Source organism: Sminthopsis crassicaudata, chromosome 3 (assembly GCF_048593235.1).
Source record: "Sminthopsis crassicaudata isolate SCR6 chromosome 3, ASM4859323v1, whole genome shotgun sequence".
Classification (NCBI taxonomy): Eukaryota; Metazoa; Chordata; class Mammalia; order Dasyuromorphia; family Dasyuridae; genus Sminthopsis; species Sminthopsis crassicaudata.
Genome location: NC_133619.1, coordinates 308,084,407 through 308,372,764, shown reverse-complemented (window position 1 = coordinate 308,372,764; position 288,358 = coordinate 308,084,407).

Below are 288,358 nucleotides of genomic sequence, written 5' to 3'. Positions count from 1 at the left end.
ATTCGTTAATCTTCTCTTTCTCTATTTTCTTCAAATAAGCCTCTAAAGATATAAAATTTCCCCTTATTACTGCTTTAGCTGCATCCCAAAGATTTTAATATGATGTCTCATCATTGTCATTATCTTGGGTGAAATTGTTAATTGTTTCTATAATTTGCTCTTTCACCCAGTCATTCTTTAAGATGAGATTATTCGGTTTCCAATTACTTTTTGGTCTATTTGCCCCTAACTTTTTACTGAATGTAGCTTTTATTGCATTGTGATCTGAGAAGAAGGCATTTATTATTTCTGCCTTCCTACATTTAATTTTGAGATCTTTATGTCCTAATATATGGTCTATTTTTGTATAGGATCCATGAATTGCTGAGAAGAAAGTATATTCCTTTCTATTGCCATTCAGTTTTCTCCAAAGGTCTATCATACCTAGTTTTTCTAATGTTCTATTTACTTTTTTAATTTCTTTCTTGTTTGTTTTGTGGTTTGATTTGTCTAAATCTGAGAGTGCAAGGTTGAGAGCTCCCACTATTATAGTTTTACTGTCTATTTCTTCTTGCAATTCTCTTAACTTTTCCTTTAGAAAGTTAGGTGCTATACCACTTGGTGCATATATGTTTAGTATCGATATGGCTTCATTATTTATGCTACCTTTCAGCAGGATATAGTTTCTTTCCTTATCTCTTTTAACTAGATCAACTTCTGCTTTTGCTTGATCTGAGATAAGGATAGCTACCCCTGCTTTTTTGGCATTACCTGAAACATAATAGATTCTGCTCCAACCTTTTACCTTTACTCTTTATGTATCTCCCTGCTTTAAGTGTGTTTCCTGTAAACAACATATTGTAGGGTTCTGATTTTGTATCCAGTCTGCTATCTGTCTCATTTTGATGGGAGCTTTCATCCCATTCACATTTACAGTTAAAATTACTAATTCTGTATTTCCTGCCATCACATTATCCCCAGATTATGCTTTTTCCCTTGACCCCCCTGAACCCCTTCCCCAATATTTAATTTATAGACTCCCCTTGTGACGCGCAGCCCTCCCTTTTTTTAGTGTCCCTCCCCCTCCCTTCACGTCCCTTCCCTTATTCTCCTTTTCCTTTTCCCTTTTCCTCTCCCCCCTTTTAATGAGGTGATAGAGAATTCTGTGAAAAACAAATATGTCAATTATTTACTCTTTGAGCCTCTTCTGATGAGAGTAAGATTTACACAATGTTTCTCCCCCTCTCTAAATTCCCTCAGATATGGTGTATTTTCTATGCCTCTTCCTGGGATGTAGTTTCCCTCTTTTTATCACTCCTCCTTTTTTGATACTACCCCCTTCCCTTTACTACACCCCCCTTTTTTCTTTTATATCAGTAAAATCAAATTATCCATGCATACTTTCTTTATACCCACAACAGAGATACAGTTCTCAAGGGTTCTGTGTAACTTTTTCTGTTTCTCTTCAGTCTTGTGGATGTAGATCAAATTTTTTGTTTAAGTTTGATTTTTTTCTTAGAAACATATAGAATTCCTCTATTTCATTGAATGACCATCTTCTTCCATGGAAAAACATGCTAAACTTAGCTGGGTAGTTTATTCTTATTATTGCGATCCTTGATCTTTTGCCTTTTGGAATATCAGGTTCCAGGCCCTTCTATCTTTTAATGTGCAGGCAGCCAGATCTTGTGTGACCCTTATTGTGGCACCTTGGTATTTAAACTGTTTTTTTCTAGCTGCTTGCAGGATTTTCTCTTTTGTGTGGTAATTCTACAGCTTAGCCACAATGTTCCGTGGTGTTCTTTTTTTTAGGGTCTATTTCAGAAGGAGTTTGATGAATTCTTTCGACATCTACTTTCCCTTCTGTTTCTATTATCTCTGGACAGTTCTCTTTGATAATTTCCTGTAAAATAGAATCTAGGCTCTTTTTTTGGTCATAGTTTTTGGGAAGTCCAATGATCTGCAGATTATCTCTTCCAGATCTATTTTCCAGGTCTATAGATTTTCCCAGTAAGTATTTGACGTTATTCTCCAACTTTTAATTTTTTTTTTTTTTGTTTGACTGATTCTTGGGTTCTCAATGAATCATTCATTTCTATTTGTTCCATCCTGAATTTTAAGGAGTTATTTCCTTTATTCACAGTTTTTAGTTCTTTTTGTAAATGCCCAATTTCGTTTTTATATGAATTATTTTGCTCTATTGAATTTTTTTCCATTTCCCTAATTTTTTTTGGAAATTATTTTCTTTTTCCAATTCAGAAATCCTATTTTCTTGAGACTTTTTTTATCTTCTCCAATTCAGAAATCCTACTTTCCTGTGATTTTTTTACTTTTTCTAATTCACAAATTTTGTTTCCCTGCATCTCCTGTGAATTCTTCATTTTTTCCAACTCCAATTTCAAAATGTTGTTATTCTCTATCATAGCTTCTCTTTCCTTTCCCCATTTTTCTTCAAACTCTCTTAACTTTTTAATAGTCTCTTCTAGGAGAGAGTTATGTGATAGGGGGCAGGAATCATTCCCCATTGGGTTGTTATCTGCTGACTCTCTGCTGTTAACTTCCTCGGGGTTGGATAACCGCTCTTTCTCTGTGCAGAATGAGTCAACGGTTCTTTTTTGCTTTTTACTCATACTTAAAAAATCTTTTGGGGTCTGTCCCTGGAGTAGGAAATTATTTATTTATTTCTTTACCAGCTTCCTCCCAGACTGGATGGATGCAGCTGCTCCTGTGCCTGAGCTAAGAGAGAGCTCTGGGAGAGAGTTCCCCACCCCCTTCCTGGAAGTGCCTCACAGGTGATTAGCAGGATTGTGCTGTGAGGGCGCTATGTCCTAGTGACTTCCCTGAGGTCTAAGGCCGAACAGTAAAGGCAACACAAAGCCCAGCCTATGCGTCCCGGTGGGGCGTGGATGTCAGCAGCAGGTGATGTGAAAAGCCCCTGCACTCAAACTTGAAGTGTCTGCTAGAAACCGTGGTCCCTTGTTTAAATGTTCCACTTCTCTGGGAATTCCCGGAGCTGAGTTCCACAGCCTCCAGCTGAGCAAGGCACTATGAGTTACCTTGGGCCGTGTCCGCCTGCTTTTCAATCTCTTAACTACTCCCAGGTGAAAGCCTGGACAGCCTAAGTCAGCCACACCCACAGTGCAGAGATCTGCTGAGTCACCCTCAGGATAGAGAAAGGTCCAGTCTCTGGCTTTAAATTTTTAAAGTGGCTTGATTTCTCTTCTGAACTGCTGTTTTATAAGCAGAGAAGAGCTAACAGCCTGTGCCAGATTCCTCTATCTCAGTGGTTTCTCTGATCCCAGAGCCCTCCCCAGTGCGATCGGCGCAGTGTGCCAGCACCCAACCTTCTGCACTGGCCTCTCTTCTTCCTTCCCTGGGAACTGACCTTTCCTGTTGAAACTCCAGATTCTCTTCAGCTGGTAAGATCATTATATACTTCCACAATGATACTGTATGAGGATGTATTTTGATGGAAGTGGATATCTTCAACATAGGCAAGAGCTAATCCAATTCCATTGATCAATGTTGGATAGACAGAATCAGCTACATCCAAAAAAGGAACACTGGGAAATGAGTGTAAACTGTGAGCATTATTATTATTTTTTTTTGTTTTTGTTTTTCTTCCCAGATTATTTTTATATTCTGAATACAATTCTTCCTTTGCAACAATAACAACAACAAAATTCGGTTCTGCACATATATATTGTACCTAGTATATACTATAAGATATTTAATATGTATGGGAATGCCTGCCATCTAGGGGAGGGGGTGGAGGGAAGGAGGGGAAAAATTCGGAATAGAAGGGAGTACAAGGGATAATGTTGTAAAAAAAAAAAAGCCTATGCATATGTACTGTCAAAAACATTGTTATAATTATAAAAAATAATAAAAAAATCTTTTTATAAACCAATGTTATGTTTTCTTCACAGAAACTGTTATAAATCTATCTTAGAATCTCTCTTCTATTCCTGGTTCTTTAATTTCCTATGATAATCCTAGATAACTTTAAATCTTATACATTTAGTTTTAAATGATTATTTTAATTTAAAAACCAATTCAATTCCCTGATATCTTTAATATTTAGTACTTCTAAATATTTCTTGGATTTTATGTTCATCTATGAATCACAAAAGGGTATGACTTTGTATCACTTAAAGTGTGGGATTTATCCACATCAAAGTAAGCAAAACTGTTTCCTTTAGGCTGAAATCAATAAAATCCTCTTAGTTATCAGAAAGATTCTTCCTGCATATTCTTTATCAGGCATCATAATATTCTCTTTCAAGACATATTAATTGATTATCTAAGAAGGTATATTTGTTATAACCCAAATATTATGATTTTCAATGAATGATAACAAAGAACTGTATTGTTTTTGTTTGTTGCTTGGTTTTTATTCCAATTTTATAAATCTGTCTTTATAGCTTTTAATGTTGCAACTTAACAATTAGTGGAATTAAGGAGATGATAATTATTTTTCAATGACATAGTGTGAGATCTGCTCACATTTTTCTTCTAGAAGATTTATAGGCATGGTTCTATTTATAGTTTATATTTGCTTTCCAGAACTGACTAAATATGATGCAATTTACCACCAGTAGGTTTGCTACTTGGTGATAGATTTTCTGTTTATGATGTTACTTGAATGGATTAATACTTGCATGGTTGGAGAGAATATCCTTAAAAAGGTATCATAGATACATTGAAGTATTACAATATCCATTCTATGATAGCAAAACAGGAGAAATAATACAAAAAATGAGATGTTATTTGAAGAATTATTTGTCCTTTTTGACAGCTGGAATAAAGGAGGAAAAGATTACTATATTAGCAGAAAATATTATATTAATGCCTTACATAAAGTAATAAAACCTAGATTAGTATTACCAGTGAATTATTAAAAATAAAACTCATATGACCTTAGATCTAGCTTTCTGTCATCTACCTAAGTGTGCCATCTTAATCCTTGATCCAACTTCATATAGATATAAATATAGATATACTATTATAATTAAATTTATAAAACATGTAATGTATGTCAGGCACATAGCTCTGAGAAGTAAATAGTATTGTTATCTGCATTTTACAATTGAGAACACTGAAATTAATTACTTGACCAGGGTAACATAGCTAGTGAATATCTGTAGCTAAATTTGAAGTTAGGTCTTCCTGATTATCAGATCAGATTTCTATCTACTTTACCACTTATAGCCCTATATTTTTGAGTGTATGAGTGATTAATTACATTTATACGGTATTCATTTATATTAGAAACTTGACAGAAGATTTTCAGTATTGGCCTTAGAATAAAGAATAAAAATTTGAAACTTGCAATTCAAGTTCCCCTTCTCAATATTCCCTTCTCAAGTACATTCAATCAGATGAGAAAAGGGCAATCTGGCAGTTTGAAAAGTAGGAACTATTCTTTCTCCTAATCTCTGGTCATGTAATAAAAAATATCTTAAATTATTAAATCAATATTCTGTTAAAGTATAGTCATTGAATCATGATCAAAGATTCAAAAGGGAACTTAGAATCAATCAACAAGAAAGTAGATAACAGGAGTATTAAAGAGCAAAAATTCTCAGTCACTGGGAATACTATTTAACCTATAAAATAAGTTCACTTCCCTTCAGTGAAGCTCTCTTATATTTGAGAAACACATATATGGTAAAGTTGATGACAATAGCTGCTGCCCTACCCTTTATGAACTGCCAGTAAACATGCCTTAGTCTCCTAGGCTGTCAGTTGAGTTATTTCACAGACACTAAATTCTCTGAAAATTAAGCACACATGAGGAGAGTCATTTTCACAATTATAGAAAATTTAACACAGTTAATGGTTGCAATATGGGAATTAATAGATTAAATAAGTTCATCACACTGAAATTCCTTAATTTTTCTGCTGTTTAGCATTGCAAAGTAGCAAGATTTTTTTTTTGCATACAACATGGTAGATTTTCTGTTTAAATTTATTGATATGTCCATCCATTTTCTTTTTTTAAATGATAAACTGTTTATGTGACTGTCTGCTTGGCAAGTCTGGGCTGACCTCTGTGCCAGCCAACTGCTGCAATTAGTTGATGGATAATTCAGCATATTTTTAATACCTGTCAAGCCAGCTTTATACCAACATCTGCCTTGACAATTCAGAGAAAGAGATCAGTGTGTGCTTACTTCAGTTCATGTGAAAATGGAAAATTAAAGCAGTGTAGGTTAATTGTCCAACTTAACGGCCAGGTGTAGCAGGCTACATTGTTCTGATATCACCTGCCAATTTCTCCAGCCAGGGGTTGTTTTCAGTCTGTTTTTTGTTGTTCTGTCTATTGAATGGAAGCTTCATCAGAATTGCAGAAACTAAATTATCTAAAACTGGCAAATGAGGATACAAAATAATAATAGACAAAATGATTGAAGTAGATTGATCTCAATTTATAATGTATTTTATGAACTGTGTTTATTAGAGGTCTTTCTTATAATGATTTCTTTTTAAATCTCATCCCACCTAATTCTACCCCCCAAAAGAAAAGAATAACACTTTCAGAAGAAACCCCCAGCCAAAATATTTCACTACATTCAGATGTTGAATTCTAATATTTTTCATAATTTTAGAATCTTTCCTTTGATGCCTAGTGACATTTTGACATTATTTGTTACGTTTACCATTTTAAGAAGGTTTAGATGGAATATGTGGTGATAAACCTTGGTACTAGTAGTGAAAATATGTATGTAGTAAGATTTTAAGAAAATAAAGACTGACTTCCCCAAAATACTGTGCTTGAAAAGAAATTGCCATCATGAATAGGAGGAATATTACATTAAATAACTGCTAAGTTATTTCCTTAAGAGATTGTGTTTATATAATGATTCATTCATGTTTTTATAAATTTAAACATCTTTTCCAAAAATCCAAAATCATTGTCAGAAATAAAGTATTAAGCAATCAGCAAAATATTTCAAAACTAGTTGTATGTATAGGACGTTATATTTTTCAAAAAATAATTACCATAAGGTTTCATATGCTGTTGGTCACTAATGGCCATTAATTTCCACATTTCCCACCTCTCTGCATTCATTTGGACTTATCCATCATACCTGCAGGAGCCTCATCATCTTGAAAGATTATACCATTCTTGATAGTGACTTCACATCATAAGGGAAAGTGTTCTCTGCCACTGGGAATCCTCTGGTTGGAGAGCAAAACAAAGAGGTTCTCCAAATCCTCCATTCAGTGAGGGCACTCAGACAAGGCCTCTTTACTTTGCACCTGGATATAATCCTTTGGATTTTCCCATAATATCCTTGTAGTAAAAATATTCTCTTTTGTCTTCCTTCCCCAAACTTTAATGATTAAGGCAATGGAATTGGAGTAAAAAAGAATTGGAATTTAATTATAGTCCAGGTACTTATTCTATGATCCTTAGCAAATCATTTAATCTCTCTGTACATCGATTTCCTCATCTGTAACTTGGGTCAAAAACTTCTCATGTTCTTCATAGCTCTCACCTATGATTCTACACCTACATAAAAAGTTATTCTTTTAAAGCTCACCAACAGCTTCAAAATATTCATTTTCTGCCTTTGCAATCATATTCTCTTTTACAGATGCAAGTACCGACTCTAAAATATTTGTGTCATTCAATGTAACGATCCTTAATTCAGCAAGAGGTTATTAACTCCAGAGTACTATGTTAGGTGATGTTGGAGAGGTAGAGTCCATAGAGGTTGATGAGAGCAATGCATCAATTTCTAGTTGCAATTTACAAATTATATGAACCTGACATTGCATCAGTTGTTGAAGTATATAATGATCTCCTGGTTCTGCTCATTTCACTTAGCATCAGTTCATGTAAGTATCTCCAAGCCTCTCTGTATTCATACTGCTGATCATTTCTTATAGAATAATAATATTCCATAACGGTTCATATACCACAATTTGCCCAACCATTCTCCAATTGATGGGCATTGATTCATTTTCCAGTTTCTAGCCACTCACTACAAAAAGGGCTGCCACAAATATTTTAGCACACACAGGTATCTTTCCCTTCTTTAGTATTTTTTTGGGATATAAGCCCAGTAGTAGCACTGCTGGATAAAAGGGTAGGTGCAGTTTGATAACTTTTTGGGCATAATTCCAGATTGCTCTCCAGAATTGTTGGATTCATTCACAACTCCACCAACAATGCATCAATGTCCCAGTTTTACCAGATGCCCTCCAACATGCATCATTATTTTTTCCTGTCATCTTAACCATTCTGACATGTGTGTAGTGGTATCTCAGAGTTGTCTTAATTTGCATTTCTCTGATGAGTAGTGATTTGGAATGAGGAGTGATTTTCGTATGAGTAGAAATAATTTTAATTTCATCATCTGAAAATTGTCTGTTCATATCCTTTGACCAGTTATAAATTGGAGAATGGCTTGATTTCTTATAAATTAGAGTTAATTATCTATATATTTTGGAAATGAGGCCTTTATCAGAACCTTTAACTGTAAAGATGGTTTCTCAGTTTGTTGCTTCTCTTCTAATTTTGTTTGCATTAGTTTTGTTTGTACAAAGGCTTTTTAATTTGATATAATCAAAATTTTTCATTTTGTGATCAATAATGATCTCTAGTTCTTCTTTGGTCCCAAATTCCTTCCTCCTCCACAAGTCTGAGAAATAATGAGTCCTAAATCATGGATCCATTCTGATCTTATCTTGGTATATGGTGTTAAGTGTGGGTCCATGCCTAGTTTCTGCCATACTAATTTCCAGTTTTCCCAGCAGTTTTTGTCAAATACTGAGTTATTATTCCAAAAGTTGGGATCTTTGGCTTTGTCAAACACTTGATTGCTATAGTTATTGACAATTTTGTCTTGTGAATCTAATCTATTTCACTGATGAACTAGTCTATTTCTTAGCCAGTATTAAATTATTTTGGTTACTGCTGCTTTATCATATAGTTTAGATCAGGTACAGCTAGGCCACCTTCATTTGATTTTATTTTTTATTAATTCCCTTGAAATTCTTGATCTTTTGTTCTTCCATATGAATTTTGTTGTTATTTTTTTCTAGGTCATTAAAATAGTTTCTTGGGAGCCTGATTGGTATGGCACTAAATAAATAGATTAGTTTAGGGAGTATTATCATCTTTATTATATTCACTCAGCCTATCCAAGAGCACTTAATATTTTTCCAATTATTTAAATCTGACTTTATTTATGTGGAAAGTTTTTTGTAATTTTGCTCATATAATTCCTGAATTAGACAGTCAAATTTTAAATTTTGATTGATGAAGATGGAAAGAATGACAATATGACAGCCATGTAGTTTTGATGTTCCTTGTTTGAGGTCCATACAAACACCTCTTAAATGCAACTTAAAACATCAATGTTTTTGTGTGTGTGTGTGTTTGTTTTTGTATTGTTTGTGTGCAAGAGATAGAGACAGAGAAAGAGAGACAGAGAAAGAGAGATACAGAGAAATTTGAGAAGTCATAAATATAGAGATTCCAGATAAAATTTATTATGAAAAATATAGAAAAAAGGTAAAAAAGAGGCTTTTAAGAAATTCCACATCATGGATTCACATAAAGATTTGAGAATTCAGACAAAGAAAGAGAAAATAAGTGGTTGGAAGAGAAGTAGGAAAGAATGAGATCATGATCATGAACAAGGAGAGAGACTGATCTTGGCCAGCAGAAAGATTAAGAAAGTTAGTGCTGTTGGGGCAGAGCCAAGATAGCCAAGTGTAGAAAAGACTTTGCCTGAGCTTTTCCTGGATTCCTTCAGAATCAATAATAGATTAAGCAACTGGATTTTGGTGTAACAAAACCCACCAATATTTGGAGAGTAACAAATTTCCAGCAGAATATATCTTGGAAAAACTTCAGGAAAGGTCTGTCTTCATTGATGGGGGGGAATGTAGCCCACCACATACGTGCTGCAGAGAGAACCAGGATAAATTTGCCCCATGTGGAGAATATAATGAAAAACTCTTCTACACAATGTAGCAGTGCTGGTTATTCTGTTCTGGTTGAGAATGTCACTGGATCAGCAGATTAGCTGTAAGACCTGTGATGCAATTACAGAAGGCAAATATGAGATTTGAACCCCAACTATATAGGTGATACTCATCCAGACCCAACCAACTCAGTGTGGAAGCTTGGAAAACTGTCCCAAACCCAAAGTGAAGGTGCTATTGTTGTTGCCCTGTAGGGGAAGTTCATGACAGTCTACTCTGTGTCCTAGGAGTTGATCTCAACTTTTAAAAGTTGAGCAAAAATAAATGAGTTCTGACAATGGATTGCTCTTGTGGAGACAGGGAATAGCAATTCAAATCTGATGATACTAAAGCCAAATGTCTCCAGATGAACTTTCTTTCTTTTTTTTTTTTAACTGAAGTTAAAGCAACATATTTTATTTAGCATGCTGGTCTAAGCAAAGAGGAAAAAGTGTACAAAGAACTCCAAATAATCACATAGCCAGCTTCATATGGAGGCTAATTGAAAAGTATTAATGACTTGTGGAAATGAGGTGGTACAGGGGATGGAGTTTAGGCCTAGACCTAGAAAAACTCATCTTTCTGAGTTCAAATCTGGTCTCAGATATGTCTAGCTATATTATAGAAGTAGTAGAGATGTCTCTTAACTCTGTTTGCCTCAGTTTTCTTTTTTTCTTTTATATTTGAATTTTTTTATTATAGCTTTTTATTTACAAATATATGCATGGCTAATTTTACAGCACTGACAATTGCCAAACCTTTTGTTCCAATTTTTCCCTTCTTCCCTCCTACAACTTCCCCCAGATGGCAGGTTGACCAATACATGTTACATAGGTTAAAGTATAAATTAAATACAATATACATGTCCAAACAGTTATTTTGCTGTACAAAAAGAATTGGACTTTGAAATAGTGTACAATGAGCCTGTGGAGGAAATAAAAAATGCGGGCAGACAAAAATAGGGGTATGGGGAATGGTTCATAGTCATTTCCAAGAGTTCTTTTGCTGGGCTTAACTGGTTCAGTTCATTACTGCTCTATTGGAACTGATTTGGTTCATCTCATTGTTGAAGATGGCCACATCCATCAGAATTGATCATCATATAGCATTGTTGTTGAAACATATAATGATCTTGTAGTCCTGCTCATTCCACTCAGCATCAGTTCATGTAAGTCTCTCCAGGCCTTTCTGAAATCATCCTGTTGGTCATTTCTTACAAAACAAGAATATTCCATAATATTCTTATACTACAATTTATTCAGCCATTTTCCAATTGACAGGCATGCACTCAGTTTCCAGGTTCTGGCCACTACAAACAGGGCTGAAACAAAAAATCTTGCACATACAGGTCCCTTTCCCTTCTTTAAGATCTCTTTAGGATATAAGCCCAGTAGTAACACTGCTGGATCAAAGGGTATGTGCAGTTTGATAACTTTTTGGGCATATTTCCAAATCATTCTCCAGAATGGCTGGATGTATTCACAATCCCACCAACAATGTATCAGTGTCCCTGTTTTCCCATTTCTCCTCCAACATTCTGCATTATCTTTCCCTGTCATTCTAGCTAATCTGACAGGTATGTAGTGGTATCTCAGAATTGTCTTAATTTGCATTTCTCTGATTAATAATGACTTGGAGCATCTTTCATATATCTAGAAATAGCTTCAATTTCTTCATATGAGAATTGTCTGTTCATATCATTTGACCATGTATCAATTGGAGAATGGCTTGATTTCTTATAAATTTGAGTCAGTTATCTATATTTTTTAAAAATGAGGGCTTTATCAGAGCTTTTGACTGTAAAAAATGTTTTCCCAGTTTATTACTTCCATTCTAATTTTATCTGCATTTAGTTTTGTTTGTACAAAAACTTTTCAATTTGATATAATCAAAATTTTCTATTTTGTGATCAATAATGATCTCTAGTTCTACTTTGGTCATAAATGCCTACCTCTTCCACACGTCTGAGAGGTAAATTATCCTATATTCCTCTAATTTATTTATAATCTCATTCTTTATGTCTCGATCATGAACCCATTTTGACCTTATCTTGGTATATGGTGTTAAGTGTGGGTCAAAGATTAGTTTGTGCCATATTAACTTCCAATTTTCCCAACAGCTTTTGTCCAACAGTGAGTTTTTATCCCAAAAGCTGGGTCTTTGGGTTTGTCAAACACTAGATTATTAAAGTTATTGTCTGTTTTGTCCTTTGAACCTAACCTATTTCACTGATCAACTAGTCTATTTCTTAGCCAGTAACAAATGGTTCTGGTAACTGCTGCTTTATAATATAATTTTAGATCTGGTACAGCTAGTCTACCTTCATTTGATTTTTTTTTCATTAATTCCCTTGTTTTTCCATATGAACTTTTTTGTTATTTTTTCTAGGTCATTAAAATAGTTTTTTGGAAGTCTGATTGGTGTAGCGCTAAATCAATAGAAAAGTTTAGGTAGAATTTCCTTTTTATTATATTTGCTCGCCCTATCCAAGAGCAATTAATATTTTTTCCAATTGGTTAGATCAGACTTAATTTGTGTGGAAAGGGTTTAATGGTTTTAGTAGTTTTGCTCATACAGCTTCTGATTTTCACTTGATAATAGATTCCAAAATATTTTATATTATCAGTAGTTACTTTGAATTGAATTTCTCTTTGTAACTCTAACTGTTGGATTTTGTTGGGGACGTATAAGAATGCTGATGACTTATGTGGGTTTATTTTGTATCCTGCAACTTTGCTAAAGGTGTGAATTATTTCTAATAGCTTTTTAGTAGAATCTCTGGGGTTCTCTTAATATACCATCATATCATCAGCAAAGAATGATAATTTGGTTTCTTCATTGCTTACTGTAATTCCTTTAATCTCTTTCTCAACTCTTATTGCAAAAATAATACAATATTGAATAGTAATGGTGATAGTGGGCAACCTTGTTTTACTCCTGATTTTATTGGGAATGGCTGCAGTTTATCCCCATTACATGTGATGCTTACTGATAGTTTTAAATAGATGCTACTGATTATTTTAAGGAAAAGTCCATTCATTCCTACACTCTTAAGTGTTTTAATAGGAATGGATGATGGATTTTATCAAATGCTTTTTCTGCATTTATTGAGATGATCATATGGTTTTTGTTAATTTGGTTATTAATATGGCCAATTACACTGATAGTTTTCCAAATAATGAACCAGCCCTGCATTCTTGGTATAAATCCTACTTGATCATGGTGTATTATCCTGGGGATGATTTTTTGTAGTCTTTTGGCTAATATCTTATTTAAGATTTTAGTATTAATATTCATTAGGGAGATTGGTCTATGATTTTCTTTCTCTTTTTTCACCTACTGAAAGGGCACCTAAAATCAAAATGCCAAGAAATATAGTGGCCAAGTTCAAGAACCATTAGACAAAGGAAAAAATACTGGAAGCTGCTAGAAAAAAGCAATTCAGATATGGAGGAGCCACAATAATGATAACCCAGGATCTGGCAGCATCCACATTAAAAGAACGAAGGGCTTGGAACATGATATTCCGAAAGGCTAAGGAACTTGTATGCAGCCAAGAATAACTTACCCAGCAAAAAGGAGCATTGTTTTCCAGGGAAGAAGATGGACATGTAGTGAATTAAATGAATTCCATCTATTCTTGATGAAAAAACCAGACCTACACAAAATGTTTGATCTTGCAATACAGAACTCAAGAGATTTCTAAAAAGGTAAAAAGAAATCTTGAGAACTATATTTCTGCCATAAATATATGTAAAGAACACATGTATAATTTGTCCTAGAAACTAGAGGAGGAAAGGAAATTATATCATAATAAAGGGTAAAGTGGTGGTACTACATCTCATGAAGAGGCAAAGGTAACCTATTATATCTGAGAGAAAGGAAGGAGGGAGATGACCATAGAGTGTATCAATAGACATATTTGATTTATGGTGAAACTTCTTCCACTTCATTGAAAAGTGAGAGGGAAGGAGTAAGCTAAGGGGAAGGGAATACAGAAATTGTTAGGAAAAGGGGTAAAATAAGGGGAGGAACATTAAGGTGGGGGAGGCATACTTAAAAGGCAGGGCTGTGAAAAGCAAGTGGTGTTCAGAAGTTTAATACCACAATGAAATTAAAATTACATTTAATAAAAATCCAGGGAAAAATAGACCAAAAAAAAAATTGGAAACTAAATAATCTTATACTAAATAATGATTGGGTAAAACAGCAAATCATAGACATAATTAATAACTTCACCCAAGAAAATTATAATAATGAGACATAATACCAAAATTCCTTATTTTAAGGAATAGTCCATTTATTCCTATACTCTCAAATATTTTTAGTAGGAATGGATGTTTGATTTTATCAAATGCTTTTTCTGCATCTATTGAGATGATCATATGGTTTTTATTAATTTGATTATTAATATGGTCAATTATACTAATAGTTTTCCTAATATTAAACCAGCCCTGCATTCCTGGTATAAATCCTACTTGATCCTAGAAATGATTTTCTGAAGTCTTTTTGCTAATATCTTATTTAAGATTTTAACATCAATATTCATTAAGGAGATTGGTCTATAGTTTTCTTTCTCACTTTTCAATCTACCTGGTTTAGGTATCAGTACCATATCTGTGACATAAAAGGAATTTGGTAAAACTCTTTCAATCCCTATTTTTTCAAATAGTTTATATAGCATTGGAGTTAGTTGTTCTTTAAATGTTTGGTAGACTTCACATCTAAATCCATCTGGTCCTGGGGATTTTTTCTTAGGGATTTGGTTAATAGCTTGTTCTGTTTCTTTTTCTGAAATGGGACTATTTAAACTACTTACTTCTTCCTCTGTTAATCTGGGCATGCTACATTTTTGAAAGTATTCTTCCATTTCATTTACATTATCAAATTTATTGGCATCAAGATGAGCAAAGTAGCTCCTAACTATTGTTCTAATAACCTCTTCATTAGCGGTGAGTTTTCCCTTTTCATTTTCAAGACTAACAATTTGCTTTTTCTCTTTCCTTTTTTTAATCAACTTTACTAAGGGTTTGTCTATTTTGCTGGTTTTTTTCATAGAACCAACTCTTAATTTTATTAATTAATAAAATATTTTTTTTACTTTCAATTTTATTAATCTCACCTTTTATTTTTAGAATTTCAAGTTTCTTATTTGTCTGGGGGCTTTTAATTTGTTCCTTTTCTCGCAATTTTAGTTGTAAGCCCAATTCGTTGATCCTCTCTTTCTCTATTTTATGCAAGTAGGCCTCTAGAGATATAAAACTTCCCCTTATTACTGCTTTGGCTGTATCCCACACATTTTAGTATGATGTCTCATTATTGTCATTTTCTTGGGTGAAGTTATTAATTATGTCTATGATTTGCTGTTTTACCCAATCATTCTTTAGTATAAGATTATTTAGTTTCCAATTATTTTTTGGTCTATTTTCCCCTGGCTTTTTATTAAATGTAATTTTGATTGCATTGTGGTCTGAAAAGGATGCATTTACTATTTCTGCCTTACTGCATTTGATTTTGAGGTTTTTATGCCCTAGCATGTGATCAATTTTTGTATAGGTTCCATGAACTGATGAGAAGAAAGTATACTCCTTTCTGCCTCCATTTAGCTTTTGCCAAAGATCTACCATATCAAAATTTTCTAGTGACTTTTAGTGATTTTCTTTGACTTCTTTCTTATTTATTCTGTGGTTTGCTTTATCTAATTCTGAAAGTGCAAGGTTGAGATCTCCCACTTTTATAGTTTTGCTATATATTTGTTTCCTCAGCTCTCTTAATTTCTCTTTTAAGAATTTAGATGCTGCACCCCTTGGTGCGTATATGTTTAATATTGATACTGCTTCATTATTGATGCTATCCTTTAGCAGGATATAATGCCTTTCCCTATCTCTTTTAATTAGATCAATTTTTGTTTTTGCTTGATCTGAGATGAGGATGGCTACCCCTGCTTTTCTGGCTTTACCTGAAGCATAGTAGGTTCTGCGCTGCCCTTTTACTTTTAGTTTGAATGTATCACCCTGTTTCAGGTGTGTTTCCTGTAAATAACATATAATAGGATTCTGACTTTTAATCCAGTCTGCTAACTGCTTCCTCTTTATGAGGGAGTTTACCGCATTCCCATTTATGGTTAGAATGAATAATTCTATATTGCTTGCCATCCTGTTAACCCCTGATTATGCTTTTCTCCTTTCCTTCCCTCTTACCCCCCTACCCAGTATTAAACTTCTGAACACCACTTGCTTTTCACAGCCCTGCCTTTTAAGTATGCCTCCCCCACCTTAATGTTCCTCCCCTTATTTTACCCCTTTTCCTAACAATTTCTGTATTCCCTTCCCCTAGCTTACTCCTTCCCTCTCTCTTTTCAATGAAGTGGAAGAAGTTTCACCATAAATTGAATATGTCTATTGATACACACTATGCTCATCTCCCTCCTTCCTTTCTCTCAGATATAATAGGTTACCTTTGCCTCTTCATGAGATGTAGTACCACCACTTTACCCTTTTTATGATATAATTTCCTTTCCATCTCTAGTTTCTAGGACAAATTATACATGTGTTCTTTACATATCTTTATGGCAGAAATATAGTTCTCAAGATTTCTTTTTACCTTTTTAGAAATCTCTTGAGTTCTGTATTTGAAGATCAAACATTTTGTGTAGGTCTGGGTTTTTTCATCAAGAATAGATGTAATTCATTTATTTCGCTAAATGTCCATCTTCTTCCCTGAAAAACGATGTTCCTTTTTGCTGGGTAAGTCATTCTTGGCTGCATACCAAGTTCCTTTGCTTTTAAGAATATCATGTTCTAGGCACTTTGTTTTTTTAATGTGGATGCTGCCAGATCCTGGGTTATCCTTATTGTGGCTCCTCCATATCTGAATTGCTTTTTTCTAGCAGCTTCCAGTATTTTTTCCTTCATCTTATGTTTCTTGAACTTGACCACTATATTTCTAATCAGATTTACCAGATGTTTATCTATTTTATTGTTTTTTTCCCACAAAACCAACTCTTAGTTTTATTTATTAATTCAATAGATTTTTTTTACTTTCAATATTATTAATTTCTCTTTTAATTTTAGAATTCAAAGTTTAGTATTTGATTGGGGGTTATCACCAATGAAAAAGAAATTAAAACAACATTTATGAGCTATTTTGTCCAACTGTATGACAGCAAATCTGACAAAATAACTGAAATGGATGAATATTTACAAAAATGCATATTGCCAAGTGTAGAGGGCCAGTATTGAATAAGTCCCATGTACAGGAAGAATCCCATTCTCTTTAAGGGTGAACAATTCAAAGTATTATCTCACCACCTTCCTTAAAAATGAGTGAAAGAGACACTCTAGATAAATTTAGGATAACCTTGATGGAGAATGTGTGTGACAGGAACAAGGCCTTACTACAATGCTATTTACAACTCTGATTTGACAAATACCTTGTTATTAATAGGTACTGTTATTTAAGATTCTTTTAAAAGATATATCCTATTATTGCTAGTTAAGGTGGAACTGAAATGTCAAAGTATGGGGTATACATTAACACTGGAATGTACACAGTGTCACCTGTATACCTGGTGTTAATGAAACTCCAGCTTGAAGAGTATATAAACTCTGGCTTTCAAAACAATAAATTAAAAATTATAAAGCAAATCTTCTACCTAGTCTTAGATATTCAATTCAGATTTATACTCTCAGTATTTACTGGTATAATATCCAGACTAGCTCCCTGGAGGACCTCAGGATCGGCCAGAGTCAGGAAAAAATCAAAGCCCTGCATCTTTAGGGGGAGAAATGAAGGAGGCATGCCTGCCACTTGGCTTGCCAAAGATGTATTCTGGGTTCTGGAGTCTGAAGTCTCCAGGCTCTCTCATCCACATCCTGAAGCCAAGTGCCCTCACTTCTCTCCTTCTGCCCTTCAATCCTTGCCTACAATTATCTTACTACCAAAAATTCAGCAAGAATCAATAGTGAGGAGACCTATCATCCAAATACATGCTAATAGAGCCATTGTCTCACATTGTATCGGTAGCCTTAAGTGCTCTCTTGTCTGATTCAGAGTTTCAGCCCTCTACAACTGGAGCTGAACATCAATAGTCAAGGTTAACAGAAGAGGAAATAAGATACTTAAATAATCCCATTTTGAGCAGAACCAGAAGATCATTATACACTTCAACAACAATACTGTATTAAGATGTATTCTGATGGAAGTGGATATCTTCAACATAAAGAAGATCCAACTCACTTCCAACTGATCAATGATGGACAGAAACAACTACACCCAGAGAAGGAACACTGGGAATTGAATGTAAAATATTAGCACTACTGTCTATCTACCCAGGTTACTTATACCTTCAGAATCCAATACTTAATGTGCAACAAGAAAGTTGGATTTACACACATATATTATATCTAGGTTATACTGTAACACATGTAAAATGTATGGAATTGCCTGTCATCTAGGGGAGCGAGTAGAGGGAGGGAGGGGAAAATCTGGAAAAAATGAATACAAGGGATAATGTTATAAAAATTACTCATGCATATATAATGTCAAAAATTTATAATTATTAAATTAATAATAAATAAATAATTAAACAAATAAATAAATAAATAAATAAATGATCCCATTTTAGAAAAGGAATTGAACAATTCATTAATGAACTTCCTATCATAACATCTCCAGGACCAGATGGATTCACAAGCAAATTCCTTCAAATATTTAAAGAAAAATTAATTCCAATATTATGTAAACTATTTGGAAAATTAGGCAAAAAAGAAATCCTGACAAATTCTTCTATGATACAAATATGGCACTAATACCTAAACCAGGAAGAGCCTAAACAGAAAAAGAAAACTACATACCAATCTCTGTAATGAATACTGATGCAAATTTTTTAAATAAAATATTAGCAAAGATATTATAGCAACTTTTCAGTAGAATAATACAATATGACCAAGTGAAATTTATACCAGGAATGCAGGACTTTCTCATTATCAAGAAAACTATTACCATAATCAACCATATCAATAACAAAAGCAACAAAAATTATATAATTAATATCAATATATGCAGAAAAAGGTTTTGACAAAAGACAATACCTATTCACATTAAAAACATTAGAAACCAAGGGATAAAGGGAGTTTTCCTCAAAATAATATGAAGTATCTCTCTAAAACCTATAGCAAGCTTTATTTATAATGGAAACAAGCTGGACTCATTCGCAATAAAATCAAGGATAAAACAAGGATGCCCATTATCACCATTATTATTCAACATTGTACTAGAAATATTGGCTTTATCAATAGGAAAAGAAAATAAATTGAAGAAATTAGAATAGGCAATGAGGAAATAAAATTATTACTCTTTGCAGATGATATGATGATATATTTAGAGAATCCTAGAAAATCATCCAAAAACCTACTGGAAACAATTCACAGATTTAGCAGAGTTTCAGAATATAAAATAAACCCATACAAATCTTCAATATTTCATTCACATATTACTAACATAGACCATCAGCAAGAGATAGAAACAGAAATACCATTTAAAATTAATGTAGACAAATTAAAATTCTAGGGGGTCTACCAACCAAGACAAATCCAAGAACTATATGAACACAATTAAAAAACACTACTCACATAAATAAAATCACATATAAACAATTGGAAAAATATAAATTGTTCATGGCTACACTGAACTAACATAATAAAAATGATAATTCTGTTGAAATTGATCTTGGTGTATACCTGCATCTCACAACTCATACCAAAATAAAATCAAAATGAGTACTTAATTTGAGCATAAAGAATGGTACCGTAAAATAAGGGAAAAGAGGATAATTTACCTCTCAGATCTTTGAAATTAAATGCCCTAGTCAGCACTCTTAATATGTCAAGTGAATGTGTGAAACTGCCCTGGTAGAACTTTCAGCCCCTTCCTAGAAGCTCCCCACAATAATACTCACAAATCCAGTCTTTATGCTCTAAATCACTATTGATCAAAGGAATGCAAATTAAGAGAACTCTGAGGTACCACCATAGCTGTCAAATTGGCTAAGATGACAGGAAAAAAAATAATAATGAATGTTGGAGGGGATTGGGAAAACTGGGACACTAAGGTATTGTTGGTTGAGTTGTAAAATGTTGTCTCCAGAAGCTGCCAATGGCTCTCTGGGAGGAGATCTGCTGTGTCAACTCAAATCTCTCCAACAGATTCTTCTTCCTGTAGAGAATCGTTGTCTCCAGACAGTTGCCATTAACTGTCGCCCAGAGAAGTGACTTCCCTTCCTGCAGAGAGCCGCATCAAGCCTCGTCTAAAGTAGAGACTCTCTATCTCTGGAGTGCTGCCCTCTTTATCCTCCCAGAGAATGGGTGTGGGATAATGCAAGGGCTTCTAGGAAGAAGTACTTCAACCAATGAGCTTGCTCCTCCTAAGCATGCAAGCTCTTCCCCAGGAAAGGCCAGAATTAGAGAATTGTCAAGTACCGACTTAGCACTTAGTAAGAACCTAATATCTCATTATCTCATTAGCACTTAGTAAGAACCAAACAGAGAGGAATCTGAAACTATGACCAAATGGGTAGAAAATTGTGCTTAGCCTTTGATCCAGCAGTTCCATTACTTGTTTTGTATCTCAAGGAAATCATAAAGGAGGGAAAAGGATGCACATGTACAAAAATGTTTTTAGCAGTATTTTTTTGTGATAGCAAAAGAAGTGATGCCCATAAATTGGGGAATGGCTGAACAAGTTGTGTACAAGTGTGATTGTACATTTTCATATGAATAGAAATGATTTTAATTTTTTCATCTGAAAATTGCCTTGTTCATATCCTTGGCTTGAATTCTTATAAATTTGAGTCAATTCTCTATGTATTTTAGCAATGAAACCTTTATCAGAACCATTGAATATAAATTTCCCCAATTTATTTCTTCCCCTTTTAATTGTGTCTGCATTAGTTTTGTTTGTACAAAAATGTTTTAACTTAATATAATCAAAATTATGTGTTTTGTGTTTAATAATGAACTCCAAGTCTTCTTTGGCCACAAATTCCTTCCTTTTCCACATATCTGACAGGAAAAGTATCCTTTGTTCTTCTAATTTGCTTATAATATTACTCTTCATATCTAAATCATGAACCCATTACAACCTTATATTGTTATTCAGTATTAGATCAATGCCTAGTTTCTGCCATACTAGTTTCCAACTGTCCAGCAGTTTTTGTCAAATGGGGTCTTTGAGTTTGTCAAACACTAAATTACTATAGTCATTGACTATTTTGACCTGGGAACCTAACTATTTGGTCATAAAGGTAAACAATGCTGAGCTATTGAAGTATTCTGAACAGTGATATGATAAGAATAAGAAAGATATGTCTGGAAGAATTATGATATAATCTGGGAGGTTAAATGGGGAAAAGGACAATGCAGGAAAGTTTTGAGAGTTAATGTAATAGATCAGAAATTTTGATAGATATGTGTTAGAAAACCATTGAGTTGTTTATTCTAAAAATGCATATATTTAACATATATTTTAAAAGACAGCTAAAAATGAGAGTGGAAGATATTGGTACAATAAAAATAGTTGAACCAGGCTAAGAGCAATAGTCAGAAGTTCTTGTGGAATATTACTGTGTATAATGTATCCCTGCTTCTGCTTGTTTTGCTCAGCATCAGTTTAGTTGGAACCCTAGGTCCTTTGCCTTCCAGAATATGATTTTCTAGGCTCTCTCATCTTTTGTTGAAGAAGTTGCTAGATCCTGAATCATCCTGACTGTTGCTCCTTGATATTTGAATTGTTTTTGTTTAGTAGCTTGCAGTTTTTTTCCTTGAAGTTGAAGTTCTGGAGTTTTGCAACTCCTTATGGGATTTTTTCCTTGTGGAATGTTTTTTCTGGACATGATCACTGGTTTCTTTCAATGACTATTTCCCACTCTGTTTCTAGAATTTCAGGGAAGGCTTTTTATTTTAGTCATGGCTTTCAGGTAGGCCAATAATTTTTAAATTGTCCTTTCTAGATCTATTTTTCAGGTTGGCTATTTTTCCAATAAAGTATTTTACATTTGCTTCCATTTTTTCTTTCTTTTTAGTTTGACTGATTCTTGCTGTCTCAGTCATTATCGTCAATTTGCAACATACTAGTTTTTAATGTGTGAGATTTTCTTTAGTTAATTTTTTTATCATTTTCCATTTGATTTATTCTACTTTTGAAGTGTTGTTTTCTTCAGTTTTTTTTTGTTGTTTTTGCATTTGACCAAGAGTATTTTTAAGTTCTTTTCTTAACTTTTTTGCCATTTTTCCCCCAAGCTGTTAACTCTCTCTTGTATACTTCTAATTTATTTTCTCATTTTTGTTATAACTCTTTTATTTGCCTTTTAGAGTCTTTTATGAGCACTTCCAACAAGCCTCTTTGGGCTTAAGACCAATTCATATCACTCTTTGAGATTTCCTTTGTGGACATTTTGTCCTCATTTGAGTTGGTGTTTTGTTCTTCCCTGTCACCATAGTATCATTCTGTGGTCAATGTTCTGTTCTGCTTCTTGCTCATTTTCTTTCCTTTTCTTTTGGTATTTCTTCTTTTTATTTTTGTGGTTGAACTCTACTCCTGGGGTAAAACTGCCTGTGCAGCTCAGAACCTTGGCTTTGGGAACAGGGACCCCTTGTTTTTTTAGAGGGGTGCTTTGACTGCTCTTTTCAGGAAACAGCTGCTTTCCAAAAGTTTGCCATCTGATCTGGGCCTGGAGGCTTCCCCACTGCTCTGCTCCTCTACTGAGGCAGGATTGAGTGTCTCATTTGCTGATTTGCTGTGATTAAGACTCTCTCATTGGCTTTCTCAGAGTCTATCTCAGCTGGGTTGGGAACCCTTTTTACCCCAATAAGACTAACTTTTCTTGAAGTTTTTCCAATCTATCTTGAGCTGAAGAATGGTTTCATTCTATCACACTCTGTTCAAAGGCTTGATATCATGTGGTTTTTGAGGGGAAACTGGGAGAGCACAAACATCTTCCTGGCTTTGCTCTACCATCTTGGCTCTACTTCTGGAAGTCCATCCTTTATTTTTGAAGAAGAATAATGACACTAGAAGTGTGATATCTTGATTTGTGTTAACTGGATTTAAATGAAGCAAATTTGCATTTTCTCTTCTAGAGTCAATGAAGACCAGTGGACTACTGCTGGCCTGGGTTTCAGTGAACAATCTTCGTGCCTTCAATGTCTTACCAAGCTAGAATCATTCTACTGCTTACTTCAGCCATCTTTGTGGCTGTTGGAATAAATTGTTTTCATCTATCTATTCAGGTAAAATCTTCACAAGCTTGGAATAGATATCCCCCTAATTTGCCAATAGAATTGAGGCTTGTCAGTTACATATGACTGGGTTTATCCCATCTGTATAGATGATTTTATCAGAATATGAGTACTGCTCACACTCTAGCTTTGTGGAGCCACTAGTGAGAGTTTATTGACAGATAGACACCAAAGTTGGATGAGTAGCCCTGAAAAAAAAAAAAAGCTCTACAAGCTTTCACAGCAGAAATATTAATCTTCCCTGAACATCCCATAACCTCCAAACCTATTGAAGTTTATTGAGTAGGAGAGTTACATGATCCAATCTACAATTTAGGAGAATCACACTTTCCTAAATGATAGTTGAATGAGGATAATTTGGAATATAGAGAAACTTAAGGGAGACAAGCTTACAAATATGCTAGTAGTTTATGCATACATGATGGAGGTTTGTACCAGAGTAGTAACAGTTTTAGAGGAGAAAAGCAACTGTATTTCATAATTGTTACAAAGGTGAATAAATAGACCATAGCAGTAGATTGAATATGGTATTGGAAACTTGAGGAAGGAGGGGGATGGTTTTTTCCCTTAATAGTAAGAACAGAGCTTTGGGGGGAAAGATAATGAGTTATGATTCATGTTGAGTTTATGATGCTTACTGGGCATCTAATTTGAGATGTCTGAAAAATAGTTAGAGATGTAAAATTGAAGGTTAACAGAGGATATTGGATAGGATAGAGAAATTAGAAAAGATCTGGTAATTAAAGTGATAGGAGTTGATGAGATAAACTATTGAAGTATCATAAGAGAATGACACCTGTAGTTAGAGGATGTGAACTGGTTGGTAATTCAGCACAGAAAACTGAGAAGTAAAGATCTGATGCTTAGAAGGAGACCTGAGGGAAAATGGTGCCCTAAAAATCTAGAGATAAGAGAAGATAAAGGAGTAGAGATTCATCAACAAAGTCAAAGAACAATATAGCCATAGAGATTGAGAATTGAGAAAATGTCATTGGAATTGGTGACAAAGAGATCATTGGTAATTTTGGACAAAGCAGCCTCAATAGAATTTTTTCAGGTCATAAACTAGATTGGGAATGGATTAATAATAAAATGAGAGGAGAGAGAGAAGGCATTTGTTATAAATAGTACTTTCTTTTTTTCCATTTTTAATCTATTTTTTGTCTCTTTAGTTTATTTTTATTAAAATTTTGTATTTACAAAACATATGCATAGGTAATTTTTCAACATTGAACATTGCAAAACTTTGTGTTCCAAAATTTCCCTTCTTTCCCTCCATCCCCTCCTCTAGCTTGCAGGTAATGTAATACATGTTAAATATGATAAAATATTTGTTAAATATAATACATGTATAGATATTTATACACATATTGTTGCACAAAAAAATAAGATTGAGACGGAACGAAAAATAACTGAGAAAGAACAAAATGTAAGCAAATAAAAACAGAGATTAAGAATGTTATATTGTGTCCACACTCTATTCCCATAGTCCTCTGAGTGCAGATTACTTTCTTCATCACGGAACAAGTGGCACTGGTTTGAAACATCTCATTCTTTGGAGGAGCCATTATGGAGACTGAGATAGTGAGTTTATAAGACAAGTGTAGAATGATTGCTTAGGAGAAGTGAGAGCTCAGTTGAGGTAGTGTAACAAATCTACAGAAATGAATAACTTAAACTACAAAAGAGGAGATGTTACTGAATCATGGAAGAATGAACTTGGAACAAGGACTATTCCAATTTCCTCACTTTGGCAAATGAGCTAAAGAGAATGAGTGAAGGTAGAGCCAAGTACTAGAAATAGAGTGTGTCATCAGGAAGAATCACAATTCAATAAAATTCGTTGGATACAGTGTGAGATGAAACTTTTTTTTCATTGAAGGGAAATTTGTTGCCTATAGAACAGGAATTCCAGAGGGCATAGTAGAAGAGATGAGTGTTTTTTGGTTACAACTTTGGAATGTTAGATTTCAGAAGTATGAGAATAAGGAATTAGATTTTGAAGATAGAGAATGGGGTTTGGGTGTTTACTTACAGGAGTTCAGAATCATTGGGTGTGACTGGTTATGAGATTTCATGATGAAGCAGAAGGTGTCACTTCTTCCTAAAGGAATAAGAATAGTACAGTGTGAGACACGGGTTATATATGGCCATATGGGTATATTGCTTCCCTCTTTCCTAATCTCAAAAGATTAGGCAAAAACAAAAAACAAAACAAACAAACAAAAAAACCCCACAGAAATGGAAAGACTGTTTTCCATTAACTTTCTTCTTTATTTTTCCTTAAGAGACAGACAGTAAAAAGGAAATGGAAGACCTGAGGAAGTTCCCAAAACTTTCAAAAAGAAGATGCTCCTCTTTGAACTTCAAGTTCTCCACATTTTGGAAAATAGTTACTTTGAGGTAAATGGAAGATGCCCAGTCCAGTACTTTGTCATCTTCTTTCAGGAAACAAACTTCTCAGCAGTAGATGGAAGGCCAGAGATCCATAGTCAAAGACAGGTTTGGCTCCTTTTCGCAATTAAATTAAATCTACATAACCTTGTTCTCATTAGTTTTTGACAGATAAGCAATAAAAGCACTTTTGCTAACTTCTCATTTCCTCTCTAAGGGGAGCCTCTTGATGGCTCTTCAATTTTCATGTATTTGATTTTCATTTACTAGTATCATTTGATATTATTAATATGATAATAATATGATGTAAAATTTTCCACACTATTAATTATACAATTATAAGACTTGGTTGGGACAAAAAGGAAGAAGAAGTTTCTTACATCTATGATTTCACTGTCATATAAAATTCCCTGTGAGGTAATTCCCTCTCCCAATACAGAGTAGAATCTGATTTGCAATTTATAGCAAATTTATAGTGGTTTTCTGTGGTATGGAGATGTTAAATGTCTTGACTGGGGACATTTAGCCAGTATGAGTCAGAGGAAAGAATTGAAGTTCAGAAGAAATCTGCTTTCTCTTCACCTTACCATAGAATATATCAGTATTTTATTGTCATTATTATTCAAGTGAAGTGGAGGACTCTAGAAGACAGACTTGATTTATTTCATAGATTTACCTTCAACTAACTGAGGACATATACTACATAAAAACATCATACAATTCCATTTATATCCACATGAAAATTTGACTGTTTTGAAACAAAACAAAGGGATCCTTTTAATCATAAATAAATTATACAAATCTTGGTCTTACTTCAAGTAAAAATTCAATAAAAACACAATTTATTTTAGATACAAAGATGAGCTGGATATAGCATATTGTTTTCTAAATGAAGTGTTATTTTCTTAGTTCTGAATAAATCATTGGTTTATCCCTGAGTGACCAATGCATGGAATATGTTGCTTGTGATTCTAAGGAACTCTGAAAGTTATTTTGGAAATTAGCTAATAAATTAAATAACATTAGGCAAAATAAGTTACAAATGTAATTGTTATTTCAAGTGCAAGAATTAGGAACTATATAATTTGTACTGATAGTATAATTATGTTTATCATTATATTGTATACTTTATAATGTATAATACATATTCAATATATAGTTATTAATATTAATCATAATTTATACTATCAATAAAATTATAATTTATAATCAAGTATTTAATCATGAAGTAAGATTGATCTTGATTTCTCAAAGACTATTGCATAAGCTCTCCATGTGTGTGTGTGTGGGTGTGGGTGTATGTGTGTCTGTATGTATGAGTGTGTGTGTATAAAGTACATTGTAAACTTTGGCATTTTATATAAATGGTAGCTACTGTTATTTTGAATATTAATACATATGTATATACACAAGTATATATACATATACATTTAAGCCTATATACATATACCTATGTGAGCAAATATATATGCGTGTATATTTTTCATTCATATTGCACATATATTATGTGTGCATATATATGAATAAAATATAAAATAGAGTCTAATGACATGAAATTATAACTACTAGCATTATATGAACAATATATTTCAATACAATGTGAAACAATGTAATATGATCTATCAAAATTTAATTCAATAGTATGATACAGCATAATATATACTGTGATTTGATGTGATATACAGTATTATGTTTCACTATATATTAGTTATACAGAGATCCAATTTTTATTTTTGTGTATGTATACATATGTAGATATCTCTCCTTCTATATATGTGTATGTATACACATATATTTATGTAAAGAAAAAGGTAAAATACTGTTAAAGGAAATTATATTCCACATATGTCCCCCAACATAGACATTTATAAATAATACATGCACGCAAAAAATATATTGTATATATTCACAATATAGGTGTATAAATATATATATATATATATACATATATATATATATACACTTTTGTGTTTATGTGAATGCTTTGTGCATTATTGTATGTAAGTATGTATGCATTTTTATGTGTAGGGGCATTGTGGAATGTGTATATATGTTCTAATGATACAACATTTTCTTATAATACTATAAATAATAATTGTTAGTATAATATAATATTAAAATATTACATAATACAAATGAGATGTTTTATAATATTAATGTTTTATTATATAATACATATTATATATAATATATATTTTATATACATATATATTACATTTCTCCCTCATTAGAATATAATCTCTTTTAGGACAACAAATATTTCATCTTTTTCTTGTAGTTGACTTTAGCAAAGTACCTCGCACATAATACACTCTCTTGATCTTTTCAGAATGTCCAAATAACAAAGATAATTTATGTATCAATGATGCAGTATGGGAGGACCTAAAGCATTTATATATTTTTCCTTTGAATAAATGATATTAAAAAATGACAATCAAATACACAAAAATTGAAGGACCATCAAGAGGTTCTTGGAGAGAAAATAAGTTAGCAGAAGTGTTTTTATTCACATATGTCAAAAGCCAATGAAAAATTTAATCATATGGGTAGCAGGGTTATCTCAATTTCACCAAATATTTTTGAAGGTTCTACTCTGTATCAAGCTCTATAAGAAGCAATTAAATTAAAATTTTTAAAATGTAACAATCCTTGCTCCTCAGTGACATAAACTAAGAACTTGATACATCCCATTCAGGGACAAAGACAGAACTGATTTTGTTGTGATCCTTGGTTCCAGAATTGGAGGGGGCAGAGAAAGAGATAGAGAAAATGAAATTTTGAAAATTGTAGTTTGATAAAAGTAATTATCAATAAGGGGAGAGAAAATACAAAGCATTTATTGTCTGAAGTGAGTTGTCAGAAATATGGTAAGAAGGCTATGGAGAGGAAGCACAAGTAGAGAGAATAAATTTCAGCATGACTCAAATTTCCAAAAATCCTATTCCATTAATTAGATTTCTGTTATAGTTGTGGTTGTAGACTATTTGGCCAGAAAGGGTAGAAAAAAAGGAATTTAAAAATAATATTGAATTTTAGGGTTATTGTTTAGTTGTTATAGTTGTGTCTAAGTCTCTGTGACCCCATTTGGGCTTTTTTTTGGCAAAGATAGTGGAGAGGCTTGCCATTTCCTTATTCAGCTTATTTCTCATAGAGGAAACTGAGCTTAACAGCTTTATGTGACTTGCCCAGGCTCACCCAAGTAGGATGTGCCTGAGGCCAATTTGAACTCCGGAATTTGTGTCTTCTTGATTCTAAGTCTGGCACTCCCAGTCCATTGGAAATAGTATTCCAAACATAAGAAGATGGATTGCTATAGGGGCATGAAATGTCATATGTATATGAAGCATAAACTTTTCATTCTGGCTAGATCAAAACATATACAAAAAGGAGCAACTTGAGATAAAGCCATATATCTCATTTTGGTGATGTTATAGAGTAGACTCTCACCTAGCATCACCTTTTCAAGTATCATTTAAAGAGATTATTTCACTAATGTATAAATAATGTTTCTGTCAGGAATACTCAATGTGAATCTCTAAACAACAATAACGAAAACAAAATGAAAAAAAAAAAAAAAAAGAGGAAGACTGACTTTACTGTTATCCTTTCAAAATTCTCCTAAATGTTATCTTTTTCTATTTTTAAAATACCCTATTACATATTTTTTCTTTTATTCACTGAAGAGAAAGGACAAATGACTGATTTTTATCCCGTACTTGATTTAATTGGATATGTAAGGATAATCTTTTAATCCCATATACTTCTTCATCTTAAAGGAAACCATATTCTTATAGGTCTTGATTCAATATACACACATATATGTATATAAGTATGTGTATAGATAGATAGATAGTTAGATAGATAGATAGATAGATAGATCCATGCCTGAATGCTCTTTATTCTCACCTTTATTTCTTGGTACTCTTTGATCCCTTCAAGGCTCAATTCATATACCTCTTCCTATGATTTTTTTTCATGATTTCTCCCCTCTCATTTTAATGCTTTCTTCACCCCAAATTCTTTTATTTTATTTCTAAATATTTTATGTTAAATAACATATATGTACATGCAACCTATAAGCATATGGTAATTCATGATTTTCCCAAGTATAATGTTAGCTACATAAAGGCAGGTTCTGGTTTATTTCTAACTTTTTATTTTTATCATATAAAACCTTATGTTGTATATAGTAGGCATTTAAATTCTTATTAAATAAATTTTTTTTTGAAAAAATAAACTAACATCAGACTATACAGGTATGCTTTGTGGGAACAGTTTAAACAGAGCTTAAAATTGTGATTTGTGACCTCATATTGGCTTACAAAACTGAATGGGGAGTTATGAAATTATGATTTATTATCAATAAGTATTTATGTGTATACCTAGTTTAAACACCTATATACCCAGTCATGTGAAAATTTGTGTGGTGAAAATAAGTTGCAAGTGTAAAAAAAGTTTAAGAAGTCCTGGGTTATTTAAAAGACTATATGCACCTGCCTGGAAAATTATCTTCTATTTGGTCGCCAATAAATATTTGTGTTGACATTGCAGAAGTAATAGTGAAATTTAAACTACAATGACTCAAAGACAAATGCCAAGACAAGCACAAGTGCCATAATTATATGTCCACTGAATAAGTTATGAACCCAACTTCTGCACATTAATTCCAGTGCATTAGGTGTTGTCTTGATCACAGTCAGCTATTTCTGGATTCTTAAAGTTCTTAGAAGTGTTTCTCCATCTCTAGTTCTTTTCTGCCTTATCCCAAAGTAAGCCATAACCCACTGTTGGATTGAAGGAGACATTTATATATTTGAGGTTATGCCCAATTGAAAAACAAAAAGAAATTGGCAGTCAATAAACATTTAAACACCTATTAGGAATCAAGAAATGTAATAGGTATAGAATATATACATACAAAAAATATAGAATAATCATACCATCAGGAGAAGTACCAAGTATAGCAGAAGTTCATATAGAACAAATGTAAAGAGAATAAATACAAAGCAGTCAAAATCTATGTTGTTAAGTAAAGAGGTGTAGGAATCATTGAGGAGATGGCATTATCAGAGATTATATCAGATATAACTAAATCAAAGGAGATTAGAAGGCTAAAGCTTTCTAGATCCAGGAAGCTTGTTAAAGCTGTTAAAGTTGATAATTAGAGAGGAATTAAAATATCTCCAGACATTCAAGCAATTGAGTCAACAAAAAACTATTCATTACACTGGAAGGAAGACAGCAACACTGAGAACAAGGTGTATTTCAGAAAAAGTCCTTCAAACACTATTTGTGTTGCAACAAGATTATTTCCAAGGGTGGCTTAGAATAAATGTACACTAGGTACAGCTGTACATACAATGGCTTTGGAATTAGGACACCAGGATTTTGATTGATCTTGATGTCTGAAGTCATGATGACTTCAAAATTTCTATACAACTTGGTCTATGATCTAAAGTTGACATGCAATTTAATGATGAGTTGCTTGCTCTGTAGTAAACCACAATATATGTTAGCACCATTCGTCTTGAATTCCTAAATTGTATTACTGGCCAAATTGTGATTTATGTAATATAAGCACTTTGCATACCTTAAAGTGTGACTGTAAGAAATGTGAGATAATGTAATTATTTTACAATATAAGTATTAAATACTGCCATAAAATATTAGGATAGCCAAAAGAGCCTATTGACTTATCATATTTAATGAATGCTTAAAATTTATATTAACATACTTTGCCTACATTTTTGCATTTGCAAAATATAGAAACCAGTCTGTCATTATCTATTTAACCTTCCTCTTTGTACTTCATCCCCTTAGTAATTCGAGTTTTAATTTTACATTGAATTTTACCATAGAACTTTACTGCACCATTAATCCAAAACTTATTGGTTGTAAAGATAAACTCAGAGACAGCATGGTGAGATAAAAATCCCCACCATACTTGGAGAAAATAGGGCTACATTCTCAACCTGAGTTTGCCAGTAATTTTCTGTGTGACTTTGACTAATTTATTTCTCAAATGAATGGTTGACTTGAATAACTTTTAAGAGCCCCTTCAGCTCTAAATGTAATGATCCTACTTATTTCTTAGACTACTGTTCTTCAGACCATATCTGAGAACCTAAAGCCAAGGGACTAGTTTAGAAGCTATTTCAGAGGAACTCAGTTCAATTCAGTTATTTTTCATGTCCAACTCTTGGTGATCCCACTTGAGCTTTTGTTGGCACAAATGCTGCTGCAGCATTTCATTCTCCAGCTCACTTTACATATGATGAAACTGAGGAAAACAAGTCCAAGTAACTTGCCCAGGATCATACAGCTATTAAGTGTCGGAGGCCAAATTTGAAGTTGAGTCATTTAACTTCAGGTGTGAAACTCTGTCCACTTATTCACCTAACTGCTTTCAGTGGAGCTAAGTTCACAGTTTCAGCATGAAATGCAGGTTTCTATCCATCTTATTGTTCTAACCAGTTAGTTTGAAAATAAGCTTTGAAAGGGCAGGGTCATACTCTGTCATGCTTAAGCAGGAAATTTAAGGATGGTGCATTTTTTATAAATGTTTTTATTATTTTCAAAATATATCCATAGATGCCATATTCACCCTTGAAAATTTTATTTTCTAAATGTTTTTCTCCCTCACTTCCCCTCATCCCTCCCCTAAATGGCAAGTAATCCAATATATGTTGAATATATGCAACTCTTCTATACATATTTCCACAATTATCATGCTGCACATAAAAAATCAGATCAAAAAGGGAAAAAATGTGAAAGAAAAAAAAATATAAGCAAACAACAACAACAACAAAAGACTAAATATAATATGTTGTGATCCACACTCAGTTTCCACAGTCCTCTCTCTGGGTGCAGATGGCTCTGTTCATCATAAGACCATTGGAACTGGCCTAAATCATTTCACTATGGAAAAATAAAAAACATGTGCATTAGAATTGATCATTGTATAATGTTGTTGTTGCTGTGCACAATGATCTCTTGGTTCTATTCACTTTACTTAGCATCATCAGTTCAAATAAGTCTCTCCAGGCCTTTCTGGAATCACCCTGCTGATTATTTCTTATAGAACAATAATATTCCATAAAATTCTTATACCATAACTTATTTAATTAACTATTTTCCAAATGAGTGGCCATCCACTCATTTTCCAGTTTCTTGCCACTGCAAAAAGGGCTGCCACAAACATTTTTGTACATGTGGGACCTTTTCCCTTTTTATGATCTCTTTGGAATACAGGCTCAGTACAGACACTGTTGGATCAAAGGGCATGCACAGTAGATAGCCCTTTGGGCATAGCTCCATATAGGATTTTGTATTTTTAAACAGCATCTATTTTTCTCTTTTCCCCATTCTCACCCTACCCATTCCATTAGCATGTCCTAAATACAAAATGCAGTAGACATAAGCAAAATGAGCAAAGAAAGAAAGCAAAAATTTAATCATATGACAAATGAAAGCAAAACAGAGGAATTAGTTTTCTTTGAACATTAATTTTAAATTAAGCAGATTCAATGCTCTTCAAATTCTGTGGAATTTTCAGTTCTGTGATTCTGTAGAAGTCACTGTATTTCTCAGTTGGAGATTGGTTAAAGGGCAAATCTTAAGTGATCTTGTAGACCTTGAAAGAGGTGTATTCTATTTGGATGAAAAGGATAATCTTTTTTTTTTTTTTTTTAAGATATAGAGTTGCCGGGTAGCTAGGTGGCACAGTAGATAGAGCACCAGCCCTGAATTCAGGAGGAACGGAGTTCAAATATGATCTCAGACACTTAACATCCTAGCTGTGTGACCCTGGGCAAGTCACTTAACCCCAGCTTCAAAAGAAAAAAATAAAGAAAGAAAGAAATAGAGTTGCATGTATTGGTCAACCTGCCATTTGAGGGAGGGGGTAGGGGGAAGGAGGGGAAAAATTGGAACAAAAGGTTTGCCAATTGTCAATGCTGTAAAATTACCCATGCATATATCTGGTAAATTAAAAAAAAAACATAAAAAAAGAGAGTTGCTCTCTTTAGAAATGAATATTTAAAGTACAATGCTGAAAGCAATAGTCAGTATTACTGAACTGAAGTACTTTTTCTCTATTCCAATGATATCCATCTTGACAGCAACCACTCTCTATCCATACAGTGATCTATGCTTAAGTAAGCTATATGTAACCTTTCAGTGTTTCAGATAACAGCAGAAACTAGGAAAAAGGGAAAAAAAGTATAGATAATCACTGAGGGAGGGCAATAACATTAAGAATTATTAGGAAACATCTTATAGAGGGTAAGATTTTAACTGAGAATTGAAAGAAGCCACTGAAGCTTCAAGGTAGAAAGGAAAAGGAGTATATTGAAAACACGGGAGAACAATAAGCAAAAATAAACAGTCAAGAGATGGAGTATCTTCTTTGAGGATTAGAAAGGAGATGAATAAAAGAGGATCTTAGTACACATTAAGGGTAATGATATATAAGAAGACCACAAAGGTAGGAAGGGACTAAGTCATGAAGAGCTTTAAAAGCCAAAGAAATAATTTTATATTTGATTCAAGGTCATAGCAAGCTGTTGAATTTAATTGAATAGTGTGGGTTTTTTGGGAGGGGGATAGAGGGTAGATCTTCACTTTAAGAAGATCAGTGTAATAACTTAGTAGAGAATGGACTCCTTTAGAGACATAAAAGGCAGAGATAAAAAAGCAGTTTAATGCATTTGTCCAAGATGAGATAACAGGGGCTTACACCAAAAGGAAAGGAGAGAAGTAAACATATATGAATGATGAAATGAAAGGAAAGATCTACTAAACTTGTCAATAGATTAGATATATGGGATGATTGAAAGTTAGGAATTGAGGATCACATGTAAATTGATAGCCTAGGTTATACTGGAAGAATAGGAGTCCCTTGTAGTAACAGGGAATTAAGAAAGAAAGGAGTTTTTATTGTTATTTGTTTGTTTGTTTGTTTTTGGGGTGGGGACTGGGAAGGAAGATGGATAAAAACTAATCCAATCTATGGCATAAATATTATTCTTGTAGCAAATACACTTTTTTTTTTTTTTTTTTTTTTTTGCTGAGGCAATTGGAGTTATGTGACTTGCTTAAGATCACACAGGAAGTGTTAAATGTCTGAAATCAGATTTGAACTCAGGCCTTCTTGACTTCAGATGCCCCTTTATTTTCATTTTTAAAAGATTTAAATGGAGTCTAAAAACTATAGGCTTTCGAATTTGACTTTTGAATAAGTAAACTGATGATTATGAATCTCTTAGAAAAAGCAATTGTCAATGAACAGGGCCAGCGCGACTTCATCAAAAACAATTCATGGCATAATAGTGTAATTTCCTTTAAAAAATAGGAATTTAAGACTAATACATCACAAGAATTTAGAGAGTCTATCTAAATTTTTGGAAAAAATTGTGACAAAGTTTCTTTTTGTCATTATTGTGGAATAGATGGAGAGATATGGGTTGGATATGTAGAGAAAAAAAAAATGATTGAATTACTGGGCCCAAAAGTAATAAACTAATGACTCAATGTCACAAGGCACTGTTTCTATAGGACTATGCTTGTTTAACCCCTTTTTATTCCAGAGATTTGGGTAAAGGCAGAGATCACAGTTTTGCATATGACACAGCAAGAGTTTCTGATAAAGGTCTCATTTCTTAACTATGTAGAAAACCAAGATAAACTTATAAAAGTACAAGTCATTTCCCAATTTCTAAATGGTCAAAGGATATGAAGAGGCAGTTCTTAGAAGAAATCAAAGCTATCTATAGACATATTACAAATGCTCTAAATCATTATTAATTAGAGAATTATTTCTATACCTATTTTTCTATATTTCTATATCTACATATCTATGTATTTTTCACTATTATATTTATGCATATATAAGTCAAAGCATGCTGTTTTTAATCTTTCCAATTCTCTTTCATAAAATGACTAATATGGAAATATGTTTTACATTATTGCACAAATATAATGTATATCAGATTGCTTACTATCTTATTGCAGGTGGACAGGTAGGAGAGGGGAGAGGTATAATTGCAAACTCAAAATTTGAGAAAAGGAAATTCTACTATCTCTTTGTTATCTCAATTCTCTCCTTATTCCAATTCATCCTCCATTGAGTTGCCAAAGTAATCTTTGAAAAACACAGTTCTGAAATTGTTCAACCCCCATAGTTGGTAACCTCTAGTGGTTCTCTAAATCTCCCAGAATCACATATTAAATCCTCTATTTGGTTTTAAAAGTCTTTTATGACTTGCCCCTCCCAACTTTCTAGACATGTGAAAAAAATCTAGACATGTGAAGGTAGAGCATGACAGTATAAGCTCTTGTTCTTACAATCTTTGTGAACTGGCAAAATTTCACAACATTGGACTCACACACTCACCATCTACTTGAAAAGGGGAAAGCCATGTCCTTTAAGGCAATACCTATATTTGGAAGGAGGTGAGGTGGGTGGAAGGGAGAAGCAGTGGAGAAATATATCAGACTTTTCTCATATTTTTTATGCTAAGAGAGGCCACATCAGCCATAAGTATTTTAGCTATAACATAGTTGATAAAAAATAATCAATAAAAACTAAAAGTTAACAGATAATCCCTCTAGGGCTAAATTCTGCCACTCCTAATCCAATAAGTGGCCTCCAATCTGTCTCTGTCTATACTTGAAGTGATGGCCTGCTGTCTGAAACTTTTTTTCCCTTGATGGTAACATTCATGCTTCTTGTTCTATATTTAAAACTTCTATTAATGGCCTCAGGTGTACTCATATCACTTTCTTCTCAGGGATTTTGTGAGGATTAAATAATATATGTAAAAATGCATAAAGCACTATATAAATATAAGTCATTAATATCTCTCTTATAGCTCTAGGTATGACATGGTATATTGAATAAAATAGGCAAATGTATCTTTATTTTTTAAAGAGATAAATTATGATTAAAAAGACAGTGTGAATAAAACCAGATTTCTAAACCCATGTGTATATGTGTATGTATATATATATATATATATATATATATATATATATATATATATTTGAAATAACTATTACCTTTACTTATCCTCCCCATTTTCAGTTTTCAGAGATTATTTGATTGATTGAAATTTAGCAGCAGAATTCCAAATATGTCTTAGGATAAACACATGATAGGAATATTTTCTCTACTATAATTTATCAAACTAATAAAATCCTATTATATCTCTTGGGATTTACCCTTTAGTTTTAAACTCCTGCTACAAAATTAAAAAAAAATCCCTTTTGGCCAAAATAATTATTAATGCACAGAGAGTTATTTAGAGTCTGTCAGGCAAAATAGATAAGATTTGAAATGTGATGTTTCCGCTTACCAACTTAAAACTTGACTTCATTTAATTCTAATGTGTTCTAAATCACTAACTACAGTACAATTTAAAGAATTTTAAGAGTATCTGTGATTAAGATCACTGAATTTTAAACTGGAAGGGCCTTTTGAAATATAAGCCAATTATGGGAATATGTTAAGGTTTGTCAGAGTTAAAAGGATGACCATTGTTTGTTCCTTAATAACTCACAAATAACCTTTCTAAAATTCACGTATTCTGTTTGAAGAAAGGGAAGGCTCTTGCCCAAACTTTACCCCATTAGAATGATCTCATTTTTTCAATACATTTATGAAATGTGGTAGGTTATTATTATCTTCACATTACAAAGAAATTGAGGCACATGAGTTTAGTAATCTGCCAAAGGTCACATAGCTAGTAAAAGTCTGATTGAATTTTAATTTTGGTCTTTCTCTCTCCAGGCCCTTCAATTTCAGATCCCTAAGTAGAGCAAAGAATAAGGCTAAGCTATTCCTATTGATTTTTCCTATCCAGTTGAAATGTTTGAGTGTGTAAGAGTAGTAATTAGATTGGAGATCTACCAGGTAAGGCTTCAGAATCTATCAATAGGTTGATAGACTTAGATGATTTAATGATTAAGCAAACCATAAAACTATAGATTGGTAAAAGAATTCATGGATTCAAGTACTTTGAGCTTTAAATTTTTTCTAAGAACTAGTTCATTTGTTTTTTAGAGTGGTCCCCCTAAAGTAGTAAACAAGTATTTATAATCCCATTTGATATGGGGAAACAAAGAACCTGAAAGCCTGACTTCAAGTCACATAACTAGGAAAAGTCAGAGCTGAGTTTCAAATTGATCCTGCATCTCCTGACTTTTGAGTCATATGCTTTTTCCCCTCTACCATACTATTTGATAGGATGTGTTTCACTGAGAGATTTATAGCCATTCCACTGACAACACAGTGATGAAAATATCTTTACAATGATTAAAATAAAACTTACTTTGTGTGTTGACTACTTTACTAGTTTTGAAACATTATACAGAACTATTAAGTAATGATGATGCAGACAAAAAAGGAAGCTAATGAACCCCACAATGTAGTAAAAAAAAAAAAAATAAATAAATAAAAGAATGCTACACAGAGTGAGAAGAAAAAAAAAAGAGAACTGAGTTAAAAAATCTAAAATTTATTAACAGTGCAACCATTAGCAAGTCAAATTTGACTATTACAACTTTCAATTTTCTCATTATAAAAGCCTTTTTTAAAAATAGTTTTTATTTACCAGATACATGCATAGATAATTTTACAGCATTGACAATTGCCAAACCTTTTGTTCTAATTTTTCCCCTCCTACCCTCCCCAGATGGCAGATTGACCAATACATGTCAAATATGTTAAAGTATAAATTAAATACAATATATGTATACATGTCCAAACAGTTGTTTTGCTGTACAAAAAGGATTGGACTTTGAAATAGCATACAATTAACCTATGAAGGAAATAAAAAATGCAGGCAGACAAAAATAGAGGGATTGGGAATTCTATGTAGTGCTTCATAATCATCTCCCAGAGTTCTTTCGCTGGGTATAGCTGATTTAGTTCATTTCTGCTCTATTGGAACTGATTTGGTTCATCTCATTGTTGAAGATGGCCACATCCATCAGAATTGACCATCATATAGTATTGTTGTTGAAGTATATAATGATCTCCTGGTCCTGAAATAGCCTTTTTTAACCATTTACCTTATAGTACTGAAGAAAAAATCTTGAAATATTGTTGTTACCATTGTTAATAATTCTCATAATTATTATTCTTAATTTTTATTCTTTTATTGTTGTAGATCATAAAATATTTTAGCAGTATCTCTTCACAAAACTGTGAGAAATAATGTAGAAAAATAATGAGCTGTAGAGTGCTTTATGTTAGTGTCAGCTAAACCATGTCATCCTCAGGACACTTAAAGATGTACCTGGAAAGGTGACGATGAATAAATAAAAAGCTGAATATATTTCCTAACTTTCTGATAGTGATCAATTCTCATAAAATGGAAGTGAAAGTAATGCCTAGCTCCTATACCGTACTTAATGTTCTGTATGAGAAACTAAAAATGACACATAAAAAGATGAAATCAATAATAGCATCTATTTTAGACTAAGCAAACAGGGGTGGGAAAGGGTGATGATGGAAGGGGAAATCTGTGCACTACAGGCAACACAACTTGGAAGGCATTGACAGATTTTCAAGATATCTGAGTAGTACCAAAATGATAGGAAAAATCACAGATGGTATTACTATCAAAAAAAGCCAAATGAAAGGATATCAGCAGCTACCAACCCATATGCCTATTTTTTCATCTTTATAAAAATTTTATAGGAGCAATATTCACATATGTGAATGATATCTGATGAAAATATAAAATATAAATGATAGAATTACATAAAATTTTTACATGAGATTACATCTTCACACTCATGATCAATAGGTATAAAGCAAACAAAAACAGTCTGTGTGGCATATATTAAATAAAAAAATATTTGACTTAGCAGCAAAACATTTTCTGACAGTTGGTCTCTTGTATATGTTAAAGACATGTAAGTTTCTTTGTCAGATAAAACCACAGAGATGTCTGTTCAATAATTTTCCAATTATCAATGTCATTTGAAGTTTAAAATATGAAAAGAAATGCTAACAATTATTGCCACTATGGTTATATAGACAATTACATACACAGAGTTCAAGAGGCAAAATACTTCCACATGATCGTCCCAGTTTTAGTGTATTGTCTCCTCCTCAAGATTCCTTATATTTATTTTAAAGTGTTTTTGCATATGGCCTCTTCCCCTGCTTAAGGATAGGGAGAATTTTATTTATGTATTTATGTCCATAGTACCTTGCACAGTCCATTACACATAGTAGATTTTAATAAAAGCATACTGTTTGATTGATGATTATAATGATTGCATCTAGCTAAAAAATAGTAAAGAGCCACCTCAGGGAGATCCAATATTATTCAGAAAATGATCTGATCCATAAAGGAAAAAGGAAGTCTATAAATAATGTCCATTGGCAGGATGAATACATATATCTGGATTGGTACCATAGTCACTTGAATAATAAGGTAAGCCTCAAATTCAGGAGGACAAAAAAAACTACACTGGACACATTGGAAAGGATCTATACTACTTTTATAAATGCAAAGTTACTCCCTATCCTAAAACTCTTCTCTTTCATACTAATGTTTCTTGTTAATTCTATTAAACTTGTACCAAAAAGTACCACAGTTTAAATTTGAAGAATCAAACCAAATTAAATCAAACCAAAACTCAATGGCATGGTAGATAGGAGGATGAAATTCAATTCTTTCAGCTGATTTAAGAAGAGATCCCTTCTCTACTTAACTTATTATGCTTCTATTTGAATTTCTCCAGAAGGACTTTAAAAATAGAACTTATGCACTCATTTTCAGATTTTTTCCAAATGTGATGAACAGGTTACCTTTCTAGAAAGATATTCAGCATTCAATAGAGTTATCAGGCATTAGTCAACTTGTATTTCATCCACCACAAACTTTTTTCCCCTTCCTTCTTCACCGCCCATAAAGTAAATAGCATTTGGAAATTATCAAACAAAAGTTTTCCATTTATCTTGGGCTTGCAGTGTCCAAGCGAACCTCAGAAATATTATGAGTGGGGGATTGCCACTAGGTTATAGATCTGCTGGCCAATAATAATATGTTCTTAATTCTTCAGAGGTAGGACCATCATATGTTTGTCCACCATTTTCTTCCAAAAAGAATACCATTGAGAAATCTCCCTTTGAGAAGGTAGTTACGATAATAACTGACATGAACTTGGGAGTGCTGAACTATAGATTACTTAGGTCATAATCCCTCTTGTTCTAGGCTGAAAACAGTAGCTCTATGGATTGTTATTCTGCACATGAGTGCAGAAAGGAAACATGCAGAAAGAAGATACACAAACATCATATTGCTTGAACTTCTCTATCTGACAAAGGTAGGGAGGCAAATCACAATTTTCTTCTGGGAAATAGGTATATAAAATTTTTATTTATCTCTTCCATCTCCCTTGTATACACTGCCTTCAATCTAGAAATCCAAGGGAAAGAAAACATTTGGAAAGTATATAGTAAAAATGATATTTATTGCAACTTTCTATTTGTAGACTGTATATGGAAAAACAAATAAACAAGAACAAAAACAAAACAAACAAAAAACCCCCTCTCCAATCAATGTTATTTCTATCTGAATTATCTTAGAAACAAACTCTGTTACCAGGCAATAAACATAGGAGTTCCCCATTTCCACTTAGGAAGAACTGGGGTACATGGAAGGTATAGTTTCCAAAAAATATCCAAATCTATAATTTCATTAAGTTGATTGGGGGTAATCATGAAATGGAACTAAGATTCCCTGAATCATACCTCATTATAAACACAAGTACAAATTACTTATAAAATGTTATTGAATCTCCTTACACAACTATGAGTGCTTTATAATTCTAGATAGAAATAATATTGACAATGCTCATCAGTGGTACATTTTAATCAGGTGATAACACAATTGACATATATTTTAACATAATAATGTTTTAACAAATACTTAAACTCTGGATTTGTTGCAAGATTTAAAACAATATATTTGTTTAGCATGGTTTGGAGAATGATTGTTATCAAGTATGTTATTTTTCAATTGATAATATAATCAATATATGAAAGGGAGATATTAAATGATTCTTGTATAAGATCATGTGGTTTCATTTTTCATTTTAAGAAAGCAATGACACAGGAAGATGTATATTTTTCTTTTATCATTGACTTTTTTGTATTCAAACTCTTATTGCTAGATTAAAAAAAATGGATGACTATAGCAGATAAATTTATATTCTGTGATTGTTTAGTTTCAGACAATCAAAATCCTGAGAGGAGGGGGGAGAATCTGGAAAGAGACTTTGTTTTTACCTGCCAGATTGTAGGTTCTGTATTTGTTTTTTACCTTGGAGGAATGGCAGTGTAAATTAAAGTGAAAGCCATGATGAAGAGGTGAGGGTAGGATGAGGTCAAAGCTGAAAATTGATGGGTTGCCAAAAGACTATTCTTAGGTTAAAGTTAGCTGAATTTAATGACATTCCTCCTCCAAAACACAGGAATCTCTTTTGCTTATCATATTTTTTTGGTGCCTCTCATACTTTAAACACATTTGTGTGTTTAGAAAATTCTACAGTTTTGGTGTTTTTCATAATATATTTTTGTAATTAGGAGAAGGATCAAGAAGGAGGTGGGAGCAAAGGGAAGAGAAGGAGGAGAGGAAGAAGAAGAATGGTAGGAAGAAGAATGGGAGGAAAAAAGACAATTTTCAAGTCCATGAAGTTTGACTATGATTCCTGGGCAAATTCTAGAACAAAATGATTTAAAAAGATGGTCAGTGTATATCTAGAAAAGGAAGCAATGATTGCACAGAAGCATTGTGGATCTAGTCATAATTGATAAACCTTATTTCCTTTTTGGAACATGATAACTAGGCTAAAAATGAGGGAATAGAATGAAAATAGTTTACCTAGACATCAGTAAAACTTTTAAAACTATACTTATAGAGACAAAGAGATATAGATTAGATAATCATATATAATTAGATTATTCCAAAACCATTTGGGTTGCTAGGTGGCACAGTTGATAAGAGTACCTGCCCTGGAGTCAGGGAAACCTAAGTTGAAACCAGTTTCAGACATTTATTAGCTGTGTAATTTTGAGCTAGTCACCTGACCGTATTCTTTTTACTTTGCTATCTGTAAAATTTGTTGGAGAAGAAAAAAAAGAAGAAAATCGCTTGAGTTATCCTTTGTTAAGAAAGCCTCAAGGAGAGTCACACATTAATGAAATCAACTCAACAACAACAAAAATCAGATGGCCAAAATCTAAGAGCCCAGGACATTTTCTTAATGGTTATATTTCTAAATAATTTGGTGTCTTTAGCAGAGTGCCACACACACACACACACACACACACACACACACACACACACACACATATATATGCAATTTTGTATTTTTTTATATTTTATAAATAATTAAATATAATGGGCAAATGCAAATGATAATGAAGCAAGAAGGATGGCTAATATTTCAGATGTCAAAGTCAAGACCCGAGGAATTTTAACAGGTTTAGAATTCTGAACTGGATCCACTAAGATGAAATCAAATTGGGATAAATGTAAAGCTTTCCACTTTGATATAACAGATCAAATATAAGATGAAGGTGCATGAATAGATAGCAAATTTGAAAATGCTCTGTGGGTTTTAGTAATACTTCATGGTCAATATGAGTCACTCGTGTTATATAGAAGTCAATAATGGCTCTTGTAAATATGAAATATTGCACATGTATAGCATTTTATTATAGAAAATTACTGCAAAGAATTCTATCACTCCCAACCCCCTAGTGACTTCTCTCATTTTATTTGCTTTGCTTTAATTTGTGGAAAAAAATAACAAAGATAATGCAAAAAAACTTTTTTTTTTTTAAAGTAATCAAAAATGTCCATTTTATCTTCTATGAATCTCCTGATTTCTTGTTTGTTCATGAATTCTTCACCCATCCATTGTTCTGAAAGCTTTCTTACTTGGTGCTCAAGTTTAGTTTATAATGAGGCCTTTTTACATCTAAATCATATATCCATTTGGAGTTAGACTGTACATAACTGTTGTGCTTACCTCATTTTGTATATTTGTGAAACCTGGACAGTATAACAGCATCATGCCATGAAATTGAATCACTTTCAATTAGATTCTGAAGATTACCTGGCAGTATAAGATACCAAACACTGAGGTCTTTTCTCAAACTAAATTGCCAAGCATCCCAACCATATTGCAGAGCACAACTCTGTTGGCTGTCCACATTGTTCGAATGTCAAACATGATGCTTGTCAAAAATAATATTTTATGGGCAATTTACACAAAGTAGGCACTCAAAAGGTGATCAGAAAAAGTGATACATTCTCAAGATCTTTCAAGAACTTTAGAATTGATTGTGTGACTGTCATAGGAACACCCAGCATGGCGTACTTTCATTGTATGATGTGTTGTTGGAAACTTAATTTCCTACAGATTGTTTTCCAATTTTCCCATAAACTATTGCCAAACAGTGACACCTTACCATAATATCCAAAGTCTTAGAGTTTGTCAAAATTATTCTGTGGTGTTAATTTGCTTTAGCTGTTGCATACATAATTTGCTTCAGTGATTGACATGTCTATGTTTTAACTAGTATAGTTTAAAAGATACCCCTGCAAGCACTCCTTCTCACATTTTATTTTAGTTTTTCTCAAGATTATTGATTTTTTCTGTACATATGAATTGTGCTATTATTTTCTCTATCTTTATAAAGTAATTCTTTGGTAGTTTCATTGGCATGGTATGGCATAAAATTGTGGTGATCCTCGCATAGTCTTGGAATGAAGAAGTTTATAATTGTTTCTCTTTTCCATTATTCCTTCTGGTTTGCCTAACTATGATAGCACTGTGGTGGAGTTTATTGTTGTTATTTGTTTGTTTGTTGTGGTTGGGAGAAAGAGAGGCAGACAATCCATATTTTTTTGAGATATAACATATTTGACCATCCTCTCACAATTCCTACTATCAGGTTTTTGATCTTAGTTTACTAAGTACACATTTGGGTATATGTTTTTATGTGTGTGTTCCCATAGTTATTGAAGTTTACATAATAGTTCCCTGGCATAACACTTAGAGAGTATAATAGTTAAAAAATGAAAACCCCACATTCAAGTACCAGCCTCCCTACCCAGCAAGCACATCTGTGACTTGAGCAATTAACACCATTCCTCCAAACCTCAGTTTCCTGATCTATAGAATGAGAACATTGATATTTACACTATTTAAATAGGTCATTGATTTGTTATGAATATTAAAATTATAATTATAATAAATTGCTTTGAAAACAATAGAATGACAATTTTATTGAAAGTTTAATGCTCATTTCAATCCATCTTTTGTATTCAGCATACTTATTCTCTAAATATTGAATACATAAATTAATATAAAATTTATCATCCTTCTATATTACTTATTGAAAAATAATAGAATACTTCAGTTTCAAAATGAATTTTATTTTCAAATTTTGTTATTTTCTTCTAACTAAATTACAATTTTTTTAGAGAAAGGGTTGCTGATTTATGATTTTTATTTCATTTTATCCCCCAATATTACTTGGCAAAAATGTACCATAAATAAAGTAGGTTTTAAATAAATTTGATGGAAGAAAGAAGACAAGAAAGGAAGGACAAAAGGGAAAGGAAGTAGGAAGGACAGAAGAGAGTCAAGAAAAAAAGAGAAAAGGGGAAAGCAAGAAGGGAGGGAAATAGAAGGGAAAGAAGGAAGGAAAGAAGGGATGAAAGAAGGCAGGGCAGCAGAGAGAGAAGAAAGAGATAAACAGAGGAAATGAGGGAAGGAGAAAAGAAGTCAAGAAGATCATAATCAAAAGAAAGAAGAGAGGATAGGAGAAAAAGAAGGAATAGAGGAAGAGAGGGAAGGAAAAAGAAAGGAAGAAGGGAAGAAAAGATATAAGGAAAAGAAAGAAGAAAAAAGGAAAGGATGGAATAACAAGGGAAAAAAGGAAGAAAAGGAAAAAAATGAAGAAAGGATTGATGAATAGCGAATAGAAGAAAAATCAGAGAAGTTAGGGAATGAAAGAATTTTTAATTGAATAAAAATAATTTTCTTAAACATATGGAAAAAATTACAGAATTCAAAAGCATCTTAGAAAATTTAAGCTTTATAACATAATATATATATATATATGTGTGTGTGTGTGTGTGTGTGTGTGTGTTTGTGTGTGTGTATGTGTGTGTGTGTTAATATATCAAAGTCTTGTGATTTTATCATCTTGAAGAATTCCCAACTGAAATAGGTCATAAACCATCTGTTATTTCATACAATATTTTAGATAACTCCCTAAGGCTCTGGGGATTAACTGCTTGCCCAAATTGGAATTTATTAGAGTCAAAGGTGGAATTTGAAACCAGATCTTCCTGACCCAGAGTTGAACATTCTATCCAGCATACCACATTGCTCAATACATGTTTTGGCAATTTAGTGATTTCAAATATGTTCCATGACTTAGAAGATTTTTTTGCTACCTGCTGATAATTACAAATATCTCTACATTGTGTTTACCTATATGTTGAAAGCCTGAAGCTTTCGAAGTAGACTTATTGAGATGTGAGATTAATAATATATAAACTAAACATAATTTTTTTATGTTTTATGATGCTGTTTTCTCACTGGCACTTTTATAAGTTACAGATAAAACCTACGCATTATAGGTGAAACATGTTTTCTAAAAGACCACTCAACTAACCTTCTATTTAAAATCTATATTTACAAGACAACATTTCTGTCTATCCCTGATGCCTGACTCCTGTCATATAAAGGCAGCCTGTAGAAATTTATGGATGGGGGGATTGTGCTGAGGTTTATTAAGCTCACTTTCAAAGGGCTTCTATCTGGCTCTAAGTTGAAGTAAAGAGCTATAATTAGAGATTAAATAGAACTCTTCATGACTGTAGAACACTGCTATATTGATCTCGTAAGCCATTAAATATGGAAGTTCATACCCATGTGCAAAGATAATACATTAAAATCTTGATAATTTAGAAGGATTATGAAATCAAGCATGAAAGATATAAGGAAAGAGGACATTGACATTTTAAAGGCTTTCCTAAGAAGGAAGGTACAAAATAGTTAATATACTTGATAGTGTAGACTTCGATCTTCATATCTTGGGAGAAATGGCACAAAGAGGCACAAGCATTCTACTTTTATGATTATCTTGCTTCCTTTCTTCTTCTCTCCCTCTTTTCCTCCCTTGCTTCCTCAAATCTTTATCTTTAAATATGAATATAGAATCTTAAAAGAAAATAATTTCATTTATATAATTATAATCAAAATCATATTATATAATTGGGGGGGCGGAGCCTGACACTTCATCTAATTGGATAAAACCCAAGATAATAATTAGTGTAACTGGAACTTTGTCCTGGAGTGCAAAAACATATTCAATGATAGAATCATTCTTTTTTAAATTACATAAAATAATTGAGTTTAGCACAGATTGTTCAAATTAAAGGTACAAATTTCTCTGTTCCCTTCTTAATCATTAGGTCTATAATTAATGCGCTCTTCCCTAGCTTTGTTCCATTTTTGGGTATCACATTGTTTTATTTTTGTTTTTGTTTTTGTTTTTTCCCCTCTGTTTTTTCTCCCTGGCAACTAAAGCAAAAGTGAATTATGGTACTAGTACAAAGTGAGAAAATTATTTGTTCTAGTTCTTGTCAAGATGTTGGGAATGGAAGAGAAATTACATACAAATATCATGAAAATTGATCATCAATGCTGGATGTCAGTGGAGTGCAAGGGGGTTAGTTCTAAGGCAAAACTCAGTGAGGTAAATGACCATCTTCTATATCCTGAAGAATTTCCTCTTTATGCTTCTATCCTCTTCCACATAACAATCTACTCTTACTGAAGAATTTGTTGAATTCAATGCAGAGCTTACTATTGTAAGAATAGTTGCCAAACTCTAAGGTAGAGGAGAGAGATAGAGAATTTAAATGAAACCTTCATGGAGTTTATAGTTTCCTTATACAATTTTAAATATATAGTATTTCTTAAGTCTCTTGGCTTAGGTGATACAAAGTTATATAAAACATTATCTATGAATTAAAGGATCTCACACTTCAGTAGCAGAGATTTTATATATATATATATATATATATATATATATATATATATATATATATATATATACATACACATATAAATCTTATACCACAGCATTCCATGATTGCATAGGAGAATTACAAAATCCTATGAGAGATTGGGGAGAATGATATCTTTTCTAGACAGGAGTAACAAAGCATCATAGAAGAGGTACCATGGAAACTTAAATGATTATTAAGATTAAATTTGTTGTCATCTCTGGGAGTAATTTGCATTTTAATAGCAGACATGGAATAATGAAGCTCTAATTGTAGAAATTCAGACAGAAGTGAGTTGAGAGGTAATTTTTTTTTTTTTTTTTTTGGTCAGACTAAGGAGTCTTTTAATATTATTCCAATACACCATAGATGTGACATAAAATTAGTTTCCTACTCTACTTACTAATAAAATTGGCCCTAGGGTGCAAGAAAATGAGAAATGTATATAGATTTGTAGTTTCTGCCAATATTATTGCTTTCTCACACTTATCCCATTTATGATAACCCTAAAGTTAGAAAAGGTTTCAAAAGTGATTTATTTCAACTTCCACACCTCAAAATAAAGCATGAAACCTTGATATAGCATCATATAACTGGGTGTCCAGTATTTGCACAAACACTCAACCATAACTTTTAGGAAGTAGTTGTTTATGCTGTGATGAAATCTGCCTTCCCTTAATCTATTACATAGTCTCCTGCTCTGGAAATATGTAAAAAATTAAATCTAATTCATTTTTTTTAATGACAATTTAAAAAAAAAATTCCTTCCTGATTAACTAGCTGTAGTGGCTGAAGGAATCTTCATGTGGAATGGATTATATTAATACACACACACACACACACACACACACACACACACACACACATATATACACACACACACATATATATATATATATATATTCTATATGTAATGGAAAGAATAATGAAAACTAATAAAATCAAATGTGAAAATGTAATGACGAAACATGACCATAAAAAAACATATGAAAATCATTCCTTTCCTTTTGTTTTTCCTGATTTTTATTTGTTTGGGTTTTGTTTGTTTGTTTGGTAGATGAAGGAGGTATGTGTGAAGAACTGTGGAACATTGCATATTTTGTCAAATTGTTTTAATGTGATGGTTAGTTAGTCTTAATGAATTTTTCTTCTTTTCTTTCTTTTTCTTTCATTTTTAAATGAGATCTTCCCTAGCTTTGTTCCCTTTTGGGAAAATGTCTGTCTGGAAGACAAAATAGGAAATAGTTTATTAGAAAACAATTGTGAAGTGGAAAAAATATCAATACTTATTTATCAGGACAATGGTATAAAATATTGTGATACACATTGAATGCCCCGATTATGATGTGGCCAAAGCTGTGATTAGATTGGGGTGACTAGTTTTTTTTTTTTTTTTCCACAAAGCCACAACATTTAGAGAGCTTATAAAAGAAATTTAGTACTTATGCTTCTTCAACTATTAGAAACTAAACAAACTTAATTTGCCCAGATCATTAGTTAAAATAGGAAGATATTAGTTGATCAACTTAGCACTTTCATTGGTTATACTTCAACAAAATGTCTTCATGTTTGTTCCCTATTTTAGTTAGTCAAAGTGAAAGAGCAATAGGTTCCAAGGTTACTATTTATAGGGCCTCCTAGATTCCTCTTTAGTCTGCCTTCACTCAATTTAAATATTAAAATTTAAATTAAAAAAATTGACTTAAGGGCATGCATTATGCTCTTTTAACTTGAGTGCCAATGTTTCCAATTACAGCCCAGTGAACAGTTTGATTTCCAACATAGATTTAGAACTATATATGGGTATGTTTTGGAGAACATATCTTCTATGTATAAATATAATAGATATTTTCATATATATATATATATATATATATGTGTGTGTGTGTGTGTGTGTGTGTGTGTACATGTGCACAATTTCTATCACCTATTTTTTTTATCTTTTAGCTTTTCATTACCTACATTTCTCATATATGCTATATAGCAGAATCTTACATATATAAAACTATTTTCCAGTCTCATACTTCTTTTTGTTTAATAATCAACTTAATTTTGTTTATCATTTTTTTTCAATGTATTTTAATACAAATTATCAATTTTACCTTTTGTGAACTTCCTAGATCCCGTATTTATTTTGAAATTTACTTCTTATTCTTAACTGTGAAAGCTATCTGACCTAGTTCTCTTTCAGTAATTTTATGATACAATTCTAAATATTAAAATCATACCTCCATTTTGAGTTTATTGTAACATATGGTATGTTAACGGTATAAAAATAATTTCTGCTAGCCTCTTGTCTATTTTCCCTCTACAATTCTTGCCAAATTGAGATTGTTTTTTTCTTTGTAATTGTGAGTGTGTGTGTGTGTGTGTGTGTGTGTGTGTGTGTGTGTGTAGTTTTGTTAAGGATTGGTCTATTAGATTGGTTTATTTCTTATTATTTTTGTAATTTGTCTATATTTTTTAAGTAAGTACAGTGGTTATTCTAAACATAACATAAGGCTACATATATTGGAATAATTTTATTCTCTCATTGTTGTTTTTCAGGTGATAACTTTTTCTATGATCTTGTTTCCTTAACAGACATCTTAAAAGAGACACTCTATTCTGGACAAAATAAACTATATTCTACTACTCTTATAATTCATGAGAAAGTGTTTTGAGCATTGAAACACCCCCCAAATTATGTAGCTTATCCCAATTTTAGTCTCATTTCTTATTACAAACCCCAAATGCTAAAATAAAACCACAATTCAATAATAAAAAAACACAATGGAAACATTGTCAGCTACTTTTCTGAACCAATTCCAATCATTGCTATATCTTATTTGGTGATATCTGTGGCAATGACAAATATTAAAATAATCGTAGTACTGTTTTATTATTGTTTTCTGTCTATATGTCATATATACTGAACACAGAAAATAAAGATTAGTACCCTTTATATTGTCAAATGAGGACTATTTTCATTTCCCACTTATTTCCTTAATTTTATTAAAGAAAAAAAAAATAATGTGCAGGTGAACTTAGATACTTGAAATTTAAATGAGGTTTTCATTCATCCAGAGGATTCCAGTAGAAAATGAATTTCCAACTAAAATGAAACAATTTTAGTTTCCGTTTTAAAAAATCATTTGACTTTGATCCCCCTTGCATACTTTGGCAGTCACAAGGACTCCTCTGAAATACTGACTCAAAAGACAAATAGTTGTTATTATCTTATTATCTTATAAGAAGAGGCAGTCAATTCAAGTGTTATTATGCTTATTATTAAGCTATGACTTGGAGAACTTAAACACTAGTGGAATGATGCTTACCAAAAGCTTATCATCTAATGTTAAAATATCTTTCCTTTATTAAAACAATCTCCACATCAATCTTCATTTTAAGAATTTACACAACAGTTCTTATCAATTATCCCCTAACAATTTTTACTTAATTGTCAAATTAGCAGTGGAAAATGAGTTCCCCACCCAATCAGTTTCATAGATAGGCAATTAGTGTACAGAGAAGTTAATTGATTTGCCCAAGGTCACTCAGCAATTGAGGGTCAAAGGAGGAATAGATTTTTCTGGTATTTGAATTTCACAAAGTTTCAAAGTTGTCAATGGTCTTAGATGCCATTTAGTTCAATCAGAATTCCAAAACAACTCCATCTGCAATATTCTCCAAAAGTGGTCAGTGAGAATTTGCTTGATGGAATTCCAAATGTTTTCACTGGCTGTCTCCCATGCCTGAAAATTACTCACTCCTAATCTCCACTTCCTGGCTTTCCTATCTTGGGTAAAGTACTACCTTCTATAAAACTACCTCATTCCTCCTTAATCTAGACCCTTTCCTTTGATATTTTCTGCAATTTACGATTATTTTTATGTAGTTGTTTACATATTGTTTGCCCAATTAAGCTACTCCTTGAGAACAGAAACAGGGTTCTTTCTACCCCCTGTGCTCTTTCTTGGTACATTGTAGGTGTTTAATAAATGCTTAGTTCCTTTGACTTTAGTGAGGGATGCCCCAACTACTTGCTGAGTCAATAATTCTATTTTTTTGAACTTTTTGCTATAAGGATTTCCTCATATTAAATCTAAATCTGGTTCAATGTATATTATTTGATGTGTAATTACTGCTCCAGTTCTGTAATCTTGTGCCAAGCAGAGAACCTAACAATCCTTTAAAGACTTGAAGAGAGTGACTATGGCTCCATTAAGCTCTTCTGCAAGGAAAAAGGTTCCTTCTCCTTTTAATCTATTATCTCATATACTTTTGAGTCTTTTCATACTCATGGTATTCTGAATTCTTTCTAACTTGTTTATGTCCTCACAAAATTTTGGTTTATAGAATAGAATTATTAGTTGACTTTTCTTTCCTGAAGCCAAGATTAAGAAATAATTGCCTAATGCACTGACAATGTTTACTACCTCTAGAACAGATCCAACCTATGAGTTTAACTCCCAGAGCTCCTTTCTAATTCCTCCTAATGCTTACTGGGAAAGATTATTCCAAGGAGTAATGGGTATTAATGAACTTGATTGTTATTTGTTTTGGTTTACAATTGGATTTTTAACAAAATAAATATGAGGTAAATTTATATTTTTATTTTCCTAATATCACCCCTTCTGACATATCTTGGCTGCATGATCATGAGCCCAGTTAAATAACCTCATAAAAAAATTTTAATCAATTAATAAATAAAAATTCATTAAGCATATAATAAAGGCTGCAGAAAATTACCAAATTGAAATAAGAGAATGAGTTTCCTCACTTGAGAACTCTCTATACCAACAAAATCACATGCCCAGTCTTTATTCCTGTCCCTAATTTTCTCTTCCTCCTATTCCTTTCCCTCTCCCTACAATTATTTATATCTAGCTCTATTATCTCTTCCAAGATTTCAGGTCCACAATAGAGTTAGTTAACTGAGTAAAAGTTTGACAAAGTTAATTAATCTGGCTAATATGAAAATACAAACTAGTGTCATTGGCCTTACTGAGTGTTTACTTTTGCCTTAGACCTCTCTGTCAAAGAGAAATCCTTGAGGATTACCAGGTGAGAACTCAGGTCGTCTTAACAGTGACAAGGTGAGAACTCAGGTTGTCTGGACAATTACAAGTGGAGAACTCAGGTTGACTTGACAGTTCTCTGGCTCAGACCTTTGGTTCGGGCCTTTAAAGGGAGTTTACACCTTAGGAATTCTAAGAGGAGCAAGTTCATTGGTGGAAGTATTTCCCCACACCCCACTGAGTTCTCAGCTGCCTATTCTCTGGGAGGATAAAAGAAGGGCAGCATTGGGTCTGAGAGAATCGACTCTGGGATAGAGTTTTGCCACCAGGCAAGCTGAAAGGAGACCAGTCTGATTTGAGAAAGGACAAGAGCTGGAGGAGATACAGAGCTCCCAAGAAACCTGCGCACAGAAGAAAAGATTTTACAGATCTCCTCCCAGAGAAGGATTATAACTGAGCAGACGACCAGACCCTCACAATTCAGTAGAATATACTGAACTTTCTATTTCTGAAAAGGAATACTTTCTTAAACATACAACTTAGGAGAGAATATTCATAAACTTGTGAAGCAAAGAAAAAATCTGGAACTGTGCCCAAAAAACTAGATATAAATGAAGTCCTGCAAAGATATAAATGTAAGTAGTTTTGAAGCAATCAGGCATTCTATAACAAAGCTCAACTATTGCTCTAAAATACAAGGCTATTTTCTACTTCCAGTCCAAATCTGAGGCCTTAGTGATAGACAAGGCCAGATTTAGGAAGACCCTAAAGAAATTTTAATGATAAGCCAGAGCTATCTTTGGAGAAGAGAAGGTCTATTTAGTATATATGGGAGCCTCATATCTACTCTAAAATACAAGTGTAAGTATACTACATGACTATTCTGTATTGGCATAGAGTTGATTAAAATACTATTTCTTAACATTTTGAAAGTATATTATGATTTAACAAAATGATTAATGCTATCGAAGGTCATTTGAAAATTATATTAGATATTTTCACAAAAGATGCTATATTATTTTGTTTTGGCATACTTTGGTCTATATTCAATCGATATTGCGTTCTTTCTCTGGAGGCTGATAGTATACTTTAGAATTAGTCTGTGGGGTTATTGTGTTGCTAAAAATAACTAAATGATCCACAGTTCTACATCAAACATTACTGCCATCTGAGTAAAAAATTCTTCCGTTCTGTTCACTTCAGTATGAATCTGTTCACAAAAGTCTTTCCATATTTTTTGCTATCATTTTGCAAGTCAAAATTGTGTTATTTATAGCATAATAATATTCCATCACAATTATACACCAAGCTTATTTAGTCATTTCTTAATTGATAGGCATATATTTAATTTCCACCTCTTTGCCATCATAAAAATAGCTGCCATAGATAATTTTGGTACAAATAAGTCCTTTTTTTTTTTTCTTTTGGATACCTTTGAGATACAGACCTAGCAGTAGTATTGATGGACCAAAGGGTATGCACAGAACCCTTTGGGCATAATTCTAAGTTGCTCTCCAGAACTCTTGGATCAGTTCACAATTCCACCAACAGTCTATTAGTGTCTAAGTTTTCCCACATCCCTAAGAACATCCAACATTTTTCTTTTTTGTCATATTAATCCTGTTGATTAATGGATACCTAATATGTGTTTTAATTTGTATTTTTCTGGTCATTTCAGAACATTTTTTCACATAACCATAGATATCTTTGATTTCTTTGACCGAAAACTGCCTCTTCATATCTTTTGACCATTTATCACTGCAAAATTATTTTATAATAATAATATATATATAAATAAATAAGAACAATAATAAAGTAAAATAATACAATTTAAACTTTGATTCAGTTTTATATCTATAGCTATAGATATTTCAAAAATGAAATATTTATCATAGACACTGATTCCAAAATTTTCCCTCCCCCCATTTTTTGCTTTCCTCATAGTTTTGATTGCATTAGTTTTGTTTGTGAAAAAAATGCTTTAGTTCTTTATAATCAAAATTATCTATTTTACATTTTGTAATGCTCTCTCTGTCTTCTTTTTTGCTAAATTCTTCCCTTATCCATAAGTCTGACAGAAAAATTATTCCTTGCTCTCTAAATTTGTTTATAGTGTTGCCCTTTATGTGTAAATCATGTATCTATTTTGAATTTATTTTAATATACAGTGTGAGATATTGTCTATACCTAAATTCTGCCACACTGTTTTCCATTTTTTACATTAGATTTTGTTAAATAATGAGATATTCTTTCACAAGCTTGAATCTTTAGGTTTGTCATGTACTAAATTTGTATGATTATTTCTTATAATGTAATTTATAAATATTCTCTTCTACTGATAGATTATCCTGTTTCTTAGTACCAGACAGTTTTATAATTACATATCAGCTATAGTTAAGCCATGTTCTTTTGCACTACTTTCATTAATTCCCTTAATATCCTTGAGATTTTGTTCTTGCAGATGAATTTTTTGTCTTTATTTTTCTATCTACAGCTAGTAATTTTTAATAATAATGTTGACAGTTTAATTGGCATGGCATTGAATATATCAATTTAGGTAGAATTGTCATTTTTATTGTATTGGATTAAACTACCTATAAGCAATCAATATTTTTCCAATTGCTTAAATCTAATATTGTTTGTGTGAAAAGTGTTTTATAACTCTGTTCATATAGTTTCTGGGTTTGTCTTGGTAGGTAGACTCCCAAGTATTTTCTAGTGCCAACAGTAATTGTAAATGGAATATATATATATGTGTGTGTGTGTGTGTGTGTGTGTGTGTGTGTGTGTATCTTCTCAGTTGCTATAAATATTTCTAGTTCAATATTAAATAATAGAGCATCCAGGTTTCATTGGCATCCATGGTTCACATCTGGTTTTATTGGGAATGATTAGACCTATTGTAGATAATACTTACTGATACTTTTAGATAAATGTTATTTAGCATTTTAAGGTAAGATTAATTTGTTTCCTCTTTTTCCTACTGTTTTTATTAGTAATAGGTACTGTAAGTTTTGCATTTATTTTTTCAAAAGGATTTTCTCTTTCCTAATATTTTTATTAGTAATAGGTACTGTAATGTTTGCATTTATTTTTTTCAGAAGGATTTTCTCCATCTACTAAGATAATCCTATAATTTCTGTATGTTTTATTACTGATATAGTCAATTTTGCTATTAATTTTCCTAATACTGAACCAGCCCTGAATTCCTGATCCATCTGATCCAAGTATATAATCCTTGTGATATAGTAATGAAATATTTTTGCAATCACTTTATTTAAAATGTTCATATCAATATTCATTAGAGAAATTGGTCTATAATTATCTTGGCTTATCCTGATGTGTATATCAGCAGCATGTTTGTAAGTATCATGTATCATTCCTTCTTCACCTATTTCCCCAAATAGTTGATATAGCATTGAAGCTTGGTAGAAATTGCTTATGAATGCATCCAGTACTGAGGATTTTTTCCTAGGAAGTTCATTGATAGTGTGTTCAATTTCTTTTCCCGATTAAGCTAATTAAAAATCTCCTTCTATTAATCTTGTATTTTAGGGACATATACATTTCATTTCAGTTGTTAAATTTATGGCATATATGTGGGGAAAATAACTTCTAACAATTCACCTCTTTCCTTTTTGATACTAGTAATTTAGATTTCTTGTTTCCCTTTTGAAATCAAATTAACTAACTTATCTATTTTTTTTGTTTTTCCCATAAAACTAGGTTCCATTTTTATCAGTTCAATGTGTTTTTTATCTTTCAATTTCATTCATCTCTCCTTTGATTTTCAGAATTTCTAATCTGCCATTTAATTAAAGATTGAATTATTTTGCTCTTTTTCTTTTTTTTTTTTTAATTTTTATTTTATTTTATAATTATAACATTTTTTTGACAGTACATATGCATGGGTAATTTTTTACAACATTATCCCTTGCACTTACTTCTATTCAGATTTTTTCCCTTCCTCCCCCAACTCCCTCCCCCAGATGGCAAGCAGTCTTATATATGTTAAATATATTACAGTATATTCTAGATACAATATATGTGTGTAGAACCGAATTTTTTGTTGCACAGGAAGAATTGGATTCAGAAGGTAAAAATAACAGTTTACACTCATTTCCCAGTGTTCCTTTTCTGGATGTAGCTGGTTCTGTCCATCATTAATCAATTGGAATAGGATTAGCTCTTCTCTATGTTGAAGAAATCCACTTCCATCAGCATACATCCTCGTACAGTATCATTGTTGAAGTGTATAATGATCTTCTGGTTCTGCTCGTTTCACTCAGCATCAGTTGATGTAAGTCTCTCCAAGCCTCTCTGTATTTCTCCTGTTGGTCATTTCTTATAGAACAATAATATTCCATAACATTCATATACCATAGTTTACCCAACCATTCTCCAATTGATGGACATCCATTCATCTTTCAGCTTCTAGCCACTATGAAAAGGGCTGCCACAAACATTTTGGCACATACAGGTCCCTTTCCCTTCTTTAGTAGCTCCTTGTGGTATAAGCCAAGTAGTAGTAGGGCTGGGCCAAAGGGTATGCACATTTTGATAACTTTTTGGGCATAATTCCAGATTGCTCTCCAGAATGGTTGGATTCTTTCACAACTCCACCAACAATGCATCAGTGTCCCAGTTTTCCCACAGCCCCTCCAACATTCATTGTTATTTGTTCCTGTCATCTTAGCCAATCTGACAGGTGTGTAATGATACCTCAGAGTTGTCTTAATTTGCATTTCTCTGATCAATAGTGATTTGGAACACTATTTCATATGAGTGGAAATAGTTTTAATTTCATCATCTGAAAATTGTCTGTTCATATCCTTTGACCATTTTTCAATTGGAGAATGGCTTGATTTCTTAAAAATTAAAGTCAATTCTCTGTATATTTTGGAGATGAGGCCTTTATCAGAACCTTTAACTGTAAAAATGTTTTCCCAATTTATTACTTCCCTTCTAATCTTGTTTGCATTAGTTTTGTTTGTGCAGAAACTTTTTAATTTGGTGTAATCAAAATGTTCTATTTTGTGATCAATAATGGTCTCTAGTTCTCCCTTGGACACAAACTCCTTCCTCCTCCACAAGTCTGAGAGGTAAACCATCCCATGTTCCTCCAATTTATTTATGATTTTGTTCTTTATGCCTAAATCTTGGACCCATTTTGATCTAATCTTAGTATGTGGTGTTAAATGTGGGTCCATGCCTAGTTTCTGCCATACTAATTTCCAGTTTTCCCAGAAGTTCTTGTCAAATAATGAATTCTTATCCCAAAATTTGGGATCTTTGGGTTTGTCAAAGATTAGATTGCTATTTTTATTCACTATCTTGCCCTGTGAACCTAACCTATGCCACTGATCAACTAGTCTATTTCTTAGCCAATACCAAATGGTTTTGGTGACTGTTGCTTTATAATATAACTTTAAATCAGGTACACTTAGACCACCTTCCTCTGACTTTTTTTTTTCATTAGTTCCCTTGCAATTCTCGACCTTTTATTCTTCCATATGAATTTTGTTGTTATTTTTTCTAGGTCATTAAAATAGTTTCTTGGGAGTCTGATTGGTATAGCACTAAATAAGTAGATTAGTTTGGGGAGTATTGTCATCTTTATTATATTCGCTCGGCCTATCCAAGAACACTGAATGTCTTTCCAATTATTTAAATCTGACTTTATTTTTGTGGCAAGTGTTTTGTAATTTTGCTCATATAATTCCTGAATTTTCTTTGGTAGATATATTCCCAAATATTTTATACTATCGACTGTTATTTTTTATGGAATTTCTCTTTGTATCTCTTGCTGTTGGATTGTGTTGGTAATGTATAAAAATGCTGAGGATTTATGTGGATTTATTTTGTATCCTGCCACTTTGCTAAAATTCTGAATTATTTTTAGTAGCTTTTTAGCAGAGTCTTTGGGGTTCTCTAAGTATACCATCATGTCATCTGCGAAAAGTGACAATTTGATTTCTTCATTTCCTACTCTAATTCCTTGGATCTCTTTCTCGGCTCTTATTGCCAAGGCTAGAGTTTCTAGTACTATATTGAAGAGTAATGGTGATAGTGGGCAACCTTGTTTCACTCCTGATCTTACAGGGAAAAGTTCTAGTTTATCACCATTACATATGATGTTTCCTGAAGGTTTTAAATATATGCTCCTTATTATTTTAAGGAATAGTCCATTTATTCCTATACTCTCAAGCGTTTTTAGTAGGAATGGATGTTGGATTTTATCAAATGCCCTTTCTGCATCTATTGAGATGATCATATGGTTTTTATTAATTTGATTATTAATATGGTCAATTATACTAATAGTTTTCCTAATATTAAACCAGCTCTGCATTCCTGGTATAAATCCCACTTGGTCATAGTGTATTATCCTGGGGATGATTTTCTGAAGTCTATTTGCTAATATCTTATTTAAGATTTTAGCATCAATATTCATTAAGGAAATTGGTCTATAGTTTTCTTTCTCAGTTTTCGATCTACCTGGTTTAGGTATCAGTACCATGTCTGTGTCATAGAAGGAATTTGGTAGGACTCCTTCAATCCCTATTTTTTCAAATAGTTTACATAGCATTGGAGTTAGTTGTTCTTTAAATGTTTGGTAGAATTCACCTGTAAATCCATCTGGTCCTGGGGACTTTTTCTTAGGAAGTTGGTTAATAGCTTGGTCTATTTCTTTTTCTGAGATGGGACTATTTAGACTACTTACTTCTTCCTGTGTTAATCTGGGCAAGTTATATTTTTGAAGGTATTCTTCCATTTCATTTAAGTTATCAAATTTATCGGCATAAAGTTGAGCAAAGTAGCTCCTAACTATTGTTCTAATTTCCTCTTCATTAGTGGTGAGTTCACCCTTTTCATTTTAAAGACTATCAATTTGCTTTTTCTCTTTCCTTTTTTTAATCAGGTTTACTAAGGGTTTGTCTACTTTGTTGGTTTTTTCATAAAACCATCTCTTAGTTTTATTAATTAATTCAATAGTTTTTTTACTTTCAATTTTATTAATCTCACCTTTTATTTTTTGAATTTCAAGTTTTGTGTTTGTCTGGGGGTTTTTAATTTGTTCCTTTTCTAGCAATTTTAGTTGTAAGCCCAATTTGTTGGCCCTCTCTTTCTCTATTTTATGCAAGTAGGCCTGTAGAGATATAAAACTTCCCCTTATTACTGCTTTGCCTGTATCCCACACATTTTGGTATGATGTCTCATTATTGTCATTTTCTTGGGTGAAGTTATTAATTATGTCTATGATTTGCTGTTTTACCTAATCATTATTTAGTATAAGATTATTTAGTTTCTAATTATTTTTTGGTCTATTTTCCCCTGGCTTTTTATTAAATGTAATTTTGATTGCATTGTGGTCTGAAAAGGATGCATTTACTATTTCTGCCTTACTGCATTTGATTTTGAGGTTTTTATGCCCTAGTATATGATCAGTTTTTGTATAGGTTCCATGAACTGCTGAGAAGAAAGTATATTCCTTTCTGTCTCCATTTAGCTTTCGCCAGAGATCTATCATATCAAACTTTTCTAGTATTCTATTTACCTGTTTGACTTCTTTCTTATTTATTTTGTGGTTTGATTTATCTAATTCTGAGAGTGCAAGGATGAGATCTCCCGCTATTATAGTTTTGCTATCTATTTCCTCTTGCAGCTCTCTTTATTTCTCTTTTAAGAATTTAGATGCTGCACCACTTGGTGCATACATGTTTAATATTGATACTGCTTCACTATTGATGCTTCCCTTTAGCAGGATATAATGCCCTTCCTTATCTCTTTTAATTAGATCAATTTTTGTTTTTGCTTGATCTGAGATGAGGATGGCTACTCCTGCTTTTTTGGTTTTGCCTGAAGCATAATAGATTCTGCTCCACCCTTTTACTTTTAGTTTGAATGTCTCACCCTGTTTCAGGTGTGTTTCCTGTAAACAACATAAAGTAGGATTCTCACTTTTAATCCAGTCTGCTAACTGCTTCCTCTTTATGAGGCAGTTTGCCCCATTCACATTTATGGTTAGAAGGACTAATTCTATATTGCTTGCCATCCTATTAACCCCCGCTTATGCTTTTCCCCTTTCCTTCCCTTTTACCCTACTATCCAGTATTAAACTGGTGAACACCACTTGCTTTTCACAGCCCTACCTTTTAAGTATGCCTCCCCCACCTTAATGTTCCTCCCCTTATTTTACCCCTTTTTCCTCAAAATTACTGTATTCCCTTCCCCTTAGCTTACTCCTTCCCTTTCACTTTTCAATGAAGTGGAAGAAGTTTCACCATAAATCAAATATGTCTATTGATACACGCTATGTTCATTTCCCTCCTTTCTTTCTCTCAGATATAATAGGTTACCTTTGCCTCTTCATGAGATGTAGTACCACCACTTTACACTTTTTTATGATATAATCTCCTTTCCACCTCTAGTTTCTAAGACAAATTGTACATATGTTCTTTACATATTTTTTTGACAGAAGTATAGTTCTCAAGATTTCTTTTTACCTTTTTAGAAATCTCTTGAGTTCTGTATTTGAAGATCAAACCTTTTATGAAGGTCTGGTTTTTTCATCAAAAATAGATGGAATTCATTTATTTCGTTAAATGTCCATCTTCTTCCCTGGAAAACGATGCTCATTCTTGCTGGGTAAGTTATTCTTGGCTACATACCAAGTTCCTTAGCCTTTCGGAATATCATGTTCCAGGCCCTGCGTTCTTTTAATGTGGACGCTGCTAGATCCTGGGTTATCCTTATTGTGGATCCTCCATATCTGAATTGTTTTTTTCTAGCAGCTTCCAATATCTTTTCCTTTGTCTAATGGTTCTTGAACTTGGCCACTATATTTCTTGGCGTTTTGATTTTAGGGTCCCTTTAAGTAGGGGATCGATGAATTTTTTCAATGTCTATTTTACCTTCTGTTTCTAGAATGTCTGGGCAGTTCTCTTTGATAATTTCCTCGAAAATGGTGTCCAAGCTCTTTTTTTCCTCCCATTTTTCAGGGAGTCCGATTATTCTCAAATTGTCTCTCCTGGATCTGTTTTCCAGGTCTGTTGTCTTTCTGGTAAGGTACTTGACATTCTTTTCAATTATTTCATTTCTCTGGTTTTGCTTGACTACCTCTTGGTTTCTCCTTGAGTCATTCATTTCTACTTGTTCCAGTCTAATTTTCAATGATGTATTTTCTTCACTCACTTTTTTATCTCTCTTTGTAATTGTCCAATTGAGTTTTTATCTTCTATGGAATTTTTTTCCATTTTATCCATTTTATTTTTTAGAGAGCTGATTTCTTTTTCCAGCTCACTAATCCTGTTTTCCTTGGAGTTGTTTACATTTTCCAGCTCACTAATCCTGTTTTCCTTGGAGTTGTTTACCTTTTCCAGCTCACTAATCTTGTTTCTCAATGATTTGATTTCTTTATCCACTCTGTCTTTGAATGCATGGGATGACTTCTCCAGGCTCTCTTGCCAAGCTTCCCTTTCCTTTTCCCATTTCTCTTCCAGCTCTCTTGTGAGAGTCTTTTTGATTTCCTCTATGAGGTTCTTTTGTATTGAGGAGCAGCTTATATCCCTCCCAGGGGATACATCTGGGGACAATCTGTTCCTAGTCTCCTCAGCATTTGAAGTCTGCTCCCTCTCCCCACAGAAGCTGTCAATGGTTAGAGCCCTTTTGAATTTTTTGTTCATTTTGTCAGAGTAGGAATCAAAGAAAACAAACTGACAAGAGAAACAATTGGTCTGTTTTGGGGGGGGGATGGGGCTGGATGGTATTAATGGGCTTCCTCTACAGACTGGGGGTAGGGCAGCAGAGAGCCACTAACAGAACAGCAATGACTGTACTGAGTCTGCGCTCTGAGGCTCTGAGAACGCACCGAGTCAGTCCAGGTGGGGGTTGGGGGTGGCTGGGCTCTGAGAAACACTGGCTTTCTGGGGTTTTAATCTTCACCTCCGGTGTTTACACCCTCTCTGCTGCTCCTGGCTTGCTGCCAAGACGGAGCATCCACACTGGGGCAAAAGCCCTTTCACAGAAACAGCAGAGATCACACCCCTCCCCCTCAGGTTTGAGCTGTGTGAGCTGCCTGTCTTGCTCTGGCTTGCCTACCCTCAGTCTGCACCCAGTCTGATTGACCCTCCCCAGAGCAAACACAGACCTTTTCTGGTGACTTTCAAGGATGTCTTCTCTTGGTGATTTTTTGTGGATTTCCTTCTGGGTCAAGCATTAAGTCAGAGGCTTGTCATGAAGTAAGTTCTGAGAGAAAACGAGGAGCTCAAGCAACTGTCTCCCTCCATGCCACCATCTTGGCCGGAAGTCCTCATTTTGCTCTTTTTCTAATTGTTTTTTGTTTGTTTTAGTTCCATGCTCAGTTCAGTGATCTGTTTTTTCTCTACTTTACTGATATAATCAATTAGAGATATATTTCCCCTGTCACCTTATTGATGTGATTATATATACACACCCACACCACACCACCCCATCCCCCCCACATTTGTATATATATGTAATGTTTGTGAATGTATGTGTTTGGGTGTGTGTGTGCCACTTTAGCTGCATCCAATAAATTTTGCTATGATGTCTTATTATCTTATTGTTATTTTCTTTAATGAAATTATCAGTCACTTCTATAAATTGCTCTCAGAGCAACTTTTTTATTAGATTATTCAATTCCCAATCATTTTCATCTCTCTTTCCATTGTTCATTATTGAATGTAAATTTTATTGTATTCATATTATATTATATTAGCATATGTTATAATGAAACATATTAAAATAGAATGTATTATTTTACTACTTCTGCTTGGCTGAATTTGTGATATTTTTATGTCATAATGTGTGATCAGTTTTTTTTTTTTTGTAAGTGCCATGCACTTCTGAGAAAAAGCTATATTCCTTTCTATTCCCATTCAATTGTCTTTAGATTTGTATATGTTAACATTTCTAGTTCTGTATTCATCCTCTTAGCATATTATTTTTTGGTTAGATTTATCTAGTTCAAATAGGGGAAAACTGAAGTCCCCCAACAATATACTTTTATTATGTATCTTCTCCTGTAATTCATTTAATTACTCCTTCACAGGTTTAGATGTCATACCACTTGGTGCGAGGATACTTTCTTTTGATATGATATCATTGTCTATGGAACTTCTCAGCAAGATCTAGTTTCCTTCTTTATCTCTCTTAATTTGATCTTTTTTGTTTTTGTTTTGTCTGAGATCATGACTTCTGCTCTGCTTTCTCTGCTTTAGTTGAAGCATAATAGATTTTGCTCCCACCCCTTACCTTTATACTCTGTGTATTCCTGCATTTAACATGTGTTTTTTTATAGTCAATATGTTTAAGAATACTATTTTAAAATCCATTCTGCTATCCATTTCCATTTACACTTTAGTTATAAGAACTACATCTTTCCCTCCAAGTTATTTTCTATTCATTTATCACCCTCTGGCTGATACCTCACTATTTCCCTCCTCACAAGTATTTTACTTCTAATCACTGTCTTCTGCAAAATATTTCTCTTTTATCTTCCCCTCCATACCTTCTTTATCCTGATCCTTTTGGACATGCTTATAGGTTAAGATAGAGTTCTATATCCTACTGAATGTGTATGCTATTCCCTCTTTAATCCAATTTTGAACAGAGTAAGGTTTAAGCTTTGATTGCCAAACCCTGCCTACCATTACTTTTTTGTCCATTATAGTGTCTTTTTCATGACTCTTTTTTGTGTCTATCCCTCCTCCCCTTCTTTTTACAATGCAATTTTCTTTCTCATCCTGGCATTTTGTTTTTAAGATATAATCTCATCAAACTCATCTTATATTTATATTATCAGTCCACATATATTCCTTCTAACTGCTTTTATATCAATAAAGTAATCAAAGGCTACAGATTTTATGCCATATAGAAATATTGTTTAACTGTGATGAATTTCTTTTTTCTTATTTCTTGTTTACCTTTTTATATTTCCCTTTAGTCTTGTATTTGGATGTCATTTTTCTTTTTAATTAGAAATGGATGAAAGATATCTATTTTATTAAATTTCTTTTTTCCCCTGAAAGATTATTTTTAGTTTTGTTGAGTATATGACTCTTGATTATAATTTTAATTCATTTATTTTAAAGTGTATCTTATTCCAAACCCTCTAGTTCTTTACTAGGGAAGCTGCCAAAAATCTTGTGTAATTTTGATTGTAGCTCCACAATATTTGAATTGCTATTTTTGGGCTGCTTGCAATGCTTTCACTTTGATCTGTAAGCTGTGGAATTTGGGTATGGTATTCTTGGGAGTTTTCATTTTATGATATTTTTCAGGCTATGATCAGAAGATAATTTCAACTTTAATTTGTCATCTGATTTTCATATGCATCTCTGTAAATAGAGATAGATAGATAGATAGATAGATAGATAGATAGATAGATGCATATATAAAGGCATTTTTCTTTGATAATTTCTTGCAAGATATTGTCAAGGATTTTTAAATTTAAATTTTAGCATGACTTTCATGTGGTTCAATAATTCTTATATTTCCTCTCTGGGTTCTATTTAATAGGTCAGATTAGCCCCCCACCCCCATTGAGCAAAAATTATTCTTCCTCCTGCTCTTTCTCCCCTTTCCCTGTCTCTCACGTCTCATTCTCTCCCCTCTTCCTCTTTTTCTTCTTTTTTAATTTTCTTCTTCTCCTCCTCCTCCTCCTCCTCCTCCTTCTCCTCCTACCTCCTCCCTCCTCCTCCTCCTCCTCCTCCTCCCTCCTCACCTCCTCCTGCTCCTCCTTCCTCCTCCTCAGATTTTGCTTTATTGTATCTTGATGTCTCATAGAGTCATTAGTTCCCCACTTGTTCAGTTCTAATTTAAAAAAAATATATTTTTTTTTCTGTATCCTTTTAAACTTTCTTTTAAATGTGGGCCAATTCTATTTCTTAAGGAATTATTCTTCTCAGTAAAATTTTGTAAATCCACTATGATTATTTTTTCATGATTCTCTTAGAGTTCTTTCATTTCTTTCCCCAAATTTTTTTCTGTTTCTCTAATTTGCATTGTAAGTTCTCTTTAAGTTTTCCTTATAGTTTTGCATCTGAGACCAAACTACATTTTTCTTTGTAACTTCATGTTACAATAGTTCATGTAACTCTAGTTAATGCTTTTTTATTCTAAGTTTATGGTTGATCCTCCCTATAATCATAATAATTTTCTATAGATAGGCTCTTTTGTTTTCATTCTTTTTGTTGGTATACCCTAGATCTAGGTGGCATTTAAGTGTTGGCCAAACCCTGGGAGGGGCTTCACTATTGGTCAGTAAAGGGCTTCCCTAGAAGCTTGTGCAGGAAGAAGGGGGTGGGTTGATGGAGTGGGACCGTACACCACTGCATGGACTGTTCACTTGCCTTAGGGTATGATTGTTTGTAGGGGAGTTGTACCTTGTTAATGGATTGCCCTTAAGTAGGAGCCTTGTGTAGGCCTCCTACTATGAGGCTGACCACTACTACTGCTCCTGTTCCTATTGCTCTTGATCCTTGTTCCCCTCCTATTCCAATAAGACAGACCTTTTCTGTCAGGCTGGTAAGTTTCCCTGTTTCTAGAATAATTCTGAGGTAGTTTTCTAATTAGATATTAGGGAAATCTGAAAGGGCTTCAGAAAGAATTTTCTTCACTTTTCCATCTTGACATAAAAAGTTCCCATATTCCACCAATGAAGAGGGAATTAGAGAAATAATAAGGAGTTACTTTGCCCAACTTTATGCCAATAAATTTGATAACTTAAGTGAAATGGATGACTTCCTCCAAAAATATAGGCTTCTTAGATTAACAGAGGAGGAAATAAATTGCTTAAATAGTCCCATTTCAGAAAAAGAAATAGAACAAGCTATTAATCAACTCCCCAGGAAAAAACCCCCTGGACCAGATGGATTTACATGTGAATTCTACCAAACATTTAAAGAACAATTAGCCCCAATGCTATATAAACTTTTTGAAAAAATAGGGAATGAAGGAGTCATACCAAACTCCTTTTATGACACAGACATGGTACTGATACCTAAACCAGATCGATCGAAAACTGAGAAAGAAAATTATAGACCAATTTCCTTAATGAATATTGATGCTAAAATCTTAAATAAGATATTAGCAAAAAGACTTCAGAAAATCATCCCCAGGATAATACACTATGATCAAGTAGGATTCATACCAGGAATGCAGGGCTGGTTTAATATTAGGAAAACTATTAGTATAATTGACCATATTAATAATCAAATTAATAAAAATCATATGATCATCTCAATAGATGCCGAAAAAGCATTTGATAAAATCCAACACCCATTCCTACTAATAACTCTTGAGAGTATAGGAATAAATGGATTATTCCTCAGAATAATCAGGAGCATATATTTAAGACTGTCAGTAAGCATAATATGCAATAGAAATAAACTGCAACCTTTCCCAGTAAGATCAGGAGTGAAACAAGGTTGCCCACTATCACCATTACTATTCAATATAGTACTGGAAACGCTAGACTCGGCAATAAGAGCCAAGAAAGAGATTCAAGGAATTAGAGTAGGAATTGAGGAAATCAAACTATCACTCTTTGCAGATGACATGATGGTATACTTAGAGAACCCCAAAGACTCTGCTAAAAAGATATTAGAAATAATTCAGAATTTTAGCAAAGTGGCAGGATACAAAATAAATCCACATAAATCCTCAGCATTTTTATATATCACCAACAAAATGCAACGACAAGAGATACAAAGAGAAATGCCATTCCAAACAAATGTTGAGAGTATAAAGTATTTGGGAATCAATCCATTTACCAAAGAATAGTCAGGAATTATATGAGAAAAATTACAAAACACTTTCCACAAAAATAAAGTCAGATTTAAATAATTGGAAAGACATTCAGTGTTCTTGGATAGGCCGAGTGAATATAATAAAGATGACAATACTCCCCAAACTAATCTATTTATTTAGTGCTATACCAATCAGACTCCCAAGAAACTATTTTAATGACCTAGAAAAAATAACAACAAAATTCATATAGAAGAATAAAAGGTCGAGAATTGCAAGGGAACTAATGAAAAAAAAGTCAGAGGAAGGTGGTCTAAGTGTACCTGATCTAAAGCTATATTATATAGCAGCAGTCACCAAAACCATTTGGTACTGGCTAAGAAATAGAACGGTATATCAGTGTAACAGATTAGATACAAAGGACAAAAAAGGGTACATCTATAGCAATCTAATCTTTGACAAACCCAAAGATACCAACATTAGGGACAAAAATTCATTATTTGGAAAAACTGTTGGGAAAACAGGAAATTAATATGGCAGAAATTAGATATGGATCCATACTTAACACCATATACCAAGATAAGATCAAAATGGGTCCATGATTTAGGCATAAAGAATGAGATCATAAATAGATTAGAGGAACAGAGAATAGTCTACCTCTCAGACCTGTGGAGGAGGAAGGAATTTATGACCAGAGGAGAACTAGAGATCATTATTGATCACAAAATAGAAGATTTTGATTACATCAAACTAAAAAGTTTCTGTACAAACAATACTAATGCAAACAACATTAGAAGGAAAGTAACAAATTGGGAAAATATTTTTAAAAGTAAAGGTTCTGACAAAGGTCTCATTTCCAAAATATATAGTTAACTGACCCTGATTTATAGGAAACCAAACCAATTTCCAATTGTTAAATGGTCAAGGGATATGAACAGACAATTCTCAGATGATGAAATTGAAACTATTTCCACTCATATGAAAGAGTGTTCCAAATCACTACTGATCAGAGAAATGCAAATTAAGACAACTCTGAGATACCACTATACACCTGTCAGATTGGCTAAGATGACAGGAACAAATAATGATGAATGTTGGAGGGGATGTGGGAAAACTGGGACACTGATACATTGTTGGTGGAGTTGTGAAAGAATCCAGCCATTCTGGAGAGCAATTTGGAACTATGCCCAAAAAGTTGTCAAACTGCATACCCTTTGACCCAGCATTGCTATTATTGGGATTATATCCCAAAGAAATACTAAAGAGTGGAAAGGGACCTGTATGTGCCAAAATGTTTGTGGCAGCTCTTTTTGTTGTAGCTAGAAACTGGAAGTTGAATGGATGTCCATCAATTGGAGAACGGTTGGGTAAATTGTGGTATATGAAGGTTATGGAATATTATTGCTCTGTAAGAAATGACCAGCAGGAGGAGTACAGAGAGACTTGGAGAGACTTAAATCAACTGTTGCTGAGTGAAATGAACAGAACCAGAAGATCACTGTACACTCCAACAACAATACTGTTTGAGGATGTATTCTGATGGAAGTGGAAATCTTCAACATAAAGAAGATCCAACTCACTTCCAGTTGATCAATAATGGACAGAAATAACTATACCCAGAGAAGGAACACTGGGAAGCAAATGTAAATTGTTAGCACTACTGTCTATCTACCCAGGTTACTTATACCTTCGGAAGTTAATAATTAATGTGCAACAAGAAAATGGTATTTACACACATATATTGTATCTAGGTTATATTGTAACACATGTAAAATGTGTGGGATTACCTGCCATCGGGGGGAGGGAGTGGAGGGAGGGAGGGGATAATTTGGAAAAATGAATAAAAAAATAAATAAATAAGAAAGTTCACAAAAAAAAAAAAAAGAAAAAAAAGTTCCCATATAAATTTTTAATTGCAGATGAATTTAATTTTGTTTGTAATATCTCATGATTGTTTTATTACTATTGTCATTTTTAGTATTATTATTATGCATTATCACAGATCATTATATGGGAGAAATATAATGTCACTTTGGTCCTGGACTGATTCAACTAACACCTATGAAGCCTTTACATTCTGCAGAATGAAAAGTAGTTAAAAAAAAAAAAAAAAAACTTGGGAGTATAAAATATTTTGTTTTAAATCATGCCTCTGATATATATTATCTGTATGTCTACGTGAAAGTCATAATGTGCCAAATGTGATAGATAATCCTTTTAAGAATATACGTACTAAGGCAGCTAGTTGGTACAGTAGATAGAGAGAGCACAGCTCTGAAGCCAGGAAGACCTGAATTCAAATTTTACTTCAGACACATAGCCTTCCCAGCTGTGTGATCCTGGGCAAGTCATTTAACCCCTATTGCCTCAAAAAAAAAAAAAAAAAAAAAAAAAAAAATTGCTCACCTTTACCAGTAGTAGGAGTTTCTACAGCCATACTTTCTCAATGATTGAAATTAGAAGGTTGGGTAAATCACAATCTTTTTTAACAAAAAAATTAAAATTAAATTAAATATTAAAAATTTATATATATATATATATATATATATATATATATATATATATATATATATATATATATATATATGGCTTATGAAGACAAAGATAGAACACCAAACAGGCACTGTTTTTCCAAGTATTACCAAAGTAGAAGGGCAATTCTACAAAGTTAATTTAATTGAAAATAAGGTAATGATTATATATATTTTCTTTTCATGAAGGACCTGAAGTATGGAATTAATATACTCATGTGCTAGTGCTTGCTGACAAATCTATAGTCTTATAAAAACATAATCAGATGAAATATTTTGGGCAAATAAATCACATTCCATCTGAGGGGATAAGCCTACATTATTTGTCTTGGCTATTACATAAAGTTGTAGAGAATTGTTTGTGACACTAAGAACTTAAATGACTTTCCAAAGACCAAGAGCTATTATGTAGCTAAGGCAGCACATGAATCCAGGTTATTCTTATTTTAAGATTCGCATTCTATTCACTAAAGGAAGGTGACTTCTCATTTAACTTGGGAACTTTTTTCTCTTCTTTGCGTTTAACAATGACTCAGCTTGAGATGTAGAACTCATAATTATAAAGTTGCTGTATGATATGAAGCTGAAAGTTTCAACTAAAATCTGGCATAATAAAATGAAGATGCTAAGAATTCCATACAGATTAGAATAATAATAATAATAATATATGTATATATATATATATATATATATATATATATAAATATATTACTTAATCATTTTTCAGTCATTTTTAATGCTTTGTCATGACTTTTCGTGTTTTGTTTTGGTAAAGATATTGAAGTAATTTTCCATTTCCTTCTCCATATCATTTTAAAGATGAAGAAACAGGGATAATTAAGTTGCACAGCTAATGAAACCAGATTTGAACTTAGGAAGATAAGTCTTGCTGACTCCAGGCTCAGGGCTCTATTGTATGAGTCAGCTGCCCATCTATATCTAAATATGTATACATACACATGATATTATTTTCCCTCAGATTAGGTAAAAACATGTTACACAGATAAATATGACATTTTAATAAATTTGTAAGCTCACAAGATCACTAACATAGAATTAGAAGGAACTTTAAAGGTCATCCATCTCACCCTTTCATTTTAGAGATGAGGAAATAGAGATCTAGAGAGATTATGGTGGGATGATGACTGGAAATGTAGATGTGTAGTCTGAAGGACCTGATTGGACCTCTTGGACATATATTGTCTCTGGCAAGTTTCTTATATCTAATTAAGTTTTCTCATTTATAAGTTGTTTATAATAATAACAATTACCTCCCATGGTAATTTAGAAGATGACATGTGAAAAATTTTAAATACTTCACAAACATCAATTTATTACATAAATGCTAAGTATTATCAAAGGGTTTTCCTAGGTTCACACAGTTATAAGTGCTCTAAGCTAAGTTAAACTAGGTCATTCCAACTCAGATTCTAGTAGTCCATCTACTATACTAAGTTGCCTGTTATTAAACTTTAGCAAGTAAACATAAAATACTACATGTGGATTTTCCAAAAAGCAACAATATAAGCACAGGGTGTGTGTGGGGTGATGTAGCTAAATTATGGTTTCTGTGAAAAGCACTTAGGCATTTTTTTTGGAATCCATGCATATTATGAGTCAACGATGTAACATGAGAACCAAAAAAAGTGAATTTATTTATTTTAGGCTAAATTAATATAAACATATTGTCTAGAATAAAGGAAGCATCAGTTTGTTGATATATCCTTCCCTAACTAGACATTATTTATATGTAGTGTTGTGTCCCAGGGCAAGTTCCTTATAGACTTTACCAATTTGGAGACCTCCCACCTCATCCCAGGCAAGAGCTGCTTGGATTACAAATAAAATGGAAAATGTGCCATTCAAGGATGAGTTGGAAAATGGACATATTTGGCTTAAATAAGAGATGATTGAAAAAAATGTTTTAACAAATATCCTCAAATAAGTGAGCGATTATTATGTGAAGGAACAATTAGATTTGGCCTCAGAAAATATCACTTTTAGAATGTGTCTACCTAATTATTTTATTGCTATCATGTTGGGATATGGATTTCAGAAAAAATATTTTTTTCAATTTAGATAGCCTATTAAAAATCAAATATGGCTGAGTTATAATAGAACTGCAATGTAGAATGGGCTTCAAGCTATAACTCCTAAATTATTATTAGAACAATGGAAAAATTGCAGGTGAATCTGGTTTGGGCAATTTCACAATAAAATTCCAACCAATGTACAAAAAAATCAGTATATGCTCTTGATCTTCCTCCAGTGGAAGGAATAAGATGCTATATAATCTTTCCATAGTTGAGCTGATAGATAGTATCACTGCTGCCTCTCCTAAAATAAGGTAATGAAAAATGCCTTTCATTTTCTCTGCTGGATGATGTAGAATCTATTAAGTTGGGTAATTGTCTCCCTCATTTAGTGTTTGAGCTATGAGAATCAGTCCACCTGCCATTATATGCAGATGAATTTTGGTGATTTTTGTTGTTGTTGTTTAAACAAGCTGCCAAATTACTGACTTTCTGAGAAATAATAAATCCTTGGAAGTAGAAGAGATGTGTTGTGGAAGCCTCAAAAATTTTAGCTCAAAGTAACACTGAACTTCCATACTTAAGTTTGAAATTGATTCTGGAAACCCTTTTTAGTCAACAGTGGTTTGTGGAGTATTCACTCTGTAACATGTTGGGTATAAAATTCTGATTTTTTTTTCAAATGTTAAAAGATGGAGTCCATATGACTCTACTGACTGGAAACATTTTGTTTAGTTCTCATAAAATGCTCAAATTCTATTTTTGCTATTTTCAAAATTATGAGGCAGGGGTCATTGTGTAAGAAGCCTAACACATTGAAAGATGAAATATATAATTTTATCATCCAAAAGGAAACAAATATTATAGTTTTTTCCCCTGAAAACAGAAAAATATTTATTTCTCATGGAAATAAGGAGCAAAAAATTTTGATGATGTTATGAAGAGATGAGAAGTCTTTATGATTAAGTGTATCATCTATAGCAAAGTTTTGTAAACTGAGTTAATCTGGAAAAACTTCAGGAAATCTGTAGGTGTGGAGGGTGCAACATATAGATTGTTATTTTCATTGTCTAACTGAAATTTAGGCAGTATCTTCACTTATTAAAAAAAAAAGTTAAACTAAAATATAATTCTGAGAAGGGATACATAAAGTTCACTAGAGTGCAAAACAAGTTTAAGAACCATAATGTACAGTGATATGCTATCAGATTCAAGGCATATTTCCATCATTTTATGCTTATAGATTGTAGATATATAAAGCTCAAGTTCTCCTGCTTCATTATCCTTTATACTCTCTTTTACTATTTCCATTAATTTCTAGTTTTACTTCTGATATATTAAGGAAGCACATTTTTGTGCCTTGCACTGTGCTAAGTAAAGAAAATGACAAATTCGGGGGGGCGGAGCCAAGATGGCGGAGAAGAAACACACGACTCAGTGAATGTCCTCACTCCCTCACAACCAATTAGATAAATTAAGTCTCAGAATTAGCTCAGGACTGATAGATACCATAAGGACTGGAAGCACGACTTACCAGCTGAAGAGAATCTGGAGTTTCAACAGGAAAGGTCAGTTCTCAGGGGAGGAATAAGAGAGACCAGCACAGATGGTGGGGTAGGGGCACACTGCGCCCATTGCTCTGGGAAGGGCTCTGGGATCAGAGAAGCCACTGAGGTAAAGGAATCTGGCACAGGCTGTTAGCTCTTCTCTGCTAATTATTTAGCAGTTCAGAAGAGAAAGCCAAAATATTTTAAAACTCAGTTTAGATTTTCCCCGATCCTGGGGGTGACTCAGCAGAGAATCGGCACCAGGGGGTGTGGCCTCAGCTACCACCTGAGAATAGTTAAGAGATTGACAAGTGGGTGGATACGGCCCAAGGAAACACACACTGCCTAGTTTAGCTGGAGGGAGTGGAACTCAGCTCCAGGAAGTCCCAGAGAAGCGGAACCTTTGAACTAGGGACCGCGGTTTCTGGCAGACACTTCCAGTTTGAGCACAGGGGCTTTTCACGTCACCTGCTGCAGACATCCACTCCCCACCCGGACACATAGGCTGGGCTTTGTGCTGTCTTTATTATTCTACGCCCTCGACACAGTAGTGCTAATCACCTCTGAGGCACTTCCAGGGAGGGGGTGGGGAACTCTCTCCCAGAGCTCTCTCTTAGCTCAGGCACATGAGCCGCTTCATCCATCCGGTCTGGGAGGAAGCTGGTAAAGAAGTAAATAAATAATTTCCTACCCCAGGGACAGACCCCAAAAGATTTTTTAAGTATGAGCAAAAAAGCTAGAAAAACCATAGATTCCTTCTATACAGAGAAAGAGCGGGTATCCAACCCCGAGGAAGTTAACAGCAGAGAGTCAGCAGATAACAACCCAAAGGGGAACAATCCCTGCCCCCCATCACATAACTCTCTCCTAGAAGAAACTCTTAAAAAATTGAGGGAGATTGAAGAAAAATGGGGAAAGGAAAGGGAAGCTATGATAGAGAATAACAACGTCCTGAAATTGGAGTTGGAAAAAATAAAGAATTCACAGGAGATGCAGGGAAACAAAATTAGTGAATTAGAAAAGGTTAAAAAAACACAGGAAAGTAGGATTTCTGAATTGGAAAAGATAAAAAAGTCTCAAGAAAATAGAATTTCTGAATTGGAAAAAGAAAATAATTCTCAAAAAAAAATTAGGGAAATGGAAAAAAATTCAATAGAGCAAAATAATTCATTTAAAAACGAAATTGGGCATTTACAAAAAGAACTAAAAACTGTGAAAGAAGAAAATAACTCCTTAAAAGTCAGGATGGAACAAAGAGAAATGAATGATTCACAGAGAACCCAAGAATCAGTCAAACAAAAAAAAAAAAAAAATGAGAAGCTGGAGAACAACGTCAAATACTTACTGGGAAAATCTATAGACCTGGAAAATAGATCTAGGAGAGATAATCTGCGGATTATTGGACTTCCAGAAAACTATGACCAAAAAAAGAGCCTAGATTCTATTTTACATGAAATTATCAAGGAGAACTGTCCAGAGATAATAGAAACAGAAGGGAAAGTAGATGTGGAAAGAATTCATCGAACTCCTTCTGAAATAGACCCTAAAAAAAGAACACCACGGAATATAGTGGCTAAGCTGCAGAATTACCACACAAAGGAGAAAATCCTGCAAGCAGCTAGAAAAAAACAATTTAAATACCAAGGTGCCACAATAAGGATCACCCAAGATCTGGCTGCCTCCACATTAAAAGATAGAAGGGCCTGGAACCTGATATTCCGTAAGGCAAAAGATCAAGGACTGCAACCAAGAATGAACTACCCAGCTAAGTTTAGCATCTTTTTCCATGGAAGAAGATGGTCATTCAATGAAACAGAGGAATTCTATATGTTTCTAAGAAAAAAACCAGACTTAAACAAAAAATTTGATCTACATCCACAAGACTGAAGAGAAACAGAAAAAGGTACACAGAACCCTTGAGAACTGTAACTCTGTTGTGGGTATATAAAAAATACTCAAGGATAATTTGATTTTACAGATATAAAAGAAAAAAAAGGGGGTGTAGTAAAGGGAAGGAGGTCGGTTCAGAAAAAGGGGAAGGAGTGATAAAAAGAGGAAAACTACATCCCAGGAAGAGGCATAGAAAATACACCATATCTGAGGGAACTTAGTGAGGGGGAGAATCATTGTGTGAATCTTACTCTCATCAGGAGAGGCTCAAAGAGTAAATAATTAACATATTTGTTTTTCAGAGAATTTTCTCTCACCTCATTAAAAGGGGGGAGAGGAAAAGGGAAAAGGAAAAGGAGAATAAGTGAAGGGACTTGGAGGGAGGGGGGAGGGATCCTAAAAAAAAAAAAAAAAAGAGGGAGGGTTGCGCGTCACAAGGGGGGTCTGTAAATTAAATATCGGGGAGGGGGATCAGGGGGGTCAAGGGAAAAAAGCATAATCTGGGGATAATACGATGGCAGGAAATACAGAATTAGTAATTTTAACTGTAAATGTAAATGGGATGAACGATCCCATCAAACGGAGACGGATAGCAGATTGGATCAAAAAGCAGAACCCTACAATATGTTGCCTACAGGAAACACACTTAAAGCAGGGAGATACATACAGAATAAAGGTAAAAGGTTGGAACAGAGCCTATTATGCTTCAGGTAAAGCCAAAAAAGCAGGGGTAGCTATCCTTATCTCAGATCAAGCAAAAGCAGAAGTAGATCTCGTTAAAAAAGATAAGGAAGGAAACTATATCCAGCTGAAAGGTAGCATAAATAATGAAGCCATATCAATACTAAACATATATGCACCAAGTGGTATAGCATCTAACTTTCTAAAGGAAAAGTTAAGAGAACTGCAAGAAGAAATAGACAGTAAAACTATAATAGTGGGAGATCTCAACCTTGCACTCTCAGATTTAGACAAATCAAACCACAAAACAAACAAGAAAGAAATTAAAAAAGTAAATAGAACATTAGAAAAACTAGGTATGATAGACCTTTGGAGAAAACTGAATGGCAATAGGAAGGAATATACTTTCTTCTCAGCAGTTCATGGATCCTATACAAAAATTGACCATATATTAGGACATAAAGATCTCAAAATTAAATGTAGGAAGGCAGAAATAATAAATGCCTTCTTCTCAGATCACAATGCAATAAAAGCTACATTCAGTAAAAAGTTAGGGGTAAATAGACCAAAAAGTAATTGGAAACTGAATAATCTCATCTTAAAGAATGACTGGGTGAAAGAGCAAATTATAGAAACAATTAACAATTTCACCCAAGATAATGACAATGATGAGACATCATATCAAAATCTTTGGGATGCAGCTAAAGCAGTAATAAGGGGAAATTTTATATCTTTAGAGGCTTATTTGAAGAAAACTGAGAAAGAGAAGATTAACGAATTGGGTTTACAACTTAAAAGGCTAGAAAAAGACCAAATTATAAACCCCCAACCAAAAATTAAACTTGAAATACAAAAATTAAAAGGAGAAATCAATAAAATTGAAAGTAAAAAAACTATTGAATTAATAAATAAAACCAAGAGTTGGTTTTATGAAAAAGCCAATAAAATAGATAAACCTTTGGTAAATTTGATCAAAAAAAAGAAAGAGGAAAATCAAATTGATAGTCTTACAAATGAAAAGGGGGATCTTTCCACCAATGAAGAGGAAATTAGAGAAATAATAAGGAGTTACTTTGCCCAACTTTATGCCAATAAATTTGATAACTTAAGTGAAATGGATGACTTCCTCCAAAAATATAGGCTCCCTAGATTAACAGAGGAGGAGATAAATTGCTTAAATAGTCCCATTTCAGAAAAAGAAATAGAACAAGCTATTAATCAACTCCCCAGGAAAAAATCCCCAGGGCCAGATGGATTCACATGTGAATTCTACCAAACATTTAAAGAACAATTAGCCCCAATGTTATATAAATTATTTGAAAAAATAGGGGATGAAGGAGTCCTACCAAACTCCTTTTATGACACAGACATGGTACTGATACCTAAACCAGGTAGATCGAAAAATGAGAAAGAAAATTATAGACCAATCTCCTTAATGAATATTGATGCTAAAATCTTAAATAAGATATTAGCAAAAAGACTTCAGAAAATCATCTCCAGGGGGCGGAGCCAAGATGGCGGAGAAGAAACACACTACTCAGTGAACGTCCTCACTCCCTCACAACCAATTAGATAAATTAAGTCTCAAAATTAGTTCAGGACTGATAGATACCACAAGGACTGGAAGCACGACTTACCAGCTGAAGAGAATCTGGAGTTTCAACAGGAAAGGTCAGTTCTCAGGGGAGGAATAAGAAAGACCAGCACAGACGGTGGGGTAGGGGCACACTGCGCCCATTGCGCTGGGAGGGGCTCTGGGATCAGAGAAGCCACTGAGGTAAAGGAATCTGGCACAGGCTGTTAGCTCTTCTCTGCTAATTATTTAGCAGTTCAGAAGAGAAAGCCAAAATATTTTAAAACTCAGATTAGATTTCCCCCCCCCCCCACCCTGGGGGTGACTCGGCAGACTCGGCACCAGGGGGTGTGGCCTCAGCTACCTCCTGAGAATAGTTGAGAGACTGACAAGTGGGTGGATACGGCCCAAGGCAACACACACGGCCTGGCTTAGCTGGAGGGAGTGGAACACAGCTCCAGGAAGTCCCAGAGAAGCGGAACCTTTGAACTAGGGACCGCGGTTTCTGGCAGACACTTCCAGTTTGAGCACAGGGGCTTCTCACGTCACCTGCTGCAGACATCCACTCCCCACCCGGACACATAGGCTGAGCTTCTTGCTGTCTTCACTATTCTACGCCCTCAAAGCACAGCAGTGCTAATCACCTCTGAGGCGCTTCCAGGGAGGGGGTGGGGAACTCTCTCCCAGAGCTCTCTCTTAGCGCTGGCACAGGGGCCGCTGCATCCATCCGGTCTGGGAGGAAGCTGGTAAAGAAGTAAATAATTTCCTACCCCAGGGACAGACCCCAAAACATTTTTTAAGTATGAGCAAAAAAGCTAGAAAAACTATAGATTCCTTCTATACAGAGAAAGAGCGGGTACCCAACCCCGAGGAAGTTAACAGCAAAGATTCAGAAGATAACAACCTAAAGGGGAACGATTCCTGCCCCCCATCACATAACTCTCTCCTAGAAGAAGCTCTTAAGAAATTGAGGGAGATCGAAGAAAAATGGGGCAAGGAAAGGGAAGTTATGATAGAGAATAACAACGTCCTGAAATTGGAGTTGGAAAAAATAAAGAATTCACAGGAGATGCAGGGAAACAAAATTAGTGAATTAGAAAAGGTTAAAAAAACACAGGAAAGTAGGATTTCTGAATTGGAAAAGATAAAAAAGTCTCAAGAAAATAGAATTTTTGAATTGGAAAAAGAAAATAATTCTCAAAAAAAAAAATTAGGGAAATGGAAAAAAATTCAATAGAGCAAAATAATTCATTTAAAAACGAAATTGGGCATTTACAAAAAGAACTAAAAACTGTGAAAGAAGAAAATAACTCCTTAAAAGTCAGGATGGAACAAATAGAAATGAATGATTCACAGAGAACCCAAGAATCAGTCAAACAAAACAAAAAAATGAGAAGCTGGAGAACAACGTCAAATACTTACTGGGAAAATCTATAGACCTGGAAAATAGATCTAGGAGAGATAATCTGCGGATTATTGGACTTCCAGAAAACTATGACCAAAAAAAGAGCCTAGATTCTATTTTACAGGATATTATCAAAGAGAACTGTCCAGAGATAATAGAAACAGAAGGGAAAGTAGATGTGGAAAGAATTCATCGAACTCCTTCTGAAATAGACCCTAAAAAAAGAACACCACGGAATATTGTGGCTAAGCTGCAGAATTACCACACAAAGGAGAAAATCCTGCAAGCAGCTAGAAAAAAACAATTTAAATACCAAGGTGCCACAATAAGGGTCACCCAAGATCTGGCTGCCTCCACATTAAAAGATAGAAGGGCCTGGAACCTGATATTCCGTAAGGCAAAAGATCAAGGACTGCAACCAAGAATGAACTACCCAGCTAAGTTTAGCATCTTTTTCCACGGAAGAAGATGGTCATTCAATGAAACAGAGGAATTCTATATGTTTCTAAGAAAAAAACCAGACTTAAACAAAAAATTTGATCTACATCCACAAGACTGAAGAGAAACAGAAAAAGGTACACAGAACCCTTGAGAACTGTAACTCTGTTGTGGGTATATAAAAAATACTCAAGGATAATTTGATTTTACTGATATAAAAGAAAAAAAGGGGGGTGTAGTAAAGGGACGGAGGTCGCTTCAGAAAAAGGGGAAGGAGTGATAAAAAGAGGGAAACTACATCCCAGGAAGAGACATAGAAAATACACCATATCTGAGGGAACTTAGTGAGGGGGAGAATCATTGTGTGAATCTTACTCTCATCAGAAGAGGCTCAAAGAGTAAATAATTAACATATTTGTTTTTCAGAGAATTTTCTCTCACCTCATTAAAAGGGGGGAGAGGAAAAGGGAAAAGGAAAAGGGGAATAAGTGAAGGGACTTGGAGGAAGGGGGGAGGGATCCGAAAAAAAAAAAAAGAGGGAGGGTTGCGCGTCACAAGGGGGGTCTGTAAATTAAATATCGGGGAGGGGGATCAGGGGGGTCAAGGGAAAAAAGCATAATCTGGGGATAATACGATGGCAGGAAATACAGAATTAGTAATTTTAACTGTAAATGTAAATGGGATGAACGATCCCATCAAACGGAGACGGATAGTAGATTGGATCAAAAAGCAGAACCCTACAATATGTTGCCTACAGGAAACACACTTAAAGCAGGGAGATACATACAGAGTAAAGGTAAAAGGTTGGAACAGAGCCTATTATGCTTCAGGTAAAGCCAAAAAAGCAGGGGTAGCTATCCTTATCTCAGATCAAGCAAAAGCAGAAGTAGATCTCATTAAAAAAGATAAGGAAGGAAACTATATCCTGCTGAAAGGTAGCATAAATAATGAAGCCATATCAATACTAAACATATATGCACCAAGTGGTATAGCATCTAACTTTCTAAAGGAAAAGTTAAGAGAACTGCAAGAAGAAATAGACAGTAAAACTATAATAGTGGGAGATCTCAACCTTGCACTCTCAGATTTAGACAAATCAAACCACAAAACAAACAAGAAAGAAATTAAAAAAGTAAATAGAACATTAGAAAAACTAGGTATGATAGACCTTTGGAGAAAACTGAATGGCAATAGGAAGGAATATACTTTCTTCTCAGCAGTTCATGGATCCTATACCAAAATTGACCATATACTAGGACATAAAGATCTCAAAATTAAATGTAGGAAGGCAGAAATAATAAATGCCTTCTTCTCAGATCACAATGCAATAAAAGCTACATTCAGTAAAAAGTTAGGGGTAAATAGACCAAAAAGTAATTGGAAACTGAATAATCTCATCTTAAAGAATGACTGGGTGAAAGAGCAAATTATAGAAACAATTAACAATTTCACCCAAGATAATGATAATGATGAGACATCATATCAAAATCTTTGGGATGCAGCTAAAGCGGTAATAAGGGGAAATTTTATATCTTTAGAGGCTTATTTGAAGAAAATTGAGAAAGAGAAGATTAACGAATTGGGCTTACAACTTAAAAGGCTAGAAAAAGACCAAATTATAAACCCCCAACCAAAAATTAAACTCGAAATACAAAAATTAAAAGGAGAAATCAATAAAGATGGTATACTTAGAGAACCCCAAAGACTCTGCTAAAAAGCTACTAGAAATAATTCAAAATTTCAGCAAAGTGGCAGGATACAAAATAAATCCACATAAATCCTCGGCATTTTTATATATCACTAACAAAATGCAACAGCAAGAGATACAAAGAGAAATTCCATTCCAAACAAATGTTGATAGTATAAAATATTTGGGAATCCATCTACCAAAGAAAAGTCAGGAATTATATGAGAAAAATTACAAAACACTTGCCACAAAAATAAAATCAGATTTAAATAATTGGAAAGACATTCAGTGCTCTTGGATAGGCCGAGCGAATATAATAAAGATGACAATACTCCCCAAACTAATCTATTTATTTAGTGCTATACCAATCAGACTCCCAAGAAACTATTTTAATGACTTAGAAAAAATAACAACAAAATTCATATGGAAGAATAAAAGGTCAAGAATTGCAAGGGGACTAATGAAAAAAAACTCAGAGGAAGGTGGTCTAAGTGTACCTGATCTAAAGCTATATTATATAGCAGCAGTCACCAAAACCATTTGGTATTGGCTACGAAATAGACCGGTAGATCAGTGGAACAGATTAGATACAAAGGACAAAAAAGGGTACATCTATAGCAATCTAATCTTTGACAAACCCAAAGATTCCAACATTAGGGATAAAAATTCATTATTCGGAAAAAACTGTTGGGAAAACTGGAAATTAGTATGGCAGAAATTAGATATGGATCCACACTTAACACCATATACCAAGATAAGATCAAAATGGGTCCATGATTTAGGCATAAAGAGGGAGATAATAAATAGATTAGAGGAACAGAGGATAATCTACCTCTCAGACTTGTGGAGGAGGAAGGAATTTATGACCAGAGGAGAACTAGAGATCATTATTGATCACAAAATAGAAGATTTTGATTACATCAAACTAAAAAGTTTCTGTACAAATAATACTAATGCAAACAAGATTAGAAGGGAAGTAACAAATTGGGAAAATATTTTTAAAAACAAAGGTTCTGACAAAGGTCTCATTTCCAAAATATATAGAGAACTGACCATAATTTATAAGAAACCGAACCATTCTCCAATTGATAAATGGTCAAAGTATATGAACAGACAATTCTCAGAGGAAGAAATTGAAACTATATCCACTCACATGAAAGAGTGTTCCAAATCACTACTGATCAGAGAAATGCAAATTAAGACCACTCTGAGATACCACTACACACCTGTCAGATTGGCTAAGATGACAGGAACAAATAATGACAAATGTTGGAGGGGATGTGGGGAAATTGGGACACTAATACATTGCTGGTGGAGTTGTGAAAGAATCCAGCCATTCTGGAGAGCAATCTGGAATTATGCCCAAAAAGTTATCAAGCTGTGCATACCCTTTGACCCAGCAGCGCTACTACTGGGATTATATCCCAAAGAAATACTAAAGAGCAGAAAGAGACATATATGTGCCAAAATGTTTGTGGCAGCTCTTTTTGTTGTAGCTAGAAACTGGAAGATGAATGGATGTCCATCAGTTGGAGAATGGTTGGGTAAATTGTGGTATATGAAAGTTATGGAATATTATTGCTCAGTAAGAAATGACCAGCAGGAGGAATACAGAGAGGGTTGGAGACACTTAAATCAACTGATGCTGAGTGAAATGAGCAGAACCAGAAGATCACTGTATACTTCAACAACGATACTGTATGAGGATGTATTCTGATGGAAGTGGAAATCTTCAACATAAAGAAGATCCAACTCACTTCCAGTTGATCAATGATGGACAGAGGTAGATACACCCAGAGAAGAAACACTGGGAGGGGAATGTAAATTGTTAGCACTAATATCTGTCTGCCCAGGTTGCATGTACCTTCGGATTCTAATGTTTATTGTGCAACAAGAAAATGATATTCACACACATGTATTGTACTTAGACTATATTGTAACACATGTAAAATGTATGGTATTGCCTGTCGTCGGGGGGAGGGAATAAGGGAGGGGGGGTAATTTGGAAAAATGAATACAAGGGATAATATTATAAAATATATATATATATATATATAATAAAAAAAATTAAAAAAAAAAAAAAAAAAAAAAAAAAAAGAAAATCATCTCCAAGATAAACACTATGATCAAGTAGGATTTATTCAGGAATGCAGGGCTGGTTTAATATTAGGAAAACTATTAATATAATTGACCATATTAATAATCAAATTAATAAGAACCATATGATCATCTCAATAGATGCAGAAAAAGCATTTGACAAAATCCAACATCCATTCCTACTAAAAACTCTTGAGAGTATAGGAATAAATGGACTATTCCTTAGAATAATCAGGAGCATATATTTAAGACCTTCAGTAAGCATAATATGCAATAGAAATAAACTGCAACCTTTCCAGTAAGATCAGGAGTGAAACAAGGTTGCCCACTATCACCATTACTATTCAATATAGTACTAGAAACACTAGCCTCGGCAATAAGAGCCGAGAAAGAGATTCAAGGAATTAGAGTAGGAAATGAGGAAATTAAACTATCACTTTTTGCAGATGACATGATGGTATACTTAGAGAACCCCAAAGACTCTGCTAAAAAGGTACTAGAAATAATTCAAAATTTCAGCAAAGTGGCAGGATACAAAATAAATCCACATAAATCCTCGGCATTTTTATATATCACTAACAAAATGCAACAGCAAGAGATACAAAGAGAAATTCCATTCCAAACAAATGTTGAGAGTATAAAATATTTGGGAATCCATCTACCAAAGAAAATTCAGGAATTATATGAGAAAAATTACAAAACACTTGCCACAAAAATAAAATCAGATTTAAATAATTGGAAAGACATTCAGTGCTCTTGGATAGGCCGAGCGAATATAATAAAGATGACAATACTCCCCAAACTAATCTATTTATTTAGTGCTATACCAATCAGACTCCCAAGAAACTATTTTAATGACCTAGAAAAAATAACAACAAAATTCATATGGAAGAATAAAAGGTCGAGAATTGCAAGGGAACTAATGAAAAAAAACTCAGAGGAAGGTGGTCTAAGTGTACCTGATCTAAAGCTATATTATATAGCAGCAGTCACCAAAACCATTTGGTATTGGCTAAGAAATAGACCGGTAGATCAGTGGAACAGATTAGATACAAAGGACAAAAGAAGGGTACATCTATAGCAATCTAATCTTTGACAAACCCAAAGATTCCAACATTAGGGATAAAAATTCATTATTCGGAAAAAACTGTTGGGAAAACTGGAAATTAGTATGGCAGAAATTAGATATGGATCCATACTTAACACCATATACCAAGATAAGATCAAAATGGATCCATGATTTAGGCATAAAGAGGGAGATAATAAATAGATTAGAGGAACAGAGGATAATCTACCTCTCAGACTTGTGGAGGAGGAAGGAATTTATGACCAGAGGAGAACTAGAGATCATTATTGATCACAAAATAGAAGATTTTGATTACATCAAACTAAAAAGTTTCTGTACAAATAATACTAATGCAAACAAGATTAGAAGGGAAGTAACAAATTGGGAAAATATTTTTAAAAACAAAGGTTCTGACAAAGGTCTCATTTCCAAAATATATAGAGAACTGACCATAATTTATAAGAAACCGAACCATTCTCCAATTGATAAATGGTCAAAGGATATGAACAGACAATTCTCAGAGGGAGAAATTGAAACTATATCCACTCACATGAAAGAGTGTTCCAAATCACTACTGATCAGAGAAATGCAAATTAAGACCACTCTGAGATACCACTACACACCTGTCAGATTGGCTAAGATGACAGGAACAAATAATGACAAATGTTGGAGGGGATGTGGGGAAATTGGGACACTAATACATTGCTGGTGGAGTTGTGAAAGAATCCAGCCATTCTGGAGAGCAATCTGGAATTATGCCCAAAAAGTTATCAAGCTGTGCATACCCTTTGACCCAGCAGCGCTACTACTGGGATTATATCCCAAAGAAATACTAAAGAGCGGAAAGACACATATATGTGCCAAAATGTTTGTGGCAGCTCTTTTTGTTGTAGCTAGAAACTGGAAGATGAATGGATGTCCATCAGTTGGAGAATGGTTGGGTAAATTGTGGTATATGAAAGTTATGGAATATTATTGCTCAGTAAGAAATGACCAGCAGGAGGAATACAGAGAGGGTTGGAGAGACTTAAATCAACTGATGCTGAGTGAAATGAGCTGAACCAGAAGATCACTGTATACTTCAACAACGATACTGTATGAGGATGTATTCTGATGGAAGTGGAAATCTTCAACATAAAGAAGATCCAACTCACTTCCAGTTGATCAATGATGGACAGAGGTAGATACACCCAGAGAAGAAACACTGGGAGGGGAATGTAAATTGTTAGCACTAATATCTGTCTGCCCAGGTTGCATGTACCTTCGGATTCTAATGTTTATTATGCAACAAGAAAATGATATTCACACACATGTATTGTACTTAGACTATATTGTAACACATGTAAAATGTATGGTATTGCCTGTCGTCGGGGGGAGGGAATAAGGGAGGGGGGGTAATTTGGAAAAATGAATACAAGGGATAATATTATAAAATATATATATATATATAATAAAAAAAATTAAAAAAAAAAAAAAAAAAAAAAAAAAAGAAAATCATCTCCAAGATAAACACTATGATCAAGTAGGATTTATTCCAGGAATGCAGGGCTGGTTTAATATTAGGAAAACTATTAATATAATTGACCATATTAATAATCAAATTAATAAGAACCATATGATCATCTCAATAGATGCAGAAAAAGCATTTGACAAAATCCAACATCCATTCCTACTAAAAACTCTTGAGAGTATAGGAATAAATGGACTATTCCTTAGAATAATCAGGAGCATATATTTAAGACCTTCAGTAAGCATAATATGCAATAGAAATAAACTGCAACCTGTCCCAGTAAGATCAGGAGTGAAACAAGTTTGCCCACTATCACCATTACTATTCAATATAGTACTAGAAACGCTAGCCTCGGCAATAAGAGCCGAGAAAGAGATTCAAGGAATTAGAGTAGGAAATGAGGAAATTAAACTATCACTTTTTGCAGATGACATGATGGTATACTTAGAGAACCCCAAAGACTCTGCTAAAAAGGTACTAGAAATAATTCAAAATTTCAGCAAAGTGGCAGGATACAAAATAAATCCACATAAATCCTCGGCATTTTTATATATCACTAACAAAATGCAACAGCAAGAGATACAAAGAGAAATTCCATTCCAAACAAATGTTGAGAGTATAAAATATTTGGGAATCCATCTACCAAAGAAAATTCAGGAATTATATGAGAAAAATTACAAAACACTTGCCACAAAAATAAAATCAGATTTAAATAATTGGAAAGACATTCAGTGCTCTTGGATAGGCCGAGCGAATATAATAAAGATGACAATACTCCCCAAACTAATCTATTTATTTAGTGCTATACCAATCAGACTCCCAAGAAACTATTTTAATGACCTAGAAAAAATAACAACAAAATTCATATGGAAGAATAAAAGGTCGAGAATTGCAAGGGAACTAATGAAAAAAAAACTCAGAGGAAGGTGGTCTAAGTGTACCTGATCTAAAGCTATATTATATAGCAGCAGTCACCAAAACCATTTGGTATTGGCTAAGAAATAGACCGGTAGATCAGTGGAACAGATTAGATACAAAGGACAAAAGAAGGGTACATCTATAGCAATCTAATCTTTGACAAACCCAAAGATTCCAACATTAGGGATAAAAATTCATTATTCGGAAAAAACTGTTGGGAAAACTGGAAATTAGTATGGCAGAAATTAGATATGGATCCATACTTAACACCATATACCAAGATAAGATCAAAATGGATCCATGATTTAGGCATAAAGAGGGAGATAATAAATAGATTAGAGGAACAGAGGATAATCTAACTCTCAGACTTGTGGAGGAGGAAGGAATTTATGACCAGAGGAGAACTAGAGATCATTATTGATCACAAAATAGAAGATTTTGATTACATCAAACTAAAAAGTTTCTGTACAAATAATACTAATGCAAACAAGATTAGAAGGGAAGTAACAAATTGGGAAAATATTTTTAAAAACAAAGGTTCTGACAAAGGTCTCATTTCCAAAATATATAGAGAACTGACCATAATTTATAAGAAACCGAACCATTCTCCAATTGATAAATGGTCAAAGGATATGAACAGACAATTCTCAGAGGGAGAAATTGAAACTATATCCACTCACATGAAAGAGTGTTCCAAATCACTACTGATCAGAGAAATGCAAATTAAGACCACTCTGAGATACCACTACACACCTGTCAGATTGGCTAAGATGACAGGAACAAATAATGACAAATGTTGGAGGGGATGTGGGGAAATTGGGACACTAATACATTGCTGGTGGAGTTGTGAAAGAATCCAGCCATTCTGGAGAGCAATCTGGAATTATGCCCAAAAAGCAATCAAACTGTGCATACCCTTTGACCCAGCAGCGCTACTACTGGGATTATATCCCAAAGAAATACTAAAGAGTCATATATGTGCCAAAATGTTTGTGGCAGCTCTTTTTGTTGTAGCTAGAAACTGGAAGATGAATGGATGTCCATCGGTTGGAGAATGGTTGGGTAAATTGTGGTATATGAAGGTTATGGAATATTATTGCTCTGTAAGAAATGACCAGCAGGAGGAATACAGAGAGGCCTGGAGAGACTTAAATCAACTGATGCTGAGTGAAATGAGCAGAACCAGAAGATCACTGTACACTTCAACAACAATACTGTATGAGGATGTATTCTGATGGAAGTGGAAATCTTCAACATAAAGAAGATCCAACTCACTTCCAGTTGATCAATGATGGACAGAGGTAGCTACACCCAGAGAAGAAACACTGGGAAGTGAATGTAAATTGTTAGCACTAATATCTGTCTGCCCAGGTTGCATGTACCTTCGGATTCTAATGTTTATTGTGTAACAAGAAAATGATATTCACACACATGTATTGTACCTAGACTATATTGTAACACATGTAAAATGTATGGGATTGCCTGTCATCGGGGGGAGGGAATAAAGGGAGGGGGGGTAATTTGGAAAAATGAATACAAGGGATAATATTATAAAATATATATATATATATATATATATATATATATATATATATATATAATAAAAAAAATTAAAACAAAAAAAAAAAAAGAAAATGACAAATTCAGTTCCTGCTCTTAAAAGCATATAATCTAACTGAAAAGACAAAGTTTATGCATGCAATAATTGGAGAACAATAGGATTAGAAACTGAGCCTCTGATTTTATTGTGTGAGAAAATATCCTTTAATGATATAGATTTCCTACTTTTTTCAAAAACTTTACCTGTTAGAGAGCTGTTAACAGCACTAGGAGTTTAAGTGTCTTCCCAGGTTCTCAGAGAGATTATATTATGTCCATAGACAGGACTTCAAACTAGGTTTTCCTGACTTTCATGACAGTTCTCTATCCACTATATCATGCTGTTTTTAATTTTGATAATCGTAAATTATTTTATGTTGTTCTAGAGAACAGCGTAAATTATGATTAAGTAATTTGATCTAAGTGGGGATAGTGCAGGGAGACATAATAGTGATTGATGTCTTTAGTGCTTAAAGAGAACTGAAATTACTTACTGTGCTCAGGTATAGTGTGTCTTGCTGTGGCTGATCAGACCAATAAAAATTCAGAAGGTTCTATCTCGGATCAGGCACAAATAGTCCTCATGAAAATTTGAGTGAAGGTGCATCTTCTGTTCTTTTGAGCTACTGAAATTTGGCTTTGCTCAAATTGTGGGCACACTATGCTGGTGGGTCTGTGCCAGTATCTCCCATGCCTCACAATCAATTCCAAAGCTCTACAGAAAGGCATCTAGAGTGTTCTTGTATAGCTTCTTCTAATCTACATGTGAGATCTTGCCTTGGGTGACTACTCTGTGAATGGGACTGACTGAAGTATTTCTCAGTATTGAGTCACAGGATCTCTGTTTCCAAAACTGGGACCCTGGGGGATCACATGATCTCTGGAGGGATGAACTTTGTACCCTGGGATACGGGAAGTTAGTGAAATTGCAGGAAGTGACATGACCTGTGGGAGGTAGACAACATTTGTGACCATTGGTAAAGTCTATCCAATGAGAAGGCGCAGGTCTTTTGCTTTTAAGTCCTAGATAAGGTGGAAGCTGGTCAGGTTCACAAGCACATGGCAGGAGTTGGGATGGCTCCCAGGTGTTTCTGGGCCTCTCCCTGAAGGGACTAAATAAATACTTTCTTTTTGTACCTGAAAATATCTCTGATAATTTGATTTGGGAAAGGGGGTCTAACACCCATCCCACACATTTGTAAATAGTCTTTTAGGCAAATATATGTTTGGTATTTAACTATATGGCAGCCCATTGGCTCTCCACAATTTTAGATTTTGAATGCTTAGAAGTGCAGCTTAAGAAAATACAACAATGTCCAGTACTTTATCTTTCCAGGAATTTCAGAATCTTCCTAAGGTAATTCAAATGCAAGGGATTCAGTTTTCTAGCATGGTGCTAGTATATTGTCCACGTTTCACAGACATACAACAATGAAGGCAACACAATAGCTCTGTAGATCTTCAGGTTGGTAGTTAGTCCAGTATCTCTTCTCTCCCACACTTTCCTTTGAAGTCTCCCACAGGCTGAGCTAGCTTTGGCATTGTTCGTGGTCAACTGCATCATTTCTGTGTAAATCCCTGGAAAGCATACTGCCAAGGTAGTAAGTAAACTAAAAGAAAATACTATAAAAATATTTTTATAATAGTTACTATGTATCAGAACTATGCTAAGTGCTTTACAATTATTATCTCATTTGATTTTCACAACAATCCTTGGAGATAAGCTCTATTATTTACATTACTTATAGATGAGGAAACTCAGATATATAGGATATAGGAATTAAGTGACTTGTCCAGTTTCCCAGTCCAGTCTGGATTTGAACTCAGGCATGAGCCACCTAGCTGCCAACAACAAGAATGAAGAATAGGATACAATGGAAAGAATTGAATTAGCCTTCAAAGTTAAAAATATAAGGATGAATAAGGAGTATATTACAGGTAGGAAAAATGTCACATGTGAAGGGAAAGAGGCTGAAACTCAATAGGGCTTATTTATGAAACAATCATCTATCTAGCTATCTATTTATCTATCTATATAAATGTCTATGGAACCATTACAGTACTCTGACTCTAAGGAAGGTTAATATTGGGAAAGATGTAATATTAGGTTCAGTAGGAAAAGTAAGATCAAATTATCATCATATATCGTAGGAATTTTATTGTCACCTCAATTATTTTTGCTGCTTCAAGTCCATACCATCTTATGAAAAAAAAACACATTATTCAACCAATTTTTTTTATCTAATCTGATTTCATATTACATCAGCATTTATTGCTTCAAAAATCTTACTGAAATTTTAAGAGATAAAGACAGATTTTAAAGGGCTAAGATCCTAGTGGCAAAAGAAAAAAAAACAATAAATTATTAATTATTTATAGGCATTATACAGGTACCTAAACTATGAGGTAGAGGGGAGGAATTTTTTTTTATTCTGCCAAGACCCATTTGTATATTAGTAATATAGTTTGAACCACACAAAGTTATCAATTTATAGACCTCGAGTAATGGGAACTAGTCCCTAACTTTCAGCTCCTCAGTGCCTATGATTGGTTTGTCAAGGCCAGACCAAATGATTTCAAGTTTTTACCATCTGAGGGACAGAGATTCCCCACCCCTAATGTAACAGAAAGAATTATAAACTCTGGAGTTGGGAATAACTCAGTTCATATACTCCTTCAGATTTATCTTCACTAGCAGTGTGAAAATGGACAAGATATTTTACTTCTTTTTGCCTTATTTTCTTCATATATAAAAAAAAAAAGTTTGATAAAAGCACCCACCTCCCATCATTGTTGCGATGAAAAAGTGAGATAATATGCATAAATTATTTATAAACAGGAATGACATGAAATGTATAAGGAAATTGATTTCACAACTGTATGGGAGCTAGATTAGAGGAAGGAAAGATTTGAAGTACAGAAAATCATCTAAAAGGCTGTTGCAATAGTAAAGCTAAAAGTGATGAGTATCTGAACCAGGTGATGGCTTTGTAAGTGAGAAAAGGGCATAGATGGGAGAAATGCTGGGGAAACTGAAAGGGCAAGCTAAAGATTTCAACACCATGGTACAGACAATGTATAAGAGCAGTTCAAAGCAGGGAACAATCGTTAAGAACCTGGTTAGCTGTGTGTGTGGAAATAAAAATTAGACTGAGCCTCAAATAGAGGATTAGGCTTAGAAAAGAAAAGAAAAACAGGTAGGGAAGTCCTGGAAAAGGTAGTAGAATAAGCAAAGAAAGAGTTCAAAAAGTACCTAGAATAAATACAACTCAAAGAAGAATAAGCAGGTAATTTGCTTTGTCACAATTATCCACAGTAACTACAATTCACTTAATATTCTCATTCTTTTGGGAACATATGGCCTTTGAAACAAAATTATATTTCAACACCTTCCATTACAAACCAGTCTGTAAAATTCTGTCTTTGAATATGTTCTCTTCCTGTTTGCCTTCATAGTAAAGTTCTCAAAGAGTGAGAAAAGGTGAGCATTCTGAAAGTGATTTATATTTGTGCTTGAACTTTTGGTAATTTTTAAAGCTTCATTTACAAAGTTTTGTTGGATTTAAAATTATTTCCAAGAAATGAAAAAAAATCTAAATTTGGTAAAGATTGGAATACCTGATAGAATTTTCTATAGGCAAAGCTATTGCTTCTGTCTTGGCTTTTGTAAGGGACAAACAATCTAACTAAAAGTGAGGATTTTTTTTTTTTTTTGCACAGCATGACAAATATGGAAATTTAAAGGATTGCACATATTTAACATATCACATTGCTTGCTGTCTTGGGAAGGGGTGAGGTAAAGGAGGGGGGAGAAAATATTTGGAACAATTTTAGAACAAAGTCTTACAAAAATGTATAATGGGCTATTTTTACCTGTATTGGGGAAAATAAAATACTATTTATAAAAAAGGAAATTTAGTGGAAAATGTACTTTAATTTACAGTGAAAGTGGGACACCTACAGAATGCTTGCTTATGAGCTGCAGAAAGGGCATTTTACCAAAGCTTATTAGCTTAATATGCCAAATCTATTTCATGTTTTAGTTGCATTCACTTTCTCTAAAGGTCTGCATTATGAATCATGTGGAGGATTGTAGCCACTGCTGGATTGGGAATGAACAAGAGACAACATGCCCTGCAGCTGACACTTAACATGGACTATTCATCTTTTTAATACTTCTAATAAAAGACTAGTCAGAAATAATGAATTATGCACTTTTGTGCATCTGTGGGATTATAGAGTACTTTGGCCATACATGTTTTTTTTTTCCCTCTCAGTTATTTCGCCCCTCCAGCATCTCCTAGATGTATTTAAATATGGTTAAGCCTAGGGGTGATACCATGGCTGTTCTGAAGCAGCACCATCTACATAGAAATGTGGTTTCCAATAGAAAGTGTTATTTGTCTTACCTACAAAATAAACAAAATAATTTGCTGATATCTGATACATTGCATAAAGATAACATTGTTTAGGTGAATGAGGAGACACTCACCAGGGAAACAACTGGTTTTGAAAGGAAGATCTGTGGAGATGGTCAAAAAAAGGAAAGAATATAAAACTAGAGATAAAATCAATCAAACAAAATTGCCTATTCAGCATCAGAAAAAAATTTAATATGAACAATTAAAAATGAATAAAGACAATGAAAAATATTTCATTAAAAAGGTCATTGGCAAAAAAAGAAAAAAAAATCAGACAGAAACAGAGGAAGAGACAGAAACAAAGATAAAAACACACACACATACATACACACACACTCACAGGGAAGGGAAAGCTCCCAAATACCCACATTTCTACATAGCTCAAAAGGTACATTTACATTTGTTTACACATCCAAAAAATATTCTACATTACTAAGAAATGATGTCCACATAGGTGAAAACAAGTTTCTCTTCAGTGTGGTATAGTGGTCAGGAAAAAAATGCCTTTTTAAGTCATGAAAATAAAATTCTCTTCAACTAAATGAATTATCTTTTTTTTTAATACATAAATTTCATTTATTTATTTGTGTGCTTGTTTACTTATTTTGTCTAGGTGACTGAGTTAAATGATTTGGTAAGGATTAAGTGTCTGAGGTTGGATGTGAGTTCAGATTTCAGGGCCAATGCTCTATCCACTGTGTTTTGTAACTTCAAGAAATTGGGGTCAGAGATCTGGAAAGGAAACCATAAGGTATTTTACAATGCTAAAAAATCTTTCTGATTTTTATATTCATAAAGTGTTTATACTTTAGTATGTTCACTTTGGTAAGAATGTATATTTTATTGGTAGAGTACTTGCCTTGAAGTCAAGGACTGTTTTCAGTTCTGCTTTTGACTTATAACATGTCTGACCATAACTGTGTAAAATTCTTAGAAATCTTGCAGCCTTCATTAATGAAGACTTTTTTATATCAGAGATTCTCTTTAATTATGGTATCATAGGTCAGAAGATAAAATTCAGCTTCTGGACTTATATCATAAGAAACTTCTAATAAAGGAGACATTTCAGAAAGAGTTAATAAGGCTTGCTTCTAACAGCCATTTTCTTTGATTATTTTATATTCTTGAGGAAGGGGAAGAAGTTATTTTTTAAGAAAGTGTTAGGAATGCTATTTGATTGAAGAAGAGTAGTATAAGTATTTTTTTTGTATTTAATTGTAAAACCCTGACCAAACTGCCAACATTTATAGTTGAACCTTGACTTCTACTCTTTTGCTCTGCCTCTCTCTTGCTTTTTATAACATAAGTTATATTGAAATAATATATAAACTATCTACATATGTACAGGTGAATCTATATACATTATCAATCAACCAATTGATCATTTATCATTTACCTACTTTGTTTGGTACATGTCCCCTTTTACACATATATCTCTGTATCTCTGACATACATACATATGCATAATATGTAAATATCATAGATATACATTACATAATATATATGTGTGTATCTACATGTGTGTTAAAATGGTTCTTGAAACTAATGTGTATGTATATTAGAGAAAGCACCTATTATAGAGAATGCAGATATAAATTTGATGAATAGATAGGTCGGTAGATAGGTAAGGAGGTAGATAGGTAAGTAGATATATAAATAGCTACACATAGAGATAGCTCTAACTCAAAATAATATACATATTTTAATATTTTAATGAGATGTTTTGGAGTAGATATGAATTCATTAGTGAAGAGAACCCAGGCTTTTAAAATTCTCTATTAATGCAGCTACACCTGTTGTATAGCATATAATTTTCAAGAAGCTTTGAGCATACTTAGGATTAGATAGCCAGAATGTGTCAGATATGTTTTGAAACTTCTAATCCATGTATTCTCTCTCCCAATCTCTATCTCTGTCTCTCCCTCTCCCCACCTCCTTCTCTCTTCCCCCTCCACACAAGTACACATATATACTAATATACATATATATATATATATATACATATACATATACATATATGTATATATATGTATAAACATTCACCACATATAAACACAGTCATGCACAAACACATATAATATACATATGTATACACATGGCTTTGTATCATTTTGGTTGTATCACTCAAAGGGATATTTATTAAGCACTAGATTAATTTGTCCAGCATTGTGACAATTTTGCTTATCTCAATGCACCAAGAAATCCTAACATGCCCTATGGCACCTAGACTTTGTCCCCTTTTTGACTTTTATAAGAAATCTTTCTCTTTCCACTATAGGTTATTTTTCAGCTCTAATTTCCAAAAAAGCCTTGCTGTGAGAAGCATTTCTGTGTTGACATGTTGATGGGGGGCCCCTGGCTTTCATTTTACATTCCAGCTGTGTTTCCAAGGCATCAGTTAAACTGCCAAAGTCCCTCAGGAACAGAAAAAAATATGGCTTTTTAAAAATTGCTTTACTCTAATGTATTTGTGTTTGCATTTTCCCAGAGCACTTGATAATGGCTGGCTCTTTGAGCACATGAGTTGCACCTTTAGATCTTTTCAGGAACAGTTGGAAAATGTTAAAGGAGAAAAAAAAAAAAAAAAAAAAAAAAAAAAAAAAAAAAAAACTTTCACTACATCTTCCCTATCATAAACATGAATACTTACTGAAGAGATGGGAAAATTCATGCAATTCTCTTGAGTTGCCAAAACACTGAAGGCTGAATTGGGCCAAATAACAATAAACAAGGCATCTAAAGCAAAAGAGATAGAGGGAAAAGGAGAGGGAGAGGGAGAGGGAGAGGGAAACAGACTTAGTCAAAAATGTTCTGCTCCATTAGATAATGAAGAGAACAAATGCACTTTTGGAAAAGTCTTACCTCTTCAGAGAAAGGGCTATAAGAACATCATGCTTTGATCTGCAATATGAATAAAATAGATCTGATTTTTGATTTCTTTTTTATTTGGAGTATGTCATGGCTATTCCCCTTTCCTCTGCCATGATTGGTTAAATATTTTTTCTTCCCATAGAACTCTAGTATAGGAAACTGTAGTAATTACAGGGAGATTATGTATAAATGGTGAATTTTTCTTTCTTGTGACCTTTGACTAGGAGAAAAGGGATTAAATATTTCGGTCTATTGCTGTCATACCTTTTTCTCAATTTATGTAATAATAAGATCAATTCAGACCACCTCTTAGCCAGACGATGGCAGTGTCACTCTCATTGACTTTTAACATTTATTCTCTCTCTATACTTTTCAAAATAGTTTTGTTTTGTTTAAAGCAAGGCTGACTGTGACGAGCTGTTGTCTCTAGAAGCTGCCGGATCACTCTCTGGGAAGAGATCTGCTGTGTCAACTCAAATCTCTTGGACAGATTCTTCTTCCTGTAGTGAACCGTTGTCTCCAGGCACTTGCTGTTAACTCTTGTCCTTAGAAGTGACTTCCCTTCCTGCAGAGAGCCCCGTCAAGCCTGATGCAATGCAGAGTCCCCTCCTTGAATCTCCTCCAGCTCTTATCCTTCTCCATGTAGACTCACTTTCCAGGCCCACTGTTGCTTTTTATCCTCCCAGAGAATGGGCGTGGGATAATGCAAGGGCTTCTGGGAAGAACCACCTCAGCCAATGAGCCTGCTCCTTCCATCAAGTCAACCTGAGTTCTCACCTTGTAATTGTCCAACCTGAATTCTCACCTTGTCACTATCCAGACAACCCGAGTTCTCACTTAGTAATCCTAACAGCTGACCAAGTGACTTTGCTGATAAAGGGGCATTGGCAGTTCCCTTCTAGATTTTTGCAAAAATACATATTTCTCAGCTACATGTTAAGGGTCGTTGTACCTTACTGCCTTTTACCTATTCAATAGCTCAATCAAAGTACCTACCACACTGTTTCCTGAACTGGACACTCCATCTCTCACTCTCATGTTTTTGCATAAGTGAAGAATATATTCCCTTACCCTTTTTGATTTTATAACTCTTAGTTTCCATCAAAGCTCCACTTATATATACCTCCATTGGGGAAACATCTCTGATCTCTCTATTTGTTAATACTCATTAAAGTACATAATTTCTTTAGATCTCTGTTTCTTCATCTGTAAAATAACATATGGACAAAGAAAATGCAAAGAAGCTCTTGGTTTTAACCTCATGATTCTAAGAGTTCTGATTTGGTGAATGTTAGAATGTCTATCTGACTAAAGCTGGTACTATTTTCCTGGGAATCTTAAAATCTTAGAAATGAAATCTCATTTTTTTCCATAACAAAATAATGATGGGTCTAAATATCAAGCAATCCTTGGCTGAGATATATAAATACAGGTCGAAGCAATGTTAATCTGATGACTTTTTTCATTCATAAAAAAAAATGGTTGTGTTAAATAACTTTCTCAAGAGATCATAGAAATTTTACCACGTTTAATATTGAAGTACATGCCATCTAGGGGAGAGGTGGAGGGGAGAAAAGAGGGGGAAAAACTGGAACCCAATGTTGAAAAAAATTATCCTTGCATATGTTTTGAAAATAAAAAAAAACTTCAATAATTTTTTTAAAAGAGAGATCATAGAGCCAGCACTAGAATGCCAAAAAGAATACAATAACCCTAAACAAGTATTTATGAAATGTTGACAGGCACCTCTGCATATTACATGGTATTCCAAGTATATGGGAGCACAAAGATTTTCCTACAAGCTGCTCCAGAAACAACCAAAGTCATTTGCTATTTTAATTAAAGGAGATATAATTTGTTTTGTGTTATTACAATTTAATAGTTCAGAGGAGCTCCTCTTCTAAGTTATGCTTAGGTGGTAAGAAGTACTTCAAGTGGCCAGTAGAATCTAAAACTGGGAAGGTATCTTGGTGGTGATCTAATACAAACATTACCTAAATAGGAATTTTCTTTACAACATTTTTGACAAATGATGACTCAGGCTATACTTGAATAATTCTAGCAAAAGGCAGCCCATATCCTTATAAGGTAGCCTGTCCATTCTTTGAATTATTTATTAGGCAATGTTTTGTTATAAAAATTCTAACTCTGTATCTTTGTAATTTTTATCCATGGTTAGTAGCTCTGTCTTCTAGAGAATAAGTAATACAAGTCTAATTCTTCTTGGATATAACAATCCTTCAAATGATGGAAGACATCTGTTATCTTTTTCCTTTTGTTCATTCCAACCTTCTCTTGTCTATGAATCTTATTCTCTCCCCTGCCCCCTCTAGATTGTCTTAAAATATATTTCCTAGTCTGCTTTTAAGTATTAGATGATCTTTGAGGATCCTCTAACTCTGAGGTGCAGATGCCGTGGCTCTTCTTTGAGTCCAGTCATTCAACCAGTTCAAAATGTGTCTTAAATGATCATAATCTATGATTAACAATCCAACTATTCTTAAAAATAGCATACGAGAGTTTCTTAAGTTTTGCAGAAATTTGCCACTGTTTTCATACTGCCAATAAAGGAACTAAAGACTTGATGTGTCTAAAACAATAGCTGTTTCCCCTTATAAATTATCACAAATTAGGCCATTTAAAAATATAATTCTCTTCTCTTCTCTTCCTTCCCTTTTCTGGAATCAAAGTCCAGATTTCTAGGCTATGCACTGAAAACTTTTCACTTTTAGCCAAAGCAAGCTACTTGCTTATATCTATTGAAGCAGCACTTTTCCTGTTCTCATTTGGTTTTATTTGTTGTTGTTGTTGTTGTTGTTGTTGTTGTTGTTGTTGTTGTTGTTGTTGTTGTTGTTGTTTTTCCAGAAGGATGATATGGAATAGTGAAAAGATGTGGATTTGAAATCAACTGTTTGTTTCAAATCCTGCCTCTGACACTTGCAAAGGTTTTTATTAAGACAAAGCCACTTAAAGCCTTCTCTTTCAACTGAGAATTAACCCAGCATGGGTAGGACACCTCATAAAATAATGTTCTGTGCTTGGAATTCATAAAAAAAGAGACTGGGCCTTAGGTCATTGTTTTATATTGTCATTGAGAAACTTTAATGTTCAGAATAGGTTTTTCATAGAGATATTATTTAGTTCATGTATATAGTAAGTATTCATTCAAGTCTATCTTATCTTCATTTCATTGCAAAAGTTTCCCAGGGAAATCACCTTGATTTAATTGAAATATTTCATAAGCCCTTGTAGATTTTCTAAAGTATTCCATCATTGGTAGTTGTTATCTTTACAAAACCCTGGCTTCAAATATTCTCATATAAAGTTAAACCAAAAATCCAGATTTTTATAAACTAGCTATTCTTTGTTTTAGACTAGGAGGTGCAGCTGTGGAGGTGAGTAAGAGATGTTATTCATCCTTTTCTCTTGTAGATGTTTAGTAAAGAGAGCTAATTGTTTCAATGTGTCAAGGTATACACTTTTGGCAGACAGAAGTATTTGTAGAGATTTATTCATTTGTTAGAGGACATGCCTAGAGTTGCCTCCATGTAATAGAAGGAAGCATCTTGATTCAAAAGTGGGAAATTGTTGAAAGTTTAAACAAAAACCACAAGGGAAAAAGAGAGCGTAAGAAAGCAAGAGTGAGGGGACAAATATTACAGAATAACACTATGATATGTTCCCTTCTGTGAAGAAGAGATTTAGTTAATAGCTACAGAGAAATAGAATAGTGAAAAGACTCACTCACAGAAAGATTACACACCACAATTTTTCTTTCATTATCCTCTAAAGAAGCACATTTTGATTTATCCATAAGTGCATTTCTAGGTGTACTTCAGTTTGTTAAACCTCAGTTGGACTGCAAACAATGGGAAAGAGGAGAACTATATATAAAAGTTCATGTGAGCACAGTGACTTTGTTCCCTATGTCACTATGACTAGGAAACTAGGAAAGAGGGCTGATAGATTATAGTTATCCTTCCATATAGTGACTTTCCTCATTACAGATTAAATGTATAATGGGTTAGTATAAGAAATGAAATGGGAATTTTAAGGGAGCTTTGTGGAAGCCTCAGATGACATATGAAGGCCAGCAGAAAAGAGTTTAGAAACTCAGAAATGCATAAAATAATTTATACTATGATATAATATCAACCTATTTATATTTTAATACAACAATTATTTAGATGTCTTCTCTGATATGAAGGAAAGGTCAATTGTTTTCCCAGATCATGGCAGTGCTATTCCCCTAACCCCCACAATGTGGAACATATAACTGTATAAAGTTTCAAATATATAGTACATGGGGTAGAAATGAAAAATGTTGCCTTCTCTTTCTAGTTAATGTATAACTTAGAAAGTTATTTCAAATTTCTCTTTGCTGATTATATTTTTAAATAGCATTTTATTTTTCCAAATAAATGCAAATATAATTTTCAATATTCTAAACATTGCAAAACATTGTGTTCCAAATTTTTCTCCCTTCCTCTCACATTTCCTTCCTCCCCAGAACAGAAAGCAATCCAAAATAGATTAAACATGTGCAATTCTTCTATATATATTTCCATATTCCTCATGTTGCCTAAGAAAAATTTGATCAAAAGGGAAAAAAAAAACCATGAAGATGAAGGAAAAAAAACTAGTAAACAAATAATAATAACAAAAGAAAGGTGAAAATACTATACTTTGATCCATATTCAGTCTCTATAGTTCTCTCTCTGGATGAGGATGGCACTTTTCATCATAAATCTATTGGAATTGTCTTGATTCAACTTATTATTGAAAAGAACTAAGTCTCTGATTGACTTTCAAAGGGCAAATCATATCAGAGTCATTATCTATTAGAATTTAATGAATACCCTCTGGATCCATGTTGCAGTTATTAGCTTATCTCACCAATGTCCTAAAAGTTAGATCTTTTCTAAATGTTCTTTCTCTGGTGAGGGCCTAGGTCTGAAATAATTCATAAGGTCAGAAAGGCAGAACTGTGTATTAGCAAAAGTTCTGGTCTGGGAGATAAGACAGTGCGGTTTTGAATCCTGGCTCTGATATTTACTACTTCTGTGACTTACCAGGACAAAACAACCAAGATGGATTTGAATACAGGTCTTTTCTGCTCCAGGTTCAGGGCCATTAGAGTTATTCACTATGTCACTTCAATGTTTTCTGACTTTCATGCATACTAAGTCTGTGCAACTTTAAACAAATTAATCAACCTCTCCTCTTTTTACAAAATGGATACAGATATGTATAAACTACCTGTTTTCCAAGGTAATTGTAAGGAAACTGTTTTGGAAATTTTAAAGTAAAATCTCAGTGTGAATGCTTCTCATTTTGTTGCTTCTTCAGGAGTAGATGCAATAAATATATTTACCTAGAGACAGGCAGAAAGTGGTAGTGGTAGTAATCATTGTGGTCACAATGGATGAGAGGCAGGGATAAATATAGATGAGATATTGTAACTTCTAGAATCTTTTGACACTCTCTTTTATTCCCATTGTGTTCTAGTATAGGAGCTATGCCCAATATATGTTTCAAAGGCTCTTTCTACTATTTAGCTAGATAGTACAGATGATTACCATTGGGCTTGGGGTCAGGATGATCTTAGTTGAAGATCTGTCTCAAGTACTTGCCAGCTATGTGATTCTGGACAAGTCACTTAACTCTCCATGCCTCAATTTTCTCATTTTAAAAGTGGGAATAATCTCATAGAACCCACTTCATTGGTTGCTGTGAGGATCCAATGAGTAAAGTTTGCAAATCTTAAAATGCTACAAAAATACTAGATATAATTATGATGATCAGATGATGATGATGACAGTGATAATTCTGACTGTAATTCCCAACAACAAAATTAAATAATTTAGTTTCAAAGGTACATGAATACTTGAAAACAATGCAGTTTGCAAAATTCATGTTTGCATCATAGTATATTTTGGTAGATGCTAGTAGTTCACTTCTAATTTTAGCTGTTGCTTTTCAAACACTTGTCACTACAAGAGCTGTTACCTTTGTGCCATTTCTAGCTTCTGTTGTAATTCACAGGGGATGTCTGCCAAAAAAAGAAAAAAAAATCCAAGTTGAGCAGAAAGCTAGCAGAATGCAAAACAAGAAGATTGCTAGGGGTGATTAAAAATTTTAAAAAGATAATTCCATTTTGTATTGAAGCAGCAAATTTACTGTGATCTTATATATATAACTATATTTAGTCTTTAGAATGCATTAAGAAAGGATAATTTTGGAACCGATGAAGTGCCAACAAATATTTAACAAACTTGCACTGGATGCAAAGAAGATGGGAGGTGCTGGAAGAGATGTAAAGTTTGAATAAGGAAATTGATGCCTTTGTGGAGTTTTTGGTCTAATAGGAAGAAAAGGCTAAAACAAAGGTAATCATACTATAGAACTTTGTGTGATAAAATACTAGAGGGATCAAGAAAGAATTCCTGGAAGAAACAGGTTTTAGATCATTAGAAGGAGTAGGAATCCATACATGTGAGGGCTCGTATTTTAGGCCCATATATTTAGAGAAAAGAATCCAAGAAAGCCACAAAAGCATTGGAATGCAGTATATGTGGAGGAGAGGTGGAGTCCAAAAACCAGTACAATTTGAATGGAAAATAGAAATTGTGTAGGGGAATTTTTTGCAAAAAGTTGGATAGGTGAAGATGATGCCATCTAGTGGAAGGAGTCAAACAACTATTAAAAAAGAGTGGTAGTTGTCTAGATGATGGATTGGAAGGGAACAAGTGGAGGTAGGAAGACAAGAACAAGCTACTGTAATGATATTAGTTTACTAAGGAACTGACAATGGAAATAGAAAAAGGAAACAAAGTTTACAAAGTTGAAATCAGTACATGGGATTTAATCTGATGTTATGAGAGATGTTTGAATCTGATGTTATGAGAGGTTGCAAATGTGACAAAAGAAAACAAAAGGTTGTATGACAGACAAAAATAATGGAATAAGGAGAAATGGAGACACTGAGATGATGAGCTTAGTTTTGGAATAAATTGAATCTAAGATGCCAATGGAACAATTAGGTGAATTCTTCAAAAAGATAATAGGAGATACAGGTGTTAGCTTATATTAAAAACATATGAATTCTGGTAATATAGATTTTTGAATCATCTGCATAAAGATAGTAGTTGAAGATTCTGGATGAGAAAGGAGAAGAGATGGAGAATGAAAGAAGAGGAGGAGAGAGGAAGAGAGAGAAAGAAATAGAGGAGGACAGGGAGAGTGGGCGAGAGGAAGAGAGAGACAGATTCAGAGAGAAACATAGAGAGAGATAGACAGAGAGACAGACACACACACACACACACACAGAGACAGACAGACACAACACACACAGAAACAGACAGAGAGAAAGAGAATCAGAGAGAGAGAAACAGAGAGAGGTAGAGCATGAGAACCAATCTTTAAAGAACATCCACATAAAAAAGTTGATAAAGAGGAATGAATATTCAATAAAGAAGAAAATGAAAGTGGCATATATATGTATATATGTATATATACATATATACATATACGATAGTAGAATAAATAAAAGAATTATGGTACCTCTACAGTCAGTTAAACTTTATAAAATAAAAAAATGAAAACTTTTTTTTTCAAGAAGTTGAGCTCACAAAGAGGAGATAAGATAGAGGGGTAAAGTAAATTTTTTTTGCTGTTTTTCAATCAGAAAAATATAGTTGTGCTTATAGATGAATGAAAGTGATCCAGGGGAAAAAAAGATAGATTATCCTTAGTTAATAACAGGTATATCCTGCTATCTGTTATATAAAAAAGGATGGAATAGAAGATAATCCTAAGAATGGCTGAGTAATAGAGTAACAGGGGAAGAAGTGAAAGAATTTATGTTGTAGTTATGTTGTATGGCTTCAGTCTTCCAAGGGTGTCAGAAAGCTCACAGAAAACATTCTTCAGTTGTTTTAAGGATTACATCACAGTTTCCTCACAATGGCCCCATGGGGAACGTAATTCAAATATTCTGGTATCCATTTTGCAGAAGAATCAATTAAGACCCACTGAGATTATGACTTCTCCATGATCATAGATCTAGTATTAATTAATAAACAGAAATAAATAAATTTAATTAGTAGAATGGATACTAGCAACAAAATATTCTTTTTATCATGCTTTATATTTTATAAATTGTTTTACAAATATTATATTGCTTTATTATTGTAAGACTGGGAAGTATGTGTTATCATTATCCTCATTTTATAAATGAGGAAGCTGAGGAAAGTGGTGGTTAAATGACTTGCCCAAAATCAGTGTCTGAAACTGGATTAAAATGCAGATTTTCATCCTTCAAAATAAAGTATTCTATATATTATGCCACTTAGGACACTTGGATAGATGAGATACTATGAGGCTGGGAGTGACTCTCTGTTATGGAAGAATGAGAAGAGAGAAAAAAGATATTTGAACATTCACAGTGGAAAACAAGCTATATATGTATACAAGTTGTTTTTTTTTTTCCTTTTCTCAGAATGCAAAAAAAAGTAGAGAAAAATAAATGTTTTTTTATGAAGCCAATAAAAATGGAGGAAAATGAATGTTAAACATCAATGAGACAGAAAAATAGATTATATATAGTAGATTTTTAGTTGGTAACCTGGCAATTAAATTTAAGTAAGATTAAATGAGTCCTCATTGAGGAAATGTAACACAATGCAAAAAAAGAAATGGCCTGAAAACTGGAGGTTCTGTGTTGAAATCCCAACATTTATGAGACAAATTATTTAATCTCCCCAGGCCTTCACAAGCATAAACTGAGGTAAGTTAAGTTCTATAACAAGTCTAGAGGTATGATTCCCATAGAAGTGTTCCAAATTTCCTATAATTGTTTAGTCATCAATTTGTTTATTTATCAAGAGAAATCATTTAATTCTCACCTGTATGTGTTCAGTAAGAGTTAAAAAATTCCTTCCCTCAAAGGAATATCTTAATATCTTTGAGATACTAACAAGAAAAAAAAAGTACATTTAGCACACATTTTAATTTCTCATGCATTGTGGAATCCATTATCTTGTGTATTAATAAGAAGACAGCCTCAGAAGCCATTTAGCTCCCACTAAAAAATCAAAATCAAAATCTTAGTTAGTTCAGAGGGTACTTGTGAGGTCAGAAAAAAGGAGTGAACTAATTCTTGAAAGGCAGAGGGCATCACCCAGCCTCAGCCTCAAGAGACTGAAAATGGAATAGTTGATTTCTATTATCCATTAAGTAAAGAGGCTAAGCAGACCTTCTTCCTGATTTAAACTCCATCTGCAATCAAGTGCTCTCTTCATCTCTCTCTGCTGTCTCTCTCCTTTTGCCATTAGGTGATTTTGCAATAGATATGTGAATGTCTTCTCTCCCTGTAACAGATGAAACCAAACTGAGCATCATGTTGGCAGAAGGATTAAAATAGATTCATTTTTCTTCTAAAAGCAGCAGTGTTTCATACTCCCTCATCTACCCCCATCTCCATCTTTCCCCCAGAGAATCATTCCCACTGGGGAACTACAAACCATTCTACAGACTAAGACTAAAGCTTTCCTCTTAATAGGGCTGTGACTGACTCATGGGAAATTTTTGAAACTCAACCAATGGACCTGTGAATTCTCATTTAGGTCCCCTCATTCTATGTTCTCCCCAAAGCTTCATCACTTCTCCTTATTCTATGTAAATTAGAAAGTTTTCAAAACAATGCCAGCTAGTTAGTTATATGTAACTAGCTCTAGTCAGTAAATATTGCACCAAAATATATTAATTTCCAAAGGGGACTTTCTTCTAAATTAAAAGCAAATAGAAACAGTCAGAAAGTACCAAGCCTAATACAACCTGGAAATGTAGTTTTTTTTTTTTTTTCTTTTTCTAAAGAGCCCCAAGCTCCCAGCAGTAATTCTCTACTCCAGCAAAGCTCTGCTCAGTTAGCTGAGCAGTCACATACTCTCTCCTTACTCCCTCCCTATCCAAGTTCTTTATCATGAGCAAAAAGTTCTCAAGAGACTGTGAAAATAACAATTCTTTTTCCCCTATCTGTCTGTCTTTCTACCTGTCTGTGGGTCTTCCTGGACCTTTGATTTTTGCTTTCCATCCTTCCACTCCCACCTCCTCTTTCCTTAAAAACAGGAGCAACCAAGTTAGATTGATGGATTTCTTTAAGAATTCATTTTAAACAGGGCTTCCTCTTTTTCAAGACCTAGCCCTTGCCCTGTGGAAGGAAATCACCAAGAGGATCTTTGTGCCTCTGGTTTTACTAAAATTCATGAAGGAGAATTCCTTCTAGGTTTCTTCCTTTCCTGGCATTTTTCTGTGGGAATGATTTGCCCATTATCTTTGTCCTGCAGCATTACTGGATTGGGTATCTGCCACCAAGGGACTCTCCCCAAAAAGCTATTTTCCTTCAGGGAATTAACCTGAGAAATATGAAATGATAGAATGTCCTTCATTCCAAAAATAGTCTGGATATGTGTTTTCTGGTCATTTTTAAAGTAATAAAGGTGTCCATTCAGCTGATTGTACTTCTCCAAACAAATTTCTGTGGTATGACAAAGATAAAATCCAAAAGTAATGGCAACCATTGGAAACAGTCTTTCAGTCAGAAAGGAAAAAGAAAGGAGGAATGACAAAGGAAGGAAGAAAGAAGAAATAAGAAAAGAAGGAAGGAAGGAAGGAAGGAAGGAACGAAGGAAGGAAGGAAGGAAGGAAAGAAGGTGCAGATATCAATTGTTTTTTCTATGCTATAGTAATGTCTTGTCCCTAAAAGTAAGATATGTGTACTATGTTAAATAATGAAAAAGATATGGAACTGTGATTTCATTGGTCTAGGACTTTCTGCCATGATAGTTGATCACCTGCTCTGCAATTTAGAAACTTAGAGCACTGTCTACAGCACTGGGTGATTAAGTGAATTTTATTCAGGGTCATAAAGCTATTACAAAGTAGACCCTTGAACCCAGATCTTCTTGGCTTCAAAGTCAACATTCTATACACTACACCTTATAACCTTTACATACATACTTTGAGAATTGTTTTAATTGACAATTATTTTTGCTTCTTTTCAAGATTTTATTGTACTTTCTGAAATTATTTGAGATACCCTAGAGTGTTCAGATCTCAGAATTAAGAATAGAATCATATCTGGACATTTGTGACCTGGAGGCAAAATCAGAAAATCTGAATGCAGGTTCCTCAACACAGATTCTTTGGTCCTATGACACTGCCTTCCTGCCTCTCACATAAACAAGACACATAGTGTCTGATCCAGGCATTTTCTCCTCATGCCTGGAACACTTTCCCTCTTCTTCTCTATCTATTGACTTCCCTGGTTTAAAGTCCCAACTAAAATCTCACCTTCTACTGGAAGCCTTCCCCAACTCCTCTTTAATTCCAGTGCCTTTCATCTTTTAATTATTTCATATTTATTCTCTATAGTGTTCACTTTGCATATACTTGTTTGCGCGTTTTATCCCGCCTTAGTTGGTAAGACTGTCATATTTTACTTCTGTTTCTCTAGTGCTTAGCACAATGCTTAATTTATGGCAATCAGTTAATAAATGCTTGTTAATTAACTGAATAAGCTCCTTGCAATTAGGGAATGTTTCATTTTTTTTTATTTGTATATCCAGGACCTAAAACAGCTCCTAACATACAGCAAATGCTTTATAAATGGGATTATAGTTTGTGTTATTTGATCTGTAGGGCTTTGGCCATTCATATGGGCTTTGACTTATTACAAGATAAGTAAAAATGAATGGTCAATATATAAGTCAGTGTATATTAGGTATATACCCAGTAGTGCTGTAGAAGTAATATCAATCTATGTCTTGTTCATTCACTTGTTTTCTGCAATGAACAGAAAAGCAAGCTCTCATTTAATTAAGTAAACAACCAGCATCATGATATGGAATCTAGTCACCATGATGAGATTATTTGAATACTTTCTTCAGAGGACATTCGGTGTACATCTATTGGCTTTGCAAATGACCATAAATCCTTGAGGTTGTGCAGTGGTTAGAGTATCAGGCCTGTAGTCAATAAGATTTGTGATCTAATTCAGGCTCAGACTTACTATACAGGTGACTCTAGACAGATCACTTAGCCATCTGCATTTGACTCGAATTACTTCTCTATAAAATGTAGGCACTTAGGGAATGCAATAGATTTCTGGGCCTAGAATTCAGAAGAATCATCATCTTCTAGCTAGATGACTTAGTCAGGTGTCCCTGGGCAATTCACTTTGCCCTATTTGACTCAGTTTTCTCATTTGTCCAAAGAGCTGGAGAAGGAAATGGCAAACCACTCCAGTCTCCTTGCCAATAAAATTCTGGGTGATGTCACAAAGAATAAAACATAATTGAAAAACTGAACAACAACAAAAACGACCACCTTCCAGGTTGTCATAAACCTAGTTGTCATAAAGATAAAAAAAAATAACATGTGAAAAGTAAATGTTAACTATTATCATAATCATAGTACATCAACATGGTATGGTGGAAATAGAACTTACTCTGGACTCAAAGATCTATGTTCAACTCTTACCTCTGATGCTTCCAACCTTAAAGACTTTGGGTGAATCATTTTATTTGTCTGGTCCTAAGTTTACCTATATGTATAATGAGAGGTTTGGATTACATGGGCTGTTTCAGCTCCAGGTGAATGATAATCCTTTCTCTCACCATACTAACCTAACTCAATCCTTGGTGTCTGGATTCAGCTCCCAGGTTCTATAGAAATCTAAAAGTAAGATTTAAACTATGCTTCCCAATTTATTAATAAACAGGAAGTCTCTTGTCACTGTGGTTAAGCCTTAACCCCACATCTGTGAAATTGCCTCCTCACTGCTGACTGATTTCATTCATAAGATTTAGGCAATTGACTTTTTAGTGGCCAGATGATTTATTAAAACATAGCAAAGTAACTATAAATGAGCTATAGAAAAGCAAAAACAATGCTGCAAAGAAGCTTTTGAATATCAAAAACTGTAGAAAAGCTCATTCTTCTAATAGATCCTCTTCCCACCCATAGTTCCTCACAATTGGTAGATGGACATATAAAACAGTGAAAAAGATTTCACTTTGGGGGAATTGGTAAAGTTCCCTCAATAAGCAAATAGGGAAGAAGCAGTGGCTTTTTAAGCTGTGTGTTCCTGTCTGATATCCCACAGTTGACATTCTAAATCGGTTATAAGTTCCATTTGGCTATACTCAGATTTGACCTTGTGTTGTCAATTTATCTCATATCTCCAGCGTCTTAGCCCCCTTTTAACCCTAGGTCTCTACAGTAAGCCCCAGAGCTCTCCAGGATCTGTCTCAGCTCATTTATATAGTGCCCAGCTCTGCAGGCTGCAATTGTGGCATCTTGGCAGCCAAGGCTGGATTTGCAAGTCGTAAGTGGCTCTTTGCCAACTTGCCCCACCAGGTGTTCTCAGTCTCAGCAGCCTCTCCATCACTACCCCCATGGAAGAGATGGCAGAGAATTGCATAGCAGAAGACTGTTCAAGGACAGAAGAAAAAGGAGCTTTAATGTTCTCTATGCCAATTTAAGTTACATTTTACTTTCCCCAGTTGAAAGAGCTTACACAGTCCCTAGCACAGAGCAAGTGCTATAAAAAGTGTAAGCTATTATTATTTCAGTGATGTCCTTCCACTTAAGTGCTCCCCTAAGGAGAAGAGTAAATTAAGACTACCTGACTACATATGCTAAGAAGAGCCAGATTTTTTTAATCCAACATTAACAAGCAAGGCTGAGCTCAGGGACTTGAGAAACTTGCGCCCCTCCCAACCAAAGGATCCATTTATTCAAGTATAGCACCTGAACCAGAAAAGGTCCTGTCCTGGAGGAATCTGTCCTCAAATTGGGAAGGGAGTAGTTTTATATATTTCACATTCTTTGTCTTATCAAACCATCTCCCCCAGACACAAATCATTTAGATTTTAAGTTTTGCCTTATGTATAGGCCTCTCTAAAATGGGGGATAGAAAGATATTTTATATATAATATGAATGATCTTTGTATGGAACATGCATACAAAATAATGAATGATAAACATAGAACATTCACTTCAATCATGTGCATTTGACAAGAACAAACAATAAAAGATTCAATAAATTTATTCCTATTAATAGGTATAGTCTTCTGAGAGGTTGATAGTTTAGCTTTGTGACAATGCTGATTTTTGTTTCACTTTGACTCTTTATCCAAACAAGTGCTGGTAAATGTTTTTGTTTGTTTGTTTGTTTGTTTGTTTGTTTTTTGGTAAAATGGATAAAATCTGGAAAACACAAGATTGGCTCAAAACTAGTACATATATGTATGCATATGTATATATGTGTGTGCATGTATGTGTAATATATATGTGTGTATGTATATATGTACTTATTTATCAAAGATTAGGAAGGGAAAAAATGAGAAAGGCCTAAGTGTATACTCAGTTTGATTAGCTTTATCTAGCTGCCATCCAGGTATAGTTACTATGGAGAAGGGTCAGTTCCTCACTGGAAATTTCAGAGGTATATGAAGCTACCTGAAACATTGAAAGAAATAAAAGCCAATCAGAATATTTTGTTTTTAACTAACATGGGATCTTGCCTTCCTGCAGCTGTTAGGATTTGGGATGTGATCAAGAAGCATTAAGGTTTTTTACATTATTCCAAAATGAGGAGGAATTTCAGTTCTGAATCATTGCAAGTTGGAAGTATCAAAAATGGACCTAATAACTTAAAATTTAGGAAGATCATATCTAAGTAAAGGATGAACTAGAGTGAGTGGAGCATACTTAAAAGGCAGAGCAAACAACCAGACCAACATTGTAATTGTTGTACTAATTGTAATTATTCATTACAACAGACCTCATATGATGGAATGGGGGGCCTAAATCAGGGTGATAATTGCATCAGAGGAGTGAAGGTGACATCTATGAGAAGTTTTTTGAAGGAGAAATAGTAATATGAGAATGAGGAATTTAGATGGCATTGAGGTTATACTTGATTGATAGAAGAATGAAATTACCTTCAATAATAATAATAGAGATGTATAGATGAGGGAAGAGTTTTTAGAGAAAGATTATTAGTTTTAATTTGGACATGTTGAGTTTAGGATAAGTTTAAAATATATACATGATGAAATCATAAAGCAAAATAATATCAAAAGGCAAGAGAAGAGGGACCAGGTTTGGAAGACAGATATGGTTATATGTGGCACAACAATTACTAACCCAAAATAATTCAAATAGAAATATCTCAGAATTAGAGTAGAAAGAAGTTTATTTAATTTCTATGGAAAATGGCATTGTCTCCGTTATTGGAGTAAGCAGCAAAGGACAGGCAAGAGAGAATGGTTTTTATACCTTAAAACAATTTTTTACCTTGTCTTTGGCCCCATCTGTTCAGATTTATCAGGGCTCACAGTCTACCATGGGAATCCATTCCATTCTCCGGATACAAGAACAGGGGGAACTATAGATTACAAAGTGGTTTGTGTGAGAGTAGGCAAGGGTACAAGCAAGGCAGGAGATTCCTGTAACTGTAGCCTCAACTGTAGCCCACCTGTATGGCAGGGGTCAGGTTTCTGAGAACTCTTGACATTTATCCCATATAATCCCTCCTCTTTTTAACCATTTGAGAACTTCTCCCAACAATCCTGATACAATTTTTCAACTTCTATATCTATCTCATGTTCAGGACTTCCCTTATCTTCCTGACTTATGGACTCCTACCACTGATTTCCCAGTAATTGGATGTTACTGAAGTTACAGGTCATGAATCTTTACCTTTCATTACACAGTCTGTTGTCTGCTTCAGGGAGCTTGCATTCTTTTAGGAGAAAATAAACTTCACCCTTGATTTTTTCTTGATGTCTCTGTGAGTTTCAGTTTTCTAATTTCAGTTTCATTCCTCCAGTTTAATTTTTATAATTGTGAAAAACAAATACCTATCCATTCCTCACAATTCCACTTTTTTTCTGTTTAATAATTTGGTTTCCACGTGATTTTCTATCCCCTCAAATTTTTTACATCCTATTTCATAAAAGTCTATTAACTCTTCCACAGATCTCATATGAAAGATGGATAATTAATCCCTGAATTCTCTGCTAATTTTTTGATAAATCTGTACTAGGAGTGAAATTTCTAATTCTAAAACATATTCCTCCTCTTCCTACCATTAACCTTTCTAGAATCATTTTATTTTCCCATACCATTCTGCTAGTGGCATTTAACTATTCTATCATTCCCTTTACTATTTCTCTGGTGTAATTTATCTAATAATATTTGCTCAGCAAAGAATTACCCAAATCCAGGAGTAAATTTCCTATCCTTTAATTCATCAGTTACTATCCTTGACTTAAATTATCCTGATTAAATCTTTCTTAACTTCAACAAATGCCAAAGTAAAAGGAATAACCAATTGTATCAATGCACAGGTACCTACTCAGTTCCCAGGCAAAGCATGTTTGAGAGTGTTGCCTCCATCCAAGGTTTGCTTGGCATCTGTTCATTCAAGAAATTGTCAGAGCTACCCTCAGTTACATTTCAGACTCAGGTACAGGTCACTAAAATCCCCATAAAACCCTGCCATGAGAGGCAAGCTGATTGATCCTCAGAGGTAAGGGACTGGTATAAAGCACTACAATTCTCCCCAGAAATGTTATTTTAGGAACAGGAGGAATTAACTCTCGTGTTTTTCTATTCCCAAAGAGAATGGTACTATGTGGACACTGGGCAACCTGGAGCACAGACATAAAAATTGTTTTTGGTTGCTTTTGATGAGTATTTTCCCAATTCTACCCAGACATTGGTGTCTATCACTTGCCTTAAGGCCTTAACTTGACTCCATATCTTCCTAAGATATCTATACCTATTACATGTATAATCAACTTACTCTTTGAGCTGCATTTTACCCTTTTGAGCAAACCAAATATTATTCCAAATTGGACTGCGGTTCCATAAAAACTTGTTTCTCTATTAGGACATAACTTTATCTACTTGTCATGATTAAACAAACCTCTATGATTCTTTAATTTGATAAACATCAAACTGAGTTGTTTATGCAATATCCTTTCCTAGCAATATTAACTCAAATCTTAACTTAGTCCAAATCTTAAGCTTCAAATACCATTGCAACAGGGGGTAGCATAAATCTTCCCCTTACACAGGATCGATGGAGTCCTTACAGAGAACCCCTTCAGACACTGGGGAGTTTGGAGTCCATTCACCAACCATTTCTAGTTCTTTCCTAAACAAATGGGGCCCGAAGTCTCTCGGGTATGGGACCATGATCCAATCTTCTGAAACTACTTCTTGCTGAGTCATCCTGTAGCTACACATTTGAAAGTGTTTTAGCTGATTGAAGATCTAGTAGATTTTCAGATCCCTGAAACTATTCAATACAGCTCTCTAGGGCTGGTTATTTGAAGGTGAATTGCTTGAAGCCTAAAGGAAAACAACTTCAGAGACCAGAGAGAAAACAAATACAAAGAGCAGAACCCTCCTTCCTGGGAGGTGTGCTTATACCTTCCCTGAAGATTCTGTAAATAGTTAGGTATCATCTCTTTTTTAGAGACTTCATTATACCCCAAAAGCAATTTTCAAAAAAGAGGAATCCCATCAGAATAGCAAATGTGTTCACAAAATCCTTCATTAACAGATCTCATCTAAAAACTGGATAATTAGAGAGATTAACCTAGACCTCTCCATGAGTTGTTTGTAAACCTTCCACCAATATAAATATATTTTCCTTTATTTTTTAGACAAGTATCTTTACAACTCTGAACAGGTTTCAAGAGAAGTGAATACAATGCCACTTTCAGGAATCTCTCAGGCTCCTAGCCTGAGACTAGTGAAAATAGATTTCACATGCCTGTTGTAGGCTTTAAGAAGTTCCATTGGCTTGGCTCTGGGGTTAGAAGCTATCAGTTTCAATAATCAATAAAATAACAGATCTCACAGTTTCAATTGTTTATACATTTACATAAGATTTTTAAAAGAGCTTATTTCATATAGACACATACATCTAGTAACATATAGATGACCAGGCCAAATACTAATTTATGTAAATATAAAATAGAATGATTATATATTTTCAGATTGAAAATCGCAAAATATTACATATTTGATTTGTGCTTATAGCTTCTATTGAAGCTTGCTCTGATTGAAGAAATTTGTTATAAGAGAAAAAAGCAAGGGCATGATTATATTAGCATCAAAACCGATGGCCTCAGTGTGAGGACACATTTTAACAACAATCTCATTTTGGCCAATTCAGCTCTCAGATGGTGGGTCACTAGCTCAATAATTCATCAGAAAATCATTCCCAAATTCAAAATTCAAAATAGTAATAGGTATAATCCCCAAAGATTTCATTTCAATAGCAAGTTTCACTAATCAAAATTTAAATCCTATATTATCTATTCCATGTGCCAAGAACAAGAAATTTATAGATCATATTCATTAAACAAAGAGAAGATGAGGTATTTAATAAATATCAGATAATTTACTCAACAGGTTTTGAAATAACCACTTTCAGAAAATTTGCAGTTAACCAGAAAACTTCTCTTAGAGAAGTTCCTTGCATTGCTAAGTGGTAGACTCTGATAAAGCATCACAAATAACTTGGCTTTAAAACAACCACAGACTTGAAAAATAAAAACAAATATTCCATTATTAACACCATGTAATGTGAGATATTCCTTTGAACAATAAAAGCAATCAATGTTAAAGTAATTCAATTTAACCATCAAGGGGATGGCAGAAGTTGGGTGGTAGCTCCAATGAGTGGGTTTGTTCTCTCCCTTCGAACAAGCAACCACACTGGGTGGGGAAAAGATGGGCTAAACCTTCACCTTCCCAAGCCAACAGATTTTCCCTTTCCTGTCCCCTCCACTCCACATGGTGTCTCTCCTAACTCCACTATGCTTTCCAACCCCAGTTCTCCTTATAGCTAACTCTATTTGGATACTAAGTCCCTTACAGGATTTAATCTGCCAGCTAAGAGCATGCACCAACCTCATGGAGTGTTTCCTTTTTCCTAGCAAATGGCAAGTTCCATTAAGGAACTTGTCCTTTCCATCATTAATTATTAAAATCCCTTTTTATGCTCTCCTACTCTATTTCATATTTACCTTTCCTGGTGTTTATTTTATCCCTCCATTTTTGGGTCCTGGAACCAAATCTTCTGGTGCCAGCCTCTCTGCAACAATCTATCACATCAATAATTCTTAAAGTTTTAGGTTTCAATATTATGACAATAATCCCAAATAACTTAATTAGCAATGTCACAATTTTCATGTGATAGTCAAATACACTAATATAGCTTATCACAAAAATGGATAGGAATTTCATATAATTTTCAGTAAAGTTTTCAATTTTAACACATACAAAAATAAAGAAAAAATATTTTAAAAATCAATACTTTATGAGATTTCAACTGGACATTCTTATACATACTATCAATTGCTTTTGCAAATCAGTTTTTCTTGTCCCTTGTTTTTAAAACCACCTTTTAAAAAATCTCTAAATGACTTTGGACCAAATCTCATAAAACTTATACATATGTCCAGCAGAGCTGATGAAATTTTAAAGCATTGCTCATAATTTTTACAAATTACCCAATATGCAATTTAGAAAGCAAGATATTTTATTTATTTAGAAGATACAAATAAGTGAAATCTTTAGATATGTTACCAGAGAACTTTGTTTTAATAACAATTGTTAAAAACAATGTTAAAATAAAATCAAGTACAGATTTAAACTTCTACTATTAATAAATACAAATTGTAATACTACAATATTAATGCATACATATTTCTAAAGTCTTATTAACAAATGAATGCATTGAAAGTAATTCTATCATATTCCATTTGATTTTAAGCCTAAAGTAATTTAGTTCAAATTTTTGGGAGAAAAAATTGGGAGAAAACAATTTGGGAGAAAAGTCCTCTTCCTATCAAAAAGTCCATTCTCCTAAAACTGTCCAAAATCTCTGAAATGATAATAAACTATTTGAGATGTTGACACAGGTCTCTGGGAGCAAAATGGCAATGGCTCCTATCTGCCCCTGCCCCAAACTTCATATTCTTCCCTGTGTAGACTGTTGTCCCCAACCCAAATGGAAATAAACCATACCCTTTTACAGAATCCAGAGTTCCTTGAGAAGTTGGTACTCTGGAGGTTTGGGAACATAGGGACTCATGTAGAGAAAAACTGAGGCTGGCTCCAGGGCATGGGGTTTTGGGGAGCCTACCATTCTTTGAAGAAACCAGACTGGATACAAGTCCATATGCAATGGCCTGTCATTCCCAATCCCTTTTAGGGAAAGAAGCTTGAGAGTTTAAGAAAAATTCAGGATACTTTGCATCAAGATGCCTTACAAGTGCTTTTAAATCCCAAAATGATCATTTATTTTACTTTGTACTTCAGCTGACTGAGAAAAGTATAAAAAAAAAAACACAGACTTATTCATTCACAGTTTTTACATTCCTTGATTTACTTGTGAATTTGATATACCTGATTCTTGGAGGATCCATAATAGTACCTCTTCCTAGCTTGCACTTAGGGGACTCATTTCAATTTTCAATTTATTTCTTGGATAACGTTCTGATTTAATACTGAATGCCCATTATGAAGAGATTGCCCATTTCTTCAGTCACTGAGAGGAACTTACTAAGTGCTGTCTCTTTTACTAGATCACTGTGTGTAATGATCACAGAGCCCCCATTCAGGTTGGTTTACTAGGCTTTGTTCCTGTCAGGACCTCCTCTTGCCTTTTAGACCAGGCTATATGCATATACTTGTATGACTGTTCCTTTCACCATCAGCCACTCTTACCTCTTTTTAGACTGTTGGAGCTTCTTCTGGTTTCTGTTTGGTGAGTCCATCTCATCTAGCTCCTACTGATTCCAAAGTAGGATCAGCCCCATCAAATCCAAATAATAAAGGGGGAACTTGGCAGGCTGGCACCTGCCTTTGAGAGTGATGAAAGAGAGTCTCCATCAAGAGAGAACAATCCCGGATGAGCCCCCAGAAAACTGTGTGAGACAGTGACAGTGACAGTAACTCAAAATAATTCAAATAGACTTTTTTTCTCAGAACCAGAACAGAAAGAAATTTATTCAATTTCTGCAGGAAAAAAACAAAACAAACAAACAAACAACAACAACAACAACAAAAACAAAAACATGTCACTTCCATTAGCACAGTCTAATGGAGTGAGGCAAAGGACAGGCAACAGAATTATTTTCTACCTTAAAACAATTTTGACTTATCAGGGCTCACAGTCTACAACAGAATCCACTCCAGTCTTAGAGTACAGGAATAGGGGAAATATAGATTGCAAAGCAGTTTGTATGAGATTAAGCAAGGGTACAAACAAGGGGGATGTTCTTGGAACTGTAAGCCTAAACTATTGCAAGGATCAGTTCTCTGAGAAGGCCTAACATCAATCCCACATAATTAGGAGGTATAATATGGATGAAGAGCCAACCAAGGAGACCAAAAAAAGAGAGAAAACCTAAAGATAAGACAATATGAAGAATAGTTATCAAAATTTCAAGAGCTAGAGAGATATCAAAGAGCAGGATAGTTGAGAAAAAGCTGTTAGATTTGATAATTAAGAGATCACTTTAGAGAGAACAATTTTCCTTGAGTGATGAGAAGAGAAACCAAGTGATAGAATGTTTATAAGAGAATGAAAGGAAAGGAAGTGAAAACATCTGTTGCAGATTTGTTTTTAGAATGAAAGATATATGTAGGCATATGTATAAGCATCATGGAAAGAGTGAACATTATCAATAAGAGAGTAAGGATAACAAATGAGGCAATGATACACTGGAGTAGATGAGGTAGAGTAGATTCTCTTGTGATCACTGACAAAGGTGAAAAAGGAGATAATGGTCAAATAACCCTGAAATGAAATAGAGAAGAGGAGAGAATGGAGGTCTAAGTTAATGTCCTAATTTTTTTCAGTAAGTTTCCAATAGAGAGAGTAAAACGGGGACCATAGAAAACTTGAGAAGGCATGGACTGGAAAAACAATTGCACTGAGAATCAATTAAGTAGATATAAATGTTTTCTCTTGACATGGTGAGGGGTCAGGTGAGATTATATAATATAAATTAGTAGTGAAAACGGTCAGCATATTTTGTTTTGTTTTTTAAATTTTATCTTTGTTCAGTGGCACATGAATATAAGCAAAGTTGGGAAATGATGGGAATAATCCAAGGCTGGAACTTAATAAGACATTATCAGTGATAGGATAAGGAGAAAAAAGACTAAAATATAGAGAACTATTTTCGAATTGAATTGAACTAGTTTTGCAAAAGGTAAACATAGGAAAAGGAGGAAAGTATGAATTGTGCTGGCACAATTGTTTGAGAAAGAACTGATGTGTGAAGAAACCGGAGGCCACAAGGAGGAAAAAATAATTTAGAGTTAGTGGTCAGGAAGCTATTAGAATGAAAAAAAATATTGATTGGAAGAAGAAATTTCAGAGTATATTAACATGGAATAGAGCATGTGCATGATAGCAACATCAAAGGTGTGACACTCTCTGTATAGTTAATCGGTGAAGAGGTGGGCAAATGAGTAAACTGTGGAACTAGGGAGCTAGGATATTTGGAGGAGCATCACAATGTTGAATGCTTTCAAGATGAAGACAGGAGTTAAGATATAGAAAAAGAACATGGATCAGGAACCAAATTCATTTGGAAAGTAAAGGCTAACATCATGGTTATAGGTAGATAACAACTTTCAGAATCTTGATTTGGCAAATGGTAAATATGATATTTCCCAATGAACATGTGTTATATATTTTCTCCAAGTTTATATACATCCTATTAATTTTAGCAGTAATTCTTAAATTATTATATTTATAAATATATAGTTGTATCTCTTTCAGGCAGTTTCTCCCCATCTCTCAAGGCTTTGGCTTGTTCTTTTTCTATTTCTCTTTGTCTCTCTGTGTCTGTCTCTATCTATGTGTGTGTGTGTGTGTGTGTGTGTGTGTGTGTGTGTGTGTGTGTGTCTTTATCTTTCAATGCTGCCGTAGTAGAGTTCCCATATTAATTTGCATCAGACACATTAGAGTCACATTAGAACAATAATTCAAACCTAGAATCTAGAAATGGTTTGTTTTACTAAGATAAATAATTTATGTTTATATATGTATGTATATATATACATACCTATATGTGTGAATATGTATATATAGATATATATGTATATACATGTTTATAATTTCTACATTTATTGTTTCTTTAATTTGAATATATCTCTCAAAAATGCTTACATTTATTTTTTTCCTGTGAAATCAGAATTTTTTAAGTTCAATCACTGTCTAGTCTCACATCTTGTATTAGCACATTTGATTTTTGAGCCGAAGTATAGAACACTTCTGTATTTCAATTAAATTCCAGACTATGAAATTCACCTCTTATGTTCTAGCCTATTAATATGTTTTTGGATTTCTGTCTTCCAATTTATGAAAATGATAGTGATGATGATTATGGTGATTTCCATGATTCTCTGTCTGATTGTATCTTTTTGTCTCTGTTGCTATCTCTGTCTTTCTCTGTTGGTATGTTTCTTTCTGCCTCTCTCTCTCTCTTTTAGTACTGCTATCATCGGGTTCCCACATTCATTTGCAAGGAATTCCTATTACTCTAGTACAAAACTCAACAGATTCTAGAAAGGGACTTTTATAGCTGAGGTAAATGATTTAAAACTGTTCACTAATATATACTACATCATGCATTCTATGTTCCAGACAAACAAACTGCCTGATTAGCTATTCCCTGAACTTGACATTCCATCTCCCACTCTATGCCTTTTCACAAACTGTCTCCCTGTTTCCCACTCCATTCCCCCTCCACTTGGAATATATTCCTTCCTCAATTCTATTTAGAACTCCTAGCTTCCTTCAGATCTCCACTTATTAAGTCCTATGTGAGGCTCATCTTGATTCTCCCAGCTAAAGTGCCCTCTTCTAAAAATTAGGTTCTATCTATTTTATATCTATTTTCTGTTTGTTTTCCTACTTACATATATTTTCCTCTAATAAGAATCAAGTTCGTTGAGGACAAAGACTATTTCATATTTGACTTTATATGTTTAGCTCATAAATATGCTTTGCCTGGATTACTCCAAAGTTTAACTTCAACCCAAAGTGGCAGAAGAATTAAACCACTTAAGGATCCCAGAAGTGAGTATCTCAAACTTTAATATATTAAAGTTCTTTATTAACCGTGGTGCAATTTATAAAGATCACCTGATACCTGCATACTTTGGAACGACATTCCCCCTAAAGCTTAGTAATTATTTAAAATATTAAATATTTTAAAATATTAAATATATATATGTATATATATACATATATATACATATATTTACATATTCTTTCTCTTTATGGCTTTCTGCTTTCAAATGAATTTTTATCATAGTGCTTATCAAATGAATTATTTTGCCAATATTTTATATAGGAGATACTTGGGAAAATGATATATAAAGTAGTTTATCTTGATATTATTTTATTTTATTCATATTTTTAAAAGGAAGAAATGTTGCTAAGAGTAAGAAAGCATAATTGAAAAAATATTTTTTTTAAATTTTATTTAGAATTTTTCCACAGTATATATGCATGAGTAATTTTTTTAAAATAATATTATCCCTTGTATTCATTTTTCCAAATTATCCCCCCCTCCCTCCACCCCCTCCCCCCGATGACAGGCAATCCCATACATTTTACATATGTTACAATATAACGCCGATACAATATATGTGTATAAATACCATTTTCTTGTTGCACATTAAGTATTCCTCCTGCTAGTCATTTCTTACAGAGCAATAATATTCCATAACCTTCATATACCATAATTTACCCAACCATTCTCCAATTGATGATATCCAGAATATCCTGCTTGTCATCTTTTAATAACAATAAAAATAATAAAATTATTGTAAGTACTAATATGACCATTTTGGACTTTCCTAATCCCAGACAATTAATAGTCTTTTTATGATGCAGGTAATTATAATTCCCTCTTTTAAATTGGGTGTTAGCCCAAAAGACCTTTCTGAAAGCTTAAACAAAATTTTATCACCTCCTATTGAGACTTCTTTCTGTGGGGATTAATCATGGAGAAACAATACATTTTGCCATTACATAGTGTATTAAAAAAATTGGACATTTGGATTGGAATTTTTGTTTGCTCCTTAGAGTCAGTTTTATACAAACTATGAGAATTTTGCCAGATATTTTTAGAGATGAATATAAATTCCTAGAAAATAAGTAAATTATAGAAGCAATATATAGAACATAAGGAATTTAATGGCCTTTGGGAAATGGTATAACAGGCACACAGTGTGGAAAAATTATATTTCTTTTCTTTGTTCTCATAATAATCTCCAATCCCTTCACTTTTTAGTATTTTATGAATTCATCACCTTAGCTCTTATTTCACTTTTCTCCCTTCTTAAGCTTGACCTTACCTTAAACCACTTCAACTCTCCATCGTTCCATATTCTCAAATATCTTGAATGAGCCTTTTTTTTTTTTTAATCATAGCTCATACCTCCATGAAATATACCTCCCAGCTGTGGGTTAATCTGATTATCTGACTTCTTCGCTTCTGGTAATATGTTGTTGGGAAGAAATAGAGAGAGTCATGAAACCAATCTAATCATTTCCCCTATTTCTCTAAATTTGACTTTTTTACTCTCTTTAATTAATTCTCTAGCCCATTATCCACAAAAGTGAAAAACTTATTTTTTTTTCCTCAATCATATCTCCTTTAACAGATTAAAAACTCCCTAGGAGTAGGAATGTTCCTCTTTCTTGTCTCTTATAAAAATATTATTAACACCTTCCATATAGTAGGAACATAATGTTTGCTGATAGATTGGGGATTAAATGCAGATTTTTACAATATGCCCAAACCCAAATGTTTGGGACACACACACACACACACACACACACACACACAACACACAGCACACATACACACAGACATTTTGAGAATATATGATACTGGAACTTAGCTGTCTGCTATGCTCCATCTTCATGCCAACTGAATGCCCAACATATGTACTCTTACTTTAATGGAAACCAAGCTAATAGTTTTATGCATGTATGTGTACACAATGCATATATGTGTTTATACACACGTGTGTGTATTTACATTTGTATATATACAATACATTCATGTATTAATATGTATACACATTTATATTATTGTGCCCCTTTTATAGATGAAGGCATACTGTTAAGTGACTTGCCCAGGATCACAAAATTAGTGACTTTAACTATTTCAATCTGAAACTTGTTTACTACCTTGTGTATTTGCTATAATGGGATTCATGAATTTTATAGGAGTTTGACTAGATAATCTCTGAGAGACAGCTATCAGCTTTGAGCTTCAAATGGGATGATTTAGTAAACAAACAAGCTATAGTACATCAGCTTAAATAAGATTTAAAAAGTAAAATGTTAAAATTTTAATGTGCATATTTATGCCCCCAATCAGAAAATACCATAAATCATAATTAATTTATTATTTTATTGATTATTTAAACACAATATATATATATATATATTAAAGTTAAAAATATGTTGTACATATATATTCTCTCTTCCCTGAACTTCAAGGTCATTCTATTTGTCCTCATACCACTGGTTGTAGCTCCAAAGAATACTTTTTTCTGGATGAGGTATGATTCTACATCTTCATTTACTCTGATGACTCTGCAAATTCTTCAGTTTGGGTGCTCCCTCTCATTATTCTCATAATTTTACCTGTCCAGAATTGCCTCTCTTGTGGAAATTTCTTGAGACTGTTTAGTATTATAAATAGAACACTAGAGATGAGTTAGGAACATATGAATTCAAATACCATTTCAGACACTTACTAGCTTAGTGATCATGTACAACATTCTCCATTTCTATTCCTCAGTTTCCATTCTGTAATGGAAGAAAGTTGATGGTCTATTACCTGTCTTTCAACGTTTAACCTATTATACTATATCCTACATTATATTGCCTCATGGAATTCTCCCACTGTAAAGGAGGCCTTTTTTGCTTTTTCCTGACATTTTTTAGATACAAATAGAACTCTTTTATTATCTATGTGCCATAGTTCATCCTTATGCGATGACCAATGCACTTGTTCTTTCTAGCAGTTTCCTTTTTTTCAAATCTAGTTTAGTCTTGATCTAATTCAAAGTTTCATATAATTAATTATAAGTTCCAGTTTATTCATACTCATCATGTATTTCTCCATTGCCCTCTGTGTGATATTTTTTCCAGTTTTTTCCAGATTCTTCTGATCCATGGCTTTCAATTACAAATAGAACATAGATATTAAAAATAGAACCTTTGTTCTAAGAGTTTGGGGTTATTAAAGAAGATTTGCAATTTTTTAAAGCAGTACAGCCTGTTATCCAACTATTCCTTTTATTTAGGCTTTTTATCACTTGAGTTTTCTAGATTGTGTGATAAACACAAAAAAGTCTTTACTCTTCTACGTTCAATCCTTAGTAGAGAATTTGACTGTTTTATACCTAAATTATGCAAACTGACAAGCCTAGGTACCTTCTACCATTTTTGACTAATCAATTACTAGTGCAGTTCTTCAAATCACAAGTCTCTAGATTCACAGGATCATAGAATTTAGAGTGGAAGGAGCCTTGGAAAGCATCAAGTTCAACAAGCTCAATTTATAAATTAAAACTACTGTGATTCTTAAAGATTTGTGTAATTTGTTGAAGATCACAGAGGGATTGGAGAGAAGAATTAAGTACTAAATACTTGCCAAAAGATCAAAGATGAAGCGGAAGTAGGAAGAAGAGGAAAAACTGGAAACTTACTGAGTTTATTAGGAGATTATCAGGGAGATAGGAAGAGACCTTGAGAAAGTAGTTTGTATGGAATGGGTAGAAAGGGAAGCCATATTTCATGGGATTAAGGAAATAAAGGCTGATGAAGAAGTAGAAGTGTTATCAATATAACTATGTATTTGTTTCCTTCAAGAGTAAGGGTAGTTATACAAAGACATTTAAAGTTTGTGGTTTTTGATTGTCTTCCACACACTGACTTCTGTTTTTTATTGTAATATAGCTTGTAAATGATTGTATTTATTATTCCTGTTATATATATATATATATATATATATATATATATATATATATATATATATATATATATATATATATAAGGTTACATGTAGTCACAAAAATATAAATATTATTTGTTTTTGAAATTTAAAAGATATATCTTTTAGTTGTAAATTATTTAATAGTTTGTTCATGTTTATATTGCACTTTTTATATAGCTTTCTGTTAGACTTTTTCAGTTCTGAAAGAATATTAATATGTTTTAAAATACTATTACTTGTTTTTGCAGTTTATCTATCTTGGCTTTTATAAATGTATGATGTTAGATGTTAGATTTGTTATATGTGGTATGTTAAAGCATAATATTTTATTTTTCTATTATTTTGAATGGTACTTTGATAATATGTTTATAAATGTTAATTTTTGAAATTTATTTCATATATAATTTGTCTTTGTCATTTTGTATTAAGATTGTATGTGTCTTTACTTGGTAGATGTGTTTCCTATAAAAATGAGATTATGAAATATTTGCTTTTTTATTTATGTCACTTTTATTTTGATCATTTGTTTATTCTACTATCTTTAAAAGTCATGGGATAATTTTGTATTTTCCTCTATTTTTCTTTATTGTTTTCTAAGAATGCTTAAATTCCTTCTTTTTTAATTTCAGTGGTTGATCCTAACAATTAGTTTCTCTTGAATTATATTGATGCATTTTTCTCTTATAATCTCTTTATTCCCCCTTTTTTGTGTACCTTATCTGTAGTCTTTGAATACAATATTGCTTTCTCTTTATTTTTATCTATTTGTTTTGTATTTTTAATCTTCTTTTCTGAATTAAGTGGTTAGTTCAACATTTCTCTTCTCATCCTTTCTATTTGCTAAATTTAAGCTTCTAAATTATCAGGATTGAAGTACATTTTTAACAAAATCCTATGTTTTGATATAATAGAATCTTGCCTTCCCTTCCTTTTTTTTTTCTTTCTCTACTGGACCTCATCTTAAAATTAATAATAAGTGAGGGAATATTAAACAGAAATAGTAGAAAAAGGTAGACATTATGTAGTGACTGAGTTTATATAGTTCAATTCAATTCTCTGTCCACTTCATTATTGTTCTTGCTACTAGTGACATTGACATTCTATATCTTTATATTCATACCTGACCCCCACCTTACTCCTTTAATTCCCCACAACACACACACACACACACACACACACACACACACACACACACACACACACACCCTACCAATTGAGTGCCACTTACCCTGAGGAACTCCCAATTCACTTCATCTAGAGTACTGTTCAAGGATTCATAGAACTTTTCAGAGAAAAGAGCTTTGAAATGAATGGACTCCCCCCCCCCCCATTAAACATTGAATAAAGTTCCTAGCACATACTTTCTCCTTTACAGGATTTTATCCATGTAAAAGCTCCCTATACTAGTGAAATTAAGCTATTTTTTTTTCTAACTCAGACCTATACTTAATTGCTTCTACATGCTCAAAGCATACATACATTCTATCAAAAAGGAAATTTAAAAAATATATATACTGTATTTAAGACCATTACTGTAGATTTTTATCCTCTTTAAATCATAGTATGTAACGAGCTGTTGTCTCTAGAAGCTGCCGGATCACTTTCTGGGAAGAGATCTGCTGTGTCTTCTACTCAAATCTCTCTGACAGATTCTTCTTCCTGTAACGAACCGTTGTCTTCAGGCAGTTGCTGTTAACTCTTGTCCAGAGAAGTGACTTCCCTTCCTGCAGGGAGCCCCGTCAAGCCTGATGCAATGCAGAGTCTTCTTCTATCTCTGGGAGTCCTCTCTTTTATTCTCCCAGAGAATGGGCGTGGGATAATGCAAGGGCTTCTGGGAAGAACCACCTTAGCCAATGAGCCTGCTCCTTCCATCAAGTCAACCTGAGTTCTCACCTTGTAATTGTCCAACCTGAATTCTCACCTTGTCACTATCCAGACAACCTGAGTTCTCACCTAGTAATCCCAACAATAGTACACTAAGAAAATCCCCAGACATGTCATTCTCATTATGTCTTTTGGACAGGATGAATTTTTTCATATTTGGATGTACTCTACATGTAGGACTTTAAATGTTATATGAATTTAATGTTTAAGGTACTATGAATTTAAAAAACAAAGAGAATAAAGATATAGCTAAGAAAACATTAGACTTTTAGCAAGGGGGGGAAATATACCATGGATACCAACATTTAAGATGGATGAATATACATCTACTGTAAATAATTATCAGATAATTATCTATTCTATCCTCATGCAGTTGGAAATATTTCCATTCAAAGTTAGCTGCAACAACTTAAAGTATAGAAAGATGACTGAATGTCTTAGAGTGGGAGATACTTGGCCTTTATACTAGTCTTAGTATAGATTCAAACAGACTATCAAGTGAACTCCAGAGTTTGAGTTAAATACTTAATCTATCTAAAAAGCATGAAGCCAGGTTTTGTGGGAGATTATGAAAACAGTACTAGAAAAAGAATCAAGAAAACTATTTAACTGTTTTCGTACTATATAATTCAATTTGCCTTTATCAATTCTGGGCCTCAATTTCCTAATATGTATAATGAGATGAATGGATCTAATCTAGATTCAATAATTCCATTTTAGATATAACATTTTGTAAATGGATAGAAATGACATTCTAAAATTTGAGCAATTTACTATATTCTATCAATTTGATTAAATAAAGCACTTTTTTATTATTTACAGTGGTTGAGGCTATTCATAATGACTGGTGACTTCCTCTCTATTCATTTCCCTTTGTTTTGTCCCCTTTTGAACTTTTTTCAGGATCTTCTCTACTCCAATTTCTGGTAAACTCCTCTTGAAATCATAGTGGAACAATGACTACTGTAACAATTGCCCTACTTGCCTCAAACCTGATTCCCAAATTCCTTGAAACTATTTTCTTGTGATATCTATCTGTCATCTATCTATCTATCTATCTATCTATCTATCTATCTATCTATCTATCTATCTATGTATCTAATCTATGTTCTTTATATCTATCTCTATCTCAATACTTAGAACTTTCTAATACTTTTCCCTTTATATTAAGAACAAACGTTATCTTTTTTTTTAACCTCAATGGACCAATAAACATTACACAGCTACAACTATTGCAAATTGTTTGACATCCCTTATTTAATAGAAAAACAGTAACAAGAATAAAATATTCAGAGAAAATTAAATCTTATGTGGAAAATATAAAGTTAATACTGGGTTTTCTAGTTACTACTGGTGAACTGTGAGAAGAGAGAAAGCATAATCTTATAATAGCAGGAACATTCAGAATTTTTCTTAAATTTGAAAGAAAAGTGTTATTAAAGATTATATTTATTTTATAGTTCCCAAGAATCACATCTTTTATTTATTGCTGTTTCCTCCTCAGGTATCTTCCAATTTAGGAAAATGAAAAGCTATCCACTTGGATGGAGAGTAAAGAATTCCTATTTCTTTAAGTCTGTAAGCTTGGGAGACCTAGCCAGACTTCTATAGCTTCAGCAACTATGGAGATATAATTTTCCCCATTCTATGCCTGCTGAAACTTCAGACAGCTTCTTTCAAGCATCTGCTTTCAAAGGAATTGACAGCCAGAAAGGAAGGTTCACAATATTAGCAGCTGTTCTTTCTCCTTTACTGAGCTTGAGCATCAAGACCATACTGTCTGGAGCTTTGTTTGATTACTCAGCATGATAGTAGAAGCAAAAATGAGAAGATGAAAGCAAATTAAGACAGAAGGAAAAGAGACAGAGCTGAAATAAATATCCAGAAAGCTAGACTTCATGAGCAAAGAGACCCAGGCCCAGAAAGAAAGTTTACTTTAACAGCACTGTGATCAGAAGAAAGATTACTGAGGCAGCATAGGCAGGAGCCAGGGTGCCTCAAGTCCACATATTGAATCATCTAATGTGTAAGTTGACTCATGGCTATAATTAATTTAATGTGTCAAAACAAATTTGCACAGATATTGAACATCCACTACTTGAGGAGTTTTTGTCTCTTGCCTTAGGATTAACTTAGCTAACACCACAGAGGTGATCATTATCAAAAGGTTGCTGAAGATTTTAAGGTTTATAGTTGTTTTGTTTTGGTTTTGCCCAGCAATTTGTAAACTGTCAATTGAACTATGGAGAGCTTGTGATTTCTGTACACAGAAGAGGGTGAACTCATATTACTGATATCTCAGGACTTTGGATACTCTTATTACTATATGGGAGGGAAGAAATTTGGGCAGCTTTTGACATATCAGCAAAAAGATTAACTGAGACCAGAACCAGTTAATCAATCATTTAATCAATTAATAAATATTTACTAAGAGATTCCTATGTGCTGAGGATACAAAGAAAATAAAAACAAAATAAAACCACAATAACCCCTGACACCCCAATAAAATAGAATGCCCCCAGCCTTCAAGAAGTTCCTGTTCAAATGAGGAAAACAACATGTAAATAAGCATAGTTGTATGGGATAGATAGATATATAAGTAGATAGAAATGTATTTTACATGGTTATTTGTATGCGTCCTTTCTCTCTCCCTCCTTTTTCCCTCCCAGTTTTCTACCCCCACCTCTCTCTCTCTCTCTCTCTTTCTCTCTCTCTCTCTCTCTCTCTCTCTCTCTCTCTCTCTCTCTCTCTCTCTCTCTCTCTCTCTCTCTCTCTCTCTCTTTCTTTCTTTCTTTTTCTCTTTTTCTCTCTCTCCTCTTTCTCTCTCTCTCTTTCTCTCTCTCTTTCTCTCTCTCTCTCTTTCTCCCTTTAGCTCTGATTATTTTGAACTCCATGAAATAAGATGCTATCCCTTTACACACACACACACACACACACACACACACACACACTTTTTTTTTTCTTTTTGTTGCCTTTCTTCATTAGACTGTAAGCTACTTGAACCCAGGAATGCTCCTTTTCTTATTTGTATCCTCAGTCCTTTGCATAATACCTTGAACATCCCAGATACTTTACAAATGCTATTGAGCTTAATTGAAATATTATGTGCTGCAGAAAATAGAACATTGAAAGAGGTAAAATGTTCCATGGAAAATACATCTATTTTCCCAATTATAGCAGCAACCAATGACTGACTTTTCAATGTTTGATGATTCATGTTTTAAAATTTTAAATTTTGCTTCCCAAATGAAACAGTGGTAGAGAATATATTATTTTCATTCAAGCCTCTGGTGTATCAGTGCACAGTGCAAAGAGTAGGAAAGAGTTAAAGAATTAAAAAGCAAAATTATAAAAGAAAAATGGAAAATCAGTATTTTTATAATTCATAAAACACATCCAAGATAACATGAAGAGATTTGGAAAAAAGTTTAATAGTGAAAGGTATAGATATTAGGGAAGATTGGCATAGGGAATATATGACTATAAATTATAAATATGCAAGAATAAAGGAAGTTACATAGTAGGCATTATCTATGCTGCTGTAATCCTGGATGTAGATTCTCTTCCCCCCAAATGGAGTGTTTAAACAAGAAATCATTTTTAAAAATCAAAGCCAACTTAGTTGTTGATAGTGGTCTTTTAATTCAAATAAATACTGAATTATACATTAAAATGAATGTCATAGACAGAATAATAGAATATTTTTCTTTAATCTCCCTTTTAGGAATTTATATTTAAGTAATTAGAACGTTTTACAGCATTATCTTTTTTAGAACAATTCCCCAATTGACAAATAATGAAAGAATATGAACAGAAACATCTCAGTGGAAGGAATCCAAGCAATCAATAACTGTATAAAAAACTATATGAGAAAATGCTTCAAAATATTAATAATTAGACAAATTAATAATAAAACAACTCTGAAGTTCTGATCTAAACTCATCATACTGACAAAGTTGATAAAAATTGAATATAATAAATACTAAAGAAACTGTAGGAAAATGGATACATCAATGCACTGTTATTAAGTCCCTTACTTGATCTAATCTTCATTTATAGCAATCTGGACTTATGCCCCAAAAGTTTAAACTGTGAAAACTCATTGATCTTGAAATACTATTATTATGTGTTCATACTTCAAAGATATCAAAAGAAGAGAAAATGACCCAGGTACTCAAAAATATTAATAATAATTTTGATAGTGGAAAAATTTGGAAGGGGAGGGTGTCCATCAATTGGAGAATAACTTTTAAAAATTGTATATAAAAGGGTGATAGAATGTTGTTGTGGGGTAAAAAATGATGAAATAAACGGATTCAGAAAAACCTGACCATAACTGTTTAAATCGATGTGGATACTGTAAAAAACAAATAACATTGAACAAATAATGAACCCTACATTCTTGAAATTAGAGATGAAGCATACTGGCTACTTTCAGAAAGAAAGAGAGATGTGAAACATACACATATACATATACACATGCAGATATGTGCATATACACACATATACATATATGTACATCCTCTCTGTATTTCTGTGCATATGCACATATGCTTATGCATTCATAGATAAATAAATGCATACATATATGGCAGCTAGTTGGCAAAGTGGATAGAATGTGGACTTGTACTCAGAATTACCTCAGTTCAAATCTAACCTCAGATACTTACTCATTTCACAACTCCACCAATAATGCACTAGTGTCACAGTTTACCTAGATCCTCTCCAACATTTATCATTTTTTCCTGTCATTTTAGCTAAGCTAAGAGGGGTGAGGTGATACCTCAGAGTTGTTTTAATCAGTATTTCTATAATCAATAGTGATTTAAAGAATTTTTTCATATAATTGTATATGATTTTAATTTTGCTATCTGAAATTATTCTATTCATATATTTTAGCCATTTCTCACTTGATGAATGACTCATATTCTTATAAATTTGAAAGAGTTCTTTATATATTTTAGAAATAAGACCTTTGTCAAAAATACTACCTATAAAGATTATCTCCCAGTTTTTTACTTCACTTTTAATCTTGTTTCTGATGGTCTTTGTTTGTGCAAAACCTTTTTTAATTTAGTGTAATCAAAGTTATCCATTTTGCCTTTCATAATGTTCCCTGGCTCTTCTTTAGTCTAAAATTCCTCCCTTTTCCAATGATCTGATAGTTAAAATATCCCTTGTTCTCCTCATTTGTCTGTGGCAGGGGTTCTCAAACTACCGGTCACATGCAGCCCTCTGAGGATGTTTATGCAGCCTGCAGGTTATGGCAAATGGGCTGAGGAGAGGAGACAGAGTGTGAGTTTTTGTTTTTACTATAGTCCAACCCTCCAACAGTCTGAGGGACAGTGAACTGGCCCCCTATTTAAAAAGATTTAGGACCACTGGTCTATGGTATCATCTTTTATGCTCAAATCTTATATCCATTTGGCTTTATTTTAGTAGGTCAATGGTGAGTTCCTGAAATATTGTTTTCCAGTTTCCCCAGCAATTTTTGTCAAATAGTGAGTTTTTATTTCAGAACCTGGAGTTTGGATGGCTATTGGACTTAATTATTGTGTTGTGTGTGTAAAGTTGTGTTTGTAAAGATGAAATTGTATTTCATTCTCAGAATGGTTCACAGTAAACTTTACCATATATATATATATATATATATATATATATATATATATATATATATATATATATATATATATATGTTATATAAAAGCAAAGACACTGAGTTTAGGGATTTTTTTTTTACTTTAGATTTAAGTTTTATACACACACACAGAGTGAATAACAAATTTACTTGTAAAGAGACGAAAGACAAGTGTGCTCATTATAAGAAGCAGGAAAGATACAATTGCAACTCTATAAGTTCAATGCACTTTTCTTAAAAACTTACCATAAATAATAAATACTTATTAAGCACCTACTAAGTGACAGGAAATGTGATAATTATTGGGGATTAGAGATAAAAACACTAGAGATAAAGAACAAAAATAAAAGAGTATCTGCCCTCAAGGATTTTACATTATATTGGAAGAAATGTCATAGAATGATTTTAGAATTATAGAATTCCTGATTACAGGAAGGAGTCTGTCAGGTTAAAACAAGCTGTGAGTAAAAGGGAAAAATTAATAAAGAAAGTGACATAAAGTGAGATATTTAACAAAACTTCATATAGTGTGTTCTTATTCCCTTGCCTGCTTGATGTCATGGAAGTTATTAGTGAAGGAAAATTTAAAGACTAAGGAACAGTATGCCTAGTTTGTTTCTCAATTCCTTATTCACTTTGGTTAAATCTAAGTGCCAAAGAACATTTTGATTCTATAACACTTAAAGCAAATAAAATAGAAGAAATGCTTCAATATCAGAAGCAGCAGATAAGTTTTCTGTTGACTGAACCTGAAGATTGATTAAGAAGTCTATTAGTAATGATGTTAAGAAAAGGTCTGCACCTTTTCAATTCAGATAGACATGACTCAAGACAAGCATAACTGATATTGATTCAGTAATACTTAGTTAGGACACAATATAAAAAGTATATCTGGCATCTACCATAAACTTAAAGTCAAATGTTGGGAAAGACATGTTCCAGACTGTTGCAGATGTTCCCAGATTTAATAATATTTCTTTGAAAAATTGTGTAGGGTGTCCAACTGATGGAGTACACAGTGGAAAGGGACAGTTCAATGGCTTTATAATCCAGTTTAAAACACTTTTATGTGAGCTGATGTTCACATGTTTGAATCTGATAATAGTAGATGTAATGAAAGTGTCAGAAGAGGACACTTCACTATTTATCTTTTAAAATTGTTGTGCTGAATTTTTGAAGACACTGCTACATAGGAACACATTTTCTTAGAATAATACAGAAATTTTCACATTCTCACAAGAGAAACAAAGCTTTGGTATAAGGATATAGTTTGGAGAAAAGAATGTACAATAGTTTAAAAGTGACATAAAATTTTCGACTTGGGCGAGGTTAAAAAAGTAAATAATTAATCAGGTATCATTAGGCACATACTATGTGTCAGTTACTATACTTCAAGCAAAAGAATTAAATTTTTAAAAACTGTGAGAGAGAATTTACACTAAAGGAGCTTTCTTTTTACCTGAGGGAAACAACAGTGAAGTGACAACATTTTAGAAGATGTATTTTAGCACAGAAAACCATATTTTTGATCATAGATCTCAAGGTAAAAGAAACCTTGTAACTCATCCTCTGTACTTGCTTTCTTTTACAAATGAGGTTCAAAAAGGTCAAGTGCCTTTGTTAGAAAGTAAGAGAGCACCTAATGAATACTGACGCTAAAATCTTAAATAAAATATTAGCAAAAAGACTACAGAAAATCATCCCCAGGATATATAACCAAGTGGGATTTATACCAGGAGTGTAGGGCTGGTTCAATATTAGGAAAACTATTAGCATAATTGACTACATCAATAACCAAATTAACAAAAATCATATGATCATCTCAATAGATGCAGAAATAGCATTTGATAAAATCCAATCCATTCCTACTAAAAACACTTGAGAGTATAGGAATAAATGGACTATTCCTTAAAATAAAAAGGAGCATATATTTAAAAACATCAGTAAACATCTTATGTAATGGTGATAAACTGGAGCCTTTCCCACTAAGATCAGGAGTGAAACAAAGTCGCTCACTATCACCACTACTATTCAATATTGTACTAGAAACGCTAGCTTCAACAATAGGAGCCCAGAAAAGAATTAGAGTAGGTAATGAGGAAATCAAACTATCACTCTTTGTAGATGACATGGTAGTATACTTAGAATGCCCTAAAGACTCTGCTAGAAAGCTATTAGAAATAATTCAGAGCTTTAGCTGAGTTGCAGGATACAAAATAAATCCACATAAATCCTCAGCATTTTTATACATTACCAACAAAATCTAAGAGCAAGTGATACAAAGAGAAATTCCATTCAAAATAATGGTAGATAGTATAAAATACTTGGGAATATATCTACCAAAGGAAAGTCAGGAATTATATGAGCAAAATTACAAAAACTTGCCACAAAAATAAAATCAGATTTAAATAATTGGAAAGACATTAAGTGCTCTTGGATAGAGCTAGTGAATATAATCAAGATGACAATACTCCCTAAACTAATCTATTTATTTAGTGCTATACCAATCAGACTCCCAAGAAACTACTTTAATGACCTAGAAAAAATAACAACAGGATTCATATGGAATAACAAAAGGTCGAGAATTTCAAGGGAAGTAATGAAAATTAAAAAAAAAAAAATCAAATGACGGTGGCCTAGCTGTACCTGATCTAGAACTATATTATAAAGCAGCAGCCACAAAAACCATTTGGTATTGGCTAAGAAATAGACTAGTTGATCAGTGGAATAGGTTAGGTTCACAGGGTAAGATAGTGAATAAAAATAGCAATCTAGTGTTTGACAAACCCAAAAATCCCAACTTTTATTTGACAAAAACTGCTGAGAAAACTGGAAATTACTATGGTAGAAACTAGGCATGGACTCACATTTAACACCACATACTAAGATAAGATCAAAATGGGTGCATGGTTTAGGCATAAAGAACAAGATCATAAATAAATTAGAGGAACATAGGATAGTTTACTTCTCAGACTTGTGGAGGAGGAAGGAATTTGTGACCAAAGGAGAACTAGAAATCATTATTGATCACAAAATAGAAAATTTGGATTACATCAAATTAAAAACTTTTTGTACAAACAAAACTAATGCAAACAAGATTAGAAGGGAAATAACAAATTGGGAAAACATTTTTTACTGTTAAAAGTTCTGATAAAGGCCTCATCTCCAAAATATACAGAGAATTTACTCCAATTTATAAGAAATTAAGCCATTCTCCAATTGATAAATGGTCAAAGGATATGAACAGAAAATTTTCAGATGATGAAATTGAAACTATTTAAACTCATATGAGTGTTCCAAATCACTATTGATCAGAGAAATGCAAATTAAGACAACTCTGAGATACCACTACACACCTGTCAGATTGGCTAAGATGACAGGAATGAATAATGATGAATGTTGGAGGGTAGTGGGAAAACTGGGACACTAATACAGTGTTGGTGGAGTTGTGAAAGAATCCAACCATTCTGGAGAGCAATTTGGAACTATGCCCAAAAAGTTATCAAACTGCGTATACCCTTTGATCTAGCAGTGCTACTGCTGGGCTTATAGCCCAAGGAAATACTAAAGAAGGAAAAGGGACCTGTATGTTCCAAAATGTTTGTGGCAGCCCTTTTCATAGTGCCTAGAAACTGGAAAATGAATGGATGCCCATCAATTGGAGACTGGTTGGGTAAATTATGGTATATGAATGTTATGGAATATTATTGTTCTGTAAGAAATGACCAACAGGAGGAATACAGAGAGGCTTGGAGAGACTTACATCAACTGATGTTGAGTGAAACAAGAAGAACTAGGAGATCATTATACACTTCCACAATGATACTGTATGAGGATGTATTCTGATGGAAGTGGATATCTTCAACATAGGGAAGAGCTAATCCAATTCCAATTGATCAATGATGGACAAAATCAGCTACACCCAGAAAAGGAATACTGGGAAACAACTGTAATCTGTTAGCATTTTTTGTTTTTCTCCCCAGATTATTTTTATCTCCCGATTCCAATTCTTCCTTTGCAACAACAACAACAACAAAATTCGGTTCTGCACATATATATTTTACCTAGTATATACTATAACATATTTAATATGTATGGGAATGCCTGCCATCTAGGGGAGGGGAAAAATTCGGAAACAGAAGGGAGTACAAAGGATAATGTTATAAAAAACTACCTATGCATATATACTGTCAAAAAATGTTATAATTATAAAATAAATAAATAAATAAATAATGAAGATCTAGCTATTCAAGAAAAAAAAAAAAAGAAAGGAAGGAAGAAAGAAAGAAAGTAAGAGAGCAGGATTCAAAGTCATATCTTCTTACTCTAAGTTTATGGTTTGGGTAGTAATCTTTTGTCTGAGTCACCCAGTCTCTCTAATACTAGATTATTTTACCTGAATAATTATATTTAAATTTAAATCATTAATTAAGTAGTTAGTTATACCTCCTTGTTTTCCCTTTTTTTGAGGCAATCAGGTTTAAATGACTCACTATAGATCATATAGCTAAGTGTGTATAACCATATTTAAACTCCTGTTTTAATGATTCTAGAATCTGTACATGATAGGTCATGATATATCCACTCTGCTACTTAGCTACTTTATTTAGTTGTTTCTTAAAATTCTTATGAATCATGTTGGAAGAGAAAATTCAGAGTAAAAGGAAAAAAAAAAGATGGGAAAGATAAAAAAAAAAAACAGAAAAAAGAAATGAACATAGCATATGCTGATTTATATTCATTTTCTTTAGTTCTTTCTCTGGTTGCATTTGGCATTTTCTGTCCAAAGTCTATTGGGATTACTTTGGATTACTGAACCACTGAGAAGAACCAAGTTTTTCATAGTTGATCATAACACATTCTTGCTGTTATTGTGTACAATATATTCCTGATTCTGCTTGTTTTGCTCAGCATCAGTTCATGTAGATCTTTCCAGGCCTTGCGAAAATCAGCTTGTTCATCATTTTTATAGAACAATAATATTCCATTACCTTCATATACCACATCTTGATGAGCCATTCCCCAGCTGATGGGGATCTACTAATTTTCCTATTCTTTGTTACCACAAAAAGAGCTGCTACAAGGATTTTTTGCACATGTTGGTATTATCCCCTCCTTTATGATTTCCTTGGAATACAGATTCAGTAATGGCACTTCTAGGTCATAAGACAGGTTTATACCCCTTGGACAAAGTTCAAAATTACTCTTCAGAATTGTTGGATCATTTTGCAACTCCACCAACAATGTATTACTGTACCACTTTTCATACATCCCCTCTAACATTTATCATTACTTTTCCTCTGTTATCTTAGCCAATCTGAGAGTTGTGAAGTGGTAACTAAGAATTCTTTTAATTTGTATTTATCTAATCAATAGTAATTTAGAGCAATTTTTCATATAATTATAGATGACTTTAATTTTGTCATCTGAAAATTGTCTGTTCATATCCTTTGACCATTTCTCACTCGGGGAATAACATGTATTCTAATAAATTTCAAAAGTGTTAGAAATGAGTCTTTTTTTTTCAGAAACACAGGTTGCAAATATTTCCCCCTACCTTTGTTCTTCCCTTTTAATCTTGGTTCTGATAGTTTTGTTTGTGCAAAAACTTTTTGTATTATTTTCAATTCTGAAAAAGTGCCATTTGGGGGGTGCTTGATTCTCTTTCAGTAGGTCTTTGAGATAAAAGTCATTTTCATAATAATAGTAATTTTTTTCTAAAATAGTAAATATTAATAGATACACCACACATAAAAGAACTTTAGGATTCTAAATGGATCTTAAGCTTGTAAAGAGGTCCTAAGACAAAAAGTTTGAGCATCACTACCATAGTCAAATAACAGATATCTCCGGAAAGCCTTTTAGAAGAGCTCCTGAAACCTTTGAATAAACAAAGTGAGAACTGTTTGAAGGGAGCATAAGACTCTATTTTATAGAAAAATGAACCACCAGATAGATGTCAGTACTATCTAGTTATGCTAGAATTGAAGCAACTAGAAAAAACAAAAACAATAGAATACAAGAGTGTACTGTTTTAAAACTTTAAATGAAAAGTTAAGAAAATCTTTGGTGTTGCAACAGATGGAATTATTCTACCCCACAAACATCCTTATTCAATCTTTTCTCACCTTGCTTCTGATAAGGCCTATCTTGGTCTGTGCATTCTGAATTGTATAAATTCTAAACTTCATGATTAAACATTAAGTAACCTTTGTGAACAAATAAATGAGATCTGATGGAAATCAAAATGGAAATGCTTTGCTTCACAGATGACTTGAGAGATTTTAGTCAGAAAAGATACTGATTGAAAAATAAAATGGATAAGCTAAATTTAAGGGACTTGCTCAGGATCACATGTATTAAATGATTAGTAAATATCTGATGCCTTGTAGTTATCAGAACTTGGGTTCAAACCCATCAAAATGAACAGAAAACCCTGATGGCATTACAGTGTGAGAATATGTGAATCAGTGAATGCATAGAGAAAACAGAAAGTCATTTCCCATACATGTGTAAACCTGAAAGAAGAGGGGAAGTCCTGCAGCTTCATAATGATCCCTGATCTGTCTGCTCACACTAAGGTAGATTATTTTATTTTTCAATCAGTATCTTTTCTGACTAAAGTCTCTCAGGTCATCTGTGAAGCAAAGCATTTCCATTTTGATTTCCATGAGATCTCATTTATTTGTTCACAAAGGTTACTTAATATTTAATCATGCAGTTTAGAATTTATACAATTCAGAATGAACAGATCAAGATAGGCCTTATCTGGAGATTAACAGAGCAGCTAGATAGCACAGTGGAGAGATTGTGTAGCTGGGATCAGGAAGATTCTTCTTCATGTGTTCACTTTCCAGCTATGTGAGATTGGACAAATCACTAAAACCTGTTTACCTCAGTTTTCTTATCTGTAAAATGAGTTGGAGAAAGAAATGGCAAACTACTCCATTAATTTTATTAAGAAAACCCCAAATGGGGTCAGGGAAAGTGAGACACACCAGAACAACAACAACATATTATTGAGATCATCTTCCCTCAAACAGAAGTTGTTAGTCCTTTGTTCTCAAAGACTACCATATAATTAGGGACGTGATACCTACTGTATGCAGTGAATTATATTTAAGTGAAGGATAACTATACAAAGTGACCATCCTTATTTTCTCCTCCAGAGCCATCTAGGTCTAGTGACTAATTATAGATCAAGACATCTGGAGATGATCCTGAATGCATTTGGAGAACTTGAACTTTTAAGGTAATGTTGACACAGAGGCACCAATAATGACATGTATTTTTTTGTTTACAAAATGCTTCCTCCCATTAATAAAGAACACGCAGCAGTGCAAACCAATATGATAATCTACCTTAGTGTGAGAAGACAGATCAGGGATCATTATGCAGCTGCAGGATGTCCCCTCTTCTTTCAGGTTTACACATGTATGGGGAATGACTTTCTGTTTTCTCTATGCATTCACTGATTCACATATTCTCACACTGTAATGCCAGCAGGGTTATCTGTTCATTTTGATGGGTTTGAACCCAAGTTCTGATAATTACAAGGCATCAGATATTTACTAATCATTTAATACATGTGATCAGCTTATCTATAAGATAGGAAAAAAGCTCAATAAACAAATAGAAAAAAATCATGAAATAGGTAGAATAATATAATTCCTTAAAGAATCTCATACTTGAAGAAAAAAAAAACAATTGAGTCAAAGATCTACGTGGAGTCAGAGGACAGTCTGTCAGTTCAACCAAATTACAAGACGGGTCAATCAGTAAATGAGACTTAATACAGAATTTATGTGTCAGGCAATGTAATCTGCACCCCATAAGGGTTCAGAGGGAACACACCAAGTAATGGCTATACCTTGTAGATGGTGTGGAGGCAAAGAGGAATCATAACAATAGACATGGTCAAAAGAGATGAATAGACAATTTTCAGATGACAAAATTATAAGCAACTATAGTCACATGAAAAATGCTCTAAATCACTATTGATTAGAGAAATACAAATTAAATCAACTTTGAGCTACTACTCCACACTTCTAAGATTGTCTAAGATGACAGGAAAAGATAATCATAAATGTTGGAGGGAATGAGAGTAAACAGGTAAACTGATTCATTGTTGGTAGAATTGGGAATTGATCTATCCATTCTGGAGAGCAATATGTATCTATGCCCAAAGAGCTATCAAACTGCATACACTTTGTCCATCAGTGTATCTACTGGGTCTGTATCCCAAAGACATGGTAAAAAAAAAAAAAAAAAAAAAAAAAAAAAAGAAAAGAATGCCCATGGGTTATTCGTAGCATTCCTTTTTGTGGAGACAAGGAACTGGAAATTAAGTGGATGTCCATAAGTTGTGAAATGACTGAATAAGTAATGGTGTATTAATATAATAGAATAGTATTGTTGTATAAGAAATGATAAGCAGGCAGATTTCAGAAAAGCCTAGAAAAACTTACAAGAACTAATGCAAAGTGAAGTGAGTAGAATTAAGAGAACATCACATACAGCAACAATAAGATTATGTTTAATCAACTGTGATGGACTCGGCTCTTTTCAAAATGAGGTGATTAAAGATAATTTCAACAGTCTTGTGACAAAAAGAGCCATCTGCATCCATTCATAAAACTATAGAGACTGAATATGAAGCAAACATAGTATTTTCACCTTTTATTATTGTTCCAGTTTGCTTTTTTTTTCTTTCTCATATGTTCTTTTTCCCCTGATTTTTCTTGTGTACATATGTGTGCAACATGATGAATATGGAAATATGCCCAGAAGAATTGCATATTCAAATTATATTGAATTTTTTCCTGTGTGGTGGAGGGGATTGTTAGGGAAAATTTTGGAACACAAGATTTTACAAAGGAAAATGTTGAAAACTATCTTAGTGTGTATTTGTAAAAATAAAAAGGCATATGAGACCACAGTCAATCACTATAGTAATCTATTACTCCAACTCTGGGATAAGAACTCACTATTTGACAAAAATTACTGGGAAAACTGGAAATATGTTAGAAATTCGGCATAGACTTACATTTCACACTCCATACCAAAACAAAGTCAAAATGATAGATGATTTGGCTATAAAGGAAAATACCAAAGGAGTTTAGGAAAGCAAGGCATAATTTACCCAACAGATTTTGTAGGAGGGAATAATTAATGACCAAAAAAGAACTAGGAAGCATTATGAAAGGCAAAATGGACAACTCTGATGACATTAAATTAAAAAGTATTTGCACAAACAAATCCCAAAGAAACAGATTAAGGGAAGTACAAAGCTGGAAAAAATTGTTACAGTCAGTATTTCTAATAGATATTAGTATTATTCTAATAAAATAGTTCTAATTTATAAGAATACAAGTCATTCCCCAACTGATAAAAGGCCAAATTATATGAACAAAGGATTTTCAAATGACAAAATTAAAAGCATCTATAGTCATATGAAATGCTCTAAATCATTATTGATTAGAGGAATGTAAATTAAAACAACTTTGAACTACCACCTCATATCTCTAATATTAGCTAAGATGACAGGAAAAGATAATCATGAATCTTGGAGAGGATGTGGAGAAAGTGGGATACTAATGTATGCCTGGTGGAGTTGTGAAATGATTCAACCATTCTGGAGAGAAATTTGGAACTATGCCCAAAGGGCTATAAAACTGTGTGTAAACTTTGACCCAGCAGTGCCATTACTGAGGCTGTATCCCAAGGAAATCATAAAGAAGGGAAAAGGACACACATATGCAAAAATATTTGGAACATCGCTTTTTGTGGGAATAAAGCATTGGAAACTTGGTAGATGTCCATCATTGGAGAATGGCTGAATAAGTTGTGGTATATTAACATAATGGAATATTATTGTTCTATTAAAAATGTTGAATAGGCTGATTTTAGAAAGGCCTGAACAAAATTTACATGAACTGGTGCTGAGCAAAACAAGGAATACATTGTACACAATAACAACAAAAATGTGCAATGACCAACTATGAAAGGGATTCAGTGACACAAGACAATCCCAATAGATTTTGGATGGAAAACACCATCTGCATCCAGAAAAAGATCTATAGAATGCAAATCAACACATTATGTTCACTTCTTTCTTTCTTTTTTTCTTTCTTCCATGTTTTTTCTCTTTTGTTCTGATTTTTCTTTTTCAACATGATTCAAAAAGCAATGTGTATTTTAAAATAAATAAATATTTTAAAAAGAAAGAAAAATTAAAAAAACATTATAAAAAGAGGCATATTTTTCAATAAGTCAATAAACATTTATCAAACAGCTACTATGTTAACCATGAGAGAGGCAAAAGATAATCTTTGCTCTCAGAGCTCAGTTTATTGTGGATTGCAGTCACCAAGAGACAACATTCATGCCCCTGGTCCTTACTACCTTGGGCAATGCTCCATTGGCTCTGGGCTACCTACAAGTCTAATTCCTTCCTCTATCAGCATTTGCTAATGCCATAGGCAGCACATGCCAAAACATATTTATTTCTTATGAGATTAAATAACCCATGTTTGGCCCCATTACCCTGAAATTTCACCTACTGACCTGGTATTGTAAATATTTGTCTATTGTGAACATAACAAAATCAGTTTTAGTCTCACATCATGCAATGAGAGATTATAAAGTTGTATTTAATACCCTTCTGTTCATTATCCAAGAAACAGTCTTTGAGAAATGACATTAGATCAAGTGAAGACATAAAGCATGTAGGACACAATTTCAGCACATAAGATGAGGGTTATGCTCTTTTTGTTTATTCTAAATCACAGAATTTTAGAACTTCAGAGGTATTTTGTTTTCTGGTGTTGCTGAATTTTTGAATTTTGAATTATAAGCTCATTTTTAAAAATTATTAATTATTTCTTAAAGTGTCACAGTTTTATAAAGTTTGATGACTGCCATGTTGAAAAGGGGACCTGATAGATATAGTGACCATCAATACCAAAATAAATAGTCCCAGAGATTCTTGGAAAATTGAACAAATGTAGGTCTGAATAGTTAAATGTGATTTTTGCCTGGTTTTTAGCCATCAACAGGGTAAAGTATTTGCTTTAAATTAATGGTAAATACAAGTTTAAAAGAAAAATATCTATTTTCTGTGTAAACATTTGCATTTCAGAAACTGGCAAATGCTAAATAGATCAGTACTTGATTTATTGTTTTGCTGATTGTCTAGACTAAAGAAAGTGATGGAGAAAATGTTAATAATGTGAATTAAACATAAAAATGTATCAACATGGGGTGACATTTTGGAAAGATTAAAGTGCTATATAAATGATAACTGGCTAGATATCTCACTGTATGACTCTAGGCAAGTCATGTAACTTCATCTGGCATAAATACCATCAAATCATTAGGCTCTCTTTAATATCATTTTCAACTGCTTTCTCATAATCACTCCATATATATCTAATTTATTGCCTGGTATGGTGATTTCTATCTTCATAAAATTTCCCCAATAGATTCCCTTTTCCCTACTCAACCAACCAGTGAATTAAGGATTCTTTTTGCCTTATATTGAGAGTAGTGTAATAGCCTTCTACAAGAAAACTAAGAGTCACATAATCCATGATTTTGAATTGTGGTCCTGGGAGGTGGAGATTAAGAATCCTTTAGCAAGGAGAAATCAATCAACACTTAAAATTCAGACCCTTCATTGAAAGATCAGATAGTTAAGCTAAAGCTTAAATACTTCCGGTACATAATGAAAATGTGAAATTTATTGGCAATGACTGAAGGCAAAAGAAAAAAAAATGTAATTGTAGAGCATGAGATGGATAATGTAATGGATACCATAAAGATGAGCTTGAACAGATTTTGAGAGATAGTAGAAGAAAGAAGGATCTGGCCTGTTATAGCACGGGAAGTCATGAAAAATTGGACATGATTGAATGATTAAACAATAACTACTGTCCCTACCTTATCTCTCCTGCTACATTTTCTTCTCAACTTGAAACGTTATGGCCATATCATTCCCTACTCAATAAACTCCAGTGGTTCCCTATTTACATTAATGACCAAAATCAAAATCTTCTATTTTAAAGCATTCAAAACCTGGCATCTTTCTATCTTTCCGGTTTTCTTCTCCTGTGTAAATTATTGCAGCAGCCTGTTAGTTGTTCTGACTGCCACAGGCTATTCCTTATCTTCCAATCTAGCGCTAATGCAACTTTTTTTAAAAAACACAGGTTTGATAATTTCACCTCCATACTCAATTAATTATATTGGCAGCCTTCAAGATCAAATATGCATTTTTTTGGTCTTAAAAGTCCTTTTACTTTATCTCTCCTCCTTTTTACTTTCATATATTTTTAGATTTATATTTCATATACTTATGCTTGGAATGCTTTCCCTCCTTAACTTTTTCTTCAGTATTCCCTAGCATCTTCCATAATCAGTATTATTGGAATCTTCATCTTCATCATCAGCAAGAGCAAGAGACTTTATTTAGAGTTAAAGGTTTATAAAATGTTTTACACATATCTCATTTCATCATCACAAACAACTGTTGGAAAGATGCTATTATTATCATCATTAATCAGATGAGGAAACTGAAGCAGATATAGTTTAAATAAAATCATTTCCCAGTGACCAGGCTTTTATAGCTAGACTTCCAGCTTGGCTTGATTTGAATTCAGATTTTCAGGTACAGCAGACTATGTGTTATATCACAGAGAAACAATCTTTAAGCTGTTTTCTTAACAACTCAACTTAGTTCCTACCTCTAAATGATCTTTTCCCCTGCTACTTCTATTCCTCTTAGTTGAAGTTCTATCTATTCTACATATGTAATTTGTATACAGTTCTTTGAATGTTTAGACAAGATCCCTGAGAGCAGGAAAAATGCCTTTGTCATTCTTTGTATCTCCAGGGCTTAGCACAATACTTCACGTATACTAAGTGCTTAAAAAATGCATATAGGGAGCTAGTAATTGTACCCATTTTATAGATTTGTCAAAATGAATGATTGTGATAATGTACCATTAATCATTTATTAAGCACCTACATTATGTGAGGCAGTGGGGATTGAAATATAAAATGGCATATTCCATCTATCAAAAATAGGGCTTGCACCTATCTTTTCTCTCAAAATAATAACAAGAAGAGATCTTTTCATCAGCATCTTCTATATTCTTCACATTGGGAATGTTATATAGACATGAGCTATTGATATGACAATTATTTAATGGTAATCCAAAATATACCTCCTGTAATTGAATAACACAGAGAATATTATGGAGATTTTTTTGAGATAATGACTTGAAGGTCAACTAGCTGAAGTGGTTGATAAATTATATGGGACATGTACAATTTATATTCTTATATATGGGATGTCATGTTTTCTCCCTTTTGGTATCACCCCTTTCCTAGTTTTATTATAGTTGGTTTAAGTCTCTTGAACTACAACATTCTTGAGAGAAGGGAAAAATGGAGAATGCTGAACACACACACACACACAAACACACACACACACATACACACACACACATACACACATACACACACACACAAATCCAGAAATAGTCTATCAAAAATTCCCTGAGGAAATTGAGATTGTTACCATTGATTGAGAAAGCATGTGTCCAAAAGTTGCTATTAAATTTAGAACCTGTTTTTTTTGTGATATAAGCCACCCTAAACTGAAGCATTGAGTATAGGATAATGACAGTTGTAAAGGTTGGGGAAGTTTTGCCAAATTTTCATACTTCCTGAACTCCTAGCAGGTCCTGTTCCATGAGCTAAAGTTAAAGGATGGGGATGAAAAAATGGCCAATTATAAAGTAGGTCTCAAAAGTTATGGAAAATTAAGAAGCTATTTCCTTTCTCTCCTCCCTGAGTTCACATTCAATTTTGCACACTTAATAGTAACCATTTTGTCAATTTATAAGCCTTTCTGTTCCAATATGTTAATGGGAGTACCATTATATATGGAAAAGCAAAAGAAAAGAGGAGGAAACTAATTGCAAGAATACAGCTGATTCAAACACACCTGAAACAGGGTGATACATTCAAACTAAAAGTAAAAGGGTAGAGCAGAATCTACTATGCTTCAGGCAAAGACAAAAAAGCAGGGCTAGTCATCCTCATCTCAGATCAAGCAAAACCAAAAATTGATCTAATTAAAAGAGATAAGGAAGGGCATTATATCCTGCTAAAGGGTATCATCAGTAATGAAGCAGTATCAATATTAAACATATATGCACCAAGTGGTGAAGCATTTAAATTCTTAAAAGAGAAATTAAGATAGCTGCAAGAAGAAATAGACAGCAAAACTATAATAGTGGGAGATCTCAACCTTGCACTCTTAGAATTAGATAAGTCAAACCACAAAATAAATAAGAAAGAAATCAAAGAGGTAAATAGAATACTAGAAAAGTTTGATATGATAGATCTTTGGCGAAAGCTAAATGGAGACAGAAAGGAGTATACTTTTTCTCAGCAGTTCATGGAACCTATACAAAAACTGATCATATACTAGGGCATAAAAACCTCAAAATCAAATGCAGTAAGGCAGAAATAGTAAATGCATCCTTTTCAGACCACAATGCAATCAAAATTACATTTAATAAAAAGCCAGTGGAAAATAGACCAAAAAATAATTGGAAACTAAATCATCTTATACTAAAGAATGATTGGGTAAAAGAGCAAATCATAGACATAATTAATAACTTCACCCAAGAAAATGACAATAATGAGACATCATACCAAAATGTGTGGGATGCAGCTAAAGCAGTAATAAGGGGAAGTTTTATATCTCTACAGGCCTATTTGCATAAAATAGAGAAAGAGAGGGCCAACGAATTGGGCTTACAACAAAAATTGCTAGAAAAGGAACAAATTAAAAACCCCCAGACAAACACAAAACTTGAAATTCTAAAAATAAAAGGTGAGATTAATAAAATTGAAAGTAAAAAAAAAAAAACAAACTATTGAATTAATTAATAAAACTAAGAGTTGGTTCTATGAAAAAAACAACAAAATAGTAAACCTGATTAAAAAAAGGAAAGAGAAAAAGCAAATTGTTAGTCTTGAAAATGAAAAGGGAGAACTCACCACTAATGAAGAGGAAATTAGAACAATAATTAGGAACTACTTTGCTCAACTTTATGCCAAGCAATTCGATAACTTAAATGAAATGGAAGAATACCTTCAAAAATATAGCTTGCCCAAATTAACAGAGGAAGAAGTAAGTAGTTTAAATAGTCCCATCTCAGAAAAAGAAATAGAACAAGCTATTAACCAACTTCCTAAGAAAAAATCCCCAGGACCAGATGGATTTACATGTGAATTCTACCAAACATTTAAAGAACAACTAACTCCAATGCTATATAAACTATTTGAAAAAATAGGGATTGAAGGAGTCCTACCAAATTCCTTTTGTGACACAGACATGGTACTGATACCTAAACCAGGTAGATTGAAAACTGAGATAGAAAACTATAGACCAATTTCCTTAATGAATATCGATGCTAAAATCTTAAATAAGATATTAGCAAAAAGACTTCAGAAAATCATCCCCAGGATAATACACTATGACCGAGTGGGATTTATACCAGGAATGCAGGGCTGGTTTAATATTAGGAAAACTATTAGTATAATTGACCATATGAATAATCAAATTAATAAAAACCATATGATCATCTCAATAGATGCAGAAAAAGCATTTGATAAAATCCAACATCCATTCCTACTAAAAACGCTTGAGAGTATAGGAATAAATGGACTATTCCTTAAAATAATAAGGAGCATATATTTAAAACCTTCAGTAAACATCATATGTAATAGTGATAAACTAGAACCTTTCCCTATAAGATCAGGAGTGAAACAAGGTTGCCCACTATCACCATTACGATTCAATATAGTGCTAGAAACTCTAGCCTTGGCAATAAGAGCCGAGAAACAGATTCAAGGAATTAGAGTAGGAAATGAGGAAATCAAATTATCACTCTTTGCAGATGACATGATGGTATACTTAGAGAACCCCAAAGACTCTGCTAAAAACCTATTAGAAATAATTCAGAATTTTAGCAAAGTTGCAGGATACAAAATAAATCCACATAAATCCTCAGCATTTTTATACATTACCAACACAATCCAACAGCAAGAGATACAAAGAGAAATTCCAATCAAAATAACAGTCGATAGTATAAAATATTTGGGAATATATCTACCAAAGGAAAGTCAGGAATTATATGAGCAAAATTACAAAACACTTGCCACAAAAATAAAGTCAGATTTAAATAATTGGAAAGATATTCAGTGCTCTTGGATAGGCCAAGCGAATATAATAAAGATGAAAATACTCCCTAAACTAATCTATTTATTTAGTGCTATACCAATCAGACTCCCAAGAAACTATTTTAATGACCTAGAAAAAATAACAACAGAATTCATATGGAACAACAAAAGGTCGAGAATTTCAAGGGAAGTAATGAAAAAAAAATTAAATGAAGGTGGTCTAGCTGTACCTGATCTATAACTGTAATATAAAGCAACAGTCAACAAAACCATTTGGTATAAGGAATAGATTAGTTGATCAGTGGCATAGGTTATGTTCACAGGGCAAGATAGTGAATAAAAATAGCAATCTAGTGTTTGTTAAACCCAAAGATCCCAAATTTTGGGATAAGAATTCATTATTTGACAAAATCTGCTGGGAAAACTGGAAATTAGTATGGCAGAAACTAGGCATGGACCCACATTTAACACCACATACTAAGATAAGATCAAAATGGGTCCAAGATTTAGACATAAAGAACAAAATCATAAATAACTTGGAGGAACATGGGATGGTTTACCTCGCAGACTTGTGGAGGAGGAAGGAGTTTGTGTCCAAGGGAGAACTAGAGACCATTATTGATCACAAAATAGAACATTTTGATTACACCAAATTAAAAAGTTTCTGCACAAACAAAACTAATGCAAACAAGATTAGAAGGGAAGTAACAAATTGAGAAAACATTTTTACAGTTAAGGGTTCTTATAAAGGCCTCATCTCCAAAATATACAGAGAATTGACTTTAATTTATAAGAAATCAAGCCATTCTCTAATTGATAAATGGTCAAAGGATATGAACAGACAATTTTCAGATGATGGAATTAAAACTATTTCCACTCATATGAAAGAGTGTTCCGAATCACTATTGATCAGAGAAATGCAAATTAAGACAACTCTGAGATATTCTGACATAATCTGACACACCTGTCAGATTGGCTAAGAGGATAGGAACAAATAATAATGAATGTTGGAGGGGATGTGGGAAAACTGGGACACTGATGCATTGTTGGTGGAGTTGTGAAAGAATCCAACCATTCTGGAGAGCAATCTGGAATTATGCCCAAAAAATTTTTCAAAATGTTCATACCCTTTGACCCAGCAGTGCTACTACTGGACTTATATCCCAAGGAAATACTAAATAAGGGAAAGGGACCTGTATGTGCCAAATGTTTGTGGCAGCCCTTTTCATAGTGCCTAGAAACTGGAAAATGAATAGATGTCCATCAATTGGAGAATGGTTGGGTAGATTATGGTATATGAATGTTATGGAATATTATTTTTCTGTAAGAAATGACCAACTGGAGGAATACAGAGAGGCTTGGAGAGACTTATATCAACTGAGGCTGAGTGAAATGAGTAGAACTAGGGGATCATTATACACTTCAACAATGATACTGTATGAGGATGTATTCTGATGGAAGTGGATATATTCAACATAGAGAAGAGCTAATCCAATTCCAATTGATCAATGATGGACAGAATCAGCTACACCCGGAAAAGGAATACTGGGAAATGAGTGTAAACTGAGAGCATTTTATTTGTTTGTTTGTTTGTTTGTTTTGTTTTGTTTTGTTTTGTTTCTCTTCTCAGATTATTTTTACCTTGTGAATACAATCCTTCCTTTGCAATAACAACAACAACAACAAAATTCGGTTCTCCACATATATATTTTAACTAGGATATACTATAAGATATTTAATATGTATGGGAATGCCTTCCATCTAGGGGAGGGGGTGGAGGGAAGGAGGGGAAAAATTCGGAACAGAAGGGAGTACAAGGGATAATGTAAAAAAAAATTGACCTATGCATATGTACTGTCAAAGAAAATGCTATAATTATAAAAATTAATTTTAAAAAATATAAACAAGTCTTATATACAAAAAAAAAGAATACAGCTGATTATACTTTTTTTTAGCATTCATATTTTGCTTTGTTGCTTTGCCTTTTTTGACTTAAAAATACCGAATACCGAATCATATGAAGAAAGGAGAGCAAAAAGTAATGACTGCCAGATCAGTTCCCCAAGTTGATCATAGAACTAGAATATTATCATACCTATGCTGACTTAGTTGTACCCTAGAGCAGGGAAGGATTATTAATATCACTGCGTCAGTTTCCTCAAGCATCAGCAAATGCAATATGCCTCTACTACAAAGTGAACTATAGCAATATTAACTCCTGCCAAACTAAACCTCACTTGGTTTTTCCCATAATGTGCACCAGCATTGAACTCCAAATGATAACCTATTTATGTTAAAAGAATTCAGAGGACTTTAAATAATAACTAATATGAACTCTCTGCAGCCTCTACAGAACTTGGTTATATTTTATTCTGGGATTATGGACATCCAACAGATGTTTGATGGCTAAGAAAGTGTTAAAAGATATCCTATTTTTTTCAGGAGATAAGTAGGAAAAAGTGGGGAGCACTGAATGAAGAGGATCTTGATTACCTAAGAATTCTCTGTATCCATACAGGTGCTCAGATTTCTACTACCTCGTTTTCCTCTCTTATATAATGAATAAAGATTCTCCCTTCTTTACTTCTCATACCAAAGGAGTGGAGAGGCTAGTGGGGAAAAATAGGGCTTGCACCTATGTTTTCTCTTAAAACAGTGACAAGAAGAGATTTTTCCATTAGCACCTCTTTAGTAACTTAGATTATTAGAAAGTTGTTTATATATGTATAGAATTAAATTCATAGAAGGACAGATCTTATAAGCCATTTAACATACATGCTTCATTTTGCAAATGAGTAAAGTAAGACATGAATGGCTGTGACTTGTTTGAAGTCAAAAAGGGAGCAAATGGGTAGGCTGAGAATCAAATCATCTCCTTCTCACTCCAAATCCAGTTTTCTTCAAAACACAACAAACTGGACATCCAAATTCAAATCTCCCTTTTGACATGTACTAGATGTTTAACCCTGGGAAAATTAATATCTCTTTAGTTTCTCTTCTCTAGCATTTATGTATTAAATAAGAGATTAGACAGAGATGGAGTGATACTTGGAAAAAGGATTTATCAAATCTTTGACTTTATGGATTTTACATGCACTTCTTTAAAAAATAAAAATAAAAAAAAGGATTCAAATTTTAGAATAGGTACAACTCATGCTTTCTTGCCCTTTGACCTTCTTTTTCATTCTATTGTTTTTCTAACAGTTGCCCAAGCACGTCTTCTATTTTTTTTCTTGTGCTTTATCCTCTTTTTAATATTACAAATGTTGCCTTCCTTTCTCTTAAACACCTTTAGGTTGTTATTGTTTGTCCTTTCTGGAATAGGACCATGACATCAGGGAGGTGATGTTGTGGCACGAAAGTGAATTGTATTTGAGTGAGAGAGGTTGTGCAAGGTGACCTGCCTCACTTTCCCCTCCACAGCCATCTGGGTCCAGCAGCCAGATATGAATTAAGATGACTAGAGATGGTGCCTGATGCAATGAGAGACCTCAGCCTTTTTTAATTTTTAAGCTAAGGTTTTCAATTTCAATGATTAAAGCTAGGTAGCAATTGAGACATTAGTCCAAAAAAAATCTAAATAAATAATTAAATATGGAATCTGAGAGAGGAAGACCCTCAGGGTTTCTGGTTTAAGCAGAAATGACTGCTATTCACATTCAATTTGAGGCAATCAGAACCCAAATAATGACGAAGACCCATTGGTGGCCCATTAGAATCAGATTAGATTTAGTTTAAATCATGGTCCTTAAGAAAGAAATCTAACCAGTAAACCCTAAGATTTCTTGGGAGGGTTCCCTTAATTTATTTCCTTAAGCTATTCTGTGATAACTTCTACAGACACTGTGTCATAATTGGGTAGTTCCTGTAAATTATTCTAAATACAAAGGACCCAGTTGGGGGGGGGTAAGAACTGGGGAACTTAAATCTTATAATTATTAAATAACATATATATATGTATATATATATATATATTAACACTTAATAATGATAATAATAACAGCACCAGACTGTACTAAGGAGAGCATTTAACTTTATGAACAAATACTTATCACAAGAGTGAAGAATGACACTTCTTTAAAATAATAATGTTTGGTGTGTGTGAGGGAGGACAGTGAGAATCTTTTTTGCTTTTTTTACTTTTTTTAAAAAAAAGTAAAACAAGTTTGGAAATTGATACACTCTGCAGTATACTGCAACATTGGATTATTTGTGGAAAAGGGAATAACTGCCTCAAGCTATGGTGAATGATACTACAGATCAATCTTTTAATTGCTCAAGAAGTTTAGGTAATAGCCTAAAATATCATGCTAAAATTAGGTTTGCCTTTCCCACTCTCCTTGGAAAAAGTCAAATTCATAGAAGTGACAATTCAACTGAGTACAGATTTGAAGGTCAAATGGAAAATGTTGAAAGGGTAAAGAATCAAGTAAGGTTAAGTTGGTCCTATACTCTATACTACTATCCCCTCATTACTATAATAGTCCCCTGAGGCACCTTTTAGATCCCATGAAGGAAAAGCAGATTGGCCTCTGGTGTCATGTTTAACCTGATCTTGGCTAACCATTAGGACTCACAGTTGTGGAGTTCAGTAACATCTTATTATTCTATGCTGGAGTCACTGTATGTTTTTCCCCATTCTTGTAGCACAACAGGGAATTTACTTTCAAAACAACATTAAATATACTTAGGGATTTATAACATTTATTTCTTCTTAAGAAAACTGGGCAGAATGAGCTTGTTTAGGGATAGCTAGCTGTGTGGGAGACATGCCTCCTTTACATTTTAATACAATAAAAGGTTTAAGTGACTTATAGCTCTGGCCTCTTTGAAATATGAAGCTGGTGACTGGTCTACAGACAAGCATTATTTATTATGATTTAGTGGATTAACAACTAGACTAGGATTTAAAGCACCAACTGTCAGCTCCCAAGTCAAATACAATCTCACAGCATAATTTTTAAAAAGCCACTTTTTACATCCACAATCAAGGTGTTAAAAAAAACAAAAAAAAAACAAAACAAAAAACAACTAGAATCTTTTCTCCCCTGAGTTTTGTGTCACACTAGACTCCCAATCTAAAAGTTACTATTTATTATTTAAATTTTGAAATTTAGACAAAGTAAAGATATAATTTCCTTTGCTACCTATATCATTAATGATAATAATTCATATTTATCTAGCATTGAAAAGATTTATAAAAACCTTAGTTAGCCCACTGATTATTATTATTATTATTATTTTCCTATCATCATTATTATTTTAATTTAGATCTGTGATTTCTTTAATGTAAAGAACTTACAGCATGAAAATTACCTTAAGGAATAAACATTGAAAACATCAATTGTCTATAAATATTTAAGTTGCATAAAGATATTGAGATATTGACTGACATGCCCATGACGTAAGGTAAGAGGGAGCAGTTGATCTCAGGTGTTTCTAGTTCCACATCCAGCTCCTCTATTACGAGGAAATGATGTGCAGTGTGTTGTGACACAGTTTCCTTTTATTGTCCTGCCTCAGTTTCACTAAATTGTTCTACCTCAGTTCCTTGAATTGCTCTGCCTCAATTCCCCCTGTTTGTAACTCCCTTCCTGACCATTAGGAATGAGATAATTAGATTTGGGAGTCCTGACCATTGGCATTCCATAGAGCCATAAATTGCAGATAAGTAATTAAGAGATATATTTACATATCTGTAATTTCCAGACTTCTGCCTGTAACTGACTACCCACCCTCTTCACTCCCAGTTTATCAGAATGTATGGTCCTCACACCCCCACCCTGTCAGAACTGGATTGATGGTCCATTCCTGGAAATTCCCAGGCTCATCAATGTTTGGACTCCACCCCCCTGCTTTGCCTTCCCTGATTTTAGAGTCACATACAAAAATCATTGGATCTCACATTTTATGCTGAATGCTTTCAGATATCAACCCTGGGACAAAAATGGATCCTTGGATTCCAGAAAATCTCTCCCTCTCAGAAACCCAAATATAATATTAAAAACTCTCTAATCTCTATATTGCCTCAATTTCTCCAGCATTATAAGTGAAAATAAAACTGAACTTCAGAGTCACAGAATCTGATTTTACAGCTTTTAGATAAAATTGAGCAAGTTAGTTAAGCATCCTGTGACTTATTTTCCTCATCTGTAAATTCATATAAAAATAGAAGATCATTAAAGTCCTTTCTAGCTCTAAATCAATGATGCTATTATTCTTTGTTTTATAGGTGATAAACTTGAAATCTGGTTAGAATAATTAATTTTTCTAAACCCAGGAAACTGTGGACATTTGAAGAGAGTATCATCTATTTTGTCCTATTTGTTTCCAGAAATGCTTTTTTATACTTTTGAATATTTTTGAATATATTTGAATTTTTGAGACAATTACTTGCAAGTACTAACATATCAGAGCAATATTTAACCTGAGATTCATATTTGGATAAGTATTATGAGGGAATTCATGATTCAGAATCTGCTTTAACTTGATAAAAAAAAAGGAGAAAGGAAATTTTCAATGTTCTTTTAAAGAATTCATTCAAATAGTTACTCTTATAAGAATTATAAAGGAATAAAAATGAATATAAATTATAGTTTCTTGAGAAAAGATGGAGCCTATCACAATAAGAATAGGCTTGGCATATATATGATAATCAAAGCTTAACTTAATTTTAGCCTAATTATGCAACAGCGACTCTCATCCAACTTATGCTCCCACTTTCTAATAACACAGATCTTCTACATTGCCTATGTATGTGTATATATGAGTATGTGTGTACATATATTTGCATCACGCACATATATTTGTATCTCTAACCAGAAACAACCATTTATGAGCAATATTATAGATGGAATAAATTAATTTTTATCAAAAACTCTGTCATTTATATAATACATTTTAATACATTTTTAAAGTGATGAGTTAGAAGTAAAATCAGAGGAAAAAAAAACAAACAAAAGTATTTTCCCATAGCTTCTTATATATATATATATATATATATTTTTTTTTTTTTCCTTTTCCCCCTTAGTTATTGAATAAAAGAGCAATAATTGGGACCTGTTTTTTTTTTTTTTTGTTGTTGTTGTTGTTGGAATATTTTATGGTAAGAAACCAGTTTTATTCAAACATTTCTGAAATGCTTACTATGTATAATGCACTGTATTTTTTTGGTTTGTGCACATTCTTATACATTAGACCTTTGTTATTTTATTTTGTTTCACTCTAGGAGTAAAAATTCTCTTCCTCAATCCAGAACAATAGGTTTGAAATTTTTAAATCTTAGAGAATTGCCTTTTGATACTAAGAATTTAAGTGACTTTACTAGTAATATCATGATGTACCTCAGGCAAGACTTTTTGAACCAGGTTCTTTTTGATGGCAAGTTTAAAATTCTATCTACTAGGTCATGCTACCATGGTTAAGATTGGGTAAATATAAAGATAAATAATAGTTACAATAATAATAATAGCTAACATTCATAAGCATCTTATATTTTTCATTTCAATTAATAAACAATATATTGTTCTTTTCCTTTGTATATGTTTGTATTATGTGTGTGATATATGTATTGTGTAAGTACAATGTTTTTCAGTGATGTTTGAAGTATGAGGACATATTGGTGGTAGAATAAACTAGAGCTAAACTAGAAAAGACTGATCACTTAGGGGATTTAATCAAGACTTGGCTCTTGGGTACAATCAATTCTTGATACAATAAATCATATTAAATTTATTAAAGAAGAGAAAGGTGTAATTTGTAACTAATGCCAAGGAGAAAAAAAGAAATGAAATCAATATTAGAATATTAGCAATGGTGAGCATAAAGCTCTGGTGAAATATTAACATTGATATGAAAAACAAATAACTCATTGATCACTGACTTCCAAAAAAGAAAGGCAAAGGTAAATTATCTCTGGATGATACATACCAATGGGACTTTTATGACTTAAACATAAGGGGTAAAAACCAAAAAAAAAAATCACCAAAGAATTCAGTAATATAATTTTCTTATACACAAGCTCCCAAACGAATGTTATAATCTAATTTTCAAGGATGTATCAAAGGTTTTTAACCTCTTACACCCTTTTCAGGTTGAAAGGAAAAGAGTCTGCTCAAATGCATCCATTGTAAGAATAAACTTTTTCTATAATCAAGCAAACTACTAAGAGACAGAAAAAGACAGAGAGACAGAAAGAGATAGAGAGACAGAGACAGAGAGAGAAGGGAAGAGACAGACACAGAGACATAGAAAGACAGAGAGATACAGAGACAGAGTCCCAGAAGCAGATAACACACACACACACACACACACACACACACACACACACACACACACAAGTCAAAAAAGTTTTGCATCTGTTGGAATTAAACTTTATATAATGAAGAATAGCTGAAAAGACAGCATTTCTGAATTATTTTCTTCTCCCCCCACCCATTTCAATTAATTATTTAACAGCACAATCAACTTAGCAGGCCGCCTTTAGAAATCCCTTCTTCATGAAGCTGTATCACAAAGCAGACAGTTTAACTAGATGATTTTATTAGGATGCAATTAACACTTAGATCCCCCAAAAAGCAACTAATCCATCTTTTTATTTAGCTTAAGCCAGGAAGCACTGCATAAGGCTTCCACAGTGAAATTTCTGATGCCCAGTGGAGCTCTATCAGCCAATGTCCTTTAGTAACAAGAAATTCTAGTATATTAGGACATATTTACATCCTCTTATCTTTGGAAAGGAATATTTAACTGATAGTGTAAATTTGCAATTTTTTTTGTAAAAATGATCTAAGCAATCTCTAGGCATATTATCTCAAATCAGAGGAGTTTCAGTGCTGAACAAGTTAACAGGATGGAAAGTAAGATAGAGAATGTAAGCCAATAAGTCAATTTTTGGCATGTTTATTCTTATTAGGATTTCTAAATGAATTTCAAGTGCAACAAAAAATATCTTATTTAGAAAGTACAAGAGAAATAATTTGAGTTCCTATCTAGGGAGGGGTTCTTGCTGCTTTGGTTCTACATCTGCAGTTTGCTTTTCTAAAGTTCTCTGGGATTGTAGCAAAAAGAAGTGTAAAATTTAAATTAGTAAGTAAGTACAAAGTTTATATAAAGTTTATAGGTTTGGGATATTCACACACACCTGCTACACTAATGGAAGTAGCAGTTTTATATGAACCATTCTTAACATAATGGTAGCCGTGTTATTAACTGTGTCCATTCATATGTTTATGCAAATATCTCCAAATATAAGAGAAGAATGACATTTCTGCAGCTCATTAACCCAACCCATAAATCAAAGAAATCATCATTATAATATACATCAAAAGTAGGTATGGATTTTCTATTTAGAAACCTCCACTAACATAGAACTTCAAACTTCAAACTAGCCTCATCTAGTTAGTAAGTGTCTAATACTGGATTTGAACTCAAATTCTCCTGACTCCAGGGATGGATCTCTATGCATTGTACCACCTTGCATCCCCTGAAGTCCAAATTTCTTGAAGCAGCTCATTCCACTTTCAGACAGCAATAGATATAGGGATTCATTCCTGTAAAGAAAATGGAGCATGGTACATTCCTTCTGGAAAGTTTATTTCTTAAAGGATAAGAAAGACCCTTTTTAAAAAAACTATATAAATGGATAACAAAGACAAGATAGAATTATACATACAAATAGAGAAAGATATATTATGAACATAGACAGACAGAGATAGAGATATTTAAATCTATATATTTGGAAATCTATATGGTATCAACATTAGTACAAGAAGTACATTGACACAAGGACACAATAAATAAAGTGCTAGATTTGGAAATATGGAGATCTAAGTTCAAATTTGATCTTCGGTAATTATAGATGTGCTACCCTGAGCAAATCATTTAATCTGTCTCAGTCTTAGTTCCCTCAAGTGTAAAATGTAGATAATAACAACATCTACCTACATAATGATTTACGATTATAATAACTTTAAGGGACTCAGCACAGTGAATGGCACATAGCTTCCAGTTAATGAATACTTATTTTATTTATTTATTTATTTATTTTTTTTTTCCCTGAGGCTGGGGTTAAGTGACTTGCCCAGGATCACACAGCTAGGAAGTGTTAAGTGTTTGAGACCAGATTTGAATTCTGGTCCTCCTGAACTCAGGGCTAGTGCTCTATCCACTGCGCCACCTAGCTGACACCATGAATACTTATTAAAAATAAAAACATGTTTGTTTTTATTTCCATTCCATCTATTCCTTTTGAAAATATATTTTTTTTGTTTTCAGTTAACATACTCAATTTTCTCTCTCTCAAATTCACTACACAAAATAGGAAAAGGGAAAAGAAAAGAAAAAGAAAAGCAGATCCTTCTAACAAATATAAATCATTAAGCAAAGCAAATTTCTATATTGGTCATATATATATTTAAAAATCTTCTTATTCTGAATGTTGCATTCATCACCTCTCTCAGGAGATAGGTAGAATGGAGGTCTCATGAGTATAGTCCCTAAATTTTTCAAAGTTGTTTATAATTTCAATATTGATGTTTCTGTAAAAAATATTTTACTGGTTCAACTAACTTCCCTCTACATCAGTTTATGCAAGTTTTGTCATATTTCCTTGAAATTGTCCTTTACATCTTTTCTTTTAGCATAATAGTATTTCATTAGGTTACATTTAAATTATTATATTTGATATTGTATTTGCCCATTCCCCACGTGATGGGCAAAAAATGATCCTCATCTGAAGGAACATGCATTCTAATCCATGAGATAATTGTGTACATAGCTTAGTTCACATAAGTTACATAATGAAGACAGAAGATAATCTAAAATGAAGAGGTTGTAAGATAAGTAGTCTCTAGATGAATGACCACTTGCCAGATAGGTCATCATGGATGCTACTTTCATGAGTGGATTAACAGACAATCACTGGAATTTTTTTCCAATTCTCAAATTCTGTGATTTTATAACTTGGGTGTAACAAAGGTCTATCATTTTAGATTATAATGATGATTTGAAAAACCTCCTTGAACACATTCCATTATTTATGAAACTGATTCTGTTAGACCCTATTAGACACATCAACTTATTTAGATTTTAAATTCTAAGGAGGAAACTTTTATCTTGCTTTTTAAAAAAATATTAAAATAATCTCCAATGTCAGCTAGTTTGGAAGAGATTATTTCAGAGATAGAAAGGGTTAATTAACAAACCTGTTTTTCCCTAAAAAAGCAAACAAACAACTGAACAAAAAACACAGTTCTGAAAGGAAATTAATTCTGGCTATATAAATGGTTCAGTCTCATCCCTTGTGAAGGAATGAAAAAAAAATCATGAATTTGCTCCTAAGGAAAAATACCCATTTCACAATTTTAGTATGGAAAAGAGAAGGGCCGTTGTTGTTTGTCTTTTGTTTTCTAATAGAACCGATGACATAATAGAGTGATATTTTGACTTTCCTCTGAATTGGACTTAACTGAACCAATTATACAAAGCTGTCAGACTCACAGTCTTTTCCTGAATTTTCAATGTCCAATTGTATGACAAAAGTCAAGACAACTGGCAATAACCCAATGCAGTGGATAACCTTGATATGTTTGATGTCTAACCAAGTTCTAACCACTACACAGTACTTACTTCAGTTGCCATCATGGTCATTGGGATAAATTGTTCTCATCTATTCATTCTACCAGGGGAAGTCTTCACATGCTCATTGATGGGATTCAGGCTTCCAGGTTACTTTCATCTTGGATAAACCCATCTGAAAACATGATTTTACTATGGTGTGGCCATTCTGCATGCCATAATTTCTTGGAGCCACAGGTGAGAGTTGGGTGAGAGATAGACACCAAAATGGATGAGCAGCCCTGAAAAAAAAGCAAGTTCTCACACCAGAAGTGCTAGTCCTCTAGGAATAAATAATAAACTTCCATAATTTCATCCATAAAGAAAAAAAGTTTACCTTCAGAATTTGAGTATAAGAAAGAGTAGAATCATACCCATTCAGGCAAGGGAGGAAAAGTTTAAAGAGTCTTGTTCTTGGCCATTTTACAGAAAAATTGACTGAGGTGCAGAGTGGTTAAGTAAATTGCCAATCATTAGTAATGCACAATTACCATGTGACAAATATGAGCCTTGCACCGTACTTTGCAGCTCTTTTTTTGTGTATCATGCTTCTGTTCATAGCTAGTAACTTTTGCACAGATTTTTGATTTATGTCCAGATATGACTGTTCTCAAATCACAGAGGCTTGGAATTGTGACCCCAGGGGTTCTAGGGATTATAAGTATGCCCTTCCATCTGAACTGGTTAGATGCTAAAATGTCAGTATTGCCCCTCTGTTAGCATATCAAGATATGTTTGCAACCTAGAATTTCACTCTCTGATAGCCTAGGAGAGATTTCAAGCCATGTGCTTTCTAATGCTGCCCATAAACCACAAAACCTCTCTGGAGTCATTTAAGCTTGAACCAGGAAGCGGTTTCCCTGAAAGGATTTTCCTGAGTAATGAAAAGAAAGCTAAATGAGTCATATTTTTATTTTTTTTATTTCTCACAAAAGCATTTCATATTTACTGATTTTGTTTTTAAAAATTTTTAGAGCCATAGTAATGATTTTTCCTCACTATTGTATTACTAATTCATAATCACCAGTGCCTGTTTCTTGAGTTTATTTTAAAGCAAGTGCTAAAAAAAAAATCTTCTTCTATTCCTTTTATGAATAACATATAGGAAAAAAATAATATTTAGTTCTCCAGAAAATAATAGGGAGAGCAGAGCCAAGATAGTGGAGAAGATACATGCAAATATCTAAGATCCCTTCTACTCTCAATTCCAATTGGTTAAATCAGCCTCAAAAATAATGTTGGACTGATAAAAACCACATGGATTAGAAGCACAACTTACCAGCCAAAGAGAATCTGGAATTTTGACAGAAAAGGTGAGTTCCAAGAAGAGGAAAAAAAAGACCAGCACAGACAGGGTTGGACTAGAGGCTAGCACATTGTTCCAAACAGGCTGGGGAGAACTCTGGGATCAGAGAATCTACTGAGATAGAGAAATCTGGCATAAGCTGATAGCTCTACTCTGCTTGTAAAACAGCAGATCAGGAGAGAAATCAAAGCCACTTAAAAAAAAAAAAACAAAACAAAACAAAAAAAAAAAAACTAAAACAAAACAAAACAACAACAAAACCACCCCCCGCCAGATCCTATAACTACCCTATTCCAGAAATGACCTAACACCAATCCCGGCTCAGCTGTGCAGCCTCCTTCTGCTGTTCAGGGCTTTTCCTTGGGGCAGTTAAGAACCTGAATAGCAGGGGAAAAATCCTGGGGCAGCCTCTAATCCACATAGTGCAGGGCTCAGCCTGAGGCAGTGGAGCTCCCCCAGCAGTGAAACTCCCTCAGCAGTAATTATGCTTCCAGTTCAAGCATAGAGGCTTTTCACCAGTAAGCTGCTAATATCCAAAGCCCATGCGATTGGAGGGTGTGTGTGTGTGTGTGTGTGTGTGCCTGTGGAAGGGCATTGTGATGCTTTCACTGTTTACTCTCAAACCTCAGGGCAGTCACTAGGCCACACAGCGGGAATCCTTCACTGGCCACTCTTCACAAAGCAACCTTGCTAAACAATTCTGAGTCATTTGGGGTGGGAGGGGAACTCTCTCCCAGAGCTCTCTCATAGCCCAGTCACAATTTTGCTCCTTTCCATCCTATCTGGGAGGAAGCTGGTAAATTTCCTACCCAAGGGAAGACCCCCACAAAGTTTTAACAATGAAGAGAAAAATTGACACCTTCTATACAGAGAAAGAATAGGTATCCAACCACAAGGAGGCTAACAATAGACAGTCTCCAGATAATACCATAAAAGGGAATGATACCTGCCCCCTATCATATAACTCTCTCCAAGAAGAGACTATTAAAAAGTTAAGAGAGTTTGAAGAAAAATGGGGAAATGAAAGAGAAGTTATGATAAAGAATAAAAACATCCTGAAATTTGAGTTGGAAAAAATAAAAAAAATTCAGAGGAAGTGCAGGGAAACAAAATTTGTGAATTAGAAAAGGTTAAAAAATCACAGGAAAGTAGGATTTCTGAATTGGAAAAGATAAAAAATTCCTAAGAAAGTAGGGTTTGTGAACTGGGAAAAGAAAATAACTCACCAAAAAAAATAGTGAAATGGAAAAAAAATTCAACAGAGGAAAATAATTCATTTAAAAACTCAATTGGACATATATAAAAAGAATTAAAAAATGAGAATGAAGAAAATAACTCATTAAAAATCAGGACTGAATAGAAATGAATGATTCATTGAGAAACCAAGAATCAGTCAAATAAAACAAACAAACAAAAAAATGAAAATAACGTCAAATATTTACAGGGAAAATCTATAGACCTGAAAAATAGATCTAGGAGAGATAATTTGAGGATCATTGTACATCCCGAAAATTATGATGAAAAAAAGGGCCTAGATCCTATTTTACAGGAAATCATCAAAGAGAACTGTCCAGAGATAATAGAAATAGAAATAATTGAAATAATTCATCAAACACCTTCTGAAAAAGACCCTAAAAAGACCCATGGAACATTTTGGCTAAGCTGCAGAACTATCAAACTAAAGAAAAAAATATTGCAAGCAGCTAGGAAAAAAACTTCAGATATCAAGGTGCCACAATAAGGGTCACTCAAGATCTGCCTGCCTCCACAATAAAGGATCAAAGAGTTTGGAACCTGATATTTCAAAAGGCAAAAGTACTTGGAAAGCAACCAAGAATAAACTACCCAGCTAGGTTTAGCATTTTCTTCCATGGAAGAAGATGGACATTTAATGAAACAGATGAATTCCATTTGTTTCTAAGGAAAAAAAAAAACAACAGACTTAAACAAAATTTTTGATCTCCATCCACAAGACTCAAAAGAAGCAGAAAAAGGTAAAAGGAACTCTTGAGAACTGTATTTCTGTTGTGGATATGTAAAAAGTCTACATGGATAATTTGATTTTACTGATATAACATAAAAACGGGAAGTAGTAAAGGGAAGGGGATAGTGTCAGAAAATGGGAAAGGAGAGATAAACTACATCTGAGGAAGAGGCAAAGAAAATTTACCACATCTGAGGGAATTTAAAAAGGGGGAGAAACATTGTGTGAATATTACTCTCATCAAAGTAGGCTCAAAGAGTAAATAATTGACTTTTTTTTCAGAGAATTCTCTCTCACCTCATTAAAAGGGGGGAGAGGAAAAGGGAAAAGGAAAAGAGGAATAAGGGAAGGGCACAAGAAAGGGGAAGAGACTTAAAAGGAGGGGGAGGGAATACTAAAAAGGGAGGGCTGTGCGACACAAGTGGGGTCCATAAATTCAATGCTGGGGAAGGGATTCAGGGAGGACAAGGGGGAAAAAAGTATAATGAGGGGATAATATGATGGCAGAAAATACAGAATTAGTAATTTTAACTGTAAATGTGAATGGGATGAACGGTCCCATTAAGCAGAGGCGAATAACAGACTGGATCAAAAGTCAAAACCCTATAATATGTTTTTTACAGGAAACACATTTAAAGCAGGGAGATACATACAGACTAAAGGTAAAAGGTTGGAGCAGAATCTATTATGCTTCAGGTGAAGCCAAAAAACAGAGGTAGCCATCCTTATCTCAGATCAAGCAAAAGCAGAAATTGATCTAATTAAAAGAGATAAGGAAGGAAACTATATCCTGCTAAAAGGTAGCATAGACAATGAAATCATATCAATATTAAACATATATGCACCAAGTGGTTTAGCATCTAATTTCCTAAAGGAGAAGTTAAGAGAGTTGCAAGAAGAAATAGACAGCAAAACTATAATAGTGGGGTATTTCAACTTTGCACTCTCAGAATTAGATAAATCAAACCACAAAACAAATAAGAAAGAAATTTAAAAAGTAAATAGAACATTAGAAAAACTAGGTATGATAAATCTTTGGAGAAAACTGAATGATGATAGAAAGGAGTATACTTATTTCTCAGCAGTTCATGGAACCTATACAAAAATTGACCATATATTGGGACATAAAAATCTCAAAATTAAATGCAGAAAGGCAGAAATAATAAATGCCTTCTTCTCAGATCACAATGCAATAAAAACTACATTCAACAAGAAGTTAGGGGTAAATAGACCAAAAAGTAATTGGAAACTAAATAATATCATCTTAAAGAATGACTGGGTGAAACAGCAAATTATAGAAACAATAATTTCAGCCAAGATAATGACAATGATGAGACATCATACCAACATTTGTGGGATGCAGCTAAAGCAGTAATTAGGGGAAATTTTATATCTTTAGAGGCTTACTTGAATAAAATAGAGAAAGAGAAGATCAATGAATTGGGTCTGCAAATTAAAAAGCTAGAAAAAGACCAAATTAAAACCCCCAACCAAAAGCTAAACTTGAAATTCTAAAATTAAAAGGAGAAATCAATAATATTGAAAATAATAATAAAAAACTATTGAATTAATGAATAAAACCAAGAGTTGGTTTTATGAAAAAGCCAATAAAATAGATAAACCTTTTGAAAATCTGATGAGAAAAAGAAAGAGGAAAATAAATTTGTTAGTCTTAAAAATAAAAAGGCGGAATCTTTCCACCAATGAAGAGAAAATTAGAGAAAAAATAAGGATTTACTCTGCCTAACTTTATGCCAATAAATTTGATAACTTAAGTGAAATGGAAGACTACCTCCAAAAATATAGGCTTCCTACATTAACAGAAGAGGAGGTAAACTGCTTAAATAGTCCCATTTCAGAAAAAGAAATAGAACAAACTATTAATTAACTCCGCAGGAAAAAATCCCCAGGATCAGATGGATTTACATGTGAATTCTACCAAACATTTAAAGAACAATTAGCCCCCAAATTATATAAACTATTTGAAAAAATAGGGGATGAAGGAGTCCTACCAAAGTTCTTTTATGACACAGACATGGTACTGATACATAAAACAGGTAGATTGAAAACTGAGATAGAAAACTATAGACCAATCTCCTTAATGAATATCAATGCTAAAATCTTAAATAAGATATTAGCAACAAGACTTCAGAAAATCATTCCCAGGATAATACACTATGATCAAGTAGGATTTATACCAGGAATGCAGGGCTGGTTTAATTTTAGGAAAACTATTATTATAATTGACCATATTGATAATCAAATTAAAAAAAACATATGATCATCTCAATAGATGCGGAAAAAGCATTTGATAAAATACAACATCCATTCCTACTAAAAACACTTGAGTCTATAGGAATAAATGGACTATTCCTTAAAATAGTCAGGAGTGTATATTTAAGACCATCAGTAAGCATAATATATTATGGAGATAAACTGGAACCTTTCCCAGCAAGATCAGGAGTGAAACAAGGTTTCCCACTATCACCATTACTATTCAATATAGTACTAGAAACACTAGCCTCGGCAATAAGAGTCGAGAAAGAGATTAAAGGAATAAGAGTAAGTAATGAGGAAATCAAACAATCACTCTTTCCAAATGATATGATGGTATACTTAGACAACCCCAGAGATTGTAATAAAATGTTATTAGAAATAATTCACAACTTCAGCAAAGTTGTTGGATACAAAATATATCCACATACATCCTCAGCATTTTTATACATCACCAACAAAATGCAACAGCAAGAGATACAAAGAGAAATTCCATTCAAAACATCTATTGAGAGTATAAAATATTTGGGAATCCATCTACCAAAGAAAAGTCAGGAATTATATGAGCAAAATTACAAAACACTTGCCACTAAGATGACAGGAACAAATAATGATGAATATTGGAGGGGATATGTGAAAACTGGGACACTGATGCAATTTTGGTGGAGTTATGAAAGCAATCTGGAATTATGCCCAAAAAATTATCAAACTATGCATACCCTTTGATGCAGCAGTACTACTACTTGGCTTATATTCCAAGGAAATAAAAAAGGGTAAGGGACCTGTATGTACCAAAATGATGGCAGCTCTTTTTTTTAGTGGCTAGAAACTGGAAAATGAACGAATGCCCATCAATTGGAGAATGGTTGAGTAAATTATGGTATATGAATGTTATGGAATATTATTGTTCTATAAGAAATGACTAACAGTATGAATACTGAGAGATTTGGAGAGACTTACTTCAACTGATGCTGAGTGAAATGAGCAGACCTAGGAGATCATTATACACTTAAACAACAATAGTATATGAGGATGTATTCTGATGGAAGTGGCTATCTTCAACATAGAGAAGAGCTAATCCAATTCCAATTGATCAATGATGGACACAATCAGCTACACCCAGAGAAGGAACACTGGGAAATGAGTGTAAACTGTTAGCATTTTTTGTTTTTCTCCCCAGGTTATTTTTATCTTCCGAATCCAATTCTTCATTTGCTGCAACAACAATGATAACAAAATTCAGTTCTGCACATATATATTGTACCTAGGATATACTACATTAAATTTAATATGTATGGGAATGCCTGCCATCTAGGGGAGGGAGTGGAGGGAAGGAGGGGTAAATTCGGATTAGAAGGGAGTGCAAGGGATGATGTTGTAAAAAAAAAAATTACCTATGCATATGTACTGTCAAAAATGTTATAATTATAAAATTAATTTAAAAAATTAAAAAATGGAGAACCTAGAATTGTAAAAACAAACAAACAAACAAACAAAAAAACACACACACACACACAAAAAAAAAAAAAAAACTTGCCACAAAAAAAAGTCAGATTTAAATAATTGGAAAGACATTAAATGCTCTTGGATAGGCCAAGTGAATATAATAAAGATGACAATGCTCCCCAAACTAATCTATTTATTTAGTGCTACACCAATGAGACTCTCAAGAAACTATTTTAATGACCTAAAAATAATAACAACAAAATTCATATGAAAGAACAAAACGTCAAGAATTTCAAGGGAATTAATAAAAAAAAAAAGTCAGATGAAGGTGATCTAGCTGTACGTGATCAAAAGTTATATTATAAAGCAGCAATCACCAAAACCATTTGGTATTGGCTAAGAAATAGACTAGTCGATCAGTGATACAGATTAGGTACACAGGACAAAATAGGGTTCAACTATAGAAATCTAGTGTCTGACAAACCCAAAGATACCAACATTAGGGATAAGAATTCATTATTTGAAAAAAAAAAAAAACTGTTGAGAAAACTGGAAATTAGTATGGCAGAAATTAGATATGGACAGAAATTAGATATGGACCCACACTTAACACCACATACCAAGATAAGATCAAAATGGGTCCATGATTTAGCCATAAAGAATGAGATCATAAATAGATTAGAGGAACAGAGATAGTCTACCTCTCAGACCTGTGGAGGAGAAAGGAATTTATGACCAAAGGAGAACTAGAGATCATTATTGATCACAAAATAGAGGATTTTGATTACATCAAATTAAAAAGCTTTTATATAAACAAAACTAATGCAAACAATATTAGAAGGGAAGTAACAAATTGGGAAAATATTTTTACAGTTAAAGGTTCTGATAAAGGACTCATTTCCAAAATATATAGAGAACTGACTCTAATTTATAAGAAATCAAACCGTTCTCCAATTGATAAATGATCAAAAAATATGAACAGACAATTTTCAGATGATGAAATTGAAATTATATTCACTCATATGAAAGAGTGTTTCAAATCACTACTGATCAGAGAAATGCAAATTAAAACAACTCTGAGATACCAGTACACACCTGTCAGATTGGCTAAGATGACAGGAAATGATAATGATGAATGTTGGAAGGGATGTGGGAAAACTGGGACACTGATGCATTGTTGGTGGAGTTGTGAAAGAATCCAGTCATTTTGGAGAGCAGTTTGGAACTATGCCCAAAAAGTTATCAAACTGTGCATACCCTTTGATCCAGCAGTGCTTCTATTGGGCTTATATCCCAAAGAAATACTAAAGAGTGGAAAGGGACCTGTATGTGCCAAAATTTTTGTGGCAGCTCTTTTTGTAGTGGCTAGAAACTGGAAAATGAATGGATGCCCATCAATTGGACAATGGTTGGGTAAATTATGGTGTATGAATGTTATGGAATATTATATATATTCTGATTGAAGTGGATATTTTCCACATAAAGAAGATCTAATTCACTTCCAAATGATCAATGATGGACAAAAACAGCTACACTCAGAGAAGGAACACTAGGAAAGGAGTATAAAGTATTTGCACAATTGTCTTTCTACCCAGGTTACTTATACCTTTGGAATCCAATTCTTACCCTGCAACAAGAAATTTAATTTTACACACATATATTTTATCTAGGACATACTGTAACACATTTAATATTTATGGGATTGCCTATCATCTAGGGGAGGGAGTAGAGGGAGGGAGGGGAAAATTTGAAAAAGTGAATACAAGGGATAATGTTGTAAAAAAAATTACCCATGCATATGTATTGTCAAAAATTATAATTATAAAATTAATAAATTATAAAAAAAAGAAAAATGAAAATAATATAAGATGATTGAGACAAGTCATTTCTTGCTAAAGTCTCTTGTTTCTGAAATCTCCCTGTTCTCTCTAGGCTTGACAAAACCTTGGTAAGGGGATTTGGGGCAATGATATTATATTTTACCTATTTATTTTCTGTCTTTATAGCTACATATCTGTATTATGGGTACTATCAATAGAACATTTTTTGGTGACCAACAACATTTATTTCCATTTACTTCCATTATCTCATCATTGATTATTCCTTTTGGGGAAATTCAGTGTCAGTGAGTTTCCTCAACAACAACACAAGATTAAAGCAACATGAGGGATAGAAAAATCATATCTCACAGGTGCAATTGAAGAACTGCACTTGATGCAGCTATTCAAAGCAAATTAATTAAAACAACATACTCTTATCATAGAAAAGGGAAAAGGACCCATGTGTACAAAATTTTTTGCAACAGTCTTTCTTTGTAATGGCAAGGAACTGCAAATTGAGTGGATGCTTATTAAGTTGGGAGATGGCTAATTAAGTTATCAATTATCTTTGCATTTATTTGGAAAAATAAAAAAAACTGTTTAAAATAAAACAATCTCATCTTGTCAGTTCTTTCTACATGTGTATTTAGTTTTGAACTCTTATTCCTGTGTCTAGCTTGCTTATAGTTTTTTTTTTTCTCTTTTGATTACACACTGATTACTTGATTACACATTGTCGTTTCTTAAAAAGGAGTACTGTATAACAGAGTAAGAGACTTTAAGTCAGAGGTTCTAGGTTTTAATACTAGCTCAGTTCACTTCCTAGGTAACTTTTGCCAAGTCACTCAATCTCTTGAGAGATTCATTATCTCATATATAAAATTAAGCTTTTACATTGGGTTACTTAAAAAGTCTCTCCTGGCTTTTAATCTATGATCTCCATGATACATTTGCTGCCTCACTGCTGTTATTAGAACTGTATTTATGCCCGTTGGAGATATAGAAACTCAATCCTCTTCTAATGCATTAGACAACCAGGAACTGTAAGCTTGTGACCTAATTTAACATGATGAAATTTTACGTGAACTACTAAAAACACAATTGACTCAGAAAGTTTTGCTAGTACTTTGAGTTCACAGCCCATTCCTAATTCTTCAGCTAAACTATTTTAGGTATATTTAGTCCCAAAGGCTAGGAATATATCTTTTTATTCAACAAGATTTATTTAAACTTTTTCTATTATAGACAGCATAGATAAGTTGATACCTACTCTGTCATAGTGTAAAAAAACAAACAAAACTAGGAAGCCTTTCTGTGCAAAGAAATCAACCTTTATTAAGAGAAACAAAAAAGGAAAAACAAAGAAACTGGGAAGCCTTTCTGTGCAAAGAAATCAACCTCTATTAAGAGAAACAAAGGTGAGATCTTTTTTTCTTTCCCGGAAAGACTTCCCAGTTTCTTTTTCACACATAAAGTACTCACAAATGGAAGTGAATAATTGAAAACACTGAAAAAAAAGTGAATGAAGAATTATTTGTAATTAAATTTAGGAGGAGGAGGACATCTCAAAGAAATCATCAAGATTTTAAATTTGTTTGATGATAAGATCAGCAAAAATTTTAACAGTAAGGGAAGTAGAGGCAAATTTGTGGATTGAATAATGGCTTCTGATTGACATTGTGTCTAATTCAAATCATCACAACATCCATCTTAAGATCCTCAGCTTTTTTCAAAGCTCAACATAGGTGGCATCTCCTATGGAAAATGTTTCCTGATCTTTCTAGTTTGTACTTTCTGTTCTCCCGTGTGTGTATGTGTGTATGTATGTATGTATATATATGTACATGAATATGCATGTATATGTATATTGCATGTGCTCTTGTGATAATGTTGTTCCCTCTTTAAGAATATAAGCTCTTTTCTGGTAAGGACTTTTTTTTTACCTTCTTTTAATATCCAGTTGTAAATAGTTTATTGTCTTTACTAATTATTTAAAAAGGTGTCAAATAAATAAATGAATGAATTGTGAATCCATTAATGGGTGAAAGGTTCAAGTCTGCATATACAGGACAATAATATCATTTTAATCTTTATAAATAGTTGTGTATAATTATAAATAATTGTGTTATTCTTTTTAATTACTCATTATCTGATCCAAGAGGTGGATGTTTAATTGTGTTATTCTTTTTAATTACTCATTATCTGATCCAAGAGGTGGATGTTTAACCATTAAGAAAATAGGATATCAAGTGATAAACTACTCTTCCCATGACAGTCAAACATGGGTTTTGTTTCCAACACATCATGCTCAAGAATCTATGCCCTGATTTTTTCTCTGTGCAAGCTTACCGACTCTATTTCTCAATGTAGCTTGGGCTTTTCAGGGCAGTTATAATATCTAAGAGCCACCAGGGTACTATAGCAACATCTGGATAGGTGTAATTGGGAACTTCTCCTCCTATACAGCCATCCTTTTCTCCCACTGCAGATGAGTATATATCTGTGACAGGCTCTACTTTGCATGTTAATGTTTTGTTTTGTTTTGTTTTGCTTTTTCTGGGGAAGATAAACAATCTCACAGAATAAGCATTAATGGATTATGATTTACTTTTCTCTTACTACATCAATTTCTCTACTCTCTACAAAACCAGACATTTTCACAAATTCCCTTACTACTTTCTTTTCTGTCATCTAGTTTCATAATCACAGGGTCATCCATTTCTTCTTACATCCCTTAACTCTCACATATAAATTGACAAATGTTTTCCTTTCTAAAGTTATAGTCTCTCTTCCCTATTTTTTTCAAATAGTCATTACCCAGGCTCTGACCTAGGAATTTGCCGTAGATATCTACTTGATCTTCTTATTTCAAGTCTCTCTGTTATCTAACCCATCTTTCACCTGTTTACCAAAGTGATTTCCTTAAAGTAAAGTTCTGTTCATACTTTTTCCCAATCCAATAACCACCAGTGGCTTCCTATTGACTCGAGGATAAAATATTATATTATATTTATTTTTCCATGTTAATTAACATATTGTAATATCTATCTATATATGAATATATATATACACATATTGATTTAATATTTTATACATATATGATATGTAAATTGGGAAATTGTATACATAGTTGGCAAGTTTTCACATTGCCTTGTCTAATTCTTTTAATACTTTTTATTACTAAAGGTAACATTTTAGAACTATTTTGAATAATAGTGGTGATTATGGGTATCCTTGTTTCACCCCTAATCTTACTGGGAAAACTTCCACTTTATTCTCATTACATATAATACTTGTTGATGGTTTTAGATAGATGATATTTACCATTTTAAGGAAAGCTTCATTTAGTTCTATGCTCTCTCATGTTTTTAATAAAAATAGGTTCTGTATTCTTTTGGAGAATTTTCTTCATGGTGCAATAATCTTATCATTCCTGTAGTTTTGTTTTTGATATGGTTCATTATACTGATGGTTTTCCTAGTATTCAAGTATACCTACATTCTCATTATAAATCCAATCTGAACATAGTTTATTGATCACATGACAAATTGCTGAAATATCTTTGCTAATATTTTATTTTTAAATTTGCATCAATATTCATTAAAGAAATTGATTTATAATTTTATCTTCCTGGTTTAGGTATTCAAGTTGGTTTTTATTTTTTTTATTTTTTATTTATTTATTTATTTTTTTTGAGGCTGGGGTTAAGTGACTTGCCCAGGGTCACACAACTAGGAAGTGTTAAGTGTCTGAGACCAGATTTGAAGTCAGGTCCTCCTGAATTCAAGGCTGGTGCTCTATCCACTGCGCCACCTAGCTGCCCCTCAAGTTGGTTTTTTAATCAGTTTCTTTAACATTTTTTCTTAAAATAAATCAATTCTTTAAAAAAATAAATAAAAATCAGTTCCTAAAAAAGTGATGGGGGCTGGTATTTTCAAGTCTCCCACATACCCAAGATGCAGGGATATTAGAAGCACACCAAAAAAATTACCAAAAAAGCCTCAACAGATGGAGATGACATCTGCAAGCAAGGATAGCCTGAGGACTTCATCTTAATGGCTCTGTTAGTGTGATAACTAGTCCTTGCACAGCTGACATTTTGGTATTTAATCCTGGTTCCAGTTTCCTAGTGATTATATTAGTATCTTCTTAGCAAATTCTAACTGTGGATTTTGCTTGATTTCAGTGGAATCTATTTGGTCTAGCTAGTCCTTGAATGAGACTATCATTCCAAATTGTTGGTATACTCTAAGCTATTTCATGGTCTTTTTATCAAGGGTCTGAGAAATTAGATAAGTGATATCTGAGAAAGTCAGTTCTTAGAAATTCTTTTAAATGAAGTTGTGCCTTGAGCTAAGCTTTGATATACTTTTAAAAATTACACCCAATGTCTGTTTTCTTCACCCTTTTTCTGTCTTAGTGGCAGTAACCATTGTACCCCACTAGCTTCATTCCTTATAAATCATTGCCATGTGCCACTGGAGGGACTACCTTCCTAGCAGTACTGCCTTATCTTTACAGTACTCCAGTATACTTTCTACCTTTTTCCTCATATCAAAAAACTTTTAAAAAAGTGCACTTAAACATTATGTTTTAGAGAAAAGGCTATAAATGTGTTAACTTTCAACAATATGATTACAAAAATATTTATTAAGTGCTTTATGTATGCAAAAAAGGGAAGAAGTAGTATGTTGACATGGAATATAATGCTGATTGTAGTACAAAATTACATTCAAATATTAATTTGTATATTTATTAATTGTGAAACTCTAAACAATAGCTAACCTTAAATAAATCTTTAGAGTGTATGCTTCTTTGTGTGTGTATCTGTATATGTGTATAATATAAAAGCACATATATCTTTATATGCATATATATATATATATATATGTATATATATATATATATATATATATATATATATATATATATATAAAACAGAATGTTTTGAATGTTTATGTAAATGTTTTTATTTTCCTTTATGTTGGGGGGGATAAGGCAGTACTGGGGCCAGGATTAGTCAGGGAGTTTCTCATACCAAAAAAAAAAACAAAATCAGAGCTCATTTGACTTTGTATAATCTAGAATTTAGAAATACAAAGATGACAACAACAATAACAAATAGCAAATCTTGCTTTCAAGTAAGGACTTTACCTTTTACTGAAGGATGCATGGATGCAGAAAATTAAATTTAATGCATTTTAGAGAAAGAAAAATCACAAACAATTGGGAAAATTAATGAGAAGGATGAATTTGAACATTAAATTGAAGGATAAGCAAGATTATGAGAGATAAAGGACAAGAGGCATGTGCCCCAAGTTTAAGCAATGACCATGGAAGTGCATATTGATGAGAACCAGACTCTCAAATTGAGAGAAAAAAAAAAAACTAGTAGGCACATTTTCTGGATCATAAAGGACATGAAGAGGCATTATATGAAAAAAAATCAGACTAGAAATAAAAATGGTTAAATTGGAATCAGAATCTGTACTGTTTTAAATGCTAGCATGAGGTATTTGTATTTTGCTACTAGGACTAGACAAACTCAATTAAGATTTTTGAGCAAGAGACTGACTTATTCAAATCTATGTGTGAGAAAAAATATTTTGGCAACATTGGAAGGGGACATAATGGAGGTAGAGAAAGCTAGACTATTTTAATAGTCTAAGCAAGAGATGATTAAAAACCTGAATTAGAGTAGTGCATCTTGATTGAGAGAGGCAAGTGATATAATTTGAGCTGAGGAAGCATCTGAGTAAATAAATACCAACATCAAGGACCAGGATGTATTCACATACTATACTTGATCTATAGGATACCAAGAGGATAGCAAATAAAGCACATCCAAAAGATTCATAGAGGGAATTATGGAACTGGCTCTTCTTTGGGCCTGATGTCTGGACACTTGTCCTGGAACTATGGAACTTTACTTCTTCCTGCATCATTAAAAGAACACAAATGCCCCCTGAAAATTTTATATTTTAATGGGAGAAAAATAATAATTCAAAAGGATGAAACTTTAATAATGGAATTTCAGGTATCAGGGAGTTTTGCAAGAGGTAATTTGAGGAATAATGAAATAATTATTACTGAAATAATCACACAGCCACATAAAAAGTAGTATGAAGCTAGAATTAGCTATATGCTCCTCTATTAAATGTAGGGATTGAGGCCAAGATGGCGGAGAAGATACAAGCCACTGTGTAAGCTCCTTTCTTCCCTCACAACCAACTAGATATAATCAGCCTCAGAAATAGTGCTGGACTGATAGAATCCACAAGGACTGGAAGCACGACTTACCAGCTGAAGAGAATCTGGAGTTTCAACAGAAAAGGTCAGCTCCCAGGGGAGGAAGAAGAGAGGCCAGCACAGACGGTGGGGTAGTGGCACACTGCGCCGGTCGCGCTGGGGAGGGCTCTGGGATCAGAGAAGCCATTGAGATAAAGGAATCTGGCACAGGCTGTTAGCTCTTCTCTGCTTATAATACAGCAGTTCAGAAGAGAAATCAAGCCAATTTAATTTAAAACCAGATTGGATCTTCCCGGATTCCAGGGGTGACTCAGCAGATCTAGGCACTGTGGGTGTGGCCGACATAGGCAATTCAGGCTTTCACCTGGGGGTAGTTAAGAGATTGAAAAGTGGGCGGGGCAGTAACTCATAGTGCCTGGCTCCTCTGGAGGCTGTGGAACCGAAGTCCCAGAGAAGCGGAACCTTTGAACTAGGGACCGCGATTTCTGGCAGACACTTCCAGTTTGAGCACAGGGCCTTTTCACATCACCTGCTGCAGACATCCACGCTCAACCAGGATGCATAGGCTAGGCTTTGAGTCGCCTTTACTGTTCAGTCTCAAACCTCAGGGAAGCCGCTAGAACACAGCGCCCTCAAAGCACAGCAGTGCTAATCACCTGTGAGACACTTCCAGGGAGGGGGAGGGGAACTCTCTCCCAGAGCTCTCTCTTAGCTCAGGTGGAGGGGCCCCTGCATCCATCTGGTCTGGGAGTAAGCTGGTAAAGAAATAAATAAATAATTTCCTATCCCAGGGACAGAACCCAAAAGAATTTTTAGGTATGAGTAAAAAGCCAAAAAAAAAACTATAGATTCCTTCTACACAGAAAAGAGAGAGTATCCAACCCTGAGGAAGTTAACAGCAGAGAGTCAGCAGATAATAACCTAAAGGGGAACGATTCCTGCCCCCCATCACATAACTCTCTCCTTGAAGAGACTATGAAAAAGTTAAGAGAGTTTGAATAAAAATAGGGAAAGGAAAGAGAAGCTATGAAATTGGAGTTGGAAAAAATAAAGAATTCACAGGAGATGCAGGGAAACAAAATTAGTGAATTAGAAAAGGTAAAAAAATCACAGGAAAGTAGGATTTCTGAATTGGAGAAGATAAAAAAGTCTCAAGAAAATAGGATTTCTGAATTGGAAAAAGAAAATAATTCTCAAAAGAAAAATTAGGGAAATGGAAAAAAATTCAATAGAGCAAAATAACTCATTTAAAAATGAAATTCGGCATTTACAAAAAGAACTAAAAACTGTGAAAGAAGAAAATAACTCCTTAAAATTCAGGATGGAACAAATAGAAATGAATGATTCGTTGAGAACCCAAGAATCAGTCAAACAAAACAAAAAAAAGAAAAGAAAAGCTGGAGAATAATGTCAAATACTTACTGGGAAAATCTATAGACCTGGAGAATAGATCTAGGAGAGATAATCTGCGGATCATTGGACTTCCCGAAAACTATGACCAAAAAAAGAGCCTAGATTCTATTTTACAGGAAATTATCAAAGAGAACTGTCCAGCGATAATAGAAACAGAGGGGAGAGTAGATGTTGAAAGAATTCATCGAACTCCTTCTGAAATAGACCCTTAAAAAAGAACACCACGGAATATTGTGGCTAAGCTGCAGAATTACCACACAAAGGAGAAAATCCTGCAATCAGCTAGAAAAACACAATTTAAATACCAAGGTGCCACAATAAGGGTCACCCAAGATCTGGCTGCCTCCACATTAAAAGATAGAAGGGCCTGGAACCTGATATTCTGAAAGGCAAAAGATCAAGGATTGCAACCAAGAATAAACTACCCAGCTAAGTTTAGCATCTTTTTCCATGGAAGAAGATGGTCATTCAACGAAATAGAGGAATTCCATATGTTTCTAAGAAAAAAACCAGACTTAAACAAAAAATTTGATCTACATCCACAAGACTGAAGAGAAACAGAAAAAGGTACACAGAACCCTTGAGAACTGTAACTCTGTTGTGGGTATATAAAAAGTACTCATGGATAATTTTTTTTTTTTACTTAATATTTTTATTATATATATATTTTTTATAATATTATCCCTTGTATTCATTTTTCCAATTTATCCCCCCCTCCCTCTATTCCCTCCCCCCGATGACAGGCAATCCCATACATTTTACATGTGTTACAATATAGTCTAGGTACAATACATGTGTGTGAATATCATTTTCTTGTTTCACAATAAACATTAGATTCCGAAGGTACATGCAACCTGGGCAGACAGATATTAGTGCTATCAATTTACATTCACTTCCCAATGTTTCTTCTCTGGGTGTAGCTACCTCTGTCCATCATTGATCAACTGGAAGTGAGTTGGTTTTTCTTTATGTTGAAGATTTCCACTTCCATCAGAATACATCCTCATACAGTATTGTTGTTGAAGTGTACAGTGATCTTCTGGTTCTGCTCATTTCACTCAGCATCAGTTGATTTAAGTCTCTCCAGGCCTCTCTGTATTCCTCCTACTGGTCATTTCTTACAGAGCAATAATATTCCATAAGCTTCATATACCATAATTTACCCAACCATTCTCCAACTGATGGACATCCATTCATCTTCCAGTTTTTAGCTACAACAAAAAGAGCTGCCACAAACATTTTGGCACATATATGTCTCTTTCCGCTCTTTAGTATTTCTTTGGGATATAATCCCAGTAGTAGTGTTGCTGGGTCAAAGGGTATGCACAGTTTGATAACTTTTTGGGCATAATTCCAGATTGCTCTCCAGAATGGCTGGATTCTTTCACAACTCCACCAGCAATGTATTAGTGTCCCAGTTTCCCCACATCCCCTCCAACATTCATCATTATTTGTTCCTGTCATCTTAGCCAATCTGACAGGTGTGTAGTGGTATCTCAGAGTGGTCTTAATTTGCATTTCTCTGATCAGTAGTGATTTGGAACACTCTTTCATGTGAGTGGATATAGTTTCAATTTCTTCCTCTGAGAATTGTCTGTTCATATCCTTTGACCATTTATCAATTGGAGAATGGTTCGGTTTCTTATAAATTAGGGTCAGTTCTCTATATATTTTAAAAATGAGACCTTTGTCAGAACCTTTGTTTTTAAAAATATTTTCCCAATTTGTTACTTCCCTTCTAATCTTGTTTGCATTAGTATTATTTGTACAGAAACTTTTTAGTTTGATGTAATCAAAATCTTCTATTTTGTGATCAATAATGATCTCTAGTTCTCCTCTGGTCATAAATTCCTTCCTCCTCCACAAGTTTGAGAGATAGATTATCCTCTGTTCCTCTAATCTATTTATGATCTCCCTCTTTATGCCTAAATCATGGACCCATTTTGATCTTATCTTGGTATTTGGTGTTAAGTGTGGATCCATATCTAATTTCTGCCATACTAATTTCCAGTTTTCCCAACAGTTTATTCCAAATAAAGAATTTTTATCCCTAATGTTGGTATCTTTGGGTTTGTCAAAGATTAGGTTGCTATATATGTACCCTTTTTTGTCCTTTGTATCTAATCTGTTCCACTGATCTACCGGTCTATTTCTTAGCCAATACCAAATGGTTTTGGTGACTGTTGCTATATAATATAGCTTTAGATCAGGTACACTTAGACCACCTTCCTCTGAGTTTTTTTCCATTAGTTCCCTTCTCGACCATTTATTCTTCCATATGAATTTTGTTGTTATTTTTTCTAGGTCATTGAAATAGTTTCTTGGGAGTCTGATTGGTATGGCACTAAATAAATAGATTAGTTTGGGGAGTATTGTCATCTTTATTATATTCGCTCGGCCTATCCAAGAGCACTGAATGTCTTTCCAATTATTTAAATCTGACTTTATTTTTGTGGCAAGTGTTTTGTAGTTTTTCTCATATAGTTCCTGACTTTTCTTTGGTAGATGGATTCGCAAATACTTTATACTCTCAACATTTGTTTGGAATGGAATTTCTCTTTGTATCTCTTGGTGTTGCATTTTGTTAGTGATATATATAAATGCCGAGGATTTATGTGGATTTATTTTGTATCCTGCCACTTTGCTGAAAATTTGAATTATTTCTAGTAGCTTTTTAGCAGAGTCTTTGGGGTTCTCTAAGTATACCATCATGTCATCTGCAAAAAGTGATAGTTTAATTTCCTCATTTCCTACTCTAATTCCTTGAATCTCTTCCTCGGCTCTTATTGCCGAGGCTAGCGTTTCTAGTACAATATTAAATAGTAATGGTGATAGTGGGCAAACTTGTTTCACTCCTGATCTTACTGGGAAAGGTTGCAGTTTATTTCTATTGCATATTATGCTCACTGAAGGTCTTAAATATATGCTCCTGATTATTCTAAGGAATAGTCCATTTATTCCTATACTCTCAAGAGTTTTTAGTAGGAATGGATGTTGGATTTTGTCAAATGCTTTTTCTGCATCTATTGAGACTGATCATATGGTTCTTATTAATTTGATTATTAATATGGTCAATTATATAAATAGTTTTCCTAATATTAAACCAGCCCTGCATTCCTGGAATAAATCCTACTTGATCATAGTGTATTATCCTGGTGATGATTTTCTGAAGTCTTTTTGCTAATATCTCATTTAAGATTTTAGCATCAATATTCATTAAGGAAATTGGTCTATAATTTTCTTTCTCAGTTTTCGATCTACCTGGTTTAGGTATCACTACCATGTCTGTGTCATAAAAGGAGTTTGGTAGGACTCCTTCATCCCCTATTTTTTCAAATAATTTATATAACATTGGGGCTAATTGTTCTTTAAATGTTTGGTAGAATTCACATGTGAATCTATCTGGCCCTGGGGATTTTTTCCTGGGGAGTTGATTAATAGCTTGTTCTATTTCTTTTTCTGAAATGGGACTATTTAAGCAATTTATCTCCTCCTCTGTTAATCTAGGGAGCCTATATTTTTGGAGGAAGTCATCCATTTCACTTAAGTTATCAAATTTATTGGCATAAAGTTGGGCAAAGTAACTCCATTATTTCTCTAATTTCCTCTTCATTGGTGGAAAGATCCCCCTTTTCATTTGTAAGACTATCAATTTGATTTTCCTCTTTCTTTTTTTTGATCAAATTTACCAAAGTTTTATCTATTTTATTGGCTTTTTCATAAAACCAACTCTTGGTTTTATTTATTAATTCAATAGTTTTTTTTTACTTTCAATATTATTGATTTCTCCTTTTAATTTGTGTATTTCAAGTTTAATTTTTGGTTGGGGGTTTATAATTTGGTCTTTTTCTAGCCTTTTAAGTTGTAAGCCCAGTTCGTTAATCTTCTCTTTCTCTATTTTCTTCAAATAAGCCTCTATAGATATAAAATTTCCCCTTATTACTGCTTTAGCTGCATCCCAAAGATTTTGATACGATGTCTCATCATTGTAATTATCTTGGGTGAAATTGTTAATTGTTTCTATAATTTGCTCTTTCACCCAGTCATTCTTTAAGATGAGATTATTCAGTTTCCAATTACTTTTTGGTCTATTTACCCCTAACTTTTTACTGAATGTAGCTTTTATTGCATTGTGATCTGAGAAGAAGGCATTTATTATTTCTGCCTTCCTACATTTAATTTTGAGATCTTTATGTCCTAATATATGGTCTATTTTTGTATAGGATCCATGAACTGCTGAGAAGAAATTATATTCCCTTCTATTGCCATTCAGTTTTCTCCAAAGGTCTATCATACCTAGTTTTTCTAATGTTCTATTTACTTTTTTAATTTCTTTCTTGTTTGTTTTGTGGTTTGATTTGTCTAAATCAGAGAGTGCAAGGTTGAGATCTCCCACTATTATAGTTTTACTGTCTATTTCTTCTTGCAACTCTCTTAACTTTTCCTTTAGAAAGTTAGATGCTATACCACTTGGTGCATATATGTTTAGTATTGATATGGCTTCATTATTTATGCTACCTTTCAGCAGGATATAGTTTCCTTCCTTATCTCTTCTAACGAGATCAACTTCTGCTTTTGCTTGATCTGAGATAAGGATAGCTACCCCTGCTTTTTTGGCTTTACCTGAAGCATAATAGGCTCTGTTCCAACCTTTTACCTTTACTCTGTATGTATCTCCGTGCTTTAAGTGTGTTTCCTGTAGACTACATATTGTAGGGTTCTGCTTTTGATCCAATCTGCTATCCATCTCCGTTTGATGGGATCGTTCATCCCATTTACATTTACAGTTAAAATTACTAATTCTGTATTTCCTGCCATCATATTATCCCCAGATTATGCTTTTTCCCTTGACCCCCCCTGATCCCGCTCCCCGATATTTAATTTACAGACCCCTCTTGTGACACGCAACCCTCCCCTTTTTTTTTTTAGTATCCCTCCCCCCTCCCTCCAAGTCCCTTCACTTATTCTCCTTTTCATTTTCCCTTTTCCTCTCCCCCCTTTTAATGAGGTGAGAGAAAATTCTCTGAAAAACAAATATGACAATTATTTACTCTTTGAGCCTCTCCTGATGAGAGTAAGATTCACAAAATGATTCTCCCCCTCACTAAGTTCCCTCAGATATGGTGTATTTTCTATGCCTCTTCCTGGGATATAGTTTCCCTCTTTTTATCATTCCTTCCCCTTTTTCTGAACCGACCTCCTTCCCTTTACTACACCCCCCTTTTTTTCTTTTATATCAGTAAAATCAAATTATCTTTGAGTACTTTTTATATACCCACAACAGAGTTACAGTTTTCAAGGGTTCTGTGTACCTTTTTCTGTTTCTCTTCAGTCTTGTGGATGTAGATCAAATTTTTTGTTTAAGTCTGCTTTTTTTCTTAGAAACATATAGATTTCCTCTGTTTCATTGAATGACCATCTTCTTCCATGGAAAAAGTTGCTAAACTTAGCTGGGTAGTTCATTCTTGGTTCCAGTCCTTGTGGTATCTATCAGTCCTGGGCTTATTTTGAGACTTAATTTATCTAATTGGTTGTGAGGGAGTGAGGAAGTTCACAGAGTCCTGTGTTTCTTCTCTGCCATCTTGGCTCCGCCCCCGGATAATTTGATTTTACTGATATAAAAGAAAAAAAAAAAGGAGGGGGTGTAGTAAAGGGAAGGGGGTAGTATCAGAAAAAAGGGGAGGGAGTGATAAAACGAGGGAAACTATATCCCAGGCAGAGGCATAGAAAATACACCATATCTGAGGGAATTTAGAGAGGGGGAGAATCATTGTGTAAATCTTACTCTAATCAGAAGAGGCTCAAAGAGTAAATAATTGTCATATTTGTTTTTCAGAGAATTCTCTCTCACCTCATTAAAAGGGGGAGAGGAAAAGGGAAAAGGAAAAGGAGAATAAGGGAAGGGACATGGAGGGAGGGGGGAGGGATACTAAAAAAAATAAAAGGAGGGCTGCGCGTCACAAGGGGGGTCTATAAATTAAATATTGGGGAAGGGGTTCAGGGGGGTCAAGGGAAAAAGCATAATCTGGTGATAATATGATGGCAGGAAATACAGAATTAGTAATTTTAACTGTAAATGTGAATGGGATGAACGATCCCATCAAACGGAGACGGATAGCAGACTGGATCAAAAATCAGAACCCTACAATATGTTGTTTACAGGAAACACACTTAAAGCAGGGAGATACATATAGAGTAAAGGTAAAAGGTTTGAGCAGAATCTATTACACTTCAGGCAAAGCCAAAAAAGTAGGGGTAGCTATCCTTATCTCAGATCAAGCAAAAGCAGAAGTTGATCTCCTTAGAAGAGATAAGGAAGGAAACTATATCCTGCTGAAATGTAGCATAAATAATGAAGCCATATCGATACTAAACATATATGCACCAAGTGGTATAGCATCTAACTTTCTAAAGGAAAAGTTAAGAGAGTTGCAAGAAGAAATAGACAGTAAAATTATAATAGTGGGAGATCTCAACCTTGCACTCTCTGATTTAGACAAATCAAACCACAAAACAAATAAGAAAGAAATTTTAAAAAGTAAATAGAACATTAGAAAAACTAGGTATGATATACTTTTGGAGAAAACTGAATGGCAATAGAAGGGAATATACTTTCTTCTCAGCAGTTCATGGATACTATACAAAAAAAATGACCATATATTAGGACATAAAGATCTCAAAATTAAATGTAGGAAGGCAGAAATAATAAATGCCTTCTTCTCAGACCACAATGAAATAAAAGCTACATTCAGTAAAAAGTTAGGGGTAAATAGACCAAAAAGTAATTGGAAACTGAATAATCTCATCTTAAAGAATGACTGAGTGAAACAGCAAATTATAGAAACAATTAATAATTTCACCCAAGTTAATGACAATGATGAGACATCATACCAAAATCTGTGGGATGCAACTAAAGCAGTGATAAGGGGAAATTTTATATCTTTAGAGGCTTATTTGAAGAAAATAGAGAAAGAGAAGATTAACAAATTGGGCTTGCAACTTAAAAGGCTAGAAAAAGACCAAATTAAAAACCCCCAACCAAAAATTAAACTTGAAATACAAAAATTAAAAAGAGAAATCAATAATATTGAAAGTAAAAAACTATTGAATTAATAAATAAAACCAAGAGTTGGTTTTATGAAAAAGCCAATAAAATAGATAAACCTTTGGTAAATCTGATCAGAAAAAAGAAAGAGGAAAATCAAATTGTTAGTCTTACAAATGAAAAGGGGGATCTTTCCACCAATGAAGAGGAAATTAGAGAAATAATAAGGAGTTACTTTGCCCAACTTTATGCCAATAAATTTGATAACTTAAGTGAAATGGATGACTTCCTCCAAAAATATAGGCTTCCTAGATTAACAGAGGAGTAAATAAATTGCTTAAATGGTCCCATTTCAGAAAAAGAAATAGAACAAGCTATTAATCAACTCCCCAGGAAAAAATCCCCAGGACCAGATGGATTCACATGTGAATTCTACCAAACATTTAAAGAACAATTAGCCCCAATGCTATATAAACTATTTGAAAAAATAGGGGATGAAGGAGTCCTACCAAACTCCTTTTATGACACAGACATGGTACTGATACCTAAACCATGTCGATCAAAAACTGAGAAAGAAAATTATAGACCAATTTCCTTAATGAATATTGATGCTAAAAACTTAAATAAGATATTAGCAAAAAGACTTCAGAAAATCATCCCCAGGATAATACACTATGATCAAGTAGGATTTATACCAGGAATGCAGGGCTGATTTAATATTAGGAAAACTATTAGTATAATTGACCATATTAATAATCAAATTAAAAAAAATATCATCATCTCAATAGATGCAGAAAAAGCATTTGACAAAATCCAACATCCATTCCTACTAAAAACTCTTGAGAGTATAGGAATAAATGGATTATTCCTTAGAATAAGACCATCAGTAACCATACTATGCAATAGAAATAAACTGCAACCTTTCCCAGTAAGATCAGGAGTGAAACAAGGTTGCCCGCTATCACCATTACTATTCAATATAGTACTAGAAACGCTAGCCTCGGCAATAAGAGCTGAGAAAGATTCAAGGAATTAGAGTAGGAAATGAGGAAATCAAACTATCATTCTTTGCAGATGACATGATGGTATACTTAGAGAACCCCAAAGACTCTGCTAAAAAGCTATTAGAAATAATTCAGAATTTTAGCAAAGTGGCAGGATACAAAATAAATCCACATAAATCCTCAGCATTTTTATATATTACCAACACAACCCAACAGCAAGAGATACAAAGAGAAATGCCATTCCAAACAAATGTTGAGTGTATAAAGTATTTGGGAATCCATCTACCAAAGAATAGTCAGGAACTATATGAGAAAAATTACAAAACACTTGCCACAAAAATAAAGTCAGATTTAAATAATTGGAAAGATTATTCAGTGCTCTTGGATAGGCCTAGCGAATATAATAAAGATGACAATACTCCCCAAACTAATCTATTTATTTATGCTATACCAATCAGACTCTCAAGAAACTATTTTAATGACATAGAAAAAATAACAACAAAATTCATATGGAAGAATAAAAGGTCGAGAATTGCAAGGGAACTAATGAAAAAAAAGTAAGAAGAAGGTGGTCTAAGTGTACCTGATCTAAAGGTATATTATATCGCAGCAGTCACCAAAACCATTTGGTACTGGCTAAGAAATAGAACAGTAGCTCAGTGGAACAGATTAGATACAAAGGACAAAAAAGGGTACATCTATAGCAATCTAATCTTTGACAAACCCAAAGATACCAACATTAGGGATAAAAATTCATTATTTGGAAAAACTGTTGGGAAAACAGGAAATTAGTATGGCAGAAATTAGATATGGATCCATACTTAACACCATATACCAAGATAAGATCAAAATGGGTCCATGATTTAGGCATAAAGAGGGAGATCATAAATAGATTAGAGGAACAGAGAATAGTCTACCTCTCAGACCTGTGAAGGAGGAAGGAATTTATGACCAGAGGAGAACTAGAGATCATTATTGATCACAAAATAGAAGATTTTGATTACATCAAACTAAAAAGTTTCTGTACAAACAATACTAATGCAAACAACATTAGAAGGGAAGTAACAAATTGGGAAAATATTTTTAAAAACAAAGGTTCTGACAAAGGTCTCATTTCCAAAATATATAGAGCATTGACCCTGATTTATAGGAAACCAAACCATTCTCCAATTGATAAATGGTCAAGGGATATGAACAGACAATTCTCAGATGATGAAATTGAAACTATTTCCACTCATATGAAAGAGTGTTCCAAATCACTACTGATCAGAGAAATGCAAATTAAGACCACTCTGAGATACCACTACACACCTGTCAGATTGGCTAAGATGACAGGAACAAATAATGATGAATTTTGGAGGGGATTTGGGAAAACTGGGACACTGATACATTGTTGGTGGAGTTGTGAAAGAATCCAGCCATTCTGGAGAGCAATTTGGAACTATGCCCAAAAAGTTATCAAACTGTGCATACCCTTTGACCCAGCATTGATGTTATTGGGATTATATCCCAAAGAAATACTAAAGAGTGGAAAGGGACCTGTATGTGCCAAAATGTTTGTGGCAGCTCTTTTTGTTGTAGCTAGAAACTGGAAGTTGAATGGATGTCCATCAATTGGAGAATGGTTGGGTAAATTGTGGTATATGAAGGTTATGGAATATTATTGCTCTGTAAGAAATGACCAGCAGGAGGAATACAGAGAGGCTTGGTGAGACTTAAATCACCTGTTGCTGAGTGAAATGAGCAGAACCAGAAGATCACTATACACTTCAACAACAATACTGTATGAGGATGTATTCTGATGCAAGTGGAAATCTTCAACATAAAGAAGATCTAACTCACTTCCAGTTGATCAATGATGGACAGAAATAACTACACCCAGAGAAGGAACACTGGGAAGTGAATGTAAATTGTTAGCACTACTGTCTATCTACCCAGGTTATTTATACCTTCAGAAGCTAATAATTAATGTGCAACAAGAAAATGGTATTTACACACATATATTGTATCTAGGTTATATTGTAACACATGTAAAATGTATGAGATTACCTGTCATCGGGGGGAGGGAGTGGAGGGAGGGAGGGGATAATTTGGAAAAATGAATTAAAAAAAAAAAAAAGAATACTAAAGATCATTAAAAAAATGTAGGGATTGATTCTACTAAAGCATATAAAAATACATCCAAATGGTCCCATGGAATTCTAGTTCTAGAGCTAAAAGACACTTCAGAAGTCATCTAGTCAATCTCTTCTTTTTAGACTTGCAAAAACTGAGCTACATAGATATTTAAGTGATTTGATCAAGGTCAAAGAGTAGCAGGCCCCTAGAATGGAATTTGATACAAGGACTTCTGCCTCTAAAGCCAGTGTTCTTTCTATTCTGTTACTGTGATTTATAGTCTGATGTCACTATTGTGGGAACAATATTTCATAGTAAAGAATATAAGCCATTCTACTTGGATAGATAAATTATGGAAAATATCCATGTACACTATGGGTATCAGCAATATACTTCAGTTGTACTCCCACCCATCTTAGACTACATAGAGTAAATACATGTTTTTGCTCACTCATATCTAATTTTTCATGACCCCAAATATGATTTTCTTGACAAATACATTGCAGTGGTTTGCCATTTTCTTCTCCAGTTCATTTTACACATGAAGAAATTGAAACAAACAGGCTTAAATGACCTTTTCAGTGTCACACAGCTACTAAGAGTCTGATTGAATAGCTAAAATAGGACTTCTTCTTTCTAAATCATTTTAGCACCTGATTCCCAAATTAGGTAAAAAGTAAGATATGTAATAATTTCCTATTAGCTTTAGAGACAAAGAATTTCTAGGAAATTTTTTCAAATTCACATCAATATACTGCTCATTGATTCTGAAGCCAAATTATCTAATGGAGCTTTTCCACAAAATCATTGTGTGACAAAATCATATAGAAATGAAAGGCCTGGATTGATTTATGTGTTAGAAGATCTGGTTTCAAGTACTTTCTGTGACATAGGGGATAGTTGTAGCCAGTTCAAATTCAAGTCAATTATTAAATTTTCAGTGAGAGTCTTTAGTGATCCACAAAAACAAAAAATGAAGTATTGACTTATTGTTCTGTTAATGGCCTAAACTTTAGAAAGTGATGAAGAAATATTGTTAATTTAAAGTAATCATAAAAGCATGTTTTGCATATTTTTGGAGACTCAGTTGTTAAAGATTAACAGTATTCCCCTTCTCTGATACCATTTTGAACAAGTCATTTAAAATTTTTGGATCTCAGTAATGTAAGGGTATTTTATTAGATTAATGCGGATGTACTTCCTTGATTTAAATCAATGATATGATTTTAATCCTGAAAGTTCACTACTTGTTCACAAATCCTTCTTTCTTTCATCCTGATAAGCATCTTCCATGGTCACCATGAGACTCTTTCTTATATAATAATTTATTCAATTCATTTCAAGATTCCTCCCCTCAAATTTATCTCCAATTCCCCCATTTACTAAAAGATCCCATACCTATTCACCTCTAGAGCTGCCTCGCTCTCTATTTCTCAAAAGATTCCTAACCATATTTGCTTACCAACTCTCTCAGCAGACTATCTTTTCTTCCCTCCTATTCACTTAGGATCTCTTCCTTATTCACTCTAAAACACTCTCCCTTTTCACATTCAAGTCCTTTCTCCATTTCTCCCCATTACATTCTCTCATTTTCCTAAAGATTTCCCTGATTATCCAGGATTATATTTTAATAAATTATGCTTTATGGAAATCTCAGCTCCCATCCAATCAGTTGGGCTTTGGGAAGAAAGAAGGTAAGGGTAGGGGTCACATCCACTTTAATCTTTTTTCTGACCTTGAATTCCTTGTCAATAAAGATTGTGCCTACACTATAATTAAGATGCCATGTGATGAAGTGGAAAAATATCAAAGATCATGGATAGTGTGAGCCGAAATAATAGAAATGAAAATTCTACTTAAAATAATTAATTTATTTAGTGCCATACTAATCAAATTACCAAAAAAAAGTTATGTGACAGAGGTAGAAAAATAACAACAAAATTCATCTGGAACAGTAAAATGTTAAAATGCCAAGAGAATTGATGAAAAAAATACAAGGGAGAATGAATGGCCTAGCAATACCACATTTAAAATTAAATTATAAATCACTAATCACCAAAACTATCTGTAATTGGCTAAGAAATAGAATAGTATGTCTGGGAAACAGATTTGATACTTAAGACAAAATAGTCAATGGCCATATTAATCTATTGTTTCATAAACCCAAATAGCCAAGCTTTTGAAATAAAAATTCACTATCTGACTAAAAAAAAAAAATTGCTGGAGTAAACTGGAAAACAATAGGACACAAACTAGGTATAGATCAATATCAAATATTGTATACCAAGATAAGATCAAAATTGGTACATAATTTAGACATAACAGATAACACCACAAATTAGAAGAGTAAAAAATAATATACCTGTTAGATCTATAGGAAGAGGTAAAATTCATGACCAAACAAAAACCAGAGAGCACTAGAAAATGCAAAATAGAAAATTTGAATTATATTAAATTAAAAGGTTTTGCCCAAACAAAATGAATGCAACCAAAAATTAAAAGGAAAACAGAAATCTGAGAAACAATTTTTACAACTACTTCTGATTAAAGATTTCATTTCCCAAATATACAGATAATTTAATCAAGTCTATAAAAATAAGACATTCCCCATTTGATAAATGGTCAAAAGATATGAATAGGCATTTTGTAATGAAGAAATCAAAGTCATCTATGGAATAAAAAAATATATAAATCATTATCAATTAAGACCACACAGATAGAACCTCATATCTATCACACTGGTTAACGTGATAAAAAAGGACAGTGATAAATATTGGAGAGGATGTGGGAAAATGAGAAGACTAATGTACTGTTGCTGAAATTGTGAACCTATCCAACCATTCTGGATAGCAATTTGGAATTATGCTCAAAGTACAACCAAATGGTACATGACCTTTGACTTAGCTGTACTACCATTAGATCTGCATTCCAAAGATATAATAAGAAAGTGCAAAAGACATACATGTGCAAAGAAATTTTAGCAACTCTTTGCAGTGGCAAAATATTCTAAAATGAAGGGATGCCCATCAGTTGCAGAATAGCTAAACAAACTGTGGTATATGAATGTACCAGAATACTAATTGTAGTAAGAAATTAGGAACATGCAGATTTCAGAAAAGCCTGGAACAATTTGTATGAAGTGATACAAAGTGAAATGAGCAAAACCAGGAAAACATTCAACATAGTATTTGCAACACTTTGATGATCAACTATGATCAGCAACACAATGATCCAAGACATGTTAAAGGGCTCACAAAGAGAAATGATTAAATAAAGAACTGATGAACTCTGCAAATAAAATAATGTTTTTTTACTTATTTTATTCTTTCTCAGTTTTTCTTTTGATCTATTTCTTATTTCACAAATTTGACTAATATGGAATTACGTTTTATATGATAGCATATATTTAAACAATATCAAACTGCCTATCATTTTTGGAAAAGAAGAGGAAAAGGGGGAAGGGAAATTTTTGAACTAAAAAATTTGTAAAATTAAAAGTAAAATTTTTCTTGAAAGGTAATTAGAGAAAAAAGCTAAAATACTATTTTAAAAGGATAGAAAGAGGGAGATGCAATAGGTCCAGCAATAGGGTATAGGGCTCAAAGATCTTTATTCTTATGAATATATTTTTCTTTTAATCTATTCTCTTTGTCCCCTAACTAAATTAGTAAGTGGCCAAGTTGTCAGAGTGGAATGTTTCATGATGAATCAAAATCATGACTTAGGGAAATCACTGTCCTCTTCTGGTTCAATTGTCTTACAGAGAGGAAAAAATAAACTTTGAATGAAATACTGGGTAAAAGGAATTGGACTGTGATTCTGGCTTAACCACTTAATACAATGGTAAAGTAATTTCACATCTGTGCAACTAAAGTTGCCACCTCCGTAAAAAGAAGGAATTTAATCCAACTCAATTGTAGTTGGCCTCTAAAATCTGCAGACTAGATGACCTTTACAATCTCTTCCAGTCCTTAATGTAAAATCCACTAATGCTCTAATATCCCTGGTCAGAAACTACCTGAGTGCAACATACTATCCAAGGAAAATAGACTGTATGGCAGTCTTGATTCATGTAGCCACAGAATCTATTTTGGAAGATTGATGGTGACTTTAATAAAGCTAGTACAATTAACTAGATTGTATAATAAGCCATGCTATTGTCAGTGGCCATATATAAAGACAACCTTTCTATAATAGTATTTTTTAAGTCAGCATAACACATCATACTTATATGGTCTGCTTCTCGTTGTTCAAAATTTCTAACATATATCCACTCACTTTACATTTGAAAATAATGTATATAATGATTTCTCAATTCCAAATCCATGCATATTTTTTACAATCACTGTTGAGAGATAGTCCTCTTACTTTTTTTTTTCAAACCCATGATTTTATTTGTAAAGGAAATTCCAGGTGAGAAAATAACCTCTTCTAATGCAGGTAGAAATTATTCTGCATTTTATAGTCTTAAAGATTTCATGGCACCTGAGAGATTAAATAACTTGCATAGGGTGACACAACCAATATTCTTCAGAGACAGGATTTAAAAGCTTTTCTTCTTGATTCTAAGGTCAGCTCTCCCTATCTATAACACCATCTGCTTCTCCTGAAGATGATCCTAGGGAAAATAATTAAGTGCTCCTTGAAGTTTTTGCAGAGTGGGGGCAAATAGGAGTGGAATGAATGTTTCTTGCAAAATATACATATAAATTTAACAATAGGGAATGCAAATGGTCTGTTTTAGGAAATTATGGGGCTATGTCAATCTTACCAGAGACTGAATCTATGGGTCCAGAAAGTCTCAGAGTTTCAATACTGGTACACACCCCACAAAGCATTGTTTTCAAGTAAAAGTAACTAACCAGATGGTATACACTTAATGCTATTATGAAGTAGAGCAAAATAGTCTCACTTAATAAACTTCATTTAAAAGTGCAACTTTTCTACACCTAGAATCCACATCTCAAGTCTAAATAGGGCATCATGCATAAAACAAAAATTAAAAGTAAATAAAAATTGTATAAAAATTCCTGTCTCCTCTATGCACTGAAACAACTGATAGGAATAATAAATGATATATATGAGGAATTTATCAATATTTGTAATTTTCTAATTATGTTTTGTTTTTACCATATAGTTAGAGTTTATTGAAATAAGGCATTTTTATGAGAGGAAGATTATTTAAGGAATTTTGACTAATTAATGGGCCCATTTTCCTACTCTCTCCTCCTTCCACTCCCAGCTGATGCTGAGAATGCATAACTATACCAGAAGGAGTGAAGGGATGCACTAACCTTTTAGTGGGATCATCTTTCAGTCAAGATGTTAAGTGGAGGTCCCTTCTGCTTATTTCTAGCAGCTGATGGAGAGAAGTAATTAAATTAAAAATCCCTCAGCATTTCTTGAAAGGCAGAATAAATCATGGGGATAGAATAAGAGGGAGGGAGTGGCAGGCAGTTCACTGGTGCTAGTGTCTTATTCAATATTTCCTTATTTTTAATATCAGCAAAAATGTTTTTCTGTAAAATTCAATGCTTGAACATTCCGTTTTCAGGCATATAATGACATTTGGTTTTCTGATCCGTGCCCTTACTAATATCAAGCTATAGTAATGAGACATAGGAAGGATTTGAAGAATAGCCTTAATGTGAATAAACAACAGAGAGTGGAACAACATAAATTCTTCAATCTGTCTATGAAAAGATAATCACAGAGCCAAAGCTCTGGGGTTTTTGTGTGTGATTTCCTGCCTTGCTTATTAGATGACTACACATGAGGAAAACATGAGACATTGACTTTTTTTTTTTTTACAAGGTTAATTGCATAACTAGGACAGAGAACAGCCACAGATTCTTAGGGGGCTTGAATCATCAGGACAGTCTTGAACTATTTGTTTTGGTCTTTCAGGTCAAAAAAAGATAGGGCCTGAGAAGACAAGTTTGGTTACAATTTTAAAGAAGGCAAATAAACATAATAAAAACAAAAAAAAAAAACCTCATGAACTAAAAGATCAGGCAACTTGAATCCTAGAGGTTTCTGACAGCTACAATGTTTGAAATTTTGAGTCTTCCTTAATTGTACAAATATGGAGTGTTTAGAAGTGCAGTGTCATCTTCCTGATCAAAGATTTACATATTGCACCTCTGGGATCATAAACTATATAAGATTCTGAGATTATGTTAGATTGTGTTTGGCTTTTGTGGAGATACAATTTTAAGAATTCTCCTTTTCAGGCATAGTTCCAGTAGGCAGCGGAGCAGATTTCAAAGGACTGACAACTCAAGCCTCAGATAAGAATAGAAGAGAAGGCATGCTGTTTTGTTTTGTTTTTCCCCTCTCCTAATACTATTGGCTTGGTTTCTGTATAGTGTGTTAAATTTTCAGGGTCAGATTTTTTTTTTTCTTTATCAAGCAACAGAACCATTACCAGCTTGGTGAGGGAGTTAATGTTTGCAAAATGATTTGAGCTTTTCAGAGACAATCTGTAATGAAAACATGGTGGTGATGTGCTGTCTGTGCGCTCTCTCTCTCTCTCTCTCTCTCTCTCTCTCTCTCTCTCTCTCTCTCTCTCTCTCTTCTCCTCCCTTTCCCCATTTAAAAATCATTATTAATGTAAATAAATAATCTGAAAGCAGCTGGCATTTCAAACTGATTTTCTAGTTTTTATTACAGCCAATGATGGAATGAACAACAGGAGCTATGAACACAAATTGGCAGAAGCATTGTCCTTCACCTACATAAGCACAAAAGCCCAGTACAACACACCAACCATTATACACAACATAATCAACTAACTCAGAGGGTGCAATCAGAGTGAAGTAGCCATATGTTAATGCAAATGTTGAGGGAAAAGAAGCTTTCACTGTCAGAAATGCACTCCTTTTTAAGCTCCCAGAAATTAAAACTACACAACTTGGGCTATGAGTTTCACAAAACCTGGGTTAGCATATGTGGTTTTCAGGTACAATGAACCAGAGATGGATAGCATATAAGTATTTTAGACTTAAAGCAAATAATCATCTCTGATCTCCTAGATCTTGATTTTGAAGATCTTGAGCAACTCACCAACTAGTGCTGAGCTGAAGGAGGGAATTTCCAAATAGGTTTGGTTTTTAATCCAAATTATGCAGACAACAGAAATGAAGACTAAATGATTTTTGTAATTTTGAAATACGTGTTTAAATTTGAAGGTTGCAGATAGTTCTAATACAAGGTTTTAATTTTTTTGTGTTCTAGATCCCCTTTGGGAATCTAGTGAAACCTATAAAATGTCACAAAAGAAATGGTTTTAAATGCATAAAATAAAATATATAGAATCACAAAAGAAATTGTATGTATGCAAGCAAAAATGCATTCTTTTTTCTTGTCCAAGTTCACAAACTAGCTAAAGAAGATATCCACAAATCTATCAGAGGTACATTGACTCCATGTTAAGAAGGATTGTGAAGGTTCAAAAGAACTAGACCAATAGATTTTGGTCAAGAGGGGAAGAGGGATCATCCTCCTTTATGAAGATCTTAGCTGTAAAAGAAAGCAATGTGGGGGGAAGCACTAAGATAATTTGCAATTATCACTTTGATAAATATATTAATAGCAAAATATGATAAAATCTTGTCCCTTGAAGGTTTTTCTTTGTCATTATCCTATTTCTATAGGAGATATATATGTGTGTAACTGCTTTACTAGATCAGTAGATAGATAAATATAGATAAAATTTGAATGGAATTTTTGTACACACACACACACACACACACACACACACACACACACAGTTGTTGTTCTTCATTTTCGAATAGAACCAAAATGATATCACTATGTTAGAATTCTGTGTGTCTAATTGTGGCTGATCAGATCAATACGAGCTCTAAATGCTTTGCCACAAGTTGGATAAAAAATTCTGTATAATATTCCTGAAGGGAAAGTGAAGAACTCTGGGACTTTGTTTTCTTATATTTCCTCTGTTTGAAATTGTAATCTTTTATTGGGATTATCTAGTTAAAGAGATAGATCTTCCTAATTTTTTGTTTTTATTTTCACTAGTAATTCATATCAATACCATGCCATCATTCAATAAGCATTTATTAATCAATAACTGTGTTACTCACTGGTTCCTGGTTTCAAATATTTTATATTCTTCTAGTCTGGAGAAAATAGAGATACAGAGAAACAAATGAAAAATACATGTGAAATGAAGGATTAAGCATTTATTAAATAGAAAATATGTACCAGACACTGACAATAGCTTTACAAATATAATTTCCTTTGCTCTTTATAGCAGCCCTGGAAAGTAGGTGCTATTATTATCCCTGATTTCTCATGGAGAAAACTGAAGTAAACACAATTTAATCAGCTCACCAAGGGTTACATAGCTAATAAATGAAATAAAGGCAAATTTGAACTCATGGCTTCCTGATTCCAGGAATAGAACTCTCTCCACTGTGCCACCTGGCTACTTCTGACATCTAGGGACACAATGCAATTTCAGGATGGCAGGAGAACTAACAGTTGGGAGAATCTAGCAATTCTCCCATGTATACCCATGCATTTCTTGAGTTATTTTTTTCTGCTGTATAAAACATGTGGATGAGACAATCAGAGCCAGGTAAGTGCAATGGGATGAAAGCCAGATTTGAAGTCGGGTGACCTGGGTTGAAAGTCCACCTCTGCTACTTCTAAGCTTGTGTTAACTTAATTAAGCCATTTAAAATCTATAGATTTTAATTTTCTCATAAAAGATGTAGGGCTATATGACTGATAAGGTCCATTTCTGTTCTATGATCTTGGGCTCCTTGTGACTCCAAATCTATGACGCTATGATTTTTAACATTCCCCATCTGCTATGAGCATACATACATATACATACACACACACACACGAGTGTATGTATAATATATGTAATGTATGTAAATATATATGTATATATACACATTTCATATATGTGTATAGCTCAGTTTATTTTATGATCCCTACATCAATAGTCACCCTTTTTTGTACACTTTACACATCCTGTCCTTACTTTTTCAAAAAGATGCATTTGTTACTAAGGTATCAGTTACATTGTCATTATTAGACAGTTACTTAAGAGAGTGACTAATATGGAAATCTAATGTTCCCAGTGGGTTAAATTTACAGGAGCCCAAACCTTCAAACTAAATTTTACATATTAAAATGAAGCGGGTTTCAATTACAGATCATTATTAGGGCAGCATCTCCATTTAAGAATATACTTGCCCGTTTCTTATTCTATAGAGATGGCTATTTCATCAATGAATAAATATATGTCTTGAGAGATTAAGTAGCCTAATTCCTAAATTCTGCAGAATACATCAGCCATGTCCTATGACATGAAATTTGCTAACACCCCTATTATGGTTATGGGACTCCTAGATGGGGGTAGGGAGGAAAGCCAATTATTCATTATCAGTGACTAAGTAGGGTGTATCCAGCTGTATTACAACCTATTCCATAATGTCTGGCCAATGACCCTAACCTTGCAAATGTTTTTAGTCTATGTCCTAGCAATGACCTTCTTTCTCCACACCCACCCCAACCCCTCCACTATCTGAAAGCAGTTAAAGACTTTCATTAGAATGGCTAATTTGAAAATGTGGATAACTACTCACATGGGAGTATGCTAAAAGAATATTGATTTGTTTTAGAATTTCAAGTTGGATTTTGACCATAGTTCCAGGAGGCAAACAAATGTGATTTATCAAGGTGGTGTTTGCCCTTCCTCCTTCTCCTTCCCTAACTCCTCTGTACAATCCTCCAGCCACAAGCCTAATGCTTGCTAAATGATATATATATGCATTCAGTTTGCTCATATCACCAGACAGGGGAATGATTCAATCACATTACATTTGCTCAAAACAAAGCAGCCATATGGTATGCATTCTACCTTGAGATAAACGACTCTACACATCTACTTAATTGATGTTTTCCTGCATGTATTCCCCTCTTAAAAAGCTGCCTTCTAGAAAAAACAAACTTCAACTAGCATTGAGCAAACCTTAGGCTGGGTTGAGTTCAGTTCAGCCAAACAAAATGTTTGACAACTTAGCCCGAGTTTATCTTCAAAGCTCTCAAGTGTGTAAAATTGGGACCCTAAGTTTCACAAAACAGACTTTCTGATGATTTTCTGGTTCATTCTTCTTCACACACCCCCAGACATTATGGATGTTCCCCCAAAATGTTTCTGTCTATTGTTAGTACAGAACAAATGTGGGGGTGAGAGTGAAGATGATAATAAAAATGAATGCTGACTTCTTGTGAGCCTTAAAGGTATGTTTTAATGTTTAGGGATAACTAATTTCTGCATTTTGAGATGACCACCAGTCTGAGTATTAAAATGTGTCTGTTTCTATTTATGTTATCTATTTTCTCAACTAGAATATATAAAGTATCCACAGCCATTTAAATTTAATAGTTTTATTTCTTGTCAAATTATGTCTGTTTGGCAAAGAGACAGTAAGTCATTTTTCCTGGAAGAATATTTTTTTTTAATTTCCTTTTATCAAATTTCATTATATTGTCATGCATAAACTTGACAAATTATGTCTTTGCTTTAAAAAAGAAAAAGACACCATGACTAAAATCAAAAGCTCTTTAGATTTGGAATTTGATGTTTATTTTTGATTGCTAATCTTGGACTAGTCACTTCTAAGATTTTGTTTTCAAATACTTCTCACTATAAACAGAAGCAATAATATAAACTCCCACAGTGAGAGAAATTTCTTACACTCAAATTAAAAAGCATTTATTAAAGCTTATTCAGGTTTTACTATGTGCAAAGCTATACACTAGAAATATGAAGAGAAAAGAAAAAAATCTCTATTCTTAATGAGTTTATAATCTATAAATATTGTGCAAGCATCATTAAGAAAATACAATTTTTAATTAAATTAAAGCAAAATAGTCATATGAAGTTCAAGGAGAGGAGATAGCTTCTTTTTGTGGACCATATGTTTAGCAAGCCTTATGGGATGTGTAGGTAAGATAAGAAAGGAAGAGGCTAAATCTAATAGAGAATCTTTTAACAAAATTATATACACAAGTAGATTTTACTCACATTTGCGGATTTGGCTATCTCCTCTTTCTGGGAGAATATGATAACATTCACCGATTTTTGTTCTCTACAGACTTTTTTTTTCATCCATTTTATTTGGAAAGCTATTGAGGTATTTATCATTAAACTAGTGACCACAGAATTATGGACTCTGATGATTTTAAGAGGTCTCAGATGCCATTTAGTAGCACAAAGCACAACTGAATAAGAATAGTCTTATAACATTTTCAATAAGTCTGTCATCTACACTAGACCTGAAAATATCTAATGATAGTGAATAATCTCCCTAGGGGTAGACCATTACACTTTTGGATATCTCAAATTATTAGGAAAAATTTTTCTCTTAATACTAGGTTGTAACTTTCATTCTCCACCCCTACTTCTGGCCTTTCAGAGCCTAATTATGTCCTAATTAATATCCCTGAATCAAGTATCTCCCAAACTCAAGTTCACTCTCCAAATAGATATCATTGTCACTTCCCTTAACCTGATCATGCTATTCTACTCAGCAAAATCTAAAACATTTAATAATGTAATCAATTTCCTCTTGGATAAATATAAATTGTTTTTTAACCTTTAAAATATTTATACCTTAGTCCCAAATGATCACTCCAGCCTCATTATTAATTCCTCAGTTTTTCCCATTCTATGGTCCAAATGAATTTTTTTACAACTCTTTGCAAATAGAATTACAGTTCCTATCTCTATATTTTTCACTGCCTATACCCTATTATTAGAATTATTTACTTCCTCATTTGCTGTTCATTTTCTTCATTGCACACATCAAGTATTCTCTTCTGCATTAAACTTTTTCCAATACTTCTAAGTTCCTATCTCCTTAATTCCTTTGTATTTAGCCATTTTGAATTTATTTCATAGTCATTTCCTTTATAATTGTATATACATATACACGTATATGTATATGTATATTTTTTTCCTTCAATTCAATATAATTTCTTTAGTAAAAGAGATTTAAATAAATGAAACCCATAGCACATAATAGTGACTGTGACATAGCAGATATTTAATAAATCATTTTTATTGATTATTGTTTGGAAGTAAGGGTCACATTGGCGAGATCATGGATATATTCCAGTACAAATATATATTTAATTTTATTAGAGTCAGCATAATTTTAAAACCTATTAAATATTCTTTGAATTCTAACCTTTATCATTCAAACAGTTAGTTATCTCTTTAGCTTCATCACCTGAAAAAAATATAGGAATGAAATGGATCCCTTTATCCAAGGCACTGACAAAAATATAAAGTTGCAATAAACTAAACATAGAACCTTGAGACACTCCACTAGAAATTTGACAAGATAACAGCCCGACACTAATTCTAATCTTTGGGAACAGCTATTGAATCATTTCTGAACCCAAATAACTGTATCATTACATAGTGTTGATCTTCAGCCTTGGCCATGAATATTCACTTTGTTAGATGTCATTTAATTTAATAAATATCAGCTATATTAAAGATGAAAATATTTTAAAATACATTTGGGTCAAGTGAATTAAGTACTTACTAGGTATTAGGAACATCCTGATCCATTAATCAAATGTGATTTCTTTCCATCTAATTTTTCCAGTTTCCTCTTACTGTTATAACCTTGGCATATTTTGTATTGTTGCACAATAACATTTTGATGTTTAATAATGGCTTCTTTTATTCAAACTGAACTTGAAAAAAAAATAACATCTATGCTGTGGTAGATAATTGAAAGATATGAAATCTGATCTTTTTTTTTTTTTTTTAAACTGGTATTGATTTCAAATTTCAATTCTGCCTTTACTTTCATATCTGTGGCTTTCAATTAGTTTTGATTTCATTTCCACAAGGGACTTTTGATAGAGAAAATATGACAAATGGGGGAAAAATTCAGGTATTTTCTAATAATAATTATATTTCTCTTTCATGGAGATAGGCCTATATAAAATTGCCCAATTTCTTGGTTCCAAATTATTTGAGTGTGTTCATAATTATAATTGCAAAGTGAAATAAAAAACACATTGTTTAAAAAAGAACATAAAATAGTTTAGAAGACTGCATAAATAAGATATTCTGCATCTTCATCAGATACATTTCAAAAACATTCTCCCAAAAAAGTGTCTTTTGTGATTTATACAAACATTAAAACTTGCTATGTTGCAGGATTTTTGAAAAATGCATGTCTTGGTTCAGTCCTCAAACATAATCACCATATAAGCAAGCTCTCAATCTTTCAAGGCATAATGAGAAAGTGTATGATAATGCATAACTTACCATTCAGGCAACAGGTTAATCTGGGACTTGTTTCTTATTTTTAGATGTGAAATCTATTACTGTGGCTTTAGAACCTTTCTTTAATTGAAACTTGAGAATAAACATTTCTAATGAGTTCAATGGAGTTGACTCTGACTTTTCCTTTTGGATTTAGGAGCTTTATCTATCTTCCATAAGCCTGCAAACACTTCATTGCAGTAGGATCTGGCAATGTTAGCATTTCCTAGCCTTTATTTGTGACCTTCATAAGGATTCAATCCCAGGTCTCCAGAAAAATAAAACTAATCCAGCTTCATATGATGCTTTCGTTGGAAGACTATAAGACTTGAACACAATTTCCAGAAATGTTGTAGCCTTCCTGATTGTGAACTCAAGCTGCTCTTACTGTGTTCAGTAAACAGACATTGAGAATTGCTTTGCTCTCCTGACAAACAAAGCAATTTGTTCAGGGAGTTTGGGAACTGCTCCTAATATTAGAGCATATATTAGAAGTAGATGTACTTTCTTTGTGTGAATGGTACTTTCCTAATAGGCTCTTGTCCAAGGGCTAATCCATAGTTTGTGATGCCATAGAAATATGATAGAAGAAAGTAGAAGAGATGGATGGATAAATAGACAGATGGTACACAATACACGTAGATCAATCTCAAGTCTCTGGCAGAAGTCAGTATTCAATATTTCAAAGAAAAAGGCTTAATTCTCTAGAAATTATAAACTTTCCATTACATATTCTATAAAAAGAAATAATATTTTGGAGTGTTTGCTAAGTACCTCAAATTCCTTGAATCAATGAAACATAATTATTATATATGAAATAATTAATAATATATTTTGATATAAAAAGATAAGAGTACTATAAGGTAATGCTGACTCCCTAACAATAAGGAAGTAATTTTTTTTATTTGAATAGTACTCTGAAATTAGTTGTGAAAATATCAAAGAATTGTCATTTTATGAAAGCAAAACATAAATCATTTATGTTGTTATTCGGTAAGTAAAGGAAAACACTCCTAGATCATTGCCTTGTTATGGCAGAGGAACTTGCATATTTCACTGGCATTATGAGATATACTATGCAGGATTAACTGATAAACACATCATAGTGGAGAGGTTTGACAAAAGATGATCCCCTGCAAAAGGAAATAGCACTCTAGTAGTTTTGCTAAGAAAAACCCCATAGACAGTATTAAAAAGGTAAATGATATAATATAAGAAGATGAGCACCTCAGATGGAATGTTTAAAACATGTTATTGGGGAAGAGGTGAAAACGCTAATAAATAGGTCCAATAAAAGTGATGGAGCTGGGTCAAAATTTAAAGGATAATCATCTATAGATGTATAATTGATAAAGCAACAGTTGAATGTTGTAAAGATTAATATTGCATATGCAAGCAAGAATATGTTTAAGATTCTACAAGATAGGCTTATACAACATGTGAACTGTGAATTATTAGAGCCATATATTACTGCTGGAAAATGTAGCTTTGCTTATATTATCAGCAAGGTGATGTCTCTGCTATTTTAGTATGCTGTCCAGGTTGGCCATACCTTTCCTTCCACGAAAGCATATTTAAAAAAGCACTATAAGAAAAGCTGAATATCACAGAATTGATGTTTTTTAAATTGTAGCATTGAAGAAACTGTTTAGAGTTCCTTGTGTAGCATGGAGATAAAATTGTCAATATTTAAAAGAATTTACTTTGATTATTCAGTTAAAGTATAAATACTCAAAATACTAGTCATTTAATGAGAATCTATGAGTTATTGAGGGAAAAAAACTGAAGGAAAATTGAAGACAAAAGCAAAAGGGAATGGTAGAGGGATGAGATGGGATAAATGATGTCATGGAAGCAATGAACATGTGCTTGGACAAACATTGGGACATAGTGGAGAATAGAAAGGTCTGGTGTACTACAGTATATGGAGTCGTGAAGTGTCAAATTAAAAAAAAAAATAACTGAACTAAAAAAAAAAAACAACAAGGAATAGAAAATTGGATTGTTGTTTCTTCTTTTGTTACTGATTTAATGTATGTTTTATAAATTGAATTCTAAAAACAATAACAAGTTTGTACATGTGTCAAAATAATATTATGTTATGAGATTATTTAATTATAATTGTTTTCCTCATAATTGTTATAATATTTTAAAAAGAAAAATGACTAGATAATAGAACAGATCTTAAATGGTTATAGATGACATTTGCTTAAAAGTATCTTGGCATAACTGTGCTCAGATAAATAAGCTTCTGTCAGGCAGTACTGTTTTCATATTTGTCTTAACCAGAAAGTAGCATCACACATTTAATTGGAGTTTTTTGTTTATCTTTGGGTAAAGAGAGAGAGAGAGAGAGAGAGAGAGAGAGAGAGAGAGAGAGAGAGAGAGAGAGAGAGAGAGAGAGAGAAGAGAAAGAGAGATTATGAGTTATGAGTGTGCTTTTAAGCTCATGTAAACTTCATAGTACATTAAGAGCCCAGAATTCATATTAGAGTCAATAGATCTCAATCCACATTTTTTACTTACTTAGAGCTTGTATAGTTATATTTTATAGAAAATTATTTCATAACTTAAATTTTCTCATCTTATGCTTATTTTTTCTTGCTTCCCTCAAGCTTTGTTCTTTAAGATTTTAAGAGCACCTAAAATATCACCTGTTCCTAGAAGCAAAATAATTGCATAGGAAAGAAGCGTGTGGTAAATAGGACAACTAAAAATAATTAATCAGTTAGAAAACAGGATTATGCACAAAGAGCCAACGCTGGAACCTTATGTGTTAACAAACACAGAATTTGAACAATGTTTTTCTTCTTCCTTCCTTCCTTCCTTCCTTCCTTCCTTCCTTCCTTCCTTCCTTCCTTCCTTCCTTCCTTCCTTCCTTCCTTCCTTCCTTCCTTCCTTCCTTCCTTCTTTCCTTCTTTCCTTCCTTCCTTTCTTCCTTTTTGATTTTCCCTTTTGATTTGAGAGTGGAATCATGAATTTCAAAAACTACAATTAAGGAATGCCCCAGACCAGCTATCTCTGATCAAACTCTTTTGGACTTTTCAAACATGCTCACTTTTTCTACTTGTTTGTGTTGTCTTCCCACATTAGGTTTTAAATTTTTTGAAGACAAATGCAGTGTTTCTTTTTATTTTTATTACAGCACTCAGCATAATACATACCAAAGAGTAGCAACTTAATGTTTGTTGATTGATGGGTTTTCTTCATCTTTTTAATGAGGAATTGTGTACATCCCCTGAAGAAATCTCGTCCATCCTCTAGATATATCTGTAATCTAGTCTTAGGAGATGCTAGGGGATACTACAAGATTAAATAACTTTTTCCTGGTCATAAAATTAATATATCTCAGAGGGAAGATTTGAAGGCAGGACTTTCTTTATTTACTATTGTAAATCATATTGCTTCTCTTTTTCTCTTAGAATAGAATACACTCTATATCCCTTCCATTTTAATGTAAATAGAAGAATTATTGATGACATATTTCCATAATTCCTACTTGTAATTTTGGGAGAAACTCGAATTTCATGTAGAGTGTCCTCTAGCAAAAAATAAAGTGAAGGAAGTTGCCATGCAGCTACATCTCAGGGTCTTTTTAAATGACACATGAATTTTTCAAGCCAACCTACTTTAAAACTGTACTACATTTTCTAAGTCTCACAGAAACATCATTGGTTCTTCAAGTCAACTTTCCTCACAGTGGGAGGGTAGCAGTTATTTTTTTTTCCTTCTGCCCTTACCCTAATTTAATTAGAAGTCAAAATAATATGATCTCTCAAATGAAATATAATTTCGCATTAATCATAGGAAATATGAAAGGTGTGAAAGACAGATAGTCGAAAAGCTGTTTTAAGCTAAAGGAAAGTAGAAATGAGATAGGTAAGAGAGAACATCTAATCTATTTGACTTTTTTTAGGATAAGTAGCATTAAAATAATTATAATCCATGAACTTAGGCAATAAAATTCAGAGAAGCCAACAATAATTCATTTAATTAATTGATCTTCATTCCCAGAGTGTAATTTGATTTTAGGCTCACATGTTATGTGTGAGTTGATTTTAAAATGTTCTATTTCTTGTCTAGAAACATCAAAAAACTCTGTGCTAAATATGAGACATCTCTATGTAGTCTGTGGAATTCTGAGAAAATAAATTGCATTCAAATGGAGATCATTCTTCTTATTGAGTAATTTTAGTTCACTTGTGCATTCAATATGTCTTCCATTTGATTCAATAATTCATTATTACTATATCATGAAGAACAACTGTAGGATTGGGGCAAGGGGTTGTTGTTGGTTATTCATTTTCTTTATATGTATATATAAATGTTCTAATTTTTCCCCTCCTTCCCTGCCCCTGCCAGATGGTAGGTTGATCAATACATGTTAAATATGTTAGAGTATAAATTAAATTATATATATATATATATATATATATATATATATATATATATATATATATATATATATATACACACACACACACACACACACACACACACACACACACACACATACATGTCCAAACAGTTGTTTTGTTGTAGAAAAAGAATCAAACTTTGAAATAGCGTACAATTAGCCTGTGAAGGAAATCCAAAATGTAGGCAGACAAAATTAGAGGGATTGGGAATTCTATCTAGTGCTTCATAATCATCTCCCAGAGTTCTTTTGCTGGGTGTAACTGGTTCAGTTCATTACTGCTCTATTGGAACTGATTTGGTTCATCTCATTGTTGAAAATGGCCACATCCATCAGAATTGGTCATCATATAGTATTGTTGTTGAAGTATATAATGATCTCCTGGTCCTGCTCATTTCACTTAGCATCAGTTCATGTAAGTCTCTCCAGGCCTTTCTGAAATCATCCTGTTGGTCATTTCTTACAACACAATAATATTCCATAATATTCATATACCACAATTTATTCAGCCAATTTCCAATTGATGGACATCCATGTAGTTTCCAGTTTCTGGACAATACAAAGAGGGCTGCCACAAACATTCTTGCACATACAGGTCCCTTTTCCTTCTTTAAGATCTCTTTGGGATACAAACCCAGTAGCAACACTACTGGGTCAAAGGGTATACACAGTTTGATAACTTTTTGAGCATAGTTTCAAATTGCTCTCCAGAATGGCTGGATGTATTCACAACTCCACCAGCAATGTATAAGTGTCCCAGTTTTCCCACATCCCCTCCAACATTCATCATTATTTGTTCCTGTCATCTTAGCCAATCTGACAGGTGTGTAGTAGTATCTCAGAGTTGTCTTAATTTGCATTTCTCTGATTAATAATGACTTGGAGTATCTTTTCATATGGCTAGAAATAGTTTCAATTTCTTCATCTGAGAATTGTCTGTTCATATCCTTTGACCATTTATCAATTGGAGACTGGCTTGATTTCTTATAAACTAGAGTCCATTCTCTATATATTTTGGAAATGAGGCCTTTATCTGAACCTTTGACTGTAAATATGTTTTCCCAGTTTATTGTTTCCCTTCTAATCTTATCTGCATTAGTTTTGTTTGTACAAAACCTTTTCAATTTGACATAATCAAAGTTTTCTACTTTGTGATAAATAATGATCTCTAATTCTTCTTTGGACATAAATTCATTTCTCTTCCACAGGTCTGAGAGGTAAACTATCCTATGTTCCTCTAATTTATTTATAATCTCATTCTTTATTCCTAGGTTGGTCCTTCATTTTCAAAGAGGAACAATGACATTATAGTTTAGTGTCTTCCTTTGAACATTAATTGGATTTAAGTGAGACAAAGTTATACAGTCATCAGCTTTACTTTCTCTTCCAGACTCATTGGATTCCAGTGACCAAGACAAAATTGAAGATAACTGACTATAGCCCAGAATGCATTGGATAACTTTGTAGTCTTCTGGGTCTGATTAAGCTCTAAGCTTGCCACAACACATGCTTCATCTACCCTAATGGCCATTGGAACAATTGTTCTCATCTGGGAAAAATGCTTCACAACATGGTTGGAATAGATACCCCCCCCAAGTCAGGTTCATTTTTGAGGTTTTTAGTTACCATTAATTTGGCTTATTTTATGTGCTGAGATGGTGTTTACTAGGGCACAACTGTTGTGATTGATATACCTTCTTGAATCCACAAATGAAAGTTGAGTGAAAAGTGGAGAACAAAAAGTAGCTGAGCAGCTCTGAATAGAGCTCAGGACACGTGCTAGTCCGCCCAATTCATCTCATTGCTATGATTTTGTGGTGTGTATATGTGTGTGGGTATGTGTTTAATACTACATTACTGTTTAACTTATTAAACTTGTCAATACTCTTGTCAATATCTTTGTCAATACTTGTGCTTTCCTCATTTCAAAGCAATTAACTATCTTTTGAATCACTTTTGTTAATATATATGATTTCTAAAAAAATTAAAACTCTTAATTCTTGAAACATATTAAAACATTCATATATCAAAAATAAAGATATCTATTTCTTTACCAAATCTTCTTGGAACATTTATTTATTTATTTATTTACTTATTTATTTATTTATTTATTTATTTAAGGCAACATAGGGGAAGGATTGAGGAGAGGAAAACAAACCACTAAAGTATTGTCTCAGTGTAAATCTGTTCCTGAGTGAGTTCTACACTTACTTTTCACAGTAAGGATACATCACCACTTATAATATTATTTTCCTCCACCTAAAATAGAATCTTTCTCATTTTTGTTCTGTTAAACCAGGAACTTGATAACTTTTACATACATAAAAAAACAAGAAGTTGATTCTAGATTTTAAGGTACACCTGTTCTTCTAAATGTAACTAAAAAAGTTACTAGAAAAACAAGTTGCTTAATACTATATGTTTCAGTACAAAGCTAGCTGAAGTGCTGTTTTTATGACTGTTCTTGTGATTCCTTTCCCATTGTTCTGATAATCAGTGCTTAGTCACAGAAGACCATCTAATTTGGGTAGAGGAAAAACATTTTAGATGGGGATATACAATGTTAAAGAGGTGACCAAAATGAAAATGAATACATATTTCCAGAGCTATCAATTTGTGTAATCATCTTGAAGGGCAATTTGATACCGAAAAAAAAAAAATCCTGAATAAAATATCCACATCTTTTGACCTAGAAGATCTCATTGCTATATATCTTTCTCAAAAAAGTCAAAAACACAATTGTCACCTATTCATCAAACTATTTATAAAGTCTCTACATAGTTAAAAAAGTGGTGGTGGCTTTTCTGCATTTTTAGCATTGATAATTTCTTAAAATATAGATTTATGCAAGACAAAATGTTTAGTCTTCTCAATAAATGGGTATTTACTTCATTTCCCCCAACCAATTCTATGAACTGATGATGCAAGATAAAATAATCATAACCATGTAACAATAACATGAAGTAACAACAATAGTGTAAACATTTAACAAAGAACAAAACTAACAAAAAGTTTAGACTAAATACTGAATAATTATTATAGTTGAGCCCGAGATCTATAGTCACTTTGCAGAAATATGGCAGCTATGGGTATGGAACAGCAAATCTTTGCTTATATTTCTAGATTTTCTTTATGTGATTAAGTTTCTCTAAACTGTTTGGTTTTATTCTTTGATTTTGTTTAATGGGTAGCTTTCTAGTATGAAAAGGAGGAAGAGAAAGAGGGAATATAGTATAGACATATTTGGAGATGAAACTGATATAAAATCAAAATACATCAATAATTTTTAAAAGAAAATTCATTTTTATATTTTTGTTCAGTTTTATCTAACTCTTTAGAACCTGATTTGGGGTTTTCTTGGCTAATGTGCTAGAGTTCTTTGCCTTTCTTTCATCAATTTATTTTAAAGATGAAAAAAAAAAAAAAAAAAAAAAAAACTGAAGCAAACAGGGTTAAGGGACTTGCCCAGGGTCAAACAACTAGAATCTAAGGTTGATTTTGAACTCAGGCCTTCAGGATTCCCAGCCCAGCACTTTATTATGCTGCTCCACCTAGCTATCATTTTAATTCACCTTAAAACTCTTATCTGTTAATCTGTGAATCTAATTCAAATTGAATGCCTTTCTAAATCTCATAATAGCTAAATGTGGGCTAGTGTGAAGAGACTTTTCTTGCTTCTTAGTGCATAAAATGAATCCAAGGATAAGAATTTACTGCAAAACTACCCACAGCAAAATTGTTGACATTTATCCAGTGTTTTGGTGTGCACTGGTTTAATCAGTCTCTTTACAGTGTTTTTCATTTCCATACCATTTAAAAAATTGTTTTCTTGTGTACTCTCTGAGTTTATATTCACAATTGCCTTATGTTGTAGTTAGCATAGGTATTATAAATTCTTTTTTATAGATGAAGAAACTAGCATTCAAAGGGTTAAGTTATTTGCACAAAATCATGTATTAGGGAACTGGGAATTTAGAATTTTGATATGATATATATGTATGATATGATATGTGAAGCAATATGGTACAATATGCAGCTTCTTAAACTATGGGTTGAAATTGCATTTGGAGTCTCAGAACTGAATGTGGGGGTCATGAAATTATGATTTATTATCAGAACTTGATCTGTATTCTAATTTTATATACTATATAATGGGGAATCATATAAACATTTCTCTGGTGAAAATGGGTTGCAAGTGAAACAAGTCTAAAAAACCCGGCTGGTAGTGGTTAAAAACTGGGTTTAGAATCAGGAAAATTTAAATTGAATTCTCATTTCAGAAGCACAGGGGACAGCTTTACAATCCAGAGTCAAGATGGCCATTGCTCATGATCTTAAGCAAGACTTTTATTCTCTCAGTGACCAAACCAATTTTCTAAAAGTGTGTTTCAGAAAAAGAATTGCTCTCTACTGGTTGAGGATGTTCCTCCTCGAAATGTCCCTATGTCTATGAAATCACAGTTGCACAACCCTAGAAAGGAAGATAAGGTGAATAATATATACCATTATTACCTTTACTTTCTATGAAGTAGGTATATATTAATTCATTCAACAATCATGTAATACATACTTACTATGTGCAAGACACTTCTAAGCCCAGGGGATAAGAAGATAAAACAGAGCAAAAAAATAAACAAACAAATAAAAACAAATAACAAAAACAAAACAAACAAACAAACAAAAAAAAAACCTAAAGAAATAAATAAAACAACAACAACAACCAAAAAAAAAAAAAAAAAAAAAGTTGTACTTTTTTCGGGAGTTATATCCTACTGGGAGGATACAACATCTTATTAGAAAATGAGGATAATATAATTCTAAGGAGGAGTGAATGTTAATAATAGAAATGATCAGTAAAAACTTCCCATGGAATCTGATACCTTAATACAGATTTTAAAATAGCTAAAATTTTGAAGACTAATGTTTATGAGTTAGTTCTGTAGATGCCAGATGCTCTCTCAATGCCAAATACTATTATTATTAGGTTTCTCTTCCTTTTGCTAAAAGTTCATTACATTTATATAATTCCCTGCAGGACCTTCAATATTTCATTATGAACCAGCATCATAAATAATTACAATTAAACTATGCTTGTCAAAGCAAATGAATAAAAAACCGCGTATGGTTTGTGATGCAGTGGACTCACTGCTTTAATTATATTTGTTCTTATATCACTAATCTGTAAAATTTGGTAATTTGCAGTAAGTCCCCCAGTCAATAAAGAGAATTAGCTTTGACTCAACTACCACAAAACCTTCCCCTGAATAGGATTAACCCTGCCCCCATTCCAACTTGCTCTTCCAGTCTAGCCTGTCTGGTCTTTAGGGAGTAGCTATCATTCTATGCCCTGAATAGACTTACAGACCTCAATATATTTTTAGTGAATGTTCTTGGGCTGTAGAAGTAAATTTTGTATTTGCTAGCCAGCACCTAGGAGCTATAGAGCATACTGTGTGATCTACAGTAGGTCTTAATTACTGTCTTCAATCTCTTTCTTTGGAAGGAATATAAAGAGAGTATTACGTACTTAGTTAAAAGTAGAAACACAGCCAAAGAAATACTCCCTTAGAGAGTCAAGGTACGTGTCTCCTGCTTTTTCCAACACATCAGTTTTATCCTTTAAGGATCTTTAGAATAACATAGGGATGGCCATTAAAATATTGTAAATAGTATCACTGTGTTCTGTTTTCTGTAGTTAACTATCAGAAGACTTCTCATCTTGTGATGAGTGACTTTTTAGTGTTGCAATTCATTTATATTTCTCATTAGAAATATCTTTAAATTGACGTATGTACTATCTCTTAAATAAACTTAGAATGCATATGCATAAAACCACTGCATGCCTGCAATGCATCTGAATGCTTCTTTTCTTTTTCTCCCTCCTCTGATTAGTTTCTTGCTACCTGCTGTTTTTCTTATTGATAAACTCCTAAGAGCAAGGAAATTTCATTCTCACTATCTGGCTGTCCTTCATTTCCTCCTATCATGATGGTATCCAGGAACTCATAAAAAGTATTAATTTAATTGTGGGGAAAAGACAACCTTTCCTTGACTCTATGTTGCTCCAATTTTTTTTTTTTTCACATTTGTGAAGAAATGAGATTGAATGGCTATGGTTGCTTGCTTTTCTAGTGAGGAGATGACATTGTAAGATGTAAGCAGGCAACCAGGGAGTTCCTCTAATCCACAATGACAGAATTAGTGATTAGTACTAGTTAATGGCTATAAACAAAGTTCTTCTTGATTCATACCTATGTTTGTGCTAAGGCAAGATGAATGGGATAGCTGTACTAAAATTATTCGTTAATGGCTTGAATTGTTCTTGTACATCTGGGTGCTGGAAGCACCATTCAAAACATTGACTTCTTTGTATTCTTCTTTTTATTCCTCCTTCTATTCCTCTGTTTTTTTCGTCTCTTCTTCCTTCAAAATCTAAACAGAGGGAAAATAATAGTCATATTGAGGATATGGTACACCATTCCAGTTTCTTACTTTCCCAGGTTTGAGTTTTTATAAGCATGTCTTTAGGGATACTTGTGGAAGAACTGTTCAAATGGATATTTTAAAGTAGATCTTTCTTTCCTTTTAAAAGTCCCTCTTGCCTTGCACCCAAGTTCAACAGTTTAGACATGATCATCTTTCTTATCCCAGAAAAGTACAAGAGTGATATGTTTTCTGATGGGATGCTGTCAAGGATGTTCTCTGATCTTTTCACTGGGTCAGTGCTGTTGACAATGAGACATTGCTTTATTTGAAACAGGAAGTGGAAGCAATTTTCTTGATCTTTCAAAGGCAATTTAATTAGCTGATCATTGACTCTCAAAAATCAAAGTTAGATAGTTGGGTTGTGTGTTCAGTGAATTGACTTGCCTGACAAGTCTGCTCATTTACAGAATCAATTCAATTTATTTTTTAATGTTAAGTTAGTGTAAAAGACCAATGCTGGAATTAGGGAGGGAGATGTGAAGAAGTGCTCTGATTTGTCAGTAATCTTATGTCTTATATTTAGTCCTTTGAATTATATTTGTGATAAGTGCTTTCAGATGATATATGTTTATAATAATGAAAATATACTGAGAGCATCTTTGGTCCATGTGCAGAGGAGTATGGTGATTCTGACAACAGAAGATGGAAAGATGATCATAAAGCTTAATAGGCTTAGGAATGAAAAAAGTGTCAACATTCTCCCAAAAGACCATTTAGGGTCCCTCTCTTTTGTGCTCCAGATTTTTTCCAGGTATTTAACTATGACAGAGCTACAATTTTTATTTTCTGCTCTGAATGAATATTTAGAAAATGGTAACAAGAGTTCATTGTTGTTCCACATTTGCCTTCACTTTCAGGCAGAGGAACTTTATTTTTTAAAGAAAACAATGCAGAAAATCTTAGTTTTTAAGGCTGAAATTCTACAGAAAACAATTAGTATTTGAAGCCTTAATTAAGAAGCAGGTAGGTGGCATGTTAGGTAGAATACTGGAATTGGAGACAGAGAGTCATGAATTAAAATATCATTTCAGACTTTTACTATCTGATCCAACATTTAATTGCTGACTGTCTTATTTTCCTCTCCTGTAAAATGGAGCTATTAATAAGATGTACTTTTCGTTTTCATTTTGAAAATAAAAAATAATAGATGTAAAATCTTTGGAAACATTAAAATATTCTAGAAATATTAGTTTTTGTTCATTATGAATTGGTTTATTTCTATGTCTTCACAGCCTCATCTGAATTGACTTATATCACACTCCATTGATTTACTGAGTAATTTGCCTGAACCAAATTTTCACTCTTTCTTTAAAAATAAGAGTTTTCTTAAATGGGAAATTCATTAAGGAATAAAGAGGTAAGAAAAAAAAAACATATTTGGAAATGAATGAGATGGAGAAACACAAAGAATGTCAGCAATTTTATTTTAAAGAAAAAAAAAAACAAATTAGATTGGAAATCTGAATTGTAATCCTGAATTCTCCCTTACTATGTGTATGACCATGAGTATATCAGTTGAACTTTTTTGGAACTAAATTTTCTCACATGTGAAATGGGGGTAGAGTGGGATAATGAATTAGATCACTCAAAGGTGTTCTCCAGCTGTAGAGTTATGATGCAATAGAACAAACTTATAAACACTTCAGAACAGGAAAATTAAATATATTATAAAACTCACTTTCAAAAATGTTATTATATCTGTTAGACTAGCCAGTGAAATTTCAGGCTTGTATATGTATGTGTGTGTGTGTGTGTGTGTGTGTGTGTGTGTTTGTTTCAAATTTTAATAATGTTTTATTTTTTCTCAATTCTATGTCAAAATAATTTTAGCACCCATTTTTAGTACATATTGAGTTTCAATTTTTTTTTTCTCTTTTGTTCCCTTCCTGTCTTCCTAAAATGGTAGACAATTTGAAATAGATTATATATACTATCATGTAAAACGTATTTCCATATTAGGCACAGTTGTGGAAGAACAAACAGATTTAAAATGCAAAAACAATATAAAGTAGAAAAAAGTATGTTTTAATCTGCCTTTGGAGTACACTGAGTTTTTTGTTTGTTTGTTTTGTTTTATTTTTTCTGAATATGTATAGCATTTTACTTTTTAAGTGCTTTGTACTTACTGTGCTGCTGAGAAGAGCACAATGTTTCTGACACTTTGTACAATGTTTTGCTGGCCATTCTCACTGAACTTTGCATCAGTCGGTACAAGTCTTTTGAAGTTTTTCTGAACTCTTCATTGTTCATCATTGATTTTTGCACAATAGAATTCCAATGCATTTATGTGTCATAACTTGTTTAGCCATTTTTCAAATGATGGGCCTCCCCTAAATTTCCAATATTTTGCCATCACAAAAAAGGGCTGGTATAAATATTTTTGCATGTTTTTTCCCTTTTTAAAAAAAGTGATACTTTTGGGACACAGATCTAGTAATGGAATTGATAGATCACAAGGTATGCACAGTTTATTGCTTTATGGGCATAGTTCTAAATTGCTCTCTGGAATGATTAGATCAGTTCAAAGCTTCATCAACAATATATCAGTGTTCCAATTTTCCTGCATCCTCTCCAACTTTTATAATTTTTTTCTTTTTTGTCATATTATTAAATTTGATAGATATGAAGTGATAGATCATTTATTTTATTATTAGTTATTAGAAAATTTTCAATTCTCTAATCAAAAGTGATTTAGAAGACTTCATCATATGCCTATAGATAGCTTTGATTTTTTCATCTGAAAACTACTTGTTCAAATCTTTTAACCACTTCTCATTTAGTTAATGGGTTGCATTCTTATAAATTTAATTCAGTTTTCTACATTTGAGATATAAGAATTTTATGAGTTGGTGTAAATATTGTTTCCTAGCTTTTTGCTCTCATTACAATCTTATTTGCAGTGGTTTTGTTTGTATAAAAGCTTTTTAATATGATATAATTAAAATATTTATTTTACTTTCCATAATGCTATTGCTTGTTTGCTTATGAATTATTCTCTTCTCCATAAGTCTGATTTATTCCTTATTCTTCTAATTTGTTTATGGTATCATCCTTTATGTCTAAATCAAGTACCCATCTTGAACTTGATATATGGTGTGAGATATTGTTCTCTACAGATTTTATGCCCCATTATTTTTCAGTTGTCATAGCAGTTTTTGTCAAATAATGACATGGTCAATTTTTGTGTAAATGTCATGTGCTATTGAGAAAAAAGGTGTATTCTTTTCTTTGCTCATTCAATTTTCTGTAAATGTCTCTCATATCTAAATTTTCTAATATTCTATTCACATCCTTATCTTTCCTATTTTTGGTTGGTTTTATCAAGTTCTGAGAGGAAAGAGCTGAGATCTTCCACTGGTGTAGTTTTGGGGCTTGTTTTTTCCTATAACTTATTTGACTTCTTTAAAAATTTGGATGGTATACCCTTCAGTATAAATATGTTTAGTATTAATATTGTTTCATTACTTATAGTAACTTTTAGCAATATTCAGTTTCCTTCCTTATCTCTTTTAATTAGGTTTGTTTTTGCTTTTGTTTTGTTTGAAATCATATTTTTTAAATATATCAACTGAGCATGATATATTCTACTTGAGACTTTCATCTTTACTCTCTATGTGTTTCTCTACTTCAAGTATGTTTTTTGTAAAAAGCTTATTATAGAATTCTGGTTTTTGATCCACTTTGCTCCATTTATTGGGAGACTTCAACCTATTCAAATTGACAGTTATGATTATTCCCTATGTATTTCCCATCATTCTATCTTTTCCTCATCTTTGTGCTTTCTCTCCTTTCATATTTTCCTTTCTTAACAATAATTTGCCTTTGCCTACCATCTCCCTGATCTGTCCACTTTTCTTTTATTATCTTTCCCCAGGTCCCCTTACTTAATCTTTTTGCCTCCCACTTCTCTCTCAGATGAGATAGATTTCTATGTTCAGTGGATTATGTGTATCGTTCCCTTTGTGCAAATACTAATAAGAGTAAGATTAAATAATGCCCATCTCCAATCCTCCTACCCTTCCCTCCATGATAATACATATGTCATGTGTCTTCATGTACAATAATTTACCCTATTCAACACCCTTCCTTCTGAATCCAGTGAACTATTTTGCATTCCTTAATTATTTTCATATCATTATCTCAAAATTACCTTATACCTTTATCCTCTATGTATGTTCCTTCTAGCTATACTCTTATTGCTACAATTTTAAAAACAATTATAAATATTATTTTTCCATGTAGTTATATAATCAGTTTAGCTGCATTGAATTCCATATGTTTTCTTTTCTCCTTTTAGACTTCTCATGGGTCTTGTTATTGAAGATTACGTGTTTTGTACAGTTCTCATCTTCTCAAGGAAGCTTGAAATCCTTCTGTTTCATAGGATGAACATTTTTCCTTGGGAGTGTTATACTTAATTTCATTGGGTAAATTATTTGTGGTTTTAATCTGAGTTTTTTTGCCTTCCAGTATATCATAATCCATGACTTCTAATGCTTTAATGTTGGAACTACTAAGATCCATGTAATTCTGATTGTGACTCCTAAATATTTGAATTGTTTCTTTCTGGCCACCTACAGTAGTTTTCCTTGACCAGATCTGAAATTTGAGTATAATGCCCTTGGAGTTTCTTGGGATATTTTGGCTGAGATGATGGTTTATTTTGCCTTCTGGTTCTAAAATATCAAGGTAGTTTTCCTTTTTAATTCTTGAAAGATGCTGTCCAAGTCAACTGTTTGATTGTGTCTTTCAGATAGTTTGATGATTGTGACACTGTTTCTCCTGAATCTCTCTTCAAGGTCATTTGTTTTTGTTTTTGTTTTTTCTATGAGGTATTTTATATTTTCTTCTATTTTTTCATTCTTTTGAACTTGTTTTATTCTTCATATCTGAAATGGTCATTAGCTTCCACTTGCTCGATTCTAAACTCTAAGAAGGTATTTCCTTGGTTGGCTTTGGCACCTACTTTCCATTTGACCAGTTCTATTTTTCAACTTTTATTGACTTATTTATTTCCTGGTTATGCATATATACATATATATACATATATATATATATATATATATATATACACACACACACACATATGTACATATATATATATATATATATATATATATGTATTTCAATATATGAATGAATCATGTTGAGAAAGAAAAATCAGAACAAAAGTAAACAAATCAGAGGAGAGGAAAAAAAAAGCAGGAAAAGGAAGTGAATATAGCATGAATTGATTTACATTCAATCTCCATACTTATCTTTCTGGAAGCAGATGGCATTTTCTATCCAAAATTTACTGGGATTGCTTTAGATCACTGAACCACTAAGAAGAAACAAGTCTTTTGTAACTGATCATCATATACTCTTTGTGGCACTGTGTACAATGTGTTTCTAGTTCTGCTTGTTTCACTCAGCAAAGTTCATGTAAGTCATTCCAGGACTTTCTAAAATCAGGTTGTTTATCATTCTTCATAGAACAATAATATTTCATTACGTTCATATACCTCAACTTAGTCCCCATTTGATGGACATCTACTTATTTTCCAATTGTCTGTAATGACAAAAATAGTTATTACAAACATTTTTGCACATGTGAATTCTTTTTACTCTTTTATTATTCCCTTGGGATATAGACCCAGTAGTGGTAATTCTGCATCAAAATGTACATACAGTTTTGCAGCATAATTCCAAATTGCCCTGCAGAATGGTTGGATGATTTCATAACTCCATTAACAGTGTATTAGTGTCCCAGTTTTCCCACATCTCCTCCAAAATGTACCATTGTGTTTTCTTATTATCTTAGCCAATGTGAGAGATGTGAAGTGGCACTTCACAGTTGCTTAATTCTCATTTCTCTAATCAAGACTGATTTACAGCATTTTTTTCATGACTTTAATTTCATTATCTGAAAATTATCTTCCTGCTTTCTTTTATTTTAGAACAAGGTGGTCATGCCATCTCTGCCTTCTCAGGGAGGTGAGAACCCCAAAAAGGAGGTGATCATGCCCCCCAACTTCTCAAGAAGGGAGAGGAAAGCACTAAAAAGGAGATAATCACGCCCTCCCTGACTTCTCAGGAAAGAAGATGAAAAGCACCAAAGGGAAGTTGGGATTGCGAGCAGGTTTCTGGGCTAAAGGATCTTATTAGAGACAGGTATGCACAAACCCATCAGCATGTGAGGTATTACCCAAGCACATAAAAATAATGCACAGGCTATTAGTGATGACTCCCCCCACAGCCAGTGCAGGTTTGATGTGGTGTAACAAACATGAATAGTACATGCAAGTAATAATATAACAAACAATATAAATCAACACAATCTTGTAAAAGATTTCCAGAAATCCTAGAAGGAGGGTATGTAAACAATAGTCACGCATATGCCTTCTTCAGCAACCAAGAGATAGTCCAAAGCCAATCTATTGTCCATTACTTCACGTGTCAGGGAATCCAATGAAACCCACAAGTTTTTGAAGTCCTGCAACAGTCTTGTTATATGTTAGGGAATCCAATGATTCCTATAGGTTTTGAAGTCCTGCAATAGTCTTAGAGAATCCAATGATTCCTGAGGGCTTTCAAGTTCAACAATTTTTGATGTCCGAGTCAAACGCCATAAGTGTCAGGCTATTTGAGTAGTGGGCACAGTCCGAAATGGAACCACTCAATGTTTCTTGGGTCTTCTCCTTCATTTCAAGGATCTGCTCTATCTCTCTCCATGGACAAGGTGAATACGGCTCATTGGAACCCATCTGATTCCTTCTCCATCTGTAGAGATACAAGCAAATCCTCTCCCCCAAGCAGTTAACCTATCTGGTGCCTTCCATTCACCACTTTCTGGGTCTCTCCACATCACCTGGCGATTATCTAAAGACAGTCGAGCTGCTAGCACTGGACAGTGCCCTTCTGGTGGGTTATAAAACCTGTCTGCTGGAGCCAGTGCATCTTTGTCAAAATAATAATAATAATAATAATGGTATAGAGAACTAAATATAGAAGTTCTCTAGGGTTAACTGTGATTCCCCCTTTCTTCTGTTTTTGGAAGAGTGTCTTATAATTTCTGTTTCTTTTCTCTACTATTTCCTGACCTTGAGGATTAAAAGGTATGCCAGAGGTGTGTAAAATCTTATACTGTGAACAAAAGTGTTCAAAATATTTAAAAATATATGTAGGTCCATTGTCTGTTTTTATTGCCTGTGGCATACCCATAATTGCAAATGCTTGCATAAGGAATTCAGTGACCATTTGGGCTGTCTCTTTTGCTGCTGGTATTGGAAAAGTGAATCCTGAAAAGCTGTCTACCATGTCATGCATAAAAGATACACGACCAAAAGATTTATAATGGGTCACATCCATTTGCCAAATTTCATTAGGTCTCAAGCCATGAGAGTTCTTCCCTGGAGGGAGTGTAGGAGCATGGAACAGAAGGCAAGCTGTACAGGCTTTTACTATGCTCCTAGCTTCTTTTCTTGTTATTCCAAATTGTAAACATAAAGCTTGGGCAGCCTGGTGATATTTAGAATGAGATTCTTGGGCTTCTTGAAATAAAAAAAAGTATTGGCTAACATAGCAGGCTATCTGCCTTTGAATTACCATCAAAAATAGGACCTGGAAGTCCACTAGGAGAGTGGAATGCAAGATATAAATCTTACCTGGATGCTTTCTCACTTGCTCTTGAAGTTCCCTAAAGAGGTGATATATATTAGAGGCTACAAATTTTATCTGGGCTGTGGCAATTCTTTGTACCACACCTACTGAATAGGCCAAATCAAAATTATATTTATGTCTCCTGGATAATAAGTAAGAGCTAGAATGAGTGCATACAATTAATTTTGCTGAGTAGACTGAAAAGGAGTTCTGACTACTCTCTTTATAGTTAAGGCACAAGAGTATACAGCACAAATGTTATGTTTGGATGCATCTGTAAAGATAGTTGGTCCTTTAAGAGTAACTTTATTATTTTTTTTATTAATTTTTTTTTATTTTATATATATATATATATATATATATATATATATATATATATATATATATATATATATATATATATATATATATATATATATATATATATATTTTATAATATTATCCCTTGTATTCATTTTTCCAAATTACCCCCCCTCCCTCTATTCCCTCCCCCCGACGACAGGCAATACCATACATTTTACATGTGTTACAATATAGTCTAAGTACAATACATGTGTGTGAATATCATTTTCTTGTTGCACAATAAACATTAGAATCCGAAGGTACATGCAACCTGGGCAGACAGATATTAGTGCTAACAATTTACATTCCCCTCCCAGTGTTTCTTCTCTGGGTGTATCTGCCTCTGTCCATCATTGATCAACTGGAAGTGAGTTGGATCTTCTTTATGTTGAAGATTTCCACTTCCATCAGAATACATCCTCATACAGTATTGTTCTTGAAGTATACAGTGATCTTCTGGTTCTGCTCATTTCACTCAGCATCAGTTGATTTAAGTCTCTCCAACCCTCTCTGTATTCCTCCTGCTGGTCATTTCTTACCGAGCAATAATATTCCATAACTTTCATATACCACAATTTACCCAACCATTCTCCAACTGATGGACATCCATTCATCTTCCAGTTTCTAGCTACAACAAAAAGAGCTGCCACAAACATTTTGGCACATATATGTCTCTTTCCGCTCTTTAGTATTTCTTTGGGATATAATCCCAGTAGTAGAGCTGCTGGGTCAAAGGGTATGCACAGTTTGATAACTTTTTGGGCATAATTCCAGATTGCTCTCCAGAATGGCTGGATTCTTTCACAACTCCACCAGCAATGTATTAGTGTCCCAATTTCCCCACATCCCCTCCAACATTTGTCATTATTTGTTCCTGTCATCTTAGCCAATCTGACAGGTGTGTAGTGGTATCTCAGAGTGGTCTTAATTTGCATTTCTCTGATCAGTAGTGATTTGGAACACTCTTTCATGTGAGTGGATATAGTTTCAATTTCTTCCTCTGAGAATTGTCTGTTCATATCCTTTGACCATTTATCAATTGGAGAATGGTTCGGTTTCTTATAAATTATGGTCAGTTCTCTATATATTTTGGAAATGAGACCTTTGTCAGAACCTTTGTTTTTAAAAATATTTTCCCAATTTGTTACTTCCCTTCTAATCTTGTTTGCATTAGTATTATTTGTACAGAAACTTTTTAGTTTGATGTAATCAAAATCTTCTATTTTGTGATCAATAATGATCTCTAGTTCTCCTCTGGTCATAAATTCCTTCCTCCTCCACAAGTCTGAGAGGTAGATTATCCTCTGTTCCTCTAATCTATTTATTATCTCCCTCTTTATGCCTAAATCATGGACCCATTTTGATCTTATCTTGGTATATGGTGTTAAGTGTGGATCCATATCTAATTTCTGCCATACTAATTTCCAGTTTTCCCAACAGTTTTTTCCGAATAATGAATTTTTATCCCTAATGTTGGAATCTTTGGGTTTGTCAAAGATTAGATTGCTATAGATGTACCCTTTTTTGTCCTTTGTATCTAATCTGTTCCACTGATCTACCGGTCTATTTCTTAGCCAATACCAAATGGTTTTGGTGACTGCTGCTATATAATATAGCTTTAGATCAGGTACACTTAGACCACCTTCCTCTGAGTTTTTTTTTTTATTAGTTCCCTTGCAATTCTTGACCTTTTATTCTTCCATATGAATTTTGTTGTTATTTTTTCTAGGTCATTAAAATAGTTTCTTGGGAGTCTGATTGGTATAGCACTGAATAAATAGATTAGTTTGGGGAGTATTGTCATCTTTATTATATTCGCTCGGCCTATCCAAGAGCACTGAATGTCTTTCCAATTATTTAAATCTGATTTTATTTTTGTGGCAAGTGTTTTGTAATTTTTCTCATATAATTCCTGACTTTTCTTTGGTAGATGGATTCCCAAATATTTTATACTCTCAACATTTGTTTGGAATGGAATTTCTCTTTGTATCTCTTGCTGTTGCATTTTGTTAGTGATATATAAAAATGCCGAGGATTTATGTGGATTTATTTTGTATCCTGCCACTTTGCTGAAAATTTGAATTATTTCTAGTAGCTTTTTAGCAGAGTCTTTGGGGTTCTCTAAGTATACCATCATGTCATCTGCAAAAAGTGATAGTTTAATTTCCTCATTTCCTACTCTAATTCCTTGAATCTCTTCCTCGGCTCTTATTGCCGAGGCTAGCGTTTCTAGTACTATATTGAATAGTAATGGTGATAGTGGGCAACCTTGTTTCACTCCTGATCTTACTGGGAAAGGTTGCAGTTTATTTCTATTGCATATTATGCTTACTGACGGTCTTAAATATATACTCCTGGTTATTCTAAGGAATAATCCATTTATTCCTATACTCTCAAGAGTTTTTAGTAGGAATGGATGTTGGATTTTGTCAAATGCTTTTTCTGCATCTATTGAGATGATCATATGGTTCTTATTAATTTGATTATTAATATGGTCAATTATATTAATAGTTTTCCTAATATTAAACCAGCCCTGCATTCCTGGAATAAATCCTACTTGATCATAGTGTATTATCTTGGAGATGATTTTCTGAAGTCTTTTTGCTAATATCTTATTTAAGATTTTAGCATCAATATTCATTAAGGAGATTGGTCTATAATTTTCTTTCTCAGTTTTCGATCTACCAGGTTTAGGTATCAGTACCATGTCTGTTTCATAAAAGGAATTTGGTAGGACTCCTTCATCCCCTATTTTTTCAAATAATTTATATAACATTGGGGCTAATTGTTCTTTAAATGTTTGGTAGAATTCACATGTAAATCCATCTGGCCCTGGGGATTTTTTCCTGGGGAGTTGATTAATAGCTTGTTCTATTTCTTTTTCTGAAATGGGACTATTTAAGCAATTTATCTCCTCCTCTGTTAATCTAGGGAGCCTATATTTTTGGAGGAAGTCATCCATTTCACTTAAGTTATCAAATTTATTGGCATAAAGTTGGGCAAAGTAACTCCTTATTATTTCTCTAATTTCCTCTTCATTGGTGGAAAGATCCCCCTTTTCATTTGTAAGACTAACAATTTGATTTTCCTCTTTCTTTTTTCTGATCAGATTTACCAAAGGTTTATCTATTTTATTGGCTTTTTCATAAAACCAACTCTTGGTTTTATTTATTAATTCAATAGTTTTTTTACTTTCAATTTTATTGATTTTTCCTTTTAATTTTTGCATTTCGAGTTTAATTTTTGGTTGGGGGTTTATAATTTGGTCTTTTTCTAGCCTTTTAAGTTGTAAGCCCAATTCGTTAATCTTCTCTTTCTCAATTTTCTTCAAATAAGCCTCTAAAGATATAAAATTTCCCCTTATTACCGCTTTAGCTGCATCCCAAAGATTTTGATATGATGTCTCATCATTATCATTATCTTGGGTGAAATTGTTAATTGTTTCTATAATTTGCTCTTTCACCCAGTCATTCTTTAAGATGAGATTATTCAGTTTCCAATTACTTTTTGGTCTATTTACCCCTAACTTTTTACTGAATGTAGCTTTTATTGCATTGTGATCTGAGAAGAAGGCATTTATTATTTCTGCCTTCCTACATTTAATTTTGAGATCTTTATGTCCTAGTATATGGTCAATTTTTGTATAGGATCCATGAACTGCTGAGAAGAAAGTATATTCCTTCCTATTGCCATTCTGTTTTCTCCAAAGGTCTATCATACCTTGTTTTTCTAATGTTCTATTTACTTTTTTAATTTCTTTCTTGTTTGTTTTGTGGTTTGATTTGTCTAAATCTGAGAGTGCAAGGTTGAGATCTCCCACTATTATAGTTTTACTGTCTATTTCTTCTTGCAGTTCTCTTAACTTTTCCTTTAGAAAGTTAGATGCTATACCACTTGGTGCATATATGTTTAGTATTGATATGGCTTCATTATTTATGCTACCTTTCAGCAGGATATAGTTTCCTTCCTTATCTTTTTTAACGAGATCTACTTCTGCTTTTGCTTGATCTGAGATAAGGATAGCTACCCCTGCTTTTTTGGCTTTACCTGAAGCATAATAGGCTCTGTTCCAACCTTTTACCTTTACTCTGTATGTATCTCCCTGCTTTAAGTGTGTTTCCTGTAGGCAACATATTGTAGGGTTCTGCTTTTTGATCCAATCTACTATCCGTCTCCGTTTGATGGGATCGTTCATCCCATTTACATTTACAGTTAAAATTACTAATTCTGTATTTCCTGCCATCGTATTATCCCCAGATTATGCTTTTTTCCCTTGACCCCCCTGATCCCCCTCCCCGATATTTAATTTACAGACCCCCCTTGTGACGCGCAACCCTCCCTCTTTTTTTTTTTTTTTTTTTTAGGATCCCTCCCCCCTCCCTCCAAGTCCCTTCACTTATTCTCCTTTTCCTTTTCCCTTTTCCTCTCCCCCCTTTTAATGAGGTGAGAGAAAATTCTCTGAAAAACAAATATGTTAATTATTTACTCTTTGAGCCTCTTCTGATGAGAGTAAGATTCACACAATGATTCTCCCCCTCACTAAGTTCCCTCAGATATGGTGTATTTTCTATGTCTCTTCCTGGGATGTAGTTTCCCTCTTTTTATCACTCCTTCCCCTTTTTCTGAACCGACCTCCTTCCCTTTACTACACCCCCCTTTTTTTCTTTTATATCAGTAAAATCAAATTATTCTTGAGTATTTTTTATATACCCACAACAGAGTTACAGTTCTCAAGGGTTCTGTGTACCTTTTTCTCTTTCTCTTCAGTCTTGTGGATGTAGATCAAATTTTTTGTTTAAGTCTGGTTTTTTTCTTAGAAACATATAGAATTCCTCTGTTTCATTGAATGACCATCTTCTTCCATGGAAAAAGATGCTAAACTTAGCTGGGTAGTTCATTCTTGGTTGCAGTCCTTGATCTTTTGCCTTACGGAATATCAGGTTCCAGGCCCTTCTATCTTTTAATGTGGAGGCAGCCAGATCTTGGGTGACCCTTATTGTGGCACCTTGGTATTTAAATTGTTTTTTTCTAGCTGCTTGCAGGATTTTCTCCTTTGTGTGGTAATTCTGCAGCTTAGCCACAATATTCTGTGGTGTTCTTTTTTTAGGGTCTATTTCAGAAGGAGTTCGATGAATTCTTTCCACATCTACTTTCCCTTCTGTTTCTATTATCTCTGTACAGTTCTCTTTGATAATTTCCTGTAAAATAGAATCTAGGCTCTTTTTTTGGTCATAGTTTTCTGGAAGTCCAATAATCCGCAGATTATCTCTCCTAGATCTATTTTCCAGGTCTATAGATTTTCCCAGTATGTATTTGACGTTGTTCTCCAGCTTCTCATTTTTTTTGTTTTGTTTGACTGATTCTTGGGTTCTCTGTGAATCATTCATTTCTATTTGTTCCATCCTGACTTTTAAGGAGTTATTTTCTTCTTTCACAGTTTTTAGTTCTTTTTGTAAATGCCCAATTTCGTTTTTAAATGAATTATTTTGCTCTATTGAATTTTTTTCCATTTCCCTAATTTTTTTTTTGAGAATTATTTTCTTTTTCCAATTCAGAAATTCTATTTTCTTGAGACTTTTTTATCTTTTCCAATTCAGAAATCCTACTTTCCTGTGTTTTTTTAACCTTTTCTAATTCACTAATTTTGTTTCCCTGCATCTCCTGTGAATTTTTTATTTTTTCCAACTCCAATTTCAGGACGTTGTTATTCTCTATCATAATTTCCCTTTCTTTTCCCCATTTTTCTTCGATCTCCCTCAATTTTTTAAGAGCTTCTTCTAGGAGAGAGTTATGTGATGGGGGGCAGGAATCGTTCCCCTTTAGGTTGTTATCTTCTGAATCTTTGCTGTTAACTTCCTCGGGGTTGGATACCCGCTCTTTCTCTGTATAGAAGGAATCTATAGTTTTTCTAGCTTTTTTGCTCATACTTAAAAAATGTTTTGGGGTCTGTCCCTGGGGTAGGAAATTATTTACTTCTTTACCAGCTTCCTCCCAGACCGGATGGATGCAGCGGCTCCTGAGCCTGAGCTAAGAGAGAGCTCTGGGAGAGAGTTCCCCACCCCCTCCCTGGAAGTGCCTCAGAGGTGATTAGCACTACTGTGCTTCGAGGGCGTAGAATAGTGAAGACTGCAGGAAGCCCAGCCTATGTGTCCGGGTGGGGAGTGGATGTCTGCAGCAGGTGACGTGAGAAGCCCCTGTGCTCAAACTGGAAGTGTCTGCCAGAAACCGCGGTCCCTAGTTCAAAGGTTCCGCTTCTCTGGGACTTCCTGGAGGTGAGTTCCACTCCCTCCAGCTAAGCTAGGCTGTGTGTGTTGCCTTGGGCCGTATCCACCCACTTGTCAGTCTCTTAACTATTCTCAGGAGGTAGCTGAGGCCACACTCCCTGGTGCCGAGTCTGCTGAGTCACCCCCTAGGATCGGGGAAAATCTAATCTGAGTTTTAAAATATTTTGGCTTTCTCTTCTGAACTGCTAAATAATTAGCAGAGAAGAGCTAACAGCCTGTGCCAGATTCCTTTACCTCAGTGGCTTCTCTGATCCCAGAGCCCTTCCCAGCGCAATGGGCGCAGTGTGCCCCTACCCCACCGCCTGTGCTGGTCTTTCTTATTCCTCCCCTGAGAACTGACCTTTCCTGTTGAAACTCCAGATTCTCTTCAGCTGGTAAGTCGTGCTTCCAGTCCTTGTGGTATCTATCAGTCCTGAGCTAATTTTGAGACTTAATTTATCTAATTTGTTGTGAGGGAGTGAGGACGTTCACTGAGTCGTGTGTTTCTTCTCCGCCATCTTGGCTCCGCCTAAGAGTAACTTTAGAAACCTTTTCTTCAAGAATCCATCCCCAATTATGTAACAGTCTGGTTATCTTTAATGGAGACCCATGTTTAAAATTTGGAGCCATGGCTGATAAAATTTGCCACTCTGGAATGGTTTCACAGCACACATTAACTTGCGAATTAGTATAAAAGTTGTATATCTTGTCAGGTTTTATCCCAGATAATTGTACTGCTCGCTCAATGGTCTTTAACAAAATTCTAGCCACAAGCACTGGATAAGGAGTAAGGCTTTGTTCTGGTTGTGCTGTGAGGTTCACCCACTCTATCACACTGTCTCCCTGATGAAGGACTGCTGTGGGTGCCTCCTGTGTAGCAAAAACTGATATTTCCAAGGGTTTTTAAGTGACTCTTTCAACCACATTGGGTAAAGTCAGTTCAACTTGTCTCAAAACCTCTTAAACTTCTTTTGTAAGCTTGCATGGTGAATTTAAAGCACTGTCTCCCCTTAAAATGTCATATAATGGTTGCAATTCACAGATAGACAAGCCTAACACAGGACACATCCATTGGATATCTCCTATCAATTTCTGGAAGTTATTTAAGGTGTTTAGCTTCTCTGTTCTTAAGGAGAGTTTTTGTACTGTAAGGACCTTAGGATATACTTCATATCCTAAATATTGAAAAGGAGCATGTCTTTGAATTTTTTTCTGTAGCTATGTGCAATTTATAATTCCTTAGTGTTTCTATAAACATGCTTCTAACATTTGTTCTTCAAGTGCACATCCCAATATATCATCCATGTAATGTAATAACATTACTTTTGAAATGCTTTTCTTAATGGAGTAAGAGTAGCAGCAACATACATTTGACACATAGTAGAGCTGTTTTTCATTCCCTGTGGCAAAACTGTCCATTCATATCTTTTATAAGGCTCAGGTAAGTTAACTCTGGGCACTGAAAAGGCAAATCTTTTCATATCCTCCTTATCTAGAGGGATAGAATAGAAACAATACTTAATATCTATAACCCACAGAGGCCATTCTCTCAGCAACTGAGTAAGAGATGGAAGTCCAGGTTGAAAAGTTCCCATAGTTTCCATCTGTTCATTTACCTTTCTTAAATCAATCAACATCCTCCATTTTTCAGATTTCTTTTTTACACCAAATACTGGGGAATTCCAAGGACTTAAAGAAGGTTGTAAGTGTCCTTGGTCAAATTGCTCCTGTACTATGTCTAATAAGGCCTTATCGCTACTTAAGGGCCACTGTTCTATCCACACTGGTCTATCAGTTTTCCATTGTATAGGAACAGGTGAAAGTGTTGGCAGGCATTCAATAGTGGCCCTGCCTAAAAAAAAACTGAAGTACTCATTTTAGCCCTAATTGTTGTAAAATACCTCTTCCCCACAGATTGATGGGGATTTTTCCAACTATATAAGTAGTAAAAACTCCTGTTTCACCTTCAAATATCCATCTCAAAGGGGTAACACTAGCTTCAACTACTATTGATCCTCCTATACCAGACATATAAGTGTCTGCCTTAATCTTTGGCCAGTGACTGGACCAGTTGGTACCTCTAATGACTGTGCAATCTGCACCTGTGTCTACCAGTCCTTCTAATGGTATGCCATTTATATAGATGGTGAGCATATGTTGGTCAGCTGTCACAGCTGCTGTCCAGTATATTCCTGGGTTTTTCTGCTTGGAGTCAAATGTGGGTGACTATCACCAAGTTGCTTATTAAGGGTCTTCTAGGCAGTCTTTGGGTGTGTCATTAGCTGCCATCATGTCCCAAGTGTTTTTTTGACTGAGGCCCTGGAGTTGGGCCCCTCATCCCGTTTCCCTGAGTCAGTCTATACTCTGATGCCCAATAGAATCCTCTGTTGCATTTTGGACAAGGGGTATTGGGTCTTATTCTCCCACCCTGTTTTCTCACTCTCTCTCTATGCCAACATTGAGCTTTCAGATAACCTACTTTGCCACATTGAAAGCATTGGCGAGTCTCTCTGGAAGTCCATTTCCAAAAGGGACTGTGTGTTCCCATGTTGGGATCTTGGGAAGTCTGCATCATAGCCTGGTTATAAAAGGTATTTGTGACCATTGTGGCACAGCGTCTTATGATCTCCTCTAAAGGAGCATCTTTGTGTAGTCCTAGTATAATCCCTCTACATTTTCTTTAGCAAGTTGCCTTTCCAAACTGTCTATTACTGTATTTTCACCATTAGTCTGTATGACAGCTGTCTGCAAACGTACCACAAAATCAGCAAAGCGTTCATTTGATCCTTGTACAATTTTTGTGAATGTCTTGCCCTTGTCATTTTTATTAGGGAGAGAAGCCCATGCTTTGATAGCAGCAGCAGCAATTTGCTCATATGCTGCTAAGGGGTAATTAATTTGTACTGAAACTTCTGCATAAGAACCTATACCTGTTAATTAGTCACAGGTGATTGAAGTATTAACTATACTATGACTATTTTGTTGGGCTTGTATCCTGCAGAGTTCACTATATTCAGAAAGCCACAACAAGCTTTGTCCAGGTTCTAAGCATATACTTGCTATAGATTTCCAGTCACTAAGGGTCAAGACTTGCCAAATTCTGTAATAATATCTTAACTTAAATTGATGTAGCCCCATAAAGAGTTCAAACCTTTTTCAGGTCTTTGAGAATGTCTATATCAAAAGGAGTGTATCTTCTACTTTCTTGACCTGAAGAATTAAACTGTTGAATCATAGGAAAAAAATTGAACTCTCAGATCCCTTATATCCCTCCCTTCTTCAGTGGCTTTGATTAGTGCCTTTTGCAATCTAATTATAGGAGATGGTGATTGCTTGGGAGGAGGTGCTGGTGATATCACTGCCCCTCCCACATTGGGCTCCAAATGTTGTGACCCTGGATATCTTAGAATCAGCAAGAGTCAGGATAAGCAAAAGTCTTTATTCTTGTTCTTCTGGGGTCACTCTCAGGTGATTAGATATAGTAATCTCTCCACCTCCTTGCTCTTTCTCTACTGCCAAAAAATCAGTCTCTTCCTCCTACTCCACCCACAGACCTCACTGCCCCTTCTTTGTCCACACCCATCCATGGAGGCAGCACAGAATAGTTAAGTAGGTTCATCCTCTAAACATGTTAATAGAGAATTGTCCAAATGGTAATTAGCCTCTAGTGCTAGGTTACCTTGCATCTGCTCAGTTGTAGCCCTTTACATTATCTGTTCATATCTTTTGATCATTAATCAATTAGGGAATGTCTTGTATTCTTATAAATTTGACACATTTTTAAAATATATTTTAGAAATGAGACCTTTATCAGAAACAGAATATAAAGATTTTTCCCCAGCTTTGTACTTCTCTTTTAATCCTGTTCCTGTTGATTTTATTGGAACAAAACCTCTTACATTTTATGTAATGAAAATTGCCCATTTTGCATTTTAAAATGTTCTCTGGTTCTTCTTTGGTCATAATTTCCTCCCTTTTCCAAAATTCTGATAAGTAAATTATTTAACTATTAAGAAGATCATTCTGTAATTTTCTCTGTTTTTGCTCTTTATGATTTAGGTATCGATATTATATTTGTGTCATAGAAATAATTAGGCAGAACTCTTTCTTTGTCTATTTCTCAAAATTGTTTTTTGGTACAATTTTGGTACAATTCAGTTGTAAATTTATCTGGTCCTGGAGATTTATTTTTAGGGAATTCATTCATGGCTTGTTCAATATATTTTTTTCTAGAATGGCACTATTTAAATAATTTATTTCCTCTTCTCTTAATCTGGGCAATTCACATTTTTGTAAATATTCATCCATTTTGTTTAGATTGCCAGATTTGCTATCATTCAGCTGTGCAAAATAGCTCCTAATTATTGCCTTAATTTCTTTTTATTGGTGATACATTCACCATTTTCATTTTTGATGCTGGTATTTTGTTTTTCTTGCTTTCTTTTTTTCTAATCAAATTACCTGAAGTTTTAACTATTTTGTTTCTTTTTTTCATAAAACCAACTCTTAATGTTATAATTAGTTCAATAGTTTTCTTAGTTTCAATTTTATTAATCTCTCCTTTGAGTTTCAGAATTTCTAATTTAGAATTTAATTGGAGTTTTAACATGTGTTCTTATTCTAGCTTTTCAGTTGCATGCCTAGTTCATTTGTCTTCTCTTTCCTTATTTTATTCATTTAACTATTTAGAAATAAAAATTTTCCCCTCAACACTGCTTTGCCTGCATCCCATAGGCTTTGGTGGCTGTTTCATTACTGTCATTCTCTTGGATGAAATTATGGATTGTTTCTGTGATTTTTTGTTTGACCTACTCATTCTCTAAAATTAGATTATTTAATATTGAATTAATTTTAATCTATTTTTCCCTGTTCCTTTATGGAATATAATTTTATTGAATCGTGTTTTAAAAAGGCACTATTTGACTAGTTGATCAGTGGAATAGGTTAGGTTCACAGGGTAAGATAGTGAATAAAAATAGCAATTTAGTGTTTGACAAACCCCAAAATCCCAACTTTTATTTGACAAAACCTGCTGAGAAAACTGGAAATTACTATGGCAGAAACTAGGCATGGAATCACATTTAACACCACATACTAAGATAAGATCAAAATGGGTCCAAGATTTAGGAATAAAGAACAAAATCATAAATAAATTGGAGGAACATGGGATGGTTTACCTCGCAGACTTGTGGAGGAGGAGGGAGTTTGTGTCCAAGGGAGAACTAGAGATCATTATTGATCACAAAATAGAACATTTTGATTATACCAAATTAAAAAGTTTCTGCACAAACAAAACTAATGCAAACAAGATTAGAAGGGAAGTAACAAATTGGGAAAATATTTTTACAGATAAAGGTTCTGATAAAGGCCTCATCTCCAAAATATACAGAGAATTGACTTTAATTTATAAGAAATCAAGCCATTCTCCAATTGATAAATGGTCAAAGGACATGAACAGACAATTTTCAGATGTTGAAATTGAAACTATTTCCACTCATATGAAAGAGTGTTCCAAATCACTATTGATCAGAGAAATGCAAATTAAGACAACTCTGAGAAATCATTACACACCTGTCAGATTGGCTAAGATGACAGGAACAAATAATGATGAATGTTGGAGGGGCTATGGGAAAACTGGGACACTGATGCATTGTTGGTGGAGTTGTGAAAGAATCCAACAATTCTGGAGAGCAATCTGGAATTATGCCCAAAAAGTTACCAAAATGTGCACACCCTTTGACCCAGCAGTGCTACTACTGGGCTTATATCCCAAGGAAATACTAAAGAAGGGAAAGGAACCTGTATGTGCCAAAATGTTTGTGGCAGCCCTTTTCATAGTGGCTAGAAACTGGAAAATGAATGGATGTCCATCAATTGGAGAATGGTTGGGTAAATTATAGTATATGAATGTTATGGAATATTATTGTTCTGTAACAAATGACCAACTGGAGGAATACAGAGAGGCTTGGAGAGACTTACATCAACTGATGCTAAGTGAAACGAGCAGAACCAGGAGATCATTATACACTTCAACAATGATACGGTATGAGGATGTATTCTGATGGAAGTGGAGATCTCCAACATAGAGAAGAGCTAATCCAATTCCAATTAATCAATGATGGACACAATCAGCTACATCCAGAAAAGGAATACTGGGAAATGAGTATAAACTATGAGCATTGTTTTGTTTTGTTTTGTTTTGTTTTGTTTTGTTTTTCTTCCCAGATTATTTTTAGCTTCCGAAATACAATCCTTCCTTTGCAACAACAACAACAACAACAAAAAAAAAAAAAAAAAAAAAAAAAAAAAAGAACTATTTACTATTTATTCTTTTCTGCATTTGACTGTGACATTTTTATACCCTAATACATGGTCAATTTTTGTGTGGGTGCCATGATGAGAAAAAGGTGTATTCCTTTCTGTCCCTATTCAATTTTTTTCTGGATATCTATAATATCTAGGTTTTCTAGGATTCTGTCAACCTTCCCTAGTTTCTTTCTTGTTTATTTTGTGGTTAGATTCATCTGATTCTTAGAGCAGAAATTTGAGATCCTCTATACTAATTCTAATTTTTAAGCAATTGTTTTCTTTTTCAAAAGTATTGATTCTTTTTTCATAATTCTCTTATATCAATTTCATTTCTTTACCCATTTTTTTCTTCATTCTCACATATGATTTTAAGCTCCTTTTTGAGCTCTTCTATGAGTTCTTCTGGGCTTGAGACAAAATGTATTTTTTGGAGGGGAGGTCTTTGCTCATGGGTGTTTTGAAATTGTTGTCCATTTCAAGTTTTTATATTGATCTTCCCCATCACCATAATTCTTTGTTGTTGTTTTTGCTTATCTTTTTGGGCCTTTTTGCTTTAAAAATAATTGACCTCTGTTTTCCAATAGAATGGCCTTCTTGCATCAGGAGCTTCAGACCACGGCTGTTTACCTGGTGCTGCAGTGATGCTGTCATAAAATCTATCGGGGAACCTTTTGTCTGGCACTGCACTGAAGGATTACAATGTAGGATGACTGAATATGGTAGTGTTCTGACAGTTTACCTGGTGCTCAGCCAGGATCCCGGTGTTGATAACTGGCATGTGCTGAGGTGTTCTGTTTCCTTGGGGTTGAACTGAAGCATGTGTAGGGATAGAGGGATGATAGAGATGGTGGTTTCCCATTTGCTAGTTGTTATAGTTGTTTAGAGGTGAATATGGGGAAGTTTCAGTGAGTGCTTACTTCACCACCTTGGTTCCAGAAAGTTTAGGCATATATATATTTTCATGAAATTAATATATAGCAAGTAATTGAGTGAGGAAAAATTATCACTGGAATAAGATCAAATTTTCTTTATATTCTCTTTTTCTTTGGTTACTATAGGTGCTAAAATTTATTTTATAGAGTGATTTATTGAAATGATTAACTCAAAACCTACTACTTAATATTGTCAAGAAAAGAGGGGATTGTTTGGAGTGAGAAGAAATATTATTGCAGTATAAATTTGAACTTTGAATGTGGTAATGTTTTATTATAGGGGAAAATGATACCTCAAAATGGTGTATGACCTTTAGTTTTAGGAAGTATATGACTTAATGGATTAACATTTTAAAATATATTTTATTTTGAACTTAACGAACACAAATAAATGTAAAAAAATAACTTTTAATTTTTAAATATATATTTATAAATGTATTTATTATATATATTTCTTAATAGGTAAACTCCCATACATACACACATATGGATATATGCATGTATATATATATATATATATATATATATATATATATATATATATATATATATATATATATATAAATGTATATGTATTCTAAAACTTTTTGTAACTTTTTAAAATATCTGCTATCACTACTTTGTTGAAATAATTTTTCCATTAATTTTATTTGACTTCCTAAAGCTTCTCTAAATAGAATCTCTATAAATATCATATATATATAATTTAACCTCTCTCTCTCTCCTATATCCTATATATATACTATTTACCTATGTTTATTCTTTTGAATTTTTTCTTATCTTAATAGTCATAACTAACATTTGCAGTATGTCAAAGAGCTAATCAAGCATCTCTACTTTACTCCTGATCTTATTGGAAAGGCTTTTCATTTTGTCTTCATTACACATGATGCTGACCACTATCTCCATATAAAGCAATATATGTATCTATCTATCTATCTCTAAATAAATAAAATATATATATATATATATATATAATTTCCATTTTCATGTTTGGGGTGTTTTTTAACCGATATAGGTTTTTTTTTAATTTTTGTTAATTTTTTGCATAGCTGATATAATCATATAATTGTATTATTTTATTTTATTAGTATGTTTATATTTCCTGACAATAAGCCTATCTTGCATTCTTGGCATAAAACTTACTTGATCATAGAGTGCAATTTACTATTATTTGGTGAAATGCAGAACAGTAAATAGAGTCCTGGTCTCAGAGTCAAGAATCTTGTAAATCTCACCATCTACACCAACTAAACATGAAACTCTGAAGAGAGATACTGACCTATTTGCCCAGACAATTCCCTGCATTAATACCTATTATTTGGACAGCTTATCTGGAACTATGGAAGAGTACCCAGACTAAAATCAGAAATACTCCTCTTTTTGTGTTCAAATCTGGCCTCTGTTACTTGCTACCTGTGTAAGTCACTTTACTCTTCTTACCTCAGTTTCCCCACTTGTAAAATAAGCTGAAGAAGAAAATAACAAACCATTCCAGTATCTTTGTCAAAAAAAACCCAAATAGAATTATGATGTCAGGCAAGACTGAAAACTAATTGAACACAAGAATTCTCATGATTTAATGTTGCTATTGATGGACTGTTTTCTGTGGTTAGAAGGCTTTCTAATATCAGAATTTTTTCTTGCTGATGGAACCATAGATATTTAGATGTATTTGCTTGACATTGATCTATAAGTTTTAGTGATTTGCAGCTAAAAGGACATTAAGCTCATTTAATATAATCCATTCAACATGCAGATAAGAGAATAAGATCAAAGAGACAAAGTTATTTTTCTATAGCTGATTAGTGACTATAGACCTATAACCTTGATATTTTCCTTCCCAGTCCAGTTTTCCATCTATTATGCTGAAGAGTTCAAACCTCTTTTCTTAATCCCCACAATTCTGATTTCACCAATGCAGGGAATTCCCCTTGTAGAAACTAATTCTTCTGATGGACATCAGTCATTTTTCAATTTATAGCCTTAAAGAGTTGCAAAAGGTTAACTGACTTGCCCATGGATGAATAGTTAACATGTCACCAATGATGGATTTAAACCAAAGCTTCCTGATTCCAAAATCAGCCCATGCTGCTTCTCTGCCCAAAGTTACTCCCATGCAATGATCTGTTCAATATATTTCTAATGTGAGTATTGTTTGAGAGAAATAAGTGATTTGTCCAGACATAAAATATACTTGGGTGCTAATATAAAAACACACAATATCTGCACATACTTTTTAGAAAGTATTTAACACCTAGCACATTGTTGCAGTCCCAGGGATTTCTTATTTTTATTTTGGAAGAACATAAAAAATAGAAAAACAGAATGTAATTGACATTCCTAAGATTACAGAGAAAATCAATGGTGAAAATTTGGCAAGCAACCAGAAAGCTGGAATCTTAATCTAGTAATTTTGCTACTCTTTAAATATAGCCTAAGTGACAATGAAAGGTAAAATGATTGGCCAATAGACTATGTTATCAGTTAGATATAGGTTTTATGATTTCTCTTGTAGTAATTACCTTTTCTTATTTATTGACTGACTAATAAAATGAATCAGTGATCATATCATATCAGTGTACCTACTTCAAACTTAATAAATAAGTTGCTGAACTTTCCAAATTTATATAAATATTAGATTTTATTCCAAATAAACAAGCTCATTTCCATGTCTTTAATTATACAACTCTACAAAAAGGGAGATTAATATGTTTAATATTATGAGGGCTCAAAACTGCACACCCTGAAGAACAAACTTAGTTTATCTCCTGCAGATCATAAATGGAATAAACTACTTTTCCTTCTTTTTTTTTTTAATTTCAACTTTTATAGCTGATTTATTTATTTAATATTTTCTCCAGTTACAGTCAAAACAACAACAATTTATTTTACATTGTTTTTTTAAAACTTTAGAGTTCCAGATTTGCTCCCTCATCTTCAACCACAATTAAGAAACCACATGAGAAGATATACAAAACATTTCCATAAAAATCAAGTTGTGAAAGAAAATATAGATCTACCATACTATGGAAAATAAAAACCCTCAAGAAAAAATTTAGTTAAAAAAAGAGAGAAAGAGAGAAAGTTTCAATTTGTATTCATACACAATAAATTTCTTTTCTATGTATGGATTAGATTTTTCATTATAAACTCTTCAGAGTAGTCATGGATGATTGTATTGCTGAGAATAGCAAAGTCATTTATAGTGGCTCATCCCAGAACATTGCTATTATTTTGTATATAATATATTTCATTTTGCTTAAGTTCATGAAGGACTTTCCAAGTTTTTGTTTGTTTGTTTTTCCCTGAAAGCATCCTGCTCATTATTTCCCATAGAATAATAATATTCCATCACAAACACATGCCATGGTTTATTAGCCATTTCCAAACTAATGAGCATCCCCTGAATTTCCATTTTTTTTTTGCCTAAGAAGAGAGCTGTTATGAATATTGTGTGTGTATATATATGCATGTGTATATATAATATATATGTATGCATACATGTATACATATATAATGTAAATATATATTTATATTATATATGTATACATATATATGTGCATATATATATGCATATATATGCATATATATAATCTTTTTTTAAAAATCTCTTTTGGTATTCATGCCTAGTAGTAGTGATGTTAGATCAAATGATATGCATAAATTTAAAGCCCTTTGGGCACACATCATATGTTTGATCATTTATCAATTGGAGCATGGCTCTTAGTTTCCTGTATGTTTGAGAAATGAAGCCTTATCAGAGAAACTTACTATTGCTAAATGTATTTTCCCCCATTTATTCTCTCTCTTTTTCCCCTCCTCAAAAGTAATTTGGTACTGACCACCCCTCCTCCAATATGTCTTCTTTTTTATCACCCTTTCTTCCTTCCCATAATCCATTTCCCTTCTATTTTCCTGCAGGGTAACATATATTTCTATAAGATAACATATATTTCTATAACCATATTGAGTTTGTATATTATTTCCTCTTTGAGCCATTGTGATGGGAATAAGGTTCCCTTACTTCTCCTCTCCTTCCCCTCTTCCCCTCCAGTGTAAAAGCTTTTTCTGTCCTCTATTTTATGGCAGATAATTCACACCATTCTTCTTTTCCCTTTTCCTTTCTCCAAGTACATTCTTCTCTCACTCTTTAAATTCATTATTAAAAAAAAAATCATCCCTTCATATCCAATGTGTACCTGTGGCCTTTGTCTATATATAGTCCTTCTAACTGCCATATAATGAGGAAGTTCTAATGAGTTACAAGTATCTTTCCCCCACATAGGAATGTAAACAGATAAACCTTATCAAATACCTTATGATATCATTTTCTTGAAATCCCCCTTATACTTCTCTGTGAGTGCAGTATTTTAAAAATAAGATTTTTACATTCATCTCTGGTCATTTCATCACAAATGCTTGAAAATACTCTATTTTATTGAATGATTGCCATTTCCTCCAAAGGACTATACTCATTTTCTTGGAAAGGTGATTCTTGGTTGTAATCCCAGCTCCATAGCTTTCCAGTATATCATACTCCATGTCTTCCAGTTCTTTAATATAGAAGCTACTAAATCTTGTGTTATCTTGACTGTGGTTCCACTATGTTTTAAATATTTTTGGATGTTTGCAATATCTTCTCCTTTACCTGGGAGTTCAAGAATTGCATTAAAGTGGATTTTTATTTTGGGATCTCTTTCAGGAGGTGATAGGTAGATTCTTCCAATTTCTATTTTATTCTTGTTTTCCTTCATAATTTCTTGAAAGATGATATCCAGGTTCTGTTTTTGATTATGACTTGCAGAAAGACTAATAATTTTTTTCATTATTTCTCTTGGATCTAATTTCTAGTTTAGTTATTTTTCCCAATGAGCTATTTCACATTTCTTGTTTTTTCATTTTGTTGGTTTCGCTTTATTTATTTTGCTTCATATTTTTGGTCATTAGCTTCTATTTACTCAATTTTAGTTTTTAAGGAATAATTTTCCTTTTTGAGCTTTTACACCATTATACCATTTAAACCATTATATCAATTATTGCTTTTTTAAAGCATTCTTCTCCTTATTAGCTTTTTGTATTTCCTTTTGTACCACTCACAATTCTTTTCCTAATTTTTCCTTTATCTTTCTTATTTGATTTTCAAAATCCCAGTTGAGGTCTTCTATGGCCTGAGCCTAATTCTTACTTTTTGTGGAGGCTTTGGATGTACTAGCTTTAACTTTTTTATCATCTTGTAATTGTGTGTTTTGATCTTCCTTTTCACAGTAATAACTTTCAGTGGTTAGAAACTTTTCCCATTTCTGCTCTTTTTCCTAGTTTATTACTTGGCTTTTAGCTATTTCCAGAGTGGAGGGCATAATGTCCCAAGTTTCAGGGGTATTGTGCAACTGTTTTTAGATACTCTTTGAGGAACCTGACCACAAACACTCTTTTGTACTGGAGCTATTAGGATTGACGCTGCCCCACTGTAGCTGTAGGATTTAGTGTGCTAAAGCAGCAGAGTTCTGCTTTGCTGATGCTGGCATTGGGGTCGGAGTTGCATTAATGCAGCCTCTGCTGGGACTACAGGCTGGACTCCTACAGCCCTGCCACAGACTCTCTTCAATACCCTTCCCAATTCCACAGATGGTATCTTGAGTAGGAATCCTTGGCTCTATCCAATTCTTTCAATAGAGACAAGAAAAAGTATATTATTTATGTCACCAACGAGTCATATCTATATATTTCACAAGGCATTTGAAAATCTATATTCACATTTTCTCATTTTCCTTTTGGGGAAGGGAAGATTGTTCATTGAAAAAACTGGAGAGTCTTAAAATATTGATGTTCATGTATTGTGATAAGATTTATTTAAATCTCTCTAAGTTTCTCAAGATTATTGGAGAAGACTACTGATCAATATTTTAAAAATATGCAAAATGTCTATTAGCACACATTTATTTTTATTTGATTCAATTAAATTCTAGCTCTTTCTCTCTCTCTCTCTGTCTCTCTCTGTCTCTGTCTCTCTCTCTCTCTCTATATATATATATATATATATGTATATATATATATATATGTATGTATGTAGACAGATAATATTTCAATTGTTTGAATCTTTTTCAGTTCATTCCAAATGTAATACTTCTTCAAAAGTTTTCTCCTCCATTCATTGATTTGACCAGTGTCATTTCCTTTTTACCCAATTCTCTGAACCAGTATTTATTATAATATCTCATTTTGTTTCTGTTATCCTAACTGGTTGTTATTTTCCTCTGAGGAAAATTCATGCATGATCTCCTTTTTAAAATAATTGTATTGTTTGAACATTGAATATTAAAAGCTTTAAATTTGGTAAATTATCATTTTACAAAATGATTTCTTATATCAGCATTTAAAATTCTTTAATCCTATCTATTTATACTTATAAGCATGAGCTTATAAGTATGGGGCTGATAAAATATTAGTCCCATAAAATAAAGATTTCTACAATGAATTAGAAGGACAAAATAGTCTCTCTCTCTCTCTCTCTCTCTCTCTCTCTCTCTCTCTCTCTCTCTCTCTCTCTCTCTCTCTCTCTCTCTCTCTTCCTTTGTCTATCTGTCTCTTTTCTCTACTGCTCTGTGTATTTATATTTAATTTCAAGGACTCTTACTTCATTCACTCATTATTAAACATTTATTTATATATCATATTCTTTCCTTCCTCTCTCTTTTCCTTCCTCTCCTCTTCTCTATTCTCTTTCCTCTCTTCCTTTCATCAGTCTTTATTTCCCTAAAATATCTATCTACATCTATAGATTGGATATAGATTATACATTGTTTATTCTTTTAATTGTGATGTTTTTCTTAAACTAGATCTTGAGAGACATAGAGTACTGTTATTTCACCAAGCTCTTTCTAAGAAATCTTTTATGTATAAGATCAATAAAAAACTTCTATATCAGACAGTTGATAATAAGAGAGTGTTTTCAATGTTCGTAAAGTCCCCAAACTAGGCTAAGTATTTAAATTTTATTGCTTCTTCTTCTATTCTGTGGTTGGCTTCAGGAGTCTAATAGTGGAGGCTAAATTGTTTTTTCAAGATCTTATCATAGGCTGTCACAAAAAAATAATGTTTCAATATTGAAAATTAGAAATTATATGCTCAAAAATCATTACATTGTAAGGTGAAGCTTATGGAAAAATCATTAGTGTTTCTTCATATTATATCCTGTGCTACATTTAATAGGTATAAACAGTAGCTTCTTTGGCCTGCTTTTTAAGAAAGATAAAATTAATAAAACCATGTACAAATGTTTGAAATAGATAAATTAAATCTGTCAAATGGACCTTAATTCTATATTTTCTTGATATATAATTGATTGCAAATTATTTTTCAGTTAGAACTACATAAGGGAATTTTTTTCCTCTCATTTGATTTCCCCATTATTCCCTAAGAGATATCACAAAGGCCAATAGCAATAATCAAAATTTTAAATTAAAATTCTTAGTTTAACATCAAATATCCTTAACTCTAAGATCTTAGATTATACAAAAATGTTCTAAGATGTTTACTGAATACTGAATGGCACAATAAATACTTTTTTGAAAATAATAATGAATTACCTAGCAAAAATTAATGTAACATCATTTTGAAAGAATTAATAATTTGAGAAAAAAATCATTCTCTCCTTATATACTACAACTTTGTATGTGCTATCCTGGCCTCTAGTGTTACTTCTATTTATATTAGAGAAAAACTTAGTAATAGGTTAATGACCAACAATTTGCTAATCTCAAAGTAGTATTGATGATGATGATGATGGTAGGGGTAGGGGTTATGATAATTACAATGATGATGATGATAAAAATAACTAATATACGATTTAAGTGTTTATGCAGCAGTTTTATTATATATCTAATTTGAGTCTTATAATATTTTGGAAGTAATTACCAAGAATCATCATACTCTTTTTAAATCTTTGTTTTTCTTCTTCCTGTTGTTGATAAATAATAAACTAAAGAAGGTATTTCATAGACTGGATAATGTAGTTATTAGAATAAGAGAACATGGGGCAGTTAGGTGGTGCAGTGGACAGAAAACCAGCCCTGAAGTCAGGAAGACCAAGAGTTCAAATCTTATCTCAGGCACTTAACACTTCCTAGCTGTGTGGCCCTGGGCAAGTCACTTAACCCCAATTGCCTCAGCAAAAAACAAAAAAACAAAACAAAAAAAAAAAAAACATTTTGCAGAGGTTGTATCCTCTATGAGGCTTATATATGATTACAAAACTTTTTATCATTGACAGTGTATGACTCTGGAGGGGAGCATGATGCTAATAACTTTGAGCAACTCTGCTTCATGTATCTAGTTTGTGGTCAAGACAGCATTCTCTTAATGTCATTGGTTCTTTTAAAGAAAGGACAAACAGCAACAGAGATTGTCATGAAGTTTCCACATAAAAAAGACTTCCATTCAAGGTGTTAAAAGTAAAACATCACCACACAAATTTCTTAATAGGTGTGCTTCACTACTATTATGGTCCAAATTTAAACTTAAAACTCTAGTGGATGCTGTGTATATTTATGGTAAGGAGTAAACCAGGTTCTGGAGAACATTTTGTATTAACTGACTTTATCATCATGTATCTGAGATTCTCTCTGCGCACTTAACACACCAATTCAAGTAAAAATTGGGAAATGATTCTCCTCCTCCTCCTCCTCTTCCTCCTAATCCTCCTCTTCCTCCTCCTCCTCTTCCTCCTCTTCCTCTTCCTCCTCCTCTTCCTCCTCCTCCTCCTCTTCCTCCACCTCCTCCTTCTCTTCCTCCTAATCCTCCACCTCCTCCTTCTCTTCCTCCTAATCCTCCACCTCCTCCTCCTCTTCCTCTCTTCTTCTTCTTCTTCTTCTTCTTCTTCTTCTTCTTCTTCTTCTTCTTCTTCTTCTTCTTCTTCTTCTTCTTCTTCTTCTTCTTCTTCTTCTTCTTCTTCTTCTTCTTCTTCTCCATCATCATCATCAGGATTTCTCATTACATTGCCAGTCCACTTGAGTTTTGTCTTGCCACTGGACTACGATGATTCTTGAGAATATTGTGAGACTTATGGTTTTTCACAGCTCTGACTCACTTGTATTCAATTGGTCCTGATGTCATTGGTCTTTCACCAGAATGAATGTTATCATTATCACCATCATCATCATCATCATCATCATCATCATCATCATCATCATCATCATCAACGACACAAGTATGATTAGAACAGAATCTTCTCTACTTTAAATCTGATAAACTCATTTTCTTTACCTCATTATCTAATATTAACTACTCCAAAACAAGACAAAAGCTACTACTACTACTTAGATAAATCAGGCATGTGTTCTTTTTTTTTTTTTTTTTTTTTTTTGTCTAGACAAAAATCTCAACCTAGGAATTGATACTATTTATCACCATTAAGCAGCAGCTAGTGGTTAGCTCACTAAATCTCCCTGACTAGGGAAGCCAATTCCCATTGCTAAGCAAAGATAGAACATTTGGTTTTTTGTTTGTTGTTCTTTTTCTGGTACAAAAATAATGTGATAACTATGAAATAAAAGAAACTGAGACCAATCCAAGCATTCTGAAGAGCAATTTGGAAGTATATCCAATGGGCTATCAAAATGTACATTCTATTTGATCCAGTAGTGTTTTTACTGGGATTATTTCCCAAAGTGGGTTTTTATCCACAAGTACAACAATGTTTTTGGCAGCCCTTAGTGTCAAGAAACTGGAAACTGAGAGATGACCATTAGTTAGAGAATGGTTGAATAAGTTACAGTATATGAATGTTGTGGAATTTAATGTTCTATAAGAAATGATCAGCAGGATGATTTCAGAGATTCCTAGAGAGACTTACACAAACTGATGCTAAGTGAAATAAGTAGAACCAGGAGATAATTATACACAGAAACAATATTATACAATGATCAACTCTTATGGATGTGGCTCTTTTCCATTATTAGCTTATTCAGGCCAGTTCCAATGACCTTGTGATGAAGAGAGCAATCTACATCCAGAGAAAGGACTGTGGTAACTGAGTGTGGATCACAAAATAGACTTTTCATGTTTTTTTGTTGTTTGCTTGCATTTTATTTTTTTTCTCATTCTTTTCTTTTGGTTTGATTTTTCTTTTGCAGCAAGATAAGTGTATAAATATGTATGCCTATGTTGGATTTGGCATATAGTTTTATCATGTTTAACATATATTGAACTAATTACCATCTAGGGGAGGGGATGAGAGTTACAGGGGACAGTTGGAACATAAAGTTTTGCAAGGGTTAATGAGGAAAAATTATCAGTGCATATGTTTTGAAAATAAAAAGATTTAATAAAAATAAGCATTTTACCAGCGAACACAAGAAATAAATACAAATATTTAAAAATAAAGAAACTGAGATAAAAACATGGAAAGACTTATATGAACTAATGCAAAGTGAAATCAACAGAACCAGGAGAACATTGTGCATAGCAACGATAGTATTGTATGATGATTATATAATATTTTATAATGATTGTACACTATTGTATGATCAATAATTTAACTATTCTCAGCAATACAGTGGACTTCTGGTGAAAGGTACTTCTATCAGAAATGCTTTTTCTTTATTTTATTTTTCTTTCACAGAATTTTCTTTCACAGAATTACTTACATGGAAATGTTCTTTGCATGACTACACATGGAAAATCAATGTCAGATTGCTTGTGTTCTTAATTATGAAGTAGGGAAAAAGATAAGTTAGAACTCAAAATTTAAAAAAAAAACTGTATAAATTGTTTTGCATACAACTGGGAAAATAAAACATTAAATAATATTAAAAATAAAAATATATTTCAAATAAATATGTTTCATAGCTAATATTTAATAATTTTATAAATCCCAAGTCAAAGTTATCTCTTTTATGAATCTTTAGATCTTATGAAAGTCTGATATGTTTTACTGTGATTTTTGTTACTTTTTTTGAGCACTTGTAGTTATCAAAGAATAGTTATGTAAAAAGTATTTTCCTGTCACTTATAGCAAGCACATCTCATGATGGATAGAAGAACAGTTTTCATTAGGAACAATTTTCATTGCAAGGAAATGGAGTTGAGAAGCAAAAGGAATATCTTATTGTAACATGAAGATGTTCACTAATCAATATATTTTGATCATCAATTATGTGCCAAACACTATATTATGAACAATGAAGCATTACCCAAGAAAATCCTGAAAATACTCATTAAAAAGAAATTGTCAATGAGTTCCTTCCTCAGGAGATTTATAATCCACTGAAACAAATCTAGAAATTTAGTAATTCAGTGAAGTAAAATCTTGATATCTATACTGGAACACAACCAAGATAATCTACATAAATTATAATCTACCTTTTTCACATAAAAGGAGTTTATGAAAAGGCTTCATAGATAATGTGAGTATTGAACAAGTTTTGGAGAAATTGCAAAAATTGGACTGTCACAGTTGTTTTATTATATAAAGAATAAATACACTTTAATTTAATTCTTAATATATTTTTTAAAAGTGGTTGGGTAAAGAAATGAAGATTCTCTAAATGTTTAAAAACTGGCCTTTTACTTAAGATTCTCCTTCACCTATTGAACTAGACATTTTTTGAGATTCCTTCCAAGTTTAAGATTCTATTATTTGAGCAGTTCTAATCTAATAAAGATCAAATATTCCCAACAAGAAAAGTGTTCTTTGCTTTGTAAGCAATAAAACATTTTGACCATTACCAAAGCAAGGAATAAAACTCTTATTCATATTTTACTCTCCTCCGTGATCATAATTACGCATTTTAACAACCACCTGCACTTAATCTTGGGCTAAAACAAGTGATATGTCACTTGTGAATCAGACCTTCTAAAATTTTATTTAAAAAAAAAAGTAAACAATTAATTCTCAGCAGATTAAACTAACTATTTCCCTACTCTTATGAGATTTTCTGTAAGATAGATAGCTGGGGAACCAGAAAAAATAGTGTTAGTGTGTAAATTTCCACAGTGAAGTTGGATAATAACAGGAATATCTATTAATTAATGTAAAACAACCACCAAATGAATAAGTTGGTTGTCAGTTCTATTTAAGTAGAATGGATACTTTATTATGTTTTCTTTTTCTTTTTTTTCCCTATAGAATGTATTTCTTCCATTGATATTGCTGAAAGAAAACAAGTCAATTTAGTCCCCAAATTATTGAGAAATAAACTGTGACTTGTCTTTGCTTTTGCATAAGACAAATCAGACCCTGACAAGAAATCATTCTAGTGGTTGTTAAGAAAGTTATTAATTAGTCAAAAAAATTTAATCATAACTGAGGCTGCTTTTTTTAGAATGAAGGTTTACATTTGTAAGAAATTCAAAATGACTTCCTCTACCCACTCACATGTGCCACAGAGTATTGCTCTAACATCTAGAAAATATGGACTCCAAGGGTTAACCCATCATTGTTTACTTTGGAAATGGTTCACAATGTAGTTGTTGTTGAGAGATTCATTGATTTGTACTTCTATACAAATATGTTGTTGACCAGGGAAACATACAAATTATTTAATAACCATCTTTTGACACAGAGATTGTGTTTATGATCAGAGAATGTACAAACATGTAGAAAGCTGCTTGTTGGGTATTAAAAGAGACTTTCAGGGATATAGCATTTTCCCAATAAGCACCTGAAAGTTAGATTTGGTTCTCAGAGTACATGCCATCTTTCAAGGTTTGCTGGCACTTCAATAGCATGTTGACACACACTGGACCATAGGCAGGAAATCACATGATTAGCAACATGAACAGAAAACCTGGGACATCGTGGGCACTACTTATTATATATCCGTCTAACAGCCAGTTCCCTAGGATACAAATAAATGAAATCTGAAAGCAAATGAGAACTGAGTAGTTTTGAGATATAGGAGAATAGTGATTTGTTGTTATTTGGTAGTTTTAGTCATGTTCAAATCTTTGTGATTCCATTTGGGGTTTTCTTGGTAAAGAAACAGTAATAGCTTGCCATTTCCTTCTTTAGCTTTTTTATAGATGGGGAAATTGAAGCAAACTGGATCAAGTGATTTACCCTAAATCACACAGCTAGTATATGAGGACAGATCTGAACTCAGAAGGATGGGTCTTCCTGACTCCTGCCCCAGTATTCTTACTCATTATTATCCCTAGCTGCTGTACTGAGAAAAAATATGTATCAAACAATAAAAAGTAAAAAAGTGAGATAACAGCTCATTGGAAGCAAGATAGCTAAGTTAAATCAAGAGTCATAGACCTTGTTAAAAGGGTAATTCCCTAAAATCTAAATTCTAAATGTCAGCTTCTTCTCAGAATTTTTCTCCTTTCAGAGACGTGAACTAGAAGACCTTTTCTTTCTCATTCTCATTAATTCTGCTTTTTAAGCAAGCATGTGACATAGAGTGGTACTGATAGTGGGAGGCTCCATGATAAGAACTCAAAGTTAAACAACAAACAAAATGAAGCCAAGAAAAATCATATCATTATTTGGAAAACTAGTACAGTACAGTGGAAAGAAAACTGAATCTGTTTTCAGATGATCTGGCTTCACATCTCACTTTTGATTATTCACTACCTTTATCTCCTTGGGCAAATTTCCTCATTTGTAAAATAAGAACATTAGAAGAGATGAATATAGAAATGCCTTCAGGACCAATGTTCCCTTGTAATTTTTTTTTTGATCAATGTGCTGATCCTTCTTTTCATTTTTCTGCTGTTTCTTTATCATCATTTCAAAAGTCTCTGAGTTTCTAATATTTCCAATATTAGATGTTTATTCCCTCTCATTGGCACTAGACAATCCCACCTCAGTGTCCCATTTGTAAATTGGAAGACCCCCTTATTGTCAGAAACAGAGTAGGTGAATTTGAGAGAATAATGGCTTTAGCAGTCCATAAGAGGATCAATTATAGAACAGAATAGAACACAATTCTCTTTGCCTTGTGCCTTCTTGCATGGTCTTGGAAATTCTTCTTGTTATAGCAATTTGGGTTATAGGATAAATTATGGGATAAATCTGGCCTCTTCAATGCATGATAGAAAATATAGTAAAAACTCATATTCATGATTAATGGTATGCATGTGAGAATTCAAGGTCAGATTTGGAATCATTTTTTCTCAGCATAGATATGTTGTTATTTTTTTTGTTTTGTTTTGGCTTGGTTTTTGGTTTGGGGGATTTTTAAGTCATTTAAGTAATTTTAAATTGTATCTGATTCTTTGTGATATGATTTGGGGTTTTCTAAGCAAAGATTCTTCTTCAACTCATTTTATTGGTGAGGAAAGTAAGGCAAAAAAGGGATAATTGTTAATAATGTTAATAAATGTCAGAGGCTGGATTTGAACTCAGATTCTCCTAACTCCAAGCCCAAGCATCTAGGCCCACTAGATACCTCATAGACATATGGTACTTCTTCACAGGTCAGGAGTCTCTAGACTAGATTTTCTTTTCTTTTTTTTCTTTCTTTTTTTTTTTTTTTTGTTTGTTTGTTTTTTTAATCTTTGATGATATCACTCCCCTTCTTAAAGAACTTAGTTGACTTCCCATTGACTGCAATTTGTAAACATTTCACCTATCAGAAATTTCTTAGTTCTCTTGTTTTTCTCTTTCCCTAACTCTTTAGTCTCCACTCAACTTACTTTGACTGTACATTTTGAAGTGATGCTTTGTTTAAAGAAAGAGATGATCCTCCAGAGAGTGCCTGTATGTTCTGTGGTTGAGGGATGAATAAGGTGCTAAGAGAAAAAGCCTTATTTGGCTACTTGTCAGGAGCATTCCAAGCTCTGTGTTGCACCTGGTTTCTGAAAAAAAAATGCCAATTGTTTTTCTGTCATCTCCTTGGCCCTTAACACAAAAGAAATTCTCAGTACAGTATCCAATTGGAGGGTAGACATAATATTTTTTAACTGAACAGAACATAATGGTAGTGCAATATAATCTTATAATCCTAATTCAAATGGTGACATATACATATAGGCAGCCTTAGTCAAAGGGAAATAATTTTACCAAAGCACAGAACTTGTCTGTGTTTGCAACCTTTCTCTGATGTCCCAGTGGTGATGTAGACAATTAGTATGATTTCAGGAATTCATTCTTCTGAATGAAAAACAAACAAAATAAATCTGAATGTCTAAAAAAGACATTTATGCTATGTTTTCCCTACTTCATAGTTAATATTGCAATCTGGCAAATATAATACAAGACTTTCTCAAAATTTGAACCACAGATTGTAAGATAGGATTTTTTTTTTTTTTTGTAATTTGGGGGAAAATACACAAGTGATCTGAACCTCAGTGATGATGAGTTTAATTTATGTTTCTAAGATATATTGAGCCTATTTAGAAAATAAGTGTATAAATATCAATGAAAATAAACTATTTGAAGAAAAATTGGAAGTCTTGAGAATGTACCTAAGTTAGTGAATAGAAGTCACTATAATTAGGAAAATTATTTCATTTTGGTTAATCATTCAACTCAGTTTCAAAAGAATCCTTATTTCAACACGACAGTCTTTGTGCTTCCTATTTGTAGATGAGTTTGTTTGGGTGTATTTTTCATTTATAAAAATAGTAATTTTCTTAAGGATCCTTGTAGTCATAATACTCTATTTCATAAATAATTGTATCAAGAAATTACCTAGATTTTGTAACTAAAAATATTAAGTTGTAAACAAAAATCAGATTAGTAATTGTTAAGAGAAATATGAATTGTTAACTAAAATAGATTCAGATTTAATTTTAAAACTAACAAATAAGGCATGGGAGAAAGGGGGCTTACAGATGCTCTTAGTGTTCTAGCCAATGAAAGAATATTTTAGTCTACAATCTAAAAGGGATAGCATATGTTTTGTATACATTTATAATAATGATATGTGACTGCAATTTTATATAATAAAATGAGTTTGTGATTCTGCATTCAAGAAAATTTATTTAGGTTAAAATACATAAGTGAGTAAGAATTTTTCTGTGGCTGAAGATAAAGGATGAATGTCATTAAATAGCATCTGTCAGCCTTGGCTATTGAGTTTATTAGTTCAAAGCAACATGCCTAATAGATTCAAACTGTGACTTTAGTTTTTTTTTTTTTTGTTTGTTTGTTTTTTTGTTTTGTTTTGTTTTGTTTTTGTTTGTTTGTTTGTTTTGTTTTTTTCTCAATAAATAGCATTTTCAAGGGTTTTCCTACTATGAGGAGGTGGGAGAGACACATTAATCTGAGCCCTAGTAGTTTTTAAAACAGAAAATATAATCTCAATAAAAGTGTGAATTCAAAGTATTACGTATCCCTCTCATTAAACAAACAAACTAACTAACAACCAAAATTCCCAGAGAATTTGTCTATTACTTGATTCTTCAAAGAGAGTATATTTGGGAAAGTGGCATAGAAACTGTTCCAGTTCTTTTCAAATGAAATGAATCACCTGATAGGCTATCAAGTACTTGGATAAATCTATCAATAATGCTGACCATGCTTCATATATTTCTATAAATGACTAAAATCAATTTGGAAAAAATTCCATATATTATAAGATTTAGTTAGCATGTCATGAAAATGTAAGCTTTTTGATAAAATATCATTGCAATGAAAGCCTTTCCTTCCTTTTATTAATAAAATACTTCTGGAAGTAACACAGTATGTCTTACCTATTATCTTCAGGTTTTCTTCAGACAACAGAAAGATACTATTTACCAAGCTGTAGAACAGTTATAAGATATTTATGCTGACCATTCTCACCTTCTCTTCTTGAAAACTTTAACTTTCTACAACACTACTCTCATATGCTACTTCCTTCATAAGGCCATTCTTAATTCCTCTGTCACATTCTCCTCTTCCATTAAGTGACATTTATTTATAAATATTCTTTCTTATATCTGTTCATGCTCATTACTCCCAAGTAAAATCTAAGTTTCAGTGAGGGCAAGGATTTAGGGAGAGGGGAAGGAACTAAAAAATACCTTTGTATTCTCAGAGCAACAAAGAGTAGGTGATAAATAAACTCTTATTAAACTGAATTTTATTGAATTGAATAAAATAGAATTTATTTTCCATCCACTGTAAGCTTGGATGTAGTGCTTCCATATTTGGCAGTCCCTCAAATTGTTAATATGGGAAGAACAACATAGAGTTTCTACTATCATCTATCACTAGCTTCTCAATTTAATAAATTTAAAAAGTAAGATTTTTTTTTCTCTGCTTTTGCCTTAGGTTTTTATCAGGAAACTAATAATATTATATTGCCCTAGTTCTTCAGTAAGTTTCTTTGACAGAAAAATTGACTTCAACAAGTGACAATGAAACAATAATACAAAAGATCATGAGAATCAGAAAATGTCAAAAAAAAAAAGAATTGTAGAAAATAAAATAATAAATAATAATGTAGCTAGCAGTCCTATTGTACTTTAAGCTTTGCAAAGTACTTTATTAACTTTAACTCGTTTAATCATCACAATAACTCTGGGAGGTCAGGGATATTATGTTTCCCATTTTTAAAATGTGAAAATTGATTCAGGGATTGTTTAAATGATTTGCACTCTGTCACACAACTGGAAAGTGCTGAAGGCTAGATTTGAACAGTTGAATCAGCTTTTGCTGACTCCAGATACACTAAGTCATATACCTACCTACTCTATCCTCTTTTGATAAATAACAATATTGAGGTCTATAAGGGGTGAAATAACTTGTTCAAAGTCATGCAGTGAAAGATAATTCCTGACCCTCTAAAGCCAGTCTCTCTCCTGACAGTCCAGCTTTATTTTACCGCTTTTCTTCATCCATCTTCAATTATGTCAAATTTAACCTTCATGTATTTTATTTGTATGCAGTTGTTCATATCTTTCCCAATTAGACTGGGAAATACTTGAGATCAAGCCAGTCTATAGTTTTCTTTGTATGTCACACAGTAGGCATTTAATAAATGTTTATTGACAGACTTATTGACACACTGTCTGAATCACAAGATCTCAAAATTCAAATGGACTTCAGAGGTCATCTAATCCAATTCATAACTGAATAAGAGTTTCCATTTTAACATTGCTACTAAGAAATCATCTAACCTTTGAATATAGAGAAAATTCTTTATTTCCTTTCCTGAATATTCTATTGTGCATTCCAATAGCTCTAATCATTTGCAAAATCAATGTGATTAGTTATAAAGAGACTTGGAGATACAAGTTTCAATTCAATTCAATTTAATAAATATTTATTAAATGCCTATTATGTTCTAAGCACAGTTATAAGTACTTGGAATACAAAAATCCTGCAATTGATAGTTTAACCATGAGTAGCCATTTAATTGCCCTTAGCAGTTTTTTATGCCTAGAATTTTAAAAGATTAATGGGACTTTTTTCCCTAAGAATTCTTCACACTGATGCAACACTCCACTACTTCCAAAGGATATTTTGTGTTGTTTCTAAATCAAATCTAAAATTATGTCCTCCCTTTTTACCACTGTACTTATTATTGTTCTATGGAGCTAAAAGAGATAGGTAAATCTCCACTTAAGAAGACAATCATTCCTTTCTTTCAAGTTATGCAGTATAAGGCAACTCCAGAGTTCTCTTAATGCTCTTAAGAATCCTCTGACTCTTAATGCTATGTAACACTGACACTCAGCTTCTCTGAGTTTTCCTTGATTTTCGCATCTGTAAAAAATCAAGATAAAAATATCTGTAGCATCATCCTACCTAGGTTGTTATCAAATAAGTCCAATGAAACAAAAGAGCAAGCCCCTTAAAGTGCTTTATAGTTATCAATTATTCTGTCTTTCCTCTTAATATTTTCTGCCTGATTTCTTTTTTTCTTTTTTTTCTTTTTTCTTTTTGGAAGCTAAATGAGAAGGGCAGTGATAGTGATAGTTAGAGTACCTAGAGATCTAAATAGGAATCTTGTGTTCAGTATCACCATTACCATCAGAGAAAATTCACTTTGATTTTTAAGTATGTAAGAGATAACATTTTTAGATTTCATAAAATTATTGATTTGTTTTAAAAGTAGTAAAGTAAAACAAGATTATTAGCATTTTCATTTCCTCTCTTCACTCCCAGTATCTAATGTAAGAGTGTTTTAAATGTCAAATAATATGATTGTTATTAAAATATTTCAATGAGGATAAAATTGAAGAAAATTTTATTAGAGAGTTACATCTGAACTTAACTTTGCCAAGAAGTAAAAGGACTAATGATAATGGTATTAAGTAATCATCAAATTAAGGTTTGTTAGGGTCGAGGGCAAATCTCAAGAGCAGAGTTTGAGGCACTTAGAGGCTTACTCTGCCTAAGCCCAACAGGAGGTTGACAGCATTGAGTAAGCCTCATCCAAGGACATGAAAGGCCTCCTCACTCTTGATTGCTTATGCACCTGGCTCTGACACTCTCTGATACTTGACCTGGTGACTATAGACAAAGGAGTTGCAGTAAGGGAAGGGTTGGATTAGAGCATTAAGATTGAGGGAACTCTATGTAGTGAAGTAATAGAATAAAGATTTGTTCCTGCATATTCGCGTGTATTGGGTGTTCTGTGGGGGGCCTCTTGAGGTCATTCTTTGATTCAGATAATCGAAGCCATGAAGTCTGAAGACCTGGTGAAAGTAAGAGCCAGTTGACCCTGTTGAGGTGACCAGCAGGAGTTAAGGAAGGTTAATATGTTTGTGTTTGTTAAATTTTTCTCTAGTTGTTGATTTTATAAAAAATATACATTTCATAGAAGACCACTTAAATAATAAAAAAATAGTAAATTTCCGTTTATTGAGCTCTAGAGAAGCAAATGTTTTCAGAGTAAATAATTCTTACAGAAAACAAAAAGAGAGACAGAAAAGAATATGTTTAAATTCCAGATGATAAAGGCTCTTTAAAATACACTATAATTGCTGCCTTTTTATGTTTGAATTTGAAGAAAAAGTTGCATTTATTTTACAAAGAGAGAGAAAGAAAGAGAGAGAGAAAGAGAAAGAGAGAGAGAGAAGAGAGAGAGAAAGAGAAAGAGAGAGAGAGAAGAGAGAGAGAAAGAGAAAGAGAGAGAGAGAAGAGAGAGAGAAAGAGAAAGAGAGAGAGAGAGAGAGAAGAGAGAGAGAGAGAGAAAGAGAGAGAGAGAAGAGAGAGAGAAAGAGAAAGAGAGAGAGAGAGAGAGAGAGAGAGAGAGAGAGAGAGAGAGAGAGAGAGGAAGGAATGTAGGAAGGAAAGGAGGAAGGAAGAAACAAAGGAAGGAAAGAAAGAAAGAAGGGAGAAAATAATGAAGAGAGAAAAGAAGGAAGCAAGGGAGGGAGGAAGGAAAACAGAGAAAGCAAAAAGCACTTGGCTTTAAGAAATGCAATTTAAAACGTGAAGCTTGGTACAATGCTTCCTTAAATTTCTCTAGTAGGAGCCTGGGGCCTTCTTTCTGGCACAGTGGATTGAATAAAGCTGTCTTTGGCTTCCTTCAAGCTTTTTCAGACTTGTTAATTTACATTATGCTACCCATGATATTTTCAGCAAGTAACTTTCATTGTAAATGAAATTTGAAGTAATTTTTTTTTTATTTCTACTTATTCTCATTTTCAGACAGAGGATGTCATTTGTGTGCAACAAAACCAGAATATTTACTTCTTATCCTTTACCTAAGCCAAGAAAATTAACAAGACAGTTTAATGACTGAGAAGAGGCTAGTTCTTGAGGTACTTTCTATTTGTTCTAAAAGTTCACTATGAGGATGTTCTAAAATATTCACTTTAAATGGAAAACAGAATATGAAGTTAAAAAAATACATTTAAATATTACCTTAAATTTTACTAGGGAGCAGCTAAGAACATAAAATTCAAATCTGATTTTGGAGACTAGCTATATGAGCCTAGAAAAGTCACTTAATTCTGCTTGCTTTAGTTCCTCATCTGTAAAATGAGAAAGAAATGGCAAACCATTTCATATTCTTTGCCAAGAAAATCTTAAGGGGATCACAATGATTCAGAAATAACTCAATAACAATGTAACTTTTCTTTCCAAAAAAAACCAGACCAAATGAAAACAAAAACCAAGATAGAAATCAAAAGAAAAACAAACTAACAAAAATTATACTTAATTTTTAGCCAGTGAAAAACTAAGATTCTGAGAGCTAATGCTGTTAGATCATAGACACAGCTAGGAATTGTCAGATCCAGGCTGCAACATGTTGCTTTTATTACATGCTACTGCTTCTTATGTAATGAACTAATTTTATCTTATTCTGTTTCTAGGTTTCCATGATCTCAGTCAGTGGACCTCATTGTCAGAGTATAACCAGTCATTGGGATTAAATAAAATAACTCAAGACAAAATACATTCATCCCACAAACAAAAACCTGAATTATATGCTAATTCATAAATTATTTGGGCACTAGCCAATAAGTCAACAAGTATTTGTTACTATATTCTAGGCATGAAAGGAAGGCACTTTGCCTTCAAAGAGTTCACATTATAATGATATAGAGTATGAAAATGAAACAGAAAAGGTACAATGAAAGTAGGAAGTAATTGCCAGAGGAAGGCACATGTGAGGATGAAAGAGGAGGAATAAATAACTTATGAATTCCTTTTGAAAAAGATGGATTTAAGGGAAGAGTCAAGATGGCAGAGAGGAGAAATGACATTGCCTGAGATCTCCACAGCTTCCCGCAGAATCAACATTAGATCAAGCTTCTGAATTTATTTTGAAGTGAGAGAACCCACAAACATTCAGAGTGTAATAATTGTCTAGCTTAAGATATTTTATAAGGACTTCAGGAAAGATCTGTCTCAATTGGACAGGAAAGAATGCAGTATTGTACAGGAATAGCCCAGGGAGGTCTGGCTTGGGGAAGTCCAGCAGGGGGAAATCTAGCAGGAGGTCCTTAGCCAAAATGTAGTTATGTTGGTTACTCTGTACTGTTTCAGAAGTGCAGATTAGCAGACCAGCTGTGAGAACTCCAACACAAGCACAGAAGGCAAATTGTGAGCCACTAAACCCCAGCACTATAGGTGGGAATTGACCAGGCATAGTGGGGAAACCTGCAGCACAGACCCCAGTGTCTTCAATGAAAAGCTCCTATCCTCTTACAGAGGAAGCTCAGGACAATCTCCCCGATGTCCTAAGATCAGACCTCAACCTTTAAAACTGAGCAAAAACAGCAAAAAGAGCTCTGACCATAGAGAGCTAATTTGGAGATAGAAAAACCAGAACACAAATCCATAAGAGGCCAGTAAAGGCAAAATGCCTTCAGATGAAGCCTAAAGGGGAATATAAACTGGTTTCTAATTCAAAATGCTCTCTTAGAAGAGTTCAAAAAGGAGCTTAAAAGAGATAAAAGAAAAACAGGAAAAAGAAATAAAAGCCTTGCAAGAAAATTGTGAAAGTTTAGGGGTGCTGGGAAGCCAACACCTTAGAAAAGAAAGCACTTCTTTCAACAATAAAATGACTCAGACCAATTCCAATAGATTGTGAAGGAGCATCCAAAGAAAGGAATCTGGGAACTGAATGTGGATCACAACATATTTTCACCTTTTTCTTGTTGTTGTTTACTTGCTTATCCTTTTTTTTCTTTCTCTTTTTTCCCCATTTTTGAAGTGATTTTTCTTGAACATCATGATAAATATGGATATAAGTTTAGAATTGCACATGTTCAACCTTTATAGTATTACTTAAAGTCTAAGAAAAGGGGAGGGCGGGAAGAGAGAAAACTTTTAAATGCAAATTTTTTGCAAGCATGAATGTTAAAAATTATTTTTGCATGTATTTTTAAAAATAAAAATCTAGTATTTTTTAAAATACATTTACCAGGAAAGAAGAAAATGAAGCTTAAAACTGACTGAAGAAAACAACTTCTTAAAATATATTTGATGAAATGGAAAACATATATACTGAAAAAATCAACTTTAAAAATAGAATTGGCAAAAGGAAAAAAAAAAATCCACTGAACAAAACAACTCTTTTAAAACTAAATTTGGCAAATGCAAAAGGAGGGTTAAAAAAAACAACAACTAATTGAAGAAAATTAGAATTGGACAAACAGAAATGAATTATTCAATGATAATTCAAGGACAGTCAAATAAATTTTAAAAAATGAAAACATGAAAGAAAATGTAAAATACCTCATTGGAAAAACAACTGAACAGAAAATAGACCAAGGAAAGAGAATCTAGGAATCATTAGACTACCTGAAAGCCACAAGGAAAAAAAGAGCCTAGACAACATTTAAGAAATCATCAAGGAAAATGGTTCTAGTATCCTAGAACAAGAAGGTAAACAGTCATTTAGTAAACATAGCAATCACCACCTAAAAGAGACTCTAAAATGAAAACTCCAGAAAATACTGTAGCTGAATTACAGATTTATGAGATCAAAGAGAAAATACTGCAAGCAGCCAAAAAGAAACAATTCAAACATCAAGGAACCACAATCAGAATTACACAAGACTTAGCAGCTTTCACATTAAAGGAGTAGAAGGCTTTGAATATGATATCCTAGAAACCAAAAGAGCTTGGACTACAACCAACAATTAACTATCTAGCAAAATTATTAAGCATTATCTTTCAGGAGAAAAGATGATATTCAATGAAATAGGGAATTTTCCATCATTTCTGATGAAAAAAAAGAGTTGAACAGAAAATTTGCATAAAAGGTAAATGGAAGAAAAAATAATTTTAAATATTAAAATGTTTGCATCCCTATATGGGTGTATCTTTGCCAGGACAGATAGAAGAGGTATAGATCTCTAATGTGATGATATGAAAAAGAAATTAAGGGTGGAAGAGAGATTACATAAAAGAAGAAAGGAGAGGTAATATGGAGTAAATTATGCCACATGAAGAGGCACAAAGGACATATTATACTTGAGGAAAAGAGAGGAGAGGAATAAGCATTGTTTGAACCTTAATCTCATCAGATTTGGCTCAAAGAGAGAATAATACATATACTTAGGTATAGAAATTCGTCTCACCTTATAGGGAAGTAGGAGGGGAAAAAGAAAAAAATCGGGGGAAACTAATAGAAGAGAGGGCAGAAATGGGATACGAAAGGGGGAGATGGAAAAAGTGAGGGCAGATTGAGGGAGGTGATGGTCATAAGGAAGACACAGGTGAGGAGGGAAAGTGTGAACTGAGAGAGAAAAATATGTTGTAAAAAAAAGGATGGTGAGAAATACAGAATTAGTAATCTTAATTGTGAATGTGAATGGAATGAACTCTCCATATAGCAGAATTGCATAGTAGACTGGATTAATTTGGAAGACTCATCTTCCCTTCCAAAGGAAAGGTTCTCCTACCCATCCACATAGATTATTCCAACAGTATTCTAATAGGTCCTCTTGCCTCTATTTTCTCTCCCTTTTAATCCTTCATAATGTTGCAAACTAAATTTCTTAATTCATAAGTTAAGTCATTTGTGTACCCTCTCAAAGTCTCTCAAAAGTTCCCTTTTACTTACAAAATAAAGTTTATATTTTCCCCTGACACCCCTAAATCATACTTCACTATTTTCCAGCCATATTTCACATTAAATACTTCCATATATTTTATGAATATGACAAGAGCTCCTGTTCCTTTATTCATACTGTTATACTTAGAATAGCATCCCCCAACTTCTGAAACCCATTGAATTTATGACAAACTTATCTTTATTGTAGTAAGTTTATTTATTTTAATACATATTGTTTTATGAATCATATTGGGAGAGAAAACTCAGAGTAAAAAAGGAAAACCATGAGAAAGGAAAAAAAAAAACAGAAAAAAAAAAGAAGTGAACATACTATGTATTTGATTTACATTGTCTCCTTAGATTTTTTTTTCCTGGAAGCAGAGGGCATTTTCTGTCCAAAATCTGTTGGAATTACTTTGTATCACTGAACCACTGAGAAGAGTCAAGTCTTTCATAGTTGATAAACACACAATTTAGCTGTTATTGTGTACAATGTATTCCTGGCTCTGCTTGTTTCCTTTAGCATCAGTTCATATAAATCTTCCCAGGTCTATCAGTAATCAGTTTGTTCATAATTTTTATAGAACAATAATATTCCATTAGGTCTATGTATCACAGCTAGTTGAGCCATTCCCTAATTGATGGGAATCCACTCATCTTCCAATTCTATAAACATCTTTGCAAATGTGGGTCATTGCCCCTCCTTTATATTACTGGCACTGCTAGATCAATGGGTATACAGTTTCATAACTCTTTGGGTATACTTCTAGATTGCTCACCAGAATGGATGGATCATTTCACAACTACACCATCAATATGTTAGTACATCAGTTTTCCCACAATCCCTCTAACATTTATCATTATCTTTTTTTGTCATTTTAGCCAATCTGAGAGGTAGGAAGTGTCACCTCAGAATTGTTTTAATGTACATTTCTCCAATCAATACTGATTTAGAGCATTTTTTTTATTTAATTGCAAATGGTTTTAATTTCATCATCTGAAAATTGTCAGTTCATATCTTTTGACAATTTCTCACTTGGAGAATGACTTTTATTTTTGTAAATTTGACACTGTTCTTTATATATTTTAGAACTGAGACTTTATCAGAATTACTAGCTATAAAGATTTTTCCCTAGCTTTGTATGTTCCTTGTAATCTTGTTTCTGTTAGTTTTGTTTGTGAAAAAAAAAATAATGTAATAAAAGTTGCCCATTTTAGCCTTCATAATGTTCTCTTCTCCAAAGATCTGATAAAATAAATTATTCTTTGTTAGCCTAATTTTTTTTAATGATATCACACTTTATGACCAAATAAAGTATCCATTTGAACCTTATTTTGGTATGGGGTGTAAGACCTAGGTCTATGCTGAGTTTCTGACATTATTTTCCAGTTTTCCCTGCAATTTTTTTTTCAAATAGTGAATTATTATTCCAGATGCAGGAGTTTGGGGATTTATCAAATACCAGCTTGCTATACCCTTTGATTATTATGTCATGTGAATTTAATCTATTTTACTGAGTCACCACCTTTTTTCTTAGCCAATACCAAATACTTTTGATTACTGCTGCTTTATAATATACTTTTAGTTTTGGTACTGCTAAGCTACCATCCTATTTTTTTTTCATTAATTCTCTTGATATTCTTAACCTTTTTTTTTTCTTCCTAATGAACTTTGTTATTATTTTTCTAGTCCTATAAAATAAGTTTTTGGCAGTTTGATTACTATGGCACTGAACAAGTAGAACAATTTAGGTAGAATTGCCATTTTTATTATATTAGTTTGGCCTAGCCATAAACTATTAATGTATTTCCAATTGTTCAGATCCGATTTTATTAGTGTGAGAAGTGTTTTCTAATTATGTTCATATAGCTCTTGGATTTGTCTTGGCAGGTACATCCCAAGTATTTTATTTTGTCTATAGTAATTTTAAATAGAATTTTCTTTCAATTTCTTGCTGATGGGCTTTGTCAGTAATATATAGAAATGCTGAACATTTGTGTGGGTTCATTTTATATATTGCAACTTTGCTAAAGCTATGAATTGTTTCCAGTAGGTTTTTGGATAATTCTCTAGGATTCTCTAAATGTATCATCATATCATCTTCAAAGAGTGATAGTTTTATTTCCTCATTGCCTATTCTAATTCCTTTAATTTATTGTTCTTTTCTTATTGCTCAAACCAACATTTGTAGTAAAATGTTTATAATGACCATTTCTGTTTCACACCTGATCTTATTGGGAATGTGTCCAGCTTCTCACCATTCCATATAATACTTGCAATAGGTTTTAGATAGATACTGTTTATTGATTTAAGGAAAGCTTTCTTTATTCCTATGCTCTTTAAGTATTTTACTAGGAATGGGTATTTTGTCAAAAAGTTTTTCTGGATTTCCGGCCAAGATGGTGGAGAGGAAGCAAACAGCTGCTTGAGCTCCATGTTTTCTCTCAGAATTTACTTCATGACAAGCCTCAGAATTAATGCTTGACCAGAAAAGAAACCCACAAATAATCACCAACAGAAGACATCCTTGAAATTCACCAGAAAAGGTCTGTGTTTGATCGGGGAGGGGACAAACAGACTGGGCTCAGACTGAGGGCAAGTAGAGAGAGCAAAGGAGGCAGCTTAAACTGCTCAGACCAGAGGGGGGAGGGGTGCAATCTCTTCCATTTCTGGGAAACGATCTTTACCACAGAGTGGATACTCCATCTTGGCAGCAAGTCAGGAGCAGCAGAGAAGGTGTAAACACCAGAGGTAAAAAAAATAAAACCCCAGGAAAGCTAGCATCTCTCGGGACCCGGCCACCCCCATCCCCACTTAGAGTGACTCAGGGCATGCTTAGAGCCTCAGAGCACAGGTGCAGCAAGCATCCATCACTGTCCTGCTAGTGCCTCGCTGTTTTCTCCCACAGTCTGTAGAGGAAGACCATTAACACCATCCAGCCCCATCCCCCCCAGAAACAAACCAATTGTTTCTCTTGTCAATTTGTTTTCTTTGATTCTGCTCTGACAAAATGAACAAAAAATTCAAAAGGTCTCTAATCATTGACAGCTTCTGTATGTACAGAGAGCAGACTTCAAACCCTGAGGAGACTAAAAGCAGACTGTCTCCAGGGGAATCCCCTAAGGGGGATATGATCTGCTCCTCAATAGACTCTCATAGAGGAAAGCAAAAAGGCTCTCACAAGAGAGCTAGAAGAGAAATGGGAAAAGGAAAGGGAAGCTTGGCAAGAGAGTCTGGAGAAATCATCCAGAGTGAATAAAGAAATAAAATTACTGAGTTGGAAAAAGAAAACAACTCTCTAAAAAATAAAATGGATGAAATGGAAAAAAAAATTCCATAGAAGAAAAAAACTCACTTAAAAACTCAATTGGACAATTACAAAAAGATATAAAAAAGTGAGTGAAGAAAATACATCATTGAAAATTAGACTCAAACAAGTAGAAATTAATGACTCAAGGAGAAACCAAGAAGTAGTCATGCAAAACCAGAAAAACAAAACATTTGAAAAGGATGCCAAGTACCTTATTGGAAAGACAACAGACCTGGAAAACAGATCCAAGAGAGACAATTTGAGAATAATCAAACTCACTGAAAAATATGAGGAAAAAAAGAGCCTGGACACTATTTTCCAGGAAATTATCAAAGAGAACTTCCCAGACGTTTTAGAAATAGAGGGTAAAATAAACATTGAAAAAATTCATCGATCACCTACTGAAAGGGACCCTAAAGTCAAAATACCAAGAAATACAGTAGCCAAGTTCAAGAACCATAAGGCAAAGGTAAAAATATTGGAAGCTGCTAGAAAAAGCAATTCAGATATGAAGGAGCCATAATAAAGATAACCCAGGATCTAGCAGCGTCCACATTAAAGGAATAAAGGGCCTGGAATATGATATTCTGAAAGGCTAAGGAACTTTGTATGCAGCCAAGAAAAACTTACCCAGCAAAAATGAGCATCCTTTTCCAGGGAAGAAGATGGACATTTAAAGAAATAAATGAATTCCATCTATTCTTGATGAAAAAACCACATCTACACAAAATGTTTGATCTTTAAATACAGAACTCAAGAGATTTCTAAAAAGGTAAAAATAAATCTTGAGAAGTATATTGCTGCCATAAAAATTTGTAAAGAACACATGTATAATTTGTCCTAGAAACCAGAGGTGGAAAGGAAATTATATCATAAAAAAGGGTAAAGTGGTGGTACTACATCTCATGAAGAGGCAAAGGTAACCTATTATATCTGAGAGAAAGAAAGGAGGGGGATGAACATAGTGTGTATTAATAGACATATTCGATTTATGGTGAAACTTCTTCCACTTCATTGAAAAGTGAGAAGGAAATAGTAAATTAAGGGGAAGGGAATACAGAAATTGTGAGGAAAAGGGGTAAAATAGGGGAAAGAATTTTAAGGTAGGGGAGGGATACTAAAAAGGGAAGGCTGTGAAAAGAAAGTGGTGCTCACAAGTTTAATACTGGGGAGGGGGATAAGAGGGAAGGAAAGGAGAAAAGCATAAGCAGGGGTTAATAGGATGGCAAGCAATACAGAATTAGTCATTTTAACCATAAATGTGAATGGGGTAAACTCCCACATAAAGAGGAAGCAGTTAGAAGACTGGATTAAAAATCAGAATCCTACTATATGTTGTTTACAGAAAACACACCTGAAAGAGAGTGATGCATTCAGAATAAAAGTAAAAGGGTAGAGCAGAATCTACTATGCTTCAGGTGAAGCCAAAAAATCAGGGGTAGCCATCCTCATCGTAGATCAAGCAAAAAGAAAAATTGATCTAATTAAAAGAGATGAGGAAGGGCAGTATATCTTGCTAAAGGGTAGCATAGATAATGAAGCAGTATCAATATTAAACATATATGCACCAAGTGGTACAGCATCCAAATTTTAAAAGAGAAATTAAGCGAGCTACAAGAAGAAATAGACAGCAAAAATATAATAGTGGGAGATCTAAACCTTGCACTCTCAGAATTAGATAAATCAAGCCACAAAATAAATAAGAAAGAAGTCAAAGAGGTAAGTAGAATATTAGAAAAGATTGATATGATAGATCTTGGGTGAAAGCTAAATGGAGACAGAAAGAAGTACACTTTGTTCTCAGCAGTTCATGGAACCTATACAAAAATTGATCATATACTAGGACATAAAACCCTCAAAATCAAATGCAGTTAGGCAGAAATAGTAAATGCATCCTTTTCAGACCACAATACAATGAAAATTACATTCAATAAAAAATCAGGGGAAAATACATCAAAAATAATTGGAAACTAAAGAATCAATGGGTGAAACAGCAAATCATAGACATAATTAATAACTTCACCCAAGAAAATGACAATAATGAGACATCATACCAAAATGTGTGGGATATAGCCAAAGCAGTAATAAGGGGAAATTTTATATCTCTAGAAGGCTACTTGCATAAAATAGAGAAAGAGAAGGTCAATGAATTGGGCTTACAACCAAAACTACTAGAAAAGGAACAAATTAAAAAGCCCCAGACAAACACGAAACTTGAAACTCTAAAAACAAAAGGTGAGATTAATAAAATTGAAAGTAAAAAAAAAAAAAAAAAAAAAAAAAACAACTATTGAATTAATTAATAAAACTAATTATTGGTTTTATGAAAAAAACAACAAAATACACAAACCCTTAGTAAATCTGATTAAAAAAAGGAAGGAGGAAAAACAAATTGATAGTCTTAAAAATGAAAAGGGAGAACTCACCACTGATGAAGAGGAAATTAGAACAATAGTTAGGAACTAATTTGCCCAACTTTATGCCTATAAATTCGATAACTTAAATGAAATGCAAGAATACCTTAAAAAATAACAGCTTGCCAAGATTAACAGAGGAAGAAGTAAATAGTCTTATTAGTCCCATTTCAGAAACAGAAATAGAACAAGCTATTAACCAACTCCCCAGGAAAAAATCCCCGGGACCAGATGGATTTACATGTGAATTCTACCAAACATTTAAAGAACATCTAACTCCAATGCTATACAAACTATTTGAAAAAAATAGGGATTGAAGGAGTCCTACAAAATTCCTTTTATGACACAGACATGCTATGGATACCTAAACCAGGTCAGCTGAAAACAGAGAAAGAAAATTATAGACCAATCTCCCTAATGAATATTGATGCTAAAATCTTAAATAAAATATTAGCAAAAAGAATACAGAAAATCATCCCCAGGATAATACACCATGACCAAGTGGGATTTATACCAGGAATGCAGGGCTGGTTCAATATTAGGAAAACTATTAGCATAATTGACCATATCAATAACCAAATTAACAAAAAACATTTGATCATCTCAATAGATGCAGAAGAAACATTTGATAAAATGCAATATCCATTCCTACTAAAAATACTGGAGATTATAGCAATAAATGGACTATTCCATAAAATAATAAGGAGCACATATTTAAAACTGTCAGTAAACATCATATGTAATGGCAATAAACTTGAACCTTTCCCAGTAAGATCAGGAGTGGAAAAGGTTTTCCACTATGTCCATTACTATTCAATATTATACTAGAAACGCTAGCCTTGGCAATAAAAGCTGAGAAAGAGATTCAAGGAATTAGAGTAGGTAATGAGGAAATCAAACTATCACTCTTTGCAGATGACCTGATGGTATATTTAGAGAATCACAAAGACTCTGCTAAAAAGTTATTAAAAATAATTCAGAACTTTAGCAAAGTTGCAGTATACAAAATAAATGCACATAAATCCTCAACATTTTTATACATTACCAACAAAATCTAAGAGCAAGTGATACAAAGAGAAATTCCATTCAAAATAACTGTCAATAGTATAAAATATTTGGGAATATATGTATCAAAAGAAAGTCAGGAATTATATGAGCAAAATTACAAAACACTGCCACAAAAGTAAAGTCAGATTTAAATAATTGGAAAGACATTAAGTGCTCTTGGATAGGGCGAGCAAATATAATCAAGATGACAACACTCCCTAAACTAATCTATTTATTTAGTACTATACTAATCAGACTCCCAAGAAACTATTTTAATGACATAGAAAAAATAACAACAAAATTCATATGGAAGAAAAAATTATTGAGAATTTCAAGGGAAGTAATAAAAAAAAAATCAAATGAAGGTGGCCTAGCTGTACCTGATCTAGAACTATATTATAAAGCTGCAGTCACCAAAACTATTTGGCATTGGGTAAGAAATAGACTAGTTGATCAGAGGAATAGGTTAGGTTCACAGGACAAGATAGGGAATAAAAATAGCAATCTAGTGTTCAACAAACCCAAAGATCCCAACTTTTGGGATAAGAATTCATTATTTGACAAAAACTACTGGGAAAACCGGAAATTAGTATGGCAGAAACTAGGCATGGACGCACACTTAATACCACATACTAAGATAATATCAAAATGGGTCCATGATTTAGGCTTAAAGAACAAGATCATAAATAAATTAGAGGAACATAGGATAGTTTACCTCTCAGACTTGTGGAGGAGGAAGGAATTTGTGACCAAACAAGAACTAGAGATCATTATTGATCACAAAATAGAAAAAACTGACTACATCAAATTAAGAAGCTTTTGTACAAACAAAATTAATGCAAAGAAAATTAGAAATGAAGTAAAAAATTGTGAAAATATTTTTACAATTAAAGGTTCTCATAAAGGCCTCATCTCCAAAATATACAGAGAATTGACTCTAAGTTATAAGAAATCAAGGCATTCTACAATTGATAAATGGTCAAAGGATATGAACAGACAATTTTCAGATGATGAAATTGAAACTATTTCCACTCATATGAGTGTTCCAAATCACTATTGATCAGAGAAATGCAAATGAAGACAACTCTGAGATACCACTACACACCTATCAGATTGGCTAAGATGACAGAAATGAATTATGATGAATGTTGGAGGGGATGTGGGAAAACTGGGACACTGATCCATTGTTGGTGGAGTTGTGAAAGAATCCAACCATTCTGGAGAGCAATCTGGAATTATGCTCAAAAAGTAATCAAACTGTGCATACCCTTTCATCCAGCAGTGCTACTACTGGGCTTATATCCCAAGGAAATACTAAAGAAGGGAAAGAAACCTGTGTGTGCCAAAATGTTTGCAGTAGCCCTTTTTGTAGTGTCTAGAAACTGGAAAATGAATGGATGCCCATCAATTGGAGAATGGTTGGATAAATTATGGTATATGACTTTTATGGAATATTATTGTTCTGTAAGAAATGACCAACAGGATGAATACAGAGAGGTTTGGAGAGACTTAACATCAATTGATGCTGAGTGAAATGAGCAGAACTAGGAGCTCATTATACACTTTAACAATGATACTATATGAGGATCTATTCTCATGGAAGTGGGTATCTTCAACCTAGAAAAGAGCTAATGAAATTCCAATTGATCAATGATGGACAAAATCATCTACTTCCAGAGAAGGAATACTGGGAAATGAGTGTAAACTGTTAGCATTTTTTTGTTTTTCTCCCCAGCTTATTTTTACTTTCTGAATCCAATTCTTCCTTTGCAACAGCAGCAACAACAACAACAACAAAATTCGGTTCTGCTCATATATATTGTACCTAAGATATACTACAACATATTTAATATGTATGGGAATGCCTGCCATCTAGGGGAGGGGGTGGAGGGAAGGAGGGGAAAAATTTAGATCAGAAGGGAGTACGAGGCGTAATGTTGTAAAAAATTACCTATGCATATGCACTGTCAAAAAATGTTATAATTATAAAATCAATTAAAAAAATTTCTGCATCTATTATGAGTATCTTATGATTTCTGTTTATTTTCTTATTGATATGATTGATTATAGTAATAGCTTTCCTGATGTTGCACAAGCCTTCTATTCCTGGTAAAAATCCTTCTTAGTCATAGTATATTATCTTACTGATAAGTGTTTGTAATTTTTTTTACTAATATTTTATTTAATATTTTAACATTAATATTCATTAGGGAGATTTGACTGTATCTCCCTCTGTTTTGAACTTTCATGGTTTAGGTATCAGTGCCATATTTTTGTCCTAGAAGGAATATTGCAATACTACTTTACCTATTTTTGCAAGTACTTTATATTGTATTGTAAATAATTGTTCTTTAAGTGTTTCATAGTATTCACTTGTGAATCTATCTGCCCCTGGAGACTTTTCTTAGGGAGATAATTAAGGACTTATTCAATTTCTTATGCTAAAATGGGACTATTTAATTATTTTATTTTCTCTTCTGTTAATCTGAGCAATTTATATTTTTGTACATATTCCTCCATTTTGGTTAGATTGTCAGATTTACACAATGAAGTTATGAAAAATAGTTCCTAATTATTACTTTAATTTCTTTTTCATTGATAAGTTTACTTTTCAATTTTGATGCTGGAGATTTTTTTTGATCAAATTAACTAAAACTTTATCTATCTTGTTATTTTTTTTATAGAATAACCTCTTAATTTTGTTCATTACTTCAACAATTTTCTTAGTTTCTATTTTATTAATCTCTACTTTGAGTTTCAAAATTTCTAATTTGGTATTTATTTGGGAATTGTTAATTTGTTCTTTTTTTTAGCTTTTCAGTTGCTTGCCCAATTCATTGATCTCCTCTTCCTCTATTTTATTTGTGTAGCTATTTAGAGATATAAAATTTCTCCAATGAAGTGCTTTGGCTGCATCCCATAGGTTTTATTAGGTTATATAATTATAGCCATATTCTTAGATGAAAGTGTGGATTGTTTCTTTGATTTGTTGTTTGACCCACTTATTCTTTACAATTAGATGATTTAACTTCCAATTGTTTTTATTCTATCTTTTTTTATTCCTTCATTGAATATAATTTTTATTGCATTGCAAACTGAAAAGTAAACATTGCATATTTCTGCCTTTTTGAATTTGATTGTGAGGTTTTTATATGCTAATAAATGTTCAGTTGTTGGTAGATGCCATGCAATTGCTGAGAAAAAATGTATTTCTTTTTCTTATTCAATTTTCTCCAGAAATATCTCTGGCGGATATCTTGATTTTCTAGGATTACTTAATCCCCCTAGATTTTTTAATTGTTTATTTTGTGATTAGATTTGTCTGATTCTGAGAGGGGAAGATGGAGGTCCCCCACTAGTATAGTTTTGGCTTATTATGTTCTGTAGGAATTTGCCTGCTCTACCACTTGGTGCATATAGATTTAATAACAAGAGGTACACAAGAAAAAGTTTCTTTCCCTCCTCATTTTTTTAATAAGATATATTTTCTTTTGCTTTACCTGTTAACTCTGCTTTTTTTGCTTTAATTGAAGCATAATACATTCTGTTCCATTCTTTCACCTTTGCTTTGTATGTGTCTCTCTGTGTCAAATATGTTTCTTGTAAACAATATATTGTAGGATTCTGTTTTTTAATTCTGTCTGCTATTTGTTTCCATTTTATGGGAGAGTTCATCCCTTTCATATTCACTGTTCAGATTATCAGCTCTGTATTTCCCTCCATCCTATTTTCTACCCTGTATATACTTTTGTTCTCTATTTCCACACTGTCTTTAGGCTTGTGGGGTTTTTTTAACCCACTCCACTCACTATATTGTCTTCTATCAACCCTTGGCCCCCTTCTCTTACTTTTTCCCTTAATTTTTCTTCCTTCCCTTCTACCCTGTCCCTCTTTTTTCTTTCTACTTTCTCTTCCAATTTTTTATAGGGTTATATGAATTGCTATACCCAATTGAATGATTAAGTTGTCTTCTGGTTAACCCAAAACAGATGGGATCAAGCTTCAGACAATGCTCACCACACTCTCTTTTTTCTCTCAATTGTAATAGGTCTTTTGTACCTTTTCAAGTGAATTAAAAAAGATGAACATGGAGATATAATTGCAGAATTTAGTACCTATGAAGAAAAAAAATGACAAAGAAACAGAAAAGAACCTTGAAAATTGAAAGCTTCTATGGTGACAGGATAGGCCAAAACACAAACTCAGATGAGGACAGAATGTCCACAGAAGAATTTTGAAAGAGATAAATTGGTCTCAAGCTCATAAAAAAACTTCAAAAGGCAAATAAGAGAAGAAGAAAAAATGAGAAAAGAAATGAGAGGTATGCATGAGAGATTCAACAGTTTGAAACAGGAAGAAAAAAAAGTCTGAAGAAAACAATTACTTAAACCAAACGAAAAAAGAGATACAAAAAATAACCAAAGAAAATCACACATTAAAAACTAGAACAGGGCAAACAGAAACTAATGACTTTGTGAGGACAGCACAAATCAGTCAAAAACCACAAAAAATGGGCAGAGCCAAGATGGCAGAGAAGATACACGTGATTTTGTGAGCTCCTTTCTTCCCTCATTACCAATTAGTTAAATCAGCCTCAAAAATAACGCTGGAGTGATAGAAACCACAAGGTCTGGAAGCATGACTTACCAGCTGAAGAGAACATGGAGTTTCAACAAAAAAGGTCGGTTCCCAGGGGAGGAAAAAAAAAAAAAGAGGCCAGCACAGACAGTTGGGTGCTAGCACATTGTGCTGATTGCACTGGGGAGAACTCTGGGATCAGAGAAGCCACTGATATAGAGGAATCTGGCACAGGCTGTTAGCTCTTCTCTGCTTATAAAACAGCAGTCCAGAAGAGAAATCAAGCCACTTTAAGATATAAAACCAGATCCTAGAACCACCCCAATCTGGAAGTGACTCAACAGATCTCGGCACAGCTGTGTGCCTGGCTTCTGATGTCTGGGGCTTCACCTGGGGGTAGTTAAGAGCTTGAAAGGCAGGGACACACCCAAGTCAACATCTAATTCACACAGTGCCTGGCTTGGCAGGAGGCTGTGGAACTCAGCCGCAGAAGTCCCAGAGAAGCGGAACCTTTGAAATAGGGACCACAGTTTCTGGGTAGACACTTGAAGTTTGAGTGCAGGGGCTTTTCACATCAGCTGCTGACATCCACACCCAATAGGACGCATTGGCGGGGCTTTGTGTCGCTTTTACTGTTCAGTCTTAAACATTAGGGAAGTTGATAGGACACACAGCGCCCTCACAGCGCAGCCGCAGCCTTACTAATCACTTCTGAGGCACTTCCAGGGAGGGGGTGGGGAACTCTCTCCCAGAGCTCTCTCTTAGCTCAGATGCAGGAACCACTGCATCCGTCCAGTCTGGGAGGAAACTGGTAAATAAATAAATAAATAAATAAATAAATAAACTTCTTACCCCAGAGACAGACCCCAAAAGATATTTTAACCATGAGTAAAAAGCCAAGAAAAACTATTGATTCTTTCTACAAGAGAAAGAGCGGGAATCCAACCCTGAGGAAGTTAATAGCAGAGAGTCAGCAGATAACAACCCAATGGGTAACGATTCCTGCCCCCCATCACATAACTCTCTCCTAGAAGAGGCTATGAAAAAATTAAGAGAGTTTGAAGAAAAATGGGGAAAGGAAAGAGAAGCTATGATAGAGAATAACAACTTTCTGAAATTTGAGTTGGAAAAAATAAAGAATTCACAGGAGATGGAGGGAAACAAAATTAGTGAATTAGAAAAGGTTAAAAAATCACAGGAAAATAGGATTTCTGAATTTGAAAAAGAAAATAATTCTCTAAAAAAATTAGGGAAATGGAAAAAATTCAATAGAGCAAAATAATTCATTTAAAAACTCAATTGGGCATATAAAAAAAGAACTAAAAAATGTGAATGAAGAAAATAACTCATTAAAAATCAGGACGGAACAAATAGAAATGAATAATTGTTTGAGAACCCAAGAATCAGTCAAACAAAACAAAACAAAAAAAAAGAAAAAAAAAAAAAGAAAAAGAAAAGAAAAGCTGGAGAATAACGTCAAATACTTACTGGGAAAATCTATAGACCTGGAAAATAGATCTAGGAGAGATAATCTGAGGATCATTGGACTTCCCGAAAAAGACCAAAAACAGAGCCTAGATTCTATTTTACAGGAAATCATTAAAGAGAACTGTCCAAAGATAATAGAAACAGAAGAGAAAATAGGCGACAAAAGAATTCATCTAACTCCTTCTGAAAAAGACCCTAAAAAATAACTCCATGGAATATTGTGGCTAAGCTGTAGAATTACCACACAAAGGAGAAAATCTTGCAAGCAGCTAGAAAAAATCAATTTAAATACCAAGGTGCCACAATAAGGGTCACTCAAGATCTGGCTGCCTCCACATTAAAAGATAGAAGGGCCTGGAACCTGATATTCCGAAAAGCAAAAGATCAAGGATTGCAACCAAGAATAAACTACCCAGCTAAGGTTAACATTTTCTTCCATGGAAGAAGATGGTCATTCAATGAAACAGAGGAATTCCAAAAAAAAAGCAGGGGTAGCCATCCTTATCTCAGATCAAGAAAAAGCAGAAGTTGATCTAATTAAAAGAGATAAGGAAGGAAACTATATCCTGCTAAAAGGTAGCATAAATAATGAAACCATATCAATACTAAACATATATGCACCAAGTGGTATAGCATCTAACTTTCTAAAGGAAAAGTTAAGAGAGTTGCAAGAAGAAATAGACAGTAAAACTATAATAGTGGGAGATCTCAACCTTGCACTCTCTGATTTAGACAAATCAAACCACAAAACAAATAAGAAAGAAATTAGAAAAGTAAATAGACCATTAGAAAAACTAGTTATATAGAGAGGCTTATAGAGACTTACATTAACTGATGCTGAGTGAAATGAATAGAACCAGAAGATCGCTATACACTTCAATGTTGTATGAAGATGTATTCTGATGGAAGTGGATATCTTCAACATTAAGAAGATCCAACTCACTTCCAGTTGATCAATGATGGACAGAAACAACTGCACCCAGAGAAGGAACACTGGGAAATGAATGTAAACTGTTAGAACTACTCTCTATCTATCCAGGTTACTTATACCTTCGGAATCAAATACTTAACATGCAACTTGAAAATGGGATTTACACACATATATTGTATCTAGGTTATACTGTAACACATGTACAATGTATGGTATTGCCTGTCATCTAGAGGACGGAGTGGAGGGAGAGAGGGGATAATTTGGAAAAATGAATACAAGGGATAATGTTATAAAAAAATTACTCATGCATATATGTCAAAAATTATAAATAAAAATAAAAAAAAACACAAAAAATGAAAAAAAAGGAAGAAATGTGAAATACCTCATTAAAAAATAGTTGATCTGGAAAATAAATCTAGAAGACACAATTTAAATAATGCTCCTTGCGGTTTTCCTTGTGAGATCTCTTTCCAGAGGTTATTGCTAGATTCTTTCAATGAGTATTTTCCCTCTGTTTCTAGAATATTGGGACAGTTTTCCTTAATGACATCTTGTAGAATGCTATCAAGACTCATTTTTTTGGTCATGGCCTTCTTTCCTTTTTTTTTTTTTTTTTTGTCTTCTTTTTTAATTGTCTTCTTTCATTTTGTTTTGATATTTCCACTTTTTAAAATTTTAAGGTGGAGCTCTGCTACTGGTAATGCTCTCCCAAAGTTCCTATGCAGCTTGTACAGAGGTCTCTTTTATTTGTAGGGGGTAGCTTTGCCTACTCTGTTCAGCTAACAGCCTGATTTCCCAGATTTTGCCTTTTGAGCTGAGACTGGAAGTTGCCCCCCAGATTTGCTGAGCCAGGACTGAGGGTCATTTCTGATTAGCTGTGATTAAGAACCTCTCACTGGCTTTCCGAGAATCTATCTGACCTGGGCTGAATACCTTTTCACTCCAGTGAGACTGACCTTTCTTGAATTTTTTGCAGTCTATCTTGAGCTTTTAAGTGATTTAATTCTATCAGATTATGTTTAGAGGTTTTATTTCGTTTGGTTTTCAAGGGAAATAAAGAGAGCTTGAGCAGCTTCCTGACTTTACCCTTCCATCTTGGCTATACCCCTAAAACCCATAGCACATTCTTAATAACTATTTTCTAACTATGATTCTAAGAAAAGTAAAAATTTAAGAATCTAATTCAAATTCTTAGAGGAGAGTGTACCAAACTTAAACTCTGCTCAATTCCTTCTCCACCTTGCTCTCCCCTCCAAAAACAAATAAACAAAGAAATAAAAATGACTAAAAATTTCTATTTCCCTAAATGGATAATACAATTTTACCCCCTTTATCACCACACAGGTCTTTGATCAAGACTATATCATACATATGTTTTATATTCTCATAAACTGTAAATTTCAGGATGAACATCTTTACTTACCTTATCTATTCTTTGAATCTCTTCAAGGCCTACCACAGTTCTCAACCATAAAGTCAAATGTTAACAATTAGAAAACTATCAATTTCTCCTGGGTAATCCAAGCTAATATAATATAAATGACAAATTTACCCAAATTTTTCTACTTGTTCAGGGCCTTTATAGAGCTAGAAAAAGTAATAGCAAATTTTATCTGGAAGAACGAAAGGGCAAGAATATTAAGGGAATTAATGGGAAAAATGCAAATGATTAGAAAATACTCATCCAATTGTTGAAGTATTTGGAGATGTTTTGTATGGAGAGAAGAAAATGTAGAAGTATAGTGAAAACTGTCTTCAAATATTTGGAAGAATATCATGTTGGGGGAAAAGGTATGAGTTTATTCTATCTGGTTTCTTGAAGTACAAATATAATATATGGAAGTATCAAAGAGAAAACATTAGGTTTCACATAATGAAATACTTCTTAATAATTAAAACTATCCCAAATTAAAAGGGTGTCTTAGAAGGGAGTAAGTTTTCATTGTTTAGAGATCTTAAAAAAAAAAAAAAAGCTGAATGAGAACATGTAAGGAAGAGATTGCACTATGGATTTAATGTACTATGATATTCCTTCCAACTCTGAAATTCTTTAAAGAAATAATCTGACTTAAATATAAGATTCTTTGAATTGTACTAACTGATGGTTAGGTAAACCAAAATCATTGTAAAAAATTAACCTTAATGTGTTTTTTCTTGAGAGATGTTATATGTCTAAGAGCAAGTTGAAAGCAGCTTTCTGATTCTTTTCTTAGTCCAAAAATGATATTAGAATTCCAGCAGGAGTCTTATATAAAGTATTTTTGAGGGCAGATGTTCTCTCTAAAATTATGAGTTGTAAATTTTTTTCTTGGAGCCTTGTATTAGAAAATGTAGGAAAAGTTTCTTTAGATTTTAGTATCTTGGGGTGAAAATGAAAGATTTTGAGAAAGAGAACATGGGGTTACAGCTTAATTGATGGATAGGGAACCTGTGATGCATCACGATTGCTCAAAATAACTATTTCCACAGGGTACCAATAAAAAAAAAATGACCTTTGTAACATTTAACAATAGTGCATCAATTGCTTAGAGATTATATCCGGTGTTCAACTTGACAGTTTTTCAGGTTCAGTGTGCCCCTATTGTACAAAGATAATTTGCAGCTGGAATAAATGTTATATATAACAAAGCTAATTATGTGATTTCCAGTACAAAGTTCTCAGTACAAAGATTACAACAAAATTATCACTGGAGTTTAAGTATTGAGTATGTAGGATTTTTTTTCTTATCAAGGAAGCTCTACAATAATATATTTTTCAGAAGAAACTCATTTGAATTTCACAAATAATAAAGTAGTGACATTTCAAATAGTTGCTTTTTCCCCCCAATGCTCTTGCAATGTAAGTAGCATCTTGGTATAATGGATTAAATACTCTCCTAAGAATTAGTAAAGTTTTGAAGTAAGTTTTATCTGTGACATAGACTGACTTTGCAAACCTGGGGAAATTATTTAATTTCTTAGTAACCCAGGAAACCCTCTAAGACTAAATTATAAAGTTCATACTAATACAGCATTGCTAAAGGGAAGTTCCTCACTGGGATCAGCTTTTATCAATGAAATCACAAACTTGAACAAAATACAAATTTGAAAAGCACATTTAAGCTACTTCCAGGTTTAGGGTTTAATGCAACTTCTTTAGCTTTTTTGTTTGTTTGTTTATTTGTTTGTTTTTGTTTTGTTTTGTTTTTTGTTTTTTGTTTTTTGTTTTTTTTTGTTTATTTGTGAAGTAGTAGATATGGGAGGCAAGATGGAGGAGTTCATAGACATAGATGTTTTCTGCAATAATGCAGATAGCCACCCATCAATACCTATCTATCTTATCTGTCTATGCAAATCTTGCCTGAATACTCACAGATTTTCATGACAGATGATTAAATGAAATGCTATGGACCTTTTTCATGTTTACTTGACTCTTGGGAGTATATGAGTGAAGTCAAGAAGTCCTCTAAGAGTTAGCTACTGTTGTTTTCATTATATGACTATCTCATGCTTTCTAAGGTTATTTTTCCTCTATTCTATATTCATTTTCTATATGTTTAGATTTATATATGTAGGTTTTTATTAGAATATAAATTTATAGACAATGTTTAGATGATGAAATTGAAACTATATCCACTCATATGAAAGAGTGTTCCAAATCTCTACTGATCAGAGAAACACAAATTAAGACAACTCTGAGATACCACTACACACCTGTCAGATTGGCTAAGATGATGGGAACAAATAATGATGAATGTTAGAGGGGATGTGGGAAAACTGGGACAGTAATACATTGTTGGTGGAGTTGTGAAAGAATCCAGCCATTCTGGAGAGCAATTTGGAACTATGCCCAAAAAGTTAACAAACTGTACATACCCTTTGATCCAGCAGTGCTACTACTGGGCTTATATCCCAAAGAAATACTAAAGAGGGAATGTGCCAAAATGTTTGTGGCAGCCCTTTTTGTAGTGGCTAGAAATGGGAAAATTAATGGATGTCCATCAATTTGAGAATGGTTGGATAAATTATGGTATATGAATGTTATGGAATATTATTGCTCTGTAAGAAATGACCAACATGATGAATACAGAGAGGTTTGGAGAGACTTACATGAACTGATGCTGAGGGAAATGAGCAGAACCAGAAGATCACTATACACTTCAACAACAATACTATATGAAAATATATTTTGATGGAAGTGGATATCTTCAACACAAAGAAGATCCAACTCACTTCAATAAAACAACTAAACCCAGAGAAGGAACACTAGGAATTGAATGTAAACTGTTAGTACTACTATCTTTCTATCCAGGTTACTCATACCTTCAGAATCCAATTCTTAACGTGCAACAAGAAAATTGGATTTACACACATATATTGTGTCTAGGTTATACTGTAACACATGTAATATGTATGGGATTGCCTGTTATCTAGGGGAGGGAGTAGAGGGAGGAAGGGGAAAATTTGAAAAAGTGAATACAAGGGATAATGTTATAAAAAATTACTCATGCATATGTACTGTCAAAAAATTATAATTATAAAATTAATTAAAAAATAATGTAAGTTCCTTGTGGACAAGTAACTGTTTCTTCTTACTTTACATAATTTGGCAGAGCATCTGGCATGTAATAAACACTTAATAAATGCTTGTTGATTGACTGAATAATTGATGTTATATTTCTTTTACATGATTCTTTACTCTTCTTTATAGTTCCTTATTTACTGTATGTTTCACACCTGTGTCCATAAACCTCTAGCCATCAAACAAAGACATATTTTATGTGTTTCTGCCCAAAAAACAATTTTGGTAAAATTACAACCTTAAAAAGATTTACTTTCAAAACCAGGAGAGATTTTGGATCATTTAGGAGTTCTACAGATTCCCTTAAGTTACTTAAGGTTCACTTAAGCTGTTACTTTCATTTTAAAAGGTTTACATAGCTGATAGAATAGGCATATAGATTTTATATGCCAATATTATTTGTCACATTTTCTTAATACCAATAAGATCAAAAGATTACTAATCTAGAGGTAGAAATGACCTGGAAGATAATCTAGTCTAACTCGTTCATTTTTTTTCAACACTGTTCAATTCTCAGACTAATTAGCTGTCCATTTGTATTTGATCAAGGTGTATATATTGTTGCATGAGCACTGTAGTCTGTCCATCAAATTATATGTCATATTATGGACAATAAAATTATTGACAATAAAAATTCCCTATCTGCTTATTTTTTTATTTGTGGTCACTTAGGATAAATTATTTTTAGTGGTTATGAATATCATCTGGGAGGTTTTACATTAGTCCACAATTTGATCCATTAAAAAGAATAGATCCCTAACTATCAAGATTTAGGGAATCTACTGTCAAGTTGGATTCTGTGATAGTGGGAAGCAATTTTTAAATAAATACGTATTCCTTTTTTATGCTTTGCTTGCTACTAATGCCATTTCTCATATTTGTATTTAAAAGAATCTTGGACAATGTTTGATTGTGTGTGTGTAAGATAATATGTTGAAAGACAGAATTTAAAACAGTATTTCATATGCTTAACAAATGTTCTTGAACAAAAATTAATAAACAATACAGTCAAGTCACCAAGTAAATAAATATCAACTATTTTATAGGCGTTATGGGAATAAAATAATAGGCAAAACAAAAACACACAAAAATAGTCCTGATCACAAGGAGCTCACAGTTTAATAGGAAAGTACAACAAAGAAGAAATACAAAGGGTAAATTGTAGATAATCTCAGAAGGAAGACACTATCAATAAGAAGGATTATGAAAGGCTTCCTATAATAAGTAGAATTTCAGCTGGTATATAAGGAAAGTCAGGAAAACTAAAAGAGATGTAGAAGGTGAATATTTCAGACGTGATAGATAGCTGATGAAAATGCACAGAATGTTCAAGGAATAGCAAGGAGGCTAGCATGTATATATATATATATATATATATATATATATATATATATATATATATATATATATATATATATATATATATATATATATATATATATATATATATATGTGCGTGTGTGTGTGTGTGTGTGTGTGTGTGTGTGTGTGTGTGCTGGAAGTAAAATTTGCACACAGGTCTTTTGATATCAGAACTAATGTTCTAGTATTTCCTTTGCATAATAATTTTGAAAAATTCTTCTTTCCCACAGAAATAATGTGACCCAATCCCTCAACATCCCTGCAATATTACCATTTCTGGAATGCATCTCTTCTATGCATTCTTGGTATAATTCAACTATTTTTCCTATCTTTTTCCTTTTAGTGTTATTCCTATTTCTTCTATAAATTATATCTGGAATTGCAATGTTAGAAACTAAGCATGTGATTCTAATATCCTAAATAATTAAAAGACCTTGTTTTATTAAAAAAATTTGTAGACATTTTCCAATTTTATTCTAATATTTTCCTTCAATTTTCATTGGCAAGTGCCTTTAACAAGTACAAAACATTTTTTTTAAATCGATTTTGCCCTCTGCTAATTTCCTGTTTTATGAAAAAATACTGCTTGTGATATCCTATTGTTCTCCAAGAGATTTTAAAAGCAGATTACCTTCTAAACTGGTGGTAGCCTAAGCTATCTGCATATAAGTAAAGTATTTGTTAACTGGGACATTTATAATGACATTTTGACAAATGATTGGCATTTCACAGACTTTTATATAAAATTATAGTAGGCCTCATCTAGGTAATCTAACAGATTTATAAAATGCAGGTAACTTTTTGGTACTTAATCACAATATATTAACTTATAAAATGTTTAGTAAAATATGGATAATTTTAAAAGACAGAGGATGGTTCCAGTAAAAAAAAAATAGTTTTTACTACATGTGAGGAGCTGTGAGACTTTCTTGAAAGACAACAATTAAAAACCTGGTAATACTTTCACTTGAAGAACTTACAATTAACTAAGAGGAATACAGCATTTTCCTAAATGAGCAAAATGCAAAGTAGTACAAATCAGAAACAAAGGCAAGATCTAAAGTTCTCTAGGAAGATTAAAGGATGAAAGGCTGACTGTATTTCAGGGATGGAATGCTAGCTTGGCATGTATGAATATATGGATATAGGAATGGCAGTATTATATGATTAGAACGCAGAGGGAAAAAAGATTAATAATTTGTAAAAGATTGATTGGAAAGAAAAAAAAAAGTAGAGAACCTTAAATCCTAGGCTAGAGTTTGTATTTCTTTATGTGAGCAATAGATAACAACTGAAAGTTGTTGAAAAGAAAAATGTCATGGAAAAATCTATGCTCTAGGCAATTGTTTTGGCAGTTGTGTGAGAGATGGTCTGGAAAGGAGGATAATGGAAGCAAGGAGACAACTTAGGAAGTTATTATAATAATCATTACACTAGATAATGTAAGAGTTGATGGAGGTTTGAATATGGATAATAACCAAGTAGGTGGACAGGAAGGGAGAGATATAGAAGGTTTTGTTAAGATAGTCTCTGTGACACTGTATACCATTCAGCTATTGACTGTATTGTTGGTTGATAAAATTGACAAGAATTTTTAATCACCAATTGACCAACAAGCTAAGTAATGAGTTCATAATTATCTAGACTACTCTTTGGACAATTGATATATCTTTTAGGTACTTTATCTACCTCAATACCCAATTCTGGTGCTACTTTTTCCATGTAGAAGACCCTGACCCCCTCAGTAAAAACAGTCTCTTCCTCTTTAATTTTGTCTAGACAATTTTAGATCTTGGCCTAAAGTCAGGAAGCCCTGAGTTTAAATCTTGTCTCAGACACATAACTTCCTAGCTGTGTGATTCTGGGCAAGTCACTTAGCCCCAATTGCCTCAGCAAACAAACAAATAAACAAAACAACAACAAAAAGCCCCAGAACTTTAGACTTTGTCTTTGCTAGTCCATAATAATACTACTTTGCATTATTCTTATTTATAAAGATTTTGTATTACTCTTAGTTGATTATTAGCTCTTTGAATGAAACTACTGCAATATTTTAATTATTCTTTTTCTATTTCTTACAGGGTTTCACATGTAATAGCTACTAAATTGTTTTTGATTGCAATTATCCCATACAATCATGCATTTTGAGATTATTTATATTTCAGCACCTAAGACACAGAAACATAATTAAAGCCCTTTCACTTTGGTAAAACCTATCTGAGGCTGTATAATTAATAGAGGCTTCAAAAATCCATTGCCAACTCAATTTTACAAGTAGATATCAGAGAAATATATTGGAAAGCTTTTCATCAAATTTGGCATTTCTAAAGTTTCATGAAAGTGGTGAGAAGGTGGAGGAGATGGCAAGGCATTGTACTAACCACTGGAAATACAAAAACAAAAATAAAGAAGAATCCCTTAAGCACATCTCTCCCATCCTTTTTTTTTTTTTTTAATTTAGACTATTTTATTTTTCCCCAATTACATATAAAGGAAACTTTCAACATTAATTTTTATAAGATTTTGAGTTCCACTATAGCAATCTAGTGTTTGACAACCCAAACATCCCAACTTTTGGGATAAGAATTCATTATTTGACAAAAACTGCTGAGAAAACTGGAAATTAGTATGGCAGAATTTAGGCATGGACCCACACTTAACACCACATACCAAGATAAGATCAAAATGGGTCCATGATTTAGGCATAAAGAATGTGATCATAAATAAAATAGAGGAACATAGGATAGTTTACCTCTCAGACTTGTGGAAGAGGAAGGAATTTATGACCAGAGGAGAACTAGAGATCATTATTGATCACAAAATAGGAGATGTTTATTACATCAAACTAAAAAGTTTCTGTACAAACAATACTAATGCAAACAAGATTAGAAGGGAAATAACAAACTGGGAAAACATTTTTACAGTTAAAGATTCTGATAAAGGCCTCATTTCCAAAATATACAGAGAACTGACTCTAATTTATAAGACTCTAATTATAAGACTCTAATTTATATATTATCCAATTGATAAATGGTCAAAGGATATGAACAGACAATTTTCAGATGATGAAATTGAAACTATTTCCACTCATATGAAAGAGTGTTCCAAATCACTATTGATCAGAGAAATGAGAATTAAGACAACTCTGAGATACCACTACACACCAGTCAGATTGACTAAGATGAGAGGAAAAAATAATGATGCATATTGGAGGGGCTGTGTATCATTATACACTTCAACAACAATACTGTATAAGGATGTATTATGATGGAAGTGGATATCTTCAACAAAGAGAAGATCTAATTCAGATCCAATTGATCAATGATGGACAGAATCAGCTACACCCAGAGAAGGAACACTGGGAAATGAGTGTAAACTGTTTGCATTTTTGTTTTTCTTCCCAGGATATTTTTACTTTCTGAATCTAATTCTTCCTGTGCAACAACAACAAAAAATCGATTCTGCACACATATATTGTACTTAGGATACACTATAACATATTTAACATGTATGGGAATGAATGCCTGCCATCTAGAGGAGGGGGTGGAGGGAAGAAGGGGAAAATTCAGAATAGAAGGGAGTGCAAGGGATAATTTTGTAAAAAGTTACCCATGCATATGTATTGTCAAAAATGTTATAATTATGAAATTAATTTATAAAAAAAGACTTTGACTTCCAATTTTTTTCCTTCCTTCTTTGTTCCTTTTCCCCTCCTGCAGATAGCAAGCAATTTGATACAGGTTATATATGTCAGGCATATTATTTTTCAACCTGCCATACTAGCTCTAAATCTATGACACTATTGCTCTTCAGTGTCACACAGATGACAGAGAGATAGTGAAAAAAATATAGTATTCGGTCTCTGTTGACTAAAAGCAAAACAAAAAACTAAAATAAGCTTTATTCAATAGAGCAAAATGCAGCTTTAATCTGTTTTCTTCAACAATGTGTGTCCCATAGATGTGTTAAAAAATAGGCTAATAGATGCCATAGTATAGATAATGTTATGGAATGTTCCTCTGACAATAGTAATACTTTAGTATTTAGTTTCACAGCTGGAAAGATAGAAAAAGTTCTCAAAACAGAAGTTCTTAAATTTTTTTGAATCATGATTTCCTGTGCCCCTCCTAAGAATGATTTAAGTAATTAAAAAATGGCAAATTCCTTAAGACTTTAGTGAAAATAAAGACAGAATTTTATTTCCACTTAAGTAATGGATTTCCAGAAATATGTCTATGTGTCCAGATTAAGAACTTCTTCATTAGAGAATTCCTGATTCTCAAAGGATATGAATAGACAATTTTTAGATGATGAAATTGAAACTATTTCCACTCATATGAACGAGTGTTCCAAATCACTATTGATCAGAGAAATGCAATTTTTTTTAATTTAATAGTTTTTATTTACCAGATATATGCATGGGTAATTTTACAACATTGACAATTGCCAAACCTTTTGCTCCAATATTTCCCCTCCCTCCCCCCTCAAATGGCAGGTTTACCTATATATGTTAAATATGTTAAAGTATAAATTATTTTTTTGAGAAATGCAAATTAAAACAACTCTGAGATACCACTACACACCTGTCAGATTGTCTAAGATGACAGGAACAAATAATGATGACTGTTGGAGGGGATGTGGAAAAACTGGGACACTGATGCATTGTTGGTGGAGTTGTGAAAGAATCCAACAATCCTGGAGAGCAATCTGGAATTATGCTCAAAAAGTAATCAAACTGTGCATACCCTTTGATCCAGCAGTGCTACTACTGGGTTTATATCCCAAGGAAATACTAAAGAAGGGAAAGGGACCTGTATGTACCAAAATGTTTGTGGCAGCCCTTTTTGTAGTGGCTAGAAATGGAAAAGGAATGGATGCTCATCAATTGGAGAATGGTTGGGTAAATTATGATATATGAATGTTATGGAATATTATTATTCTATAAGAAATGACCAACATGATGAAGATAGAGGGGCTTGGAGAGACTTACATCGACTGATGCTGATGAAATGAGAAGAACTTAGGTGATCATTATACAATTCAACAATACTATATGAGGATGTATTCTGATGGAAGTGGATATCTTCAATATAGAGAAGACCTAATCCAATTCCAATTGATCAATGATGGACAGAATCATCTACACCCAGAAAAGGAACACTGGAAAATGAGTGTAAACTGTTAGCATTTTTTTGTTTTTCTCCCCAGGTTATTTTTACCTTATGGATCCAATTCTTCCTTTGCAACAACAACAAACAACAACAACAACAACAACAACAACAAAATTTGGTGCTGCACATATGTATTGTACCTAGGATATACTATAACATATTTAATATGTATTGGAATGCCTGCCATCTAGGGGAGAGGGTGGAGGGAAGGAAGGGAAAAATTCGGAACAGAAGGGAGTACAAGGGATAATGTTGTAAAACATTACCTATGCATATGTACTGTCAAAAATGTTATAATTATAAAATTAATTTAAAAAAGAGAATTCCTGATTCAACCTGTCCTTCAAATTATAAATGAAGAAACTAGGCACAGAATGGTAGAATGATTTACCCAAAGTCATACAGATTATAAGTCTCAGATTCAAATTAGAATCAAGATCCTCTGACTCACAGTCTAATGTTGTATATGTCTGATTCACAATCTAATGTTGTATATGTGTGTGTATATTTTAAATCCAATCATGTTCTCTCTTTAATTATCTCTCTCTAGGATGTATATAGCCAACTATATATAAATTAGTAGATGAACTTTATGAATTGCTATGGATGAAATTTTTATAACGATAATTAACCTATTGCTGAATATAGACCATGAGAGACACTGTGAAATCAGCATTAAATAATGCATACTATGAATATATATTTATCAAAAGAATTGATGTTTTCATAGAGGATGTCCCGTATTAAGATGAAAGATGTTTCCCTGCTTTGATTTGAATATACATTGCCATTATCCTTAAATTGTGGCATCCAGCACATTAACATCATAGAGTACAATGGGAGTGTTGCTTCCGGAGATGTGGCCATTGTCCTTCTATCAAAGGAACAGATGCCATTTTTCACTTTTTAAAATCTTATTATTTGCTCTTATTAATTTCCAGATGTTTTTTCAGAGAAATTGTTGCCACATTTTATCTCTGCCTTCCTATTAAATACAGCATCTGAATTTAAATTATGCTACAAAATGTATTTCAATTGAAAGTTTTAACTATGTATAATTTGCCAAGTTGATAGATGTCTCTTCCCTGATTTTCTTTTTCTTTTTCTTTTTCTTTTTTTTTTTTTTTTTGATCTGAGGCAATTAAGGTTAAGTAACTTGCCCAAAGTCACACAGCTGGGAAACATTAAGTTCTTGAGGCCAAATTTGAATTCAAGTCTTCCTGACTTCAGTGCTTGTGCTCTATGCACTGTGCCATCTAGCTTCCCCTCTTCCATGATTTCAGGTCAGAGTCAATGATATCCTAATAGCTCTCTATCAAAAATCTTATTCCAGGTTGTCAGAACTCTTAATCAGTTCTTGTTAGCTACAGTTATTTAGCCAACTGAAAACTCCCATAACTTTATTATCATGCAATTATTCATCATCTCATTCATATGTTTATTATAATAATAAATGTCTCTTAAATACATCCTATCATTCAATATATCCTATTTATTCTTTCCATTGATCCTCACAATAATTCTGTTGTTGAGGTCAGAATCAATATTTAAGTCCTTCATCTGATCCATTCTAGTTGTAAATTGATTATATTTATTGGGAGGTCCTATCAGATATTATGCTAAAACCTGAGTATACAAAGAAAATTAAAAGAGAGTCCCTGCTTTCAAAGAATTCACAGTCTAATGGAGGAGATAGCATGAAAAAAATATTTGCATAAGCAAGATATAGACCAGAAAAATAGAGATAATTAAAACAGGGAAAATACAATAATAAAGAAAAATTTGGAAAACTTTCTTGAAGAAAGTGGCATTAGCTGAGAAAGCAGGAAGTAGAGATGAGGAGGGACAGGATTTTAGAGATGGGAATATTCAGTAAAAATCCTTGGAGTTGGGAAACAGAGAATCCTGTGACAAGAATAGCAAGAATAGTGTCAATGTATCCCAGAGTACTTAAAAAGTGTAAGAAAACTGGAAAGTTGGTTAAGAATCAGGTTACATGTCTTTTTAAATTTTTTTATTTATTTTATTATTATTATTATTATTATTATTATTTTTCCTGAGGCAATTGGGATTAAGTGACTTACCTAGGACTACACAGCTAGGAAGTGTTAAGAGTTTGGAGTCATATTTGAACTCAAATCCTCCTAACTTCAGGGCTGGTGCTCTATTTACTGCACCACCTAGCTTTTCCTATATACGTCTTTAAAAGGCAAGATTAGATTTGATTCTGTAGGCAAATAGGGAACCACTTGAGATTATTAAATAGGGGAGGGGGTGACATGTGATACTTGGTTAATCATTAAACTTCTGGGTTCAAGACTTGTATTGGTAAACGACATTTTCTCATCTGACAATCCCAATATCAGTGAATTCATAGATCCAATATTTCTTTTTATCCTTAACAACCCTATGAGGTAGGTAGTATAGACAATGCTGTTCCTTTTACATATGAGTCTTAAAGAAATTGATGACCCAAAAAGTACTCCTCTTGCTCTTTTCTGCTTATAACTATTGGCTTTTCTATGAGTAGATTGAAAAGTTTCTATGTTAGACTCATAGACTTTGAAATAGTCTTCTTATCTACTCTTCCCCCTTCCTTCACCTTGAAAAGCACATTTTATTCTCTTCCCTGAGGCTAATTCAATGACTCATCTACTAGGTAACCACAATGAAATATCTTTTGTAAATGTGATTGGGAGTCAGGAAGGGAAATATGTGTTCAGTCATAATTCTGTTGTCAAAGCGAAAGAAAATAAGCTTGATTTGTTGAGTTTGGAGTTGAAGTGAACATGCAGGTGGAGAATGACATTTGAAGATTCATATTTAGGAGTTGGAACAGAAGTAAAAATTGGAAGTGATTATTTAGATTCATCTGCATGATTGCAGTCATGGGAATGTATAAGATTTAACAGGGATACAGCCTAAAGGAGAAGAAATTAACAAAGAATTTTGATTAACTTTATGAGATCAGTAAGAGAACAGGGACTGTGAAAAGTAAAAGGCAGGAAGAGAAACTGTATGATGCCTTTGAAGTCAAATGGTGGAATTCAGCAGTGTCAATATTGTAAAACGCCTTAAGGGACATAAGAAAAGGAGAAAGTTTAATAAATTTCATAATTAGGAAATCATGCTTTGAGAGAACAGTTTGTTTGCATTGATAGGTATAGAAAACAAATTATAAGAGCTTTAGAATAGAATGAATTTGAAGTAAGATAATAGGGCTGGCTAGGTGACATTTTTTTTAATTTGGATGCAAGACTCAGCAGAATATGTGTTGACTGGTGTATGATATGAGTTAAAGAAAAATATTTTTCAGAATTAAGAATGTCTTGGACTATCTGGGAACAGTTAAGAATGTATGTAGCTAATGATAACTAAAATAGCATGGTGGAAACTATTCTTGGCTGGCAGTGAGCAGAGAACTGTTGAATCTTGCCATTGGCACTTAAGTGAATGGGCTAGTTACTAAGCTTCTCTGAGGCTTAGTTCTATCATTTCTAAAATATAAATAATATCAGCTCAACAGAATTATTTGTAATGATTAAATGAGATAACATTAGCCATTAAAAAAAAAACAAACTTTAAAAAAGTGTAAGTCTGTCTTTTATGTAGTCAGCTGAGGAGCTAAATAAAGACTTATGATTAACTCTAATATGATTATTCTCAGGTTTTCTTTTGGCCTTTTCTCTCTAGTATAATCCACTTTTTCATAACAAACATTTGCTTAGAATACAACAAAATCAGTTTCCATCTATATGAAGATAAACTTTTATTTGTTGTTTGTTTTTAAATAAAAGGTGAATAAATGATGATAAATGAAATAGAATGAGGAACCTCCTGGGGTAGGGATTCCAGTTGGCTGTTCAGGGCTGAGGCAGGGTAGAGAATGAATAGGCATTAAGGTAACCATTTTTCACAGTATGACAAATAGGTTTTTCTAGGCAAACAAGAAATTTTTATCCTTAACCAGGGATGAACCAGACAAATATATAACTGATCATGATTATGTCCAATTTGGAGTAGCAGTATCCTTCCTTAAAATTAGTTCGCTATGACACTTTCTTTCTTTGTGAGAATAAAACTTCCCTAGCTTCCTCTGTTCCATCAGGTTTGTCTCCTATGATTCATTATCAGTCCCTCTTTTCATCTGAAAAACTGCATTTCCCATCATCCCTCTTCACAAGTAAAGAACATAAATTTAAATGTCAGTGAGTATTATTTTATTGAGAGAGATAGAGAAAAAGGGAGTAATTGTTTGAAGGGGTGGAAAGGAGAAAGATTGAGTATTCTTTAGGAATATAGATGTCTTTCATTACTCCCATTCAAAAGAGAGAAAAGAAAGATGAACAATGACACTGAATAGGAGCAGGAATAAAAAGAATTAAGGGAGCTCATATTCATCTTGGTGGACTTGGAAGGTAAACCATGAATTGTAAAGTATTGTGGGGTGTTTGAGGTGATTAAGGAGAAAACCAAATGTTTTGGAATAAGATATTCTATTTATGGAAAAAGATAGAGAATCAATAAAACCATCAGAATTTTATAATGTTCTTCAGTGTCATTTAGCAGCCCAGGATCTGGAGCGAAGAAGGGGAGATAACAAAATGGACAGTAATGACTGAAGTCAGGGACCAAAAGAAAATACAAGTGTGGCTTGTTACACATAAAAACAGCATGTTTGTTAGAATCTCAACAGGAGTTTCCCAATAGAAGCAAAGCATTGGATTTGCTTCTGATGAGAAAAAAAAAAAAAAAAAAAAAAAAAAAAAAACTGAAGTTAGGAATTTCATAGTCCACAAGCCTTTATTCATAAAGTGCTTACTGTGTGTGAGGCTCTGTGCCAACCAATTTAGCTTAGCTATTTTCCCCTGAGGCAATTGTAGTTAAGTGACTTGCCCAGGGTCACACAGCTAAGAAGTGTTAAGTGTCTGAGGCCATATTTGAACTCAGGTCTTCCTGACTTCAGGGCTGGTGCTCTATCTACTGCACCACCTAGCTGGCTCTCTTAACTAATTTTTAATGTGCTGAAAATATGACAACATAGAATGCAGTAGAATAGTATTTGCTCTGTTTCATTACATCATGGGCTAAATTTCATTTTAAGAAGGTTTGTCTAAACATATTATTCCTTGTTTGGAATGCTTAGTAATATGATTTATTATCTAGCATATCTGAATTCCATGCTCATCTTTGGAGACAACTGTAATATTTTACATATTTAAAGGTAAAGGTGTGTCTTTTCTTTTCTTTTTCTTTTTTTTTTCATTAAACTAAAATAAAGTCCATATTTTAACTTGACGATGATTGCTTTATGTGAGGAATAGACTGGTACTTGTTTGGAGATTTTCTGTTAGTATATTCCAGCTTGAAGTCTGGTACTTACAAAATCATGAAAATGTTTTTAAATCTTGGTTTTATGAAAAATAAAGTTGTTTTTTATTGAGTATTCCTAATAATCCTCTTGAGCATATCAGTTTTCTTCCATCTGTGGCACTATTGAATATGCTTGTCCTATCACCAAAAAGTGGGTCACAAAAATTTTGATTCCCTAAAACCAATATGAATATGGTGTGTCATTACTACTTTCAAATAATTTCATGTGAGTAGAATTAGGAGTACCCACTGATCCTGTGTGTGGAGAGAGAAGTTTTAGTCTCTCCTCCACCCCTATTTTTAGATAAGCTTAAAAATCATAAAATTCTAAAGCTAGAAGGCTCATATTACCCAACACTCCCATTTCCTTTTTGAAGGCTGCCATGTATGGCCCAGTCATGGTTTTTTCCTGTGATTCAAATATTTTGAGACTGATTCTGCTACAACTCTTACCCCTATGACTGAGCTATCCTGACTGGAGTCTACTACATTCAACCAGCCCCAAACATCCATCCATGATTCACCCAAGTCCTCTTCCGATGATACTTACCAACCTTAGTTTTTCCCTACTTGCTCTAAGAGTTATTATCAAGTCAAAGTTATCATGGAGATTGTCCTAGAAGTCCACCCCCTCAACCATCTTTCTAATATCCCAGCCCAAGACATCTTTCACTAGCTATCTTCTCTCTCTCCCTCTCTTTTTTTCTCTTTCTCATTCTGCTTATAAAAATATATAATCTCCCCATTAATATTTTAGCCCCCTTGTGGGCATGGTCCATCCTTTTTTTAAATTTGTATTCTCAGTCCAAAGTACAGTATTTGTCATACTGCAAATATTTTTGTTATTTATGCCATTTTTGTCATTATGCATTCATGTGTTCTTTATACAAACCCAGACCATTTTATTTTTAATCATACATTTATTTCATCAATAAGATGCTTTGCACAACTTCTTTTATGTAATTCCTTGTTCTTAATATATTTCAACCTGTACATATCCACCAATGAATTTGTCATTATCCTATGAAGAATCATCAATTTTAACTTGAGGATGAAAGTCTACTAAAAACACTATGCTGTGCAGTTTGATGGACACATAGATATACATATATGTGTGTGTGTGTGTGTGTGTGGTCCACCAATTGCATATGTATACATATTTGCATAGATGGGTTATGTGTGCACATACATCCATGTAAATGTGCATTATATACATTATATACATGTAGCTAGATAGATAAATACTAGAGAGAAGAAGAGAGTTAACTGTGTTTCTGAAAATTGCTAAATTCATTTAACAAGCAGAGTTTCTCACAAAATGAAAGATTCATCTTTTTTAACCACCTTGTTGAGTTCCAAATCTTGAACCCTCAACATCTGAAGAATTTAAGTAGAGACCTCATCACTATGAAGGATAGATACCTTTTCCCAACATTTATATAGATGGAAAACTAATAAAGTGGGTATGGAAAATGAGAAAAGGAAATTATGCTTGCTAATTTTTAATCTTCTAAATCATTTAAGATGGGGTAAAAGTCATCTTGAAACATTTAGTTTTTGTTGTTTTTTTTTCCTAAACCCTAAAATTATCCTGTGATCGAAGAGAGAGATATAATCTATCAGTTTTGCAGAATGCATTGCTCAGTAAGACAAAGTACATGTCAATAGAGTGTTCAGTCAAGGAGGTCAGTTGCCTCCCCTTCAGTACCTTGGGACATGGTTCACCTAACAGCAGACAATACTCATATTCACAGTAGAGTTACCATGTCCTGTTTCTAATTGCTTGCAAATACAATGCCTCTTTGATTCTCTGAGGTAAAGCTGTCTATCAAGTTGTTTGAACAGGTATATGTGTCCCATTTAGCATATTTTCCATTCCCTATATTCCAAAGGATTCAGTAACTCAAAAAGAAAGCCTTTATGGCTGAAGAAAGTTAAGAAATTGAAAAAAAAAAGAAAAAAAAAAAAGAAAAGTCAACTTTTAAAATTGTGGTGCCATTTTTACATA